The sequence below is a fragment of the Nomascus leucogenys genome, chromosome 6, assembly GCF_006542625.1.
Source record: "Nomascus leucogenys isolate Asia chromosome 6, Asia_NLE_v1, whole genome shotgun sequence".
NCBI classification, from domain to species: Eukaryota; Metazoa; Chordata; class Mammalia; order Primates; family Hylobatidae; genus Nomascus; species Nomascus leucogenys.
This window is the reverse complement of record NC_044386.1, coordinates 44,988,069-45,276,426: the sequence shown is the minus strand read 5'-3', so window position 1 is coordinate 45,276,426 and position 288,358 is coordinate 44,988,069. Positions and strand designations below refer to the sequence as shown.

At 37.7% G+C, this 288,358-nt stretch overlaps 1 protein-coding gene, 1 non-coding gene and 1 pseudogene across 3 annotated transcripts; all 3 read right to left on the bottom strand.

Moving 5' to 3' along the window:
- Window positions 1-63,304: 63,304 nt before the first annotated feature.
- RFX7 (regulatory factor X7) lies at window positions 63,305-214,580 on the bottom strand. 2 transcript variants are annotated; one of them, XM_030814055.1, is made up of 10 exons: window positions 214,142-214,580; window positions 213,818-213,980; window positions 146,126-146,159; window positions 113,095-113,177; window positions 111,504-111,626; window positions 76,543-76,659; window positions 75,172-75,256; window positions 74,369-74,576; window positions 71,147-71,442; window positions 63,305-69,395 (listed from the first exon to the last, which is right to left on the bottom strand). In XM_030814055.1, the coding sequence occupies exons 2-10, from the start codon at window positions 213,976-213,978 to the stop codon at window positions 66,120-66,122; spliced, it is 4,383 nt and encodes a 1,460-aa protein (XP_030669915.1). In that variant the 5' UTR covers window positions 213,979-213,980; window positions 214,142-214,580; the 3' UTR covers window positions 63,305-66,119. The 2 variants fall into 2 exon arrangements, with proteins under 2 accessions (XP_030669915.1, XP_003267010.2); XM_003266962.3 differs by lacking the exon at window positions 214,142-214,580 and having other exon boundaries at window positions 213,818-214,050.
- LOC115835454 lies at window positions 160,833-163,973 on the bottom strand (annotated as a pseudogene).
- A 30,886-nt stretch (window positions 214,581-245,466) lies between the features above and the next one.
- On the bottom strand, window positions 245,467-245,572 carry LOC115835606. The gene has a single exon (XR_004030644.1). It is a non-coding gene; the product is annotated as a U6 spliceosomal RNA (small nuclear RNA).
- Window positions 245,573-288,358: the final 42,786 nt, after the last annotated feature.

Sequence of the window (288,358 nt, the reverse complement as noted above, 5' to 3'; positions counted from 1 at the left end):
GAGGCAGGAGAATCACTTGAACTCAGGAGATAGAGGTTGCAGTGAACCGAGATCATGCCACTGCACTCCAGCCTGGGCAATAGAGTGAGACTCTGTCTCAAAAAAAAAAAAAAAAAAAAGGAAACATGACAAACCTTTCCATTTACTTTGAGTTTCTTTAAACTTCGATCAATATCAATAATAGAGGTTTTGCATATCTTTTGTTGGATTTATTCATAGCTATCTAACCAGCTTGGTTGCTTCTATGAGTGGGATCATTTCTCTTTAATAACATTTTCAGATTATTTGCTGCTATGCTATGGAAATGTTTGCTGCTATTTTGTGGGAATGCAACGAATTTTGTATATTGTGCTTAAACCCACATTGCAGGACTCTTTCGTTAATTATCATAGTTGTATTATCTTGGATTTTCTGTGTAGATAACCCTGTCATCCATGAATAGTTACCTTTTGCTCTTTCCTTCCAATCCTTATATTTTTTTCTTGTCATACTACATTGAGTAGGTCTTTCATGACAATACTGAATAAGAATAGTGATGATGGGCATCACTGTTTTCTTCTTGAGTTTGAAAGTATTATTTCTACTATTTTGCCATTAAATATGGTGTTTGCTATACATTTTTTATAACTCTGTTTTACAAAGGCAAGCAATTTTCCTTCTACCCCAAGTTTGCCTGAGCTTTTTTTAAAACTTTGCCTAACTTGCCATCTTTAAATTTAGTAATTGGATTTAAATTTTTTTTTTTTTTTGGAGACGTAGTCTCTCTCTGTCACCCAGGCTGGAGTATAGTGGTGCGATCTCAGCTCACTGCAAGCTCCACCTCCCAGGTTCATGCCATTCTCCTGCCTCAGCCTCCTGAGTAGCTGGGACTACAGGTGACCCCCACCATGCCTGGCTAATTTTTTTTTTTTGTATTTTTAGTAGAGATGGGGTCTCACTGGGTTAGCCAGAATGGTCTCGATCTCCTGACCTTGTGATCCACCTGCCTTGGCCTCCCAAAGTGCTGGGATTACAGGCATGAGCCACTGCTCCCAGCCTAAAAAATATATTTTAAATACGCTTGAGAAATTTCCCCCCATCATTTGCAAATTTCCTACCAACCAAATCACAGACTGTTCAGTTGGCTGATAAGCATGGTACATCATTTCACTTGGAGTCAATTTGTATTTTTTTTCTGCATCTATAAAAGGATTATATTGTGTTTCTCCTTTAATCTGCTAATTTGGTGAACAACATTATTAGATTTTCCATGCATTCCTGATACAAATCCTATTTGATCTAGAGTAATTTACATTCATTTGTATTCACTCTCATAACACATATCTATTCTATTAAATCTCTTAGCAGATCCTATTGGCCCTTTCTTCCTTCAAAATATACTCTGAATCTGACAACTTCTAACCATCTCTGCTACCTGAATTCAAGTCATCATCCTCTGTTGCCTGGATTGAGTCACTGATCCCTTCCCAGTCTCTCTGCTTCCACACTTGCCTCTCTATAGTTGATTCTCAAATTGCAACTGTAATGATCCTTTAAAAATGTAAGTCAGATTATGCCCCTTCTCTACCTAAAACCTTCAGAAAACTTCCCATCTTCCTCCAAGTAAACACTACAGTCCTTTCAAGGGCCCACATCTCCTATTGCTCTTCACTGCTCCTGCTCATTCCAGGCACACTCCCACCTCAGGGCCTTTGCACTTGCTCATTCCTCTGCCTCTGCCTGGGGAGTTCTCTCTCACAGATGTCAATGTATATCCCTATGTTGACATAGTTTTGTCTACATATATACTAATAGATCTCCACATATATACATGTCTACATGTAGATTTTATGAATATACATATCTACATATAAACACATCTATATATGTAAACCTACACACATATGTCTACATATATATCCCTCAACTCTCAGTTCTTTGCTCAAACATCACTTTCTGCATATTTCTGATAACACTATGTAAAACTACAGTCATGTTCCTCTCTTCCTTTACCTCCTTCCCTGTCTTATTTTTCTCCATAGCAGTGATTGCCATCTGACATACTGTGTATTTTGCTTATTTGTTTGTTATGTTTATCCCTAGTTCGAATATTATTAGTAACTTTAAGGTGGCAGAGATGTTTGCCTGTTTTCTCCATTATATTCCTGGTACTTGTAACAGTGCCTGGCACAACCCAGTTACTCAGTAAATACTTAATGAATGAATGAAGCAATTATTGTTTGATGCTCTGTCGGCCTCAAAATCTGCCTCCATCCCTCCTCATTGCTGGGTTCAGTTTATTAATATTTTATTTAGGATTTGGGGAGCTGTGTTTCTTACTATGACTGGCTTATAGATTGATCATTTTTTTTCTTCATTTCCCCTCAACTGTTTAGGAAGTTATACATCTTATTTTTGTTTTTGTTTTTGAGACAGAGTCTCACTCTGTTGCACCAACTGGAGTGCAGTGGTGTGATCTCATTTCTTCTTTTCTGTTTCTTTTTTTTTTGAGGCGGCGTCTTGCTCTGTTGCCCAGGCTGGAGTGCAGTGGTGCTATCTCAGCTCACTGCAACCTCCGCCTCCCAGGCTCAAGCAATTCTTCTGCCTCAGTACCTGGGACCACAGGCACGTGCCACCATGCCCAGCTAATTTTTGTATTTTTAGTAGAGATGGGGTTTCACCATGTTGGCCAGGCTGGGCTCAAACTCCTGATCCCTAGTGATCCGTGCACCTCGGCCTCCCAAAGTGCTGGGATTACAGGCGTGAGCCACCGTGCCTGGCCAGCATATAGTAATTTCTGAATACATGTTACTTGTTCTCCTTATTAAAATATTTTGTTGTTACTATCAACCCTGGACATAAAGAGGCTAGATTTGTCATTTGGGTTTGTACCAACTTCTTTATTTTTTTAAATTAGCATACAATCAATTCTTGTCATTCACGGTAGTTATGTTCTATTAAAGTCACCCTGTATCAGTCCGCAAGGACTGCTGTAACAAAGTAGCACAAATTGGGTGGCTTAACCAACAGAAATATATTTTCTCACAGTGCTGGAGGCTAGAAGTCATAGGTCAAGGGGTCAGCAGGGTTGGTTTCTCCTGAGGGCTTTCTCCTTGTCTTGAAGATGGTGGTCTTCTCCTTGTGTATTCACGTGGTTTTTCCTCTGTGTGTATCTGTGTCCTAATCTCTTCTTCTAAGGATCCCAGTCATGCTGGATTAGGGCCCACCCTAATAACTTCATTTTAACTTGCACTTTTAAAGACCCTATCTCCAGATGCAGTCATATTCTGAGGTCCTGGGGATTAGGACTTCAACATATGTATTTTGGGATAAAGTCAACCCATAACATGCCCCACACACTGAATTAGCAAATGCTGACCTATTGTTTGAAGGCAACCTAGGTTAGATTCTCGGGAGCTGTTGGTCACATTTTTGTTAACTTATCAATACGTAACCTTGTTTGATATGTGTTCCTGTTTAAAGACACCTTACTTAATGTTTATTATTGATCCATTAATATTGAACTTGCAGGAAATGGCATGGTGACTCATGGCCAAAGGAAGCTTACCTAGCACACATAGTTTCTCTGTAAGACATATTATCGCCTTCTTGCACTTAGGAACGCTAGACAGCCCTTCAATACTATGGGTGGGGGCCATTTTAAACAGCAAAATCAGCAACAAAAATCACAAAGGTACCAAAACGTGGCCCTAAATAGTACTCGAGATGACTACTTTTTACAGTACAGAAAGCTGAACCTAGAAGGTGGGGTGTCGGCCTTAGCTGGGAACAGCCACAGTGGACCACTCGAAGTTTTTGCCACTGTGCACATGCAAATGTCTGCACATGACAGCACAAACACTGTGAGTATTGATTTTGGAGTTACAAATAAATCCACCAAATTCTTTTTTTTTCCTTTTTTTTTATTATTATACTTTAGGTTTTAGGGTACATGTGCACAATGTGCAGATTTGTTACATATGTATCCATGTGCCATGTTGTTTTACTGCACCCATTAACTCGTCATTTAGCATTAGGTATATCTCCTAATGCTGTCCCTCCCCCCTCCCCCGACCCCACAACAGGCCCCGGTGTGTGATGTTCCCCTTCCTGTGTCCATGAGTTCTCATTGTTCAGTTCCTACCTATGAGTGAGAACATGCGGTGTTTGGTTTTTTGTCCTTGCGATAGTTTACTGAGAATGATGTTTTCCAGTTTCATCCATGTCCCTACAAAGGACATGAACTCATCATTTTTTATGGCTGCATAGTATTCCATGGTGTATATGTGCCACATTTTCTTAATCCAGTCTATCGTTGTTGGACATTTGGGTTGGTTCCAAGTCTTTGCTATTGTGAATAGTGCCACAATAAACATATGTGTGCATGTGTCTTTATAGCAGCATGATCTATAGTCCTTTGGGTATATACCCAGTAATGGGATGGCTGGGTCAAATGGTATTTCTAGTTCTAGATCCCTGAGGAATCGCTACACTGACTTCCACAATGGTTGAACTAGTTTACAGTCCCACCAACAGTGTAAAAGTGTTCCTATTTCTCCACATCCTCTCCAGCACCTGTTGTTTCCTGACTTTTTAATGATGGCCATTCTAACTGGTGTGAGATGGTATCTCATTGTGGTTTTGATTTGCATTTCTCTGATGGCCAGTGATGATGAGCATTTTTTCATGTGTTTTTTGGCTGCATAAATGTCTTCTTTTGAGAAGTATCTGTTCATGTCCTTTGCCCACTTTTTGATGGGGTTGTTTGTTTTTTTCTTGTAAATTTGTTTGAGTTCATTGTAGATTCTGGATATTAGCCCTTTGTCAGATGAGTAGGTTGCAAAAATTTTCTCCCATTCTGTAGGTTGCCTGTTCACTCTGATGGTAGTTTCTTTTGCTGCGCAGAAGCTCTTTAGTTTAATTAGATCCCACTTGTCAATTAAATCTGCCAAATTCTTAAATACAGAATTCATAAGTAATGAGGCTCAACTGTGCCTCATTGGATTAAAAAATATTTTTCTAAGCCTAACACAAAAAATATAAAACAAAAAGATTAGTTATTCTCTAAGCTCCTGTGGCCTTCTCTGCGTATTTGTGCCTGTGCTCCTTATTTTGCTTTTTCTTCCTGTTGCTGTGGGTGAACCATCCTTGCTCCTAGTCAAGGGAACCACTCGATCCAGGATCCAGATTCCATCCCTTCACCTGCAGTAGCATGTTTCAGCAAATCTTACCTTTATTTCCTGCATTATTAGATTTTCCCTCTCTACTGGGTATTTTCTTTCATCAGCACACAAAATATCATTAATGTCTCTCAAGAAACAACCACACAACAAAAAAGTGTCCTGACTTCAGTCTCCTCACTTCCCACTTCTCCTTTACAGTGAAAGAAAAATAAAAAACTAAAACAAAAAGTGAAAAAACCCAAAACAAAACAGTCTACACTTGTCTCCAAATGCTTTCCTCTCATCTTCTTTCTTTCCAAATCTCTTTTTAAACTAATTGTGAATTTATTTCAAATGGTAAATATTTATGGAACAAATTTTGTTTTAGAATTTTAATTTTTTTTAAATGTGGGGTAATAGTGAAATAAGATTTAACAAAAACATGTATTGTTGCTGAAGCTGCCTGTATTCTTTTTATTTTTAAATGTATTTGAAAGTTTTCCACAATACAATGTTACAGGAGTATGCTTTGAAGTCTCTCTAACACTCTTGCCCCGTTCACCTCATCTCCCCTGTCTTCTGCATGGAATCACTTTAGTTTCTTATGTATCCTTTCAGTGCAGATACCAGTAAAAATGTATGTGCCTTCTTTTCCTTCCTATTTGACACACAAGGCCTCACTCCACATGGAGGCTTCTGCAATTTGCTTTCATCATGTTATAATGTATGTTAATATGCTACCTTGTTTGAGCTGTGTGTGTGTGTGTGTGTGTGTGTGTGTGTGTAGTACAAAGGGTCATGCACAATGTTTCTTTGCTTTTCACTGAGACAAAGTACCAGCTGTAAGAAGTCATGTTTGCTCATTTCTGCTTACCAGCATTATTTCACAGAGCCCCTGACTCTGTGACTATGTGTAGCTCTCCAAAGGGATGCTTAATTTTTTCTTCATTTTTTTTTGAGACTGAGTCTTGCTGTGTCACCCAGGTTGGAGTGGAGTGGCATGATCTCGGCTCACTGCAACCTCCGCCTCCCAGGTTCAAGCGATTCTCCTGCCTCAGCCTCCCTAGTAACTGGGATTACAGGCGCCCGCCACCACACCCAGCTAATTTTTGTGTTTTTAGTAGAGATGGAGTTTCACCATGTTGCCCAGGCTGGTCTCAAATTCCTGGGCTCAAGCGATCCACCTGACTTGGCCTCCCAAAGTGCTGGGATTACAGGCATGAGCAACTGCCCCCGGCTAATGCTTTGAAGACAAAACGGGATAGGGCACATGGCTCCCAAGTCTCTTGCCTGAGTCAACATATTCCTTAAAAGATAAATGACCCTAGTCTTTGCCTTTTCCTACACATAAGATAACATCTGAAGGGTTAATGGTATGCCTTTGTCATCTATAGCCAGATGTACTCTTACCCTCAGACTCAGATGTGATTTTGTCTTAATGTAACTTTGGAGCACATACTAAATCTTACTACCTGTAGGTAAGCTGTCAGCTGAAATACTGCTTCAGCTGTCCTGCAGACCTTCTCTGACTCTTTCTGGGTTGTGGTCCTCAGAAAGACTTCTGAATAAAATGAACTTTAATTCTTCAAAAGCTTAATTTTTTTTTTCTTTACTTGACAATGTTGAATCATCTTTTAGTCCGGAGTCTACCTCGGATGAACATCTAGAACTTTGCTTCTTCACCCTCTGGCCTCCTCTTCCTCCACCAGGAACCTTGGTTTTTTCCCTCTCATGCTTCTCCCTCAGGCCCAGGCATTGTCCTGGAATGCTGGAGTTTGATCTCTGAAGTCCTTGGTGCCCCTGGAGCAGCAGTGGCCACTGTGGTAGAGCTTTTGCATCTCAGGAAGATTTCATTTCTGCAAGTCCTGAGGAGTGAAGCTTCTGTGAGACGAAGCTTTCCTTTGCCGATAGTGACCACTTCTCATAGCAATCTTTGGTGCAAAGTCTCACCAAGGAATTCTTTCCATTTGAAGGGCAGTGGGGGCAGGGAGGGGTGAAAAGGAAATGAGGATATAACAACACAGGAGGACAGAAAGTCAAATGCAGCCACCCATTTTAACCTTTGAAATGTTTGGATCAATTTTTGCATTCTTTCTATCATTAACTTCTACTTCTGTTTATAGGAAATTTTATAAATTTGTAATTGTTTTATAACTAAAAGTCTACTTTTTCACTAAAACCAGAGTCTGGAATTACTTTTTTCTTTTCTTTCTTTCTTTTTTTTTTTTTTTTTTTTTTGAGACAGGGTCTCACTCTGTCGCCCAGGCTAGAGTGCAATGGTGCGATCCTGCTTCATTCAGCCTCAACTTCTTAGGCACAGGTCACCCTCCCACCTCAGTCTCCCAGGTAGCTGGGACTATAGTCATGCACCACCACACCTGGCCAATTTTTGTATTTTTTGTAGAGATGGGGTTTCGCCATGTTGCCCAGGATGGTCTCCAATTCCTAGGCTCAAGCAATCCTCCTGCCTTGGCCTCCCAAATGATGGAATTACAGGCATGAACCAGTGCACCCGACCACTTTTTATTTTTTCATAAATGGTTTGCTATTTTCTGTAGGAATTTCTGTTGGTATTTTAATTGCACTACCTTAAATCTATGACTAAATTTGAAAAGATGCCATCTTTCTCACTATGTTAATTGTTTTCAACCCAAATGTGATGTTACTGCTTCTGCTCAACTCTGCCTTTATTGTAATATTGTTTTATTAGATCTAGTTGGCACTTTGTTAGGTTAATTGTATAAATACCTTAGCACCTTAGCATGGCTAACATATACTGGATTGTTCAAAATAAATTTGATAAGCAAAGGGAAAAAGTGAGAATCAGAATAATGTATGGGTAGAAAGCTTGGAAAGCATCAAGAGAGTTTGAGTAATGATGCTAACAATCCTGACCAGCTTTACTGGGTTGAAGATTCCCATGTCCTCAGAGAACACCATTCTGTTAATAGATGACTGGCATGCACAGGCTCCATTAGGACCCCTTATCTTGTGGTCAGGTATCTTTGTGCACATACAACTTGTTTCACTGGCCTAAGACTATCTCTCCTCTAGGCTCAATTATTCTGTGGTTCAAACCTAATTAGGTTAGGGCTTGGCTGGGCGTGGTGGCTCACACCTGTAATCCCAGCACTTTGGGAGGCTGAGGCAGGCAGATCACCTTAGGTCGGGAGTTCAAGAGCAGCCTGGCCAACATGGTGAAACCCCATCTCTACTAAAAATACAAAAATTAGCTGGGCATGGTGGTGGGTGCCTGTAATCCAGCTACTCGGGAGGCTGAGGCAGGAGAATCACTTGAACCTGGGAGGTGGAGGTTGCAGTGGGCCGAGATCCCACCACTGCCTGGGTGACAGAGTGAGACCTTGTCTCAAAAAAATAAATAAATACATACATAAAAATTTAAAAATACCTACTTAGATTAGGGCTGCCACATAAAATATAGGACAGTTAAATTTGAATTTCAGATAAGTAGTTTATTTTAATAATAAGTATTCTCAAGTATTACATATTTGAAATTTATCTGAAATTCAGAATAAACTAGAGATCTCCAATATTTTTCTTAAATTTGCCAATCCTACCCTAGGTACTACCATTCAGTTTTATTTTCTGGTCTGAGGGTTACACCTACTTCAGAATTAATGTGCTGGTCAGTGAAGAACATTTTGTGGCTGATCAAGTAATAAAAATCGTATCTTTGAAGCATTCAGTGGCTTTCAGTCCGCACCTTCTTGGATGTGACAAATCAGGAAAGAGACACGAGTCCCATCTTCACATCAGTGGTGCAAACATATTGAACTGGTTGCCCTCATTCCATTGTACTAAGAAGCCTGGTTTCTAGTAGTATCTCTGCCTAGGAACTCATCCTTTCCTGTTTCCCCCTGATTTTCTCAGCAGCTGTCCCTCACCCGTGCTCTTCTGTTTGTGTGAGACCTCAGAGCTCTGGTTTGTGTGAGACCTCACACCAGCTTACTGTCTGTGGCTTTCTGCCATCCTCCCCCACTGCTGGGCTCTCTCACACTCCTTCCTGCCAAAGTCTTGTTCTCATTTGCCCCTTGTGATCTTTAAGAGCTCTGTTCCTCACCCAAATTTGACTATGAGAAAGAGATAAGAAGCCCCTGACACTCAGGAGCTGCCCTGGCACCCACAGTCAGGCCTAGGCATTTTCCTGCTGAACATAAATCATTTCACAGAACACCCGCAAGGCCATCCTAGAACCAGGATGAATCAAGAGAGAAACAAGACCACTTTGTGATCAGGTCTGAACACGGACAAAACATGACGTTTTCCTAGCCACAAAAATGACCAAACATGCCCCTAACCTGGCTAATATGAGTGCCTACTGCTGCTTTACCAATGATCAGTTTAGATTCACTCTAGTCTTCCCTCTTTCTAGATGAGATTCATTAAGATGCCCAATCATAGAATTACCTCTGTCTCCTGACAGTCTCCAGTCCAGAGCAAACTCCTACTTCCCTAAACTCTACAATTACCTAGCAAGAGCCCAAATCCTATAGAAAGTCTTTTAAACACCCCACGGTGGCAGAGGCGTACCCCAGGGTGTATGGTCTCCCCTGTTGCTTGGAGCACTAAACCCAACTGTTGAGCTGCAGGGGTGTTCCTGGGGGTCTTTGGCTGCATAGCGTTGACAACACCCAGCAACCCATGATTCAGCCTCCGTAGTTGTTGTGCCAAACCCCTGTTAACCTCACTAGGGAAGGCGCCAGGTTCCAGAGACCAAAGAAGAGACCCAGAACCAGCATGGGCTTTCAATTAGGGACTTCCATACAGGGGAAAGAGCCCGGTGGCGGTGGGATAGTCCAGATAACTGCACAGTCCAGTGGCAGCAGGCTGAGCAGGAAAATCACAACTGCCTGCAAACACCATGCAGTTTATATAGCATTTTCGTTTAATACTTTCCCCTTAACAATCTCCACCTGGCAATCCTCATTTAACCCAAAACTCGGGGCCTTAATCCACTGCATGGCCTGTGCTCCTTGGGATGGCATGGGGGCCTAGATGTTCCTCCTAGACGAGGAATGAATCTCTGGATTCCCTAGCTCGGAGCACACAGGCAGGTGTATGTGTCATGCAGGGTCAGTCTCAGGGGATGCTCGAGTTATTGCTGTCAGGTGTGTTTACCCTAAAATAGTATTCAAAGTCACTCCCAGGATTGAGCAAATGCAGAAGGCGTTTTGTGAAGATGTAGGCTGTGTGGTGGTCCCCACAGTTACCTTAGCTCTGGCTCCTGCCTCACCAGTAGGGGTTTGCAGCTGGCTTAGAGGTGAGCTGCATGTCTGCCCACCTATCAGAGGTCAGCATGGAAGATGGCATCACCATCCCTCTCACCTACCACCACCTGGCTACTGGGGGCTGCTCCCCATTCTCAACACTGCTGGTTTCACTATGATTGGGTGGGGCAAATAATTCTAGAAGAACTAAGTGCACTGTGGGCATTAACCATGTCATTTAAGAACAGTGGTTTTATACCTCTGTCCTCATACTCTAGAGTAACAGATTTTTCCTTGGTGGAATCATCCACTTCTCTATCAGTGATCAAATGAGAGTAAGAAGATGATTAGGCTCAGTATACAATCAACTCAAAGTGGGCACAGGAGCATCTATATTATTAAAGTTCAGGAGGGAGGAGTCCATGTCTAGGTTATAAAACTGAAATGGACAGCTTCAAATACCCACCAAAGTCCAGAATTTCACCATGCAGATATGATAGTCCTTAAAAAAAAGGAGATGCCAGACTGTCCTGAGAATCAGTTCTGATTAACCTATCTATGAGGCGACTCCTCTGTCTGGCTCCAGACATACACCTACCAGAAATCGTCACCCTACACGTAGCAGTACTGGTTGGATTTCATTTTTAAAAAATTACTGTTGGCTGCTGTCTTGTACCTCCCCTATCTGAGAACTTGAGCCCTCAGCCTGTGTTGGGGGTTGTGCTCACGTGGCTTCTCCTCAGTACACCAACACGGGTCTGTCTGTCTGGAAACAGCTTCCAGCTGGGTTGTTGCTGGCAGCAGTGTCCAGCTGCCCTGATCTAGAGAAGTCACTCTCCTATCCATGGTTTTGTCCCCGTGGCCCTTGCCCTTGTCTACACAGACCTGGCTCACTTGCTTTCTTGGCAGGACCTACCCAATAGTCACCCACAGGATAGTACTCACCTTTTCTCTCTATTCTCTGTGCACCAGCCTCTCCTTTGCTCTCATCTTCTTTCCTACCCAGTTTAGGTTTTCTCCCCCTTTGCCATATCTTTTCCTCACCTCACTATTGTTTCATCTGAATTTTCTAGTGTTAGTAACATTCACCCTTGGATGGGAAAATAAGTCACAGCATTATTCAGAATTAAACTATATATCTCTAAGTTTTCTTTCAACACTATAATTTCATGATTCTTTGGAGCTACTGTTCTCCCCAACTTCTACCTGTTAAATAAATAATCCAGTTAGAACTTTCACTTTAGTCTGTACTTGACTCTATTTAGAGTTAATTTAGGAGACAGAATAATGGTTCATAAGTTTCTCAACCTCACTAATAAGCAAAGAAATTCAAATGAAGGAGGATTGTTTTCAACCCACCAAACTGACAAATATCAATTCCCAGGGTAGGAAAGTTGGTTGGCTGTACTTTGGAATATATCATTCTGGAAAAGAATCTGGTAACATGTATTAATATTTTAAATATGCATATTCCACATTTGGGAATTTATCCTAAGGCCAAATAAGCAAAGATGTATATAAAATAATGTTAATTGCAGCACTGAATGTAGTAGAAAAATTCAAAACCATCTAAGTGTCCATCAGTAGGAGAGGGTTAATATGGTATATGCATAACACTATGCAGATTAAAAAATAATGAGATTGATAAGTGATTCTCAACCCTGACTGCACTTATGAATCTCCAGAAGCACTTAAAAAACTCATAATTCCAGGATCTACGCTCAGAGGTTCTGATTATATGTTTGAGAGTGAGGCCCAGTATTTGCATTGTTTTAAAGTGCCCCAGGTAATTCTAATGTGCAGTCAAGTTTGAGAACCACTCAACCCTTAACATTCGAGATGTTTCTATCAACTCTAACAAGAAAGATGCTCATGATACACTGCAAGTGAAAAAATTAGGTTACTTAATTTGTTGATTACGATTTGTTAAATTGAACTAAAAATGGCCTGAGAAGGACTCTGTACTTCTATATTTGAGTCTTTGTGGACAAACTGTAATCTAACTTAATAGGTAGACAAGATTGAAAACCTAACTTAGGAGTATGTGCCTGTAACAAGAGCTGAGTCTTGGCCAATCCCAACAGCCATACTTCAACCACTCATACACTGCTGAGTGTTCAAACTGTGTTCACGTAAGGCAAATGTCGAGCTGTAACCAATCCAGCTGTTTCTGTACCTCACTTCCAATTTCTGTACATCACATCCTGTTTTTTTATCTATAACTCTTCCACCACGTGGCTGTACTGGAAACTATGAATCTGCTGTGATTCTGGGGGCTGCCTGATTCATGAATCATTTATTGCTAAACTCCTTTAAATTTAATTTGCCTGAAGTTTTTATTTTATCAGATTACATTTATTAACAAATTATACATGTGCATTAAAATATAAAAGTTTACACACAGTTATTTCTGAAGAGTGAATTACATATTTGCAGTGTGTTTTCAACCATTATCATCTATTTCTCTTTTTTGAAAAAATGAAAAGGCAGTACAGGCTGAAAATGCAGAGAAAAAATGAAAACTGGCCTTCAGATGGCTTCTGAGTGCCGATAGGGACTTCCATCCTAAATCTGGTTTTATTTCTCTGGCTGACAACAGCAAAATGTGCACTTAGAGACAATATGGTCATTGTATTGGTTTGTTCTCACACTGCTAAAAAGAACTACCTGAGACTGGGTAATTTATGAAGAAAAGAGGGTGACTTGACTCACCATTCCACAGGCTATACCGGAAGCATGGCTAGGGAGCCCTCAGGAGACTTACAGTCATGGTGGAAGCAGGCACATCTTCACATGGTGGAGCAGAGAGAGAAAGTGCTAAGGTGGAAGTGCTACACACTTTTAAACATCCAGATCTCGTGAGAACTCACTGACTGTCATGAGAACAGTAAGAGGGAAATCCACCTCCATGATCCAGTCACCTCCCACCTTCCCCCAACACTGGGGATTACAATTCATCATGAGATTTTGGTGGGGACATAGAGCCAAACCATATCAGTCATCTTAGCTCAAGTCAAAAATACTGGCTTGGCTAAATAATTCATTATGGTTCCCTTCACCATGAATTTATGTTCTGCAGAAAGAAATAATGAAATGGAATATATGCATTCATAAAGCACGTATCATCTTTATTTTAGAAACAAAATGTTTAGGCAATCATTTCTAAATTCATACATTAAAAAAGTGTGTGCATACTTGAAGAGTTAAACTTTGTAGAAAGTATCTCGTAGGTGAACCGGCTTGTGGGATTTACTGAACTGGCTTCAGGAGGCTTTACTGAAAATCATGATTTAGAGTTTTACCACATAGTAGAGTTCACTAAAAAATATTACAGCTCTCCAGGCGTGGTGGCTCATGCAAGTAATTCCAGCACTTTGCAGGCTGAGGCAGGAGGATTGCTTAAGAACAGGAGTTCAAGGCTACAGTGAGCTGTAATCATGCCGCTGCATTCCAGCCCTGTCTCAAAAAGTAATTACAACTCAATAAAACTGGTGTGTGTGTGTGTGTGTGTGTGTGTGTGTGTGTGTATCATTGCTTATAAGTCTGATATTTCTCTCTCCCTTCCTTCCTTGCTGTCTCTACCCTTGTAAACAAAACAAAACAAAAAAACTCCAACCAGTTTTCCCAGGGTCAGTCTACTGAAGAGCTGATTTCTACATATTGCATAAACTATACTATTCATGAATTTTAAAAAATAACTTAAACTCTCAGGTGATATCATCATTTTCTTTGTTATTTCTTTCTATTGCATACCACCTTCAGAATGATAAAGAGATTGAGGCTCTAGTCACAATTATATTCAGCTGTCAGGAGTGATTAACTATCTTCCTTCGCCCCATGAAGTGCGTGAGAACGCAACCATGCAAGTTAGGGTGATAATGTCCCCCATCAGATGCTATGGCTCCTCCTGCCTCCGAAGAGAAAAGCAGCATGGTTTTGTACTAGGATATGGAATGAAGTCTGGGATGAATTTTCTGGTTTGTCTGGGGTCAGTCTTCCAGCAAGACTTACTTTAATTTTAAATTTTTTTAATTTAATTTTTTTTTTAGACAGTCTCGGTCTGTTGGCCAGGCTGGAGTGCAGTGGCACTATCATGGCTCACTGCAGTCCTGACCTCTCAAGCTCAAGTGATCCTCCCACCTCAGCCTCCTGAATAGCCGGGACCACAGGCGTGTGCCACCATGCCTAGCTAATTTTTAAAAAAATCTCTTTTGTAGAGATGGGGTTTCACCATGTTGCCCAGTATGGTCTCGAACTCCTGGGCTCAGGCCATCCACCTGCCTCATCATCCCAGAATGCTGGGATTACAGGCATGAGTCACCGTGCCTGGCCAGCAAGACTTACTTTGCTTCAAGTTTTGTTTCCAGAACATTTAGGTACCAATTCTCAATATAGAATTCTAACTACAAAAGTCACAAGTTATAAGGCATTTTTGAAGCAGTCATTGTTCATGTCCATCTGTGTCTTTCTTTCCCTCCACTAGCATGGATAATTTGGAGTTAACTGTAGAGCAAATACTTAGGAAATTAATCCCACCTGATTTTCAGGTTCAAGGTGAGAAAAAAAGGAGAAAGCACAGTTCTTGTACCTTGATGACACACTCTATTCCATCTGCAGAAGTGGCTGCAGCTCACATGTGTGACTCATGTTGGAACAGCGGGCTCACATAATGGCATCACGTGCTGGCAAAGTGTTCGGACGACAAGCCAGTTACCTCATTCGGCTGATGCAATCCTGGAATTTCCTGAATTGAAATACAATTTAGGACCAGAGGGAGAGACCCTGGGCTGTTTGATTAGGGCATCACCTTTAGCTAATTCTAACCACCCCCACCTTTTTTCCCCCATTTGTCTATTTCCTTCTCTCCTTAGGTGGGAGGTAATAATATTAATTGGTAACAGTTACACCGTGCCATGCACTCATCTAAGAGTTTTACTCTTAATTGTCACAACAATCCTAGGAGGCAGGCATCCCATTCTTTCAGATAAGGCAACTGAGATGCAAAAATGCCATGTCATTTCTTTAGGTCACACAGGAGAAAATGTAAGGCTCTTCTCTTTGAGATGTATACCCGAGGATCTTTGCTTTTAGTGATCAGATTGTGTGTAAGTTTTCCAGGGAGTCCCACTCGTTGAAAGCCCATGACTGCCGTGAGCTGTGACTGAAGATGCTGCCACCTCAGTGTGGTCAATGGCTCTGTCATCCAGTTTTAACCTCCATATCAGAACTTTAAATTATATGTAGAATTTTTTATTTTTCTACTATTGTTTCAGATTTTTCTCAGTATTTTAAGATAGTTTTTAGTGTTTTACTAGAAGAGGGTCACCACTTAAGATTCCCCTACCCCTGGTTTTTAGGATTTAAGGAGTGGGATATAGTTATTTATTATTTAGTGTGTTAAGATTATTTTCATATAATAGCAAATGATCAAGTCTTAATCTTTTTTTTTTTTTTGAGACGGAGTCTCGCTCTTTCACCCAGGCCGGACTGCAGTGGCGCGATCTCGGCTCACTGCAAGCTCCGCCTCCTGGGTTCACGCCATTCTCCTGCCTCAGCCTCCCAAGTAGCTGGGACTACAGGCACCCGCCACTGCGCCTGGCTAATTTTTTGTATGTTTAGTAGAGACGGGGTTTCACCGTGTTAGCCAGGATGGTCTCGATCTCCTGACCTCGTGATCTGCCTGCTTCGGCCTTCCAAGGTGCTGGGATTACAGGTGTGAGCCACCGCACCTGGCCTGTCTTAATCACTTTTATACCCCATGATTTTGTTCTGGATATAATACCAATATTTATATAAATAGACCAAGGTAGAAGGATTGCTTGAGGCCAGGAGTTCAAGACCAGCTTAGGGAACAACATAGCAAGACCCCCATCTCTACAAAAAATAAAAAAAAATTAGCTGGATGTGGCGATACATGCCTATAGTCCCAGCTACTTGAGAAGCTAAGGTGGCAGGATCTCCTGAGCCCAGGAGTTTGAGGCTGCAGTGAGCTATGATTGTACAACCGTACTCCATCCTGGGCAGCAGGGAGATCGAGACCCTTTCTTTAAAGAAAAAAAAGAAACAGGCAAGGAATATATTAGCTTGATAATTATCTTTAGCTGCCACACAAAAAGTGAATACATCCTTCACATTCTGTCATCATATAGGAATGGAGAAAACTATAAATATGTAAAAATCTTAGAGACCATATTAATGATGGATTCCATTAAGCCCTGGACATTTTGGTGTAACAGTTCCACCTGACAGCTACACCAATCCCAACCGCACCATGAAGGGAAGAAACACAGATCCAGTACAGATTGATTGCTCAAACTTACTGCCTGGATGCAAGGTGCCCAGAACAGGAACTTCTAACCCCTTCTAGCCAGGGATGAAATGTGAGACCTTTTGTTACTTTTGAGACACAGAGTTCAACTCTTGCTCTCACATGTTCCTGCAATTGTAGAATATTTTAAAGATTAAAGTCATGGTTCTTTAACGTCACCTGTAGTTCAGGGGCCCAGACCTGTCCTGTTAAATCCCCTGACACAAGGCAAGTGCTGCTTCAAGATTCCTTTCTTATCTGTTAAGGTAAATAAAACAAAACAAAACAAAACCAGACTTGTCACGCCAAGCTCATGGAGGATAGACAGAACTCTATAGACAAATTAAAAACCTACTTATAATCACAGATAAGCAATGAACCCAACACAGTTGATGCTTTATTGCTTATTTGAAGATAAATTCCTATTTCTCCCACCTCTCCCTCTACCCAGTACATTTTAAATGTAATCAGTAGACTTAACAATTTAAGAGTACCCATAAATGAGGATACTAATAGGAATTAGCTGATTGCAGAATCCTGAAAATGCTCATGAATTGGAAGTGCCAAGTATCTCAGAAGGTAGGGTTGTGTATGTGAACGTGTGTGTGTGTGTCTCTGTGTTTGTGTGTATGTGTATTAAATGCACCTGATAGCAGTAATTTACGCATACCCTGAGAACAACCCTGTATGGCAGGTGCACCTGAATGCCGTTCTGAGTTCCAAGCTAAGGAATCTGGGAGTGGACAACGCAGAGATTCATTCCTTATCTATAAGGAACATCTAGGCCCCATCCTGTCCTGTGGAATGTGGGCTGTACAGAGGATTGAGGCTATTTGTTTTGAGTTAAATGCAAGTTTCCAGGTGGAGCTTATTAGGGGGCAGGGGCTAAGTGAAAATGCTGAAAAAATTGCATGCTTTTTGCAAGTGGTTGTGATTCTTCTGCTCAGCCTACTGCCCCTGGGTCGTGGGGTTCTCCTGTCCTGCCCACCACTGGGCTCTCCCCTGTGTTTAGCCCCCAGTACAACCCCATGTCTTGTTTGCTGGCTCTGGGTCTCTTCCTTGGCCTCTTGAACCTGGGTGTCATCCCCATTGGAGTCTATAAAGGTTTGGTGCAACAGTGTGTAAAAAGCAAAGTCGGGGGACTCTTTGAAAGCCTGTATATGCAACAGTTAGATTCCCAGGTTACCATCCACACTACAAGTAGTCAGGTCCCACCTCTTCCCAATACTAGTAGTGGAGGAGATACTTTGAAACTGGACTAGGATTAGAGAAGAGTGAAGATGAGATGATCCATTTGAAACAAAGTCAGCGATCTGCATTTGAAATGGTAAAGCCTTTTTCAAGTTCCCCTACTGAATTTCAGAATAACAATAACCAATCATACAACCACAAGCAGGATGTGGAGAGATGAACAACCTCAGAAAAAATATAGTGTCGCTCTAGAGACATTTGAGGCAGGAGAATAGGGTCTGGAGGCAGGGAACCTAAGGCCAATTCCCACTGACTTCCTAGAACAAAATCAAAAGGAAAACCCCGACTTTCCACATCTAAGTAACAAAAAGACCAGAAGCTACTCCTTTTGCAAACCACCCCCTCTTTCCTGCATGGCAGATGGAAAATTGAAAATACTTCTGATTGGTTGCTTTCCACAATCAGACTGATTGCCAGCCAAGTCTTCATTTGCATAGAAGTATAACTTTGTAACTTCACTTTAGCCTGTGATTGGTTGCTTTCCACAACCAATCAGATGTTTGCATAGAGTGTAACCCTTTAACTTCAGCCTTTGATGGCTTTCGGCAACGAATCAGACTGATGTGGGCCACCACTTCATTTGCATGAGGTGTACACCAAGTGGCCAATGGAAAACCTCTAGAGAATATTTAAACCCCAGAAAATTATGTAACTAGGCTCTTCAGCTTCTGTGCTTGGGACGCTCCATCTCTGTGGAGTGCACTTTCGTTTTCAGTAAATCTCTGCTTTTGTTGCTTCATCCTTTCCTTGCTTTGTTTGTGCATTGTGTCCAATTCTTTGTTGAAGATGCCAAGAACCTGGACACCCTCCACCAGTAACACATTGACGTTTGGGGCTACATGAAGAAAAAGCCAGCTGGCCACCTGATTTCCCTGGAGTGTGCTGTTCATTCACCCTTCTTGATTTAGATGTAAATATATATACAGTCATAGCAATGAAAAACACTGAAGTTTTTCAAAATTTTACCAAAATTTATGAAAAAACTACATTGCAAGGATGGAATAGGGGAAGCTGAGGAAGTGTAACTCCTCCTCTACCATAATAATAGATAACTTGGATAATTTCTAAAATTGATGAATAAAGAGCAAATTTGCTTATTTAGAAATATGAAGGTAAATGCTAGAACATTACAAAATTGAAAATAGTTACCTCTAAGGAGCAGAACAAGAAGATGAAGAAAGCAGAGGAATACTGTGTTTTATTACATACTTTTGATGGTTATATGAGTTTTTAAAACATTATGGACTAGTTATTACTTTGAAAGTGATGTGATAGTAGTATGTTAGATTATTGACTTTTCAATTAATAATTTAGAGGTTGCTTACTTTAAACATGTCATAAATAACTCTGTTCCCTTCCAAAAGGAACCATATTGTCTCTTTCAGGATGCTTCCCATACAGCAGTTAACTCTTTAAGGGAAAACAAAGAGATTTCCAGGGAGGAAATTCCAGGAAGACATTAGAACCCCAGAAGGGAAGTGGGAAGGCTGTCTTTCAGTAGACGCATCACTCTCTGTATATGAGCTGGGATACCTTTGCAGTAAATGGCTATTACCTTTCTAGAAATTGAAAAGCAAGTGCTTCGTTATTTAAGAATGTTGTTGAGATGTACTCTGAGGAGATAAACTGTGGAAAACCCTACAAACAAAAAATAACTTCCTCATTAATTATGCACGGTGAAAAGACTCTTTAAGCCTATTTTTAAAACACATTATCTCTTCATCAATATTAGTTAATGCCCCTGGCAGAAATCAAGACCAGTTACAGATATTAAATAGAGAAAATCTGTCTGGTCAGGAGATATAGGTCAGGCTTAATTATCTGATTATTCAGTGGAAGAGTAATATGGATTATTTAAAGACTCCTCTGAGGAAACATGGAGTTCTCTCTAGAGTCTTCTTCTCAAGAAGTAACTAAATATTATGACCAAAGTGGAGATCTGAAGAAACAAGCTGCTAAGCAAAGAAAGTCTTAAATGTATTCCACTTCCTCATAAATTTACCAAAACAAGTTTTCGTTCAATGACTAATACATTCTTGTCTTTCCCTATAAAAGTGACCTCCCAGTTCAAGTAGGGGTTCTCTTTAATGAGATCCAGACTATAAGTGATCTTAAACCAGAAGAAATAACTAAATGCCATGAGGAAATCTCCAAGTCTAGAAATTTTGATGAAGCCTCGATACCATGACTTTGTCTAACATCCATCTTTCCACATTGGCTCTGTAAGAACTAACAGTAGGGAAGTGGTTCATCAAATACGTTGAAAGTCATGACAGTATTCCTGAAGAAATATAACAGGTAAAAACAAAACTGTATCATCAGCAATAATTTCAAAGCAAAACAATGTGTCAGCTTGTCTCTGACAGTGTTCTGGGATAGTATTTGGAGATTTTGACCTTACATGTTTTAGCTCTTAAAATTATACTCTAGTTGTTTATGTATTGGATAATGGCATTCGCTATTGAGGGCAGACACTGTCTACAAAGAAATAATTTAATGGAACGGCTTGTTTTAGTCCATTTTCTATTGCTATAATAGAAAACCACAAACTGAGTAGCTTATAATAAACATAAATTTACAGGCATGACCTTGAAGATATTCCAGATATCTGGAATATCCAGATATTTATGTATATTCAGACTGCTACAATAAAGTGACTATCACAATAAAGTGAGTCACACGTATTTTTTGATTCCCTAGTGGATGTAACAGTTATGTTTACACTATACTATATTCTATTAAATGTGCAATAGCATTTTGTCCTAAAAAAGTACTTACCTTAATTTTAAAATATTGCTAAAAAATGCTGATGATCATCTGAACCTTCAACAAGTTGTAATCTTTTTGTTTGGTAGAGGGTCTTGCCTTGACGTTGATGGCTGCTGATGGGTCATGGTTACTGAAGGATGGGGTGTCTGAGCAATTTCTTAAAACAAGACAACGGTGAACTTTACCACATCAATTGACTCTTTTTATGAAATATTTCTCTGTAGCATGTGATGTGGTTTGAAAGCATTTTCCCCACAGTGGAACATTTTTCAAAATTGGAGTCAATCCTCTCAAATCCTGCCCTGCTTTATCAACTAAGTTTATGGAATAATCTAAATACTTTGTTGTCAATTCAGCAATGTTCATAGCATCTTCACCAGAAGTAGCTTTCATCTCAAGAAATAACTTTTTTTGTCCCTCTATAAGAAGCAACTCATCTGTTCAAGTTTTATTATGTAATTGGAATAATTAAGTTACATCTTCAGGCTCCACTTCTAATTCTAGTTCTCTTGGTATTTCTATCACACCTGCAATTATTTTCTTTACTGAAGACTTGAACCTCTCAAAGTCATCCATGATGGTTGAGATCCACTTCCTCCAAGCTCTCGTTAATGTTGAAATTTTAATGTCCTCTCTATGAATCCCAAATGTTCTTAATGGCATCTAGAATGGCAACTCTTTCCCAGAAGGTTTTCAATTTACATACATTTCCCAGATCCATCAGAGGAATCACTGTCTATGGCAGCTATAGCCTTGTGAAATGTATTTCTTAAATAATAAGGCTTGAAAGTTAAAATTACTCCTTAATCCGTGGGCTGCAGGATGGATCTTGTCTCAGCAGGCATGAAAACAACATGAATCTCCTTGTATGTCTCTATCAGACCTCTTGGATGACCAGGTACATTGTCAGTGAGTAGTAATATTTTGAATATAATCTTTTTTTTTTTCTGAGTAGTAGATCACAACAGTGGGCTTAAAATATTCAGTAAACTATGCTGTAAACAGAAATGCTGGCATCCAGGCTTTGTTGTTTTATTTATAGAGCGCAGGCAGAGTAGATTTTGCATAATTCTTAAGGGTTCTAGGGTTTTCAGAATGGTAAATGAGCATGGGCTTCAACTTAAAAAGTCAACAACTGCATTAGCCCCTAGCAAGAGGGTCACCCTGTCCTTTGAAGTTTTGAAGCCAGGCATTGACTTCTCCTCTCTAGCTATGAAAGTCCAAATGGCAGCTTCTTCTAAGAGAAGGCTGTTTTGTATACATTGAAAATCTGTGGTCTAGTGTGGCTACTTTCATCAGTGATCTTCGCTAGATCTTCAGGATAATTTGCTGCAGCTTCCACATCAGCACCTGCCACTTCACCTTGCACTTTTATGCTATGGAGATGGCTTCTTTACTTAAATCTCATGAACCAACCTCTGCTGGCTTAAACTTTTCTTCTACAGCTGCCTCACTGCTCTGCGACTTCGTAGAATTGAAGAGAGTTAGGGCCTTGCTCTGGATTAGGCTGTGGCTTAAGAGAATGGTGTGGCTGGTTTGATGTTCTATCCAGACCACTCAAACTTTCTCCCTATCAGCAATAATTTCTGTTTCACTTTCTTATTCATTTCTCCACTGGAGTAGCATTTTCAGTTTCCTTCAAAAACTTTTCCTTTGCATTCACAACTTGACTACTTATTTGGTACAAGAGGCTTAGCTTTTGACCTATTTTAGCCTTGGACATGCGTTTCTCAGTAAGCTTAATCATTTCTAGCTTTTGATTTAAAGTGAGAGACATGCCACTCTTCCTTTCCTTTGAACATGTAGAGGCTATTGTAGTGTTGTTAATTGGTCCAATTTCAATATTGTGTTTCAGGGAATAGGGAGGCCCAATGAGAGGGTGAGAAATGGGGAAATGACCAGTCAGTGGTACAGTCAGAACACTGATCACAGATCACCGTAACAAATGTAATAGTAATGAGAAAGTTTGAAATATTGCAAAAATTAGCAAAATGTGACATGGAGACATAAAATGAGCATGTGCTGTTGGAAAAATGGAGCTGACAGACTTGCTCAATGTTGGGTTGCCACAAACCTTCAATTTGTAAAAAAAAAAAAAAAAATGCAATGTCTGTGAAGTGCAATAAAGTGAAGCAGGATAAAATAAGTGTAGTTGCATTTTGCTAATGATTCTAGAGGCAGGAAGTTCAAGATCAATGGGCTGCATCTGGTGGGGCCTTTTTGCCATGTCATTGCATGACGGAAGTCATCACATGGTAAGAGGGGGCACAAGACAGAGAGGAAATCAGGCCAAATTTATCCTTTTATCAGGAACCCTCTCCTGGGATAACTAACCCATTCTCAAGATAATGGCATTAATCCATTCACGAGGGCAGAACCCTTGTGGCCTAATCACCTCTTTAAGGTTCTACCTTTTAATATTGTCACAATGACAGTTAAGTTTACACATGAGTTTTAGAGGGGACATTCAAACCACAGCAGGGTTGAATGGATTTTTAAATTCACACCTGGCAAAGAGTCTGAAATCATAGCATTTTGTATTTGTTTGAGCCAAGCCTTTGAGAGAGAAATGATTTAGTTTTTAATTCAAAGAGGGCTTGGTTCCAAAGTTTAAACCAAATCAGAGGATCAGAGTTTAGCTTTATAAAAGGTAACCATAGAGAAGGGAACAATACAGACTATGACTCATGGGCATTTCCCCCATCTTCCTCCCAGGCAGGAAAACCAAAGAAACTTTTACCTAGCTGGGAGAGAGGAATCAGAGAAAGAGTAAGAGGAGAGCAAGAGCTAATGTGCAGCCTGGTCCCAGGCTCCTGTAGTCAAACCCCTGGTAGGGGAACAGGTTGATGGAGCTTGGTTCAGTCATCAGAGCAGAAGGAGTCTATACCCCACTTTCCACGCTGAACTGTAGGAGGGAACCCCGTGCACAGTGTCCCATGCCATAATGGGTAGCCTCAATAGAGTAGAAGTGGTGCCATAATATATTTGGTAGATGGAGAGAGCTTGAGTTGGTGCTCCACTGGTCTTGCATAACCTGAAAGAGACCTATGAGTTTCTGAGTCAGCCTCAAGTTGGGAGGAAAAACAGGGTGCACAGACCCGCTGTGCTACCTGGAGGCAGATGAAGAATAGCTGGTGGAAGAAGAAATAAAGGAATGTGGAATGCTATATTGAAGTCTTCGTTCTTGGACCCTGAATAGTTCAAAGAACTAAACCTCTTTTGAGAGAGATACAGACACAAAGCATCAAGCAAAGTCATAAAGTAGCTCAGGCCGTAAGTGTGGAGGCTTAAGGGACATTTGGAAAGACTGGGTTTTGGAGAAAGACAAGATTTTATAGCTAGGCTTGAAAGAGAACACGTTGTTAGTGATGCAGCAGCTGAAGCTGACTTGGGAGATATGGGCAGAGAGGAAACGAGGGGAGGACCACACCAGCCTGAGAGGGCCTCAGCGCAGGCTGTGCCCATAGCCAGCCAAGGAGGGTTCTGTGTCTAGCGGAGAGGAGAGGAGATTTCAGTTTAGGAATCAGCCTACACTTCCTGTTGCTCTTAAGGATAGCTGCTTACCCCTGTTGATGTAAATCAAGGGCCACCACGCACACTGCACACCATGTACAACCCTGTGAGGGAGTGATGCATGCACAGGCTAGGATAAAAATGATGCCCCTAGGGCTGTAAGATGCACTCATCCTGCACAACTCTGCCTGGGGGCCTTACCTCATGCACACCTTGAACTCATCCCCCATCAAGGGAAGCTCTGTCTGCATCACAACTGAAGCTTCCTGAGGGTAGGGTCAGCAGGAAAATGAAGGAAAGCCACCGATGAAGGGATGTGAGAATTTTACTGAAGGCCAAGGCCCCATAGGTAACCCTAAAGGGATTGCAGAGAGATATATTCTACATGGAGGCCTTCTTGGAAGTGGGGACATCTAGATCAGAATAAACATCTTTGTGGGGATCACAGGTCCCCATAAAGGAAAATAAATGAATTTGGAATTTTGGATAACTTGGAAAGTGTAAACCAAGTTATCAAGTTTTCTTTCCCAAAATGATATTTGTTGCCCAATGATTGTTCACCCATTAGAATGGCATTCTTTGGCTGGGTGCAGTGGCTCACGCCTATAATCCCAGCACTTTGGGAGGCTGAGGCTGGTGGATCGTGAGTTCAAGAGATCAAGGCCATCCTGGCCAAGATGCTGAAAACCCCATCTCTACTAAAAATACAAAAATTAGCTGGGCGTGGTGGCATGCACCTGTAGTCTCAGCTACTCAGGAGACTGAGGCAGGAGAATCGCTTGAACCCGGGAGGTGGAGGTTGCAGTGAGCCGAGATTGCACTACTGCACTCTAGCCTAGCGACAGACAAGACTCAAGACTCACTCTCAAAAAAAAAAAAAAAAAAAAAAAAGAATGGCATTCTTTGCTTCAGGGAAAGGCTGATTCAGCCTGTAACAAAGAAGGCAATTGAAGGGCTGAAAAACTATGTGTGCGTGCATGTGTGTGTGTGTGAGTGATCTCTGTGTGCGTGCGTGTGTGTGTGTGTGTGTGTGTGTGTGTGGTCTGTGTTTAAACTCAGAGCAGGCATACTTGCCCGAAACCCTGCAGATGCAATAGGTTTGAAGTCAGATGCAAAGAAATGTAAGTTTGTCGGTAAAAATAGCCCCTAATTTCTACAAATGGTATAAACATTTCATTCTGCCCCATGAAGATAAAAAACATCCAGTTTAAAACCTCATTTCTTTTGGAAAAATAACCAATTCAGAATTCAAATTTAATTAATTCAAAGTCAAACTCGATGCTTAGGCTTTAAAAAATCTCCTTTTCCCTTTGCCCCAGAGGTATGCTGTGAGTGCAGGTGGCAGGTGGCATGTATCCAGCACTGCACTGTGGAGAGGAGGGCCTGAGCCCCTGTGACCTCCACTCCTTGCTGGCCTCAGCTAAGGTGTCTGTCTCTCCTGTGTGCACCGCTGGCTACTGCTCCTGCCAGCCTGTGCTGTAGAGGCCTGTGGTGCTTGTGCTGAACTCCTGCTCAAGGTGTCTCCCCTCCTTAACTGGAATCCAGTCCTCGGGGCTGTGGCCCTCTCAGAGGCTGTGCCTCCTGCACAGAGGCACGTGGCCTCTGGAGCTCACCCAGGATACACACAACACCAGAATCCCCATGGAAAACCACTCTCCTAGAGTGCTGCTCTACTTCATTCCCATGTCAGTGTGGGGCATTGTTTAAGGCAATGTCCTTCAAAATTTCCAGATGGAAATGGCACATCACCCCCCCAGAACCATCCCCAACCCTAACCTCTGGAGGAATAGCCAAAGTCAGATTCTCCCTCCCAACCCAGCCCCATTCACAGAGTTGGAGAGCCCCGTCCTCCTCAGACTCTCTCCAAACCAGAAAGGTTTTTATTGCCTTTTTTTCTGTGGCAGGAAGTGGCCATGACCTCATGTTCTCTACTTTATGGTTTACATTAAAAATTCTTAACTTAGCCCTCTATGCTTTGGATCTAGATATTTAAAAGCATTGTTTTGTAAGTGAAAAACAGAACAAAACCCTGTTCCATCTCAGATGGCTGGCCTTTGTCATCGGTGTGCAGGTCGTCAGCCTGTTCTCCAGTCCATCCGTACCCTGTCCCTGCCCAGCATTCTTGTCTGGGGACCCTGATGCTTGCAAACCCCATGGCAACTGGCTCTGGCTGGGATGGCCACTGGGAGATGCTAGCAGGAGATAAAGAAGGGGGTGGCAAAGGAGAAGGCTGGGTATTTCCCTCTACCTCAGTGATAACTCTGCAGGAACTGACCCTGTGGATGCAGCTTCCTTGTAGTTACACCATCTGCTCCCTTGTCTCTCCAGGCTTGGTGGTGCTGTTAATCTTTGGGTGACTTTGCCATCCACTCTTTGGTTTCTCACCTCCTCCATTTCCTTTTTATCCAGTTACCTATGTAATTTTTCTCTAAGTTCTTAGAGTGGTTTCTATTTTCCTGGTTAGACTCTGACTGATGTATCTAGCTTCCAAGACTCTTGCTGCTTTTTTTTTTTTTTTTGAGATGGAGTCTCACTCTGTCACCCAGGCTGGAGTGCAATGTCGCGATCTCGGCTCATTGCAACCTCTGCCTCCTGGGTCCATGCGATTCTCTGGCCTCAGCCCGAGTGGCTGGGACTACAGGTGCACACCACCATGCCTGGCTAATTTTTGTATGTTTAGTAGAGACGGGATTCGCCGTGTTGGCCAGGCTGGTCTTGAACTCCTGAACTCAGGTGATCCACCTGCCTCGGCATCCCAAAGTGCTCGGATTACAGGCATGAGCCACTGTGCAGGGCCACCAATACTCTTGCTTCTGAAATGGGCTTCAGGACTTCAACAGTGACCTTTTGTATTCCTGCTATAAAAATCCTAACTCTTCTTAAGACAAGGGATGCTAAATTAGGGGAAAAGTCATGACCAAAGAAGTACAAAAATAAAAAAGCATATTAATATATTTCAAACAATTTCACCACCAAAGCATCCACAGCACTGTATTGTTACTTGAATAGACATTTTTGCTGCTCAGAATATACACTCTATATGCTCACAGGGCAGAGTTCTCAGATGTTCCTGTACTCGTGATCTTTCTTTGATCCTACACCATGTCTCTTACCTCCTACTTTTAGCAGATTATATCCCATTCAATAGCATCCAAAAATCTTCTGCTAACTTTTTGGAGAACTCAGGTTAATGAAGTAATGGTGTGCATGTTCAGTTGTAACAAACCAGATTTTACATACTAAACAAAATGTGGATTCAGTAAAGAGTTTTAGAATATCAGTGTGTAATGACTGGTAATGGCTGGTTCAACAAATATACTAAAGTTCGAAGATCCAAATGAGTCCACACAGAGTTCACACAAATCAATTGTCTGTTAGGCCAGACAGGTAATGTACATGGTGAAGGTAGGTCCTCTGTGTTACAAAGGGAGCAGAGGGACTGTGAAATCCAGAGAGGATGTGTGTGATCTCATAGGGAGATTCTCCACCCAGTGTCAGGTGATTCTAGCATCTGAGAATGGGGACCCATTATGATGCAATTTTTGAATTTTTAAAGAGAAGCCAGAAATCTGGACTGTATGTGAAAATCTCATGACTTGTAAAGTAATATCAATTAACTAAAAATTTTTTAAAGCATTGTGCAAATTTAACAAAATCTGTCTTGAGCTACATAGGACCCCAAGTCACCAGCTTGCAATCTCTATCCTAATTTAACATTTTACATTGCAGCAGTATACATGATATGCTCAAATAAGGCTGCCTTAACATTATAAAACTTGCAGACTGATGTTTTAGACTTACCTTCATAATATGGCATAGTTTTTGGAAGATTCTCATTAGTATGAAATCTATATCCTCTTTTCATGGTGGGCCAAATTTGTAAAAATAGCCAAAAATAACAATAACATGTATACCTTTTATAATCAGAAAAAAATTTAGCCCACCATTAAAGGAGGACCTGAAAGCTAAATTTGGTAGGCCAAATTTTTTATCCAGAAAAGTATTCCAGTAACTTCCCATTTCTCTTGGCTCCCAAGCTACATGTATCTAGCACAATGCTAGAGATTCAAAAACATACTCAAAAAATCCCTGACTTCAAGAAATTCCCATTCTACTCCTTCCAATAGGTAGAAGGCCTATGACTGTGGCAGCAGGGCGTTCCAACTGCCTGAGGGAGGGAATGTGGAGGAGTCTGGTTCATTTATTTAAAGCAATATAGCCCTGTACTACATCTCAGATCGTATCTCTGCCAAGAAAGCTGCACTGTCGTGCTTTTCTGCCTGTGTGTGTACTTCAGCCTGTTGAAACATCACTTTAACTTCAAAACTCAAATACACCGTATCCAAAAACTCTGCTAACTTTTTGGAGTTATTCTTTAAATTTCCATAGAACATTTTGTTTGTATTTTGACATTTATATTCTGCTTCAAAATACAGATTCTTCAGTTCTTGTCTTATCCTTCATAGACCATAAAGCCACTTCAGGTATCATCTACATATGGTATTTCAGCACTGGCAGGGCCTAGCAGACAAAGTGGAGACTCTTTAAGATTTGTTTTGAGTTGCTTAGAAGATGCATTCTCCATCTAGTGGTAAAACTGAAAAACTGCATGTAACTTTTGCCTTCTCTGACACAATCATGACATAAAACTGGAAATAATACCAAATAATTTTTTAAAAATAGTACCTCATTGATACTACAGATTGTTCAAGTCTTAATCTATTTTGATAAAACTGTGAAAAAGTAACTATGTTACTTTTCAAGCTGACATAAATCTTTCTTACAGCATATTTGATTAAAACACTTTATCTAAGCTGGGTGTGGTGGTGCCTGCCTGTAGTCCCAGCTGCTCAAGAGACTGAAGTAGGAGGATCGCTTGAGCCCAGGAGTTCAAGGCTGCAATGCGTAGTCATCATGCCTGTGAATAGCCACTGTGCTCCAGCCTGGGTAACAAAGTGAGATCCCCTCTTTAAAACAAACAAACAAACAAACAAACAGACAAAACTTTGTCCAAGAAACTTCTCTAGATCAGGGGTCCCCAAACTCTGGGCCGTGGACCAGTTCTGGTTCATGGCCTGTTAGGAACGGGGCGGCACAGGAGGAGGTGAGCTGCGAGTGAGCATTACCACCTGAGCTCTGTCTCTTGTCAGATCAGCAGCAGCGTTAGATTCCCATAGGAGCACAAACCCTATTGTGAACTGCACATGTGAGGGATCTAGGTTGCATGCTCCTTATGAGAACCTAATTAATGACTGATGATCTGAGGTGGAACAGTTTCATTTTGAAACTCCATCACCGCCCGCAAACGGTGGAAAAATTATCTTCTAAAAAACCAGTCTCTAGTGCCAAAAAGATTGGGGACTGCAGCTCTAGATGATAAAAGGTGATAAACACAATCACAAGATTCCTTTAAATAGGTAAGTTTACTTTTTATATCAAGTTTAGACATGGATTTGTCACTACTGATTTCCTTCTTCTTTTTTTTTTTTTTTTTTTTTTTTTGAGACAGAGGTTCCTTCCTGTTGCCCAGGCTGGAGTGCAGTGGCGCAATCTCGGTTCACTGCAACCTCTGCCTCCCAGGTTTAAGTGATTCTCCTGCCTCAGCCTCCCAAGTAGCTGGGATTACAGGTGTGCACCACCACACATGGCTAATTTTGTATTTTTAGTAGAGACAGGATTTCACCATGTTGGTCAGGCTGATCTCAAACTCCTGACCTCAAGTGATCCACCCTCCTCAGCCTCCCAAAGTGCTGGGATTACAGGTACGAGCCACTGCGCCTGGCCTATCACCACTTATTTCTGACTCATGACTAAAGGTAGATATTCTCAGACTCTTCTAGTTCAGCAAACTTGTATTTGTGGAATTCATGAACTAAAGGATTCTCTACAATATCTGGTTCTTAGTAGAATTCGAGCTATTAATCACTCAAGGTTAATTCCAGAAAAGTTAAGTCTAATTCTAAAAAATGTACATTTTTACAGCAGTGTTTACAGCAGTATTGGCAGTACCTTGGGGCCTGCCCAGGAATCTAGGGGTCTTACCTGACTGATCTTCATGCACTTGCAGCTTTCATATTCCAGTTCCTCATTACTCTCCATTTCCCAGGTTTAACAGGATTTCAGGGGAAAACAGTTCTTCCCAGCAATGGTATCTACCCTGGCTAGTTGGACACCTAGCTTTAGCATTGGTATTTCTTTAAAACTGGCTTCCTAAAAAAAGAAAAATAAAAATTGAGGTAGTTTTGACATTCAGGCTGAAATAAAATGATGATATAGTGCTGTCATGAGCTGAATTTTTAAATGTCATGTATTATGTAGACCATCTATCCCCAACCTTTTTGGCATCAGGGACCAGTTTTGTGGAAGACAATTTTTCCATGAACAGGGATGGGGGTAAGGGGTGGGAGGGGTGGAGGCTGGAGGAGGGGTGGTGGTGGTGAATGATTTGGGATAAAACTGTTCTTCCTCAGATCTTCAGGCATTACTTAGATTTTCATAAGGAGCACGCAACCTAGATCCCTCGCATGTGCAGTTCACAATAGGGTTCACGCTCCTGTGGAAATCTGATGCCTCGGCTGATCCTCACAGGAGGCAGAGCTCACGCAGGTAGTGCTCGGTTGCCCGCTGTTCACCTCCTGCTGTGTGGCCAGGTCCCTAACAGGCCACTGACTAGTACTGGTCCACAACCCAGGAGTTGGGGACCCCTGATGCAGACAATCATTCTAGTTTTGTTCTGTTTAGCTCTTATATTCTTAAGCAAAAAATGTCTGGCATTAACTACAATTATTGTGGTACAGTTTGCCCATGGATGATAGATTGAAAAACATGGCCACCATATTTTGCAGTTCTTCTCACCAACAAGTAGAGAAACTACTCAGTTTTCTACTAGTTCTCCATCTCTTGAAACTGGGTTGACCATTTGACTTGCTTTGACCAACAGAATGTGGTAGAAGTGACAATGTACAAGTTCTAGAGACTCAGCTTCCTGGTGCTTAAGGGCCCTAAGGTCACTATGTAAGGAAACTGGTCTAGTCTACTGAAGACAAGACAACATGGGGGAGAGAACCAAGATGCTACAGCTGATAGCTGGTGCCAACTGCCAGCCCTGTGACTGAAGCTGTTTGGATCTTCCAGCCCAGCTGAATGCAGCCAACTAAGTGAGCCCAGGCAAGCCCAGCAGAGGAACTGTCCAGCTACCCTGTAGAGCATGGGAAGTAAGATATTAGTCAAAGCTAAGCCACGGGGCCAGCCCAAATTCAAGGGAAAGGGAGATAGCCTCTATCTTTTGATATGTGGAACTCAACAGAATTTGCAGTAATTTCCATCTATCATAGCATCTATGTTTTATTTATCTATTGCTTTGTAACTAGCTATCCCAAAGCTTAGTGATTTAAAACAACCACCACATATCTATCCACAATTCTGCAATTTGTGTTTGCTGGACTTAGGACAGTTCACTGCCTGCAGCTGGGATTTCAAGATAGTTTTAGACATATGTCTGGTGTCTCACTGTGATGCCTGGGACATCTGGGGCTTGGCATCTTTCTCTCTGCATGTGCTCTATCCATCTGGGTAGCTGAACCTGTTTCCATGGTGGCTTGGGGTCTCCAAGAGGGCAAATGTGGAAGCTGCCTGGTCTTTTAAGGCCTAGACCCAGAATCTACAGTGTCACTTCTGCTGCATTCTGTTTGTCAAAACAAGTCACAAAGCCAGCCCAGATTCAAGAGGAGAGGAAATCAATTTCATGTCACAATGAGGGGGATAGAAAAGATTTTATGCTCATCTTTAATCTACCATGGTTTATTCTTTGGCCATCGATTGTTTGCATTTCTTCTACATGTGAAATGCATTCATATCCTCCCAAGAAGCCCCAGTTAGATCTCTCATTCAGTATGGAAGCAGTTCAGTGTTCAGAATCTCACTATCTGTCTCAGGTCTAGATGTGAATTAGACTGCTTGGGCGCAGCTTTTTCTCAATCTGGAAGTTTGTGCACTAATAATTCAAGTTATCTGCCACCATCACTGCCCTCCCCCAACCCCAGATATCATAGTGTGAAAGTGATGAGATAACTGTAAGAGATACTCCCATTCCCAAGGGGAGGAGATTGAAGGCACATGGCAGGCACAGGTCCTTAGCAATTCTGAAATCCGGCCAGGCACACGTTGCCAGTCCCCGTGACTCCAGAGGCAGGACTGTTTCTCGATGAAGGCCTGTTTCTGCTCCCTGCAAATGGTTACTTAATTCACTGTTATTTGGCTGTTGGCTCCATCCTGAGACCGTTTCCCTTTTTCATGACAAATGGTTCATTTTTGCAGCTGAGTAATTCCTCAGCTGGCGCCTCACTCATGGTAAGTTGGGGATCCAGAGGTCTCTCTTCAGTTTGAATTGCCTTTGTTCCTTTAGTCTGTGTACAACTCCTTTAAAGAAGTGGGTTTTCTATATATTAAATTATAGCCTATTCCATTAGACAAGTCACACACACATCTACACAACTCTTGGAGCAAGATCTCTGTGCTTTGTGAGGTCTTATAACAGGTCTTATAGCCACACCCTCAATTTAATCTTGTAGACTAAGGTCACATTTTGCCAGCAGGTTCCTGACACCATTTCTTACATTGAAAACCCCTGGGGAGAGAGTTTTATTTTCCGTCCCAGCAATCCATAGTCCAGAACTATTAACTCTAAATTCTCCTTGGAAATGGAATGGCTCTTCCTTTGGTTCATCTCTCCTTCCCATATTTTATCATAGGCAGCTAAAATAAACCAATTAGCCCCTTTGGCATTCAACTTGGAAATTTCCTTTAGCCAGATCAAGTTTTCTGTCTTCCGTGTTACTGTAGCCATCAGCTTCACTAGTTGTTCCACTACCTTGAAACACAGATGACCATCTTTGCGGCCTCTAATAACAATTTCCATGCTGGCTTGCCATGCTTCTATCCTTCCCCATGGCTCAGTCTCAAAATCACCTGTGTTAGGCTGGGCGTGGTAGCTCACGCCTGTAATCCCAGCACTTTGGGAGGCCGAGGCAGGCAGATCACGAGGTCAGGAGATCGAGATCATCTTGGCTAACACAGTGAAACCCCGTCTCTACTAAAAATACAAAAAATTAGCCGGGTGCGGTGGCGGGCGCCTGTAGTCCCAGCTACTCGGGAGGCTGAGGCAGTAGAATGGCATGAACCCAGGAGGCGGAGCTTGCAGTGAGCCGAGATAGCGTCACTGCAGTCCGCTCTGGGCAACAGAGCAAGACTGTCTCTAAAAAAAAAAAAAAAAAAAAAAAAAAAAAAAAAAAAAAAAAAAAATCACCTGTGTTAGGCTTCTGTTACAGCAGCACCCCACTTCCAAAGACTAATTTCTGTCTTAGTTTCTGTTTTTAGTAAAAAATCACCCCCCAAAATGTAATAGCTAAAAATAACATTTTTTTTTTTTTTTCCTGAGACAGAGTCTCACTCAGTTGCCCAGGCTGGAGTGCAGTGGCGTGATCTTGGCTCACTGCAACCTTGGGTCCCAGGTTCAAGTGTTTCTCATGCCTCAGCCTCCTGAGTAGCTGGGACTACAGGCGTGTGCCACTGCACCTGGCTAATTTTTGTGTTTTTTGTAGAGACGGGGTTTTGCCATGTTGGATAGGCTGGTCTCGAACTCCTGAGCTCAAAGCAATCTGCCTACCTCAGCCTCCCAAAGTGTTGGGATTAGAGGCATGAGCCACCGTGCCCAGCCCATGTTTTTAATGTATCATGAATGAACAAATAAATAAATGAATGAATGAAGTAACTAAATATTACTGTAAAGGAATTTATAAGTAAACACGTTTACATTTACAGAAGCTATCTTGAAGTTTTAAGCAACTCTTGACTATTAATAACCAGGAATAATTAAAATTTGGAGGGGGAACTGGTCTTAACATTGGATATAGCTTGCTGAACTATTTTTAAAAAGATATATTTAGGATTTGCTTCAAAATAATTTGGAGAAGTGGGAAAAATGGGTTGAGGTATAGATAAAATGAGATTGACTTACTATGAGTTGACAGTTATTTAAATTGGGCTAAAGCTACATGAAAGCTCATACTCTTCTGTTCATTTTCATACATTTGAAATTTTTATAATAAAAAGTTTAAAAATTATATGTAGAATATTAAGGGACTGAAGAGCATTAGAAGGATTGTGAATATTTTTTGCAATTATTAATTTATTAATATTCCCACTTTTCCTACTTTTAAAAAGAGATTTCTATCTTCATACGATGGAAGGGAAGTATTTTAAAAGATCATCTGGAAACTTCTTTTGTATTATCTTCATTGACTAGACAACCTGAGCATTATTTCAGTGTTTCATTTAACGTGCAATCGACCCCATTTTAAGATATTCCTGGAACTCTGGATGCATATCAAATTTCTGTGAAACAAATCATTTCCCAATTGATTTTCATTCCATTTTGAAGACATGCTCTCATACCTCCTGTTGACTTCCCAGTCTGCTAATTATAGCTCAAGGCAGGAGATGGGAAGTGCAGAAGCTCATATAAGCCCTGGCATTTTGCCTTAATCTGAGGCTCAAGGCAGGTATCTGATGCAATGAGTTTTATGTTCTCTGCCTAGATCAAGAAGAAGCCAGGAAGGGCAGGAGTTTGCTCCAGCAGATGCCGTCCTCAAGCTGACAGCCGCTTCGCTGGCTCTGATAATCAGTCTGAGGAGTTGCTCAACTGCTGGTAGAATTCAATGAATAAGGGGTTTTTAATTATGCTTCCATACACATCTTCCATACACATCTTACTGTTGGGGAGCATAAAAGAAATATAACTTGGTGCCTGGTATCAAAGAACCTAAAGACTTAAAGGGCCCAGGAACAAGTACAGCATTACAGCATAATCTAGTATTTTCTACCCAAGGCAACACTGGATCTAGAAGAAAACCATTATAAGGCTGAGTGCATATCCTGGGCATTTGTTTAAAGAATCAGGACTATGGGCCAAAATCATTTAGTGATAAAGTTCTGCTCCTGAGTGAGCAATGGAATAGATGATGGAGTTGTTTGCGCAGAAGACCAGGCAGCTAGTTTTTGGCAGACCAGAATGCTGCTCTTACCTTCCTAAATACCCCTAGAGTTATAACCAGGGAAATCCGTTCAAGAAGAACTATTTTGTGGCATTTCTGCTCCTGGAGTAGAGACAAGGAGCCAACTGTGAATTTGTTTCAATGGAATTCTCTTTGTTGGGGGATTTGTCCTCATCCGCAGTTCATACACACCCCGCATAAAATGCTGTCTGGTTACAAAAGGTGGTTGGAAAAAGGTCAAGAAACAAAAATGCAGGAGATCTGGTTTCTAGTTCCAAACTTAAAGAGCTTGGAAGTTGCAACTTTGTCCTATAACAAGTAAATAGCTAAACACATTGAAAAACTAGCTATTATTCTTGGATCCATAGGAGAGATGAGGACACAGGACAGACTGCTGCTCCTAAGATTGGAGAAATAAACAGGTACATACAGGGAGTCATGGCTTACCAGGCGGAGACTCATGAGTGGAAACCACCACTGGAACCAGTGCCAAGTTAGGAACACCTGAACTGTAATTGATGAATTGCTGGAGAGTCAGTGTGAACAAAACCTGAGAGTTAAGAAATAACTCCAGGGGAACCCAGTCATAGGGGGACCCTCATGCTTTTATGAGTTTTATCTCTAGGAGCTCAACCAGGTTATTACAGTAAATACCAGAGAAAAATCTCTTTGTGCTTCCAGAAAGGGATGGGAGGGAAGGAAGCATTTTGAAATATTCCAGAGCACTCTGTTCTTCTTAACATATTCTGCTCTCAGGAGAAACCATTTAACTAGAGCCTAACCTGCTGGGGCTGCTGGGGTTTTATCAGAACATAACTGAGAAAAGGGACATATCTAACTCCAGTCTACTCCAGAGATCATGTTTCACCTAAGGGCAGGGGTAGAGGGGGAACTGAGAAGCACCTGTGAGGTTCACAGTCCAGAGGCATAGGCTCACCAAAAGACTGAGACCTAATCACAGGACTACACAATGCTTTCCTTTCCCTCACACCACATCACCACATTATTATTTTATTTTATTTATTTATTTTTTTGAGACGAGGTCTCAGTCACCCAGGCGCGAGTGCAGTGGCACGATCTCGGATCACTGCAAGCTCCGCCTCCTAGATTCATGCCATTCTCCTGCCTAAGCCTCCCTAGTAGCTGGGACTACAGGCACCTGCCACCACACTCAGCTAATTTTTTATTTTTATTTTTTTTATTTTTAGTAGAGACAGGATTTTACCATGTTAGCCAGGATGGTCTCGATCTCCTGACCTTGTGATCCTCCCGCCTTGGCCTCTCAAAGTGCTGGGATTACAGGCATGAGCTACCGTGCCCGGCCCACATCACCACATTAGTAAGGCCTATTTACAGCTGTTCATTTTGCCATTTACATTATATCCAGTTACCAAGAAAATAATTACACCAGCCTGGGGGTGACATGATGAAACCTTGTCTCTACAAAAATTACATAAAATTAGCCAGGCATGGTGGTATGCATCAGTACCTAGCTACTCAGGAGGGTTGCTTGAGCCTGGGTGGTTGGGGCTGCAGTGAACCCTCTGGCCTGGGTGACAGAGCAAGACACTGTCTTAAAAAAAGGAAAAGAAGTCTGGGCGCAGTGGCTCGTGCCTGTAATCCCAGCACTTTGGGAGGCCAAGGCAGGAGGATCCCCTGAGGTCAGGAGTTCAAGATCAGCCTGACTAACACGGTGAAACCCTGTCTCTACCAAAAATACAAAAATTAGCCAGGCATAGTGGCGGGTACCTGTAATTCCAGCTCCTCTGGAGGCTGAGGCAGAATAATTGCTTGAACCCAGGAAGCAGAGGTTGCACTGAGCTGAGATCGTGCCATTGCACTCCAGTCTGGGCGACAGAGCAAGACTCTGTCTTAAAAAAAAATTATGAGGCATTCTAAAAAGCAAGCAGTACAATTTGAAGAGACAGAGTAAGCATCAGAACCAGACATAACACATAACAGGGATGTTGGAATTAACTGAAAACAACTATGATTAACAGATAAGGACTCTAATGGATAAAGTAGGACAACATGCAAGAACAGATGAACAATGTAAGTACAGAGATGAAAATTCTGAAAAAAAAATGCTAGAGATAAAAAACATTGCAACAGAAATAAAGAATGTCTTTGCTGTGCTTATTAGTAGACTGAACATGACAGAAAAGAATCTCTGGGCTTGAGAATATCTCAACAGAAATCTCCAAACCTGAAGATTAAATGGAACAATGAATAATAATAAAAAAGAACAGAATATCTAAGGACTAAAGGACAACTACAAAGGTGTAGCATATATACAATGGGAATACTAAAAGGAGAAGAAAGAGAAAAAGGAATGGAAGAAATATTTGAAACAATAATGACTGAGAATTTCCCCGAATTAATGTTAGACACTAACCCACAAATCAAGGAAGCTCAGAGGACACCAAGCAGAATAAATGCTAAAAAAAAAAAAAAATCCAAGTCCCCAAACAAACACAAATGACAAGTAGGCATAGTATTTTCAAACTACAAAAAATCAAAGAAATAAATCCTGGAAAAGCCAGATGGAAAATAAGATACATATAAAGGAAGAAAAACAAGAATTACATTTGACTTCTCCTCAGAACCATGCAAGCAAAAAGGGAGCGGAATGAAATATTTAAGGTGTTTAAAGGGAAAAAACCTGCCCATCTAGAATTGTGTACACTGCAAAACTATTCAAAAGTGAAGGAGAGGCCAGGCGCGGTGGCTCACGCCTGTAATCCCAGTACTTTGGGAGCCCTAGGCGGGCAGATCACAAGATCAGGAGTTTGAGACCAGCCTGGCTAACACAGTGAAACCCTATCTCTACTAAAAATACAAAAATTAGCCGGGTGTGGTAGTGCACGCCTGTAATCCCAGCTACTCTGGAGGCTGAGGCAGGAGAATTGCTTGAACCCTGAGGGAGGAGGTTGCAGTGAGCCGAGATGGTGCCACTGCACTCCAGCCTGGGTGACACAGCAAGACTCCTTCTCAAAACAAACAAACAAACAAACAAACAAACAAACAAACAAAAGTGAAGGAAATGTAAATACTTTCTCAGACAAACAAAAATGGAAGGAATTTGTAGACAGTAGACCTACCTTGAAAGAAATGTTAAAAGAGGTTCTTTAAAGAGGAGAAAATAATATAGGTCAGACACTTGGATCTACATAAAGAGCCCTGAAGAGGAATTTGTGAAGATAAAATAAAAACTTTTATTTTTCTTATTCTTAATTGATCTAACAGATAAACAGGGTCTACATAAAGGAAGTGTATTGAAGAGGAATTTGTGAAGATAAAATAAAAACCTTTATTTTTCTTATTCTTTATTGAACTAAAATATAAGTTCAAAATAACAACAATGTATTCAATTATATATACTTATGCATATATCTATATGTATGTGTATCTATGTATTTTGAGGAAAAAACAAATATAGGCTAGGCATGGTGGCTCACACCTGTAATCCCAGCACTTTGGGAGGCTGAGGCAGGTAGATCATTTAAGCTCAGGGGCTTGAGACAAGCCTGGGCAACACAGTGAGACTTCGTCTCTAGTGGTGCATGCCCATGGTCCCAGCTACTTGGGAGGCTGAGGTAGAATGTTCAGTTGAGCCTGGGAGGTTGGGACTGCAGCGAGCCATGATTATGCCACTGTACTGCAGCCTGGGTGACAGAACGAGACTTTGTTTAAAAAACAAAAAAACCCAAATATATATATAAACGCGTGCATATATGTGTATATACATACACATACACACATGTGTATATACATACACATACACACGTGTATATACATACACATACACACGTGTATATACATACACATACACACATGTGTATATACATACACATACACACATGTGTATATACATACATATACATATATGTGTGTATATACATACATATACATACATGTGTATATACATACAAGCACTTATAGATAAGTGAAATACTGGTACAAGAAATAGGAAGGAGAAATTAGGAATATTTTGTTATTATCAGATACTCCTAATATCTGTGAGGTCATATAGTGTTATTTGTATGCAGGCTTGAATTAGTTGTAAATGTGTATCACAAACTTGAGGGCAACCACTAAAAAAGCTTAAAAAGAAGTATAGCTAATATGCTAAGAAAGGTGAGAAAAAGGAATCATATAAAATGCTCAATTAAAGCCATAAGAGACAGAAAAAGAGTGAAGGCAAAAATAGGAACGAAGAACAGGGGCAAAAAATAGAGAATGAAATAAATATGGTAGGTATTAACCCAACTGTGTCATTGATCACTTTGAATGTCTCTGGTCTAAATGCACCAATTAAAAGACAGAGATTGTTAGAGTGGATCAAAAAATGAGACCCAACTATATGTTTTCTGCAAGAAAGCCACATTAAATATAAAGACACATATAGATTAATAATAAATGGATGAAGAAAAATATACCATGCCAACATAAATCAAAAGAAAGCAGGAGTTACTATATTAATTTTAGAGCAGATTTCAAAGCAAGGAAAATTATCAGGAATAAAGAAAGACATTGTTTAATGATAAAGGAGTCAGTTGTCCAAGGAGCCATAATAATCCTTAATATGTATGTGCCTAACAACAATTAAACTATGTGAGGCAAAAACTAATAGAACTGCAAGGAGAAATAGACGAATACATTATTATAGTTGGAGACTTCAACACTCCTCTATCAGAAGTGAACAGATCCAGCAGGCACCAAATCAGTAAGGACAGAGTAGAACACCATCAATCAACTGGATATAATGAAAATCTGTAGAGCACTTCATCCAACAACAGCAGAATACAGATTCTTTTCAAGCTTACATAGAACGTTTACCAAGCTAGACCACATTCTGAGCCATAAAACACACCTTAACAAATTTAGAAGAATAGAAATAATACAATGTTTGCTCTTAGACCCAATAGAATTAAACTAGAAATGGAAAAAAAAAAAAAGAGGCTAGATGAAGTGGTTCACATCTATAAACCCAGCACTTTGGGAGGCTGAGGCAGGTAGCTTGCTTGAAGCCAGGAGTTTAAGACCAGCCTGGGAAATTCAGTGAGATCACTACAAAAAAATTAAAAAATTAGCCAGGCTCCTATAGTCCCAGCTACTTGGGAGGCTGAGGCAGGAGGATCACTTGATCATCCAGAAGTTTGAGGCTGCAGTGAGCTATGATCACATCACTGCACTCCAGCCAGGGTGACAGAGCAAGACCCTGTCTAAAAACAATAGCTGGAAAACCCCAATATATGTATGTGGAGATTAAACAGAATATTTCTAAATAACACATGAGTCAAAAAAGAAACGTGAAGAAATTAAAAAATACTTTGAACTAAATGAAAATAAAAAACACAGCTTATCAAAATTTGTGGGATGCAACAAAAGCAGTGCTCAGAGGAAATTTCTAGTACTGAATGCCTATCTTAGAAAAGAAGAAAGATCTAAATTCAATGATCAAAATTTCCACTTTAGAAAACTAGAAGAAAAAGGCAAATTAAATGCAAATTGAGCATAACAAAATAATAAGAGAAGAAATCAGTGAGTTTTTTTTAATAGAGATGAGTTCTCACTTTATTGCCCAGGCTGGTCTCAAACTCCTGGGCTCAAGTGATCAACCCACTTTGTGTCTCAAAGTGCTGGGACTACAGGCATGAGCCACTTTTCCTGGCCCGATGACATTGAAAATAGGAAATCAATAGACAAATCAATGAAACCAAAATCTGGTTCTTTGAAAATATGAGTAAAATTAATAAGCCTCTAGTCAGGCTAAGGAAAAAAAAAGAGTACACAAATGACCAAATATCAGAAATGAAAGAGGGAATATCACTACAGATCACATGGCCATTAAAAGAATAATAAATATGAACAACTCTATGTTCACAGATTTGATAAGCTACATGAAATGAACCAATTCATTTAATGACACAATCTGCAAAATTCATACAAGAATAGTGCATCTGAATAGGTCTATCTTTATTAAAGATACTAAATTAATAGTTGGTATCAAAGCAACAGGCCCAGATGGGTTCACTGGTAAATTCTACTGCACATTTAAGTAAGAAATGATATCAATTATCTATAATCTCTTTCAGAAGATAGAAGCAGAAGGAATACTTCCTAACTTATTTTATGAGGCCAACATTACCCTAATACCAAAACCAGACAAAAACATTGCAAGAAAACTACAGACCAATATCTCTCATTCAAAAATCTTTAACAAAGTATTCGCAAATTCAATCCAGCAATGTATAAAAAGAATTATACATGATGACCAAGTGAGATTTATTCCAGGTATGCCAGGTTGGTTCAACATTTGAAAATCAATTAATGTTATCTATCACATCATCAGGCTAAAGAAGAAAAGTCTCATGATTGTATCAATAAATGCAGACAAAACATTTGATGAATTATAACACCTATTCATGATTTAAAAAAAAACCCTGAGTAAACTGGGAATAGAGAGAACTTCCCCAGCTTTGTACAGAATCTCTACCAAAATCCTACAGCTAACATCATATTTTATGGTGAGAAACTCAAATGTTTCCCACTAAGATTAGGAACAAGGCAAACAAGGCAAGCATTCCCCTCTCACCACTCATTTTTTTTTCTTATACTTTTAAGTTCTATGGTACATGTGCACAACGTGCAGGTTTGTTACATATGTATACATGCGCCATGGTGGTGTGATGCACCCATTAACTCGTCGTTTACATTAGGTATATCTCCTAATGCTATCCCTCCCCCCTCCCCCCCACCCCATGACAGGCCCCGGTGTGTGATGTTCCCCTTCCTGTGTCCAAGTGTTCTCATTGTTCAAGTCCCACCTATGAATGAGAACATGTGGTGTTTGGTTTTTTGTCCTTGAGACAGTTTGCTGAGAATGATGGTTTCCAGCTTCATCCATGTCCCTACAAAGGACATGAACTCATCCTTTTTTATGGCTGCATAGTATTCCATGGTGTATATGTGTCACATTTTCTTAATCCAGTCTATCATTGATGGACATTTGGGTTGGTTCCAAGTCTTTGCTATTGTAAATAGTGCCACAATAAACATACGTGTCCATGTGTCTTTGTAGTGGAATGATTTATAATCCTTTGGGTATATACCCAGTAATGGGATGGCTGGGTCAAATGGTATTTCTAGTTCTAGATCCCCAAGGAATTGCCACACTGTCTTCCACAATCGAACTAGTTTACAGTCCCACCAACAGTGTAAAAGTGTTCCTATTTCTCCACATCCTCTCTAGCACCTGTTGTTTCCTGACTTTTTAATGATGGCCATTCTAACTGGTGTGAGATGGTATCTCATTGTGGTTTTGATTTGCATTTCTCTGATGACCAGTGACGATGAGCATTTTTTCACGTGTCTGTTGGCTGCGTAAATGTCTTCTTTTGAGAAGTGTCTGTTCATATCCTTTGCCCACTTTTTGATGGGGTTGTTTTTTTCTTGTAAATTTGTTTGAGTTCATTGTAGATTCTGGATATTAGCCCTTTGTCAGATGAGTAGATTGCAAAAATTTTCTCCCATTCCATAGGTTGCCTGTTCACTCTGATGGTAGTTTCTTTTCTTTTGCTGTGCAGAAGCTCTTTAATTAGATCCCATTTGTCAATTTTGGCTTTTGTTGCCATTGCTTTTGGTGTTTTAGACATGAAGTCCTTGCCCATGCCTATGTCCTGAATGGCATTGCCTAGGTTTTCTTCTAGGGTTTTTGTGGTTTTAGGTCTAACATTTAAGTCTTTAATCCATCTTGAATTAATTTTTATATAAGGTGTAAGTAAGGGATCCAGTTTCAGCTTTCTACATATGGCTAGCCAGTTTTCCCAGCACCATTTATTAAATAGGGAATCCTTTCCCCATTTCTTGTTTTCATCAGGTTTGTCAAAGATCAGATGATTGTAGATGTGTGGTATTATTTCTGAGGGCTCTGTTCTGTTCCATTGATATGTGTCTCTGTTTTGGTACCAGTGCCATGCTGTTTTGGTTACTGTATCCTTGTAGTATAGTTTGAAGTCAGGTAGCGTGATGCCTCCAGCTTTGTTCTTTTGGCTTAGGATTGTCTTGGCAATGTGGGCCCTTTTTTGGTTTCATATGAACTTTAAAGTAGTTTTTTCAATTCTGCGAAGAAAGTCATTGTTCGATGGGGATGGCATTGAATCTATAAATTACTTTGGGCAGTATGGCCATTTTCACAATATTGATTCTTCCTATGCATGAGCATGGAATGTTCTTCCATTTGTTCGTGTCCTCTTTTATTTCGTTGAGCAGTGGTTTGTAGTTCTCCTTGAAGAGATCCTTCACATCCGTTGTAAGTTTCTCACCACTCATTTTTAACATTGTGTTGGAAGTCCTAGCTAATGCAGTAAGACAAAAAAGGGAAATAAAAAGAATACAAATTGAGAAGGAAAAGGTAAAACTTTTTCTTCACAAATGACATGATCATCCATGAAGAAAATCTGAAAGAATCAACAAACAAAATGTCTGGAATTAATAAGCAACTCTAGCAATGTTGCAAGATATGAGATAAATATGCAAAGGTCAACTGATTTCATATATATCAGCAATGAACAAGTGGAATTCAAAATTAAAAACACAGTGTTATTTACATAAGTACCCTTCAAAATGAAATACTTAGGTATAAATCTTTTTTTTTTTTTTTTTTTTTTTTTTTTTTTTTTTTTTTTTTGAGACGGAGTCTTGCTCTGTCGCCCAGGCTGGAGTGCAGTGGCGCAGTCTCGGCTCACTGCAAGCTCCGCCTCCCGGGTTCACGCCATTCTCCTGCCTCAGCCTCTCCGAGTAGCTGGGACTACAGGCGCCCGCCACCACGCCCGGCTAATTTTTTGTATTTTTTTAGTAGAGACGGGGTTTCACCGTGGTCTCGATCTCCTGACCTCGTGATCCGCCCGCCTCGGCCTCCCAAAGTGCTGGGATTACAAGCGTGAGCCACCGCGCCCGGTCATACTTAGGTATAAATCTAACAAAATATGGGCAAGCCTCTATATGAGGAAAACTACAAAACTGATGAAAGAAGTCAAAGAACTACATAAATGGAGATATATTCCATGTTCGTAGATAGGAAGACTCAATGTTGTCAGGATGTCAGTTTTTCCCAACTGATCTATAGATTCAGTGCAATCCCATCACAATCTCAGCAAGTTATTATGTTGATACTGACAAACTGATAATAAAATTTATATGCAGAGGCAAAAGTCCCAGAATATCCAAGACAGTATTGAAGGAGAAGAACAAAGATGGAGTCCTGACACTACAAGACTTTAAGACTTACTCTAAAGCTGTTGTGATCCAGACAATGTGAATTGGTGAAACAATAGGCAAATAAATCAATGGAACAGAATAGAGAGCACAGAAATACACAGAAATATAGTCAACTGGTCTTTGGCAAAGGAACAAAGGCAATACAATGGAGAAAAGATAGTCTGTTTAACAAATGGTGGTGGAATAACTGAATATCCACATGCAAAAATGTGTAGCTAGACGTAGACCTTATACTCTTCAAAAAATTAACTCAAAGTAGATGACACACCCACATGTAAAATGCTAAACTACAAATCCCCTGGAAGGTAACATAAGATAAAAACTCTAGATACCTTGGGTTTGGTGATGACTTTTTAGATGTAATCCCAAAAGCACAATCCATGAAAGAAAGAACAGATAAGTCTGATCTTATTAAAATAAAAAAATTTCTGTTATCTGAAAAAGATTGTCAAGAGAACGAAAAGGTAAGCCACAAAATGGGAGAAAATATTTGCAAAAGAAAATCTGATAAGGAGTTGTTATCGGCCTTGCCTGTGCCCGCCTGGAGCCAGCGGTTCTCTAAGCACCCAGCATCCAAGATGCGCTGCACACCGACGGAGGGGACGTGGGCAGAGCAATGGTGGCCAGGCTCGGGCTGGAGCTGCTGCTGCTGGCACTGCTGCTACCTATGCAGATTTATTCCAATCAAACAACTGTTGTAACAATTTCAAGTAACTCCTCCCAGAGTACTTCGACTGCCCCAAATCCAGCTAATGCCACCACCAAGGCAGCTGTTGGTGCCCTGCAGTCAACAGCCAGTCTCTTCGTGGTCTCACTCTCTCTTCTACATCTCTACTGTTAAGAGACTCAGGCCAAGAAACATCTTCTAAACTTCCCCATCTTCTAAACCCAATGCAAATGGCGTCTGGAAGTCCAACATGGCAAGGAAAAACAGGTCTTCATCGAATCTACTAATTCCGCTCCTTTTATTGACACAGAAAATGTTGAGAATCCCAAATTTGATTGATTTGAAGAACATGTGAGAGGTTTGACTAGATGATGGATGCCAATATTAAATCTGCTGGAGTTTCATGTACAAGATGAAGGAGAGGCAACATCCAAAATAGTTAAGACATGATTTCCTTGAATGTGGCTTGAGAAATATGGACACTTGATACTACCTTGAAAATAAGAATAGAAATAAAGGATGTGATTGTGGAATGGAGATTCAGTTTTCATTTGGTTCGTTAATTCTATAATGCCATAAAACAGGTAATATAGAAAGCTTCCATGATTCTAATGTACATTTTTATATGTACATTAGAGGGAACTTCCAGGTGTTACTGTAATTCCTCAACGTATTGTTTCGACAGCACTAATTTAATGCCGTTATACTCTAGGTGAAGTTTTACACTGTTGAGCTATCACTGTTCTCTTGGGAACTGAACTCACTTTCCTCTTGAGGCTTTGGATTTGACATTGCATTTGACCTTTTATGTAGTAATTGACATGTGCCAGGGCAATAATGAATGAGAATCTACCCCCAGATCCAAGCATTCTGAGCAACTCTTGATTATCCATATAGAGTCAAATGGTAGGCATTTCCTATCACCTATTTCCATTCAACAAGAGCACTACATTAATTTAGCTAAACGGATTCCAAAGAGTAGAATTGCATTGACCGCGACTAATTTCAAAATGCTTTTTATTATTATTATTATTATTTTTTAAACAGAGTCTCACTTTGTCGCCCAGGCTGGAGTGCAGCGGCACAGTCTCAGCTCAGTACACCCTCTGCCTCCCAGGCTCAAGTGATTCTCCTGCCTCAGCCTCCCAAGTAGCTGGGATTACAGACACCCAACACCATGCCTGACTAATTTTTGTAATTTTAGTAGAGACAGGGTTTCACCGTGTTGCCCAGGCTGGTTTCAAACTCCTGACCTCAGGTGATCCGCCTGCCTCGGCCTCCCAAAGTGCTGGGATTACAGGCTTGAGCCCCCGCACCTGGCAGTCAAAATGCTTTTTATTTCTGCATTAGTTGAATACTTCTTACAATTTAAAAAAATGATCTGTTTTGAAGGCAAAATCACAAATCTTGAAATTAAAAAGGCAAAAATGTAAAGGAGTCAAAACTGTAAATCAAGTATTTGGGAAGTGAAGACTGGAAGCTAATTTGCATTAAATTCACAAAAACTTTTATACTCTTTCTGTATATACTTTTTTTCCCTTAAAAAACAACTATGAATCAGAATAGCCACATTTGGAACACTTTTTGTTATCAGTGAATATTTTTAGATAGTTAGAACCTGGTCCTAAGCCTAAAAGTGGGCTTGATTCTGCAGTAAATCTTTTACAACTGCCTCGACACACAGAAACCTTTTTAAAAACAGACACTCCCCGAAGTCTTTTGTTGGCATGGTCACACACTGATGCTTAGATGTTCCGGTAATCTAATATGGCCACAGTAGTTTGATGACCAAAGTCATTTGTTTCCATCTTTAGAAAACTACATGGGAACAAACAGATTGAACAGATCTGAAGCTACTGTGTCTGTGAATGAACACTCTTTTGCTTTATTCCAGAATGCTGTATATCTATTTTGGATTATATATTGTGTTTGTGTATTTATGCTTTGATTCATAGTAACTTCTTATGTTATGTAATTGATTTGCATTGAACACAAACTGTAAATAAAAAGAAAGAAATGGCAAAAAAAAGAGTTGTTATCCAAAATATACAAAAAAAAAAAAACCCTCTTAAAACTCCACAACAAAAACACAAACAACCTGATTAAAAAATGTGCCAGGCCAGGTGCGGAGGCTCACACCTGTAATCCCAACACTTCGGGAGGCCGAGATTGGCAGATATCTTGAGCCCAGGAATTCAAGACTAGCCTGGGCAATACAGGGAAACCCCGTCTCTACAGAAAATTAGCTAGGCATAATGGCACACACCTGTAATCCCAGCTACTTGGGGGACTAAGGTGGGAGGCTGGCTTGAGCTCAGAGGTTGAGGCAGCAGTGAGCCAAGGTTGTGCCACTGCACTGCACTCCAGCCTAGGCAACAGAGTGAGACCCTGTCTCAAAAATAAAAAATGTTCCAAAGACCGTTACAGATACATCACCAAAGAAGAAATACAGATGGTAAATAAGCATATGAAAAGATGCTCTACATCATATGTCATTACGAAAATGCAGATTAAAACAATAATGAGCTATCTCTACACACCTACTAAAATGGCCAAAATCTTGAACACTGACAACACCAAATGCTGAAGGAATGTGAAATGACAGGAACTCTCATTTCTTGCTGGTGGGAATGCAAAATGGTACAGCCACTTTGGAGGACAATTTGGCTGTTTCTTAAAAAATTAAACATATTCTTACTATACAGTCTAATTGGGCTTCTTGGTATTTACTCAAAGAAGCTGAAAACTTATGTCCACACAAAACCAGCACATGAATGTTCATACCAGCTTTATACATAATTGCCAAAACGTGGAAGTAATCAAGATGTTCTTTAGTAGGTGAATGGAAAAATAAACGGTGGCACATCCAGACAATGGAATATGATTCAGCGCTAGAATAAATAAGCTGTCAAACCATGAAAAGACGTGGAGGAACCTTAAATGCATATTACTAAGTGAAAGAAGCCAATATAAAAAGGTTACATGCTGTTTGATTCCAACTGTATGACATCCTGGAACAGGCAAAACAATGAAGACAATAAGAAGATTAGTGGTTGCCTGCCAGGGGCTGGTGGGAGGAGGTGAGAGGAGTGAATGGGCAGAACACAGAGGATTTTTAAGGCAGCGAAAATACTCTGTATGATACTATAATGATGGATACATATCTTTATACATTTGTCCAAACCCATAGAATGTACAACAGCAAGAGTGAACCCTAGTAAACTATGAATTGTGGGTGATCATGATGTGTCCATGTAAGTTCAACAGTTATAATAAAGATGCCACATTAGTGGGGAATGTTGATAATGGGGGAGGTTATGCATGTGTGGGTGTAGGGGTATATGAGAAATCTCTGTCTTCTGTAGATTTTGCTATGAACCTAAAACTGCTCTTAAAAAATAAAATCTTTTTTTTTTTTTTTTTTTGAGATGGTCTTTTTTTTTTTTTTTGAGACAGTCTTGCTCTGTCACCCAGGCTGGAGTGCAGTGGTGCAATCCCGGCTCACTGCAACCTCTGTCTCTTGGGGTCCAGCATTTCTCCTGCTTCAGCCTCCCCAGTAGCTGGGATTACAGGTGCACGCCACCGTGCCCAGCTAATTTTTTTTTGTATTTTTAGTAGAGATGGGGTTTCACCATGTTGGCCAGACTGGTCTTGAACTCCTGATCTCAGGTGATCCACCTGTCTCTGCCTCCCAAAGTACTGGGGATTACAGGCATGAGTCACCGTGCCTGGCCAAGAAATAAGATCTTTTGAAAAAATTCAATGTCAGTGAAAAAATAAATGAATAAATTCTCCAAAAAAAAAGAAAAAATAAAAGAAATGGAAATGTGTGGAGGGGTAAGAGAAGCCTATCAGTGTAGGGTGCTTTCTGCTGCAAGTGGCAGTGAACTGTAAGTGTAGATTGCTTCATATAGTCTAACCTCCCCATGTTCTTAGGGATGCTCTGAAAAAGCACTGAGTGAGGGACCAAGCAGCTTGAATATTGGCCTTGACTCATTACTTTCCTCACCTTTCCAAATCCCATTTCCCCATTTGAAGACAGAAGCGGGTAGCCTAACTTCCTTAAGGTATAACCAGGTTCTAAAAGTCCAGAAATCAATATAGGCTGAGATGAAAATTTGTAGAATGTTGCAGAGGGACTTAGGAGAAATTTTGTATTTAGGGCCAATGGAGAACGTAGGCCTCTTGTGGATGGGTAAGGGTTCATCCAGAAATGGGAGAAACTAGTTCCTTACTTTGCAGTTAAGTTCACAGCCTCATATTGACCTTGGCTTTTTGCAATAGGCTAAAGGAAGGTGTCTCCATAGTGTTCAATGACTGTTTGTCTCCTGCCCTCTTCCTAAGGCGAATCCTTCCTTCCATATGGAAGACCACCTCACACAGAGAAAACAGTGATGCACTTCTGATTTACAAATGCAAACATGGGCCTACTTCAAGACTTCCTTTAAAAGGTTTATTTAAAAAAATGTAAAAATACATTTGCATAGCATAATTTTACGAAGACTATAGTAGACTCCAGTCACCAAATTAAAAACAAAAATATTTTTTGCTTATTGAAATTAAGTTTGATTTGAGGCTGTTTCCATTTACAGACTCACATATCAAAATAGTAGCTTAATCAAAGATTAGTTTAATGCAAATATTTGGCATCCTACCAGAAATACCATAAGGCTATTGTCAAATCAGTTAAATTTCTGTTACAAGCAGCAAGGGTGGCCATCTGCTGTGGTTGGCAAAGAAATTAACATATTTCAAGATGCAAACACATCTCAGCCTCCCCTTACAGATCTCTAAGCAGGCCTCTTGGCTATATACACTTTGGGTCTGATATCTAGTCTTTAAACTGATATCCAATGTCTTTAGGCCAGATATATCAGATAATGAATGTTTTATTTATTTGCTATTATGAAGGACGACAATTTCTTAGCTTAATGTTATGTGCCTTCTTGAGAAAACCTATCTGAGAATCATTAACATCAATTCAATTCAGCAAACAAGGATTGTGCCCTTGCTATAAACAAGTCATTGGGCTTTGTGCTTTTGATGGACACAATGAAAGGGGCCTTTAAGGAGCTTCTGGTTTAATGGGGGACATGGATACATATGTATTTGCCTGTACAAGGCAAAATGCTATCATAGAAGCCTGAATCAAGTGCCACTGGAGTCTTCTTGCTCTAGGCAGGGATTGGCAAAGGCTTCCCCTCAGATGGCACTTGTGGATTTTGAAGAAAAAGTATTTTTTAAAAAGCAAGGAACAGCCTGTGTGAGTCTTAGAGGCATAGCATTATGTGCTTTATTCAGGAAACAGCAAGTCGTTCTGTTTGGCTAGGTAGAAGACATTTTCTAAGATGAGGCTCAGAAAGTTGTTTGGGAACAGAGTGGGATTTATTATGTCTGGCCTGACTTTGACTCCCCTTCTTCTGGAGACAGCACCCTGATTTTCCTTTAGGGGAACTATGCCTGCCCTCTTCTCAGCTCACGTGACTTGAAGGAATCGATTGTGCAGTGCTGTAAATACCCTCCAAAGGGGCTTGGATTTTGACTTACGTCTTCTAAATGGGAATCATAACAAAGCTGCTTTTTAATGAAAAAATGTTCAAACGTATATAGACAGAAATAAAAAACGATACAAAATCCCAGTTAATCCCCATAAACCCATTCCCAGATTAAACAATTAGCAAGATTTTGTAAGACATTCTTCCTCTCTCCTCCCCTCTCTCTCTTATCAAAGTATTTCAGAGTAAATCCTGGACAGCCTGTGTTTTTTCCCTTCCATGTATTTCGGTAGGCATCTCTAAAAATTATGGACATTTTCTCACAAACAAAATACCATTATTAACCTAATGATTCCTTGGTATCAATTAATAGCCAGTCCTTATTCAAATTTCCTGATTACCTCAAAATTGTCTTTTTAAGCTGGATTGTTTAAATCATGTTCTAAACAAGGTCCACACATAGCATGTAGCTTTTATAACTCTTGAATGTATCTTAATCCAGAGCAGCCCTCCTCATCCCACTTTTCTTCCTTGATGCCATTGATTTATTGAAGGAAGCATGTCAGTTATCCCTTAGAATACTGCCAAATATGAATTGGTTTGGTTCCTCCCCTGGGGTGTTATTTAAATTTTCCCTTTATTTCTTGTAAATTAAAATTACTCAATGCCTGCTTGTTTCACACTTAGTAATGCTAATGCACACTGTAAAATTTTCTATCCACCTATTGGTTTCATCCATTGATAGTCTTTGCCTGAATTATCTATTTCATTAGGTCTCACAAAGTGGTGATTTTCTAATTTTATCATTCTCTTCACACTTACTACCTGGAACTTGTTTTTATTGTTAATTTTTATGGATACATAGTATTTGTACATATTTATGGAGTATATGTGATATCTTGATATAAGCGTACAATGTGTCATGATCAAATCTGGGTAATTGGTGTGTCCATCACCCCAAGCATTTATCATTTCTTTTTGTTAGGAATATTCCAATTATTTTAGTTATATTGAAATATACACTAAATTATTGTTTTAGTCTTGTTTTTTTGAGGCTGGGTTTCACTTTGTCGCCCAGGCTAGAGTGCAGTAGTGTGATCATGGCTCACTGTAGCCTGGAGCTCCTAGGCTTAAGTGATCCCCCCACCTCAGCCACCCAAATAGCTAGGACTACAGGCACATGCTATCACGCTCAACCAATTTTTAAAATTTTTTTCTGGAGACAGTATCTTGCTATGTTGCCCAGGCTAGTCTCAAACTCCTGGGCTCAAAGGACCTTCCCACCACACAGCCTCCCAAAGTGTTGGGATTATAGGCATAAGCCACGTTGTCCAGCCTTGGAATCTTTCATTAAAGAAAAATTTCCCTGTGTCAAATAAAGTATTTGGTTATCCTAAAAACAGTTGATATACAGAAAAGGCAAATTTTCTAATAATGGCCCATTTCTAGGGTACCACTTCTCTTTTTAAAAATAACCTTTCAAAACGGCAAAATGTAACAGAGAAAGCCACATAGAACAAATTGTTACCTTAACAAATTACTGTAAGCAAACACCCTAGTGACCACCATCTAGGTAAGGGGACAGCACTGTGGTAGCCACTCCAGAAGCCCTCTGTGTGTCTGTTTATTCTTTTATGGTAATCATTTATTTGCTTTTCTTCATGATTTGATCAACCAAGTGTGCATCCATAAACATTTTAGTTTGGTTTCACCTATTTAATGTGAAATTTCACATAACTTTTAATTAATTACTTTTTTTATTTGAGACGGAGTCTCACTCTGTCACCCAGGCTGGAGTACAGTGGCATGATCTTGGCTCACTGCAGCCTTGAACTGCTTGTGGTTTTGATTTGCATTTCTGTCATGACCAGTGATGATGAGCATTTTTTTATTTGTCTGTTGGCTGCATAGATATCTTCTTTTGAGAAGTGTCTGTTCATATCCTTTGCCTGCTTTTTGATGGGGTTGCTTGTTTTTTTCTTGTAAATTTGTTTGAGTTCTTTGTAGATTCTGGATATTAGCCCTTTTTCAGACGGATAGATTGCAAAAATTTTCTCCCATTCTGTAGGTTACCTGTTCACTCTGTTGATAGTTTCTTTTGCTGTGCAGAAGCTCTTTAGTTTAATTAGATCTCATTTGTCAGTTTTGGCTTTTGTTGCCATTGCTTTTGGTGTTTTAGACATAAAGTCTTTGCCTGTAATGTTAGTAGGTTGGCACAAAAGTAATTGTGGTTGAGCTGGGTGCAGTGGCTCACGCCTGTAGTCCCAGCACCTTGGGAGGCTGAGGCGGGTGGATCATCAGAGGTCAAGAGTTTGATACCAGCCTGGCCAACATGGTGAAACCCCATCTCTACTAAAAAACACACAAAAATTAGCCGGGGGTGGTGGCACACACCTGTAATCCCAGCTACTCAGGAGGCTGAGGCAGGAGAATTGCTTGAACTGGAGGGACGGAGGTTTGTGGTGAGCCAAGATCGCGCCACTGCACTCCAGCCTGGGCAACAAAGTGAGACTCTGTCTCAAAAAAAAAAAAAGAAAAGAAAAGTAATTGTGGTTTTTGCTGTTACACTCAATGGCAAAAACCACAATTACTTTTGTGCCAACTTAATAGCTGTTTATGCCCATCATCTAGTTCAACTCAATTCATTAGGGGTTGAAAAATGATGATATTCCCATTATGTCATTCCTTCCTCATTCATTAGCTAGAATATTTCTTTTTCTTTTCTTTTTTTCTCTTTTTTTTTTGAGACAGAATCTTTCTCTTGTCACCCAGGCTGGAGTGCAATGGTGTGATCTTGGCTCACTGCAACCTCCACCTCCCAGGTTCAAGTGATTCTTCTGCCTCAGCCTCCTGAGTAGTTGGGATTATAGGTGTGCACCAACACGCCCAGCTAATTTTTGTATTTTTTATTACAGATGGGGTTTCACCATGTTGACCAGACTGGTCTTGAACTTCTGGCCTCAAGTAATCCACCCATCTTGGCCTCCCAAAGTGCTGGGATGCTAGAATATTTCTAACTAGAGCAGCCCCCCTTATCTATTATTTCATTATCCAGTGGTCTAGCTCACATAGGAAAGGTGGGATAAATATTTGTTTCTTTCTCTTTATCAGTTAAAATAAGTTGGTTACCTATCATCCTCAAAAGGCGAGCTGTTAATTGTTTAGGATCATTAAAACTCATAGACTTAAACATATTTTAAATGTTTTGATCTGCTGAAGTTTTCATCCTTATTAAGCTTACACTGTCCCATCTGTGTTCAGTGGCAGCTTCTGCAAGTTGGCCCTTGAGTCTTTTTGACATGACCTCTATAGTCTTTGGAAGCTTCCTTGCTATTGTACACCAAGATGTTCCATGAGTTGATGCTGATACTTGGAATTCAAAGTCAGGACTGCAGGGTTTTTACTTAAAACTTCTTTCTTACACAGGCATAGCCTTTCTTCTGAGAGTTCAGGTTCTCAGGAACCTAAGAATTATAGAGCTAGAATATCACACAATTAATTTGCATTGTCTTACATTACATATACAACAGTCTCAGTGAAATCACCTATTTTATCAACACTCATCTTATTGAAAAAGTTAAAAAATTATTTGCATAGGCACTTGCCACTTTCTTTAGTTGTATCTGCATTTTCAGATGATGTGTCCAGTACATAGTATATACTCTCTCCTCTTTAACCTCATGTAGTCTTAGTTTTACAATAGGTATTTAATGCTCAATGCCAGTCCTTAGGTTGACTTCTCTCTAGTCATTTGGATGTCCAAGGTTTGTTGTCTAGAAAATTCCTCAGGAAATGTGCAAGAAAACAATATAGAACACCTGTGTCTCACAGTGTTTCCCACAGAGGATGGTGTAAAACTTAGATTTTCGCCAACCTAAGTGAGAGGTGGTATCTTGGTGTAGTTTTAATTTGTATTTCTCTTATTATGAGTCAGACTGAGCATTTTTTTTTTTTTCATGTTTAAGTGTTACTGGGAAGAAGTCCTGATCCAGACCCCAAGAGAGGGCTCGTGCAAGAAAGAATTAGGGGTGAGTCCATAGGGTAAAGTGAAAGTAAGTTTATTAAGAAAGTAAAGAAAGAATAGTACTCCATAGAGACAGCAGGGCATTCCCAAAAGCAAGAGGGAGGAACATGTTTGCCTTAGGTGCAATGCTTGTTTGTACATAAGATAACAAAGCAAAAAATCATGGGGAGATGTATTCTACTACAAGGGTTTGTCACAAAAGATTGCTAATCTTTGTATAACTGCTGTCTTCTGCAGTAATCTATATTATTATGTTGAAAGCAAAACTTAAACTAAAAGTGCTTTTGTTTTTAAGATATTGGGACATCAGGACATTTCCTGGGTCTGTTATATCCTGGGTCTGTTAAGTCCTGGGTTAATTCAGTAAACATTATTAACGTGTTCCTTTAACATCATTAACGTGTTCCTTTAACATTATTAACCTGTTTCTTTTAACTGTAAACATCCTGTGGCTATGAATGGCTAACCTGTTGGGAATGTGGCCGAGCGGGTCTCAGCTTCATTTTACCCAGCCAGCCCCTGTTCAAGATGGAGTTGCTCTGGTTTGAACACCTCTTACACAATGACCATTTCTTTTTCTGTGAGCTGTCTGTTAATATCCTTTGTCCATTTTTCTGTTCGATTTTGGCCTTCTGCCTCCCACCATTTTAGGACTTCTTTCCATATTAGGGATATTACCCCTAATACGAATATAAAGGGGTATGTATGTGATGTAAGTTGCAATATCTCTTCTTAGTTTGTCATTTGTTGCCTGACGTTACTTATAGGGCCTTTTTGCCATGTGATGCTATATGTAATACCTTGTTGGGCTAGCTCTTCAGACACTCCTTTCTTTTTGGATTTTTTGGGCTATACTTATCTGTGTTCTCATTTTAAACGTATATCCAATTTTTCAAGCTCTAGAAAAGAATTGGCATTTTTGTGGGAATCATGTTAAATGTATTAATTAACTTATGGGGCATTGATGTCTTTACAATGTTGACTCTTCTCATCTAAGTATGTTTTCCTGTTCCATTTGCTCTGGTCTACCTTGGGCCTTTCAGTAAAAGAGGGTTTTTTTTTTTTTTTGAGATGGAGTCTCACTCTGTTGCCAGGCTAGAGTGTGATGGCATGATCTTGGCTCACTGCAGCCTCCGCCTCCCAGGTTCAATTGATTCTCCTGGCTCAGCCTCCTGAGCAGCTTGGATTACAGGCACCCGCCACTGTGCCCAGCTAATTTTTGTAATTTTAGTAGAGACGGGGTTTCACCATGTTGGCCAGGCTGGTCTCGAACTCCTGACCTCATGTGATCCACCTGCCTCGGCCTCCCAAAGTGCTGGGATTACAGGCGTGAAACATCGTACCCAGCCAGTAGAAGTGTTTTAAAGGTGTTCTTTATATAAATTTTATATATTTCTTAAGTTCATGCTTGGATATTTTATCTTGTTTGTTATTAGCATAAAAAGGGTCTTCTTGACAGTGTGGCAATTCCTCAAGGATCTAGAACTAGAAATATCATTTGACCCAGCCATCCCATTACTGGGCATATACCCAAAGGACTATAAATCATGCTTCTATAAAGACACATGCACACGTATGTTTATTGTAGCACTATTCACAATAGCAAAGACTTGGAACCAACCCAAATGTCCATCAATGATAGACTGGATTAAGAAAATGTGGCACATATACACCATGGAATACTATGCCTCCATAAAAAAGGATGAGTTAATGTCCTTTGTAGAGAGATGAAGCTAGAAACCATCATTCTGAGCAAACTATCACAGGGACAGAAAACCAAACACCGCATGTTCTCACTCATAGGCGGGACTTGAACAATGAGAACACTTGGACACAGGGTGGGGAACATCACACACTGGGGCCTGTCATGGGGTGGTGGAAGGAGTGAGGGACAGCATTAGGAGATATACCTGATGTAAATGACAAGTTAATGGGTGCAGCACACCAACATGGCACATGTATACATATGTAACAAACCTGCACATTGTGCACATGTACCATAGAATTTAAAGTATAATAATAAAATAATAATAATAATAATAAAGGGTCTTCTCTTGCATTGTATCTTCTAACTAGTTATTGCTTATATCTATGAAGGCTATTGACTTCTGAATATCAAAGACTTTTGAGTTAAGGACTGCTATGATGGCATTGTACAGAAATTATTACAGAAGTTATAAATAATTTGGTATTTCAAATGAGAAATCCATCAACCAAGGCAGGGTCAGGAGGGAAAGGAAGAAACATATAGATATGTATTTCAAAGGTGTGGGACTTAGAAACTCATTTGATGTTGAGGAAAGGGTGAAGGAATGGGCATGTGAGCTTTCTTTCTTTTTTTTTTTTTTAATACAGAGTCTCACTCTGTTACCCAGGCTGGAGTGCAGTGGCATTATTTTGGCTCACTGCAACCTCAGCCTCCTGGGTTCACACCATTCTCCTGCCTCAGCCTCCCAAGTAGCTGGGATTACAGGCACCCACCACCATGCCTGGCTAATTTTTGTATTTTTAGTAGAGATGGGTTTTTGCCATGTTGACCAGGCTGGTCTCAAACCCCCTGACCTCAAGTGATCCACCCACCTCAGCCTCCCAAAGTGCTGGGATTACAGGCGTGAGCCAGCATGCCTGGCTGTGTGAGCTTTCAACTGGTAACTGCAATGATAACATTGTTAACAGAAAATAGGAAGCGGAGAAGGTTGGAGAAAAAGAGAAGGTGTTTCAGTTTGGGCATTTAGATTTTGAGACTGGAAGTAAATAGAGAGGTCAAATGTGAAAATTTAGATTTGGAAGCCATCAATAGAGCTGTAGGAGTTTCTGAAATGACTAGGGAGAGAAAGTAGAATAATAAGAGAAGAACCAATGACAGAATGTCAAAGAATTTTTATATTTACATAATAGGTAGAGGAAGCTGGTCCCTGAAAGAGTCCGAGAATGAAGGACCTGAGAGGTAGAAGGTGAATGAGAATACAAAGTCATAGAAACCAAACGAACAGGGACTTGGCTTATCAATTACGAAATTACCAGTACTTCTTAAGGCAGCAATCTCAGAACTGTTATGAAGATGAGCTAAGACTATGAAGGATTCAGTAAAGAGATATGTTAACTAGGAATGGGTTTGTGGTAGGAAATTTATACTGTGTATTTCAAACACGTGAAGTCCAAATACAAGAGGTCTCATGATTCAAATAATCTATGTTAAACAAATATGCTCAGATATAGCTTGGCTTAAATTCAAATGTTTACTAACACTTTTTTCTTGTTTATTGCCATTAATTCAAAGTTCAGTGCTTTTCTGAATATGGATTTATACTTTACCTTCTGACAGATGTGTATGTGGTGGGGGTAGAAGGAGGCTTCAGGTAAAATATAACATTTAAGTGCTAAAAAGGACAATAATTTTTCCCACTCTCACATAAATGTCTGTTCTTTCACACAGGTATTTATGATAATGATAACCTCTTAGACTTAGGGTTTACAACATATTGTCATATTTCACGGAGATTCACAAGATTCTGGGAAGTAACTAGGACCGGGATCATTATTTCTTAAAGTGCAGAGATGGTGAAAGAATGATAGAACCAGGTCCAGATCTAAGATGTTCTTGACTCCTAGCCTATAGGCATATGTTATGAGTCAGGGTGGAGTGTAGAAAAGGTTTATTCTAGGTATGTTAAACAGAAAAGGATTTAATGCAGAGGTTTAAGTGCTTATAAATACAGTTGGCCCTTCATAGCATGGGTTCCTCATCTGTAGATTGAACCAACCACAGATTGAAAATATTTGGGATAAAAACCCAATAAATAATACAACAAGAAAAATATACCAATAAAAATAATACAGTATAACCACTATTTACATAGTATTTACACTGCGTTTTTTTTTTTGAGATGGAATCTTTCTTTGTTGCCCAGGCTGGAGTGCAGTGATGCGATCTTGGCTCACTGCAACCTCCACCTCCCGGGTAAAAGCAATTCTCCAGCCTCAGCCTCCCAAGTAGCTGGGATTACCGGAGTGCACCACCCTGCCTGGCTAATTTTTGTATTTTTAGTAGAGACAGGGTTTCATCATATTGGCCGAGCTGGTCTCGAACTCCTGACCTCAAGTGATCCACCTGCCTCAGCCTCCTAGAGTGCTGGGATTACAGGCCTGAGCCACCGTGCCTGGCTTGCATTAGGTTTTATGAGTAATCTATAGCTGACTTAAAGTATACAGGAGGATGTGCATAGGCTATATGCAAATGCTATGCCATTTGCCGTTTTATGTAAGGGACTGGAGCATCTGCAGATTTCATTATCCCTAGGGATCCTGGAACCAATCCCTGCCCAGATACTGAGGGACAACTGTAAATGGAAAAACAGGCTTTAGACTACCTCCAGAAATGACTCCTGGAACAATATGGTTGAGCTGATTATCAGGGGAATCACCCATGAGTTTGTCTCTGAAATTAATGCAGACAGCAGTGAGCCACACTAGGAAGTTGCTGATACTGTTGGCACCATCACTGCACCACTTGACCACCTCTTGACATTCACAAAATTGGTGATTTGGCACTGGAACATGGACCTTCAAACCTAAGAATCACAAGAATAGACTCAAGAACACTGCTGCTAAAAGACTCTCCATGAGCTTGCTTGCAAGAAAAGTCACCAAAAAGAAGTAGGAAGATGGATTCTGCTTCAACTTTTTTCCTTCAGATCTTTCAATAACAAATCTAATAGACAAAATGTAATTCATATTCATAACTTAGCTGTGAGGAAGTCTAGAAAATGTAGTTTTTGGCTTTCCCACCCCTTCATACAAGGAGGAAGCTGGAACAGAAATTGAGCAAGCCAATCTACATTTGCCACAGCAAACTTAGTGTGTGTTTGTTCAAAATGTTGGCAAAAATAATGAACAGGCCAGAACCATGTAGCACAGCACTAGAAATGGTTGCCAGATGGATATCATTACTAATATTCAAGTAAGTTTGAATGGTTATAATTGGTCATGGTTATAATTGGCAGAGCTGAGACTTAAACCTAGGTCTGACCAGAAGGCTATATTGGCTTTCAATTTGATCAGCAGCTCAGAATTCATCTACTCTTATTTCTGCCTCCCCCAACCCCCAAAGCTATGAAAGGGTATTTTTCTAGGATCCTCTCCTGATTTACCAATTCCAATGAAAAAGAGATGCAGTTTGCCATTCCTAGGGTATGTGGGGCGTCCGTGATGTTTTTTAGTAATCACCATGTGACTCTAACATTCCCTACTCCTGCTTAAAACCTTCCAGCAGCTATGTTGGCTAGAATTTGGATTTGTGTTGAGGGACAGAGACTCAAAATAAGACTCAAAATAAGTGTGAGTTAAACGAGAAAGACATTTATTTCCCTCATGTGAAACATATCTAGAGGTAAGCAGTCAGGACTAGTTGGGCATCTTCTCTCCCAAAGTCATCAGGCCCTGGGCTCCTTGTATCTTGTCGCTCAATCATCCTCAGCATGTGTCTTTAACATGAAGTCCAGGAGGGCTGCTTGAGTTCTAGCCATCACATTTGCATTCCAGCCAGCAGAGAGGAAGGACAAGAACACTGCAAAGAAGTAGCACCCAAACATTTTGGTTACATCTCTTTGAGTACTCAGTAAGTGTCTCCACTTAACTGCAAGGGAAGTTGGCAGATGTAGCCTTTTGGTCAGATGGCTGTGTGCTCAGCTAAAAATCAAGGACTTTTACAGTAAGGAAGAAGGGGAGAATGCATACTACTGGTAAATATCCGCCTCTGCTATAGTGACCTCATTGCATCCTGCAAAGACATTCACTGTGTCTTTTTCATTATATTGCAAAATTTCAAAATGGCAGGGGTCTTCTCTAGCACCTTGTACAGAGACTGACATATTTTAGGCACTTTATCATCTGTTAAGAAAAAAGTCCCATTTTTATTTTGATGACATTTTAAGTGATTTAAACATAAATATGACTAGAGTATACCTGTATGATATGTGCTTGAAAAGCTGTGTGGAAAACAAAATTTTGTATTTAAATCTTCATTCTCCTAATACATCAGGGTATTTCTATGGAGAGAAGGGAGGGAAAAGGATTCAAGTAATTTGGAGGAAAGTTACAAACTACAGGTAAATCTAAAAGCAATAAAAATGAAAAAGAATTGTTGACATATAAGGATGGGAGGTTAAATAAAGAACTCCACAAAAATCAAACTCAATTCTAAGTTCAAAACCAGAATGAAAATTTCAAAGAAGCAACCAGATCATACAACTGCAGTAGATACACTGTGAACACATATCTTAAGTATAGCATAATGGTATGAAGTGGGATTTGAAATTAAGATAATCCTGGCTCTTCCTGTTATTATGTTACCTCCACCAGTTAATCTCTGAACTAAAATTTTCTCACCTGAAAAATAATATTCACTAAAAATTGTTACAATGAGGACATGAGAATATATGCAAACTATTTAACACTGGGTCTAATGCAAAGAAATACTCTATATACCACAGTAACATCACTCTCATGATATATTTATATGACTCTCTTCTCCTCTCCAAGAATTAAGTACTTCTTAAAAATCAAATCTTGAAAAATGTAGTCTTTTTGTTTTGTTCTTTTTTCTAAGCAGATTATAGCAACAGGACTGGCATACATATTTTTAAAATTTCAGATGATGTAATATTAGTAAGTGATCCCATCCATAAATTTATAATTTTAATTATTTAAAAATTCATTTATAACAATGCATGTCAAAATAAATCTGTACTTCAGATTTAACAAAATAAAAAGTTTGGTCTTATGCTGTAGGAGCTGAGGCAACTTGCATTTATGATACTCAATAATACTTGATTTTTCAGCTCATAGGGGGAAGGCAAGATACCAGTTAACAGTTAGCACCAGTAAACTTATACTTAGTTCAGCAGATTTCAAATTCTTATTTTTTCTTCTACATAGTGTATTATACATACTGTTGGCACTTAACAAAGAACATGCACTTAACTCTTTATGATTGTAAGCCCCTCGAAGGTGGGTACAAGATCTTATTCATCTTACCTAGCTATTTTTTGCAGTGACCACTACTGGTTGCCTCCCAAACAGCAAGTCCCTAATATCTTCCCTAGGTGATGGAACTCATTTAAGATGAATGACCACATGCTCCAGGAAATGGGCCCCCCTCCTACCTGTAAAGCATTAATTAAGGATCTAAGCTAATTGGCCTTAGGATGAGCCTTTGTTTAATACAATGAGACTAACAGTGTGTGTATGGAGTGCTTAATGGAAGATTCTGAGATTTTCTTCTCTCTGATAAAAGGCTGAGAACTGCTCTTACTATCCGGCTTAGGATGTTATGAGGGTATAACAGCTGAGCTGTGGCAGCCATCTTGTGACCATGAGGTAATAGACACAGCAAAGCAAAGCTGAAGATGATGGAACAGAAACACAAACAGGATCTGGTGCCTGTAAACAATGAACCATTGAATGAACCCTTGAACCCCCTATCTCCAATATTATTAAGCTAAAAGTAAGTGTCCTTATGGTTTAAGCCAGTGTTGGGTTTTCAATTACTTGTAACCAAAATCACCTCAGGTGTTACACAGTATTTTCACCCCCAGAATTTCTTACTGGTTGACTCTATGCACTAGTTCTTATGTTTGCCTGCTCTGACATTTTACCCTTCCATGTCATTGAGCACTGAGGATCCTAACATACTAATTTTATAGTATTATCTAGGTTGTTCATTACTTTCATTTTCTCTTGAGTGATTGCCTTAGGATTAGTTTCATTTTCTTCAAGTACTTTTGAATTTTGATTTGCAGGCTCAGCTTGCATGGGAGCCTCCCTGCTCTTTACCTCTCCCTTCCTAATCTCCACTCCTTTCCTTTTGTAATAGCTTCTACCACCTGTTCAAACTGAGGGCTCCAGATCTACGGTGATAGTGGAACTATCACAGATCTACAAAGATGTATGTAAACAGAGGAATAGGCTGTTTGAGAAGGTCTGTCTACAATATATAGTCCCAGGCACTGGTTGTTGTTGCTTCTCAGTTTCAAGAGTGAGGAAACTCCATTCAAGACCCTGGTTTCGTTACTTCGCAGGGGCTGACATTTCTGGCTACTTCGGCCTGCTTCCAGACCTATAGCCCAGGTTCTGGCTTACAACTTCATTACACTTATCAGTTTGTTATTTCTGGTACCTGGAAATGTCTATACTGCTTTTGAACACAGCTATGCTTAAAATTTTCTCATTTTCTATTCAGAGCTCCAGAAATATACTTACCTATGTACTCCATTTAAAAATAAACACTATGTGAAAGACAAAAAGATGGCTTTTTGGACAACATAAAGTTCTATGCCATGCACCATTCATTGGTAATAATCCTAAGTGAACAGCAGAGTTTTGATGAATGAAGTAAGATCTGTGTATTCTTCTGGATTAATAGCACACAGCAGATCAGCAGCACTGTTCTGCTTTCTGCTCATTTTTATTCACTCCCTAAAGTTAATGACATCAAAGGAAGAATAACATTGGGTCTCTTTACAAAATGTGTTGCCTATATAAAATATGTCCCATAAAACACCTTCAGATCCAGTCAGTTTAATATAAAATGTTTTTAATTGTTTTTGAAAACATTTAAAAAACAATTTTTGAGCACTTTAATAAAAAAAGAGAACTGAAATGCTACCGCAATATTCAACTACTGTAGTTTCAGCAGGTACAACAGACAACAAAACACTGGGGAAATCTGACTTTTTGCACTAAATGAAACATGAAACAGGGCTTGTTTTTGTCATTTATCGTGTAGTAAAGCACATTATAGTACAAGACTATTATATGAACCTCAGAAGCACTGCACAAAAAAACACTTTCCTTCTTTTCAGTTCAAAAGTCAGTGCTTATTGCAATTATATGCAAAATTATTTACTTCATGAAGTCTTATGATAAACAGTATGCAAAATGTTTTAAACATCAAAACAATAAAAATAATCTGGAACAGAACATATTCAACAATAACTAAGCAGAATTAGTAAACATAAAGTAAATAACCTGTGAATAACTATGCTTGCCTGATTAACACTGAACCAGTTTCAATACAGCGAAGAAAAAAAAGAGTGGTTACAGGAATCCTAGTACTGTACAAGATAAGTCAGTAACACTCATGCACATTTTGTGATCATGTATTAACATGGTGAAGCAAACTAAACTTAATTCTTCCTGCTGTAATATTCTCATGTAAGAGAATAATAGAAATATCTCATTGAGATCAATGCACATTGCTACATAAGACAATTTTATCTGTCACTTTGATGACATTTTGTCTTTTCATAATGAAACACATTTAAAAAGTTTAATCTGTGGACTGTATTGGTTGCATTTATCCTAAGAGATGTGCCTACCACAGGTTCAACAAATTTAGTGCAATATATGAACCCCAGAAAGTTTGCTGGACGAATTCAACCAAATTTAAAGAGTTTGCTGCAATACTGTACAAGGGGTTAAAAATCCTCCAGTCTTAATATTTTTATCAAAAAAGATTTCCATTATTTTTATATTAGTAGGAAACTAATAATGTAAACAAAGGATTAGAATGGCCTCAAAATCTCCTTTTCAGAGTATCTCATAAAGAAAGGCTCCCATCATTTGTTAGGAGAAATCACACAGTTTCCTTTGGGTATTGCATACTTTGGTGTGCAGTAGTGCTGTGTCTCAATGTACAGTGAAGAAATAACTAGCATCAAGAAAAAAATACCTAACAAATCACGAAATCAAGATAACAGCAAACACACACAAATGCCAATAACTAAGACATATCAATATATAAACCTCTGCGCCAACTCTAGCACCATTTATTTATCAAAATATGTTAATACCCTACCTTGCAAATTTATTGAACAACAAAACCTTCTTAAACCCTTCAGCACATTCGCTAAATATTCATTGATTGTAGTCTTCTGATTGGCTTACTAAGGTAAAGGAAAGCTTAGCTAGGTTCAAGGTAGCATAGCAAATGGTTTTACGTTAGCTTTAAAAACAATGGCAATTTAAAAATCTCTTTGAAAGTGATCTTGAAACTCACTTAAATGGAGCTTTCAACCAGTGAGTAGGTTTGTGTCAACATGCAACTCATAAATAATTATTCACAAAACAAAATGGGAGCCATAGAGAGAAACATTTTAAAACAAATCCTGAGTTCTTCTTTTGCAATTGTGGTTATCACAATAAATAAATTGAGCAAGTAATAAAATGCTCTTCTTCTTCAAGTACTATTGATATCCCCTTTGTTTCATCAGAGATATAAAGATTTGTGGCTTCAGACCTTAGGTGGTGAAATGTTTTTTGTTGCTTTTTATGTTATCCTCCTTCCTGTTTCTCAAAGGGATCCTATGATCAAACTACATTACTATATTCAGGAGGAGTGAGGGAGTCAGTCAGTCACTCACTCAATTGAAGAGGAAAAAAACTGATTATTGTGGAATATTTTAATGAAAAATTTCAAAGTAAATCTCAATTAGAATCTCAATATGTACATGCAGCCATTGTGATGAAACTAAGAGAATGCTTTTGTTTTCCTTCTCATTCCCCTAACTTAACAAATAATAAAACATAAAGCATTTTTCTAACATGCTTGTATTTATTATATTAAATTACAAATGCCTGGAGTTACATTTACTTGTTTTGTGTGTGCGTGCCTGCGCATCTGTGTGTGCTAGCTCCATATTAAAATCGACATTTAAATATTAATGCAAGGTCACAAATATAAATGGCTACTTGTTTTTTTCTCTTAAAAATTTTAGTGCAGCTTTGCTTTCCTTAAAGTAATATTTAATTTTCCATTATTTTCTATTTAAGCCCTTCATCGTGGGTGTAAATGGTACTGAAGCCCCAGAAAGTCCTACAGAGATTTTTCATCCTACAGTAGCTCTATGCTTCAAGCCTAAATATTTATAATAACCTGAATATTATCCCTGTTTCAAGGAAGACTTTCTTGTCTACAGTTCACCTTAGCTATGATTTTATATCTAAAAGATAATGCCAACAACAAAATAGCCTATACCTAAAATTGATGGTTTATTCTGAGTTCTGTGCAGATCATCTGACGAAATGAAACTAACTTATACAAAATAAAGATCGACTGCTCTTGTAATAGCTGGATAGTCAATCAATGTGAATAAATGGGGCACATTATAAAATTTAAAACCTAATACTTGTTCTTCTACAGCCTACTGTCTTTAGACACTTGTTAAGAACTGAGGCGAGTCTAACCATTTCCTACTGAAGAAACCACTTCTGCAGCAAACGCTTTTAAAATGTCACAATTAATAGTATTTCTGCTGCGGGAGGCACTTCCATTAAGACAAATACAATACATATGTCTTTAGATACAGTGTGCTACATATTATAAAACACAATTTAACCCAACATTTCAACAGTAGGATGGTCCTTGCTTTCTATCCATTCAAAACCTGATGAAGTCATAGAATTCATGGATTCACTGCAAATTTGTTGAAATAATGGGTCATTCTTTAATTCTTCCAGTGTAGCTTCATCATCTTGTCCCTGCTGACGACCTGGATCAAACAGTAGATTTGGGTCTAAAGTGTTCAAATCATTGATGCTGCCTGAGAGCTCGGAAGACAACCTGATATCGCTAGAGAAATCCGATGCAGTATTAGTGAGCTCAGATGCTACTTGACCTACCAGCTGCTGGCTGGTTGGCAAGCTGTCTCCACTCAACAGGTCTTTAACAGTGTTATTGAAATCTAATTGTTGCTCTCCAATTTCTGATTGTGCTTGATTATCTCCAGGAGAAAAATTGATCTGATCGGTGCTATTACTTTTGGTGAGGTAAGATGGTGTTTGGAATTCATAAACAGAAGTGCTGGAATCGATCATATTTTGTGGGTTGGCACTAGGAAAAACAGTGGAAGGTTCCAAAATCTGAGTGAGATTCATCCGGGCTGTATAATTAGAGGGCAGGTTGTTCATTCCCAAACCTCTCACTGCATCATCATTGTCGGAATCAAGTTTACTCAACAGAACATTGGTTATTTTTTTACTGTTTGCTTGCTTCTGAAGAGCGTTTGGGAAGGCTGTCTGCATCATGACTGTCAATGGAACTGATTGGCTTCTTTGAGCTATGTTGTTGGCACATGCGTCTGTGTGAACATTTGTGAAAACATGAACTTCTGGGGTAACTGGACTTCCAAAGGGGGTCACATTAGATCGTGGGATATTAGATACTGGATAAAGGGTGCTTCCACTAAGATTACGTTGGCGATGAACAGCAGGGCTCACACTCCGGCATCTGAAGTTGCTGCTGGCAGATGAATTAGTTCCTTTATTATCAAGAGGGGCAGGGACTGCAAAACCCTCCTGTTTGTTGGTGTTATTTACAGTGGCACCTTGATGCTGCACAGGAGAGACAGGAGTCAAACGACCAAAATGAGTGTCATGATGTCTGGATTGAGACTGATAAGACTGTCCAGGCACAGCAAAAGCATGAGGTTTCCTGAAACGGTCTTCCACTAGTTCCTGATAGCTTGGGAGAATACCATGGCCAGAAACTGATGAATTACCAACCCCACTATACCCATTATTCATCCATTCAAGCTTGGTTTTGTCAGGATGTGTGGCCATGGGTCTTTGCATCGGTTTCACAGGACTACTTGAGACAATGCTGGCGTCATGATATGCCATGCTGGAGCTTATTGGAGTGAATGCAAATGGATTCCTGCATTCAACAGGGCTGGGGGGGACACTACTGCTGCAGTTAGAATGTGGAGTACCAATGGGTGTATGTCGGCTACTTCCTAAAGCACTATCCACAGGTGTAGTCTGGGCTAGCCTGGAGCAAGGGCTCTCCCGTGATAGACTCTGAGATCCAGCAATCATTTCAGATGTTGGGGTTGGGGTTGGGGTTGGGGTAGGAGTGGGTGTGGGTGTGGGTGTGGGTGTGTGGATTGGAGTGCCATTGCTGTGGATTGGATGATAGAAGTGGGTGCTGGAGGTGTGAGATGACATTGGAGCTCCTGGAGTTACCGACTGACTCTGAAGGGTCATTCCCAAACAGTTCCCGTAAGAATGAGAATTGTTCATTGACATTTGCTGCTCCATAAGCACCAGCTCTTCCACAATACTATCTTGTGTAAGTTCATCATCAAAAGGAAAGTAGCTTTCATTTGTCTGGGAAACAGAAGGCTCAAACTCCTTCAGTTCAGATTGCAGAGGTAACTGATCTGAAGAATGTGCTTGTATTTGATTTAAAGAAGATTCCTGCATCTGGCTATGTAGCTGCTGGCTATATGTGTCCTGTGGCATTCCTTCTAATTCCCAAACAGATTTCTCTAAGTCATTGATATCAGAATGCTCAGGAATTGTCATAACACTGATATCTTGCTGTTGTTCACAGCTGGCAGCTATAAACTCAGAATCCTTAGTGATTTGTTGCCATCCATTTGGATTAAAGCCGCCAACTGACTTCGAATCACTGTCCAAGAGAAAGACACTTCCTTCAAGTTTTACTTTTATATCTGGAGATGATGATGGGGTTGTTTGCTGTTCCAAAGCTGAATCACTGCTAACAAGGGCAGAGGAATTCAAGGGCTGATTTGCTCCTATGTGTGAACTGACATTTACTGATACCTTGCTAGGAATCTGAGCACCTGCTGTTGAACCTTCTGTTTTCCCTGAATGTGGAACCTTTTGGTCCTTCTTCACACTGCCTTGTTTCTGCCCTTCTATGGTAGCTGCTGAAGGCTGTTCCACAATTGGTTTCTTTACAGGAGGCACCTGGGTCTCTTGCAATGTAGAAGACAGTCGTTTTCTTGGGCTTTTAGTGCATAATTTAGGGTCTTTATTGATTAAGTCACCATTAGGTGGTGAGCTGGTGCTGGTGAAAGTTAAGTTCTGAGAAGCAACTGATAGAGTGATAGTGCTTTGATTATTGCCTGTTGATGTGCCTGGCAGCATTTCATTACAGCGACTTTTACATTTGGTCCTCTGGTCACAGACCTTAGTTGCTTTTATTTCAATGACACCTTCATTTGAAGGTTTCTGCAGTGCTCCGTCTGTATTACTTTTCTGCCCCAAAAGGGCACTAGGTGTCTGGGGAGCTTTAGCCTCATCAGAGTTCTCTTGGCACTGTACAGGATGCTCATCTGATGATGTTTCGGGTTCCACTTTGACTTCCACAGCAGATGTTGCCCCCGCACTGCTGGTCCTGGACCCAGGAGACTGAAGTGACACGACAGAACCATTCTTGATCTGTGGAACACTCCTTGATTCTTCTGTTGTCCCTGTAGCACTGCTGACTGAGGCAGAATGTTTAAGAGGGGTGTTACTGTTGCTGGGTGTGAGGGATATTGTTGTCATTTTCACCACATTTAGAGAACTCATGTGTGAAGCGGGTACAACAGCAGTTTTGATGGGACTACTAGTAAAGAGGACAGTAGTTGGAGAGCGAATGGTGAGTGCACTGGTGTTGGCTGGTTTGGGTAAGATCTGAGGGTAACGGTGCCGGGCAGAACGATCCCCACCAGGACTGGCTGGAACGTTCTGGGGAGTCTTTGGTGCCTGTTTCACAGACTGCATGTGCTGAGTGACCACCTGTACGTTGAGGGGAAGAACTTTGCCGTCAGAAGAACTCATTGGACTCGGAGAAGTTACCAATTGCCTAGTCCGCTGGACCTGTTAAAAGATAGCAAAAAATCAGATTTAACAGGTCTAGGCTGTAAATAGTAATTCATGTATCTGTATATACTTTTAAGTCATTCATTAAATGTTAATGTTAAAAAGAAAAAAGTTCCTATGTTAGAAGAGAGTTCTTCTAAACAATCAGACACATAAATGTAACAAATGCAACCATAATGCATTATAATTAAATATGTAAGAACATTAAGTCACTTTTCAGTTAAGAAGACTAAAAGCTTCACACCTGTGATGAATATTGGCTGAAACAATGATTTAAGGGGGTTACAGGAAGAAGACATAAAATCTCGAAGAAACATACAACTGTAAAGGTTACCTACCAGAATCTATGCTAAGATGGCTCACTCATAGGGGAAACTGTCTTTTTTTTTTTTTTTTTTTGAGACGGAGCCTCGCTCTGTCACCCAGGCTGCAGTGCAGTGGCGCAATCTCAGCTCACTGCAAGCTCCGCCTCCCGGGTTCACGCCATTCTCCTGCCTCAGCCTCTCCGAGTAGCTGGGACTACAGGCACCCGCCACCACGCCCGGCTAATTTTTTGTATTTTTAGTAGAGACGGGGTTTCACCGTGGTCTCGATCTCCTGACCTCGTGATCCGCCCGCCTCGGCCTCCCAAAGTGCTGGGATTACAAGCGTGAGCCACCGTGCCCGGCCAGGGGAAACTGTCTTATAAATGTGTCTACCTTAAATGTCTGTAACTAAACCACTGCAAATAAGATACAACTACTGTCTACTCCAGTTTGCCTTGTAATGAATAGTGCGGTTACCATGTATTTAACATTTTAATAACATGATGATGATAATAGGAACAAGAAAAACGGTAAAATATCTCCTAAATATTATTATCAATAATAACATAAAGTACCAACTTACTCTCATTTTAAAAGTCCCTTCATCATAACCTCAGTTGTGTGAGATAGGAAAGGAGGAGACTGTTTCCTTATCTACAAATAGACGTTAATAAACTAGCTAAAGAACTTGGCCAAGGTTCTAGTCCTATATCTGATAAGCCACGGATAGGCCTACATTTAAGTAATCATTACACATTAGAATTTTGCTCCATCTGAATGTAAAAAAGAAAAGCATTTAAATTTTAAAAAAAGACTGCAATGAAATTATCTTGGCTTGGCTGGTTGGGGTGGCTCACGCTTATAATCCCAGTACTTTGGGAGGCCAAGGTGGGTGGATCACTTGAGGTCACAAGTTCAAGACCAGCCTGGCCAACTGAAAATACAAAATACAAAAATACAAAAATTAGCTGGGTGTGGTGGTAAGTACCTGTAATCCCAGTTACTCGGGAGGCTGAGGCAGAATAATTGCTTGAACCCGGGAGGTGGAGGTTGCAGTGAGCCGAGATCGCGGCACTGCACTCCAGCCTGGGAGACAGACCAAGACTCTGTCTCAAAAAAAAAAAAAAAAAAAATAAAATCTTGGCTCAGCCAGGGATGAAACAACTCTAAAAATGAGAAAATTACTCACTCTTACATAAAGCTCTGAGTGGTTATGTGCATACTTTGTAGGTCTTGGATCTTTATATTTTCAATAATGTTTCATAGCTTACTTTGTAATCAACAACATACATCCTGAATAAAAGACTGAAGGGGAATCTTCCTGTGGTCACAAAACCAGTTTGTGGCTACCCTTGTACCTGCCTTCTTTTCATCTGCCACTTTTAAGTAAACAATTGATTTCCCACCATCCCAATAAGGCCAAATACTATTTAATTATATTACCGGAATGGGACTAGGGACAGCTGCCACAACGATACCAATAGGTTGAGGAGAAAGGATTGAAGGATTTCCATTAGGAAGGTTAGTTACTCCATTGCTTGTAGCACTTTCTGATTTTTTTGCTGCAGATTCTCCTGGCAAAGGGGATTGTAGTTTCTGTTCTTGCTGCTTCTTCTGGATTTTCCGTTGCAACTGCTGTTTAGCATCAATTGGAGACGGCAAAGTCTTCACCTGAGGCTGAAAGGAATTACTTTCAGCTGTAGGTATAAAAGCAGAAGGCTGGGTAATTCCTTTAATTCCTGAAAATAAACAGAAAGGAAAGCTACAATAAATACTCTCCTTTATAAAAAGGAGGTTCCTTTGAATTTCTTTGAGAATGTAGCCATCTACTGGACAAAGCAACCACAATGGCAAATTTTAACTCACAACTTCTTAACGAAGCATTAGACTTCAAATTTATAAACAATTGTCAATATAGCTTTGTCATCTTACAATATGGTTCAACTCAGGTGACAGTTTCAGTTAACAACAGGATTTTAAAAACAGTAGCTATATCATAAATGTGCAGAAGCTAAGATAAATGCCAACACAGCATTTTTACATTTTCTCAAAGGTCAGTAAATTTCCCTCCCCCCATTTCTAATCAGAAATAAATACATGTATTTTCATGATTTTAATATTTAGCTCATGAGGGGCATTCAATAATTCAGTAAATATTTGCTGAAGCCACTCCTTATAATGGAAAAAATTTGTATGGAGAAAACAATTTTTAATCCTACCAGCAATTCATGGAAATAGGCACTATTACTTTATTGCTACTATACAATGATTCCAGTATGACCTAGAAGAAATTCAGAAGCAGAATTTCTTAACAAGACTAAGGTTAAGATATTCCAAAAAAGTGTCACTGAGAAAACCTTTAAAACAGTAAGATAAACGTTGAAAAAAATTGACAAAATAAGCAAAATATAAATTTTAGGAAAAATGGATTATAAAATAAAAATTTTTAAAAAGCTCATTTCAGATTTAGGGCATGGCATTGAGATCATTAGCAAGTAAGTTGTGGGCAGTAAAAACAATGAAGAGAAGAAAGGGGAAGAACAACTATCCTGCTGGTACACCTTGCCCTTTCTTTTCCCCATCCCAATTTCTGCTTTTCATCATTCTAGTTAACAACAACTTGGTGTGGGGAGCCGGAAACAGAGAATGAGGAAGCTATAACTCTCTCCCCATACTCAATAATGATGAGGATCTGTTGAACCCCCAGCCCCTTTTAAAAATCACAATTTTTCATCTCAAATCCAGCTCCAGTTGTTTTGCCCCTTCCCGACCCAAGCCTCAGCTCTGGCTTCTCAGCACCTGCACCCTGGAGAGCCTCTGCCAATGGCTCACAGCTTGGCCGTCTTATCCTTCCTGCCAGGGTTTTTAGACAGGAATGAGTTCCAAGCAGCTGACTTACAAAAGGACATTTGTAACACAACCTGTTCTTAATATGGAGACTATATTTATAAAAAAACAAATTCACCTTCAAAGGATGAAAATTAGTCTACTATCAAAGGTCTTTTTTGAAAAATATAGTAAGGGCTGAGATCAACATTTTGAGAGACATTCTAAAAATGTTTTGAGTAATGATACAATAGGTAAAGTGTTTACCCTCTCAGGCTGATTGCTTTAAAAAATGGAGTCTCTTTTTAATATATGTAATTTTTAATACTTTTGTTAAACTCACACCTTTATTTACACTTAGACCTTAAAATTCATTCATTCAATTCATTCAACATTTCCCTCAGACTTCGTGAATGAGAGAAATAGGAAAGAGATGTTTCTTTTCCCCATGATACCTCCTAAATCCTTCATCTGTTGAAGTACTCTTCTAGGTGTCGGCAGGGGCAGGAGAAAGAGAGCAGAGCAAACTGAAGGGTTCACTCCTTTTAAAGCTTATTCTACTATATGACATTATGATATAATTGAGTGAAGCTGGGCTTTGGAGACAGACAAATCAGGATTCAAATCCTAGCTCCATTACTTATGTGCCCATGGACAAGTTAATTGACCTCCCCAAGTCTATAAACTGGGAATAAATATCACCTATCTCACAGGACTGCTGGGGGAATTAAATGAGGTAACATATGTGAGCTATTTAGCTTGATAAGGCTGGTCAACCATTCTCCTGCTGGTCAGTACAATGAATAAACAGATTTAGGTCATACAGTTTACATGTAGACAGGAAAAACTATATGACACTCTTTTTCCGAAATGGGTCTTCAATTGACCACAAAATGAGAAGCTACACACATATACATCCCACATACTAAATGTAAAATTAGAAGAAAACGGACTCATTATTAATATTTAAAAGATACTAAAAAAAGAAGTGAAGTTAATTAAGAGACTGTAATTCTGGCCAAGATAAATCTATTGTAAATTTTAAAATATTCAGAATTAACACTTAGAAGGCCAGTCCTTGGAAAAGTAAGTCTCTGATCACTATATCACTACATTTTTAATAGACATCATGATTTTCTAGAATACTTTATCCACTCTAGGTTTATAAGGTATAACTGAAATATTTTTAAAAATTCATCAGAACTGATATTTTACACAACTATTAATTTAGGAGGGAGTCATTCTAACAAGACTCAATTCCCAAAATTGTCGATTCCAAAAATTCATCTTTGAATAAAAATAGTCATATGAATGCATAGTAAAAAATATCACTCTTGTTATTTTTTAGTAAGGCTTCGTACAGTTTTGTTTTTTTGAGACTAAGTTACCTGTCACAGTGTGCAAAGATAATTTTATTTATAAGCATTAGTTTCTGGAATGGGAATCTAACAAGTAATTTTAAATTTTAATCTTATTATTTTACTTCTAATATTAATTTAGATACACATATACATATATGTACATATAAAAGTACATCTAAACACATTCTATAAATGTAAAAGTAGCAATGGAAAAATTAATAACATATCAGCTGGGGAATCCACAGTTTCATATGCCAGCAAAGCAATATATAGAAACATAGCATTAAGCTTTATAATGAAAGTATTGTTATTTTCTTGGCTCAACAAACCCATCTGAATTTAGTGTTAAGTGGAGTAAGAGTGAACTCATACAAGTACTAAAAGGATGAAGTTCTTTGATCTAACTCTTCTTTTGCTACCAATTCTAAATACAGTAATACCTCTGTCAGTTTTTAGCTTGTTCACAGTAATGTTGTACCTGCTGGTGCTGCTGCCATTACAGTTAGAGCTGCCATTGACTTGGTGCCTATATAGTGACTTTTTACAAGGAAGCGGGCTAATTCCAAGACGGTGTCAAATGGTTGGCTTAACACTTTCTGGGCCCACTCACACACAAGACGGCAAGCAGAAGAGATAACTTCTTCATCAATATTTTGAAGCTGCCCAGAAGGTTCAGCTCCTTCCAACTAGGCAAAGAAAAAAGGAAATGTTAACTTGTAAAAGACCAGAGAAATTAAATTGAAGCACGTTAAAGATATGTATTCTTAATTAGAAGATACAATATAAATCTGTGGGTTAAAGTAGTATGAATTGACCCACTGGCAGACATATAAGAGCTTTGCAAATAAGGGACTCATACCCACTAGTGCACAGTAGTCAGCAGCCTTGCGAATATAACATTTTAAATGGTTTTTAAACATACAAGAAGACTGATATTTTGAATCTTTATAATGTCAGTAAAACTATGCCAATAGCCACATATTTTTTCTAAAATTCCTATAAAACATATTACATGATGACTGACTTTTTCCTCTTGACTATACACACATATAGTCAATATATATTTTGGAAATATCAAGAAATCAGTAACTTCAAAACTTTTGTTCCCCCAAATTTCATGTTGACGTAGGTCATATACACTAACATTTTTCAGCCACTGTGTGATTTTTTTTTTCTTATTTGTAAAAAGCACAGTCGCTAGCCTTAACCAAATGAGACTTTGCAGGATGTTGATATAAAGGTACAATTTTACTTATTAAAAAGAAAAGGCTGAATTCTTACCCCATCTCCAGTTTTGTGAAAGTCAAGGTTGGGCAGTGTTGGCATATGAACAAAAGCTTTTTTTCTTAGTCCACTGTAGCAATATGTAATAAACAGTTAAGGTCTAAATATTCAAAATTAAATGAATTGCTTATACAGACAGCACTTTAGAAGTAACTATATGAAATGAGAAAAAAATCAACATGACATAACATCTACTTTCTGAATTCTTCAGTAAGAAAAACCTTAATATTAAAAACTTGGGACACTTTTACTCTTTTGAAACTGAAATGTCCTTTTAGAATGTTAAATACTACTGTCTTAAATGAAAGGATTCTCATCTGTTATAAATTTTATGAATAAATGTTCCTAATATGCTGTGCCAGCCACCAGTAACAAACAGGTCAGAAGGAAATGAATAGCCAGATGGAAACCTGGCACAGGGAAGGGAAACTTTAGCCCAGGGCACCGGGACAAAAACAACTCTTAAGAGTGTCACAAGGGCTTTAACCTTTTCGTTTCTCTTTTTCCACTGAAACATACAGGATTATCACCTGTAACATGCCAAAGACACATCAAAACATTTTTGTTTGCATTTGGGAAGCAAGAATAGGTCATGCAACAAGTGGTTAGAGAACACCTGGAACCATTTTAGAAAAGCAAGTTTCTTCCCTTCCCCTTCCTCTCTCATCTCCTCCATTTTATGCTCTGAAAAAAGGACAAGAGCTAAAGAGGGAGAAAATGGATGTAATCCTAATATGATACAAAGACCCTCTATTTTACAGTCTTCTTCTAAGAGGAGAAAGAACTATAATGAATTCTTAATTTTAATTTCCTTATTTCTGTTTGCTCCTAAGTATTTCTCCATCACAAGAAGGACCTTTTCTATACTCTGGCTTTAATTTTACTATGGGCTTTAAATGGATGGCTGAAAAATACTTGTACTGTAAGATTAGTGTTTCTGTTAAAGTTCCATAAGATTTTTTTTTTTGCCAAGGAGATCCCCTATGTTTCTAAATTAAAGGAAGAAAAGAAGATAAGCTAGCATCTTTCTCCACTTTTATTCATATAATTGTTAAATATATGGCAGGTCTCAAAACTTCTTACTGTTAAAACAAAGGAGATCAGACCATTAATAACACTTTACATTGATAGACTAAGGTAAAATCTATCACAATTCTAATCTATGAATAAACCATTATTTGCTATTTCTTTCACAGTGTGATAAATACCTGTGAAAGTTACATTTGCAATTATTCTACTTAATGCTTTTGAGTTGCTTTAATTTGAAGTTTATTTCTAAATAAAGTTGCCAGTTGAACTACAACAACAGATGTTCTATAACAAGTGAGAATGCAGAGATATTACTAAAACCATTCTGGTAAAGGATATTTAGATTTGCCTCTTGTGCCCAAACGGCGTGCCTTCATGTTTGGAAAGACGTTTTTCATGATCTTTCCAAAATCAGCAGCACTTAATGGATGATAACCAAGATTGTCACAATAGCTCCTGCAAAAGAAGGAAGGACCAATTTAGAGTGACAGAACTCAGAATTATATCGCGGGGTGCTATTTCAATACAATTTGATCCTTCTGACAAAGTGAAGCAAAGGATCTTTCAAGTCATTTACCACAACATCTATGATCATCACTCTTTGGTGATGCATGTTAACTCAGGTTTAGTTAGCTGGCTTCACCCTCAGGGTATACAGTCCTGCTTTCAATAACATTCCTAAATCTTTCAGTAAGATATAATGTTGGTACAAAGTTTTCGAATTACAATCCCAACCAGTGCTCATAAATGAATATATCCAGCTCAGCCAGTAGGGCTGTAAGTTTCCACATATGTATCAGGCTCACATACTGGGATAATTTCCAATATACATATCACGCACATCAGACAGAGATAATACTACTAGATGGTTTAAAATTTAGAAATGTGATATGTTTGAACTAAAAGGGACCCTATGAATACACCAACACTCTCATTTTACTGATAAGAGAAAAAACAGGCACGGGGAGAGGTTCCAAAGGTCCTAGTGTTATCCTCCTTCTATCCCCAGCATCCCTAGTATTGCCAGGAAAAAAGTTACTTTGTAAGACAGTAACTTCAAGTGGGATCTGGAGACACACCAAGTCTTAACTGCTACTGGAATCAGGTGTTCTGTTTTTCTCTAGAGCTGCCAGTCATAGGTAAAATGTCAATCCTCTACCAGTTCAGCAGCAGACCAAGGCCACACCTTATTCTGGCCACCAAGGCCTTTGGGAGAACCACTATCTGGGAAATATGAATGAAGAGGAAGCCAGAGGAATTCCCTTGTCTCCGCCTCACCTCTCATTTAGCATCAACCAGGACAGCTTCTTGATGAAGTCATGCAGAAAAGAAATGAAAACAACTGGAACACATGGTGGGCAGGGTGTAATGGAAACCAGGACTTGGGTCTTTTTGTAGATTGCTGAATGTCCTGATAACATCCCTAAAGTGACCTGAGCTCAAGAAGTTAAGTTGGGAGAGACTCAAGAGGAGGCAGAGACCCCTGGGAGACTTAATACAGAAGGAATAGGGGTAGGTCTGGAGACAATGGTATTTCTTGTCTGTCGCTTCCCTATTCCCACAGCAAATCCTGCATACCCCTGGGGGTTAGACGGGAAGGAGTAGCCCAGCAAACACATCACCAACAATGCTACGAGCAGAAAGGGAACTAAGTGTACTGAAAGTTTCCCATACAGGAGGTGTTAGCAGCCTCATATTTAAATTGAGACTAAACTTGATACTTTGAGGGCTCAGGGGGTCTTGCAAGGTTGAAGGTGCAAGGTGAAGAGGTAACTATTTTGGGTGCTGACAATGGAAATGAGCTGCATCAAATCATAACAATTTCAGAAGCAAGTTAAATTAGTTCTTTATGGTTCAAACCGGCACAAAAAGAAAATGAGAATGAGGCTCTTTTGCACCTCAGGGACTTGACCCATGTTGGTTCCTCTACCTGGAACATTACTTTTCTTATCTTTCAAGTCTCTGCTTAAATTTTATGATTTTTGAAAGGATCTCTTCTGACTAAAGCAATGTCCTCATGCCACACCCTCATCATGTTCCCTATCAGTGTGATCTGTTTCTTTTCTTTGCATGAGTTACAATCACATAATAGTTAATTTGTCTTCATCACATTAAAAGACTTAAAAAAGCAAAGAAGAAACATTGCCCCCCTCTGGATCCTAGGACAGCACTGGCAGAAATGGGCCTAAAAAACTGAAATCAAATAAACAGAGGCAGTGTAATGAGACATTTGAGAGATAATATATCCATTCTATTCTCCCTCTGTGTTTCAGATTTTGATTATTTTTTTTTTTCATTACGTTAGTAAACCAAAATTTTTTACTTTGGCAGAAGGGGTAGGAGAAAGGTTGGCAAAAGAAGTAATGTTAAGTATCATCGACCTAAAGACATAAAGTGAGCAAAATTAATATAGTAAGTAAGTTTATTTGGGCCAAGATTGAGGACTGCAGACTGAGAAATGCTGAGAAGTGCTCCAGAGAATGAAGGAGAGGCTCATGTTTTTAAAGAAAAAAAGGACGGGGGCAATTACAAAACTTGTTTGTCAAGAATTCTCATTGGTGTAGAGAAATAGCTGATTAGTAATTGGCTATACATTGTTGAACTATAGGATATGAGTTATGGTGCCTAGCATATGGCATTGTTAGGTTAGTTTATGGTTACTTGGTGGTGACAGTCTAAAGTCCATACAGCAGGCAGATTACTTAGCTCAAAGAGGGGAGTGAGAGATGACTACTTTCACATTTTAATGCCCCACTGGGCCCAGTAATTTAAAAGAGCTCACATTCCTCAGATAAAAAGTTTCTTGTCTTTCTTGGTATCCAGATGACCAATGCCCATTTGTTTTTCAAATACAATTTATATTGTGTGGTTATTTCACAAAGTCATCCAATTCCATCTGGTTTTTGATACTTATTCTACCTTTTGGAAGGATATAACAACCTCATTGTCAAATACACTGGTGGATAAATATTAAAAGTACTTTGTAGACATATAAGTAGCTCAAATTATTCCTCCTGAATCATGTCAGAAGAAAATTGCCTATGATTCAAAACTTTATGCTCTGATAACTCATTTCAAACAGAAAATAAAGAGGGCATCAATGTAAAAACAACAAGAACAATACCTAGAATAGGTTCACAATTTCTTTAATTTTGTGAAATGTTAGAAATGAAAAAAATAAATCAGAAGTTGTACAGTTCAACTTCCTGCCAGATGTAGAAATGGTCATACTCCTAAATGATGGGTTACCTCAACATGAACCCTTCTTTGATGGGGAGGACTCTTTATTGTGAGGTGGCCTATCCAATTTCTAGTGGTTATAATTTTTAAAGAAAAAGAATTTCAATAGGACACCTTTCCCCATTAAGAAAAATCTAGATATTCAATGATTCTTTTAAAAATCTAATTTAGTAAGTATTTACATATTTATTCAATTTTGTGCTATATAACAAACCATTGGTCATTCCAGGCCATGTGGAGATCTTGGTTAGTTTACATCTCATTTTCCTGCTTCATAACATTAACTGCAGGTTGACCAAGCAAGACACAGTGTCAATTAACTCTTAACTCTGTCAGAGTATACTTTGCAAGACTCAAAAAAGGGTGAGGAACGGAGAATGTTCTGTTCACGCAATCACTAACACTCCAATGTCATTTTAAAAATGAAATAATTTCACACCAGTAATCCCATCACTTTGGGAGGCCGAGGCAGGCGGATCACGAGGTCAGGAGATCGAGACCATCCTGGCTAACATGGTGAAACCCTGCCTCTACTAAAAATACAAAAAATTAGCTGGGTGTGGTGGCGGGTGCCTGTAGTCTCAGCTACTTGGTAGGCCGAGGCAGGAGAATGGCGTGAACCCAGGAGGCGGAGCTTGCAGTGAGCCGAGATCGCGCCACTGCACTCCAGCCTGGGCAACAGAGCAAGACTCTGTCTCGAAAAAAAGAAAAAAAAAAAGAAAGAATTGTTTTTTTTTCCTCTTGCTCCTTGTTTAAAAGTACATTTTTAAGCCTGAAATTAAGTCTAATATTCAGTATGACTATGAACACATCACTCAAAATCCATGGTAACAATTCAGTCTTTAATATTCATTCATGTCACTTACAAATTCAATTGTACAAGTTAAAGGTAAACATTGTTTAATGGTACAAAAATATATTTAAAAAAAAGAATCACAAAAGACTTGTGGTAAAATATAGTCATGGGATACCTAACCATACCTGACATTTTTTGAGTGCTTTCTTTGTGTTAAATCATTTAATCCTCTCAACAACCTTAGGACAGGTAGTTTTATTAAACATATTTTATAGATGAGGAACTTGCACAGAGAGGTGCACTAATCCCTTTATTTAACAGATGAGGTATTTTTATTGCTAATTGATAACTATAAGCATACTGAATGAATAAAGAAGAATCAAATAGCAACAAAAAATGATGCAGGCGATATCGCCACTGATCCCACAGATAAAACAATAAAAAATGATAATAAACCAATAAAAAATGATACAGGGGATATCGCCACTGATCCTACAGAAATACAACTACCATCAGAGAATACTATAAATACCTCTACACAAATAAACTAGAAAATCTAGAAGAAATGGAAAAATTCCTGGACACATACACCCTCCCAAGACTAAACCAGGAAGAAGCTGAATTTTTGAATAGACCAATAACAGGTTCTGAAATTGAGGCAGTAATAAATAGCCTACCAACCAAAAAAAGCCCAGGACCAGATGGACTCAAAGCCAAATTCTACCAGAGGTACAAAGAGGAGCTGGTACCATTTCTTCTGAAACTATCCCAAATAATTGAAAAGGAAGGACTCCTCCCTAACTCATTTTATGAGGCCAGCATCATCCTGATACCAAATCCTGGCAGAGACACAACAAAAAACTTCAGGCCAGTATCCCTGATGAACATCAATGCAAAAATCCTCAATAAAATACTGGCAAACTGAATCCAGCAGCACATCAAAAAGCTTATCCACCACCATCAAGTCAGCTTCATCCCTGGGAAGCAAGGTTGGTTCAACATACGCAAATCAATAAATGTCATCCATCACATAAACAGAACCAATGACAAAAACCACATGATTCTCTCAATAAATGCAGAAAAGGCCTTTGAAAAACATCGATATCCCTTTATGTTAGAAACTCTCAATAAACTAGGTATTGATGGAACATATCTCAAAATAGTAAGAGCTATTTATGACGAACACAGCCAATATCATACTGAATGGGCAAAAGCTGGAAGCGTTCCCTTTGAAAACCAGCACAAGACAAGAACGTACTCTTACCACTCCTATTCAACATAGTACTGGAAGTTCTGGCCAGGGCAATCAGGCAAGAGAAAGAAAGAAAGGATATTTAAATAGGAAGAGACAAAGTCAAACTGTCTCTATATGCAGACGACATGATCCTATATTTAGAAAACCCCATCGTCTCAGCCCAAAAACTCTTTAAGCTGATAAGCAACTTCAGCAAAGTCTCAGGATACAAAATCAATGTGCAAAAATCACAAGCATTCCTATACATCAACAATAGACAAGCAGAGAGCCAAATAATGAATGAACTCCCATTCACAATTGCTACAGAGAATAAAATACCTAGGAATACAGCTAACAAGGGAAGTGAAGGACCACTTCAGGAACTACAAACCTATTTAAGAAATGGTACTGGGAAAACTGGCTAGCCATATGCAGAAAACTGAAACTGGACCCCTTCCTTACACTTCTTTATACACAAATTTACTCAAGATGGATTAAAGACTTAAATGTAAAACCCCAAACCATAAAAACCCTAGAAGAAAATCTAGGCAATACCATTCAGGACATAGGCGTGGGAGAAGATTTTATGAAGAAATCGCCACAAGCAATTCCAACAAAAGCTAAAATTGACAACTGGGATCTAGTTAAACTAAAGAGCTTCTGCACAGCAAAAGAAACTATCAACAGAGCGAACAGACAATCTATAGAATAAGAGAAAATTTTTGCAATCTACCTATTGGACAAAGGTCTAAGATCCAGAATTTACATGGAACTTAAATTTACAAGATAAAAACAAACAACCCCATCAAAAAGTGGGCAAAGGACATAAACAGACACTTCTCAAAAGAAGATATTTATGCAACCAACAAAAATATGAAAAAAATCTCAACTTCACTGATCATTAGAGAAATGCAAATCAAAACCACAATGAGATACCATCTCATGCCGGTCAGAATGGTGATTATTAAAAAGTCAAGAAACAACAGATGCTGGCAAGGATGTGGAGAAATAGGAACACTTTTACACTGTTGGTGGGAATGGGAATGTAAATTAGTTCAAGCATTGTGGAAGACAGTGTGGAGCTTCCTCAAGGATCTAGAACTAGAAATACCATTTGACTCAGCAATTCCATTACTGGGTATATACCCAAAGGAATATAAATCATTCTATTATAAAGACACATGCACATGTATGTTTACTGCAGCACTATTCACAATAGCAAAGACATAGAATCAACCCAAATGCCCATCAATGATAGACTGGATAAAGAAAATGTGGTACATATACACCATGGAATACTATGCAGCCATTAAAAGGAATGAGATCATGTCCTTTGCAGGGACATGGATGAAGCTGGAAGCCATCATCCTCAGCAAACTAATGCAGGAACAGAAAACCAAACACTGTATGTTCTTACTCATAAGTGGGAGCTGAACAATCAGAACACGTGGACACAGGGAGGGGAACAACACACACCATGGCCTGTTGTGGGGGCAGTGAGGGGAGGGAAGAGCATTAGGACAAATAGCTAATGCATGCAGGGCTTAATACCTAGGTGACGGGTTGACAGGTGCAGCAAACCACCATGGCACATGTTTACCTATGTAACAAACCTGCACATTCTGCACATGTATCCCGGAATGTAGAGTAAAATAAAATTAAAAAAAAAAAAGCAAACTGAATGCTTGTACTGTAACCAAAATTACATCATTAAATTTTTTCCCTAATATTTTTAAAAACAATTTATTAAGAATTATCAATTTTCTATTAAAAGGACTCTTAAGACTTACCTAGACCCATAATGTTATTTTAGTGAGTCTTAGTATTCAAATATTATAAATGACAATAAAAGATATGGGAATTTTGGGAGGTCCCAAAGACATGGTAGAATTACATTGCCTTAAAAGTATTAATCAAACAAAACATTTGCTAGACAATCTGAAAGACAAATGAAGTAAAAGTAATATGGTCAAATATCTAATTAGCTTGAGCCTTAGAAAGTGGTTGTGGTAATCCTCCCTTATTTTTAAGGAGTAAACAGATCTTAAGACTCTGGAGAGAAAATTCTTCAAAAGTGCCTGACCCTAACCATAAAGAAATTGGTCTTTTTCAGTTGGGCGTGGTGGCTCATGCCTGTATTCCTAGCACTCTGGGAGGCTGAGGTGGGCGACTGCCTGAGCTCAGGAGTTCAGGACCAGCCTGGGCAACATGGTGAAACCCTGTCTCTACTAAAAATACAGAAAAAAAAAATTAACTGAGCATGGTGGCGGGCACCTGTAATCCCAGTTACTTGGGAGGCTGAGGCAGGAGAATCGCTTTAACCCAGGAGGTGGAGGTTGCAGTGACCAGAGATCACGCCACTGCACTCCAGCCTAGGCAACAGAGTGAAACTCTGTCTCAAAGAAAAGGAAAAGAAAAAGAAAAAGAAAAAAGAAATTTACCTTTTTCGTATTGTTCTGTGTTTTGGGCAGAACAATGATACAGCATGTAGAACAATGATAGTAGTACTAGTAAGCTGATCCTAGACTAGGATCATACTAATATATCACCTTTGAAACTCACTGATAATGCTTTTTTTTGTAGTAACTATACAATGAACAATATATCTGAAAGATTGCTTGAAGTCAAAACTAAAGAAGAGTTAAATTATTTACAGATAAAAAATTATCATGTATGACCTCCTTAACCAGGACTTGCCTTTCCTTTCCATCATTTTGGCTAATAATCCTACAAAAAAGATTCAGTCATGGTGAATCATGATTCACAGGTTAAGAACCTTGACCTGAAGTTTATAAATTACTAATAAAAATCCCATAGTTTATGAAGTCATCTGATAAATCCTCAAGATTTTAAAAAGAAATTTGTGTCTTAATCACAGTAAAAAGTAAATCTTAAAGGCTTGAGTTCTCATGGCCTATGAAGAAGCCATTTAAAATGACTATTCTTTTTTTATTTTTATTTTTGAGACAGAGTCTCGCTCTGTTGCCCAGCCTTGAGTGCAATGGCGTGATTTCTGCTCACTGCAACCTCCACCTCTGGCTTCAAGCAATTCTCCTGCCTCAGCCTCCCGAGTATCTGGGATTATAAGCGCCCACCACCATGCCCAGCTAATTTTTTGTATTTTTGCTAGAGACAGGGATTTGCCATGTTGGCCAGGCTGGTCTCGAACTCCTGACCTCAGGTGATCTGCCTACCTCTGCCTCCCAAAGTGCTGGGATTACAGGGGTGAGTCACTGCGCCCAGCTAAAATGACTATTCTTTTTTTTATCGTATGATTCCATTTATATGAAATATCTACAGTACAGAAATCCATACAGACAGAAAGATTTATAGTTGACACGTGTGTGGTGGAGGCGGAAACTGGGACTGTCTGCTTAATGTATTCAGGCTTTTAAAAAATGACTATTCTTTTGGTGAATTTGGATTGTTATTTTTAAAGCAAAGACACACACACATATATGTGATAAATATATTGATCATATTCTACATATAGTATGAGCTCTCTTTGTATACATACTTTCATTTTTGGATTGCCTGAGGTCTCCTTTGTTTTAAATTAACTGCATATAGGCCCGGCACGGTGGCTCAGGCCTGTAATCCCAGCACTTTGGGAGGCTGAGGCGGGTGGATCATGAGATCAGGAGATCGAGACCATCTGGCTAACAAGGTGAAATCCCATCTCTACTAAAAATATAAAAAAACAATTAGCCGGGCGTGGTGGTGGGTGCCTGTAGTCCCAGCTACGTGGGAGGCTGAGGCAGGAGAATGGTGTGAACCTGGGAGGCAGAGCTTGCAGTGAGCCGAGATCGTGCCACTGCACTCCAGCCTGGGCCGACAGAGCGAGACTCCATTTCAAAAAAAAAAATTAACTGCATATAAAATGTTCAGATTTATAATTATCGACAGTAACTACCTATAGATTAAGAATTAACAAACATTGAAAGAAGGGGCCTTGACCCAGTAAATTCCTGAGTAACCCATCTGTCATCTTTGAATTTCCATCCAGATCCAATTATACTACACTTAGTTCTTCAATAGTTGGCAACATTTCTGAACTCACGTTAGTAAAAAGATAAATTCAAATTTTCACAAGGTTGTATACATGAAAACAAAAAAAGCCAAGAGACCCTAGTGTCATCTGATGTAATCATACCATTTTGTAGATGAGAAAACTAAGGAAGAGAGAGGTAAAGATGGTTTGTAAAATGGTTTGTAAGATGGTTTGTAGTTAAATAAGTGGTTCTTTACTAATGACTCAGGTAGAATGTCACACAATCAGTACTCAATACATATTTGTTGACTGGTTGCACTACAACATTTTCAAAAGGTTCCTTCTGAAGAACACTGATCAGCCCTCAATTTTACTTTTCTGCATAAAATCTTAATAAATACATACAGCTGTAATGTAAACAGTATGACATTCTTATAGAATCTGTGTCAGTAGAAAATGAGTGAGATGTAGTTACCTACCATTAATGAATGTATAGAAGAGGTGAGAAAAAAGGACAGAGACTTAAATTCTTCTCCGCAGAAGACAATACCCAATTGGCCCAAGAAAGGCACTCAACTTCATTAGTCATCAGGGAAATGCAAGTTAAAACTACAATGGAAAAAAGGATAATGTCCATACACAGTAGAATGAGCTAAGAAATTATGGTATATATTCACAAGTGGAATACTACATAGCAGTGTGAATGAATAAACTAAAATGCATAAATTGTACAAACACTGTACAGTTGTACAAACAAATTGTACAAATATTGAGTAAAAAAGCCAGATAAAAAATATAGTATATTGTATAATATCATTCATGTAATGTTCAAAAACAAGCAAAGCTAGCCTGTGGCATTAGAAGCCAGGACAGAAGTTACCCTTGACAAGAGAGAGGTGCTGGTAAAGAGAGTGAGTATAAGAGGATATGAGGCAGGATTATGGCAATGTTTGCTTTCTGAATCTGGATGCTGGTAATACGAGGGTATTCATTTTGTAAAGATTTGTCAAGCTGTAAACTTATAATCTGTATATTTTTTTCTGTGTGTATGTTACTTTCCAATAAAAGTTACATAGAGTACTGTAAATAAAATGCCATGCCTGAGCTAGAACTAAGGGTCTAATATACGGAGAAAGCAGATCTAAACTGGGCCTTAGAGAACAAGTAGATTTAATCATATGGGTGTTAGGGTGGGAGGAGGGTGAGGCAGGTCTATTTCATGTAGAGGAAAGAATATGAACAAAAACCGAGAAGAGCAGCATGTGGTTTTGAAACTAAGAATTTCAAAAAAGCTAACGTGTAGACTTATGTACAGTGAACAGATCAGGGTAATTAGCATATCTATCATCTTAAACATCTGTCATTTATTTGTGTTGGGAACATTCAATATCCTCCGCACTACTTCAAAGTATATACCACTGTTAAGCAAAGTCATCTTTCAGTACTATACAATTTATTCCTCCTATCTAGCTCTAATTTTGTATCTTTTAACCACTCTCTTCCTATCCCCATCCCCTTTCCCAGCACCTAGTATCTTCTGTTCTACCTTTTACTTCTATGAAAGGAACTTTTATCAACTTCCACATATGAGTGAGAGCATGCAGCATTTAACTTTGTTCCCAGTTTATTTTACTTAACATAATGACCTCCAGATCCATTCACGTTGCTGCAAGTGACAGGATCTTATTTTTAATGGCTAAACAGTATTCCATTGTGTACCCATACATTTTGCTTATTCACTCATCTGTTGGACACTTAGGTTGATTCTTTATCTTGGGTATAATGAATAGTGTTGCAATAAACCATGGGGGTGTTAGATGTCTCTTTGATATATAGATTTCTTTCCTTTGGCTAAATGCTCAGCAGTAGGACTGCTGGATCATATGATAGTCCTATCTATCTATCTATCTATCTATCTATCTATCTATCTATCTATCTATCATCTATGTACACATATTTTAAAAATTCTTGTGAGTATATATTAGGCATATATATATATGGGGTATATGGGATACTCTGATATAGGCATACAATGTGTAATAATCACATCAGGGTAAATGGGGTATCCATCACCTTGAGCATTTATTCTTTGTGTTACAAACAATCCAGTTATACTCTTTTGGTTATTTTAAAATGTACAATTTAATTATTCTTGACTATCATCACCCTGTTGTGCTATCAAATACTAGATCTTATTCATTCCTTCTAACTATGTTTTTGTATCCATCAACCATCCTCACTTCACTACCGTGCCCCCACTACCCTTCCAAGCCTCTGGTAACCATCATTCTACTCTATCTCCATGAGTTCAATTATTTTAATTTTTAGCTCCCACAAATAAGTGAGAACATATGATGTTTGTGTTCCTGTAAATGGTTTATTTCACTCAACATAGTGACCTCCAGTTCCATCCATGTGATTGCAAATGATACGATCTCATTCTATTTTTATGGCTGAATAGTACTCCATCTTGCATATGTGCTACATTCTCTTTATCCATTCATCTGTTGATAGACACTTAGGTTGCTTCCAAATCTTGGTTATTGGGAATAGTGCTGCGATAAACATGGGAGTGCAGATATTGATATCCAGATTTCCTTTCTTTTGGATATATACCTAGCAGTGGGATTGCTAGATCATATGGTAGCTCTATTTTTAGTTTATTGAAGAACCTCCAAACTATTCTCTACAGTAGCTTTACTAACTTATATTCCCACCAACAGTGTATGAAGGTTTCCTTTCCTCCACATCCTTGTCATTGTTTGTTATTGTCTGTCTTTTTGATAAAAGTCATTTGAACTGGGGTGAGATTATATATTGCTGTTTTGATTTGTATTTCTCTAATGAACAACGATGTTGAGTACCTTTTCACATGCCTTTTTGCCATCTGTATGTCTTCTGAGAAATGTCTATGTAGGTCTTTTGCCCATTTTAAATCAAATTATTAGATTTTTTTTTCTACAGAGTTGTTTGAGCTCCTTCTATATTCTGGTTATTAATCCCTTGTCAGACGGAAAGTTTGCAAATAATTTCCCCATTCCGTGGGTTATCTCTTCACTTTGTTAACTGCTTTCTTTGCTGTGCAGCTTTTTAACTGCATGTGATCCCATCTGTCCACTTCCGCTTTGGTTGCCTGTGCTTGTAGGGTATTGCTCAAGAAATTTTTGCACAGTGCAAGGTCCTGGAGTTTCCCTAGTGTTTTCTTATAGTAGTTTCATAGTTTGAGGTCTTAGATTTAAGTCTTCAGTCCACTTTGATATCATTTTAGTATAGGGCAAGAGATAGGGGTCTAGATTCATTCTTCTACATAAGGATATCCAGTTTTCCCAGCATCATTTATTGAAGAGACCATACATTTCCCCAATGTATGCTTGTGGCATCTTTGTTGAAAATGAGTTCACTGGCTGGGTGCGGTGGCTTACGCCTGTAATCCCAGCACTTTGGGAGGCCGAGGCAGGCGGGTCAAATGAGGTCAGGAGTTCAAGACCAGCCTGGCCAACATGGTGAAACCCTGTCTCTACTAAAAATACAAAAAAAAAATTAGGCATGGTGGTGCGTGCCTATAGTTCCAGCTACTTGGGGGCTGAGGCAGAAGAATCGCCTGAACCTGGGAGGCGGAGGCTGCAATGAGCTGAGATTGCACCACTGCACTCCAGCCTGGGTGATAAAGTGACATTGCATCTCCAAAAAAAAAAAAAAAAGAAAGAAAATGAGTTCACTGTAGATGTATGAATTTGTTTCTGGGTTCTCTATTCTGTTCTATTGGTCTATGTGTCTGTTTTTATGCCAGTACCATGCTTTTTTGGTTACTACAGCTCTATAGTATAATTTGAAGGTAATGTGATTAGTCCAGTTTTGTTCTTTTTGCTTAGGATACCTCTGGCTATTCTGGGTCTTTTAATATAAATTTGGGATAGTTTTTTCTATAATATTTCTGTGCAGAATGTCACTGGTATTTTGATAGGGGCTTCATTCAATCTGTAGATTGCTTTGGTAGTATAATTATTTTAATAATGATTCAATCCATGAACATGGAACGCCTTTACATTCTGTGTCCCCTTCAATTTCTTTCATCAATGTTTTATAGTTTTCATTGTAGACATCTTTCACTTCTTTGGTTAAGTAAATTCTTAGGTATTTAATTTTATTTGTAGCTATTGTAAATAGGATTACTTTCTTGATTTCTTTTTCAGATTGTTCACAGTTGGCAAATAGGAATGCTACTGATTTTTGTATGTTGATATTGTATCCTGCAACTTTACTGAATTTATCCATTCTAACAGTTTTTTGGTGGCGTCTTTAGATTTTTCCAATATAAAATCATATCATCTATAGAGATAATTTGACCCTTCATTTCCAGTCTGGATGCCCTGTTTCTTTTTCTTGTCTGATTGCTCTAGCTAGCACTTCTAGTACTATTTGAATAAAAGTGGCGAAAGTGGGCATCCATGTCATGTTCCAGATCTTAGAGGAAAGGCTTTCAGTTTTTCCTCTTTCAGTATGATACTAGCTATGGGTCTGTCACATGTCTTTTATTATGTTAAGGTATGTTCATTCTATGCCCAGTTTTTTGAGGGTTTTTATCATGAAGAGATGTTGAATTTTATGAAGTAGTTTTTCATTTCTTGCTTTTTATTTTTCTATGTACCTGTTGTATGTTTTTAGATTTGAGGTTACCATGAGGCTTGCAGATAATATCTTACAATGTATTAAACTGATAACAAATTATTGGATTGCATAAACAAACAAGCCAAAAGAGAACTAATAAAACCTTTATACTCAAATATTGTCTCCCCATTTAAAAACTTGTTGTTTCTATTTATATTTTATTGTACCATGACTTGAAAAGTTGTGTAGTTATTGTTTTTGATTGTTTCATCTATTAGTCTTCCTATGAGTAGTTTACACACCACAATTACAGTGTTATAATAGTCTGTGTTTTTTTCTGTGTATATACTATTACCACTGAGTTTTGTACCGTCACATGATGTCTTACTGCTCGACAGTCTTTTCTTTCAGATTGGAGAACTGTGTTTGGCATTTCTTGTATGCCAAGTCTGATGTTAATGAAATCCCTAAGCTTTCATTTGTCTGTGAAAATCTTTTTATTTCCTTCCTGTTTGAAAGATATTTTCACTGGGTATACTATTCTAGGGTAAAATATTTTTCCCTTCAGCACTTCAGATATGTCATGCCACTCTCTCCTGGATTGCAAGGTTCCCACTGAAAAGTCTGCTGCCAGATATACTGGAGGTCCATTGTAGGTTATTTGCTTGTTTTATCTTGCTGCTTTTAGAATCTTTCTTTATCCTTTACCTCTTTGTATAGGGCAAGAGATATGGGTCTATCAATGTCCTCAGATAGGAATTTGATTATAAATGCCTTGAGGTAGTCTTCTTTGGGTTGAATCTGCTCAGTTTTCTGTAACTTTCTTGTACCTGGATATTGGTATCTTTCTCTAGGTTTTGGAAGTTCTCTGTTATTATCTCTTTGAATAAACTTTCTATTCCTATCTCTCTCTCTACCTCCTCTTTAAGGCCAATAGCTCTTAGACTTGGCTTTTGGAGGCTATTTTCTAGATCTTGTAGGTGTGCTTCATTCTTTTTTAATTTTTTTTTGTCTCCCTCTGACTGTGTATGTTCAAATAACCTGTTTCAGGGTCACTAATTCTTTCTTTTTGATCAATTCTGCTAGTAAGAGACTCTGATGCATTCTTCAGTGTATTAATTGCATTTTTCAACTCCAGAATTTGCTTTTTAAAAATTATTGAATCTCTGTTAAATTTGTTGGATAGGATTCTGAATTCCTTCTCTGTGTTTTCTTGAATTTATTTGAGCTTCCTCAAAAGAGCAATTCTGAACTCTCTTTTTGAAAGGTCACATATCTCTGTCTCTCCAGGATTGGTCCCTGGTGCTTTACTTAGTTCGTTTGGTGAGGTCATGTTTTTCTGAATGGTCTTGATGCTTGTGAATGTTCATCAGTGTCTGGATATTGAAGAGTTAGATATTTATTGTAGTGTTCACAGTATGGGCTTGTTTGTACCCATTCTACTGCAAAAGACTTTGCAGGTATTCGAAGGGACTTTTGTGCTGTGATCTGCTTTTGGCCACCACAGAGATATCTGCATTTGGGGGCATTACAAGTCCAGTAACGTGGTTCTTGCAGATTCACAGAGGTACCACATTGATGGTCTTGGACAAGGTCTGGAAGAATTCTGTGCATTACCATGCAGAGATTCTTGTTCTCTTCCCTTATTTTCTCCCAAACAAATGGAGTCTCTCCCTCTCTCTAGGCTGAAATGCCTGGAGCTGGGGGAGTGGTGACACAAGCAGCCCTGTGACCATCACTACTGGGTCTGTGCTGGGTTAGACCTGAAACAAGCATAGCACTGGGTATTGCCCAAGGCTCACCGTTACCACTACAGGGCTACCATTTATGTTCTCACTCAAGCCCTAGGGCTCTACAATCAGCAGTTTGTGAAGCCAGCCAGTCTTTTGTTCTTGCCTTCAGGGTTGTGAGTTGCCCCAGACCCCAGGTGGGTCCAGAGATGCTATCCAGGAGCAGGATTTGGATCCAGAAACCTTAGAAATCTACCTGGTGCTTTATCCTACTGTGGTTAAGCTGGCACCCAAACCACAAGACAAACTCCTTCCCACTCTTCCTTCCCCATTCCCCAGTCAGAGGAGTCTCTCCCCACGTCCACCACCACAGGCCCACACGGAGTACTGCCAGGGTACTGCCAATGTTCACTTAAGGCCCAAGAGCTCTCCAGTCAGCTTGTGGTGAATGCTCTCAAATCTGGGACTCACCCTTCAGATGATATTTCTCACCCTTGGATGGTATTCGAGAAATACCATCTAAGAGCCAAATACCATAGGTCGACAAAAACCATCTAAGAGCCAAGGCCTGGAATCGGGGACCCCAAAAGCCCTCTTGGTGGTCTTCCCCACTGTGGCTGGGCTGGCACCTAAGCAGCAAAACAAAATCCGCTTTATTCTTCCCTCTGCTTTTTCCAAGCAGAAGTCTTGCCTTGTAGCCACCACAGTTGTAAATACACTGGGTCACACTTGAAGCCAGAATGTCTCAGAATCTCACCTAAGACCTCTGGCATGTACAACCTGGTTACCACTGCTAATTACTCAGGGCCCAAAGGCTCTTTAGTCAGCAAGTGATGAATCCTGCCAGGACTGGGTCCTTCCCATCAATGTAGTGGGTTCCCTTCTGGCCCAGGGTGTGTCTAGAAATGTCATCTGGGAGCTACAGCCTGAAATGGAGGTCTCAAGACTCTGCCTGGCCCTATACTACTGTGGCTGAACTGGTATTTAAGCTTTAAGATAAAGTCCTCTTCACGTTTCCCTCTCCTCTCCTCAAGTGGAAGGAAGGGGTTCTTTCAGAGCTGCAAGCTTTGCTGCCTCAGGTTGAGGGAAGGCTGATGCAGGCACTCCCTTGGCCACCCTGGCTGGTGTCTCAATAGGTGGTATGTCCCCCAAGTCCACTGGTTCCGAGCCCAGCAAAGCACTAGGAGTTGCCTATACATTGCAGTCCTTGTGGTCTAGACTGCCTTTCAAGTTTATTTAGGACTCCAGAGCACTTTAGCCTGCAGTGGTGAGGCTTGTGGGAACTCAATTTCCAACCACTGGGATGAGAGATTTCCCTTCCGGCTAGGGCTGGTCTGAATGCTCTTTCCACGGGAGCTGACTGAGTTCTGCCCACTGTTGGCAGCACTGAGTTCCAATGCAAAGTTCCACAACTGCTGCACTCTCTCTCCTGCAAGTGGACTCGTTCTCCATGGCAGGTGCTGGGAGATGGGGGAGAGGTGGTGTCAGCAATTCAAGACTTTATTCTACCTTCTTCAGTGTCTCTTTCAACTTAAAACCAGGTACTATGATCATTCACCTGATTTCTGGTTCTTACGTTTTTTTGTGTGTGTAGATAATTGTTAAATTTGGTGTTCCTGCAGGGAGGATGATCAGTGGAGGCTTCTATTTGGCCATCTTGGTACACCTCTCTGTATTTTTAAGAAACATCTGCCGGGCGCAGTGGCTCACACCTGTAAGCCCAACACTTTGGGAGGCCGAGGTGGGCGGATCACAAGGTCAGGAGATGGAGACCATCCTGGCTAACACGGTGAAACCCCATCTCTACTAAAAATACAAAAACTTAGCCAGGCATGGTGGCGGGAGCCTGTAGTCGCAGCTACTAGGGAGGCTGAGGCAGGAGAATGGTGTGAACCCGGGAGGCGGAGCTTGCAGTGAGCCGAGATCGTGCCACTGCACTCCAGCCTGGGTGACAGAGCGAGACTCTGTCTCCAAAAAAAAAAACCAAACAAACAAAAAAAACAAAAACAAAGAAACATCCATACTGTTCTCCATAGCGGCTGTACTTTACATTCCCACCAACAGTGTGTAAGTGTTCCCTTTTCTTTGCATCCTCTCCAGCATTTATTTGTTGTCTTTCTGAAAGTAGCTATCCTAACTGGGTAACATGATACTTCACTGTGGTTTTTATCTGCGTCTCCCTGATGATTAGTGATGTTGAGCATTTTTCCATGTACCTATGGCCATTTGTACACCATCTTTTGAGAAATGTCTACTCATGTCCTTTGCCCATTTAACAATCAGATTTTTCTTCGCAGCTTAAATGTCTGAGTTCCTTGTATATAATGATCTGGATATGAATCCCCTGTTTAGATGAATAGTTTGCAAATATTTTCTCCCATTCTGTAAGTTTTCTTTTCATTCTATTGATTGTTTTCTTTGCTGTGAAGAAGCATTTTGATCTGATATAATCCCATTGGTTTACTTTTGCTTTTGTTGCCTGTGCTTTTGAGCTCTTATTCATAAAATCTTTTTGCAGGCCAATGTCCTGAAGTCCCTATGTTTTCTTCTGCTAATTTTATTAGTTTTGGTCTTACATTTATGTCTTTGATCCATTTTGAGTTAATTTTTGTATAGGGTGAGAGGTGGGAGTTTAGTTTTATTCTTCTGCATATGTATACCCAGTTTCCTCAGCACCATTTATTGAAGAGACTGTCCTTTCCCCATTGAGTGTTCTTAGTCAAAAATCAGTCTTTGTCAAAAATCAGTTGGCTGTAGATTGTGGATTAACTTTTGGATTCTCTATCCTGTTCCATTGGTCTATATGTCTGCTTTTATGCCAGGACCATGCTGGTTTTTATGTAGGACCATTTTGGTTACTACAGCTTTGCAGTATATTTTGAAGTCTGGTCATGTGAGCCTTCCAGTTTTATTCTTTTTGGTTACCATTATTTTGGCAATTCTAGGTCTTCTGTGCTTCCATATAAAGTTTAAGGTCTTTTTTTCTATTTCTGTGAAGAATACAATCAGCATTTTGATAGGAATTGCATTGAATCTGTAGACTGCTCTGGGTAGTACTGTAATTTTAATAATATTAGTTCTTCTGATCTATGAGCATGGGATGTCTTTTCATTTATTTGTATCTTCTTTAATTTCTTTTATCAGTGTTTTTTAGTTTTCCTTGTAAAGGTCTTTTGCATCCTTGGTTAAGTGTATTCTGAGGGTTTCTTCTGTGTGTGTGTGTGTGTGTGTGTGTGTGTATGTGGCTAACATAAACGGGATTACTTTCTTGATTGCTTTATTCAGCTGGTTCATATATACAGTTTTTAATCTTAAAAAAGCATGATATGTTTCCATTTTACAAAAGGATAGTAGGCAAACATTAAAGATTAAGGACTTCCTCATGGATACAAATCCCAGTACATGTCTAAATAAATTAGGACTCAAATTTATATACATATAGCTACTTTCCAAGTCCAGTCTTTCTCCCCTGTATAAGTCCTCCTTTCCCTGAAAAATAAATGGTTTGGGGCTTTATTCTGTAGCAGAGGGAAACATTAAATACAATTTGGAAGGAGTCTGTTTCATAGTTTATGCTTTTTACAGACCATAACAAAGTCTTTATAAAGGCTTTCTTCTATGTTTTCATAGTTTTTATTTCTTATGGTTAAAATGGCTATTTCATTTGCTGGATCATTTCAGTTAATTTTTGAATAAAGCACGGCAACTAGAACTGACCATTATCTGATCCATCAACATTTAGGGATTTAAATTATTTCGTTTCCTGGTATCAGTGAATTGCATAGTAAAATTCCTAAACTGACTCCTCCATAAAACAATGGAAAATCCCTGGAAATTAACCAAAGACCTGCAGCAAACTGGGGAGCATTTATTTAAGAATAGCTTTGTGCCATTTTAACTTGCCCTAGTCTGATCTCTCATTCCCCATTAGGAGCCTTGAAAACTAATACCCCATATTCCCAGTGCAGTCTTGTGTTCACTGAAATAAAGTAGTTGGAGTGTTTTACAAATCCTCATCACAGACAATTGTCATTATTTCACTTGTGTGGTGGATTCCCTGAAGGAGCCCACCTGATACAGGGGAACAAAGGCAGGCATAAGACATATAGAAAACAAATAGCAAAATGGCAGATGTAAATGTTACTTTATCAGTAATTACATTAAATGTAAATGAATTAAATTCTCCAGTTAAAAGGCAGGGTGAATTTAAAATAAAACACCATCAAAGTATATGTTGTCTATATACTACATACATACTTATATTCAAAGACACAAATAGGCTGTAAATAAAAGAACAGGAAAAGATATAGCATGGCTACAGTAACTGAAAAAGAACTGGAGTGGCTATACTAATATCAGAGAAGAAAACTGTTACCAAAGACATTAAGATGAAATGGTCAATCTATGAAGAAGCTGTAACAATCATAACCTTTTATGCAGCAAACAACAGCGCTGCAAAATACGTAAAACAAAAAAAATACAATTCAGCAATAACAGTCAGAGACTTCAATGCTCCAATTCAATAATGAATAGAAATAAGCAGATGATCAATAAGGACACAGATGACTTGATCAACACTATAAACCAACTAGACCTAAAAGACATCTACAGAACACTCCTCCACCCAACAACAGCACAAAAAGCATTCTTCTCAAGTGCATATGGAATATTCTCCAGGATAGATCATACTGAATACATTTAAAAAAACTGAAATCACACAATGCATTTTCTCTGGTCATAATGGAAAGAAGCTAGAAGTCAATAACTGAAGGAAAAGGAAATTCACAAGTATGTGAAAATTAAATTCCTACATAATCAATGGATCAAAAAAACACAAGAGAAATTAGAAAATACTTGAGATAAAAATGAAAGCATAGCGTATCAAAATACACAGGATGTAGTCAAAGAAGTGCCTAGCAGGAAATTTATATATTTATATAGGGACATATGCCTACATTAAAAAAGAAGAGGGGGTGGAGCCAAGATGGCCGAATAGGAACAGCTCCGATCTACAGCTCCCAGCGTGAGCGGCACAGAAGACAGGTGATTTCTGCATTTCTGTTTGAGGTACCGGTTTCATCTCACTAGGGAGTGCCAAACAGTGGGTGCAGGACAGTTGGTGCAGCGCACTGTGTGTGAGCCGAAGCAGGACGAGGCACTGCCTCACTCAGGAAGCGCAAGGGGTCAGGGAGTTCCCTTTCCTAGTCAAAGAAAGGGGTAACAGACAGCACCTGGAAAATCGGGTCAGTCCCACCCTAATACCGCGCTTTTCCAATGGGCTTGGAAAACGGCACACCAGGAGATTGTGTCCCACACCTGGCTCGGAGGGTCCTATGCCCAAGGAGTCTCGCTGATTGCTAGCACAGCAGTCTGAGATCAAACTGCAAGGCGGCAGCGAGGCTGGGGCAGGGGCGCCCGCCATTGCCCAGGCTTGCTTAGGTAAACAAAGCAGCCAGGAAGCTCGAACTGGGTGGAGCCCACCACAGCTCAAGGAGGCCTGCCTGCCTCTGTAGGCTCCACCTCCGGGGGCAGGGCACAGACAAACAAAAATTCAACAGGAACGTCTGCAGACTTAAATGTCCCTGTCTGACTGGCAGCTTTGAAGAGAGTAGTGGTTCTCCCAGCACACAGCTGGAGATCTGAGAACAGACAGACTGCCTCCTAAAGTGGGTCCCTGACCCCCGAGCAGCCTAACTGGGAGCCACCCCCCAGTAGGGACAGACTGACACCTCACTCGGCCAGGTGCTCCTCTGAGACAAAACTTCCAGAGGAACTATCAGACAGCTGAATTTGTGGTCTCACGAAAATCCACTGTTCTGCAGCCACCGCTGCTGACACTCAGCCAAACAGGGTCTGGAATGGACCTCTAGCAAACTCCAACAGACCTGCAGCTGAGAGTCCTGTCTGGTAGAAGGAAAACTAACAAACAGAAAGGACATCCACACCAAAAACCCATCTGTACATCACCATCATCAAAGATCAAAAGTAGATAAAACCACAAAGATGGGGAAAAAACAGAGCAGAAAAACTGGAAACTTTAAAAAGCAGAGCACCTCTCCTCCTCCAAAGGAATGCAGTTCCTCACCAGCAACGGAACAAAGCTGGACGGAGAATGACTTTGACGAGTTGAGAGAAGAAGGCTTCAGATGATCAAACTCCTCCGAGCTACGGGAGGAAATTCAAAACAATAGCAAAGTTAAAAACTTTGAAAAAAAATTAGATGAATGGATAAGTAGAATAACCAATGGAGAGAAGGGCTTAAAGGAGCTGATGGAGCTGAAAGCCAAGTTTCGAGAACTACGTGAAGACTGCAGGAGCCTCGGTAGCTGATGCGATCAACTGGAAGAAAGGGTATCAGTGATGGAAGATGAAATGAATGAAATGAAGTGAGAAGGGAAGTTTAGAGAAAAAAGAATAAAAAGAAACGAACAAAGCCTCCAAGAAATTTGGGACTATGTGAAAAGACCAAACCTACGTCTGATTGGTGTACCTGAAAATGACGGGGAGAATGGAACCAAGTTGGAAAACACTCTGCAAGATATTATCCAGGAGAACTTCCCCAATCTAGCAAGGCAGGCTGACATTCAGATTCAGGAAACACAGAGAACGCCACAAAGATACTCCTCGAGAAGAGCAACTCCAAGACACATAATTGTCAGATTCACCAAAGTTGAAATGAAGGAAAAAATGTTAAGGGCAGCCAGAGAGAAAGGTTGGGTTACCCACAAAGGGAAGCCCATCAGACTAACAGCTGATCTCTCAGCAGAAACTCTACAAGCCAGAAGAGAGTGGGGGCCGATATTCAACATTCTTAAAGAAAAGAATTTTCAACCCAGAATTTCATATCCAGCCAAACTAAGCTTCATAAGTGAAGGAGAAATAAAATCCTTTACAGACAAGCAAATGCTGAGTGATTTTGTCACCACCAGGCCTGCCCTAAAAGACCTCCTGATGGGAGAACTAAACATGGAAAGGAACAACCGGTACCAGCCACTGCAAAAACATGCCAAATTGTAAAGACCATTGAGGCTAGGAAGAAACTGCATCAACTAACGAGCAAAATAACCAACTAACATCATAATGACAGGATCAAATTCACACATAACAATATTAACATTAAATGTAAATGGGCTAAATGCTCCAATTAAAAGACACAGATGGGCAAACTGGATAAGAAGTCAAGACCCTTCAGTGTGCTGTATTCAGGAAACCCATCTCACGTGCAGAGACACACATAGACTCAAAATAAAGGGATGGCAGAAGATCTATCAAGCAAATGGAAAACAAAAAAAGGCAGGGGTTGCAATCCTAGTCTCTGATAAAATAGACTTTAAATCAACAAAGATCAAAAGAGACAAAGAAGGCCATTACATAATGGTAAAGGGATCAATTCAACAAGAAGAGCTAACTATCCTAAATATATATGCACCCAACACAGGAGCACCCAGATTCATAAAGCAAGTCCTGAGTGACCTACAAAGGGACTTAAACTCCCACACAATAATAATGGGAGATTTTAACATCCCACTGTCAACATTAGACAGATCAACGAGACACAAAGTTAACAAGGATATCCAGGAATTGAACTCAGCTCTGCACAAAGTGGACGTAATAGACATCTACAGAACTCTCCACACCAAATCAACAGAATATACATTTTTTTCAGCACCACACCACACCTATTCCAAAATTGACCACATAGTTGGAAGTAAAACTCTCCTCAGCAAATGTAAAAGAACAGAAATTATAACAAACTGTCTCTCAGACCACAGTGCAATCAAACAAGAACTCAGGATTAAGAAAATCACTCAAAACCACTCAACTACATGGAAACTGAACAACCTGCTCCTGAATGACTATTGGGTACATAATGAAATGAAGACAGAAATAAAGATGTTCTTTGAAACCAACGAGAACAAAGACACAACATACCAGAATCTGTGGGACACATTCAAAGCAGTATGTAGAGGGAAATTTATAGCACTAAATGCACACAAGAGAAAGCAGGAAAGATCCAAAATTGACACCCTAACATCACAATTAAAAGAACTAGAAAAGCAAGAGCAAACACATTCAAAAGCTAGCAGAAGGCTAGAAATAACTAAAATCAGAGCAGAACCGAAGGAAATAGAGACACAAAAAACCCTTCAAAAAATTAACGAATCCAGGAGCTGGTTTTTTGAAAAGATCAGCAAAATTGATAGACCGCTAGCAAGACTAATAAAGAAGAAAAGACAGAAGAATCAAATAGATGCAATAAAAAATGAAAAAGGGGATATCACCACTGATCCCACAGAAATACAATCTACCATCAGAGAATACTACAAACACCTCTACGCAAATAAACTACAAAATCTAGAAGAAATGGATAAATTCCTTGACAAATACACCCTCCCAAGACTAAACCAGGAAGAAGTTGAATCTCTGAATAGACCAATAACAGGCTCTGAAATTGTGCCAATAATCAATAGCTTACCAACCAAAAAGAGTCCAGGACGTGATGGATTCACAGCCGAATTCTACCAGAGGTACAAGGAGGAACTGGTACCATTCCTTCTGAAACTATTCCAATCGATAGAAAAAGAGGGAATCCTCCCTAACACATTTTATGAGGCCAGCATCGTCCTGATACCAAAGCCTGGCAGAGACATAACCAAAAAAGAGAATTTCAGACCAATATCCTTGATGAACATTGATGCAAAAATCCTCAATAAAATACTGGCAAACCGAATCCAGCAGCACATCAAAAAGCTTATACACCATGATCAAGTGGGCTTCATCCCTGGGATGCAAGGCTGGTTCAACATACGCAAATCAATAAATGTAATCCAGCATATAAACAGAACCAAAGACAAAAACCACATGATTATCTCAATAGATGCAGAAAAGGCCTTTGACAAAATTCAACAACGCTTCATGCTAAAAACTCTCAATAAATTAGGTATTGATGGGACGTATCTCAAAATAATAAGAGCTATCTATGACAAACCCACAGCAAATATCATACTGAATGGGCAAAAACTGGAAGCATTCCCTCTGAAAACTGGCACAAGACAGGGATGCCCTCTCTCACCACTCCTATTCAACATAGTGCTGGAAGTTCTGGCCAGGGCAATCAGGCAGGAGAAGGAAATAAAGGGTATTCAATTAGGAAAAGAGGAAGTCAAATTGTCCCTGTTTGCAGATGACATGATTGTATATCTAGAAAACCCCATTGTCTCAGCCCAAAATCTCCTTAAGCTGATTAGCAACTTCAGCGAAGTCTCAGGATACAAAATCAACGTACAAAAATCACAAGCATTCTTGTACACCAATAACAGACAAACAGAGAGCCAAATCATGAGTGAACTCCCATTCACAATTGCTTCAAAGAGAATAAAATACCTAGGAATCCAACTTACAAGGGATGTGAAGGACCTCTTCAAGGAGAACTACAAACCACTGCTCAGTGAAATAAAAGAGGATACAAACAAATGGAAGAACATTCCATGCTCATGCATAGGAAGAATCAATATCATGAAAATGGCCATACTGCCCAAGGTAATTTATAGATTCAATGCCGTCCCCATCAAGCTACCAATGACTTTCTTCACAGAATTGGAAAAAACTACTTTAAAGTTCATATGGAACCAAAAAAGAGCCTGCATCACCAAGTCAATCCTAAGCCAAAAGAACAAAGCTGGAGGCATCACGCTACCTGACTTCAAACTATACTACAAGGCTACAGTAACCAAAACAGCATGGTACTGGTACCACAACAGAGATATAGACAAATGGAACAGAACAGAGCCCTCAGAAATAATGCCGCATATCTACAACTATCTGATCTTTGACAAACCTGACAAAAACAAGCAATGGGGAAAGGATTCCCTATTTAATAAATGGTGCTGGGAAAACTGGCTAGCCATATGTAGAAAGCTGAAACTGGATCCCTTCCTTACACCTTATACAAAAATTAATTTAAGATGGATTAAAGACTTACATGTTAGGCCTAAAACCATAAAAACTGTAGAAGAAAGCCTAGGCAATACCATTCAGGACATAGGCATGGGCAAGGACTTCATGTCTAAAACACCAAAAGCAATGGCAACAAAAGCCAAAATTGACAAATGGGATCTAATTAAACTAAAGAGCTTCTGCACAGCAAAAGAAACTACCATCAGAGTGAACAGGCAACCTACAGAATGGGAGAAAATTTTTGCAACCTACTCATCTGACAAAGGGCTAATATCCAGCATCTACAATGAACTCAAACAAATTTACAAGAAAAACACAAATAACCTCATCAAAAAGTGGGTGAAGGACATGAACAGACACTTCTCAAAAGAAGACATTTATGCAGCCAAAAAACACATGAAAAAATGCTCATCATCACTGGCCATCAGAGAAATGCAAATCAAAACCACAATGAGATACCATCTCACACCAGTTAGAATAGCCATCACTAAAAAGTCAGGAAACAACAGGTGCTGGAGAGGATGTGGAGAAATAGGAACACTTTTACACTGTTGGTGGGACTGTAAACTAGTTCAACCATTGTGGAAGTCAGTGTGGCGATTCCTCAGGGATCTAGAACTAGAAATACCATTTGACCCAGCCATCCCATTACTGGGTATATACCCAAAGGACTATAAATCATGCTTCTATAAAGACACATGCACACGTATGTTTGTTGTGGCACTATTCACAATAGCAAAGACTTGGAACCAACCCAAATGTCCAACAACGATAGACTGGATTAAGAAAATGTGGCACATCTACACCATGGAATACTATGCAGCCATAAAAAACGATGAGTTCATGTCCTTTGTAGGGACATGGATGAAACTGGAAAACATCATTCTCAGTAAACTATCGCAAGGACAAAAAACCAAACACCGCATGTTCTCACTCATAGGTGGGAATTGAACAATGAGAACTCATGGACACAGGAAGGGGAACGTCACACTCCGGGGACTGTTGTGGGTTGGGGGGAGGGGGGAGGGGGGAGGGACAGCATTAGGAGATATACCTAATGCTAAATGACGAGTTAATGGGTGCAGCAAACCAACACGGCACATGGATACATATGTAACAAACCTGCACATTGTGCACATGTACCCTAAAACCTAAAGTATAATAATAAAAAAAAAAAGAAAAAAAAAAGAAAAGCCCAGACCAAGATGGTTTAGCTGGTGAATTCTAATCAATCTTTCATAAACTCTTTGATAGTTTAGAAGGGAATACTTCTAAACTCATTATATTAAGGCCAACACTATCCTGACACCAAAATCAGACAAAAGCATTCTGAGAATGAAAACCACAGACCAATATCCCTCAGATGCAAAAATCCTTAACAAAAGACTGACAAACTGAAACTAGCTGCATACATGATGGATTAGATATCATGACTAAGTATGATTTATCCCAGAAATGCATGATAGGTACAACATACAAAAATAATGATGTAATACACTATATTCAGTTCATCTAAAAAAAAACCTCTGATATAATCATCTCAATAGATGCAGAAAAAACGTTTGACAGATATCCAACAAACTAGTAACAAAATGGAAATTCCTTGTCCTAACAAAGGCCATCTATAAAAACCCACAGATAATATCATACTTAATGGCAAAAGACTGAAATTTTTCCTCTTTATATCAGGCAACAGACAAGGAGGGGATGTCCACTCTTACCATTTCTATTCAACACTGTACTGAAGGTTCTAGCCATGGCAATCAGGCAAGAAAATAAATGAGAAGATATCCAGATTAGAAAGGAAGAGGTAAAATTATCTCTATTTTCAGATGAAATAGATAAAAAAAATCCTAAGAAATACACTAAACCCTATAATTAGAGCTAATAAAGGTGAGCAAAATTGCGGGATACAAGATCAGTATACAAAATCATTCTTATTTCTATATATTGGCAACAACGAATCCAAAAGTGATATTAAAAATAATTCCACTTCAATCAAAAATATTGAGCAATAAATTTAGCAAAAGAAGTTTAAGATGTATACATCCTGAAAGAAATTAAAGATCTAAGTAAACAAAAAGATACCTCATGTTCATGGATCAGAAGAATAACTTATTTTTTCCTATGTTAAAAACAGGACCAGGCACAGTGGCTCACGCCTGTAATCCCAACACTTTGGGAGGCCGAAGTGGGTGTATCACTTGAGGTCAGGAGTTTGAGACCAGCCTGGCCAACATGGTGAAACCCATCTCTACAATAAATATAAAAATTAGCCAGGTGTGGTGGCGCATGCCTGTAGTCCCAGCAACTGGGGAGGCTAAGGCAGAATTATCGCTTGAACTCAGGAGGCAGAGGTTGCAGTGAGCCAAGATTGCACCACAGCACTTCAGCCTGGGTGATAAGACTGAGACTCCCCCTCAAAAAAAAAAAAAGCTCCAAATCAGGTAATAGATGAATTTTATAGAACTCATGTTAAGTTTCTTAGATGTAATCCAAGTATTATAAAAGTGATTGTCCTTATTTTTAGGAGAAGTATCATATCCACAACTTAGAAATGGTATAGGAAAAAAACTGTTGAACCTATGTGAAGCACATAGGAATATGGATATTCTTACAGTATACTTTCAACATTTCTATTATGTCTGAAAATTTTTATAACAGGAAGTTGGAGAGGACACTGCCCTGAAAACAAAGTGGTTGCCCAGGGTAGGTGATGATGGCAATGAATACAAAGTGAAGAGATCTAAAAAAGTAATGGTATTTCTAAAACTAGGAATTCATTAAGGTCTTGCAGTGTCTACTTGGCATAGTTCAGGCTGAGGTATCTGGCATTATCATGGTTTTGCAGAAGAGTAAAACATTTCTGGTTTTGGCATTTTTCTGATTATGTTTCCTATGGTTGATCTTTTTGGCCATGGTACATGTGGCTGCTTCTCCCAGGGTACAATTTGTAAAGATTTTCCCAAGCCATTTGTAAATGGTAGCTGAAAACTCTCTATCCTGTAATACAGTTAATTTTCTTAAAGGTACTTGTATTTGCCTAAAATTAATTTTCTTGAAACTCTACTAAGGATATAAAATCATGAAACTTTTGTGTTAATCCTAATATTTGTAAAGCAAAACTCATAAAAAATACAGTAAGGAACTGTGATAAAGAATCTCTCACATCATTTTTGTGAGAGATTTACTCAGTTGAAGATGAGCAGTGTGTTAACAGACAAAAATAATTTTTTGCAGAATTTGAAAAATATTAAAAAGTTGATTTAGTGCAATCAATGGAATATACAGAGCTACAGAAAGAGAATGTCAAAATATTTTAAAAATTGATAATTTGTTAGACTGAAAGCAAATCTCAATAAAAATATCAGAAACTAAGCCCCATTCTCTGACCACAATTTAATAAAACTAAAAATAAGAAAGTGTAAAACAAAATAAAATGAAATAAACCCTCAAACACATGAAAAATTTAAAAAGAAAACAAACTTCTAATTTAGATCAAAGAAAAAAGCAAAACAATAATTCCAAACTATTGGAAAATAATGGCAATTATAACAACTCATATGCATATCAAATGGAATATAGCCAAAACTATAATGAGAGGCAAATTCATAGATATAAATGTTCCTATCTTAAATGTGAAAGAATGAAAACAAAGTTAAGCATTCCATTTAAAGAGCAAAAAAAAACCCAAGAAAACCAGAAGGACCAAAAATAAAAGCACCTAATAAATGAAAAAAAAGACAAGAAAATAAAACATATCAGATTTTACTTGTCTAAAAAAGAAAAATCAAAAAAATAAATTAGGCTAAGTGAAATATGAAAAAAGGAAAATTCAATATACAAAACTAGAAATATCAAAAAGCATATAAGAAGATACAAAATATATTAAATTTATGAGAAACAAATGACCAAAATTGATGAATAAAGTAAAAACCTAACCAGTGTAAAACACAAACATTGTCAAAGAATTACCTCCAACAAAGGCTCCAGGCCTAGATGGTTTTGTAGTTGAGTTCTTTAAAACTTTCAAGAATAAATAAGTCCCATGCTATATAAACTGTTCCAGAGCACAGACCATTAGGGAAAGAGTTCCAATTTATTTTGCAAAGCTGGCCTAACCCTGATACCAAAACCTGACAAAGATAGCATAAAAAAAAAAGAAAATTACAGGCCAAATTCATTTATGAATGTAGATGCAAAGTTCCTAAATAATACACTTGAAAACAGAACTCAGTGGTACACTACAAGATAACACATCTTGACATGAGGAGGACATTCATTCTAGAAATGAGTTTATATTAGGTATCTTTTTTTTTTTTTTTTTAGACAGGATCTCACTCTGTCACCCAGGCTGGAGTGCATTCGTGCGATCATGGCTTACTGCCGCCTCCACCTCCTGAGCTCAAGCAGTCCTTCAACTCAGACTCTCATATAGCTAGGACTACCGGTGCATGCCACCATGCCCAGCTAATTTTTTGTAGAGACAGGGTCTTGCTTTGTTGCCCAGTCTGGTCTTAAACTTCTGGCCTCAAGTGATCCTCTTGCCTTGGCCTCCCAAAGTGTTGTGATTACAGGCATGAGACACTGTGCCCGGCCTATATTAAGTAGTATCTTTATAAAATACATCACATCGACAGGTCAAATAAGAAGCACTGCAAAATAATCTCATTTGGATGCCAAAATATTTAATGAATTCCAATATTCACTTCTCATTAAAAAGAAAATAAAGTCTTGTTCAACTATAAGTGATACATACTTAACATCAGTGAACTTACTGTAAGAAGAAATGACGCCTATCACTGCTACATGTAAAATTGGAAGGAAAGTCTATTAAATGTAATAACAAAGTAAAGACAATGAAAAAGATTCACAGGATAAACTATCTAGAAAAGTCAAAAGTAACAACTAAAAATAAGGACTAAACAAAATTCAGTAAATATAAAATGTACAACATAAAAATAACAGAAATCTAGGAAGTTCCTATAAACCAAAACAAATAGTCTTTTTCATATTTATTCATATTTTTCATATTGTTCATATTTTTCACAATATTAATAATAGAAATTACCAAGGATTATGTTAAAGGAGAAAATAAGTGAACTTAATTGAGGGAAAAAAAGGCAAAACATTACTGAAGGGCATGAAAGAAACATGTAAATTAAGAAACATATTTCTAGTCTGTAGTTAATTTTTCTAAAATTTTCAGTTAATGTGTTTGAATCAAAATCTCCTTAGAGTTTCCTTTTTTAAAATCAGAAAACTGATTTGCAACTTCCTATAAAAAAAATTAACTGGTCAGAAAATAAAACCAAGGAAACTTGTGAAAAAGAGGTATAAGGAGGAAAGATTGGTCCTGTCAGCTATTTAAACATTTAATAGCTAAAATATCTAAGTAGTATAGTATTACCACAAGAACAGAGAACATAAAGGAAGAAAATTGAGTCCAGAAGGCTTTAGTAAGGTAACAGTACATTACAGATTAGTATTAAGACAGAAAAATTATTCAATAAAAAAGCTGGAATAATTAACCATTTAGAAAAAATTAAAATAAGTACCTTATCTAATAGCATTTACTAAAATAAATCACAGACTCAAGACTTATATATAAAAAATAAAATAAAAAAATACCTGGGAAAAATATATGTGAGTATTCAGCAGCTGGTGGCATGGAGAAGTTTTTTCTAAGCATAATAGTAATGTTACAAACTGTGACAAAAGTGTACAGATCAGACTACTTATTTAAAAATTAACTAAAATTAACAAACAGCAATCTTGAAAAAACATTTGTTTTAATATTTATGTCTTTAATAAACGGACATATAAAAGGCATTTAGTGAATAACAGTATTTAGCCAGCAATCCCAAGTTTGATAATTTACATTAAATTATACAGCCAAGGATGTTCACTGCAGTGCTATTTGCAACTACCCTTTCACCCAAGAACTGCATAAACAGTGGGGCCAAATTTGGTTAAACAGCAACAAAAATGTATACGTTAAAGAAGGCATTAGAAAAACCATAAGGAAATAAAACCAGATGGTTATTTTCAGATAATGAGATTACAGGTGCTAAATTTCTTCTTTATACATTTATAACTATTTGCCCAAACTTTCATGATGAATATACATTTTATAATTAGAAAAATAGTATAAAAATCAATGCACTAATAATTTTCCTGAAGACATGAATATTAGAATTCAAAAGTTTCAACAAATAAAAAAGCTCAAAATCATTTGTAAATTAAACTGTTTTTGCATACTGAAAGCTCCTTAAAGCTTTTTATTTCTATTAATATCTTAATTTAGCATGAAAACACAGTTAAAAGAAGCCAGTCTTTACTGTCTGAGATTACAACTTCATTTTCCTCCTCAAAGGGATTTTGCTTTTAATGACTATTAAAGGGATTTTCACACAAATACATCTAAATACACTGAAATGAATTATAAAAGGGTCCATACACAACAGGAATAACTTAAAAGGATACTTCATATTAATAACATCATTTCATTGAATATTGAGAACATAGAATGATCAGTCTTAAACTGATCCTGTTAAGTTTTTATTCGGGAAATTTCATTTAGGCACTCTAAACAGGAAAATGAGTGCCTAATGATTGTGTGTCTAACTGAAATCTCTCCTGTGATTTAAAACTCTTGTTCTTAAAATATATAGCTATATTCTATTTAGTTTTCTTCAGACAACATAATTGTAAAACTTTTAACTGTTTTCTAATACTTTGTTCTACATTTTGCCTTTCTGTAGTGTTTCTACATTTTTTATGTCTTTCAAATTATTTAAACCCAAATGGCAAATTATGGTTTTAGGCCATGTACAATCAAATAAATAACAGAACAACTTGAAGCTTCTACATGCTGTAATTCTATGGAAACACCAACATTCTTTCTTCCTAGCACATGTCATGTTATTATGCTGTGTCTCTTAAAATAACCATATTATTTGTACACACGTATACTAACCATATGTAAACTAATTCATACTCTGAGCTGCTTATTTATCTACACCAAGTAGAAGTCCTGGCCAAATAATATTAGCAGTATTTCTAACTACTCGTCCAATGTTTTCTACCCACTCAGTTTGATATTACTCAACTTTAACACGCTTACCTTCTTAACCTATTATGAACTCACCCATGAAATCTGAGTTCTAGTCTTAGATCTGCCCCTCACTAGTTTTGTTACAGTGGTAGAGTCACTTAACTTCTCTAGGTTTCAATGTTTTCATCTATGAAAAGAAGATAGGAACATAGTGGAAGACCTATAAGGTCTGTTACAACACAAATTTTATTACTGTCAGAGATCAGGTTCTGCTCTAATCACTCTTATTATAAAATTAGTGCCTACTATGTGAAAATGCTATGGGGAACACTACAGTAAATAAGTGAAATATTCTTAGTGAAATTTTTTTGAACTAAAATACCCAGACTCAGATATTTTGTGTATAGTACTCTATTAATTATCATTAGCATAATTCTCTCCAATTCCATGAACAGAACCGGCATTTCTTTCCTAATCATGCTATTATAAAAACTCTCCCTTACCTACTACTGCCTTTTTAAATTGTAGCCTATCTAAATCACTTTCTTTTATCTCTGTTGCTCTCTATGGAACTGTAAATTAATTGCTCAAAATTAGAGTTCTCACTACTCCTCCCAAACAATGTGATGTTTTGGGTCTCTTGTTTAAAAAATCCTTTACTTTTTTTAGAAAAAAAAAATCATAAGAATTTATGGGAATCTTTGAAAAAGATTTCAAGGAAAAATTCAAATATTACAGGAAAACATAACCATGTCTTGCCAAAGGCAGAAAACTTTTACGAATATAAGGACTGCTTTCACGGGTCAGGATCACTCTTCCGCAAATGCAGTGTGCTCTCTCTAAGGTATTATGAAGGGTGGTGCAGATGAAAGTCATCACTTCAAAAATTATATGAATACCCTGTATTCCCTCATTAGTCTGTTACGGAAACGTCACACATTTATTTGCCCAATGTGCCTTTTGGAAAACCAGCAAGACATCTTTGGATAATTAGTCCTTTAACATTCCCTACTTGAGACAACTTTTAGAATTTTAGAGCTAAAAGAAACCTTAGCCTGGGCAATGGTAAAACTCTTTCTCTACAAAAAAACAAAAATAAAAACAAAAATTAGCTGGGCATGGTGATGCGTGCCCATAGTGTTAGCTACTCGGAGGGCTGAGGCAGGAGGATCGCTTGAGCCCTGGGGGTGGGGGTGGAGGTGGGGGTGGGAGTTAAAGCTGCAGTGAGCTGTGATTGTGCCATTGCACTCCAACCTAGGTGACAAGAGTTAAACCCTGTCTCAAAAAACAAACAAACAAACAAACAGACAAAAAACAAAAAAGAAACCTCATACATCTTCAACTGCCTCATTTTATAGATGAACCAACTGACAAAGAGTGGTTAAAATACTTGCCTGCACCACACAAGTTTAATGGCAGAATCTATTCTCTTGATCTTCAATCCAGAGTTTCAACATACCATACAAGTTTACCTGATTTCTATCACCTTTTACTGAATTCAAATTTGCTTCTTTGAAGTTTCAGAGGGGTCTATTTTAACTAACTTGAATTTAATGAAGAATATATGCTTATTCTAACTATATATATATGAATATATGCTGAATAAGGGCAAGGGCTGTGACTGTTTACAATTGTATCCTGAGAACTTATCACAGGGTCTGGCATATAGGTATTCAATGGATTGTTGTAGACTGAATGAATGACAGATTGGATCACATGCACTCTCAGTTTTAACCTTTGTAAAGAGAAAATAAATCTAGAGTTCTTCAGTTTAACTTTGTTCTCTTGATCATTTCAGATATTTTTATCTAGACTTTCTTCTAGCTCCATTATGTTTCTTTTGGTGAGGTAGTAAGAATTGTGAATAGATACCAATAATCTCAATAAGTACAATTTCCTTTGCATTACCTTACACTGGTTAGCAATAGCACTTATTTGACACTTTTTCCCCCAAATTTGTAAGTACAACACATTAATGCTTGTTGGTCTGACATTTCAATATGCCCTCAAATTTGGTTTTATTTACCCTGCTGGAATAAATTCCTCCTTCCAAATCAATTATAAAAATGTTAAACGAGACTATATTTAGCACCTGTTAAACTTTTTCTAACCAGAAGGGCTCATCAGCCTCTATACTTTTGTATTCTGGATTTAAATAAATTGTAAATACAATCAAATTTGAGTGTCTAATATGTGCAAGTCACTGAACTCTCTTGTCCTTGATAAATAATATACAATATTCTTTGGTATGGAGAAGAATTAGAAGACCTTTAGATTCATGAAAAGGGCCTTTAAAAAGTCCAAGTAAAAAATCATGTTTTAGTTTTGCCTTATGTATTATTTATTGCCTTCCACTCTCTAACCCCAGATACACACTCCTATCATACTTAAGAATTCTATAGGAATCCTTTTATTCACCAATCCTACACCACTGTCCTTGTACTCTCTGACCTCCCTCCTGTCATCCTGAAGAACTCTACAGAAATCCTTTTATTCATTAATCCTGCCCCCCTTTATTACACATGCTACTATAGAAGCTTAGAGCTGGAATGAATCTTAAGAGATTTCTAAGTGTAATTCCCATACATCAGCTTGATATTCACCAATAATAAAACAAACCACTATGGCCAAGTATAGTATTTTACCTCTTTAATATATCAGCATGCCATATTACACATACTACTTACTTGTACTCATCATAGACTTCCTGTTTGGGCAGTGAAGTCTCCGGATGTTCCTCTAGGGTATTCCGAATCCAGGAAAAGGCATGCATTTGTTGTGCCCGACTAGATGACATGGCATTCTGATCACTAATAGAATGAAAACATGTTTTAGCTGACCAGACAGCAATTCATTAATAATTTTTGAGCTAGGCCTAAATGTTCCACTAAAGAACTGTATACAAATACACTATAAACGACCAAATCAAACTTAGGACATCTAGCAGATGATTGTCCACCTATGGCTGTGAGCTGTTTTCTACAGCTAGTGTAAGACTGAAGTTACTGCCCTGCTCCATCCCTACCCATGCAGGTGATGGAGCACTGACAAAGTATTTGTTTTGGTCAAAAATCACCTTTAAGTAGATATCTGCTCATGTACTTACCTGTTCATTTGCCTACACTTACCAAATAAATCATCAAACTTTAGAACAAAATTATACAAAAATTGCTTATTTCTATTTGCTCAGCATTCTCAAAGAATATATATATACATATACACATATATATACATGTATACACATACACATACACACACACACACATATATATAAATATATATATAAATATATAACTACTCGGAAATCTTACTAAAGCATTCTATGCTCCAGAATGGAATTCGCACCAGAGAGATCCTGAACAGACAAATCTCCCCCTATAATCCTTCCTAAAGCCAGGCCCCCTGCCTCAGCCTGACATATCCATTAAACATTGTAAGCCTTTACTATATGGAAATATTACTTATAAATAAATACCGAAATGGACACCAAAGACAGGACAAGGGAAGCTACTCTACTGATTGTGACATCCATCTCAGCTATCTGTAAGAGTAATTTATTTAATTTCAAAGAAAACACTGAGCAAGTGTCTAGGGCATAACATGATTAAAACAGTGATAAAATTTGGTCTGAGAGAAAAAAAAGATAAAACTCGAATAATTTTCATTTCATTTATTTCTATATGCAGTTTTAAAAAATAGAATGATAAGCATAATTTATATGAATGAAACGAATTCTGAGAAATACTTAAAAGGTTAAGGAAACTTTTAAAAATTAGAATGACTGAATGAACAGCTTCTCTCCACAGTTTCTATAATTTTTAATGATGAAACTATAGTAACACCCCAAGCACTTAACACACCTTGCATTTATGAATTCATGTTTCATACAGGCAATTTCACTTTATTTTCTGTTTCATATTCTATGATGTGTTTATCTGACAGTACCTAAAAAAACTCTTGTACCTTATTCCTTATGATACCTATCTGTTTATTCTTTGGTTTTCTGTTCAATTTTCACAATTTCACAATCCCTCACACTGCATAAACATATTCATCTGTCTATTTACCCAGTTGCACAAATAAATTAGCAAAAACTGCAAGTAAATACTTAACCAAATATCACCAAAGACTAAAATGATGTATTGTTTTGCCAGTATGTTTTCTAATGATTTCAGGAATATTGCAAAAACTGTAACAACCGAAACATACGCACCTCACATATATCCTAGGGACATCGTATAAACAGCATAATTATAGCAAAGACAAGAATAGATATACCTTTTCTCTCCATTGCTGAGACCAGAAGGCAGCTGAAGGTAGAGGTAGAGTTTCTCTAGGTCTGTAAACTTCTCAACTTCTTGCTATTTACAAAGGATTAAAAAGAAAGATCATTTTTAAAAAACACTCATTTTTCCCCAAACAAAATTTACTAACATCTCCCTAAACGATAATGACTATTTAAATTTAAAACAGATGGATCATTTGTCTTTTCTCATCACTAAAATAATACAATTAGGTTATTTGATAAATGTATTGCATACAAAAATTTAATAAAAGAAAATGGTACTTCCCTATTAGTTCTTATATCATGGGCATAAATAGAATTATTGACCAAGGCTCAGAAAAAAGCTTCTCATTTTTAATCACATTTAAAGAAGGAGGGTTTTACTTGTCTTACAGGACAAGTACTGGACCAAGAATCAAGAGAAACATTTATTAGTTAGTCTTGGTCTAATCACTAACTGGCTATGAGGTTTTCAGCGCTACAGCAAATTTTCTGTACAACTATAAAATGAATGTCATAATTTCTAGAATCCTTTTCTAATTTTCAAATATTTAGAACATGTGACTGATGGTGCTACTGTTACCTGTGGATGGAACTGAGGTTAAAAACACTGAAATAAAACCAGTAACTCTTTCTAGAACTTACAGATGTAATTATTTGTTGGCTTGCCAACAGTGGCTATTTAGAGAATCTACTTGTAAGATTTTCTATTGCTACTGTCCTGCAACTATGTCATTTTGTCTCTAAATGTAACCTTTAAAATAATTTTTGCCTTCCTAACTTTCTTTTAAACTCAGTTTGCCATAATGACTTCAAATGTGCCACAAATCCTATTATAATAAAAATATTCACAGTAAAATTCTGGTAGCCTCATCTAAGCAAAATTCCATTGCAATGAAAAATGTGGACAGATTACTAGCATTCCTGGTAGAACTTATTCTTACTTAATAAAGCACAGTTTAAACAGAGATTCAGTTTTTGAAAATACCTAACATGATATAACCAAGCCTATTCTTAGTCTCATCAGAAGATACCCACAAAAGTTTAATCTTAGAATCCATCCACATAATGATTTAATCAATCACATGCAAATAGCTCCCAAATTTACATTTTTAAAATCCCATGGCCTATAGGTATTTTCCAATTAGCTCTTGCTCCAATACCTAATAATATCAGCTATACCCTTGTGTAGCTCTCCCCTCAAAGAAAACAAACACACATTCTCTTCTTCATTGCTACTTATCATCACCTTCTTTTCTCTAGTTTCCACAGTGTTAGTTTTGGAGTCTGTTTAATTCTTTTTTTCTTGGTGCATTCCACATTAATCCTTTATTTAGCCCTCTAACACTCTGCCCCATCTTCTTCCAGTCTTTTGATTTTTCACTGCCACCACAGTAGTCTAGGTCTTCAGCTGTCTTTCAACAATAAGGATAATTCATTTGCTTATCCATTACTTTTGTTTTCTGCTATGTTCCACAAGTGGCATAAAATAACTAAGAACCTATACTACATATCACAAATCATACAAAGAGTGAACAATACAACACAGATGAACAACACACCACCACCACAGTTCTTGCCCTTAATGAACTTTTAATGACACTTAAATTTCTAAAATGCCTAACCAGCTGGTTTTCCTACCTCTGATGTCGCCCGACTTTAATGTCTTAAATATGGTTCCTGAAATTTTTTTTCTGTCAAATTGTTTTTTTTAAGAGAGTCTCACTCTGTTGCCCAGATTGAAGTGCAGTGGCTTAATTGTAGCTCACTGCAGCCTCAAACTCCTGGGCTCAACTGATCATCCCACCTCAGCCTCCCAAGTAGCTGCGGCCAGAGGTGCGTGCCACCACAGCCATGTAATTTTTAATTTATTTTTTGTAGCTTGTTGCTACAAAATTGTTGCCTAGTCTGGTCTGGAATTCCTGCCTGGCCTCAAGTGATCCTCCTGCCTCCCAAAGTGCTGGGATGCTAGGTATGAACTACTGTCAAATATTATTAACATCACCCACCCAATCACAACAATGCCAATCATATTAAATTAAGAGGTTATAATAATAAAATACCTAATATTATGAGCCATGTCTGAGAAAGTATAATAAAAAGATCATTTTTCATCATAAAGAAAAAATCTCCTACTGTTGGAGAAACCTTGGATTCTATATAGCTTTCAAATTTTAAATATACTGGAAAAAAGAATAGAGAAGAAATTCCAGAACATAGAAGAAATTTCAGAAGATGTTCTAAATTAGTATTAAGCACCAAAGAGATGATTTAGAAGATGGCAAAAAAAAGTTTTGAAAAAGATTAAAGTCAGTGTCCTAATTTTTTTAAAACAATGAAAACTTGTAACTGTTCCGTTACTGTTTTCATTGCCATATGGAGTACAACACATAGAAGACAAAATTTGGAGAGTAGCATGAAAACTGATAATAACAAAATTCTATAAAGCAAACAAAAAAAAATGACCCAAGTGTATAGTGATGGCATTTCAGTCCAGCAAGGCTGGGCTCACCATCAAGATTTCTGGTTTTGGATATACTGTGTCAACCACTGCTAATTAGTGGCTTCTGAAACAATGCTCACTGGTTTAGGAGAAGACCCTAATCTTGCTTGATTATTAAGGCAAGAGAATCATGTGGCAAGTATGTTAAACATCAGATTATTTGATATGCTTTATGAAGATTTAAATGGTAAGAATTAAAAGTTTTCTGTTCTATGTTGAAATTCATTGGTGGTCAAAAAGAAATTCCTTTGGCTGGATTTATAAAATAAATCATAATGGTATCTATTTTTGGAGCACCAGAGAAAAGACCAACTTCATAAACTTTAAAAATTATAATTTTTTATTCAGCCATAAAAGGAATGGAGTACTGATACATGCTACAACATGGATGAACCTTGTAAACATTGTGCTAAGTGAAAGAAGCCAGACACATATCATGTGATTCTGTTTATATTAAATATCCAAAATAGGCAAATCCCTAGGGACAGAAAGCAGCTTAGTGTTTCCCAGAGGCAGATGACTGCTTAAAGGGTACTGAGTTTCCTTTTGGGGTAAGGAAAAGGTTTTGAAACTAGATTGAGGTGGTACTTGTACAACACAGTTAATGTACTAAATATCACTAATGGTAAATTTTATGTTATGTGTATTTTGCTATAATAAAAAATCTATTTTTTTTTTTTTTTTTTTTTTTGAGGCAGAGTCTTGCTCTGTTGCCCAGGCTGGAGTGCAGTGGTGTGATCTCAGCTCACTGCAAGCTCTGCCTCCTGGGTTCACACCATTCTGCTGACTCAGCCTTCTGAGTAGCTGGGACTACTGGCGCCCACCACCATGCCCGGCTAATTTTTTGCATTTTTTGGAGAGACAGGGTTTCACCGTGTTAGCCAGGATGGTCTCGATTCCTGACCTCATGATCCGCCCACCTTGGCCTCCCAAAGTGCTAGGATTACAGGCGTGAGCCACTACGCCCAGCCTAAAAACTCTAATTTTTAACAGAGCTTCGCACATTTGGAAAACATATCTGATGATTCGAAGTGAAACTTAAATGACAAACAACATCCGTAGACTTAAAAGTCTTCACTTTCTTGAGTTGAAGTTCTCAAAGAAAAGCTAGTGAAAACAGTTTCAAATTTAGGCAGAACCTCAAATATTATTCAAGACTTTTGAATGAGGTAGCTGATAATTTCATACTATTGCGGTTGAAGATCTTGCCTGAAAACTTAAAAGACCTCTTTCTCATGCACTTCAATCTTTGCAAAAAGATATTAAAAAGGAATCTTTGAACTCAAGTTTGATTTATATGTCAAACACATTCCAGGAAACAATTTTGGAGAATTTTGGTAAAATATCCTTGGTTATTCCCAGCAAGTGAGCCGACCTTGCATGTCATCATCCCATTTTCATAAGCATAGATTTATGAAGACGGTTTTTCTGAACCTTTAGCTATGAAAGCACAACAATGCTACATCTGCTCACCTACAATTCTCAGTCCACTTTGCAGTTAGCTTGTAGTCATGTGGTTATTATGAATCTGATCACAGTGATGTAATTCACTACTCAGCTGACAGTTAAGAATCAATGTGTCGGCCAGGGGCAGTGGCTCAAGCGTGTAATCACAGAACTTTGGGAGGCTGAGGTGGGTGGTTCATGAAGTCAGGAGATCGAGACCATCCTGGCTAACACAGTGAAACCCCATCTCTACTAAAAATACAAAGAAAATTAGCCAGGCATGGTGGCGGGAGCCTGTAGTCCCAGCTACTCGGGAGGCTGAGGAAGGAGAATGGTGTGAACTCGGAAGGTGGAGCTTGCAGTGAGCTGAGATTGCGCCACTGCACTCCAGCCTCAGCGACAGCGCGAGACTCCGTCTCAAAAAAAAAAAAAAAAAAAAAAAAAAATCAATGTGTCACACCATCCCATTTCCCCCTCTGTGGCACCTTGGAAGCCATGTGTTGCACTGGTGAGGCTATAACATGTTGGCCTTCCTGTCAATGTTGGTTCTGTGGGATTATTTGGAACAGTGGTCTTCAGTGATTTCTGCTGCGTATGATGCGAATGAAAATACATTTTTGTGGTTAGGCCACTGATATTTCAGGCTTAGTTACAACATCATAGACTAGTCCATCCTGATTAATATAAAAATTAGACTCTTTCCTCTAGCACTTTTGAGAAAACTGAAGGATCCTTTTTATATATGCAGATAAAAACGTGGAAACAGGAATAGCACCCGTCTGCAATTCCCAGCGAGATTGACCAAGAAGGCGGGTGATTTCTGCATTTCCAACTGAGGTACCTGGTTCATCTCACTGGGACTGGTTGGAATGTGTGTATAGCCCACGGAGGGCGAGCCGAAGCAGGGTGGGGCGTCACTTCACCTGGGAAGCGCAAGGTGTCGGGGAATTTTCCCCCCTACCCAAGGGAAGCTGTGAGGGACTGAGCCTGAAGAACTCCAGCACAGACACTGTGCTTGTCCCATGGTCTTCACAACCCACAAACCAGGAGATTCCCTCTGGTGACTACCCTACCAGGGCCCTGGGTTTCAAGCACAAAACTGGCTGGCCAATTGGGCAGACACCAAACTAGATGCAGGAGCTTTTTTTTTTTTTCTTATTTGCCATACCCCAGTGGCACCTGGAACGCCACTAAGACAGAACCATTTACTCCCCTGGAAAGGGGGGCTGAAGCCAGGGAGTCAAGTGGTCTGGCTCAGCGGGTCCTACCCCCACAGAGCCCAGGAAACTAAGATCCACTGGCTTGAACTGCCAGCACAGCAGCAATCTGGGATGCACCTGGGATAGTCGAGCTTGGTTGGGGGGGTGGTGGTGGGCGGCGGGGCGGGGGGGGGGTCGGCCATTGCTGAAGCTTGAGAAGGCAGTTTTACAGCCACAGGATAAACAAAGCTGCTGGGAAGTTCAAACTGGGCAGAGCCCGCTGCAGCTCAGCAAGGCTGCTGTGGCCAGACTGCCTGATTGGCCCTCTCTGGACAGAGCATCTCTGTAAAAGTGGCAGCAGCCCCAGTCAGTGGCTTATAGCAGACTTAAACATCCCTGCCTGATGGCTCTGAAGAGAGCAGCAGAACTCCCAGCGCAGCGTTCGAGCTCTGCTAAGGGTCAGTCTGTCTCCTCAAGTGGGTCCCTGACCCATGTATACTGACTAGGAGACACCTCCCAGTTGGGGCCGACAGACACCTCATACAGGAGAGCTCTGGCTGGCATCTGGCAGGTGCTCTGCTGGGTCGAAGCTTCCAGAGGAAACAACAGGCAGCAATCTTTGCTGCTCTGCAGCCTCCGCTGGTGATACCCAGACAAACAGGGTCGGGAGTGGACTTCCAGCAAACTCCAACAGACTGGCAGCAGAGGGGCCTGACTGTTAGAAGGAAAAGAAACAAACAGAAAGGATTAGCACATCCACTCAAAGACCCCACTGGAAGGTCACCAACATCAAAGACAAAAGGTAGATAAATCCACAAATATGGGGGAAAACCAGCGCAAAATGGCTGATAATTCCAAAAACCAGAACGCCTTTCCTCCTCCAAAGGATCACAACCCCTTGCCAGCAAGGGAACAAAATTGGATGCAGAATGAGTTTGAAGAACTGACAGAAGTAGGCTTCAGAAGGTGGGTAATAACGATCAACTCTGAGCTAAAGCAGCATGTTCTAACCCAATGCAAGGTAGCGAATAACCTTGAAAAAAGGTTAGTCGAATTGCTAACTAGAATAACCAAGGTAGAGAAGAACATAAATGACCTGATGGAGCTGGAAAACACAGCATGAGAACTTCGTGTAGCATACACAAGTATTAATAGCCAAATCGATCGAGCAGAAGAAAGGATATCAGCTGAAGATCAACTTAATGAAATAAAGCGAGAAGACAACATTAGAGAAAAAAAAAATAAGGTACAAGTCAAGCCTCTAAGAAATATGGGACTATGTGAAAAGACCAAATCTACATTTGATAGGTATATCTGAAAGTGACGGGGAGAATGGAACCAAGTTGGAAAACACTCTTCAGGATATTATCCAGAACTTCCCCAACTGAGCAAGACAGGCCAACATTCAAATTCAGGAAATACAGAGAACACTGCAAACATACTCCTCGGGAAGAGCAACCCCAAGACACATAATCGTCAGATTCACCAAGGTTGAAATGAAATAAAAAATGGTAAAGGCAGCCAGACAGAAAGGTCGGGTTACCCACAAAGGGAAGCCCATCAGACTAACAGCGGCTCTCTCGGCAGAAACCCTACAAGCTAGAAGAGAGTGGGAGCCAATATTCAACATTCTTAAAGAAAAGAATTTTCAACCCAGAATTTCATATTCAGCCAAACTAAGCTTCGTAAGTGAAGGAGAAATAAAATCCTTTACAGACAAGCAAATGCTGAGGGATTCTGTCACTGCCACATCTACCTTACAAGAGGTCCTGAAAGAAGCACTAAACATGGAAAGGAATAACTGGTACCAGCCACTGCAAAAACATACCAAATTGTAAAGAACATCGACACTATGAAGAAACTGCATTAACTAATGGGCAAAACAACCAGATAGCATCATAATGACAGGATCAAATTCACACATAACAATATTAACCTTAAATGTAAATAAGCTAAATGTCCCAATTAAAAGACACAGACTGGCAAATTAGATAAAGAGTCAAGACCCATCAGTGTGCTGTATTCAGGAGACCTATCTCACGTGCAAAGATACACATAGGCTCAAATAAAGGGATGGAGGAAGATCTACCAAGCAAATGGAAAGCAAAAAAAAGTAGGGGTTGCAATCCTGGTCTCTGATAAAACAGACTCTAAACCAACAAAGATCAAAAGAGACAAAGAAGGGCATTACATAATGGTAAAGGGAACAATGCAGTAAGAAGAGCTAACTATCCTAAATATATATGCAGCCAATACAGGAGCACCCAGATTCATAAAGCAAGTTCTTGGAGACCTATAAAGAGACTTAGACTCCCACACAATAATAGTAGGAGACTTTAACACCCCACTGTCAATATTAGATAAATGAGGCAGAAAATTAACAAGGATATTCAGGACTTGAACTCAGTTCTGGACCAAGTGGACATAATAGACATCTACAGAACTCTCCACCCCAAATCAACAGAGTATACATTCTTCTCAGCACTTCATCACACTTATGCTAAAATTGACCACATAATTGGAAGTAAAACACTCCTCAGCAAATGAAAATTCTTAACATACAGTCTCCCAGACCACAGTGCAATCAAAGTAGAACTCAGGGTTAAGAAACTCACCCCAATCCGCACAAATACATGGAAAATGAACAACCTGCTCCTGAATGACTACTGGGTAAATAACGAAATGAAGGCAGAAATAAAGATGTTCTCTGAAACCAATGAGAACGAGACACAAAATACCAGAATCTCTGGGACACATTTAAAGCAGTGTTTAGAGGGAAATTTATAGCACTAAATGCCCACCAGAGAAAGCAGGGAAGATCTAAAATTGACACCCTAACATCAAAATTAAAAGAACTAGAGAAGCAAGGGCAAACAAATTCAAAAACTAGCAGAAGACATGAAATAACTAAGATCAGAGCAGAACTGAAGGAGATGGAGACACAAAAAAACCTTCCAAAAAAAAAAAAAAATCAATGAATCCAGGAGCTGTTTTTTTGAAAAAAGTCAACAAAATAGACCACTAGCCAGACTAATAATGAAGAAAAGAGAGAAGACTCAAATAGACACAATAAAAAAATGATATAGGGATATCACCACTGACCCCACAGAAATAGAAACTACCATCAGAGAATACTATACACACCTCTATGCAAATAAACTAGAAACTCTAGAAGAAATGGATAAACTCCTGGACATATACAGCCTCCCAAGTCTAAGCCATGAAGAAGTCGAATCCCTGAAAAGACCAATAACAAGCTCTGAAATTGAGGCAGTAATTAATAGCCTACCAACCAAAAAAAGTCCAGGACCAGACGGATTCACAGCCGAATTCTACCAGAGGTACAAAGAGGAGCTGGTACCATTCCATCTGAAACTATTCCAAACAACAGAAAAAGAGGGAATCCTCCCTAACTCATTTTATGAGGCCAGCATCATCCTGATACCAAAACCTGGCAGAGACACAACGAAAAAAGAAAATTTCAGGCCAATATCCCTGATGAACATCGATGTGAAAATCCTCAATAAAATACAGGCAAACCGAATCCAGCAGCACATCAAAAAGCTTATCCACCATTATCAAGTTTGCTTCATCCCTGGGATGCAAGGCTTGTTCACCATACACAAATCAATATACGTAATCCATTCACATAAATCCAATCCACATAAACAACAAACGTAATCCCTCCACATAAATCAATAAACATAATCCCATCCACATAAACCCAATCCACATAAACAGTACCAATGACAAAAACCACATGATTCTCTCAATAGATGCAGAAAAGGCCTTCGATAAAATTCACCCCTTCATGCTAAAACCTCTCAATAAACTAGGTATTGATGGAACTTATCTCAAAATAATAAGAGCTATTTATGACAAACCCACAGCCAGTATCATACTGAATGGGCAAAAACTGGAAACATTCCCTTTGAAAACTGGCAGAAGAGAAGGATGCCCTCTCTCACCACTCCTATTCAACATAGTATTGGAAGTTCTGGCCAGGGCAATCAGGCAAGAGAAAGCAATAAAGGGTATTCAAATAGGAAGAGAGGAAGTCAAATTGTCTGTTTGCAGATGACATGAGTGTATATTTAGAAAACCCCATCATCTCAGCCCAAAATCTCCTTAATCTGATAAGCAACTTCAGCAAAGTCTCAAGATACAAAATCAGTGTGTAAAAATCACAAGCATTCGTATACACCAATAACAGACAGCCAAATCCTGAGTGAACTCTCATTCATAATCACTACTAAGAGAATAAAATACCTAGGAATACAACTTACAAGGGATGTGAAGGATTTCTTCAAGGAGAACTACAAACCACTGCTCAAGGAAATAAGAGAAGACACAAACAAAAGGAAAAATATTCCATGCTCATGGATAGGAAGAATCATGGATAGGAAGAATCAGTATCATGAAAATGGTCATACTGCCCAAAGTAATTTATAGATTCAATGCTATCCCCATCAAGTTACCACTGACTTTCTTCACAGAATTGGAAAAAACTACTTTAAACTACATATGGAACCAAAAAAGAGACTGCATAGCCAAGACAATCCTGGGCAAGAAAAACAAAGCTGGAGGCATCACGACACCTGAATTCAAACTATACTACAAGGCTACAGTAAACAAAACAGCATGGTAGTGGTACCAAAACAAATATATAGACCAAAGGAACAGAACAGAGACCTCAGAAATAACACCACACAGCTACAACCATCTGATCTTTGACAAACCTGACACACAGAAGCAATGGGGAAAAGATTCCCTATTTAATAAATGGCACTAGGAAAACTGGCTAGCCATATGCAGAAAACTGAAACTGAACTCATTCCTTATGCCTTTTACAAAAATCAACTCAAGATGGATCAAAGACTTAAACGTAAGACCTAGGACCATAAAAATCCTAGAAGAATACCTGGGCAATAGTATTCAGGACATAGGCATGGGCAAAGACTTCATGTCTGAAACACCAAAAGCAATGGCAACAAAAGCCAAAATTGACAAATGAGATCTAATTAAAACTAAAGAGCTTCTGCACAGCAAAAGAAACTATCATCAGAGTGAACAGGCAACCTACAGAATGGGAGAAAATTTTTGCAATCTATCCATCTGACAAAGGACTAATATCCAGAAACAACTTAAACAAATTTACAAGAAAAAAAACAACCCCATCAAAAAACGGGCAAAGGGTATGAACAGACACTTCTCAAAAGAAGACATTTATGCAGCCAACAGACATAGGAAAAATGTTCATCATCACTGGTCACTAGAGAAATGAAAATGAAAACCACAGTAAGATACCATCTCACGGCAGTTAGAACGGCGATCATTAAAAAGTCAGGAAACAACAGATTCTGGAGAGGTTGTGGAAAAATAGGAATGCTTTTACAGTGTTGGTGGGAGTGTAAATTAGTTCAACCATTGCGGAAGACAGTATGGTGATTCCTCAAGAATCTAGAACTGGAAATACCATTTGACCCAGCAATATTACTGGGCATATACCCATAAATCATTCTACAATAAAGGCACATGCACACGTATGTTTATTGTGGCACTATTCACAATAGCAAAGACTTGGAACCAACCCAAATGTCTATCAGTGATAGACTGGATTAAGAAAATGTGGCACATATACACCATGGAATACTATGCAGCCATAAAAAAGGATGAGTCAATGTCCTTTGCAGGGACATGGATGAAGCTGGAAACCATCATTCTCAGCAAACTATCACAAGATCAGAAAACCAAACACTGCATGTTCTCGCTCATAAGTGGGAGTTGAACAATGAGAACACATGGACACAGGGAGGGGAACATCACACACTGGGGCCTGTCAGGGGGTGTGGGGCTAGGGGAGGGATAACATTAGCAGAAATACCTAATGTAGGTGACGGGTTGATAGGTACAGCAAGGCACTAGGGCACATGCATACCTATGTAACAAAACTGCACGTTCTGCACATGTAACCCAGAACTTAAAAAGTATATTAAAAAAAATGTGGAAACAAGAAAAAGTCTCCTCCCCATAATAAAAAAGGCTTTCATTCATTAATTTTTTAGAATAGTATTTAACTTATTTTGAATTTCAAATGATATTAACCAAGAATATAATTACATTTATCAGAATGGGGTATGGGCAAAAAACGGTTTATAAGCACCAGTTTAGAATATACAGCCTTCATGCTCTCTTCCAGTTAACTTTTACTTTAAGAAAAAATCCAAAAACTGGTTAAAAAGTCAGCTCTAATAAGTTTACTACACATGATCCTGCAATATGCCAGTCTGTTCCTCTACTTTGGGCCATATGTAGCATTTACTCAGGAAAGTATGCAGCTTATCTTCAATTAATCTGCATTTATTGATTGTTTTAAAAAATGTTTTCCAGTGTCTGGTTATGACCCTCAACTATAATGATCCTGGTTTGTCCAAACTCAATCCACCTTTGAGGCAGAATCCTGAAAGATAACACACAGCCAAATGGAAACCCTTTCAATATTTTAATATCTCATTTAATTTTTAAAAATTAAAACTACAAAGTATTTCAAACACAGTAGAGAACGTGCACACGCATGCATCAATATCCACATTTACAAGATGCTAACCTTTTGGCATGTTTGCTTCTGATCTTGGACTTAATCTATTTAACAGCATATAGAAATAGTATTCTATGAAACAAAACCAGTTTGTTCATGTCTCTACTGATAGGCAATATGTTATAACAAAGTTTCACTATTTCAGATGGTGCTGTAATGGAAATCCTTTATTTGTGACTCTTGTGGCCTTGTGTGAGAGTTTTTTCCTAAGGTATGTAACCTAAAAGTACAAGTATCTGGTAACAAAGAATGTATATAGTCAACCTTATTGGATATTTTCAAATTGCGCTCTAAAACTTATACCAATTTATGTTCCTAATAGCAATAATACAATTTATTTCTCCACATTCTTGTTAAAACTTAAGTTTTAAAGTTTAGCTAATCTTATGGGTATGAAAAAGTATCTAATTGTTTTATACTTCTCTGATTGATGATGAGACCGAATCTTTTCATATTATTTATCATTTGAGTTTAACAGAGTAGCTCTAAAATTTTAATATGCACCAGAATCACTTAGTGAGCTTGTTAAAACAAAGAGTGCATGGCCCCACTTCCAGAGTTTCTGATTCAGTAGGTCTCAAGTGGGGACCTGAAAATCTGGACTTCTAACAAGCTCCTAGGGGATGCTGCTAATGCTGGTCAGAGGATTACACTTGGAGAACCACAATGTTCAAGGAACTGCCCATTCATTTCTTTTGCTTATCTAAATATGGGGATATTTATCAGGCAGTCTGGATACTAATCCTCTAGTGGTTGAAAGTGCTGCTAATATCTTCTCCTAGTTGTAGCCTGTCTATTCATTTTGATTTTGAAGTCTTGTCATATCGAAGTTTGTCATTTCCAGGCAGTCAAATCTATCAATCTTTTCATTCATAATCTGAGCTTTTGGTCTTTTGTTTTTGAAATTTTCCCCTATGTCAGTGTCATAAAGATAGTATCCTGTATTTTCTTTTTAAAGTTTAAAAATTTTGTTTTTCATGTGTGGGCCTTTAATTCCTCTGGAATTCATTTTTCTGTAAGATATAAAGTAGGGACCTAACTAAAAATTGTCCCAGTATCACTTATTGAGTATTTCACACTTTCTCTACTGATTTTTTGTGCTACATCTATATCATGAGATTCTTTATTACAGGTGAAAAAGAATGCCATTTTTATGTTCAGCATATGAAAACGTCTTTCTCTGAGTTGGTATTTAATTTAGGAAAAAAACCTAACAATTTTTTTTTTTTTTTGAGACGGAGTCTTGCTCTCTTGCCCAGGCTGGAGTGCAGTGGCACAATCTTGGCTCACTGCAACCTCCACCTCCCAGGTTCAAGCATTCTCCTGCCTCAGCCTCCTGAGTAGCTGGGATTACAGGCGCGTGCCAACACGCCCAGCTAATTTTTGTATTTTTAGTAGAGACGGGGTTTCACCATGTTGGTCAGGCTGGTCTTGAACTCCTGACCTCAGTGATCTGCCCGCCTTGGCCTCCCAAAGTTCTGGGATTACAGGCGTGAGCCACTGCGCCCGGCCTAACAATTTATCCTTAAGATGGTCATACAGCAAAATGTAGGATTCACTGACTCTTCTAGAACTTATGTCATAGAGACTTCTCATATAAGAATACCACCCAGTAACTGATGAGCAGAGTAATAAAAGTAGCTTTGATGAAGCTTTTATAAATCTGAGGTTAATAAGCAAGTCTCCTACCGACAAATTAATAATAAAGAATAACCCATAAGACCTATAATAAGGATATGACATATATATAAAATAGATGAATGAAGCAGCTGTTACTTGAAATTGATGTCTATATCAAGCAGTAAGCTATAGTGGGGTAAGGTATAGGATACAGAATTAGAAGACCCAGATCTGAGTTCCAGATTTGCCATTCATTAGCTTTGTAATATTAGGCAAGCTTTTTAAGCTGAGTATCAATTTCAAAATATAAAACACAGTGACAAAATGCTCATAATTTTTGTGATATAAAACTTATGATAGGTATTGTTACGTAAATATTATTTTTACAATATGTAACTGCTTAAAATCAGATCTTTGGCAGAAGAGTTTATAATTCAAATTCTATCGACAAGTATAGAAAATCTGATGTGACAAAGTAAGGCATTTAAAATATTAAAGTAGAAAAAAAATTTTTTTTAAAGAGATAGGGTCTCACTCTGTCACCCAGGCTGGAGAGCAGTGGTACAATCACAGATCACTGCAGGCTCGAACTCCTGGGTTCAAGTGATTCTCCTGCCTCAGCCTCCCAAAGTGCTGTGATTACATGCATGAGCCACCACACCTGGCCCCTTAAATTTTAATTGTTAAACATTAATTTTAAATATTTATGGAGTTCAGTGTGATGTCTTGCTATATATTTACAATGTGGAATAATTAAATAAGGCTAATTAAGAAATCCATCACCTCACATTTTTTTTTATGTAGCTAAAACATTTAAAATCTACTCTCATACCCTGGGCAATATGGCAAAATCCCATCTTTACAAAAAATACAAAAATTAGCTGGTGTGGTGGTGCATACCTGTAGTCTCAGCTACTTGGGAGGCTAAAGTGGTACAACTGCTTGAGCCCACAGAGGTCAAAGCTGCAGTGAGCCAGGATTGTGCCACTACAGCTTGGGCAACAGAGCGAGACCCTGTCTCAACAAAACAAAACAACCCACCCCCAAAACCCAAAAAACAACTCTTTTCACAATTCTGAAATATATAACGCATTATTGTTATAATAGACACCATTCTGTGCAATAGGGCACTAAAGCTTATTCTTCCTATCTAACGAAAACTGTGTACCATTTGATCAACATCTCCCCTTCCCATACCCCTCCCTGCCACCTCCCAGTCTCTGGTAAGCATCATTTTACTCTATGTATATGAGTTCAACCTTTCTCGATTCCATATATAAGTGAGATCACGTATTATTTGTCTTTCTGTGCCTGGCTTATTTAACTTAGCATAATGCCTTCCAGGTTAGTCCATGTTGTTGTAAATAACAGAAGTTCCCCCCTTTTAAGGCTGAATACTACTTCATTGTGTATGTATAATTACATTTTCTTTATCCATTCATCTGATGGACATGTAGGTTGCTTCTGTATCTTAGGTATTGTGAATAAGGCTTCAATGAACTTAGGAGTAGGTAAGGCATCTTTAAGAAATTCACGACGTTATTTAGCCTGGTAATCTCCACTAACTTGGTTGGAATGCCACAAGAGCAAGGGTCCTCCAGATTTTATAGGTGACCATCAGACTTGGTCACTCATCATTGAAGATTACGTTACACAAGTACTGGCTTCCCTTAGGGTGAGTGCAGAAAAGGGCAGATACTATTTTTTCCTAAGCTATCTACATATAATTGAAGTTAGTAAATATTTCTGACAACGGCTGTGCTACTAGAGAGAAAGAAATAATCAATCTAAGCAGAATAGTTCAGAAATAACTTTTCCCAGGTTTGGCTGGGAACAAAATGGGTAACTTTTCATTTCTCTTCTCTCATAAAGAAATACCTGAAACAATATTCTATATTGCAAATACTAATTTTTTGGTGTTCCTGTTTGCTCAGGACATCTGCTTCTCAACTGTCAATACATACCAGATGGACTGCAGAGAACCAGAGAGAGTTTTAAATGTCTTATTACCAGAACTTAAAGACCTTTAAGCAGATGGTAAGGAACTATGTTTTCATTATTTATTGGTATAATATTCAGTTTAAAAGTAGTCTAAATGGAGAGATCTGCTCCTGTTTTTAGGGACCACTGTGAAAATGTGAAGCATCAGGTTTAAGCCACAACTTCACACATGTTAATGAAAAGTGATTTCCCTTATTTGAAATCTGTAGTGATTTGTTTCCTGTAACGACAATCTTCCTTCTCATGTTATTCTGTTTGGTTTTGTTTTTTTTAAGCAAGGTTAAAAAACTGGGGAAGGGCTGATGCTTATAAAGAGCATAACAATTAGTACTTCACTGAGGAGCTTTCTTGCAAATCCTTGATGATGAAATTATATCTGAGGATCACTATTTCCAGAATTAGCAGAAATGCTTGTTGAGACTTATAAACACCTTCCAAAGTACTGGCCAGGTTGACAATAAATGAATTCTGGTGGAAGATGACCAATCAGGGTATCATGTCCATAATTAGTCCATGAAATTTTTCTTTACAGATTGGTATCAGTAAAAAGTTTTTTTTTTTTAAGTTTTAACTTTGTATTTGGAAGTCAGCTTAAATTCCAGAAACCTAAATAATCAAGTTTAACTGTTTCTTCAGTTGAGTTACCATATATGGAGGGAACATAAATACACTAATAATTATGCTTGAATTTGTCTGCCCTTGATTTTTTTAAGCTTCAAAAACAAAACTCCAAAAAGAAATACTAATTTTTCCCCCCTCAGGCGACACTGATTCAGGAGCAGTTTCTAAAAGGACTGTTCTTCACCAGATCACTGACAGAAGGATCAAAAAGGAGAAAGTATAAGGATCAAAAGGGAGAAAATATAAAGCTTATGCTGTAGCCTCTTTAAATTTATGGAAACAATCAACATACCTGATATTATATTCTCTCAGGCCCCAGCAGTTCTTCCACAGGATTGAGTAAGGAAGATAGAGAAAAAGGTCAGGTATGAGGACTCTATTTTCCATGCTTGTTGCTTAGAATTCTTAATTTTCAGCAATTTTCAGTTTCCGAACTTGTTATGAGGACCACTGGGGGTGGCAGGGATAAGTGATTTTCTTTTAAGGGCTACCTACTATAAACAATGTAAGAGGAAATTGTTTTTCTATTCTCAGTTCTAGAAAATATAAATCAAAAGGGGAGAGTAATTTTTACTGTACTGTATTATTGTAAGGATTTGCCCTTTTATTTACAAACCTACTGAATTAGGTATATAAATGAAAATGGCTTAATTTTCTGTTCAAAATATTCTGCTCAAAGATAAGGAGTATGATCTGAGTCAATTTGAAAGACATCAGTACTTAGAGAACAGTTAAGGAAAAGTGACGCAGTGCTGACAAGCAAATTTCAGCAAAACCCAGAACTTGTTTCTCACAGTGCTTCTCTTCCTAATCCTGCTGGATGACCTAGAGAATTTACTGCCGCCTAAAAACAAGCTGAACAATAAAAAAATTCCCTTTGAACTTCCCTCAACTATAATCAAGCCTGGAGAAATTCCAATATTAAGAAGCCCCAAGGGGCTGCAACATTAGCACTGACAAATTTTACTCCAAGATAGACATGTAAGATATTACTAAGTAGATTCTGTGCTTAATATTGAGAAGTTTCTGCACATAAAACTAAGAATTGATTACATTATAAAAGAAAAAAGTAGGGACATTCACTGGTAATTTTTATGAATGTGCTCTAAAATATATTTTGGTTTTCTTACCTATTTATATTTGCCTGTTTAACACTTTTAAGAAACTGAGTTCATAAATTGATGATAAATCAAAAGATAAATCCAGGAAAGCAACACAACCACAATGAATTTTTTAGAACTTAACAGTAAAAAAGGAAGCTGAATCTCTGAAACTGAGATAATGAATAACACGGTAGAAAGTACCATAGTATCATAGTATCTTTGGCTACATAAGTGCCAAAGTAAGAACCAAATGAAATGCTTAGACAAGGGCATACTGCTAAAACACTCATATAGTAGGAACTATGGTTCAAATAGCCAAGGGGTACCAAAGCCAAAAGATTTCAGTCCCCTTGAAATAGAATTCAAATGAGAGCCATCTTAAGAACACTTCTTCCCATTGTTAAATTCTACAAAAACTGACCATCACAGGATCATCATGTAACATTCCCCTAAATTCACTCTGAATCACTCAGGAGAAGGCAAGGTTATTGTCAATGTTTCTGTGTGCTATTTGAAAAGATCACATGGTTCTACTAGCAGGTGGGGATGGGTGGTGGTATCAGCAAGAAGGATCAGGTTTAGATCTTTCTAGTCACTGTGTTTTTAACTTTTTTCAGTATGTAAAAAAATGATGGTACTTGGCAGTCCAGCTGCCACGATGCTTTCAAAAAACTGGATTTCTACTGGATTCTTCAAGATGACAAAGTTACAGCCTTAACAAACAGGTAGGCCGTTGAGAGGAAAAGTCAATTCTTTAGTCTCTGTTTTCTCTGTTCCTAGTAACCTTTCCTTCTTTTCTCCCCTAGAGTTTACTTTTCTGCAAGTTTGAAATGACTTAAAGTGCAAAGACAGAAAAATTAGAATACTGTAAGAATTCATTTGTTTCCATCAGAGCACACTTTTGTGTATTATGTCATTCTTTGAATATAAACATATTAATGAAAATTGCGTTTCTTTCAGGTAATGATGAGAAATTGCCATCATATTTGTGAGACAATGTAATAAATTTGAAAGCTAGCTGACAATGGTTAGAGCATTGTTTATAATCATGAAACACAAAAGTTACCAGAACTTATTTTTTGGGGCCTCAGTGGCAATTTAGTCTACTTGAGTCCCTAACAGGAGAGAAAAACAAAAACATTAATAACTATGTTTTTCTCACATACTAAAGGAGGATAAAAGAACTCAAGTGTTTAATGTAAAAAAAGGAAAGAGTAAAAGGTTCACAATCCTTTAAATGGCATGGCCCTATATAAATTATTTCTTTTTGTGATACTAAACAAAACCAAACAAGCTATTTAAATCTGGCCCCACTGCCAAGTTTTCCCATTCAAGTACATTCTGCACAGACATGCCCTTCATTTTGAAAACTGCCTATTTCCTCTCCACTAAGTGAACAGAAAGAAAAAATAAGATTCTGAGATAAATCTTACTAACACTAACTCCAGTGCCATATCACACAATAAATGTGATTTTCTACCCATGAGCCTTTTTTGAGCAGTAACAGGTTAATTTTTGTTATTTATTTATTTGATATATCTTAATTAGATAATGCAAACAAAATTTTTAGTTTCGATCAAGTCTGGGTTGGTGAGTTGACCTTGGTCACCATTTAGCATTCATTAAAGCAAGGATTTGAGGTGAGAAAGCATGCTTTCTCTTGTAAAGGGAAGAAGATAATTTTTTGGAATTGCATACTCCACACATCCATAACCCCTCACAGATGCAGCATATATCTCTGGAGGGCAGGAAAGTAATTGTTAAGAATTACTACTGGAGTGAACTACTCAAATTTATTGCTGGGAGTGTGTCACCTCTTAGAAGGCTCCATTCTAATAGTAGGTCTGTTTCTCAGGAACACTTCAGCAATAAGTAAATGAAGAAGACTGGCTTCTGATTTAAAACACTAAACCATGGGACAGACTTGGAAAGTTTAAAAATTAAACAAGATTATTCATTTATATATTCATCTAGCATCAAGTGCCTACTATGCTCTAGGCACTATCTTATATTTTAGTAACAGAAGACAGACAATAAAATTTAAAAGTAAAACATATGTTACATGATGATGATAAATGCTATGAAGAAAAAGTGTTGGGAGGGTATGTTAAACCACAATTTAAAATAAAGTAATCAAGGATGGTCTCACAGGAAAGTGGGAAGGCAACATATTTTACACAGTGGCTGATCTATAGCAGAGACTCAAAACAGTTATCATTATTCTTTGTTATATACTATTTTTGCGTTCTATTGGCTGGCCATTGTAATGGCCAGCTAAAGCAGGAACTGACAGTAAAGACTCCATATTACTAAGAAACAAAAACAGAGGCTTTCTTCCCATTATCTATCCTCATACGTACCCTTATAGGTCCCCAACCCTGTAAAGAATAGCTCTTATAATAACCTTGCCCCCAAACAATCTAACACAAAAGCCACAAACTCAAACGCCAGGCACTTAATGCACATGAGTACAGTAGAACATAGGTAAGAAAAATCTGAGGAGGTAAAAGCATGGTGGGGACTGAGAGGATTAAAGAGTGCATGTCATGTTAAAAGGAATAACCACTACTTAGGATCAACTGCCATCATGTGGAAACAATGGCTCAGTGTCCTGTTTTCAAGAGAAAAGAGAAAACAAATACCTAAGTTTTTCTGTGAACTTTCCTCTTGCTAAAATATGGCAACCAATCCAAAAATTTTAAAACATCAGTGTGGGCCAAACGAAACAATTTTGTGGAACAGGTCCAGCTGTGGGTCTCAAGTTTAGCCCTTCTGGTCCATCTACAGGGTCAGTAGCTGATTCCTCCCAGGCTCATCAGCACCAGATGCTTGATTGGCTGGAACCACACCTGTTTGTTATTACCATCCAGGCTATATCTGAGCAATCATATGTTTTAAAATCCAAGATCTGTGACACATACAGTACTTAGATACGGAGCAAGCCATACCAATAAGATTCCATTAAGCCAAGATGGAGATGAGACTAGGAAGGTTATATCCAGGGAAATAATCTCTATTGCAGTGTCCCAGATAGGATCCTGGTGAGAACTCAGGTACTACTGAAATTCCACACAGATAACCATGATACATGTACAGACTTCCTACCAACAGACTGCTTGCACTGCCTTCCTTTGCCTGATTTTAACTATGCTAAAATTGGATTTTTCACATGGGGTAGTTAGTACCTCTGCCGTGATTTTTTTTCTTTTTTAGGTTTTAGATTTTTGTAATGGACAACTCATGTGTGCCCAGAAAGTTGGTTCTTAAGGTTTATCTCATAATAGGCTTTGCTATTCACTAAAGTAGGACAGTTTTTAGAGAACACAGCTTAGGCTGTTAATTTTGATCATTTGCCTCAGGAGTAAAAACACTATGCCAGTAGAGTTGGAAGGTAGAGAGGAAAAGTCTTTTAAAGCAATGGTCCCCAAGCTTTTTGGTACCAGGGACCAGTTTCACAGAAGACAATTTTTCCATGGATGGGGTGGGGATTATGGGGATGGCTTTGGGACGAAACTGTTCCATCTTAGACCATTAGACATTAGTTGGATTTTCATAAGGCATGTATAACCTAGATCCCTCACATGCTCAGGTCACAATAGGGTTTGTGCTCCTATGAGAATCTAATGCCACTGCTGATCTGACAGGAGGCGGAGCTCAGGCAGTAATGCTTGCTTGCCCGCTGCTCACTTACTGCTGTGTGGCCTGGTTCCTAACAGGCCACGAACCAGTACCTGGGGGACCCCTGTTTTAAAGCATTACATAATCAGTGTTTAAAACTTAAAATATACCAACTACAAGTTTTTTACTACATTCCCTTGCAAGAGGACATCACTAAGACTTCTCCCCTGCAAGGAACCTGACTCACTACACAATTATCTGAATTATGGCATCTGTTACCTAGTTTCAGGAAGTGACAATACCCTTAACACTCCAGAAGTAACCCCACATCATTTTTCAAATTTTCTCTCCTGATGATAGTTCTAGAAAATCCTCCTTTGGTCAGTTCTCATGAATAAACCCTACCCTAGTAGAGCTGACTTAACGCAGAAAGCCATATACGTACCAACGACAAGGAACTCATTAGACACGTTCCATTTTTGACCAGGTGAGTTTACTTGGCCTTCTAGGTGCTGAGCATAGCACGCCCTGTAAAGCAGATGATTTACTAGGGTATGCTAAGTCACCAAAAATATAGGCTAACTGCATTTTTTAAACCTAGAAATAGCTGGCAAGACATAAAAATGCTTTCTTAGAACACTGGCTGGTTAGAGAGCTTAGAAAATAAGACGGTACAACTCTTCCTGGAAGGTATATAATACAGACTTAAATGAACTTAAAATACTCAGCCTCTTTTATTCCTGGTTTTAAGCCTTTCATCTCTGCAGCCAGGTGATAGGGAAAAAGTAAGCAAAGGTTGTCTACTTTTTTTTTTTGAGACAGGGTCTCACTCTGTCACCCAGGCTGGAGTGCAGTGGCACGTTCATGGTTCACTGTAGCCTTTGACCTCCTGGGCTCAACACATATTCTCACCTCAGCCTCCCAAGCAGCTGAGAATACATGTTCATGCCATTATGCCCAGCTGATTTTTTATTTTTTGTAGAGATGGGATCCCCCTATATTGCTCAGGCTAGTCTCAAATTCCTGGGCTCAAGTAATTCTCCTGCCTCGTAAAGTGTTGGGATTACAGGCATGAGCCACGCCAACCAGCCTAGGTTGTCTACTCTTCTAAAATCTTACTAGGATTGCTGTTGAATTACTGAATCCATGAGATAGAAATACTTTTCTCTTGTTTTCAGCTGAGTTCCTGGCAAGCTAAATGTTATTTAATTTTATATTAGCCTTGCTAAAGGGAACCAAAATATAGAGCCCTCTTAACCTTTATTTTTTCTAATAACTCCAAAGCAAAACTAGTCAATTTAGGGGACCCAAACATTAGAATTAGTTGGGAGATTGCTTCCTGTTGGTATACACACCTGAAGGCAGTAATATAAACAGGAAGTTCTCAACATCCTGTTACTTATAATATGTAAAAAGTAATTTCTTTTTCTACTCTAGAAACTTGCCCTATAGACCTTACTATTTCATAAATATTGTGTTTCATAACACCAGTTTCATGAAAAGTTGTATGAGGAAAAGGGTGAAGAGGAATTCAGAGCGAAAAAATTTTGGAACATACTGCACAAATAAAGTTGATGACATGTAGCAGCTGATACAGCATTTAAGACCTCTTTTAATTGATTTCATAAACATATTTGACTATGGAACTTTTTTTTTTGGTTTAAAGATATGGCGTCTTGCTCTGTCACCCAGACTGTACTGTGGCGGCACAACTGTAGCTCCTGCAGTCTGGAACTCCTGAGCTCAAGTAATCCTCCCAGCCTGAGTAGCTGGGGTGACAGCTACCATGCCTGGTTATGGAACCTTTTGCATAACATATTCCTATTTTATGGAATTACTATTCCAAGGAGCATATTTTGGGAAACACTGGACTACTATTTCCCATTCTCCTTTGGTTGACTCTCAGCAGACTAGGCCTTTTGTACACCACATATTAAGAATTCTTTCTTATGGGAGGCTGAGGCAGGAGGATCACTTGAGGCCAGGAGTCGATTCAAGACCAGCCTTGGCAACATAATGAAACCTCATCCATACAAGAAAGCAAAATTTTTTTTTGCCAGGTTTGGTGGTGTGCACCTATAATCCCAGCATCTCAGGAGGCTGAGGCAGAAGGATCCCTTGAGTTGAGCTTAGGAATTTGAGGCTGCAGTGAGCTATGATCACGGCACTGCACTCCAGCCTGGGTAACAGAGTGAGACGATGTCTCAAGGAAAAAAAAAGTTATTTCTCTTACATTTTAGTCCCTACTATACCTGTCTGGTAGACCAAGGTAAGTGAAGTAAAATAAGGGGACTTGGTAATACAGACTGAGAAACTTTTACACTCAGCTGGGTTTAGCTATATCAAGGGTAAAATGTTACCCTCACTATTAAACTAATTATGAAAAATGTAACTGGATCAGCTTTACAAGTGTATTATGACATTATACATTTAAAAGTGTTACAACTCAGATAAGAAATTTAGTTTAAGATATGCTGGTTATTGTTAAAAATTACATTTTCACTGCAAAAGCACTAAAACATTAACAAAAAATCTATTCATATTTATGCTACTACAAATATTTTCATTTGTCTTTACCGATAAACAGACAAAATTTTTCACAGCTTTAAAACTAGAAAAGATCCTTTATATTTTTTACTTCTAGTAGATTTCATATTGTCTTCATAATTGGAATCAACCTAAATATCTAACATTATTTTAGCTATTTTACTTTAGTGAGCACATTGTAAGTTTTTTAAATGGCATTCAGACAACCTGCTTATAAAAACAGACTGCATTTACAATTATTGGTTACTAAAATTCAGTAAGATGAGTCCAGTTTTTAATTTTTCATTTCAGATTACTTTCTATTTGGAAAATTAAGGAACATTTTCTTGATTATAAGCTCATACTTGAGAAAATCTGTAAAGAATGATATAGCATAATTTTTTACAAGTCTGGGATCTGAAGTCAGATTATCTGAATTAAATGTCTAACTCTACCAATAAGTAAGTTTTAAAACCTTAGGTAAATTACTTAAACTTGTCTGAGTCTGTTTCTTCATCTGTAAAATGACAATGATGACACATTAACCTCACAGGCAAATTATGAGGACTGAATGATAAAACATGTGAAGCCTTTGTCTGCCTCATAGTAATTAATAAATACTAAAAATAACAATAAAAAACAAAGAAACTTTGTTTAGGGATATTATGTGCATATTTACTTACTTTTTGATAATCACTGTTTGTAAATAACCATCCAGTAAATATTTACTGAGTGCCTTCCATGAAAAGATAGTGTTAAAGTACTAGGGATATAGAGACATAAGACCCAGCCCTTACTTCCAAAACTTATTTTTGGAGAAGAAAACAAATTAAGCTGGCGATAGCACAGTACATGGTAATAGCTTTGACAGGGATATACACAGAGTACACAAAAGCTGGAGCCCTTAACACTGGACAGCATGACTAATAGGTTGTCTCATGACACATATGTTGCTAACCACCACATTCTTTTTCTTCCTCTGGTTTAGACTAAAAACAAAAGATGTCCTAGTTCCACTTGCAGGTAGGGGTAGCCATGTGACATTACTCTGGAGGTTGAAGTCCCTAAAGTGGTTTCCCTGAATATAAGGAGGTGTCCTGAATAAAAACATGGCTTCCCTAGAAGAAAGCCGTTTGCCCTTCTTCCCTTTTTCCTGCCTTAGTCTTTGGACTAAAGGCATAGTGGTACAGCAGGCCATCAGTGATGTGACACAACAAAAGATAACATAGCAAATAAACAAAATTAAAAGTTCAATTCCTCAGTCACACTAACCACATTTCAAGTATTCAATAGCCACACATGGCTACTGATTACCATATTGAATAGTGCATATATGATATAAAACATTTCTACCAGCACAGAAAGTTCCATGGATAATGCTCTTACAGATTGAGGGAGTAAATATTCTCTTCTATTCCACAGCTTGCTGAGAGGCTGTGGGGAGAGTGGAGAAAGATGAGGTTGGACAAAAAAGGTAAGGTCTGAGTATGAAGAATCTTCCACACCATAAGGCAGAACAAAGGGGAGCCAATGAAAGGTTTTAAGCAAAGGTGTGAAATAAACAGAACTTTATAAAGACGACTATGATGGTAGTGTGGAGAACGAATGTGGAAAGACTAGAAGCAGAAAAAGAGTTGCAGTATCTCAAATAATTATGATCTGGATTAATGCAGTAGCAGCAGGAATACACAAAAATAGAGCAACCAAAGAGTCAGAACTGATAGGATCTGGTGACTGACTAGTTGTAAAGCAGGTTGAGGAAGAGTCAAGACTGACCTCTAGGTTTTTAGGTTAGATGAGTGAGTACCATTCACTAAGATAGTATGATAGATAGAATAATGACCCCAGAAATGTTCATGTCTTAATCTTTGAACCCCTGGAAATTTGCATAGCATGGGACCAAATTAAGGACCTTAAGGTGGGGAGATTATCTTGGCTTCTCTGAGCACAATCAATGTATACTCAGGTGTCCGATAAGAGCGAGGCTGAAAGAGATTTGACTACAGAAAAGAGCCCTGTCGGAATGATGCAATGTAAAAAGGCTCAAGCAGCCATTAATGGCTCTGAAGATGCAGCCACTAGAGGCTAAAAAAGGCAAAGGAAACATATTCTCCCCTAGGGTCTCCAGAAAAAACAAAACAAAACAAAACAAAACAAAAACCTATGGCACTGCTAACAACTTAGTTTTATCCCCGTGAAACCCATGTCAGACCGCTGGCCCCCAGAACTCTAAAATAATCAATTTGTGTTATTTTATGCAGCCTCTAAACGTATGTTAATTTTTTATGGCAGCAATAGGAGACTAATACAGATAGTTATAGAAGTGGGGGTATGATATGAGTTTGGCTCTGGAAAAGTTGAGTTTGAAGTACCTATGTGACATCTAGGTAAAATTGATCAGCTGATAGTTGGATTATATGGGCCTAGAGCTTAGGATGGGGACATAGAATTAGGAGTCATTCGTATAATGAGACTAATTGAAACCATCAAAGTAGATGAGATTATTTTGGACAAATATAGACAAAATGCAAAGCAACAGACACCCTTGAAGGGTGTGAGAAGGAAAAGCCTAAAATGTAACAGGAAAACCAGGATAGTGTGGCATCTTAAGGAATTTTAAAAATGAGAATGTACCAAACTGGGGCGACGAGGGGGTAGTGTGTGTATGGAAATGGTCAACAGAGTGGACTGAAAAAAGGCTGTCATTTGGGACTGATATTACTTATTATATTCAGCAGTAAGGGGTCATGGTATCCTTTATAAAAGTTTCAGAGGAGTGGTATTAAAGATTTTTGTTACTGGGGTTCAACACTGAATGGAAGGTGAGGCATGAGACTAAGTTCAATCAACACTTTGACTAAACTTTAACTTTCTTCTTTCAAAAGGAAGAAGATACAGTGGTAGCTAGAGGAAAGGTTGTGGGTTTCAGGAAGGATTTCTTTTTTAAATATGGGGGTAAAATTAAGCATTTAACTATTCATGAGAATAGGCTAGTAAAAAATAAGAAAATGAAGTAGGAGAAAGAGAATGAATCATGACATGAATTCTGAGATAGGAACGGATGAGACCTAGAGGGTAGGCAGAGAGAGATCAGCATTCAGACAGGCAGAAGGACAACTCTTCTGTTCAGAGATAAGGGAAGGAAGACAAGAACAGGTATAGAATTGAGCAAGTATTAAGTTAGGGACAATAAATGGTATTAATTTGGTGGAGTACCACAAGGCATCTTCCTATCTTCTCAGAGAAGTTGAAGGCAAGATCATTTACCGGCAGCAAGAAAAGAAGAGGTGAGTTTCATAGCTTGAGCTAAAGAAGTCTGAAACAGGTTTAGTGGAGAATAGTGGAAAATAAATCACTAAAGAAACAGAGGGTGTGAAGGGGCCTATATATTTTATTGAATCCTTAAAATAGCTGTTAATAGACTTCCGCATGTGGCCGCAGTGGTGTACCTGATACTGCAGCAACTCTCCCAGCGCCACCATCTCAAAACATGAACAAAATATTGGAAAGTGTTTTCAGAAACTGGACAACAGAAAGCATAAACTGTTAGACCGAAAAAAGAAAAAAACAAAGGAGACGATTCTATCTGAAGACAACTTGACTGTGGTGCAGAAAGGAGCAACTTAAGCAAAGCAAGGCAGTACTGCAGAGCTGAAGAGAAGGAGGTTAGTGTTCGAGGTGGCAAAGAATCATATGGAAGAAAAATAAAGAAACAGCTTCAAAATTTACACAAATCCCTATGTAGATTTAGAATTTGGAATCTATAGCTGAAAAATAAACTATATATGTAGATAAAAACTCCAAAAGGCTGGGCAAAGAGCTACCAGGGATCTACAAGTGGCTCACACATGTTCCAGTTCTGCTGAAACAAACTTCAATACACTTTAAAGAAAAGAAAACTCAAATGCTCAAAAACCATAAAAATCAGTGTTCAGCACTAAATTAAAAATTATTACATATGCAAAGAAGCAGAAAATTATGACCTGTAATTGCAACGAAAATCAGTAAATAAAATGGACCACAGGCCAGACACAGTGGCTTACACCTGTAATCCCAACAGTTTGGGAAGCCAAGGCAGGTGGATCAGCTGAGGTCAGGAGTTTGAGACCAGCCTGGCCAACCTGGTGAAACCCTGTCTCTACTAAAACTACAAAAAATTAGCTGGGTGTAGTGGCAGATACCTGTAATCCCAGCTACTCCGGAGGCTGAGGCAGGAGAATCACTTGAACCCAGGTGGCAGAGGTTGCGGTGAGCTGTGGTCCTGAAATGCATTGCAGCCTGGACAACAAGAGTGAAACTCCATCTCAAAAAAAAAAGGGACCACAAAAATGATAGAGATAATACAATTAGCAATCAAGGAATTTAAGACAGGTATTTAAGACAGAAACAAAATGATAAGATGATAGAGAAAATGATAGAGAAACAAATGAGATACTACAATTAGCAGTCAAGGAATTTAGGACAGGCATTTAAGACGGAAACAAAATGGAGGATATAAAAACTTCTATAAAAAAGTGGAATTTCAGGCCAGGAGCAAAGGCTGACACCTGTAATCCCAGCACTTTGGGAGGCCGAGGTGGGTGGATCACCTGAGGTCACGAGTCCGAGACCAGCTTGGCCAACATGGTGAAACCCCGTCTCTACTAAAATTACAAAAATTAGCCGGGTATGGTGGCAAGCGCCTGTAATCCCAGCTACTTGGGAGGCTGAGGCAGGAGAATCACTTGAATTCAAGAGGCGGAGGTTGCAGTGAGCTGAGATTGTGCCACTGCACTCCAGCCTGGGCAACAAAAGTGAAACTCTGCCTCAAATAAAAAAACAAAAAGTTGAATTTCTAGAACTGAAAAAAAATATAAGATCTAGAAGAGAAAATTTATTAGATGGGATTTATAGCAGATTAGATAGTTCAGTGGAAAACAATAAGAAAAGTGATAATAGAGAAACAAACTATTAGTAAGTATAGAAAAATTGTTGGATAAAAATCAGCATGTGGCTGGGCACGGTTGCTCACACCTGTAATCTCATCTCAAAGCACTTTGGGAGGTGAAGGCAGGTGGACCATGAGGTCAAGAGATCGAGACCATCCTGGCCAAAATGGTGAAACCCTGTCTCTACTAAAAATACAAAAATTAGTCGGACATGGTGGTGCGCGCCTGTAGTCCCAGCTACTCGGGAGGCTGAGGAAGGAGAATCGCTTGAACCTGGGAGATGGAGGTTGCAGTGAGCCGAGATTGCGCCACTGCACTAAAGCCTGGTTGACAGATCCAGACTCTAAAAAAAAAAAAACAGCAAGTAAATATGATTTAAAAAAAAAAACTCTTAGCAAAATAGAAACAGAAAGTAACATGTTTAACCTGATGAAGAGTGTCCATGAACAAGCTAACGTTAACTTCATATTGTATGGTGAATGAATCACTGTTTTTTCCTTAAGATCCGGAACAAGGCAAGGAAATTCACTCTCACATTTCTATTTGCCTATCTCCCAGAGGTCCTAGCAGTACAATAAGGTGAGAAAAAGAAATTGGCATATAAATTAACAAGAAATTAAAATTCTTTTTATTCGTAGATAATATGATTGAGTGGGCAGAAAATCCTAAAGACTACATAAAAGCTACTAGATTTAATAGGTGAATGTAGCCAGTTTGCAGGTTACAAGATCACTATAACTATTAGCAGTAAAACAATGGATAACAAAAATTTTTAAATGCCATACTCAGTAGCATCTAAAAACTTTGTTTTAATAAAATGTGTACAAAACCTATACACAGAAAATAACAAAACACGCTGAAAGATATTATAGAAGAACCAACTGAAATGGAGATACACCAAGCTCATGAATTAAAATTTGTTAATAAGACATCAATTGTGCCCAAATTGATCTATAAATTCGATGTAATCTCAATAAAAATCCAAGTACAACTTTTTTTAAAAATAAAAATTGACAAAGTAACTCTGAAATTTGTATGGAAATGCCAAAAAATATATGAACCATTTATATTATCTGATATCAAAACGTTCTATAAAGCACAGTAAACAAGACAGTGTAGTGATGTCATAAAGGCAGACACAGCAATCAATGGAAAATAAGAGTCTAGAAAAAGACCCACATGTAATGATTTTTTGATATAGGTGGTGACTGGGGAGGGGCAGACTTTTCAATAAATGGTGCTGGACAACTGGATATCCATACATATTGTAAAAAATAAACCTTGAACTTCAACTTAAAGCAAACACAAATTTGACACAAAATGGTTCAAACATCTAAAAGAAAAACACTACAACTATAAAACTTGTAGAAGGAAACCTAATAAAATCTTTATGAGATATCTGGAAAAGGAAGTAAAGAGGCTGGCCAATCCTCCCTACAAACAACTATAAAATGACACAAAATGGTCAGAAACTAGGCTCTGGAAACGAATTACAGGCAAACAACATATTGGGAAGTGTTTAGTCATTAGTGACTACTGAACTTCAGGTAGTAGTAACTATGACAGTCTATTATTCTTGCTTATGGCTGCTACCATGACCGATCCCCACATGGTTAGAATAGTAGTGTTGCTAGGATGAGGCGGCCTGTGTTTAAACACACAAAGAAAAACACAATGACAAAGAGTCAGACAACAGGAAATCTTAATAAAGAAACTAGAGCACAGATAAAGATAATCAGAGAAAAAAGTAAACAGAGCTTCAGAGAGAAGAGAATAATAACATCGATCATTTCAACATATGTGAAATGGGCATTTTAGAAGGGGAGGAGAGAATCAAGGGACTGAAAAAGTATTTGGAAAGATAATGGCTGAAAACATCCCCAATCTAACTAATCTATGTGAGCTCAACAAAGCCCAAGTAGGACAAACATAAAGTGATCCACTGTACACATAGTCAAACTGTTACAAGTCAGAGAGACAGGAGAAGCGAGTGAGTGACAGAATCAACCTAGTATAAATCTTAATACCAACAAAAGAAAACTTATGTATAGGAGGACATTAATATAATTAATGGCTGATGTCCAAAAGGTAATGGAATAACATATTCAAAACAATGAAAGAAAAAACAAGCAAACAAAACTGTAAACCAGACATTCTATTTCCAGCAAAACCATCTTTTAAAACAGAAGGCAAAATAAAAACATTCATAGATAAACACAGACTGAGAAAATTCATTACACACAAACCTGTGGTATAATAAATACTAGAAGAACTGCTTTAGACTGAAAAGGAATCATCCTTCATTCCTCTGTTTCCCCTCCACATTGAATCTATCAGCAAGCAAGGCCTACTAGTTTTATATCCAAAAATGCCTTAAATCCATCTACTTAAAAAAAAAAAATCTTCCAATGCCATCATCTGAGCAAGAGCCTTGAATTATCTACCGGACTTCTGCAATAGCCTAACTAGTTTTCCTGCTTCTACTCATATCCCCCTACAATCCACTGTTCCAGCAACAGCCAGGGTATTAAAAAAAAAAACCAGATTGCACTATTCTCTGCATAAAATCCTCTATAATCAGCTTTCCATGCACGTAGGATACTACTTGCCATGACTAAATATGTAATACATGAACTACTTCCTGCTTGAACTTTTCTATCATTCTCTACTTCCTTCCCTAAGTTCCAGCACACTGGGATCCTGTAATCTTCAAATACCTCAAACTCATTCCCAGCTTCAGATTTTTTGTACCTACTGTTCCTTCTACCTCGTGTGTGTCACCAGGAGATCATGACTCAAGGCTGGCTTCTTATTACTCAGGTCGGCACTCAAATGTCATCTCCTCAGAGAAGATTCTCAGAGAAGCTTTTCCTGGCCACCCTATCTAAGGTTACCCTACCCACCATTGCTTGCCTCCCTTTCCCTTTTAAAAATTGTGGAGTATCATTTATCATTATCTGAATTGTAATGCTTAATTATTTGCTCACTGGTTTCATGTCTACCTCACCCAATAAAATAAAAGGATCATGAGAGGAGAGATCTTAGTATCTTGTTCATCACTGTATGTCCAGGACCTAACACAGTATTTTTAAATTACTGAGTAAAAATTTACATATATTCTAAAACTTACACTAAAATGTAAACACTTCTGAACTCTTAAAAGACTTTAAAAAGAATTTTGTTCTTATTTAGTATTTTACAAATGTCATATTTTATAATTTATACCAGTCTTCTGCCTCTTCTTAATGAAGAGAAAAGTGAGTAATCCTCCAAAGTTATCTCAAGTATTGCAAAGAAAGTGGGTGGCCATATATAGACAAGAACTGTGTCTGTCTTGCTTATTACCACTGTACTCTCATACCAAGAACAGGGTCTAGTATATGGTAATCATGAAATAATTACAGAATGACACATTAACAATGAGACTCTTAAGAGTTGGAAGACAGAGGAAATGCTCTGGGGGTTGGTGGCAATGTATTACTCCCTCCACTCCCAGTCACCACTTTTCTAGGTCTTAAGAGTACTCTTGAATATATCTCCCTATAACAGACTAAATTTCTTAAGGGCATGGAATATGTCTTTTCTGTTTGTATTCCTTATGAGTAAAACTGGCAGACAGAAGATGTCTAATAATTTTAACAATTTTTTGAATGAAATGCAAGAGCACTGGTGTCTTCATTTGTAAAAGGGAGGTAATAAGATTACCTGCTTCAGAGGGTTATTATAAGACAAAAAAAAAAACTCGAAAACCAAAAAACTACACACACACACACACACACACACACACACACACACACACACCCCAAAAAGAAGAGTAAGTGAAAGGAAAAAGAAAAACACCTCCACAAAGTCCTCTTTTAGCTAGCTATTAGGTTAGAAAAGTGTAAGAGAATTGATTAAATTTCCTCTTCTCCTATAAACTATTCCTATGTAATCAGCTACCTATAGGATAATAAGCTAATAATAATATAAGCTAATAAGACATCATACTATTTCAGCACCAGACACTGAAACAGACCACCACCGCCACCACCACCACCAACAACATAGTCAGGTTAGCTTATAAGCAAGACCCAAACTTGGATAAGAGAACTTCCCAAGTCACAAGTGGGGAAAGAGAACTAACTATACTGACAATTTGGGGAATCTAACAGTACAGAGCCTTTGTGTGTTCTCAAGCCTAGAGGCTATCCTTTTGGTAGAGATTTTATGAAAGAAATCAGCAGTATTCCAGATGTCCCAGTAGCTTCAATGCTCCTTCCCTCACAGGTTTAAAAGGAGACCCAAGAAACTACTACTATACTAACACAATCTAAATTTAAACTATTATTGTGGCTTTAAATCTTAAAAGCTGGCAACCCAACAAAAACTAATCCACTAAGCATCTTAGAAGCTGTTTTTGAAAACAAATTTTTACAGTTCTATTAAGTAGAATCTAAACTTAAACTATTATTATGGCTTAATTCCTACAGGCTGCCAACCAAAACATGAAAAAAACACTATTTCAACAAAACTAACCCATTAAACATCTTCAAAAACTTTTCTCTAAACAAATTCTTAGAGTTATTAGAATAGAAAAATAAATATCCAATTTAATTGTTTGTTTAAGCAGTCTTTCAGTAAGAGCCAGTTAAGATTCAAAAACATGTAATTCCCTCAGATTGTGATTTTATTATTGATGAGATACAGGAAAGTATCTAGGTAGCTTATAAACAATTCACCTGAGGCGGCTGTAATTAAAATATCAAATTTTATCCACTGGAGTTATATTTAAAATCAATATTTACTTGAAAACTGTATATTATATATTGTCATAAAAACCTTATTGCAAAATAATTTTAAGATTAGTTATTTCACTTACCAAAATGCAGTCCACTTTAGATTGTACAGTTTTGCTAAAAGAAAGAGAAAGTTAGGTTAGTAAAATGAAAAGTTTATTAACTATCTGCAATATTCTCAAAAAGATGTGGTAATTTAGTCTTCCTTACTAAGAAAAAAATAAATACAGCTTCCTATTAAGATTAGGGATTGTAGCCTAAAACTGTGTTTTTCACAAAGCAAAACAAAAATCTATTTCCTATTCACTGTACTAAATTTAATCTTAAAGCATGGTCAAAATATTTCCTAAGTTTATTTTGAATAAACAATTAAAATTTTAACAGTGTATAAGTGCAGATTTATTACTGTACTTACAACTATGGCACAGAGCTTACAATAATTATGATTTTTACTGTCTGCCTGCCACTCTGGACAATAATTTGCTTAGCACTCAAAAGTCATAATGATGTACTACAATCTCTGGCTTGTAAGATTTGATACATAAAAGATTGTTCCTTCCTCTCTCTGTCTACATACACACACACACACACACACACACACACACACACACACACACACCAGTAACAAGAATCCCTAGACATAAAGGCAATAATAAAAGGTTAACTAATATAGTAATAAATTGGGAGGACAGAAAAATACACTTAGAAATAAACAATACAATAAAGCCACTATACATCAATTTAACTGAACTACTAAGTGAACTGTTAATATGTAACACAAATGAAGTCAGTATAAAATAATTTAAAGAACTATTCTTTGGATTTTGTTATAACACATAGGAAAGTGAAAATGCAAAGAAATCGTGCAAAATGTTCAGGAACAGTTTACACACAGTCTTTAAAAGATGTTAAAACCAAATTGTCTTCTGTAAAAAGTTATAAAGCCAAATATATGTAAACCAAAATTGGTTATTTGCCTTTGTATGTAGCCATACAGCTAAGCTATAATGTAAAAAAATTAGTATTTAAATCGCATTTAACACAACCATTAATAACAAAATTTTATACCTGTACACAGATTTCAAATTTCATTTTCTAAACAATAAAATATGACTGGATTCAGTTTAACTGCAAAGTTCAGAACGACTAAAAAGAGCAAAAAAAAGTAAAGGATAACTGTAGGTTAAGAGGGACTGAAATCCCCTTCCCACAGTCCTACAAAAGATTTTTAGAGGTTTTAAAATCTCTTTGTATACCTTGTAATTCATTGGCACCTAACTTGTGCTATTTTTTCTCTCTTCTCAATAACTCCCAGATTCCTCTGAGATCTGAGAGTGATCTATATATTAAGAATTGCTGCTAAAAAAGTAATATATCCAGGATCCAACCATCTCTCATCACCTTGGTCTAAACAGTCATTATTGGCCAGGCGTGGTGGCTCATGCCTGTAATCCTAGCACTTTGGGAGGCTGAGGCAGGTGGAGTGCCTTGGCTGAGGAGTTCGAGACCAGCCTGGGCAACATGGTAAAACCCCGTATCTACTAAAAAAAAAAAAAAAAAAAAAAAATAGCCGAGCGTGGTGGCATGCACCAGTAGTCCCAGCTACTTGGGAGGCTGAGGCAGGAGAATTGCTTGAACCCGGGAGGCAGAGGTTGCAGTGAGCTGAGATCGTGCCACTGTACTCCAGCCTGGGCAACAGAGCAAGACTCTGTCTCCAAAAAAAATAAAATAAAGAGTAATTATTTCTTGTCTAAGGTGTTACAATAACCTTTTAACTGGTTTCTCTGTTTCTATCTTTGCCCTATCACCAACCACCACACCCTGTGGGCTACTCACAACAAAGTGGCCAGAGTGATTCTTTTTGAAGATGACATTAGTCCTTTGCTCCAAAGTCTTTACCATGGCCATAAAAACCCAGTATGACCCAATCCTTTGCTTTCTGGTCTAATCTCATACTAGTCTATTCTTCATTCATTCAGCTCTAGCCAGGCAGCCTCCGTGATAGCTCCACGGCAGGAGCGGGCCCTGCACTGGCTTGCTCTGTCAGCCTGTAGGACTTTTCTCCCATATAACTTATCCCTTTACTTTCTTTGTTACTTTGCTCCATGTTACCTTCAACAGACAGTTCTTCCCTGACTTCCCCATATAAAATACTCCCAGTCACTCTCTAGAGCTCTCATCCTGCTTTATTTTTCATCATTGCACTTATCACCAGTGATGTTATAATTTTATTAATTTGTTTACCAGCTATCTTCCTTGACTAGAATTTAAGCTTCATGATAGCAGGCTTTGTCTGTTTTGCTCATTGCTGTGTTATCATCTGGTACATGTAAGGAGTTCAATAAAGTCCATTGAGTGAATAAATGAAAAAAAAATTTTCAGTCCCCCAGATGAAGAAAAGTCCTTGGAAAGACTGGGACCACTTAAGAATGAGTTTTTATATAAATTAGTATGAAAATGAAATGTTTATTTTATAACATATAGATCTCAATATATTTTCATTCTACCAGTAACTGACTACTCTATGGGATTATCTAAGGAGGATGGTTATATCTACCTATCACAAACAACTTGGTAAAGCTCTAAAAAATATGTAATGATAGCCTTTTAAAGTAGGGGTCCCCAACTCTCATCCCTGTTAGGAACGGGGCCACAAAGTGGAAGGTGAGCAGCCAAGCACATTACTGCCTGAGCTCTGCCTCCTGTCACATCAGTGGCAACATTAGATTCTCATAGGAGCCTGTGAACCCTATTGTGAACTGTGCATGTGAGGGATCAAGGTTGCAGGGTCCTTATGAGAATCTAATGCCTGATGATCTGTCACTGTCTCCCATCACTCCCAGAAGGGACCACTATCTAGTTGCAGAAAAACAAGCAGGCTCCTACTGATTCTACATTATGGTGAGTTATATAATTATTTCATTATATATTACAATGTAATAATAACATAAATAAACTGTACTATAAATGTAATGAGCTTGAATCATCCCCAAATCTCCCCCATCCCTCCATCTGTGGGAAAATTTTTTGTCTTCCATGAATTTGGTCCCTGGTGCCAAAATGGTTGGGGACGGCTGTTTTAAAGGACAGAGTTATAAAGAAAATTGAAAGCCCTTCTGGTAGATGAGGGCCCTGGAATCACTTAACTCAGCCCCTTGATTATTTTACTTTATACTTAAACATAAGAGAACAATATAGATGAAGTTTAAGTTCCCCTTTTCTTCTGCCTAGGCTTATACCCCTCCCTACCTTCTCAAAGGCAATTATCATTAATCCAATATATAAACTTTCCAGTTGTTACTTCAAGTTGTTACTTGTATTAAACAAAAATCTATAAGCAACATACACTGTTCTGTGAAGCTTTTAAATGTTTATGTAAATTCCATTACACTGTACTTTTCTACAATTTTTTTAACTCAACATTTTTGAGATCCATCCATGTTGATACACTTAGATGAAATTCATTCGTTTTAACTACTAAAAATTATCCCATTGAATGAATAATCAACTTTATTCATCTTTTCTTCTACTGAAAGGTAATTATGTAGCTTCCAGTTTTTCTACAAACGATACTGCCATAAGTGTCTTTGTATATGTCTCTTGGTATATACCTGTAAGAATTTCTCAGCTATAAATCTAGAAGTCAGTTTTCTAGGGCTTATAAATGATTTATTTTATTTTATATTAACAAATTTCTCTCTCAAACACTTGCATCCATTTATACTTCCATTAGCAGTATATGATAGTTCCTATTTTCTTATTACCTTGCATATATATGCCATTTATACATGATATAGGTAATACATATATACTAAAAAGTTACTATTCCAATGGGCATGAAATTGTATTTTTTTTTTAATTGCCTTTTCCTCAATTACTAGCAATGTTGTGTGCCTTTTTACCTGCCTGTTAGATATAGGGATTTTCTCCCCTATGAATTGTTGATTCCTATCCTTTGCATATTTTTAAGCGGAGCTATTTCTTATTACATTATAGAAGCTTTATATATTCTGGATACTAATTCTATTGTATATATTTAACTTTGTTAATAACTTTTATTAAAGTTAACATTTTTGATCTAGTCAATTTTTTTCCTTTCTAAGTTATTTTTTTGTCTTATTTAAGAAATCCTATCTAGCTAAGGTTAAAAGCAGTCTATATTTTATTCTAAAAGTTTTGAAGTTAGCTTTTCTCATTTTGATCTTTAATTGGAATTTATTCTTGTATATGGTATAGTGTAATATACAGTATATACTATTTCCATCTGGGAGCCCATTCACTATTTTATTATTCTAAATTTCTGTACATGCTTGAATCTTTTTCTGGTCCTTTTCTGTTTTATTATTAATCTACTCGCCTATCCCTAAGTCAACACCACACTTCAAATTTATTACTGCTATAAAATTTAGGTCTATTTGATTGCATGACCCCCCTTGTTCATTTCCAAAACAGTCTTGACAATTCTTGGACCTTTGTTTTTCCAGGTGAATTTTTCAATCGGGTTTTCTAATTTCACAACAGTCTTCCTAAAGTTTATGTAGGACTTTATTTTTGGATTGTATTAATGTTATAGGTTGAATGGGAGAAGATGACTGATAATTTGGATTTTTTAAAATCTGTCCTTAAAATGTCATTTCCTTTCTGAATAAATCTTTTGTTAGAAAGAGTACAAGGCAACTTACAGATGGTATTGTGAATTTTATCTGTGTGTTGATGTTCAGGCAAACTATTGGTTTTCTATGTTGACCCTATCTCCAGCAACCTTCATGAACTCTTATTAGTTCTAATAGCATGTAGATTTTTTTTTTTTTTTTTTTGAGACAGAGTTTTGCTTTTGTTGCCCAGGCTGGAATGCAGTACGCCATCGCGGCTCACTGCAACCTCCACCTCCCAGGTTCAAGCGATTGTCCTGCCTCAGCCTCCTGAGTACTGGGATTAGAGGCATGTGCCACCACACCCGGCTAATTTTGTATTTTTTTTTTTTTTAGTAGAGACGGAGTTTCTCCATGTTGGTCAGGCTGGTCTCAAACTCCCAACCTCACATGATCCACCTGCCTTGGCCTCCCAAAGTGCTGGGATTACAGGTGTGAGCCACCGCACCTGGACGGTTCTAATAGTATGTAGATTCTCTTGTAGATAATCATTTCATTTATAATTAATATTTTTCTTCCTTTCCAATCTTTATGTCTCTTTCCCCCTTCTTTTTCTTATCTAATTACTTTGGCTAAAATCTCCAATATAATAAAGAGTAGCAGTGATAGAAGATATCCTTGTTTTGTTTCCGCATTAAATAATTTACTTCTAAACTTTGTGTAATCAACAATAATTCCGGTCACATCTGTTTTGGTAAATGTTCTCTATCAATTTAAGGCACTTTTCTTTTAGTCCTACTAGTATGATAGTTAAGACTTTTGTTCTTCTGTTCTCTCTGCCAAGGAACACTCTTCAAAAGTGCTATCTGCCTGGCTTGCTCCCTTACTTTTCTATGCTCAGTGGTTCAAACATATCTCCTTAGAAACCTTCCCTGACTGTATCTTGTCATTCATGTTGCTTTATTTTTATTATAATTACTGCCACTGGCATTTATCTGTTTATCCAACATCCCCACTAGCTTATAAAGACAGAAATTGGTATGATTTGCTTACTACTATATTCCCAACACAAGGAACAGTACCCGGCAAAGAGGTTTATCTATGTATCTTTTTAAAAAACTAGCTTTGAGTTTTCTTGATTGAGCTTTTTTGACATCTCATCAGTTTTTATTTTTTTTCTTCTGCATTATTTGTATTTATGCTGTTAAAGTTGAATACAAAACACATTTTCCCCTTACTTCTTTGTTTTTAATAAGCACACACGAGAAAGACTTTATCTTTCTATTCCTGAAAAATTTCTATTAACTGGAACCTACAAATTTCGCTATGTAGTATTTTGTTATTTAATTTTAAATATTTTATAACTTAGTATTTGATGTCCATGTATATGTATGTATTTTATTTTTAAACTATCTACTACCAACCAATTATTTTTTCGCTTCAGCCAGGGAATATGTTTTTCATGATGAAAACTTTCTTTGGGACCCAAGTCACAGTCATATTTTTTAAGAATCTATGTATCCTTTAAATAAACCTATATTCTCTATTTATCTGTTAGAGAGATTTCCATATAGATCTACATTTAATCAAGTTAATTATGCTGTTTAAATATTTTGTTGCCATTTTATCTACCAGTTTCTGACATATGTTAAATATCCAACTACAACTGGACGTTTATTAATTTCCCTTTGGAACTGTCAATTTTTGCCTTCTTAACTCTAAGACTATACTGCTAAGACTATATTCTATATAAATAAGACTATAATTTTTACATTTTCTTGGTAGTATATTCCTTTTATCATGACCTAGTGTCCTTTAAATTCGGTAATGCCATTTTGTCTTAAGCTCTACTCTGTTGCATATTAATTTTGTTAAACCATCTTTCTGTTTTCTGGTTTTTACTACTGATGAGAAGTCTGTGGTCAGTCTCCCTTTCTTTGTGTAATTTATGCTTTTTAATTTAATCATGAGTTCATTTTAAGTGAGGATATTTTCTCCATGGAAGTCCTGTATACCTGGATTGGCATTAATTTCTCTCATGATTTGAAATTTTTAAATTACGAACTTATCTTCACAAAGATTATTTTTCAGAGGAGTCTTATATCCTGTGGGTTATAGAAGCAGTTTCACATTTGTCTCTGCTGAATTTCTAAGGGTTTAATGGTTCCAGACCAATTTGTATACAGATTTATTGATTTAGAGTCCTTGTACCAAAAGGAAACTGTTATATCAAATGAAATTCCACACTCATCTATAAAACAGGCTTAAGGCTCTGGTTCTCATATTTTACCCTTCTACATGCCCAGAGCAAACAGCAAGCTTACCTGAAACTTCCTGGTTCTGTCTGTGGGTTCCCTGTTTTAGTCCCATTTCATAGGTAAAAAATCTCTCCTCAGGTTCTATGCTTTAGTTGATCAGTTCCAACTACTTTGTGAGGGCACAGAGTATGTGGCCTAGACTTTCCTATGAACATTAAGACATCAATCCCCAGCATTTAAGATCTGTATGAGGACATGAAAACCACTATGGGTCATTTAGAAAGTAGTTCCTGCTTACCACCTTTCTTAAGTAAGCTCCCCTGTTGTTACTTGTTACTAGCACCTATGAATTTAATTTCTCTTTCTTGATTTGAAGCTTTTATATATGTATATAACCTTTTTGTATATATCTTATCGACAGTTTATGTCCAGTGTGGGGTGAAAATCCTGCCACAAGAGCTCAACTATACCGTCTAGGAGTCTTTTATTATATGGGTGTATACATATACTATATGTATACATATAAACGGTATACATAAGTGTGTATGTGTATATATGTAAAATATACACACATATCTATACATATATGTGTGTGTATAATAAACACACCATAGTTTTATACCAGTGTTAATGAAATATCTTTGAAAACTTCCCCCAAATTCCACCACTACAACCAATAAACTCTTTCCTTCTTTCCCATATTCTCTCCTGTATGTATTCATGAACATATCTAATTTTTAACACAGCTATAATCAAAGCAGGGTATTATTTAAATTTTTTTTTTTTTTTGAGGTTTATTTTTTTTTATTTTTTTATTTTATTTTTTTTTTATTATACTTTAGGGTTTTAGGGTACATGTGCACAATGTGCAGGTTTGTTACATATGTATCCATGTGCCATGTTGATTTCCTGCACCCATTAACTCGTCATTTAGCATTAGGTGTATCTCCTAATGCTCTCCCTCCCCCCTCCCCCCACCCCACAACAGTCCCCGGAGTGTGATGTTCCCCTTCCTGTGTCCATGAGTTCTCATTGTTCAATTCCCACCTATGAGAGAGAACATGCGGTGTTTGGTTTTTTGTCCTTGCGATAGTTTACTGAGAATGATGTTTTCCAGTTTCATCCATGTCCCTACAAAGGACACGAACTCATCATTTTTTATGGCTGCATAGTATTCCATGGTGTATATGTGCCACATTTTCTTAATCCAGTCTATCGTTGTTGGACATTTGGGTTGGTTCCAACTCTTTGCTATTGTGAATAGTGCCGCAATAAACATACGTGTGCATGTGTCTTTATAGCAGCATGATTTATAGTCCTTTGGGTATATACCCAGTAATGGGATGGCTGGGTCAAATGGTATTTCTAGTTCTAGATCCCTGAGGAATCGCCACACTGACTTCCACAATGGTTGAACTAGTTTACAGTCCCACCAACAGTGTAAAAGTGTTCCTATTTCTCCACATCCTCTCCAGCACCTGTTGTTTCCTGATTTTTTAATGATGGCCATTCTAACTGGTGTGAGATGGTATCTCACCGTGGTTTTGATTTGCATTTCTCTGATGGCCAGTGATGATGAGCATTTCTTCATGTGTTTTCTGGCTGCATAAATGTCTTCTTTTTAGAAGTGTCTGTTCATGTCCTCTGCCCACTTTTTGATGGGGTTGTTTGTTTTTTTCTTGTAAATTTGTTTGAGTTCATTGTAGATTCTGGATATTAGCCCTTTGTCAGATGAGTAGGTTGCAAAAATTTTCTCCCATTCTGTAGGTTGCCTGTTCATTCTGATGATGGTTTCTTTTGCTGTGCAGAAGCTCTTTAGTTTAATGAGATCCCATTTGTCGATTTTGGCTTTTGTTGCCATTGCTTTTGGTGTTTTAGACATGAAGTCCTTGCCCACGCCTATGTCCTGAATGGTATTGCCTAGGTTTTCTTGTAGGATTTTAATGGTTTTAGGTCTAACATATAAGTCTTTAATCCATCTTGAATTAATTTTTGTATAAGGTGTAAGGAAGGGATCCAGTTGCAGCTTTCTACATATGGCTAGCCAGTTTTCCCAGCACCATTTATTAAATAGGGAATCCTTTCCCCATTTCTTGTTTTTGTCAGGTTTGTCAAAGATCAGATAGTTGTAGATATGCGGCATCATTTCTGAGGGCTCTGTTCTGTTCCATTGATCTATGTCTCTGTTGTGGTACCAGTACCATGCTGTTTTGGTTACTGTAGCCTTGTAGTATAGTTTAAAGTCAGGTAGCGTGATGCCTCCAGCTTTGTTCTTTTGGCTTAGGATTGACTTGGCGATGCGGGCTCTTTTTTGGTTCCATATGAACTTTAAAGTAGTTTTTTCCAATTCTGTGAAGAAAGTCATTGGTAGCTTGATGGGGATGGCATTGAATCTATAAATTACCTTGGGCAGTATGGCCATTTTCACGATGTTGATTCTTCCAACCCATGAGCATGGAATGTTCTTCCATTTGTTTGTATCCTCTTTTATTTCATTGAGCAGTGGTTTGTAGTTCTCCTTGAAGAGGTCCTTCACATCCCTTGTAAGTTGGATTCCTAGGTATTTTATTCTCTTTGAAGCAATTGTGAATGGGAGTTCACTCATGATTTGGCTCTCTGTTTGTCTGTGATTGGTGTACAAGAATGCTTGTGATTTTTGTACATTAATTTTGTATCCTGAGACTTCGCTGAAGTTGCTAATCAGCTTAAGGAGATTTTGGGCTGAGACAATGGGGTTTTCTAGATATACAATCATGTCATCTGCAAACAGGGACAATTTGACTTCCTCTTTTCCTAATTGAATACCTTTTATTTCCTTCTCCTGCCTGATTGCTCTGGCCAGAACTTCCAGCACTATGTTGAATAGGAGCGGTGAGAGAGGGCATCCCTGTCTTGTGCCAGGTATTATTTAAATTTACCAAAATAATGTTCTACTAATAGTCTTCAAATTTTTAATGTAATGTATTTTTTGTAATATTCCATTTAGTGGATGTTTCATAGTTTCCTAAACTATTACCTGAATATACTTTGTTTGAATTGTTTCAATTAAAATAATGCTTCAGTGTTCTGCTTCAGATAATGACAAGTTAACATATATTAAAATAAACTTGCTACACACAACAATTATACATTCTGGACAAAATATAAAAACAAACATTAAGTCAAAAGAGTAATCAAAAGCAGGAAGCAACTGGAAGGAAGTTAGCCTTAAATGAGAAAACTGTACTGGTAGAACTTTTTTTTTTTTTTTTTTTAGATGGAGTCTTGCTCTGTCACCCAGGCTGGAGGGCAGAGGCATGATAGCTCACTGCAACCTCCGCCTCCTGGGTTCAAATGATTCTCCTGCCTCAGCCTCCTGAGTAGCTGGGATTACAGGCACATGTTGCCACACCTGGCTAATTTTTTGTATTTAAGTAGAGATGGGGTTTCACTGTGTTGCCCAGGCTGGTCTAGAACTCCTGAGCTCAAGCAATCCGCCTGCCTCGAACTCCCAAAGTGCACTAGTAGAATTTTTATAAGGCTTTTGCCTGAGGGTACTTATCAGCCCATGTGGCAATGGTCACTTAGACTGACACAGGTATCTGTTGTCTTGCTAGCTTAAAAAGGACAAAGTTTGGGGTTGCCAAGGCAGCTTAAAAGTGAAAGGTGAAATCTCAGAGAGGAAAGTGCTCCAAAATTTCTATATGAACTACGCCCAGTATTTGAATGACCCTAGTTTGAGGAAGACTCCAAGGTTCTTCACAAAAAGAAACAGCTGGAAGGTGGAAGGATCTGAGATGAGATTTCTGCTGCTGCCTGTCACAGAAAAAATAAAGTTGGGGTTTGAATCCAGCCACATTAGATGTCTACTAAGACAAAAAGTCAACACTCATCAGAGAAAAAGAACAGAATCCAAAGTCTATAACGTATCACTGATAATGCCCATGACACAAGCAAAATACACTATAGTGAACAAACAGGAAAAAAAGACCTAGAGTCAAGAGAAAAAGCAGCTCACAGACACTAAATCCTGAATGATCCAAAGTGTCAGAATTAGCAGACAAGGACTTCAAAGCAAGTATTATAAACATGTTCAAGTATTTAAAGGAAAATATGGTCATAATAAATGTTCGCATGGGGAAATCTCAGCTGAGAAATGGAAGTTATGAAAAAAACCAAATGGAAGTTCTAGAACATAAAAGTTACAATGTCTGAAATGAAAAATTCATTGGATGACCTTAATTTGAGATCAGATGGCAGAAAAAGGGTCACTTAACTGGAAAATCAATAGGTCTATTGAAAGTGAAGAAAAGACTTGTTAAAAATAATAAACAGAGCTTCAGAAATTTAAAGTGCAATATCAAGTGGTCTAACTATGTACAATGGGAGAGGAGAGATAATGAGACAGAAAAATATAATGTTTAATAAATGGCCAAAGTATTCCCAAATCCTATGAAAAACACAAACTTCTAGATCCAAGAAGTTCAGCAAATTCCAAGCAGGATAATTATAAAGAAACCCACACACAGTCGAAAGGATCAAAAAACAAAGATAAAAAGCACACTGCGAAAGCAGCCAGAAAAAAGTAACATTGCATGCAATGAAAAAGTTGTATGAATGAAACCTGACTAATGATACCTGACTTCTACATAGTAAACTGATTTGCAGCAGAGGTACCAAAGCAATTCGAGGGACAAAAGAAAATCCTTACTACAAATCCTGATGGAGTAACTAGACACATCTGTAAACAAATGTACAAACCTCATACTATAGAAAAATTTGAGCTGAAGCTTAAAGTGTCTAGAATAAACCATAGGAGAATATGATGTGAGAGCTGACAAAGATTTCTTAGGGTTACAGAAGCAGTAAACATTTTTTTTTCTTTTTCTTTTTGAGACAGAGTCTTTGTCACCCAGGCTGGAGTGCAGTGGTGCTACCTCGGCTCACTGCAACCTCCACCTCCGGGGTTCAAGTGATTCTCCTGCCTCAGCCTCCCCAGTAGCTATGACACCACGCCCAGCTGATTTTTGTATTTTTAGTAGAGATGGGGTTTTGCCATGTTGGCCATGTTGGTCTTGAACTCCTGACCTCAGGTGATCCACCCATCTCGGCCTCCCAAAATGCTGGGATTACAAGCGTGAGCCACTGCGCTCCACTGCAATAAACATTTTTAAAAAGGCTTTGGAAGGCCAAGGTGGAAAAATTGCTTGAGGCCAGGAGTTTGAGACCAGCCTGGGCAACACAGTGAGACTCTATTTCTACAAAGTTTTTTTTAAAAAGCCAGGCGTGGTGGTGCATGCCTGTAGCCCTTAGCTACTTGGAGGCTGAGAATCGCTTGAGCCCAGGAGTTCAAGGCTTCAGTGAGCTCTGATCACGTTACTGCACTTCAGCCAGGACAACACAGCAAGACCCTGTTTCTAAAAATAAAAATAAATCAGACCCCATCGAAATAAGAATAAACTTCTATTCACTGAAAGACATCAATTAAGACAGTAAAAAAAACATCAACTATACAAAATACTCAAAAAACATTATCTGACAAAACACTTATGCCCAGAATACATAAGGAACTCCTACAACTCCGTAGTAAAGACAGGTAACTCAATTAATAAAGAGCAAACAACTGGAATAGATATTTCACAAAAAAGGTACACAAATGTCCAATAAACACATGAAAAGATGTTCAAGGAACCAAGCCACCAAGGAAATACAAATCAAAATTGCAACAATACACCATTAGGAGGCTTAAATTTAAAATTCCAAAAACCGAAATATTGGCAAGGCTTTGAAGCAACCATAACTCTCATATATTTATGGTGAGAATGTGAAAGGCAAAACCACCTTGGACTAGTTTAGCATTTAGACATAAACCTACCATAAGTATTTATCCAACAGGAATCAAACTAGATGTCCACAAAACAGATGTTGAAGAAAAATAATGTTCATAGCATGTTTATAATAATTCCAAACTGGAATCAATCCAAATGGTATCAATGTAAGAATAAATACACACTTTGTGGCATAGTCGCACGATGGAATACTACTCAGCAATTAAAAGAAACCCATACATACATAGAGGAACATGGATGAATCTAATAAATATTATACTGAGCCATATAAAACACCTAGAAAAGTTCATTCTGTATGATTTTACTTATATGAAGTTCTAGAGTAGATAAAATTAATCCATGGTAAAGGAAAAATTAGAAAAAGTATCTGTCTCAGGATGAGACTCCCCTGCTGACTGTGAAGGATCATGTACAGACAACATAATGCAATGCTCCATTTCCCCTTTTCAGGAAAGAATTTTGTCCACTACTGGGAGTGCAATGCAGTGCAGCACAAAGCGTGGGTGTCTGTCAGCATTCGGTGTCTGTGCCCTTGGGTATGATTGCTTAGGTTGAAGGAAATATCACTTCTCAAGGTCATATCAATTTCCAGGGACAGCCCATATCTAGACACTAATCAACATGGGGATATTAAGGCCCAGCCCCTTCCCCCAACCTGGGACGGCTTTGATTGGTCATTCTATCTTCACAACTCTTCAGCATTGCAGTTCAACTTTCCCTCTGCCCAAGCTGTTTCCTTCCCATCCGTTCCCTTCCATAGATGTGAATCACAAACCACTCCCTAATAAAGTAGTTCTTAAAAACATATGATTCCTGGACTAACAGTATCAGTATTCCTGGGAACTAGTTAAAATGCAAATTTATGGGTCCCACTACAGACCTACTGAATCGGACAGCAGAAGCACCAGCTACACATGAAGAGCTTCCTATCAACTTTTTGTGCCCCACTCTTAAACATACTCAGATGGATAGACAACTGGAAAAAACTCTCCAATATGAAAGACAGGAAAAAAGGGGGTGAAACCCTTACTTGGAAGAAATAACACTATGCAAAAAGAAAACAAAATTTTAATCCTCACAAAGGTTAAGGGAAGACACTGCATTCAAGAAACACAAATTGGATACTATATATATATATATATATAGTATATATATGGTATATATATATAGTATATATATATATATAGTTTTAAAGTATATTCAGAAAATTAAAAAGAGACATCTTAGAAATTAAATCTGTTTAGGCTGGCTATTTTCTGTTTGCTCTTTGAAATCACTCTCTACCCTCTGTGATAACCCAGGAAGCTGGACTTTTCACCATCAGTAGGGCTCCCTTCCTCTCTGGCCAATGTTTGTCACTGGACAGAGGTAGGGATGTAAAAGAAGAGAAAGGACCTGGTTCTCTCTGACAGGCAATGAGTTAGTGGTTTGGGTAACTGCAGTTTTTCTCAGCAGGTTTTGTAATATCTTTTTGAGTCAATAAATTATAAGTTCCTAAAACTTTGATTAAAAAATTAAATATATGAAAACTCAAGTAAATAAAATTTCAAATAAAACCTCAAAGTTATCAAAAAAGAAATGGAATTACCTATGGACAAAGGAGTTAGAAGGATATATTTGCAATTATCTATCTTTTTACCATTACTCCAACTAGTTAAGAAAGCATTTTCAGCAGCTGGAAAAATATGCACAAAAATACACTTATCACTCAATAATAAACCACCAATGCATATCTGAGCCTGCACTTTATAAAAGTAGATAATATTTGACTTTTAAATATTTCATAATTTAAATGTTCATTTATTATTTTGGGGTTTCTTAAACAATTTTATTTTATACATGTTTATTTCAATTCAAATTTTGACAGACTAAAAGACTGTATTTTATTAGAGTCCATTTATAGGCAATTTTGCAACACTGATTTCTTGTGGAAAAAAAAAACCAGACAGATAGTAATTATTACGATCTGTGGAACTGAATGACCAGGAAAACTGACCTCTTACTGCAAACCAAGCACATGGAGATAAGCCCACCCAGACAGCAGCAGCGTCTTGATGATCAGCTGAATGGAGATATAACATCTTATATCGTGCCCAGAAGGTAGGGTAAGGCTCAAGGCTGCAAGGGGCAAAATGTTCTCATAAAGGCAAGATTCAGGTGCTGCTTGCTGGAGCACTCCACAGACACACCCTGTCTGTCCCAATGGCTTGTGACTGCCACACAGCAACAATGAACACAATACACTCTCACTCTCACTCTCAGAGCAAGTATCTTCCCCTTATGAGAGAATGAATTCAGGCAATTCTTTACAAAAATGACAGCATTTGTTCCAAGGCACCAACAGTATAAAGCTTTTTAGAAAATACACAGAAATAAACAGACTAAACATGGGAATTAGTTCTTAATGGTGGAATCTGTTACTACTGTAACTAGTGTAATAATAACTTCAGATAGATTACAATCAAAATGCTTATCAAATAGACTGTGCTGTGTGAGGGAATGTCTGACCAAAGAGTATTCTCACAGGCACTTTGGGTGCTGGCTGGTAAGTGCTCACAGGGGTTCTTCTCAGTGCCAGAGAAGCTGAGCATCACATGTATTTGTAAAATCCTTCTCCAGACTTCTTGCCAAGCTTCTTCTCTGCCATCAGCTTTTTTAAGGATGGGCTGGGCTGAAATATGGGGTTCCTTGTATCTATTTCATGCCATCCATCCATGATGAACTGCACAGAATCCAGCCCAACGTAATCTAGAAGCTCAAGTGAGTCGATGGGGTACCTGGCTCCTAACTTCATAGCAGTGTCAGTGTTTTCCTTGGATACGTCACCTCATTCATGCAGCCTGACTGCTTCCATGAGGTGTTGAATCCTGAGACAGCTGACAATAAACCCAGGAGTGTCCTTGCAAGAAACAGGATGCTTTCCCAGGGTTTTGCTCAAGTTTACCAAAGATTCAAATGTCTTTTGGGTGGCCATTGGTGTTTTAAAGACCTCTACAAATTTCATCAGGGGCACTGGGTTGAGTAAATGGAGGCCAGCAAATTGGTCTTGTTTGGTGGTAGCATTGGCTATGCTTGTAATTTGCAAAGAGGAAGTGTTGCTGGCAAAGTTGTATGTTCAGCAACAAACTTGTCCAACCTCTTGGAGAGCTTGATTTTCACCTTTAGATTTTCTACAATGGCCTCTACCACCAGGTCTGTGCTGTGGACTACGGATATTGCATCTGTGCTGGTTGATATGCTGCTTAGGGTTTTCTCCACAAATTCATCAGCAGCCTTAGTGTTTTCTACAAACAACTTCTTTGTCACTTTCCTAAGGCTTTTCTCAATTCCCTCTTTATATTTTGCCAAGATGTCCTCTGTCTGGTCTAGCAACACTACTGTGTGGCCAGTCACTGCAGCAACCTGTGTGATGCTGATGACCATCATGTGCTTGATGATGATTTTTCTTGCCCAAGGATGTGGACAAAGAAGGCAAAGAATGCATGAACTGCCTGGTGATGAAAGCCATGGTGCAGTGGCAGTGGCGACTGCAACAAGACCAAGGCAGGAAAGGCGCGTGTGGTGTGGGGACCAGCAGACGGGCAGCCTCTGAGGCCATTTTTTATTTTTGAATAAAACGATATTACTAATTTTATCTGCAAATAAGTTTTGTTCAAATGACAATGTATGCTCAACATTAATATTTTTCTAATTTTTTAAATTGATGATTGTTGATAATTGATATGACAGGCATTGAACTTCCTGTTTTGCCGATTTTTAACTTTAACTTTTACAAAAATTTTAATTAAATAGTATCAGTCTGGTATTTTGGTATTAGATTTTAAAAAACAAAATATCAGTACCATAATTGTGCTGTGGTATCATAACTATTACATTTATGGAACATGCTAACTACTCATCTTCTAAATCTTTCAAGATTTACATCTCAAGTCATATTACCAGAATGTTATTGATATAAAGTAGTAGGGAAGAGGGGGAAAACACCAGCAATAAAGCAGATAAAAATTTAAGCAACAGAGATATAGCTTGAGAAAGCATATTGTGTTTTCTCTAAATCAAACTATAGGGTAAAGCTAGATAAAGCTTTCTTATCTAGGGGGGCTACACACAAGAAATAATAAATTTTAGGAAGCACGTGTTTAAAAATTAAAAACAAACAGTCTAATCCTACTTTCTCACAAAGAAATGTTACAAAAATACCATGTAATATTTCCCTTTATTCAAATTTAAACACGATACAATAAATAAATTAGCAGTCATGGGCCAAACATATATAACATATAATACAATGTAAGCAACAGTATGACAGAAAGAACATTTAGATATCTTGTTTGCTAGAAACATTTCAGAATCTGTTTCCCCAGTTTCAACAAATTGTTGATAAACTATTTTTTACTGCAGAAAATATTCTAGAAGACTCTCACTTATCCCTTCCAACACCAAGTTTAGCCTCTATCCAAAAGTTCAATGCTATTTTTACATTTATTTGGAGTCCTTAAGTCTGAAGTCAGTGTGACTCACAATTCCTATATACTTGATTCAAATTTCTTGTGTTATAGAAACAGAGGTATCTGTGAATACCAGATACTAGATTTAACCCAAAGACAATCTGAGATAGAGGAGGTACACTATAATAGATCAACTAGAAAAAGCTCTTACATTCTATCCTTACCACGACAAATCAAACTCTTAGCTTCTACCCCTATAAAATAATTAATTCTGTTAAAAACACATTGACTTCAGATCCCTTTTGCAGGTTGTGACTTGGCTCACAGTCCATCATAGCAAAACTTATTTTTACCTTATACTTGCTTATATTAAACGAAAACTATTTAGTTTTACTTTTGTTTGCTCATATGCTATAAAACAAAATTTTTTATATTTAAAAAAATAATAATAGTCACAATAGTGGCTAATGCTAAAAAGGTGTAGCCAGAAAAAAAGGAAATAAAAAACATTTGGAATCACACCATGAAGACATTTAAATTCATTTGCTTTGTCTTCTTAAAAATAATGGATTCTGTTGGTAAGGATGGGGAGAAAGTGGAATCCTTGCACATTGCTTGTGGGAATGAAAGATGGTACGGCTTGAAAAACTTGACATATCTTCAAAAAGCTAAAACAGAGAATTACCACTTGACCTAACAATTCCACCCAAAGAAATAAAAATAGGAATGCAAACAAAAACCTCTACACAAATGTGCTGATGTTCATAGCAGCACTGTCCACAAGAGTCAAACGGAGGAAACAACCCAAATGACCGTTCATGGATGAACGGATAAACAAAATGTGATATATTATCAAAATGAAATATTATTCAACCATAAAAAGGAATGAAGTACCAACACATGCTACAATATGGATAAACCTTGAAAACTTTATGCTAAGTGAAATAAGGCAAACATAAAAGGTCACATATTGTATGACTCCCTGTATACAAAATCTCCGGAATAGCTATATCCAGAGAGATAGAAAGCAGACGAGTGGTTGTTTGGGGTTGGGGAAATGAAGAGTGACTGCTTAATGCATATTCCTTTTGGATGATGAAAAATGTTCTGGAACTAGATAAAGGTGATGGCTACATAACACTGTAAAGTTACTAAATGCTACTGAATCGTACACTTTATGTGGTTAATTTTTATGTTATTAATTTTACTTAATAAAAGATAATTAGGATCATAAAAGTAAGAAAAAACTTCCTTTAGATACTACTAGTGCCTAATCAACAGATTCCAAACTATCAATTCTGTTTCTCTCTGTAATCCAAGTTGCCTTTGAAATAGTCATTGTTCTTAGTGTTTGCCTGCTCTTATGAGTTTTAGAGACTCTACTTTTCATGAAAGGAAATTAACCAAAGACCAATGTTTCTCAACCAGGTACTGACATTTAGGATGGCACCCTGCTTTACTTTATGGGTTTATCAAATGCATTATAAGATGTTTGGAATTGTACAATGGTGTTCACTAAATGCCAGCAGTGCTTCCTAGACATTCTGACAACTAAAATTGCCCCACATTATTTCCACATGTTCCTAGTTGAGAGCCACTGCTCTAGAACAAAGTGTCATATGCTATATATTGTGTTACACTGTAAGAAGTTCCCTAATATACACAACTCAATGCTCTACAAATGAGTCATTTCGAAAGCTCACACGTTTTTATGTATGGAAAGTAAACTTCTTGTTTTTGACATAGGATGCTATAAAGATTTATTGATTTTATTGTTGTTCTAAACATAAAAACTAATTTCAACCAGAAGAATGAACTTTATCATGAGGTAACTTGTGCCTGATATTTGATTACTAGATCATATTACTCAAATGAATTTTCAACTTCTATTAATAACATTATTTCATTCATATATTTTCTTTGCTTTTTAAAAAATATTATCAGGTTCCAAATATATAGGAAAGTCATAAAGAATAATATAACACCCATGTACTTGCTAGCCAGTTTGAACAAACTTGAACTTTTTCCTTTTTTCTTTAAGGAAGAAAACTTTACAGATAAAGTCCCCATGGGATCTTTTCCCATCTCATTCCACCATTCCTTTCTCAGTGGTGACCGCTATCCAGAAGTTGTTATTATTCCCATGAATGTATATACATTTACTACAAATGTTGACTATCTCCATAAACAATATAATAGTTTTGTTTACTTCACAGGCATGAAGTTCTGCAGCATGTATCACTCTTTTTTTAAAAAAAATTTACTTAATAGACATTAGAAGTTTATTTTGATACATTCTAGTTTACCCATTTTAACTGTTACATAGAAGTGTGGATTCAATTGTGTGTCCAGACCCCTCCCCAGATTTGTACGTTGAAGCCCTAACCCCCAAGTGCTGTATCTGATGGAATGGATACAGCACTCGGAAGGAATCAACCCTGCTGGCACCTTGATCTTAGACCTCAAGCCACCAGAACTGGTAAAAAAAAATAAAATAAAAAATAAATAAATAAATAAATAAATAAATTTCTATTAAGCCATCAAGTCTGTTGTACTTTGTTATGGTTGCCCTAGCAAACTAATATGCACAGTATTCCATTGTTTGAACATATCGTGTTATTTATTCTTTTTTTTTTTTTTTTTTTTTTTTTTTTTTTTTTTTTTTTTTTTTTTTGAGACGGAGTCTCGCTCTTTCACCCAGGCTGGAGTGCAGTGGCGCGATCTCGGCTCACTGCAAGCTCTCCGCCTCCCGGGTTCACGCCATTCTCCTGCCTCAGCCTCTCCGAGTAGCTGGGACTACAGGCGCCCGCCACCACGCCCGGCTAATTTTTTGTATTTTTAGTAGAGACGGGGTTTCACCGTGGTCTCGATCTCCTGACCTCGTGATCCGCCCGCCTCGGCCTCCCAAAGTGCTGGGATTACAAGCGTGAGCCACCGCGCCCGGCCTATTTATTCTTTAATAATGGGCTCTTACGGTATTTCCAGCTCCGTACTGTAACATACAACATTGCAACAAACGTTTGGTATGGAGAACTTGTTATTCATATTGCAGGACTTTTTCTTGGACACATACACAAATATACCGACACGCACTACAGTATGTTGATCTTCAACTTTCTAATTATTGCCAAATTGCCTTTCAAGGTAATTTTGGCCAATCTATACTCCATCAGCTGTGTATAAGACTGATTTCTCTCTATCCTCTCCAAAATTGGTAATGACAGACTTCTGCCAATCGGAAGGGTATGAAATATTTTGTTTTAAAATGCATTTTTTTTTTCAGTGATGTTGAACACCTTAATGTATTTGCTGACCACTAAGTTTTCTTCTGTGAATTGCCTACTCATATCCTTTACCCCTTTTTCTACATGGTTGTTTTTATTATTTTATTTACTAATAGGAGCTCTTTTTATACTTTAGATACTAATCTTTTGTCAATTACTTGAGTTACATCGCCATCAGCAGCATGTTGCTTTTTTTTAACAGTGTTCATTGTCCAAGGAAAATTTTTATTTTAATAGTCAAATATTTTTCTTTATGAAAAGTACTTTTGACGTGTTTTAAAAAATCTTCCTCACCGTGAGCTCACAAAGTTATTTTATTTTCTTCTAAACTTTTGCTTTTCACATTTGGGGGCTGAGTTTTTCTGGATTCTATGTGTGATGTGATAGTTTTTTTTTCATATAGATAATGAAATGTCCCAGTGGGCCATCCCTTCCCTTGCACACAAGGCCTATGTCTTGTTAACCTGCTTCCTAAGTCTAGCACTTTGACTGGTACACATTAGGCAATTGTAAACATGTGACCAATAAAAGGAAGGATGGAAGAAAGAGAAGGGAAAGAAAGGGAAGCAAAGTAGGGATAGGAGTGTGGAAAAAAAAGTATTTGGATCATGGTCTTTGATACAAACTATATATTAGAACCACAGAAGTCAAAGGGTATTAAAACAGATTCAAGGGGTGGACTGCAGGAAGATGGGCTTTCCAGGATTCTGGAAAGCTAGAGGTAAATATATCACTTAAGTGCATCTGGGCACTGACTCTGCTTTCTCTCCCCCAGGATGAGAATATGGCCTTGCTAGTGCTGAATTAGTTCAAAATCCAGAAAATTGTGATGTTATAAATATCATTTATTAAGTCTTTGCAGAATGTTCAAGAAAGCCTAGGTACAAAAGGGCAATGATATATTCAGAACTTGACACAGCAATGCTAGCTGAACCTTTCCCATAGGGACGGTGGCTATATGTACCACAGGAAACCTAAAGAGATGGGAAAAACTTTTTTAGATATACTGTATTTGCTACTATTCAGAATAGTCATTTGGTTTCTACATTCCTTAACTAAATAATTTAGGAGCATACAACAGGTGGGTAATAGTCTCTTCCCAACAATCCCTAACCTGAAGTTCAAAGGCGAATGCTGTAGTGGAGGCAGTATAAAAAAGAAACAGAAGAATGGGACCTAGAATGACTTTTGCCTCAGACGCCCTCAAAAGAAAAACATCTCTCCCTAGAGCAACATGTCTAGCTCAGTATAGTCAAGGAAGTATGTTCCATTAGAGTAAAAGGGGCTCAGCCTCCCAATGTAAGTACACAATACCACCTACAAAGTATTCTTGCTGAAATATTGAAACATCTCTATTTAACTACCAATTTATAGTAATAAAGGGGAGAAGGAATATGCTACACAGCACCATGAAGATAAAGTCAGCAAATCCAGACTGTGGGAAACTCCACAGGACAAAGGATCCAATTTCTTCAACAAATAAAAAACTTCAAGAAAAAAATTTTTAAAGGGATCTAGAGTTTAAGAGATATCCACCAGTAGCCGTAAGGACACTGATTCAAACAAACTGTAAATGGGATATGATGTCTGGGATTCCCTTCAAAATAACCAATGAAGAATTACAGATAAATAAGATTAGCTATGAAACTAATTGTTAAAGTTGAATAGTAAAGACCTGAGAGTTCAATGTCTTTTTCTCTCCTTTTGTATACATTCGAAATTTTTTACAATGAAAAGTTAAAAGTGGGGGCTGGGTGTGGTGGCTCAGGCCTGTAAATCCAGCACTTTGGGAGGCCAAGATGGGAGGATCACTTGAGGCCAGGAGTTCAAGACCACCCTGTTCAACATAGCAGGACCCCATCTCTGACAAAGGAAAAAAAAAGTTAAAAGAGAGGAAGGACTTAGCAGATCCTTTTAAAAGGAAAAGCAAATAAACCATGTAGGACCTACAGCTAAGAGACTGGAGTCTGAGACCTAAAAACCTTCTGATGTTGATTTAAACTGTGAAAAACTTAAAATTTACAAGAGAAGGCTGTAAATCAAAGATTCAACCACTATAACCAGTCTACTGAGTGACTGTTAATCAGTATTTACTTAAGTTACCACTGAGTGATACTGAAAGAATATTATTTGAAAGTGTAGGATATAATGACTCATTTTTGCTTTCTAATGAGTTATTTTCCTTTTTTGCTGTCCTTCCACGTATAGGTATCTTTCCTTATGTGATTGCTGATTGCTCCAAATGCTGAATTTTACCACTGTAATATTTAAAAATAACTAATTTGCCCTAACAGGATTGTAAAAATACGTATTTTGGGGAGGCAGAGTACTGAACAAATTGTGCTGCTCTCTTTAGTCTCAATCTATATGCCTTCCCTGTTTTCTTCAATGCAAGCATTTTCAGGTTGATATTAATATTAAAAGCTCAAAGAGTCAACAGGATTCAAATATGTCAAATAACAGGAAAGCATTTGCACATATAATATACTCCTTAAAGTTAAGATCTTCAAATAAATTTATCTAGTAAGAAACACCATGGTAAATATAGCAGGAACCAAAAACATGGTCTTGACAGGAAGAATTCCAATTCTGCAACTACTAGCTATATGCCCTTAACTTAGATGAATCATTTTTCCGCTGAGGCATACATCTCCTCGAGTTTTTTAAATAAAGATTCAACATTTACATAAAAAGCCATATTGTAATAACAAGCATGTAATAGGTTCTTAATAAATGCTACATTAAAACTAAATCTAGTCTAACCCTTTCATTTACAAATTAGGATAAAAAAATGACTTGTACAAGGTCACACACTGATTTTTATTTGGCTCCATTATCCAGTTTAAAATGCTATGATTATGTCTGATAATAATGCCTCCACTTTACACTGGGATTTTAATCAAGAAGAACATTTTGTGCCCCAGTCTTACCATTCTGGAACTTCCTTTGTCATAGAAACATTATATATTGTCAGTAAATAAGCTGAATTAAAGGTCAATGCCCTCTAGTGCTGAACCTTCAGAGGTAGGTGCAGGTTTCAAATACAGGCAAATTTACCTAGTCTACAGAACAGGAAACAATCTCCATAAAAATAATGAAATGAAAACATGAGATCGCTGCATGCACAGCGACCCATCTGTAAGGATGACTGTTCTCTCTGGGAGATGAGATTTTAAGCCTTTACTTTCTTTTCAAACGTTTAAAAATCTTTTTAAACTTTTTGTTACTGTTTAAGTTTTTATAACATATAAAACATTTAAAAAGAAGCTAAAACACAGGGCAAGATAACATCACTGGATTGCACAGTGGGGAAAACAATTCTTCTTCCCCTACTGCATAGTTTCAGAGGAAGTTACAAACCATGCAGCTTAGTATCTAATGTTACATTAAGAAAAAGTCGTAGAAGTGCTGTAATCCCAGCACTTTGGGAGGTCAAGGTGGGCGGATCACGAGGTCAGGAGATCGAGACCATCCTGGCCAACATGGTAAAACCCCGTCTCTACTAAAAATACAAAAATTAGCTGGGCGTGGTGGTGCATGCCTGTAATCCCAGCTACTCGGGAGGCTGAGGCAGGAGAATTGCTTGAATCAGGGAATCAGAGGTTGCAGTGAGCAGAGATCGCACCACTGCACTCCAGCCTGGCAAGTGAGACATTGTCTCAAAAAAAAAAAAAAAAAGAAAAAGTTGTGTCAGAGATAAGGCAGATCTTCAAATTGAGAAAAACAAGGGGATAAATGTGACTTCAATTTTTTCAATGTACTTTAGGTGTCACCAATATAGGTGACATGCTTTGTATGTGCAAGTCTTTTTTTTTTTTTTTTAACTGAAAAGCATTAAACCAGCCCATGGTATTAGGTGCTTAACTGACTATAAAAAAGAAAACCAAAATGGAAATGGTTTAGAGAGCTGAAGTTAAAATGAGAATTCCATTAAGGTGGCATATCCAGGTAATGGTGCTTAATGGGAAGACTACGGACTATACCAGTGTCTCATATAAATTAATATGAGAACATTTCTTAAAACTGTAGCTAAAATAGCCTACAGGTATACTTGTAAGACATGACTTATTACTCTTTTCTAGAGTTAACAGTTTATTAGGGCAGTAAAGGGTTCAGTATCCCAAATCTGATCCAAAAAATAAAGTCGCCAAGTTCAATGTCCTGTAGTCCTCCACTTAAACCCAAGAATCACAGAACTTTTCTTATCACAAAAGGCAAAAAAAATACGAAAACCAATTTGATAGTTAATATTAAAATTCTCTTCCACAAGGCAGTAAGAGAACCAAAGGAAAGAAAATCTAGCCTAAAAGCATTTCAATCTATAAAGGAGAAGGCTATCTAAGGAGATCAAAAAATTATGAAGTAATCTCCTCAATGTTCAAATGATGCTCTAGAGAGGAAGATATCAAAACTGATATATTTTTAAAGATAGAAGAGTTATTAGTGGAAATAGGTAAGATAATTTATTAAGGATATAGTTAGAAACGTCTAGATTTTTCATTTTTCTTCCTGTGCCTAAAGCACAATTCTATGTAGGAATGTCTGGTAGTAGTCTCTTTTTGGGCTACTTCAAAGTGATGTATGGATAAGAAATCATTTGTCTTTTGGCCAAAAGTTTAAAAAACACTGGCTGGGCGTGGTGGCTCACGCCTGTAATCCCAGCACTTTGGGAGGCCGAGACGGGCAGATCACGAGGTCAGGAGATCGAGACCATCCTGGCTAACACAGTGAAACCCCGTCTCTACTAAAAATACAAAAAAATTAGCTGAGCACGGTGGCAGGCACCTATAGTCCCAGCTACTTGGGAGGCTGAGGCAGGAGAATGGCATGAACCTGGGAGGCGGAGCTTGCAGTGAGCCGAGATCGCGTCACTGTACTCCAGCCTGGGCGACAGAGCGAGACTCTGTCTCAAAAAAAAAAAACAAACCACACAGCCCCACAGAAAAACTGCCAAGTAACACAATTTTTCCCTAGACCAGAAAGCTTTATAAAAACCTAGATAATCAGGCTTAGTCTCTGAAACCTATCACTTCATGGGAAAAGTGCCTAGAGTCTCACTATCCAATAGAAATATAATACAAACCATAGCAATCTTAAATTACCTAGTACATTAAGAAGTAAAAAACAGATATTACATTTAGTAAAATATTTTAATATGTCAAAATATTAACATTTTGATATGCAATGAATATAAATATTGAGATACTTAAGATCTTTTTCATACTAAGTCTTTGAAATCCAATGTGTATTTTATATTTACAACACATCTCAATTTGATTTAGCCACATTTCAAGTATTCAACAGCCACATGCAACTAGTGGCTACTGTACTGGACAGTGTATGCCTATGGCACAGCATGTCTCATGGGCTATACTTAAAAGTTTGGGCCAGCAGCTATAGCTCACACCTGTAATCCCAGCACTTTGGGAGGCTAAGGCAGGAGAATTGCTTGAAGCCAGGAGTTTGAGACCAACTTGGACAACACAGCGAGATCCTGCCTCTACAAAAAAATAAAATAAAATAAACAAGCCAGGTGTGGTGATGTGTGCTTATAGATCCAGCTATGTGGGATGCTGAGGCAGGAGGATAGCTTGAGCCAAGGAGTCTGAGGCTGCAGTGAGCTATCATTGTGCCACTGCACTCCAGTCTGGGCAACAGAGCAAGACCTTGTCTCCAAAAAAGAAAAAGAAAGTATAATGACTGTCTCAGAGGTGAGCATACAGAGACAAAAGAGGTCATCTATTATTCTGACAGGGCTCACATCTAAAATGTATATAAAACTGCCAATCTCTTGGGCAGACTGCCATCAATCATGATACATGCAGATTAATTCCTTTCTAGATTTTACTAGGACAGCAAAGTGATCAGTATCTCAATATCTGCCCTCCCCCCACCAAAAAAAAGTGACTAAGCTAATATCTTATTGCTCTTCACTTAAAACCAAGAATCACAGGCACAGATAATAAGGCATTTATGTATTACAGTCAGTAAGGGATTATAATATAACATGGGCAGGAGTAAGTTGTCAAGTATAAAAGGTATCTCAAAACATGAGAAGCCAACCATATGACAACCTGGAACAGATAGAAAGCTGCAAAGTTAGTATAGATTAGTGACATACTGCCAGTATTCTAGAAGTACACTTTGTGAAGACTAATATCCGTAGGTAACCCACAGAGAAAGTGGCTAATGTTCAGGTAAATTTAGGAATTGCTGGGTTAAATAAAATGAGCCAGGATTTTAATATGATTTAAAATTGGATTTTAATTTAAGGATTAAGTTCCCCTATCCTTATAACACGAGACTGATCATGAAACTCTCAGAGACGTGTGAACCAGAGCAGCTCCATCTTAAACAGGAGCTGGGTAAAATAAGGCTGAAACCTACTGGGCTGCACTCCCAGACGTTAAGGCATTCTAAGCCACAGGATGGGAGGTCAGCACAAGATACAGGTCATAAAGATGATAAAACAGTTTGCAGTCAAGCAGCCGGCCAAAACCCACCAAAACCAAAATGGCCATGAGAGTGACCTCTGGTCGTCCTCACTGCCACACTCCCACCCACATCATGACAGATTACAAATGCCACGACAATGTCACGAAGTTACCCTATATGGTCTAAAAAGGGGAGCATGAATAATCTACCCCTTATTTAGCATATCATCAAGAAATAACCACAAATATGGCTAACCAGCAGCCCTCAGGGCTTCTCTGTCTATAGAGGAGCTATTATTTCATTCCTTTATTTTCTTAATAAACTTGCTTTCACTTTACTCTATGGTCGTGCCCTGAATTATTTCTTGCATTTAATCCAATAACCCTCTCTTGGGGTCTGATTGGGACCTCTTTTCTGCAACAAAACCTTTTTTTTTTTTTTTTTTTTGAGATGGACTTTCACTCTGTTGCCCCAGGCTGGAGTGCAGTGGCCCAATCTTGGCTCATTGTAACTTCTACCTCCCGGGTTCAAGTGATTCTCCTGCCTCAGCCTCCGAGTAGCTGGGATTACAGGTGCGTACCACCACGCTTGGCTAATTTTGTATTTTTAGTAGAGATGGGGTTTCACCATGTTGGCTAGGCTGGTCTCGAACTCCTGGCCTCAAGTGATCTGCCCACCTTGGCCTCCCAAAGTGTTGGGATTACGGGCATGAGCCACCAAGCCTGGCCTGATCACGAACCTTAATATGCTAACATACGTTGTATCCATTTGAGAGTGGGTTGGAGAGCTATCCTATACATCATTTCCCAAACTAATGACAAAAACACTTTATTTTCATGGATCATCTTGAGAAACTATTAGACCATGTTGGGGAATGCTGATTTAAAAGCACAGGTAAGGCTACTCCTACAAACCCAGGGAAAATCAGTGCTAGAGTATTTGTAAGCAATATGAGAGTATTGTAGGCTAAAGCTTTGAGGGTCTAGATCCTAACAATATTTTAATGTAAAGTCTAATAACTAAATGATCAGGAATACCTTTTTGATTTGATCAAAACCAAAAGGCAACGATCTATGGAGCTATACTATCTATCCATACCTACATTGAAGTAATAATGGCAATAGAATATAGTATGAGTGTAATTAAAATCTTATCCCAAATAATCTTATTTTAGTCTTATGCTCTTAAGACCAAAAAAGGAACTTAATGAAATCAAATGGGAGTCAAGGTCAAACACTCACCTTACTCTAAACCTGCTACAGTTCAAACTAGGCATGCTTAAGAATCTGTGAACCTCAAAGCACAAAGTTTAAAGAAGTAACTGACCAATGAGAATAAGTAGTATACATAGAAACGTCTAAAACGATCATATTGTCTAGAACCAAAAGGCACCTGAATGCCTATAAAGGCATCTATTAGGACAATAAAGGCAAAAAAGTATTTTCCCATAAGAAGGAAGAGTTTTCTATGGCTTGTGGAGAGCATTTCAAAAATGTAAGACAAAGCACATACTCCAAAAAATATTATCTAATTTCTCCAAATCCCTAGTCTGAATTTAATGCTCTTTCTACATCACCAAAGGAGAGAGAACATAAAATGAAGTTGTGAGTAACACTTTAGTCTTCAGAGCAGATAGCTGTAATTGCCAGTAGCAGGAAACTCATGTTTTGCTAATTCCAGTGGGTAGGAAAAGGCTGTCTTAATTTGCCTTTTCCTGAGAACTAACAAGTCTGAACAAGTTTCTCTAGGTTTGTGAACACATTTCCTTTCTATGAAATGCCTGATTATGCTTTTTGCCCAAATTTTGTTTCTCTCTTAGAAATCTGTAAAACGTCTTTATCTCAAATACTAATCTTCTTTCAGTTATATTGCAACTATCTTCTCTCACTTCTCCTCCCAGAGTGATTTTACCCTTTCACTCTCCTTATGTTGACACAAGTTTGACTAACAAAACTTTAAAATTGAATGTAAATGCCCAGATATTTTCACTAGAGATTTCTACTAAACATTTAAGAACTAACACCAATTCTACACATTCCTTTATAGAAAACAGAAGATGACAGAAAACTTCCCAATTCATTTTATGAAGCTAGTCACTACCCTGCTATTAGCAGAGGACAGAAACATACATTAGTGAAGCATGACTAAGAACCTGGAAATAAACTCACTCAAATATGCTCAAGTGAGTTTTGACAAAAGTGAAAGTTATTAAATGGAGGAGAGACAGCTTTTCCAACAAATGGTGCTAAAGCAATCAGACATTCATGGGTTAAAAAAAGAGATACCACCCCACATCCATTAGGATAGCTACTATTAAAAATAAAAAAAAAATAAAAACCCAGAAAATTAACAAGTGTTAGTAAAGATGTGAAGAAAGTGGAATCCTTGTGTACTGCTGGTAGGGATGGAAAATGGTGTAGCTGTTATGGAAAACAGTATGGTGGTTCATCAAAATATTAAAATTACCATATGATCCAGCCGTTCCACTTCTGAGTATGTATCAAAAAGAATAAATGCACAGACTAGAACAGACATTTGTACACTAATGTTGGGAGCAGCACTATTCACAAAACCAAAAAGTGGAAGCAATGCATGTGTCTATTGATGGATAAATGGACAAAAAAAATGATACACATATACAATAGAATATTATTCATCAGACATAAAAAAGAAAAATATTGTGATGCATGCTACAATATAAATGAAACTTGAAGACATTATGCTAAGTAAAATAAGCCAGTCACAGAAAAACACTCAATAACAAATGCTGGCAAGGATGGGGAGAAAAGAGAAACCACATACACTGTTAGTGGGACACAGTGGCTGGTGCACAATCATGATGGAGAATAGTTTGGAGGCTCCTCAAAAAACTAAAAATAGAGATTCCATAAGATCCAGCAATCCCACTGCTAGGTATATAGCCCAAAGAAAGGAATCAGTATGTCAAAGAGATATCTGCACTCCCATGTTTACTGCAGCACTGTTAACAATGGTCAAGATATGGAATCAACCTAAGTGTCCATCAACAGATGAATGGATAATGTGGTACATATACACAATGGAGTACTATTCAGACATAAAAAAGAACAAGATCCTGTCATTGCAATAATATAGATGGAACTAGAGGTCATTATTTTAAGTGAAATAAGCCATGCACAGAAAAAAAACAGTAAATGTTCTCACTTACTTGTGGAAGGTAAAAATTAAAACAACTGAATTCATGGGGAGAAAGTGAGAGAGAGAGAAGAAGGATGGCTACCAGAGGCTTGAAGGTTGGGGTGGGGGGCGGGTGTGGGGAAGTGGGGATGGTTAATAGTTACAAAAAAAATTAGAATAAGACCTAGCATTTGCTAGCACAACAGGGTGATTATGGTAAAAAATAACTGTACATTTAAAAATCACTAAAGTATGACTGGGCTGTATATAACACAAAGGACAAATGCATGAGATGATGGATACCCCATTTACTCCGATGTGATTATTACACTTTGCATTCCTGTATCAAAATATCTCGTGTTACCCATAAATATATACATGTACTATTAAAATAACTGTCAAATTAAAAATTTTAAAAGACCCCAAACTAGACAAACACTGTAAGATTTCACTTTCATGAGGTACCTAGAGTAGTGAAATTCCAAGACAGAAAGTAGAACTGTGGGTATCAGAGACTAGAAGGAGAAGGAAATGAGGTGGTATTGTTTAATGGGTACAGAGTTTCAATTCTGCAAGATGAAAAGAGTTCTGTGGATGGCTAGTGTTGATGGCTACAATCAATGTGACTGTACTTAATGCTACTGAACTGTTCTCTTAAAAATGACTAAAGTGGTAAATTTTATCTTAGGTGCATTTTACTATAATTAAAACAAATTTTTAAAAAATCAACATCAAGCTAAGCCTCATACCTTACAGAGAAATTAACTCAAAATGGATCACAGACTTAAATGTAAAACATAGAAATACAAAACATTTCAGAAAAAAAGCAATAAACTCTTTCAGATCTAGGGCAAAGCAAAGTTCTTAGACTTGGCACCAAACAAATTATCCATAGAAAGAAAAACTGATAAATTGGACTTGTGCTCTACAAAAGACTGTTAAGCAGATTAATTTTTTTTTTTTTTTTTGAGAGGGAGTCTCGCTCTGTCGCCCAGGCTGGAGTGCAGTGGTGCAATCTCGGCTCACTGTAAGCTCCGCTTCCCGGGTTCACGCCATTCTCCTGCCTCAGCCTCTCCGAGTAGCTGGGACTACAGGCGCCCGCCACCACGCCCGGCTAATTTTTTTGTATTTTTAGTAGAGACGGGGTTTCACCGTGGTCTTGATCTCCTGACCTCGTGATCCACCCGCCTCGGCCTCCCAAAGTGCTGGGATTACAAGCGTGAGCCACCGCGCCCGGCAAGCAGATTAATTTTTTAAAAACAGCTAGGACTTCTGGTTTCTGGTCCAGCATGTAAGAAGCTGTAAGTCAACACTAAGCCCTAAAAGAAAAAAAAGCTGAAAAAAACTGAAAAATCAACAACTCTTCTTAGGATTTGTCAGAGTGGGAAGATCAGGGGTCAAATCACAGACCCCCCAAATTGGAAAGACCAATAGGAAAATGCAGAGAATTGTAGCTTGCTGGAGCAGAAACCCACAAGCACAAACCTCCACGAGAATCTGTACCAAAGCAGGGAAACAAACTATAACTGATGAATTACAAGAGGCTCAGAATGAACAAGTCTGAGATAAACTCCAGGGAAATCCAGTAATCAAGCATCTCCACACTTTTACCTCCAAAAGCTTGACCAGGTTTTCCCAGTGAATATTTAAGAAAAACCTCCTCTGAATATTAGAGATAACTTTCATGCCTTAGGCAACGGAAGGAGAAAAGGAATCATTGTGAAATATGCCAAAGCATTCTGTTCCTAATAACGCTACCCTCAGGAGAAACTAAATCAACCACAGCCTATGCTGCTGGAGCTTTATCAGAGCATAACTGACCTGGGCAAAAGGCAAAACCCAACTGCAGACCAGTCTAGCCATCCTGTTCCAAGTAAGGAGGCACTGGAGAGACTGAGAAGCACTTGTGAAGTTTACAGGGCAGAGGTACAGGCTTTCCGAAAGACTGAGACCTCCAGATAACATTATAGAATGCTTCCCCCTCCATACCTTACTACCACATTACTAAAGGCCTGTTTACAGCAGATCCTTTTATTCAGTAACTCGTACCTGGTTATCAAGAAAAAGTTATAAGGCAGTAAAGGGCAAAATCCAGTTTCAAGAGCACAGCAAACAGCAAAAACATAGTCCAATGTGGCAGGGATGTTGCAATTATCAGACCAGGAATTTAAAATGATTATGATTAAGATGCTAAGGGTTCTAATGGATAAAGTACACAGACTGCAAGAACAGATGGGCAATATAAATAAATAGAAATTATAAGAACTAAAAAGAAATGTCACAGATTAGAAACACTACCAGAAATGAGGTATAATTTTGATGGACTCAATGGTAGGCTGGACACAGCTGAGGTTAAAATCTCAGCTTGAGGTTTAACTCGGTAGAAACCACCAAATTTGAAAAGCAAGGAGAAAAAAGACTGAAAAAACAAAAGAAAACAAAACCCAGAACAGAGTATCCAAGAACTGTGGGACAATTACAAAGGGTGTAACATATGTGTAATGGAAATTCCAGAAGGATAGGAAAAAGAGTAATACATGAAATTTCTGAAACAATAATGACAAAAGAATTTCCCCAAACTAATGTCAGACACCAAACCACGGATGTAGGAAGCTCACAGAACGTCAACCAACATAAATGTCAAAAGCAAAACAAAACAAACAAAAAAACTATACTTAGGCATTAATTCTCAAAACTACAGAAAATCAAAGATAATGAAAAAATCTTGAAAGAAGCTAGAGGAAAAATGTACCATACCTATACAGGAGCCAAGATAAGAATTATATCTGATTCTCATAAACCATGCAAGGAGAGTGGAGTGAAACACTCAGAGTGTCAAGAGAAAAAAAAAAAAAAACCCAACCTAGAATACCAATACCTGCAAAATTTTCTTTCAAAAGTGAAGAAGAAATATTTTCTCACAAAAACAAAAATCGAGGGAATTTGTTGCCAGTAGACTTGCCCTGCAAGAACTGTAAAAAGAATTCTTTAGAGAGAAGGAAAATAATAAAGGTCAGAACTCGAATCTATGTAAATAAGGAAAAAGCATCAGAGATGGAAAAAGTGCAGGTAAAATCAAGTTTTAAATGTTTCTTATTTTTAATTGATCCAACAGATAATTTGTTCAAAACAATCACAGGAACAATGTACTGAATTATGTATGCTTTTATACAGACACATATGCTTCTATATAAACAAAATTAATGACAGTAGTAATATAAGAAACCACAGGCAGGAATTAGGATTATTTTGTTATTATAATGTATTCACAGTACCTGTGAAGCAGTATAGCGTTATCTAAAAGTGGACCTGGATTAGTCGTAAATATATACTGAAAACTCCAGGGCAAACAACAAAAAATGCAAAGAAAGAAATATAACTAGTATGGCCAATAAAAGAGATAAAATAGAATCAAATAAAATGCTCAGTCAAAACCACAAAAGGCAAAACAAAAAAGAGAGGAAGACAAAAATAAGAACAAAGAACAAGAACGATAAATAGAAAATAACAAATATGATAAATATTAATCCAACTATATAAATAATTACTTTGAATGTCAAGGGTCTAAATGCACCAATTGAAAGACACTACTGTCAGAGTGGATCAAGAAATAAGACCCAATTGTATGTCTACAAAAACCAACTTTATTAAATACAAGGATACATACAGATTAAAAGTATATGGATAGAAAAAGATATGTCATGCTAACACTAGTCAAAAGAAAGTAGGAGTTAACATTAATTTCAGATAAGGCAGGCTTCAAAGCAAGGGGAGCATTACATAGTGATAAATAGGTGAATGCTCCAAGAAGACATAACAATCCTAAATGTATATGAGCCTAATAATATAACTTCAAAGTATGTAAGGCAAAAACTGAGAGAACTGCAAGGAGAAACAGAATAGACTATTACACTTGAAGAGTTCTGAAGAGTTCAACATCCCTCTATCTGAAATGAACAGGTCAATTGGTACGAAATCAGGAAGGACACAGTTGAACTCAACACCACCACCAACGGGATATAAAGGACTTTTATAGAGCACTTCATCCAAAAACAGCACATTCTTCTCAAGCTCACATGGAACATTCACCAAGACAGATCATATTCTGGGCATTAAAACACATCTTAACAAATTTTTTTAAAAATAGAAATTATACAGTATCTCCTCTCAGACCACAGAGGAATTAAATCATAAACAAAGATAGCTGAAAATTTCCAAAATATGTGGAAATTAAACAATGCACTTCTAAATAACACATAAGTCAAAGAAGAAATATTGAGAGAAATTGTAAAATACTTTAATTCAAATGAAAACACAACATGTCAAAATTTGTGAGAAACAAAAGAGTACTTAGAAAGAAATTTATAGCATTGAATATATATATTAGAAAAGAAGACCTAAAATCAGTAACCTAAGCTTCCATTGTAAGAAACTAGGAAAAGAAGGGTTAAAAAAGAAAAAGATACACAGATTACTAATGCTGGAAATCAAAGATGGGACATCACTACAGATCCCGGCCTTAAAAAGATAATAAAGGAATTACATGAACAATTCTATGCCAACAAATGTAATAACATACATTAAATGAACTAGTTCCTGGGTGACACAATCTGCAAAATTAGAAAATAGAAAATGTGAAAAGGGCTATAGCTGTTAAAGAAAATGAATCAGTAATTAATAATCTTTCCAAACCAAAAGCAAAAGGTCCGGATAGGTTCAGTGGTAAGTTCTACCAAACATTTAAAAAAGAAAGTGTATCAATCCTCTACAGTCCTTTTCAGAAGAGTCACAGAAATATAGCCAACTGATCTTTGACACAGGAGCAAAGGCAATACAACAAAGAAAAAACAGTCTTTTCAACAAACAATGCTAGAAGTGAACATCCACATGCAAAAACAAAACAGAAACACTAGAGACAGAACATACACTCATCACAAAAATTAACTCAAATGGATTACAGACCTACATGTAAAATGCAAAACTTTATCCTAGAACACAACATAGAAGAAAAACTAGATGACCTTGTGTTTGTGACTTTTTAGATATAACACCAAATGCACTATCCATAAAAGAAAGCATTGATGAGCTGGACTTCATTACAATTAAAAATTTCTGTTTTGCCGAAGACACTGCCAAGAGAATAAAAAGTTGAGCTACAGATGGAGAAAAAAATATTTACAAGACACGTCAGATAAAAGACTTATCCAAAATACAGAAAGATTCTTATAATCAACCCCATTAAAAAATGGGACAAAGACCTGAACAGATACTTCACCAAAGATGTACAGATGGCAAATAAGCATATGAAAAGATGCTCCATATCATGTGTCATCAGGAAAATGCAAACTAAAACACCAATGAGATACTAAACATACCTATTAAAATGGCCAAAATCCAAAATACTGACACCACCAAATCCTGACAAGGATGTGGATCAACCAGAGCTCGCATTCACTGCTGGTGGGGATGCAAAATGGAAGACATTTTGGCAGTTTCTTACAAAACTAAATAGATTCCTACCCTACGACCCAGCAATTGCACTCCATGAAATTTACTCAAAGGAGATAAAAAATACATTTATACGAAAACTGGTAAACGTTTTTAGTAGATTTTTTCGTAACAGTCAAAATTTGGAAGCAACACAAATGTCATCAGTAAGTGAATGGATAAACAGTGGTATATCTATTAATGGAATATTATTCGGTGCTAAAAAGAAATTAGCTATACAAGACATGAAAAGACATCAAAGAAACTGAAATGCATATTACACTAAGTGAAAGAAGCAAATATAAAAAGGGTACATACTGTGTGATTACAACTATTGACATGCAGGGAAAAAGCAAAACTATGGAGACAGTACAAAGATCAGTGGTTGCCAAGGGTTAGAGAGGAGGGAAGAATGTATAGTCAGAGCACAGAGGACTTTTAGGGTAGTAAACCTACTCTTTATGATACTTTAATGGTGGATACATGTCATTATATATCTGACCAAACCCATAGAATGTACAACACCCGGCGTAAAGCTTAATGTAAATTATGGACTGTGGGTAATACTGTGTCAATGAAGGTAAACCAGTTTTAACAACTGTACCACTCTAATGTAGGATGTTGATAATGGGGAGGCTATGCATGTGTGAGGGCAGAGAATGTATGGGAAATTCTGTATCTTCTGGTTCTTTTTCTGTGTGAATCTGAAACTGCTCTAAAAAATAAAATTTATTTTTCAAAAAAAGTTAATTAAAAAAGACAAGCTTTAGTGTAAAAAAAATTTCATACGTATATCCAACAAAGAAATATGTTAAAAATAGAGTATGTTAAAAATACTCTCAAAACTCAACAGCAAAAAAGCAATCAAATTAGAATGTATGCAAAATACCTGAAAAAATATATCACCAAAGAGTATATACAAATAGTAGAGATGTTTGTATAAATGGTAAACAACACATGAAAAGATATTTAACATCATTAGCCATTAGAGAAATACAAATACAACCACAATGAGATATCACTATATACTATATACCTGTAAGAACAGCTATTAGAGAGTGTCAATGCCAAATACTGTCAAGGATATTGAAAAACTGGATCACTCAGACATTGTCTGTGGGAATGTAACATGGTACAGACACTCTGGAAAAGTTTTGCTATCCTTTAAGAAATTAAACATGCAACTACCATGACCAAGAAATTGTACTCCTTGGTACAGTACATTTGTACATTTGTACATTTCTCCATTTATCCCGGAGAAATGCAGATTATGTTCACATAAAAACCTGTACATAAATGTCTACAGCAGCTTTACTCATAAGGGCCAAAAACTGGAATAAATCCAGATATCCTACAATGGGAGAATGGTTAAACTGTGATATATCCATATCATGAAGTACTATTCCATAATAAAGAGGAATAAATTATTGATAACTAGAACAATCTGGATGAATACCCAGTGAATTATGCTGAGTGAAAAAAGCCCATCCCAAAAGATTACTTACGATCCTATCTACATAACATTCTTGAAGTGACAAAAGCTTTAGAAATGGGGGAACAGATTAGTGATTGCCAATAGTTGAGGGTGAAAGATAAGAAGTGGCTAGGGGTATGTATAGAAGGATACCATGAGGGATATTTGCAGTGACAAAAACGTTCTGTCTTGACCATATCAATGTTTTGGTTGTGATACTGTATGACGCTACAGATTTGCAAGATGACACCACTGGGGGACTGGGTAATAAAGGGTACACATGATCTCTCTTTATATTATTTCTTATGACTACATGTGAATCAACAATTACCCCAAAATAAAAAGTTCAACTAGAAAAAATTAAACACACGTATGTAATAATTTCCTTCCTGATATGTGCATTTGTATCCCTCTCTACTCTAAAACTATCTTTTGTCCTGTAAACACAAGTATATATTTTATATTCTAGTATTTTTTAAGATTTTCTTTTACAATCTTTGTCACCTACAATTGATTGTGGACCAAGGGGTAAACCTGGATCCATTTCACTTTTTTTCTATATTGATAGCCCATGATCTTAGCACCATTAAATAGCCCATTGCTCCCATTATCTGAAAGCTCACCTCTGTCTTATATCAAGTATCCATCATGCATGAGTTTTTTTCTAGGCTCAATTATTTTCCCTCACCTCCAGTTATTTAACCATATGCAAATACCAAACTGCCATAAATACTGTAATTATAGTAACTCTTGGCATTTGGTATGGCAAGTTCCTAACTTTGTCCTTCTTCTTTAGGAGCACTTTGGCTATTCTAGGCCATTTTTTCTTTCACCAAAAGCTTAAAATCAGACTGTCAGGTTTTTTGAAAAATATTTTGATTAAAATTTCATTGAATTTATAAATATATTAAGAAATTTAAAAATGTGTGATATTTATTTCAATGAACATGGAACATGTCTCCATTTATTTATGCCTACATTATTTAAAATCTTTCAATAAGGTTTTAAAATCTTCTATAATAAAGTCTTACATAACTATAGCTACATTTATTTCCAAGAACCTACTTGTTATTGAAAATGTTTAATTACACTATCGATTTTTATTGTATACAGAAATGCAAATGACTTTTGCTACATTATCTTCATAATTCTGTGTAGATTGAGTTTTCCATATAGACTATCGTATGGTTAGTTTCTAACTAAGTTTTACTCATTTTTTTGACTTCTGAATATACTAAGAAATCTGTACATTTCTTTTTATTTTATTTTTTTTTTTATTTTTTTTTTTTATTATACTTTAGGTTTTAGGGTACATGTGCACAATGTGCAGGTTTGTTACATATGTATCCATGTGCCATGTTGATTTCCTGCACCCATTAACTCGTCATTTAGCATTAGGTATATCTCCTAATGCTGTTCCTCCCCCCTCCCCCCACCAGTCCCCGGAATGTGATATTCCCCTTCCTGTGTCCTTGAGTTCTCACTGTTCAATTCCCACCTATGAGTGAGAACATGTGGTGTTTGGTTTTTTGTCCTTGCGATAGTTTACTGAGAATGATGTTTTCCAGTTTCATCCATGTCCCTACAAAGGACATGAACTCATCATTTTTTATGGCTGCATAGTATTCCATGGTGTATATGTACCACATTTTCTTAATCCAGTCTATTGTTGTTGGACATTTGGGTTGGTTCCAACTCTTTGCTATTGTGAATAGTGCTGCAATAAACAAACGTGTGCATGTGTCTTTATAGCAGCATGATTTATAGTCCTTTGGGTATATACCCAGTAATGGGATGGCTGGGTCAAATGGTATTTCTAGTTCGAGATCCCTGAGGAATCGCCACACTGACTTCCACAATGGTTGAACTAGTTTACAGTCCCACCAACAGTGTAAAAGTGTTCCTATTTCTCCACATCCTCTCCAGCACCTGTTGTTTCCTGATTTTTTAATGATGGCCATTCTAACTGGTGTGAGATGGTATCTCACTGTGGTTTTGATTTGCATTTCTCTGATGGCCAGTGATGATGAGCATTTCTTCATGTGTTTTTTGGCTGCATACATGTCTTCTTTTGAGAAGTGTCTGTTCATGTCCTTTGCCCACTTTTTGATGGGGTTGTTTTTTTCTTGTAAATTTGTTTGAGTTCATTGTAGATGCTGGATATTAGCCCTTTGTCAGATGAGTAGGTTGCAAAAATTTTCTCCCATTCTGTAGGTTGCCTGTTCACTCTGATGGTAGTTTCTAGGCAATACCATTCAGGACATAGGCGTGGGCAAGGACTTCATGTCTAAAACACCAAAAGCAATGGCAACAAAAGCCAAAATTGACAAATGGGATCTAATTAAACTAAAGAGCTTCTGCACATTTCTTGTTTCTAATTTTAACGACAGTGTTTTAACTACAACTTCTTAATACGTACAATTGTCCCTTGGTGGGTATCAAAGACTAGTTCTATGACTCCCATGGATACCATGATCTGCAGATGCTTATATCTCTCATATCAAATGGCACAGTATTTGCATATAACCTATGCACACCTTCATGTATGTTAAATCATCTCTAGATTACTTATAATCAATACAATGTAAGCGCTATGTAAATAGCTATATCATGTTTTTAAAATCTGTATTATTATTGTATCATTTTATATTTCTTTTTTCAAATCCACAGTTGGTTGAACCCACAGATACAGCGGGCTGACTGTTAAATCTATTGTAGTCTGTAGAAACCATTCATCAAGTTAAAGAAGTCCCCTTCTATTCCTAACTTGCTAAGTGTTTTATCATAAAACACATATTCAATGTTATTTACTTTCCTTCATCAATTTAGATAATCAAATAACTTGTCTTCCCTCATCTGTTAATGTGGCAAATTATATGAACAGATTTTCTAATGAACCGACTTTGCCCTCCTGTAACAGACTCAAGGTGTAAGATGTTATTACCATTTTTAGACATTTGTGGCTTCAATTTGCTAATTTTTGTCTTAGATTTTCTGTTCCTATGTTTATGAGTGGGATCGTAAAATCAAAGGCCATTGTTATATTCTATTTGGATATGAAGATTATACCAGCCTCACAAAATGAGGAGGAATGTATATTTGCTATTTATTGCTGTGTAATAAACTACTCAAAAACTTAACGGTTTAAACAAACATTTTTTATTTAACAGTTTCTGTGTCAGAAACATAGGAGTCACTGAGGTGGGTTGGTTTTGTCTAACAGTCTATCCTGAGGTTTCAGTCAGGATATCAGCAGGAGCTGCATTATCATTTCCAAGATGGATCACTCACATGGCAGGAGGCCTTATACCTCATCACAAGAGCCTCTCTGTAGGCTTCTTACCTCACGATGTGGTGGCTGCCTTCTGCCAGAACAAACAATTCAAGAGAGTGAAAATGGAGCTGCGGTGCCTTTTATGAACTATGTTCTCAAGTCCCCCACCACCGTGTCTGCTTTTCTTCTGTTAGAATTGCATGATTAGGTCCAGCCCATACTCAAGGCAAGGGGAACTGGGCTCCAAAATATCAAGAGATTGTAAACATATTTTTTAACTACCACAGAGAATTCCTTCCTTTCTAACTTCTGAGTTTGTATAAGATTAGAATTATTTGTTCCTAGAATATTGGGTAGATTTCACTTACAAAACTATGGCGATTTGGTATTTTCTTTGTGGGCAATTTTTAAAGAACTAATTCCATTTCCTTAATGGTTAAAGGGCTATTAAGTTTTCTAATACTGAAGTAATTTAAAGTATTCTTAGAATTTGTCCATTGTATTCAAGCTTTAAAATTTATTGGCATCAATTTGCTTATAATATTCTTATTTTCGCCTCTGCTGCATCCATAGTTATGACTCATTTTTATTCCTAATATTATTTGCACCTACTTTTTTCTTGATCTGTCTGTCATTTCTGACCTTGGAACATTTAATACGAGTTTGCGAAGAAACCCTATCATACTTTAATTTTCTATTTAATCAATTTCTACCTCTTACCTTCTTTAGGTTAACTCTGTTCATTTTTTATCTAAAATTCAAAGCTTAACTCATTAATTTTCAACTCTCCCCCCCAGTACAAGCCAGTTAAATCACAAATTTATAAATATCAATTAGCTACAACTACAAGTTCTGATGTGGAATCTTTTCATTATCATCGAATTTTCTACACTTTCTAATTTTTGTCATGATTTCTTCTTTCTTTTTTAAAAAATATAGATAGGGTCTTGCTATGTTGCCCAGACTGGTCTCAAATTCCTGGGCTCAAGTGATCATCCTGTCAGCCTACAGAGTAGCAAGAATTGCAGGCACACACCACCATGCCTGGCTCTAAGGATATTCTTTGGAGGTATATTTTTAATTGCCAAGTATTTGCAGGTATTTTCCAACAATTTATTAACATAAAAATGGTTACAACAAAAAAAATTAGAATAGTACAACCAAAAACTATATGCTTCACCTATATTGACCATTGTCAAATTTATTTTCTTTCTATATAGACACATATGTACTATAATACACTCATTTTGCTGCACTATTGTAATAGTTGTATACATTACAACGCCTGACATCTCCTAAGAAGACAAATGTATCTACTAAGAATAAGCAAAATCTCCTAAATAACAATTCCATTATGCCATCTAAAAACATTAACAATAATTCCACAATATACCATGCAGTCCACTTTCGCATTTTCCCTAATTATCTCAAGAACGTCTAACAGAGCTTTCACCCCTAGAACCAGATCAAATCTAGGTTCATACACTGTAAGTGGCTGTTACATCTTTTTTTTTTTTCTACAATACTCCCTTTCTGAAGAGCCCAGGACAGTTGTCTTGAGAATGTCACATACTCTGAATTTGTGTGATTGCTTTCTCTTGATGTCATAAAAGAATGCATGTACTATCCTAAAACATAGACTTTATAGACTTTATATAGACTTTATAGACTTTATATCCTTCGTAATACATAGACATCTTTTCCACGAAATGTTTTAACTTATGAGTCAGTATCCATACAACTTGAGTACTAGTTATGAAGTCTGACTACACATTAGCTGAAGTGCATGATATGCACAGTTTAATTATAGCTTTGATTGTACAGTTTTAATGATATGCATAGCTGTTATTTGGTAGCAACATATTCAGGCATAAATGCTAAATAACTCATGAAATGACAGTAATCCATATTCTTTCACTCAATCGAGCCACTCTGTCGTGTTTTACCTTTGTTTTTTATTAGTTCTCCACCTGGGACACTGGCGAAAACCCAGTGAGCATTATGTAAGGATAATACAAATACAAAAAAGAGTGACAACATACAAACATTAATACCTTCTGAGGTTTATTATAAAAAGTTAAAGTGTAGTAATTTCTTAATTAACTGACAAGACTACAAAATTAACTTTTACTTCTCCCTTTAGTTAAATCAGTTCTTGCTTCATATACATTGACACTCCATTATTAGATATAAATAAATATTTAGGATTTTGTTTTTCTGATGACTGGCACTTTTATCATCAAGATATATCCACTTTATCACTGGCAATAATCTTTATCCTGAAGACTATTTTGTCTGGTATTAACAGAGCCACTCCAGCTTTCTAATGGTTAGTGTTTGCTTAGTACATGTTTTTTCCATCCTTTTATATTTATTCTAAATCTTTAACTTTTATTTTAGATTCAGGGGTACATGTGCAGGTCTGTTATATGGGTAAATTGCTATGTCACAGGGATTTGGTGTACAGATTATTTTGTTACCTAGGCAATAAGCATAGTACCTGATAGGTAGCTTTTTTAACCCTTACCCTCCACCCTCAAGGAGGACCTAGTGTCTGTCATTCTCTTCTCTGTGTCCATGTGTTCTCAATGTTTAGCTTCCACTTATGAGTGAGAACATGCAGTATTTAATTTTCTCTTTCTGCATTAGTGTGCTTAGGATAATGACTTCCAGCTGCATCCACGTCGCTGCAAAGGACATAATCTCATTCTTCTTTATGGCTGTGTAGTATTCCATCGTGTATGTTTACCACATTTTCTTTATCCAGTCTACCATGGATTGTCATTTAGGTTGATTCCATGTGTTTGCTATTGTGAATAGTGCTGCAATGAAAATATGTGTGTACATGTGTCTTTTAGGGTAGAATGATTTCTATTTCTTTGGGTATATACTCAATAATGGGATTGCTGGGTCATATGGTAGTTTTGTTTAAAGTTCTTTGAGAAATCTCCAAAATGCTTTCCACAGTGGCTGAACTAATTTATACTTCCACTAGAAGTATATAAGCATTTCCTTTTCTTGACAGCCTCACCAGCATCTTTTTGTTGTTCCCCGAACAGGAAGCATAACCTTTTTTTTTTTTTTGACTTTTTAATAACAGCCATTCTGACTAGATGGTTTTGATTTGCATTTCTCTAATGATTAGTGATGCTCAGCATCTTTTCATACGCTTGTTGGCCATGTGAATGTCTTCTTTTAACGCATCTGTTCATATCCCACTTTTTAATGGTTTGTTATTTTTATTTCATTTTATTTATTTATTTTTTTGAGACAGAGTTTTGCTCTTGTTGCCCAGGCTGAAATGCAGTGGCATGATCTCGGCTCACTGCAACCTCTGCCTCCTGGGTTCAAGCGATTCTTCTGCCTCAGCCTCCCAAGTAGCTGGGATTACAGGTGCCTGCCACCATGCCCAGCTAATTTTTTGTATTTTTAGTAGAGATGGAATTTCATCATGTTGGCCAGGCTGGTCTGAAACTCCTGATGTCAGGTGATCCACCCGCCTCGGCCTCTCAAAGTGTCGGGATTACAGTGGGAGCCACTGCACCTGGCCAAACAGGGTTTTTTTTCTGCTTAATTTAAGTTCCTTACAGATTCTGGATATTAGACCTTTGTCAGATGCATAGTTTGCACATATTTTCTCCCATTCTATAGGTTGTCTGTTTACTCTGTTGACAGCTTCTTCTGCTGTGCAGAAGTTCTTTAGTTTAATTAAGTCCCATTTGTCAGTTTTGGTTGCAACTGCTTTTGGCCTCTGTCAAATCTTTTCTTTCCTATGACCAGAATGTTATTTCCCAGGTCATCTTCCAGGGTTTTTATAGTTTTAGGTTTTACATGGAAGTTTTTATTCCATCTTGAGTTGATTTTTGTATACGATATAAGGAAATGGGTCCAGTTTCAATTCTCTGCATATGGCTAGCCAGTTATCCTAGCAATATTTGTTGAATAGGGAGTCCTTTTCCCATTGCTTGTTTTTATAGACTTTGTCAAAGATCAGATGGTTTCAGGTGTATGGCTTTATGTCTCGACTCTCTATTCTGGTTCCATTGGTCTATTTGTTTCTGTGCCAGTACCATGCTGTTTTGGTTACTGTAGCCTTGTATTATACAATAGTTTGAAGTCAGGATAATGTGATGCCTCCAGCTTTGTTCATTTTGCTTAGGACTGCCTTGGCTATTCAGGCCCTTTTTTAGGTCCATATAAATTTCAACAGTTTTTTCTAATTCTGTGAAGAATGTCATTGGTAGTTTGATACAAATAGCACTGAATCTGTAAAATGCCTTGGGCAGTATGGCCATTGAAAAAACATTAATTCTTCCTATACATGAGCATGGAATGTGTTTTTCCATTTGTGTCACCTATGATTTCGTTCAGCAGTGTTTTGTAATTCTTGTTGTACAGATCTTTCACTTCCCTAGTAAGCTGTATTCTTAGGTTATATTTATCCCAAATCTTTATATTTAAATATAATATACACTTAAAAGTATATCTCTTGCAGACAGTATATAGTTGGAGCTTGCTTTTATCTAGTCTGAAAATCTCTGCCTCATAACCATAATGTTTAACCCATTTAAAGTAATTATTAATGATTAAGTTTATGGTCTTGTTTTTTAATCATTCTGTTCTTTGTTCCACTGTTCCTCATTTCCTGTCTTCTTTATTATTCATCTGTTATTTTTTAGTATTCCATTTTATCACCTCTATTGGCTTTTTATCTGTACCACTTTGACAATTGCTCTAGGGATTACAATACATATCCTTAATCTAACATAGTCTACCTTCACTTAATATTGTAAGTTCATCATCTTACAACAGTGCAATTCAATCTGTCTTACTACTGTTCTCTGTGCTGTTTCACGATCTTTTACTTCTACATGATATAAACATTGTTAACATTTTTGCATTAAACAAAAAAACTGTCTTTCACAGAAAATGAGTACTTTTAAAAAGTCATTTATATTCTCCTACAGGGAGATCAATTCTGGTTCTCTTCACCCCTTCATTTGATCTGAGTTTCTGACTGGCATCAGTTTCCTTGAGACTGAAGGACTTATTTTAGCATTATTTACAGTGAAAGTCTGATGGTGATGAATTCTTTTAGCTTTTGCTCATGTCAAAATGTCTATTTTGTTTACATTTCAGAAATATATTTTTGTTTGGTTTAAATTTCCAGATTGACAACTTTTTCTTTCAGCACTTTAAAGGTTCCATTGCCTTCTAGCCTCCATTATTTCTGATGAGAAGTCGGTCTTCGTTGCTGTTGTTTCCCTATGTATATCATGTATCTTCCCCATTCCTGCCCCTCTAGCTGTCTTTAAGATGTTCTCTTTATCTTTAGTTTTAAGTAATTGTACTTGTTGTGCTACTATGATTTCTTTTGTGTTTACTGTGATTGGTGTTTGCTGACCTCCATTGGTATGTGGGTTTTCTTCAAATTTATAAATCTTTCAATAATCATATCTTCAAATTATTTTTCTGCTTCAGTATCTATTCTTCTGGGACTCCAATTATACATACATTGGCCCACAAGTCACAGAGGCTTGTTCATTTCTTTTTCCTCTCCTTTTTCTCTCTGTGGTTAACTTCAGTGAAGTTTTCTTTTGTAGTTTCCAATCTGTCATTTAGCATATTCAGTGAATTTTTCATTTCAGATATTAAATTTTTTGTTCCAGGTTTTCCATTTGATTCTTATTTAGAGCTCTACTTTGGCTGATATTCTCTGTCTGTGCATGGATAGTGTCCATCTTTTCCTTTAAATCTTTGAGCATATTTACCAGAGACAACATAAAATACTTAGCGGCTAATTCCATGTCTCTGTCATCTCTGGGTCTATTTCTATTTTTTTCCCTATAGTTCCCTGCTTCTTCATTTGTTTAGTAATTTTTTATATAGCTGGTCATTGTGGGTACTATGTTGTGGAACATTTGGAATTCTTTTAAAGTGTGTTTTGTTTTTGCATGAAGTTATTTACTGGCAGTTTAACCTAGTATTTTTAAAGGTTAGCTTTATGCTTTGCTAGAATTGATCTAAAATAATTCTTATTCTATGGGTAAAGTAGCCCTAGTCTTTATGGTATAGACATCCTGAAGTCTTAATTAATGCCCAAGGTGCTGAGCGAGACCTCTCCAATTTGGCTGTTTGAAATTATGTCTTTCAGCACTGTGTAATCTCCAGAACCTCCTTTTGACTACAGGCCCCAACAGTTGTTCTTAGAAGAGACTGGCCCTGCACACGTGGAGTTTGGCATTCAGCTAAAGATTCAGGATGATCCCCATAAAGGTTTCTAAAGCTTCTCTAAGCAGCTCTCTTCCTTTCAGTAGAAGCCTTACAAATCCAACTGCTTCAGCAGCCATGCACTCCAATCACTGTTTCCTTTATTCTACCAAACCTCTAGTCTCTATTTGGACATTATTTCCCTCAGCTACAGTTTGGATAGCCAGGGTGAGCTTACCTATTGGATTTCCCTTCTCCTAAGGATCATAGCCCTATGGTTGGCTATCTAATGCCAAATAAAACCCAGTTGCTTCATGTCTTTTATCCACTTTTACAGTTGATCATGGAGGGAGGGTAAGTTTAACACCCATTACCCCATTAAGGCTGGTCCTGGAAGTTAAAATGTATCAAAATTAATTTTCATATACTTTTAAAGTTTAATACATACTCATCAAGAAAACTGAAAAAATGAACAATTTTTCAAGAAATTAAAAAACCAAGCCCTACAAAGAGCATCTGTTTACTTGGGGTATATTTTCTTCTACTTATATATTTGTAACATACATATATAAAATCTTTTATAAAATTAGGATAAAACTAGTTTTTTTTCCCATTTAACATTGCATGGTGGGCATTTTCTCAAGACATTATACATAAACAACAGAATCTTTTTACAGCTATACAGTAAAATCCTGGCGTAATTTAAAAATAATAAGCAGTCTTTTTTTTTTGTTGAACATTTAGGTTCCACCACTATAAATAAATGCTTTGTCTTCAGATACTCACATGGCTCACTCCATAATTCAAGTCTTTATTCAAATGTTACCTTGCTGGTGATCTTCTGATCAACCAACCTATTTAAAACTTTAATCCTCTTCCTGACATACATACTCCCTATTCTCCTCCTTTTCTTCAGAGAATTTACTATCATATCACAGAACATATATATTTTTACTATTGTTATGTCTCCCTCTACTACAATATAAACTTTATAAAAGCAAGTATTTTTGACTATTTTGTTTACTGCTATAGCCCTAGAGTTCTAAGAGTATCTACCTGATCATTAGTCCTTAATTAACATTTGTTGAATGAATGATTATGTGAATATTAAGAAAAAATATACATCGTTTAGACTACACCAGAACAAATAACTATGTAAAGAAAAAAAAATAAATCAAAAGAAAAATGTAGATGTCATGTAGATGATGAAAACATTATTTTATGCTTTAAATTTTTTTCTGTAATGAGTATGCTTTTGCTGTGTGTGTGTGTGTGTGTGTGTGTGTGTGTGTGTCCATGGGTTTTGAGAAAGGGATCACTCTATCACCCGGGCTGCAGTGCAGTGGCATGATCATGGTTCACTGTAGCCTCAACCTCCCAGTTTCAGGTGATCCTCCCACCTCGGCCTCCTGAGTAGCTAGGACTACAGGCATACACCACCCCACCTGGCTAGCTTTTTTTGTTTGTTTCTTTTGTTTTGGTAGAGACAAGATTTCACCATGTTGCCCAGGCTGTTCATGAACTCATGGACTCAAGCAATCTGCCTACCTCGGCCTCCCAAAGTGCTGGGATTACAGGTGTGAGCCACCATACCTGGTCTGCTTTTAGTATGTAAAAAATAAATGTCCTTTTAAAAAATAAAATACAGTGTGTTAAGATTACACATCAAACAAGAAGAAATGTGTTATGGGTAAAAATGGATTAAAATACCTTTCTCATTAGTGATTTAAACTGTGACAAGTTATTATTTAAATCAAGTTAAGACCATAAATATTTGTAACACAGCACTGTGGTAGATAAAAAGATGAATAAGATACAATTGTTGCCCATCAGGGGCTCAACATCTAGTGGAAGAGAAAGGCATACATGGTTTAAAAATGTGGTACATGCAAACTATGATAAATGCCATAATGGAAGTACAAGGTTAAATGGGAGAAAAAAACAAAACAGTCAAAAGTATAAAGTAAACTGAGGTAGCATTTATCATGGTCTTGAAAGATGTTTTTCTATATGCAGAGGGAAAAGGGAAGCATTACTGTTAAAGGGTACAACCAAAGCTAAAGAAAGAGATGGAAAACTGTAAGACACATTTTTAAGAGAACAACAAGTACTCCAAATTCCTCCATAACTATCAGGCATCAGTCTCAAAGCAAGGATAACCTTCAGGGATAGGCAAATAACATAAATGTGTGATGCAGCTGGAACTAATATAAATAAGATGTGGTGGGCCACGTAGTAAAATGGAACAAGTTGAAGGCATTCACATTAAAATTTTTGTAAAATTTTGTAAAATGAACTGTGCCAGTCCTGGTAAGGGAACTGTGTGTAAGGGAAAGGAGGATAGAGAAGATAAGCTGAAAACTCAAGTTGGAAAGAAATTATGAAGTATTTTAATTCTGTAAGCAAGCAATTTTAAAACAAATATTTTTAATGTAAACTGTTCATCTCAGAAAGGCTAAAAAACACATTAAAAAGAAGAAAATAAGTATTTTGAAAACCGTATCATGACTCCCAACATTACCAAAAAGCAATATTTTTTGGTGTATTTTTCTTCCACTCTCTTTTGCCAAGATTAGGATTTTGTGTGTGTGTGTATGTGTGTGTGTGTGTAGTTCTCTGTGTAAAACTGTGTAACTATATGGCATTTTTTAACCCCACTAATATTTTAACAAAAGAATTTACTAACGTAGTTACATGAACTCATTAAACATTTTAATGACTACATAACCATTCACATTTTCCTCTGTCCTGTCTTTTAATAGGGATTCGGTATAAGTGAAAAAAACACCTAAGTTTTTTTGGGGGTTTTCATTTTAAGTAGTAACTTCCATTTTTACTTGTTTGTTCTGAGATGTCTTCTTCTACTTAATAGAGAAAATTTTTCATTCCATCAGAAGTTCATTTCTATTTTGTCCTACTTTTTGAAAATCATCCCACTGTTGTTTTCATTTAACTATGTATTAATCTGGAATTCTGTTGATGACTGTTAGGGGTTGAGGGTAATTTATTCTCTCTCTCTCTGCCTGTTTAAACAGCTACCCAACTGCACTAATACCATTTCTTAAATAATCCTCCTGCTGATGTGTTGATGTCTCCTTTATCACTGATTTGTGTTAGTATTATAACAAAAATACTACTTAAGATTCTGAATAAAAAAAGAACAAGAATGGCAGTAACAAACAAGATTTCACAATTATACTGAACGTAACATTTTTACATTTGGAACTCAAGGGATGAGCAACTGTAGTCCAAAACAGCCAAAATATGCAGGTCGAAAATATAATTGTTTTGTTTTTTAATCTGCCACAATTACTCTAGAGCCCATTTATCTCTTTTAAGTCATAGCGAAGATTAACACATGTAACCTCAGCTATACAAACAAGTAACAAACACTGTACAACTGACATCCCAAAACAGTTTCTTATAAAACTGGATTTCTCTTGCTGGGTTTCAGTTACAGTCCCTCATGGATCACTGTCTTCATTATGGAGAGCAGCTGTCTGAGCTACCTTTCCATTGTTTATACTGCACTGTCAGTGCTGGAATATGCACTCCAACTTACTTAAAAACTGATTTTAAACAATTTTAGAGATTTTATTCTATTATTTAAAGCAAGACATAAATCGTACTTCTCTCCAAATAGGCTGAAAATGTAGGTAATTCACAACATTTCACATCTCACTTTAGAAGTCAGGAATCCCAATCACATCTCACTTTAGAAGTTAGGAATCCCAAAATGTCTTTCTAGCTTAATTCCTCTCTGCCTTCACCAGGTGCCTGCAACAGGTTGAAATTTGGTATCTTTATATCTGGAGACTACAAGCAAGTAAACAATCTAGCATAACCGTTTCCTTCTATAAACCTGCTTGCTGACTCACATCTTCTCTACAGGACATTATTAAATGATTTTGTAATAATCTTTTTATATCAAAGGCTAATCACATATTTTCTTAACCTAATTAAACTTTGAAACAACCTAATAAAAAGCTGTTAACTTCTCAGATTCTAAATGTGAGAAAACCAGACATAATATTTTCATAAATTATAAGAATAACTGTTTTCTTTTATGATGGGAGAGGAAGTGGAAGACAGAGAAAAAAGATAAAAAGAGGATGGGAAAAGGGTAAGAACAACAGAGGAAAAACAAGAAAACAAAAAGGGGATGGAGAAAAATTCAAGGAGCAACAAAAGACAAAAGAGACAAAGTAAGAGGTTCTGAATTTTCCACTACAAACACTCTGTACTACAGAAGTGTTGAGGAAATACTTCCTTTCACAATTTATAGGCTATTATCTTGTGTCTTTAGACTAGATAAAAATGTAATCCATATTTATTAAATACAAGCTTTAAAGTAGATGTAATAATACACCAATGCAGATATTTTGGGGCCACCCACAGAGTCTACCTATCATAGTGACTATCAGGAAAGGTGGGGAATTCATGATTAACTAAAAGAGTAAAAGGAAATACAAATGTAGGTATTCAACAGGAATACACTAGTTACCCAGAGGGAAGTCACCTAAAGAAGGATTAAAAGCAAGAAATACCTTTGGAAACAGTGACAAACAGATACAGTATACCCTAGGGGAAATTAGTTCAGGGAGACTGTTAAGAAACTCTGATCATCATTTTCAGGAAGCCAAAGACTGGGCACTTAATTTCAGAGGCAGAGCTGGAGGAAAAAGAACAAAGTGATAAAAGGAGCTGAGAAAGAAAACCCAGGCTTAAATGGGCTAGAAGCAAAGATGGAATAAGAAAGTAATACAGATAGAAAATTGTAAATACTTAAGCATTGTGTTAAGACCTGCTATTTAATAAAAGTGGGACCCTGATGTAAATTACCCACTACTTTTCAAGTTTGTACCCAATGATTTCCTTATTACCATGAACATAATGAAAGCTATAAATAGCTGAAACCCTTTACTGAGGAAGGGCATCAAAAGTAAACTGCAGCCCCAAAGAAAAGGGAGCACCTGAAACTAGGATGGGAGTGGGAGCGGCCAACCATCAAAGAACAAAAGGGAGCTTGCTTTCTATTTGGAGGTTCCTCAAATCTATTTAATATAGGAAAAACTCTTTGGTATGTAAATTACCTCAATCAAGCTGTTTTAAAAAAAATCAGAATCCACATAAGAAGTGCTCAATAATTACTTGTAAAATTAATTCTAAGTAGAAGAAATTAAGTGGTTTATACATAACACTGGCACCAAATATGGCCGTTTCCTCTTCACCTCTGTAATTTAAGCACTTTGCCACTGGCTTATAGTATTTTGCAAAGGTTCTCAACTTCAGTGTTACAACACATTCAATGAAATATATTACAAGTAATTGGTTACTAAATGATAAAATGAAATTGGTTACTGTAAAGGATAAACTTGTAGACAACATATAGTTGAGTCTTGTTTTTTTATCCACTCTGACAGTCTTTTAAGTGGTGTTATTTAAAACATCCACACTTGAAATGATTACTGATATAACTGAATTGATATGGACCATATCTTTAACTTTTTACTATTCATTGCCCATGTTGTTTCCATTTCTCTTGTCTTCCATTCTGAATTTATTTGAGCATTTTATATGATTCCATATTCTCAAGTCTCTTAGCAACCAATTACACTTTCTTTATTAACAAATTTTTTTTATTGGTTGCTCTAGAGTTTGCAATATACATTTATGACTAATCCAAGTCCACTTTCAAATAACACTATACTGCTTCACGGTTAGTGCAAGTACCTTAGAGTATTCTCAATTCCTTCATCCCAGCAGTGAATGACAGTGTTGTTATTCATTTCGCTTATCCATGAGCTATATTCAATGAATACAGTTATTATTTTGAACTGTTATCTATTAAATCAAGTAAATATAAGAAAAATAAAAGGTGTTATTTTATTTTCATTTATTTCTTCTCACTCTTCCTTTATATAGATCTGAATTGCTGACCTTTATCATTTTCCTTCTCTCTGAAGACCACCTCACATTTTGTGCAAGGCAGGTCTACCAGTGACAAATTCCAAGTTTTGTTTCTCTGAGAAAGTCATTATTTCTCTTTCACTTTTGAAGAATAATTGTGCTGGATACAAAATTCTAGCTTGGCGGTTTTACTTTCTTTTTCTTCAACACCAATATTTCACTGCACTTTCTTCTTGTTTGCACGCTTTCTCAGTTCGAATATGATATAATTCTTACCTTTATTCCTCTGTAGGTACAGTGGTTTTTTTCTCTCTGGCTTCTTTCAAGATTTTCTCTAATTTTCTACACGTTGAGTAAAATATGCCTAGGCATATTTTTTTTGGTATTTACGATGCTTGGTGTCCTCTGAGCTTCCTGGATTTGGTGTTTGTCATTAATTCTGGGAAATCTTCAAGTTACTATTACTTCAAATTTTTCTTCTGTTCCTTTCTTTCTTCTACTTCTGATATTCCCATTATGCTTATGTTACACCTTTTGTAATTAAACTATGGAATTGAACTGTGGAATTATGTAATTGAACTATGTAAATGAACTATGGTACTATGTTCCATCTTTTTCATTCAACTGAAGAAGCAAACCAAGCATCAGAACGAGACTCAGATATGACAGATTTTGGAATTATCAGACTGGGAACTTAAAAAAACTATGATTAAGACACTAAGTGCTCTAAAGAAAAAAGAAGATAATGATGACTAAACACTATGTGTTTAATTTTTTTTCATCAGTTCATTTAATACACAATTACTGAGACTAAAGATTTTAGTTTAGAGGAAAAGTATATTCTTACAATACTTTAAAATTTTAAAATGAGGCTGTAGCAGAATTACATTCAAAAACATTAAAATTATGGAATTACGAATTCCACCTTGGAGGACTTAAGAATGACTGAAAATACAGTAGTTCCCCCTCATTCTCGAGGGATATCTTCCAGGACTCCCAGTGGATGCCTGAAACCACAGATGGTACAGAACCCTATATATACTATGTTTTTTCCTGTACATACCTATAATAAAGCTTGATTTATAAATTAAGCATAGTAAGAGATAAACAGTAACTAATGATTACAATAACAAAATAGAATAAATAGTAAAATAAGTAATTATACTACATAGTAAAATAAGGGTTACCTGAACATAGCACTACCATACCCCTAACTGTGATGACTATCAAGTGACTAACGGACAGGATGGAGCAGGATAGCACAAGATTTCATCACACTACTCAGACTAGGGAGCAATTTAAAACTCACAAATTTTCTTTCTGGTATTTTCCATTTAATATTTTTGGTCTTGGCTGACTGCAAGTAACTGAAACTTCAAAGTGAAACTGCAGATAATGGGGGACTACCATACTATAACTTTGCAACGTGAGACTTTGGCCTAATTGTTGTTGTTTTTTTGAGTTGGAGTCTCACTCTGTTGCCCAGGCTGGAGTGCAGTGGCGGGATCTCAGCTCACTACAAGCTCGGCCTCCCAGGTTCATGCCATTCTCCTGCCTCAGCCTCCCGAGTTGCTGGGACTACAGGTGCTCGCCACTATGCCTGGTTAATTTTTTGTATTTTTAGTAGAGACGGGGTTTCACCGTGTTAGCCAGGATGGTCTTGATCTCCTGGCCTCATGATCCACCCGCCTTGGCCTCCCAAAGTGCTTGTTTTGTTTTTAAGAAGATGACTCCTCTAATCCAGTAGTTTCTCAAACTTCGGTTTCAGTTAGAGAATGAGAATCTCCCGGAAGACTCGTTAAAACAAAGACTGCTAACCATAGCCCAAGAGTTTCTGTTATAGTAATTCTGGGCTGGGGGAGCCCCCAAATTTAAATTTCTAACAAGTTCCTAGGTGGTGCTAATAGGGTCATAATTTGAGAACCACTGCTCTAACCAAGTAGCACAATATAAAATACAATTTTAAAGCTGAAAGGGTCTTTAAAAGCAAGACCTTTGGACCCCTGCCCCTCACCCAAAAAGGAAGGAAGGAAAGAAAGCTCTACATCAGTAGCCGGGGTAGCCACTTGCATGAATTTGAAACACTTCAGGCCCTCACAGTTGTTTTCCTATTTTAGTCCTATTCCTTCCATACTTCCCAAATAAATCTACCTCCTTCCTTATCTGCCCTCACCGACAGGTTTCCTTTGCCACCTTCAGGCTTTGGCCATAACTCAAACAAGTTACCTTAGCCTTGGGTCTTGTCTCCTAAAAAAAATTAGCTCAAACCTTCTGCCAGGACCAAACTTAAAGAAGCCATCTCCAATTCAATGTTAAGGGATCTTTAAAATTCCAAGTTTATCTCTTGGGAACTAGGCTGGAATACAAAATAACTAATCAGTCCATAAAACCCTAACTACTGTTGTATACTCAGTCACGAAAGGTTGCTGAACCATGTAGTAGTCATCTGCTCACTGGTTTTTGGATGGACACAATGGCTTTCATATGGAACACACATTATTAAATCTAGGTATATAGTGAAAGATATGGGATTGGGAAAACTGAAACTCTCAACAAATGATTACTTCAGTTTCACAAACGCAATTTTTAAAAGTATCAATTGCTGTAAGTCCTTTATTCTGTAAAATGTACCATCAGTTTAATATCTTGTTTTGGGAGAAAATTACCACATTATGTTATCAAATACAGAAACAATATGTAGAAAAAAATAAAAGTGCCTCTAAGAATGCAGTAAACAAAAAAATATATTAACTAGTACCTACCACTAGGTGAAAAATAAAAAGATGCAAAATTGTTGTCCCTATCTTCAAATAGCTTGTTTATTAGAACAGCACTGGAAAAAAAGTAAGAGTGATTAAGTGATAAATTGTACAGCACTCACTACACACTATGAAGTCACGAGAAGGTCAATGTGTACTACAGTAGCTAACGAATGTTTCAGAGTACTTGAGCTATGGCTTCAAAAATGGTTAAGATGTAATTAAATGGCCGGGCGCAGTGGCTCACGCCTGTAATCCCAGCACTATGGGAGGCCAAGATGGGCAGATCACTAGGTCAGGAGATCGAGACCATCCTGGCTAACACGGTGAAACCCCAACTCTACTAAAAATACAAAAACAAAATTAGCCGGGCGCGGTGGCAGGTGCCTGTAGTCCCAGCTACTTGTGAGGCTGAGGCGGGAGAGGTGGCGCTTGCAGTGAGCCGAGATCGTGCTACTGCACTCCAGCCTGGGTGACAGTGCAAGACTCTGTCTCAAAAAAAAAAAAAAAAAAAAAAAAGATGTAATTAAATAGGGTTTGGAGACAAGGAAATGATGTAAAACAGAAAAGATGTAAAGCAGGAATGAAAGTAGGATCACAGAATATAAGGCCAACAGTGAGCTGCCTGAGGGACTGAAGTGGATGTTGAATGCTGGTGAATAGCAAGAAGGCTTATTTTGACTGCAATATACAGCACAGTGCAGTGGGGAAAAAGGACAAGGGCAGAGAACAGCTATGTTGCTGCTGTAATAATCCAGGAATGAGATCGTGAAATACTGAATTATGGTCTTGGTAGTCATATTAGTCTGTTTTCACGCTGCTGTTAAAGACATACCTGAGACTGGGTAATTTATAAAGAAAAAGAGGTTTAATGGACTCACAGTTCCACATGGCTGGGGAGGCTTTACAATCATGGGAAAAGGCTCATCTTACATGGTGGCAGACAAGAGAAGATGAGAGTCAAGTGAAAGGGGTTTCTCCTTATAAAACCATTAGATCTCATGAGACTTATTCACTACCATGAGAACAGTATGGGGGAAATCGTCCCATGATTCAATTATCTCCCACCAAGTCCCCCCTACAACATGTGGGAATTATGGAAGCTAAATTTAAGATAAGATTTGGGTGGGGGCACAGCCAAACCATATCATTCCACCCTGCCCCCCTCAAATCTCATGCCCTCACATTTCAAAACCAATCATGCCTTCCCAACAGTCCCTCGAAGTCTTAACTCATTTCGGCATTAACTCGAAAGTCCACAGTCCAAAATCTTACCCAAGACAAGGCAAATCCCTTCCACCTATGGGCCTGTAAAATCAAAAAGCTGGTTACTTCCTAGATACAATGGGGGTACAGTTATTGGATAAATACTCCCATTCCAAATGGGAGATATTGTTCAAACGAAGGAGCTAAAGGCCCCATGCAAATCCCAAATCCTGTGGGGCAGTCAAATTTTAAAGTTCCAAAACGATCTCCTTTGACTCCATGTCTCACATCCAGGTCACACCGATGGAAGAGGTGGGTTCCCATGGTCTTGAGCGGCTCCACCCCTGTGGCTTTGCAGGATACAGCCTCTCTCTTGGTGGCTTTTATGAGCTGGTGTTGAGTGTCTGTAGCTTTTCCAGGTGCACGGTGCAAGCTATCAGTGGATCTACCATTCTGGGGTCTGGAGGATGGTGGTCCTTTTCTCACAGCTCTGCTAGGCAGTGCCCCAGTGGGGACTCTGTGTAGGGGCTTCAACCCCACATTTCCATTCTGCACTGCCCTAGCAGAGGTTTCGTGAGGGCTCCACCTCTGCAGCAAACTTCTGTCTGGACATCCAGGTGTTTCCATACATCCTCTGAAATCTATGTAAAAATTTCCCCTTTTAGCCATGGCTGGAGCAGCTGGGATGCAAAGCACCAAGTCCCTAGGTTGCAAAGAGCAGGGAGGCCCTGGGACTGGCCCATGAAACCATTTTTTCCTCCTAGGCTGCTGGGTCTGTGATGGGAGAGGCTGCTATGAGGACCTCTCACATGCTCTGGAGACATTTTCCCCATTGTCTTGGTGATTAACACTTGGTTCCTCGTTACTTATGCAAATTTCTGCAGCAGGCTTGAACTTCTTCTCAGAAAAGGGTTTTTTCTTTTCTATTACATCGTCAGGCTGCAAATTTTCTGAACTTTTATGCTGTTTCCTTTGGAAAACTGAATGCTTTTAACAGCACCCATGTCACCTCCTGAACACTTTGCTGCACAGAAATTGCTTCTGCCAGATACCCTAAATCATCTCCTCCAAGTTAAAAGTTCCACAAATCTCTAGGGCAGGGGCAAAATTCTGCCAGTCTCTTTGCTAAAGCATAGCAAGAGCCCAGTTCCCAACAGGTTCATCTCCATCAGAGACCACCTGAGCCTGGATTTCACTGTCCATATTATTATCAGCATTTTGGTCAAGGCCATTCAACAAGTCTCTAGGAAGTTCCAAACTTTCTCACATTTTCCTATCTTCTTCTGAGCTCTCCAAACTGTTCCAGTCTCTGCCTGTTACCAGTTCCAAAGTCACTTCCATATTTTTGGGTTATCTTTACAGCAGTGCCCCACTCTACTGGTACCAATTTACTGTATTAATTGTTTTCACACTGTTGATAAAGACATACCTGAGACTGGGTAACTTATAAGGAAAAAGAGGTTTAATGGACTCACAGTTCCATGTGGCTGGGGAGGCCTCATGATCGTGGCAGGGAGGCCTCACAATCATGGTGGAAGGTGAAAGGCACATCTTACATGGCGGCAGACAAGAGAGAAAGAGAGAGCTAAGTGAAAGAAGTTTCCCTTTATAAAACCATCAGATCTCATTAGACTTATTCACTACCATGAGAACTGTATGGGGGAAACTGCTCCCATGATTCAATTATCTCCCACCAGGTCCCTCTCACAACAGGTGGGAATTATGGGAGCCACAATTCAAGATGAGATTTGGGTGGGGACACAGCCAAACCATATCAGCAGTGGAAATAGGAAGACAAGGAGAAATTTAAGCTACACTGCAAACTGGGAAACTTGTTAAAATACTGGACACGAGGATGAGAGAAAAATAAAAGATGAAACCAATGCTGCCAGACTGATGGAAAGAAGGAAAAGTGGTATCTACTATCAAAAGAATTAGAGTAACTGAAATGAGTAATGAAATGAAAGTAAATGAAATGAGAGTAAATGAAAGCAATTTGAGGTGGCAAGGTACTAAGGCATAGAAAAAAGGTTGTTGTGAAAGGCCAAGTTTAAGGTGACATTGGTTGTGGCAACCTGTACTCTGGTACTCTGCCTCAGTTCCCATCCAGCTCACATCCTTTTGTTCTCTACTATTACTTTATACTCTTTCTTCTACTTGTAGATCAAAATTTAACATAAGAGGGTTGTGATTAGTTAGTGGAAATCCTATTCCTTAGTCAAGCACATTTTCTCCCAAGCCATTTTCCTCTATTTATTCATATTATTGGCAAAGCTCACTGTCATCATCAACTCTGAATCTCATTTCTGCTAGTGAGAATAACAATGACCAAGTAAGTATACTGTTAAGTGTGTTTGGATTTATAGCCCATCCCTTGATTTTTCATTAAGGCCACTATCCTGAATTTTGTCAGTAAAAATATTATGTCCTCACTGAATTTCTCCCTCACCTAATTCTGTATTTGTTTATACCACTGCTTATACGCCATTACTGCATTTAACAAAACTTACTTTTGATAAATTCAATTGATGAGTCTACCACACAAGTGGGTGAATGTTTTAAAGCAGTAAGCATAATGTCTTATACTTTTTTAACCTTTTTATGCCTTGTATGTGGCAGTCATTAAAATAAATGTGTACTGAATTCAGTTTTCCCTGACTACATGATTCTATAAATTCAGAATTTATCTTTGACCTTCTGACTTCTTAAAAACTTGTACATGTAAAATCTGCCTAAAATGCTGCTTGCTAGTAGCTCCTGCTTCAGAAAAAAGGACATGTATTTAATAATCTGACAGTTAAATTTTGATCATAGATTGCTTTGATATATCTTATTAATAGATATAATGACTACAATCAAATTATGGAAGTGATTCACTTACATTAACTAAAGCATCTTGTTGGAATACGTTTCTCAGGTTCCCAGAAGCACCAACTTTACTCTAAGCAAGATGTCACTGAAGTGACACTCATCCAATTAAATTTTTAAATTTCATACATACTGCAAAAACAATGGTAAGTTCTTGGTGTTGCCATACAGAAATAACATATTTTACTGTTATATTGTAAACTACTGATTCTGCAAGTGATTACTTTGTTTCAGATATATTCAATCTCCAAATTCCTATCAACTTTACATATTAGAAAATGAGAGCGTTTCATTTAAATTCAGTAAAAACTCACTAAAATGGACTTACCTTAGGTAAGGCCAGTCTAAACTACTGAAAGAAATTAAATTACACAACTCAGATCATTGTTCCCCTGGGAGTTGACAAAAGGTTCGTGAGACATGTTTCACAAGCTGGATCTTAAAGTTAGACACTTATATCAGCAGAAACAACATTCTTAAGGTAGGAGGTAATGGGACCAGACCAGCACATACATAAGCAGAGAAATAAGATAATGGAAGCAAAGAAAAAGGGTTATGGATAGTGCAAATTGAAGCAGCCACTTCATACAGTAATCCCCTGTTCTGATTTTTTTTTTTTTTTTATTTGAGATGGAGTCTCACTCTGTCGCCCAGACCGGAGTGCAGTGGCGTGATCTCGGCTCACTGCAGCCCCTGCTTCCCAGTTCAAGCGATTCTCCTGCCTCAGCCTCCTGAGTAGCTGGGGCTACAGGCCCCGCCACTGCGACTGGCTAATTTTTTGTATTTTTAGTAGAGACGGGGTTTCACCATGTTAGCCAGGATAGTCTTGATCTCCTGACCTCATGATCTGCCCACCTTGACCTCCCAAAGTGCCCTGTTCTCATCTTGTAGCTACTTGGCAATACAGGTGCTCAAAACAGAAAAGCCAAAGAAAAACAGAAAAACACACAAACCTAAGTGCTCTCCATGCTTGGTTTATACCTTAAAACTAGGCATCATAAATGGCAAGACAATAGCCCTAGTGACTCTCCCTCCCCAAGATAGCCATTACTGTAATGCTTCATCTGTAAGAGAGCTCAAATTAAAAATTACTGATTTTGGAAAGAAAAAGGGTGGCAATTATAGGGCATGTGTATCATTACTTCTTATTCCCATGCCCTTGCTAGAAATATTACTAATCAATCAGACTTAGCAGGCAAGTTCAAATCAATTTGCTAATCCTGTGTTGGAACAGGTGTAAAGGTATCCTTTGCAATCTAAACCCTTGCTATCCAAATTCAGACAACAAACGGGTTCAGATAATTTATTTTTTTTATTTTAGATAAGGCTATTTGGAAGACATGGTACTGTGTACCATATGGACTCATGCCTTCCAAAAATCCAAGACATAACAGATTGGAATCTGTCACTTTCTGACCTTTCACTCTCTGCACTCAGGAAAAAAACAAGACTCAAATAGCAAGGAATTATCAGCATTTTTCAGTTCGTGCTCAGTTACGAGGAAATACAAAATTTCACCTCCCACACAACTTTTTGTTATATATATATCTATATGAGCTACAGTAATAGATGCCTGATAGAGAGGTTGTACATAATTAACCAAACCTCATGTTTCTATTTTGTCTTACAAATAGGAGGCATACAGTTCATGAAATAGAAAAAGTAAATGCCTATTTACAGTCACAAAAAAAGAAAAATCATGTTTTAAGGTTTTTATTTATGTGGGTTGAGTGCTGAATATCTTCATCTCATAGTCAGCAAGTAAGTGCATTAAGGCCTTAGTGCTTATTGCTCCTTATTTTATTATCCTATACAAGGCAGGAAGATTCTTCCTCCTATTGGCTCATGCTGCTCGTCTTCAACTTGAACTTAGAGCCCTCCAAAAAGCAGAAGAGAAAGCAACTAAAAGACTAAACAGAAAGAGAATGGTAGAATAGGAGGCACTGGACAAGAGTGGTCTACTTTGCTAAGAGATGTGGAATAACCATCTTACTATCATGTTCCTTATAATTTACAAAGAACATTCTGTCACGATTACTTATTAAAATGTCTATCCTAGATGAAGAGGAATAGCTGTGAAGCTTAACTCTGCACTGAATTATTCTGAAAGAGTACATACTTTTCTTATTTATATAACTGAATCTACAATATGACATTCACTGCCTTAAAATATTACATTACTATTATGGGATAAGGTTAAACATTGAGAATCTCTTTATAAAAGAAGACAAAACAAAAGCAGCACACAAACAGCCTCCCTACTACAATCTCTCAACCAGCAGTTAGTAAACTCCCCAACAACCAGGATTACTGCATAGCCCTACTTTTGCACAATAAACAGCTCTTAACTACTTTAAATGTAATATATGCTCAATAAAGACTTGCACAGTTAATCTCACATAACAGCACCCTTGCACAAGGTAGCAATAAGCAAGTCCTCCTCAGCTAACACCCAAGGAAACACTGACAAATCCTAATAATTCATCCAATGAAAATGTTCTGTTGATTGCCTATGATTAATTATATTAGTCTTTCACTGTGCTTATGGTTTTATTATTGTTGTCAATATTGATTTAGTAACAGAGTTAGAATCTCAGGAACCTTCAAGGTCACTTAGCACAAATCTCTCATTTTGTAAATGAGGAAACTAAGGTCTACTTTTTCCACAATGCATACTTTGACACTTGTCACTTCTTTTCCTGGTCCTCTAACTGAATAAAAGAGAAGTTTTACTGCATATTTTTGCTTAGGTCAATTTTACAAGGTTACTATTACAAGTGAACGGGCATTCCTCAAATGCCAGTCTCTGGCAGACTTTGTATACAGCAGATACTCATTTAAGTACTTACAAACTCTTCTTGCTTAAAGTCCCCAAATATAAGTAAATGATAAGGCTTATTTTAATTTTCATTTGCACAATTTTAGCATGCAATATTATTTTCTAATGGAAAAAGTAATGCAACATAATTCTTAATCCAATGCATCTTTCATAACAAGACACTTCTGTCTTTTCTACCACTATGAAGCTCACTTTCCCCAAATAATACCAAAAATTTACAGTTAGACATAAACCAAATCAGTCCTGCACATACCATCATTCAAGACACCTTTCAATGGAGAGAGCAAACTGGTCGATCATTTACATATGTACATATCCACTACCCAACCTAAACAAGACAAGAAAACCAACAGGCTTGGAATTGCTTAACTTGCAATTAACTTTTGTCAATAGGGAAGGCAATTTTATCAGTTTAAAATCATAGAAGAGCAAGGAACTGCCTTCCTTCTGGAACCAGAAACCGGGTTGGGACACAGCTAGCTTCAATACGGATATGCAAAATGCATCTTAAGTCTTTTGTGTGCTTGGTAATGAAGACAGGCTAAACTCAGGGTAGGTAGGACGTCAACCTACTAATCAAAAATACATGGAAGCCAGCTGATGTGCTCGTCGGTCTCTATTTTTAAAGCAAAATGAAAATCATAGACTTCCAGTTAAAGTAAACTCTAAAGTTATGAATTTATAGTACATGTTTTCCACTGTAGTTGAAGGAACAATATTTCTCAACAGAGTTAATAAACTACCTGATTCAAAAACCAAGAATAAAACTGAACCACTGCATTCTAGGATGGGGGACTGAAATCAGAAATATGGCATCACTATGTAAACCTTCTGGATCACCAAATATAGCTCCCTGTAACTAAGATGGAAACAAGAGATTAATCACTTAAAATCTAGATGTTGATTGTCATCATCATAAGAAAGTAAAACAAAATTGTTCAATTTAGGTTTTAACTAGAATTCAGAAAACATCCAGAATAGATTATATATATAATTCTACTTTTAATTTTCAGCCTAAAATATAGCAGATACAGAAGTATATATGCCTTACAGGATTGAATAAAGATAAGGAACTCTGACCCCAGCATTTTTTCCAGGGTCTAATAAGGAATCAGTGGAATCTTATAGGTCTTCTGTCATCGTTTATCTCTTTCCATAAAGTGGTCAAAACAATAGATCTTATATGACCATTTTAAGAAGAGGCTTATGAGGTCTCGCCTGCAAATAAAGTTACAGAAATTAAAACAGTAATTGATAACAAATTCTTTTAAGAATCCCTAAATTTGAGTAAATGCAGTATTGGAATATTTTCTAAAATAAAACATTAGATTTCTTTTGAATTTTCAGGTACAAGTTTAATACAAGTTGACTATCTCTTATCTGAAATGCCTGGGATCATATGTGCTTCCATTTATTTATTTATTATTTTTAGTTTTTTATTTTGAACCGAAGTCTCACTCTGTTGCCCAGGCTGGAGTGCAGTGGCATGATCTTGGCTCACTGCAACCTCCACCTTCTGGGTTCAAGGGATTGTCCTGCCTCAGCCTCCCAAGTGGCTGGGACTACAGGCGCACGATGCCACACCTGGCTAATTTTTTGTATTTCAGTAGAGACAGGGTTTCACTGTGTTGCCCAGGCTGGTCGCAAACTCCTGAACTCACGCAATCTGCCTGCCTTGACCTCCCAAAGTGTTAGGATTACAGGCGTGAGCCACTGTGCCTAGTGTGCCTCCAATTTATTATTTTGGATTTTGGAATATTTGCATATGTGTAATGAGTATCTTAGGGATGTAACCCAAGTCTAAACATGAAATTCATTTATGTTTCATACACACCTTAAACACATAACCTGAAGGTAATTTTTATACAATTTTTTTTTTTTAAACAGAGTTTCGCTCTTGTTGCCCAGACTGGAGTGCAATGGTGCGATCTTGGCTCACAGCAACCTCCACCTCCTGGGTTCAAGCGATTCTCCTGCCTCAGCCTCCCGAGTAGCCGGGATTACAGGTGGGCACCACCACCCCTGGCTAATTTTTTGTATTTTTAGTAGAGACGGGGTTTCACCATGGCCAGGCTCGTCTTGAACTCCTGACCTCAGGTGATCCGCCCGCCTCAGCCTCCCAGAGTGCTGGGATTACAAGTGTGAGCCACCGCGCCTGGCCTATACAATATTTTAAATAACTTTGTGCATGATACAATGAAGTCAGGTATGCAATTTTTCACTTGTGGCACTAAAAACGTTTGGGATTTTGGAGTGTTTCAGATTCTGGAGCATCTTGAATTTCGGGGGATTTTGGACTAGGGATGATCAACCTGTATCTATGTTACAGCCTCACTGCAAATATGTTATTCACTCCCACTCATGTAGGTATGATCTCAATTCACAAACAGGCAGAAACTATCTCAATCCTATTTTTTCCATAGCAATTGTATTCTATCGGGTTTCAAGTAAAACTGCCTTAAAAAGGTAAATAAAAGGACTTAGTAAATGTGTTTACTGTTGCTTACACTAAAAAGTTTTCACTGAACTAGGAAGACACTGAGAGATAAGAGGAAGGGAAAACTTACTTGGATATTTCTTTTCTTTTCTTTTTTTTTTTTTTGAAGTAACCAAAGAGGGGTACAATTTAAGCTAAAAGAAGTTTGCAGTTAGGTTGGGTTGTGGCCTTGTTTTAGGTAAAATACATGGGTTACTAGTTTTCTTTTTTTTTTTAACAACAAAAAGCTAATTTTGGAATTCCACTTTTTAGAAAATACAAATAATCTTACAGCATATTCAGTACTAAAGCACATGCCTATTAAGAAATCTCCTTTCTAGTGAGTAGTGTCAGTGATTTGGACTTTTGGTCTATGGAGTAAGAATGAGTAAGGGTAAGAAACATGCAAGCTTGTTAACCTAGAGTTAAGTTGAAGGTATTCATAACCATATTATAGCAACATAACAACACTGTCAATTTTGTACTAACCTTATTTTCTATAATTACCTTTAAAATATATTTCCAACTCTCTTCCACTCAACTTTGAATGCTTTTTTTCCAGACTCATTTAATGCCTGATATTTCAATGCACATACTTTTATCAACAGTATTTTAGTTTAATAAATAGAATAAATTATGAACTGATAATAACTTATTGTCCCGTCAAAGGCCTACATCACATACTATATTTATATTTGTAGAGTAGGAGGACAAGTACAGACTTGTTTGTGATATGCAAGCCCAGTAATTTAGAAACTATGATAAACCAAATGCAAAACCCATTTGATAATTTTTAAATGTCACATTTCTTTTGAGTGTAATTTTAAATTCTCATTAATAATGGTACCAAAGGATGATTCAGGAAGTAGTACAAAACTGATAGTCTCTCAGAATATTATCAGGTGATAAAATAATTTGTAAAATAATATTGCCTCAAAAATGTGAAATATCTAACTGCAATCATCTATTAAAAATGATTTAAATTTAATACATATATACTATTTCTTAGGAGAATATGGTGGTAAAGGAGTTTTCACTTTTGATATCTTTATTTTATATAGTCACTTGATGAATAATATAAATCTATTCTTGTGGAGCAGGGGGTATGAGACTATTAAATATATTCACTAATTTTGTTTATTATCTACAAATGTTTATTCCGAAATTTTAAGTATATAAAAAACATTTTTGCAAATAGGATTTCTAAAGTTGAATATTAGATGCTAATAAGTATACCATTACAATTTTAAAACAAAAATATAAAATTTCATATTTTGGGATTCACGTGTTTGTTGCCCATTATTTTTTCAGAACAAGTACCAAAAACTGGAGTGCACTCTACTTCAGAAGTTTTTCTCATGTTAAAGTGAGAGCAGTTAGGCTGTAATGGATGTGCCAACACAAAAAAAAAGTTAAACTTACACATTTGCCAAAAAGTGCACTCGACTATCATCATTATTCAAACATTTCACTCAGTTGCCTCCACAACTCACTTATTTTAAAACTATAAAGATTCCTTTCCCCTCTTGTTCTCATAATCAATTAAAATATGCATTACTAATTCAACTTTTAAAATTTGTCTCTCTTAAAAGATTTTAGTCCATTAACTTGGATATCCCACATCTGAATGTAAAACCAAGGTGCTTAATTCAATTTAATGATGATTTCAGAAACACAAAGTTACATCACGTTGCTAGAGGTTAAAAACACACACACACACACACACACACACACACACACACACACGCACACTGGTTTTGTGAAAACCTTGATGGCAAGCAAGATATTCAACATCTCTTCTTTTAAATTATAGCTTTAAAAAGGGGGTGAGGGTATCCATTGAAGAATAAAGTCTGCTTTCTGTTACACAGACACACACACCCCAATCATATTTATCAGACCTACTCAAGTTGCCACAATATGACTATTGTCAAAGCCAAAAAATTCTCCTTTAAAATATTTAAACTTCATTTTAAAATTAAAACTTTAAGCAAGATATTCAGCTGCCAACTACTGTTGATGAAACTATTAAAGCCTGTACTGACCTACTTCATATCAGCATCATGACGGCATGGATGCATGCCAAGAAAATAATTAAAATTACTATATGACCAACCTTAATCTTGTATTTAAAAATTGTCACTTTAAAAATGTGTAAATACTGTACATGCAATGCCAGTTGCTTTACGATATGTTTTCAAAATGAGAAAATGAGTTTTGATATTTTAGTACTCATATTCAATGATGGCCCTGCAAATATTTCATTTCCATTTTCAAAATCAAGGCTTTTTAAAATACCATATAAAATTATTTTTAAACTTCTATTAAAAGCAATCTCTTAGACCAAATTCCAAATATTACTTTCTATTTAAAAAATATTGCTACACTTAAAAAAAGGCAGTTAATGAAGAATCCTACAAAACAATGCAAGTTCATGTTCAAAGAATATTGCAATGGCTCTAACAGTGGATGGACTTAACTCAGTGTATTTAATTATTAAAAGATTCCCACTAGACTTTAGGAGTTTAATGCTGAAATATTGGAAATTTTCATACAAGAAAGTAAAATAGCGAAAGATATTCCATCAATGGTTTCTTTTAAAAAGACATACAAATGGCAAGACATTTGATTCCCTATATTTTAATTAAAAAAAAACCACTTTGTTGTAAACTACCATCTTAAAATATTTTATACTAAAAAAGCACTTTCTTCACAATCAATGCAAAGAATAAACTCCCTGAAAAAGAAATTTAATATTAGAATAAGGGAGGCAAAAACATTCAGAAATAGCAGCTAACCCAATTGAAAGGAAGAGACACATTAGGTTTTGTGCTGCATATTAATATTCTTACGCACAGTATCTGTTTGGTGAAAATTCACAATACACTTCTTCCTCCTTCTATGGCTGCAAAAAGGAGTAAACACATTTCACGTTCTCCAGTTCCAAATTCATGCCACCATCATGCAATATGACTTAATTTCGACCCATATTTCTGTCACAATGAGTGAAAAAATAAAACCAAAAAACTTGTTTACCTGCACTCACAATTGAGGAGGGGGAAAAAGCATTTTTTAGCTAAGGAGACAGGGGCTGATTGATGCAAAGTCCCCACACCTCCAGAGGTCCTACAAATGTGCACCCGACTGGGGAAAACCACATTCAATGAATGCATCAGCCTCATCCTCCGCTCCCCCGCCCGCCGCCCCCCACCCACTTTGCAGCAGCAATGTGCCTGGGCTTTTTCACCCGAGCGATGGAGGATCCTCTTACCAGATGGAGTTCTTGATCTTGTGTTGCAGCGCGCTGGCCTCTGTCCCTGGCAGCCCGGGCACAAGGGCTGGCAGGGCCACCCCCGAGTTGGGGGCGCTGGGGGGAAGCTGCTGATGGGCATCAGGCTGCTGTGGTGGCGGCTGTTGTTGTTCCTCTGCCATCGCTGCTGGAGGGGTGGGAGGGAGGGAGGGAAAGATGGGGGCGCGGGGAAGGGTGAGGGAAGAGACCGGGAGGGGAGGACGAAGGGGGGAGAGGAGGGGGAGGGGGAGGGGAAGAGGAGGAGGAGGAGGAGGAGGAAGGAAGCTGGATAAGCTAGGCCTTTACCCCAGGGCTCGAGTGAGTCGCTTTCGCCTGCCGCCTGGGGGACATCACCGGGGAGACCAGCGGTTCCTCACGGCCGGGGCGCTTCACCGCGGGAGAGGCATGGCGGCGCCCCTCAGCCCCCTGCTGCCGCCGCCGCCTCCTCCCGTCAGCGGCCGGGGCTGTGGGGGGTGAGATGGGGGCGTTTGAAGACGAAGTGGGGGGGCAGGCTCCCCCCAAAATCCAAGAAGAACGGTTGCTCAGGGATTTGGCGGCCGGGCCTTCCTTCCTTGTCCCCGGGGCTTTCTACTCCGGGGTCCCCGTGCTGCTGCAGCCCCAGGCTCCGCTCCACGCCACTCCCCACGCCGCCGCCGCCGCCGCCGCTCGCTCCCGGCCTCGCCGCCGCCGCCGCGGCCGCCGCTGCCCTGCCAGCCCCGGAGGCAGCCCAGTGCGCGCAGCCGCACTGCGGCCCGGCGCAGACCGCACAACACCTACCGCTCCGCCGGGGGGGCGTGGACCAGGGTGTGCGGGCCGCGGGCGCGAAGGGCCGGGAGGGGGGCGCACGGCGCGGAGGGCGGTGCGGGCCAGCGGGCCAGGGAAGCGCGCCGCTGGGGGCCGGGAGGAGTCCGGCCCGGCTGGTGGAGAGCAGGAAAACGTGGGGGAGGTGCTGGCGAGAGAAAGAGAACTTGCGTTGAGGAGGAGGAGGAGAAACCAAATTTAATAATATTTGGCGTGGAAATGGGATTTGGGCGGGGGAGGCATCTTCAAAGCAAGTAAAGAGAAATCAACATTATCCCCCCCTCCCCTGCACGTGTGAGGATGACTTCCTCCCTGAGTAAATGGAGAGAACTGAAGCAGGTAAGACGATAAACTGACTTTTCAGAAGCCCCCAAAGAAGAACACCCGTTGGAATTAACCACCATTTAGGTAATTCGGTCTTGAACGGAAATTGCGAGTCAGGAGCTGGGTTGAGTGCTCCTCGGTCGGGCATTCAAAGCCCTCCAAATCTGGCCCCACTTTAGCTATCCAATCATAGCGGCCTCCATCCCCCTGCAAGAACTCCCGGCTCCAATCAGGGAAGTCTCCATGCCATCCTCAACGCGCAGCAGATTCATTCTTCCTTCGTGCCTTTGCTCATGCTGTTCCCCTCCACCTCCCCACCCCACCCCACCCCACCCCACCCCACCCCCTTTCCAGGAATGCCTTCCCTCCTTTATACCGCTCCCAATTCAACCCAGGCTCTAAAGCATAGCTCAAGTCGCGGCTTGTCAGGGTCCCTGCAGCCAAGGCCCCTGCCTGCCTCTGAAAGAAACGCATGTAGTACTCACAACATGGAGGCTCAGGCGTCAGCCACGAGCTCCTTCCTTTGGAGCCCGTTGAACACCCGCCCTCCCCCCCGCAGACTCCGCACCATTCCCCCCCTTCCCATTCATACCTAAATGATAGCTTTGCCACAAATAAGTCAAGTCTCCTTTAAGAGCAGAAGAATTGGCTTTTCTAGGTGGGGCTGATCAGGGAGGCTGCGTGCATGTAGAAGACAACAGCCAGGGCCTCTGGCACCAAATGGAACAGCTGTTCAGCTCACACTGACCTTTCTTTGGGCCCGTGGGTGTTACGAGCCCTTCAGCTTTAACTTTTCTAATAGAGTCTCTATCAGGTTTCTACCTGTTAGATCCTCTGGCCACTTTCCTGCTGTGTGTGGACTTTGGGCTGTGAGGCTCTGCCACCTTTTAGATGGTGAATCTGATTGGCTTGGGTTGCCTGGCCTTTGAGTTCTCAGTTCCCTGCCTTGGCCTGAAACCCTCTTGCTTTTGTCCACTGTGCCCTCTGTCCTGGCCCACAGACTCAAGACCCAGACTCACACCGAATGCTTGCACGTGGTGAGGGTTGAGGGTGGGGGTGCGGGGAGGAAGAACATCTGTGTGGGAAATCCAGCCACCCCCCCCACCCCCCCCCCCGTGGCCTCTTGGATTACGCTGTGCTCCAACTACCCATTGCACGAATTGCATCACACAAATGAGCCCCCTTTTCCATACTCTAAGGTCTCTATTAGCTTAGCCACTTTAGGAAACTATAAGTGGTTTACGACATTCATTTTGCATACATATCTTCATGTGGGTGTGTAAAGACAGTATTTTTCTGGACCAAATTGATAGACATGGTGTGCACTAGACAGAAGCTTTGAAGAATAAAAATAGCTAATGTTTGTTGAACACTTTGTGTGCCAGACTAGCACTTTCCATACATTATCATAGTTATTCCTCCCCAAGAGTGTATAATGTAGGTATTATTATTCTCCCTCTGTTACAGATGAAATGGAAGCTTAGGTTAATTAACATTCTTCAAATTACCCAATTAGTAAATGCAGGAGCCAAAATTTGAGTCCCGGAAGTTTAATTCCAGAGCCTGCAAGCTATGTTGAAACTGGAATTACGCTGAAAAATCTTGAATGTAGATATATATATATACGTGTGTGTGTGTGTGTGTGTGTGTGCCCTATATCACGTTGAGGAAAGTTGCCAAGTTCCCCAAGGTTCTAATTTTTTGCCTTGCCAAGAGAGAATGATGGCTCCAAGCTGCAACACCCTGGGAGGGGGAGATCCTTAGGAAGTGGGAGACTCATCAAGGGGGTAACGTATATAAGGTCTGCCAAAGGCCTTAAGAAAAGGAAGCTGAGAACCAAGACGTTTTATAAAAAGTTCGCTACCGGGTGTCACACAGGCTGGCTTCCCAAGTGCAACTTCTGAGAGTTTTTAATGGGTTCCATAAAAGAGCCAGGTCACCCCAGCAGCCACTAGAGGGCTCACGAAGCTGCAGCCGCGGGCTGCCCTCTAGCGGCGGTGCTGACCGCAGTGTGGTGGTAAGGCTTTTCCGGCCTTCCAGGACCTACAGGGAGTTGAAGGAGACCAGCAATGGGAGGGGTGGCAGAGAGTATCAGACTGAGGAGACCTTATTGCCAGAGTGAGATACCCTTTCAGGGAGGAAAGGGGCAGCCCTCACTACTCACTTAACATCTGGGAGTACAGTGGGTGTTTTGTTCCAGTCTTCAGAGAAGACTGTGAATAAAATTATGACATTAAGAAATCTGATGAAGTTACCCAAAATTTTGGGTGTGGACTCAAGCCAAACCCAGGGACCCTGAATAAAGGCAGGAGTGTAGCCATGTGCTTCTCATATTATGTGGACTCCTTTGATTGTGAAACCCTGTACTGAGGACCCTCAAGGACCCAGAATCAGTGTGGCTCATTTTCTCTGAGCATCATTTTGACTCTCTGGTAAATAAGGTAAGACATTGTAGTAAGCATGACTTTTTAAGATAACACACAAGTATTTCCCAACCCTGAGGAGCCTACGTTTATTCTCTACTGGGAAAGTGTACACCAGAGGAAAATTTTGAGGAACACAGATGTAGTGGGGTAGAAAAACCTGGCCTTGGAGTCAGAAGACCTGGGAATTCAAACCCTCTATTTCCATCTCTATAAAAATGAAAATAATGATGTACATCAGAGGGTTGCTGTAACGAACAACACGTAAAGTGATAGGTAAACCAGGGAAGTGTTGTCCATGTTTAAAGAGTATCTACAAGATGGATTGTGAGCACCTCAAAGGAAATGACTATTTTATTTATCCTGTTAGTCCCAGGACATAATTCCTGACTCCTGGCTATTTAATAAATATTTGTGAAATTTAGTAGTTACCTAACCCTCATTTTCCTAGCCCAATCCATTATATTGTCTTGCTCTCTTATGTTTGTAAACCTTGTCTCCTTTATGAAACTAAAAATTTTATACTGTCCAGACTGTAGTATATACATTTATCATGCCTGATATATAGCAGTATTAGGCACAGAAAATATGAATAAATAAGACCTGGCTCCATCTTGAAGCAGTTTACATTTGGTGAAGTAGAGCAACATTAACATATATAAGATGATGAGTTATAAAATATAAACTATCCACTAGTGTTGTGGAGTCATAATGGAGGGAAGGATTGGTCTTGTTCAGGGTAGAAGAACTGGAGAAGGCATCATGGCTGGCATTTTAATTGGGTCTTGTTGGATGAATAGGAGTTGAGTAGGCAGAGCAACAGAGGGAAGACGATTTCAGGTAAAGGGAGTAACATGAGCACTGGTGTGAAGCCATGAAAGGGCACTGTTTGCTGAAGGAGTAATGCATAGCCCGGTGTTGACTCTGTGATCGGATCCTAAATGAGTATAGGGGAGGGAAAAGAAGGAGAGGGAGACAAAAAACAACTTTACAAAATGTTACTTTGCATTATAGTTAGGATTGTTCTATCAAAAGAAGGCCTGAAAGTCAGTTTCATTATTGGTACATACTGGTTAAGTGCTGAAAGTATACATTTCACTTCCACAAAGTACAGTGGTTTACCAGATATGGAAAAGGTAAAGTTCTACCCTGTTCTCCTTCTTTCCCAACTTAAAGATAAAAATAAAATACTCCCCTCATCCTCTTTTCCCCTGATCGTTACTTCTTCTGTCTTTTTCCATTGCAAACTTTATCCTCTAGAAGGTGAAAGTAGAGTGTAATGACCTACATGTTATTTAAGAGAACAAGGAAAGAAGACTTTTCACCTCCCCCAAATCTTCCTTGATAGCAGAAAGTGATGGATAATTTCTTTCAGCTAGGCTGTTGTCTTTCAAAGTGCAAGTAGTCCTAGTCCTAGGAGGGCATATATATATATATATATATATATATATATAAAATTTGAAATTTAGTAGTTACCTAACCCTCATTTTCCTAGCCCTATATATATATATATGTTTATATATATATAAGTTTATATATATAAGTTTATATATATATATGTTTATATATATATAAGTTTATATATATAAGTTTATATATATATATGAGTTTATATATATATATATGAGTTTCAATGCTGTAATGTGATTGAGCTTTCTTTCAGCCTTTAATAGCATTAGAGAGAAGAGGATGTGGGAGGGAGTGAAGAGGAGAGGAGAAAAATAAAAGCAGCAGCAAGATTACAGAAGAGGGAAGTTGGGGGGTTCAGAACTAAGTTAATATTGGCAAATTTGGATACATGTTCTCAATACCAGGAGTGCTAATGTAAGTATGCTGTGAAAATGTGAATTCTCCTGTTAGAGCACAAATATGTCGTTATGTCATTAAAACAATGTATAGCCCAGTGTTAAGGCTAAGTAGCCTAACTATTCAAATACTGGCAAGGCAGCAGGCTGTTAACACTGTCACTACCTGGCTATGTGACCCTATCTATACAAGTCATTCTTTCAAGTCCTTTTGCTTGTCTCTAAGGATTAATGGGATAAAGTTCACATAATGTACTCAGCTCTTCAAGTGAGTAGTATGATGAAACGAATGCCAGGTCCCGCTTTGATTTCACTTAGAAATTTTCCACTGTTGGCACCATATACATGTTTATGTTGTAATTTTCAATTCTTTTACATTAAAGAAGGTTCAAGTTAATATCATCTACATAAATTTTAAAGGAAGTGTTTACTTTAACTTGGGCCATAAGGTCCCAAGTAGAAATTTGATATCTCAGAAATTCAGGAAAGGAGTGGCTGTGAACAGAAGCAGATAAAGAAAAACACTAAATTGTGACACTAAAAGTGTTTTAGTTATTTACTTAACACTAAAAGTGACAATGAAAAGACACCAGAGCCAATCCTACAGTAAGGAAGTCAGTGCCAGTGCAGTCTGAACAGGTGGGGCCTAACCAATAATTCACAAAGTCGATCATTCCTCCATTCCTTTCAGGGCACATTTGAGAACCTGCTATGTACAAGTTATATATTGGGACCTTAGAAAGATTAAAAAATAAGTAGTAAATAAAATATTGTTCTCATTTTCAAGAAGCTCATAATCTAATTGGAACACTACACATGTCAGCCCATACATATTTTTAAAAGTGAAATAAAAACAAAAAACAAAAGGTGTGTGACAGGATAATTTATTGAGCTATTTATTTGGGTTTTAAGCTCCTTATATTTTCCCTCTCTTTCATTCCAAGCAGGCTTCAAGGGAACTTTGTGTTACTAGGTAGAAAGTTGTCTGACAAGAGCTTTCTCTTAGGCAACTCCAGGGGGCACCATTCACATTTTAAATGAAGCCTCCTGGAACAGGACTCCTTAGAATGCAGTGTCAATGTTATTTCTGGAATTGGACCCAGCAATCTGTCTTCCAAGTTTGTTGCTCCTTGAGGAGATGTTGCTAGGGGGTTAAAAAGGTAAGCACATCTGGGGAGAGAGAGAGAGAGGGAGGGAGGGAAGGAAGGAAGGAAGGAAGGAAGGAAGGAAGGGGCGCTGAGACGGGTGGATCACAAGGTCAGGAGTTCAAGACCATCCTGGCCAAATGGCGAAACCCCGTTTCTACTAAAAATACAAAAATTAGCCGGGTGTGATGGCAGGTGCCTGTAATCCCAGCTACTCGAGAGGCTGAGGCTAAGGCAGAGAATTGCTTGAATCGGGGAGGTGGAGGTTGCAGTGAACCGAGATTGCGCCACTGCACTCCAGCCTGGGCGACACAGTGAAGCTCCATCTCAAAAAAAAAAAAAAAAAAAAAAAAGGAAAGAAGCATCATCTATGGGCAGGTGGAATTACAGAAAAAAAATTCCCATGAACTGTAGAAAATCAAAGATTGGGGTTCCAGTAGTGAGAATAAGAGTACCCCAGGGAGATACTTTAACCTCATAGGGATGCACAATGCCATTAGGGAGGCTGGATTCCCTTGCCTCTCTTGGCCCGTAAGTGGAGGAATTGCCTGGCTTCTAGGAACCAGTGAGGATGTCAAAGTCCATCTTCCATTTTCTAGGCTCAACATAAGTCTTTCAAACTCTGCTGCAGTACTAGGAAGAGAGGAAAGCCCAGTAAGAACTGAGATTGGATTTCCTTCTACTCCAGCAGAATTAAGGCTGAGATCACTTAAGTCTGTGGTAAATTTAATTTGATTTAAAGAATAGTGACATGTCTTGCACACCCAAATTTGTACTTGCAAATTTATACTTCCTAGTGGTGGATACTATATAAAAAAGACACTGGTAGGTGAGATATATAAGATTAAAAACTTCAGTGAATGGCGTAGCTAATAACTGCTAAGAAAGTTTAGAGAAAGAGCAAAAGGAGCTAAAGTTAAAAGTGGCTTCGTGGAGGACTTGGGATGGAGCTGGAGTGTGAGTAAAATGAAGGATTTATAAAGGTGGGAGAAAGAATGGAGACAACTCCGAAGGGAAAGGCAGTGTGAGTAGAAGCAGGAAAATGAGCATGCAAATGACAAGACACACAGGAGACTGGTCTAATTGGAGTGAACAGCTGATGATAAAGGTTATATGGGGTACCAAATTCCAAGTCTATTCAAGCTAATCTGAGGAGTTTGTGCTTCCATACTGTACTCTGTACAAAGCAAGGTTCTATGAGAGAACAAGTAGTAGGAGATATATATTTTATATCTGTATGTTTATATATTTTAAAGGAATTGGCTTATGTGATTGTGAGGCTGGCAAGTCTGAAATCTGTAGGGCAGGCCAAAATGCCTTGCGCAGTGGATGCTGCAACCCACAGGTGAAATTTCTTCTTCCTTAGAAAAAAAAAAAATCTCAGTTTTGCTCTTAAGACCTTTCACCTGATTGGAAGAGACCCACCCAAATTATTTAGGATAATCTACTTAAAGTCAACTGATTGTAGCTAATTAACCACATCTGCAAAATACGTACCTTTACAGCAACATCTAGCTTAGAGTATGATTTGAATAGCTGGGTATGTGTCAACTTGGCTAGGCCAAGGAACCATGACACCACACTCTGTAAGTCACTCCTCATGTATTTGAGAAGAAGATGTCTTTGGATTTTCTTTATGTGGATTTCAGGAAAGGTAATTTCCTATGAAGTGGGCCAACCTGTCTCCTTTCCAAGAATAGATCTATTTTCTTTGCTCTTCCCTGTACATAAATGTTTATTCCCAAGGATTAATTTCTATTTTTCTTCATCCCTTTTTCCCTTAACATCTCCTGAAGTTATGCCAGTGTTATATTGTGGCTGATGTTAGTATGTTTTTGTTTTCTCCATTTAAAATGCCTCTAATTATGCCTGTAGTGTCATTCTTCTAATTCAGCAAAGCCTCAGGTTGTCTGCCATATCCACAGTCCCCCTCCGAGCCTGGCTCTATTGATGTAAGCTTCCGTCCTTGTCTCTTGTAACCCTGGCCCCCTGGTTGGAACAGGGCTCAACATCTGACACCATGGCAATCAATCTTCTGGCTAGACAGTGGCTTATGAGCCGACTCAATAAAACCTTTGCCCAAGGAAGACGTTAGTAATTAGCTAACGAATTGATTCCTTTTTTGGAGAGTATGAATACGATAAGCAGAGAAGGTTAGGCAGTTGGGAGTAAAAACAGTAGCTAAAAGATACACAAGAGAAAGCTAACCTCAGAAACCATTAGACGACAACCAGAAGAGGCAATGATTAAGCAGAAACTGTGTGAAGAGGAGCTCAGAGGGCTTACAGAAGATAAGATAGTGGCTTAGTATTGGCAGGAGCAGTAGGCCCAGGGAATGATAGAAGCTGAGGAAATTTCCTGATGGAGCACCAGAGAAAGCAGGTGCAAATGAAGAGGAATGGATTATTGGGCAGGCCTTGGGGAAATTCAGGATAACCACCCAGAAATCCAGGAACAGACATACAAGCGATGGCATAGAAACTTAAGGGGAGCTGGGGAGTGAAAAGTTTTTTTAGGCTCCAGTGCAGCTCTAGCAACTGAATTATCTTCTCAGACACTCAGGAGAAGACTTTCATTACTTCCTTAGTTAGTGTGATTTTCTCCTCCCCCCAGAGAGTCTTACACATAAAGTTATGGTCCTGCTGGTGTGAAGGGCTCACTCATTTGTCAAGAATTGCATCCTCTCAGCAGCTTTCCCTTGTCCATTCCCTACCCACTCCCAGCAAGGTTGTGTTAGCTGTCTCTTTTCTGTGGTTCTGTGGCACCTTGTACAGCCTTATGTCATACTATCTCATTGTAGGCTAATTGTAGGTTTGTTTGCCTATTTGTTGCATCTACACTCCCTCTACCTGACTTCCAGTACTACAAGCTATATTTGATCGGGAAGTATGTTTTTAATCTTCTCTATATCTCCGACATATGCTATAGTCCCTCCCACAAAGTCGCCAAACAATGAATGTTTGTTGAATTGAGCTATAAGAAAAAGCTTTTTTGTTTTTGTCCAGCCATGAAATAAAAGCAGAATGTCAGAAAAAGCAGAATGGGCTAATAAGAAAGCTCAATATCTTATTCATAATAATAGTGTAGGAGCTGAGAACATAGTTAATTTCTACTTAAAATTCGTGTCTCTATGACTTTACAAAAATTTTTCAAGCAGCCAACTATGTCTGTTCAGCCTGACATCTGGTGCTACAATTCTCCAGATTTAAAGGTACTCTGGCCAGCTTTGTTCCTTTTAAGGAAAAGAGTGCGCTACATGCTTCCTGTAACCTCTAGTTTCTTATCTGAATTCAGATCCACACTCTTGGGCAGATGAGGCTTGAGGCTGACCCTCCTGGAGATTCCCCGGGCTTCCAAATTTAGAGTCTAGGATCCAAATCTCAGCTCAACCACTTGCCACTTTTGTGATCTCAGGCAAGTTCTTCGCTTCTCTGAGCCTCAGTTTTCCAGTTGGTAAAAGTGGGGATAATAACTCCTTCACTCAGTTGTACTGATAATTTAATGAAAAATATTTCTGAAAATACTCCACACAATGCTTTACACATGGTAAAAGCCAAATAAATTATGGATTTCCCTTCCTTTTTTTCTGGGAGGTAGAGAGGAGAAGGGAAGAAATAGATTGATGGCTGGGGACAAGGCCCTAAAAATGACAGGAGCCCTGAAAACCAAAAGTGGTGGCAGCCTAGTTTTTACATGCCACTACTTTATAATCTGATAAAGCACAGGTCATGATCACTAAAAGCCACACCGCACCTAAGATAGCTGCTGCAAGAAATTCCTTGATCAGAGCACAGAAGGACATTCAAACTCTGTGTGTTTGAAATGCACAAAGCAGATAGGGAAAGAGGCACCATTGGATGGCAAGAAGAAAAAATTTTGCCTACACCAAGCAAAAGAACCCCAAAAACCATAAAACAAGGAGAGGTTCAACACGTGCTGTGTCAGAGAGTTCTGGGAGTGTACAGAGGTGTCTGACTTTAACCCCCTCCAAATACCAACCCCAGAACTGAAAAAGGAGAAAGAATGGAAGGTCTTCACAATCAGTTGGAAAATCTTACACAATATTTATAGGAATTTTAAACACGTATCCCTTCTGAGGTCCCTAAAGAAAGCCAAATGACACCAGCTATTCAGGGACTCAAAACCCCAAATAATATTAGAGATGAGGGTCTGTGCTTTCTAGCTACTCTCAGAAGAGTTCTCTTAATGAGTATTAAAGCTGTTAAAGTTGGCTCTTGATATACTCTGAACAGGCTACTCAGCAGTCAGGAATTGAGGTATGGCAGGGAGGGGAGTAGAATTCCACAACAGGATGAACTTGTTAGGCAAATCTGACTGAAAATGTCACTTATCGCTGCCCAATGTATAAGGTGGAAAAAGTGGCTAAAAATTACAGCTCTTCACAATCAGTGTCTCCCACTCCCATGAAAGAACATTTAAAAAAAATGGAATAGATGATCCAATGTATTGTTAAAGGCAAGTGACTTGAGACTTTCCCCTCAGAGAATTGTTGGAGTAGGGCTTCACTTTTCTCTCTGTGTCACAGAAACTTTGAGTATCTTTTTAAATGTTTTGAAATAAAAATGGCAAGCATATAGGTTATCACTCACAAATTATATTTAATGGTGTTTTGAAAGAGTTCATTCAAAAATCCTGTGTATGAAGAGTAAATCAAGATGCCAGCCTGCAGGAAAGTTACTTCTACCAAATCTTATGAAATGACAGAAAAGATTAAAGGGGGTGAGGTTAATTGGTAACAGGACTGGGAGCAAAAAAAATGCCATAAGTGTATGAGAAATGTTCAGGAGATCGGATCAAACTTTAGAAAAACATACTAGAGCAACTGTGCCATACATACTCATTTGGCTCTAGATTGCTGAGGAGGTAGGAGACATTTCAGGGATGCTACAAGCTCAGAGAGAGCAGGTTCTATGAATAGGACATCCTAGGGTAATGGCCAGAGTGATTAGTTGAAACACTGCATTTGGAGCAGCTGGACTGCTACTCACATTCACTTCTTTTGCTCGTAATTGTCCACAGATTAAATAGTGAGCCTGTGGATTCTGAGAGCCAACGGACAGAAGAGTGGCAGTGGACCCCAGGAGGCACAGGGAGGCTCCTCACTCTGAAAAGAAACACTCTCCCCAGCAATATGCCCTTCCCTTCACCTATAATCACAAGTTGACCCACATCAAGCAGAAGGAGAGAGTTAACAGGGATTCTCATTTATAAAGTAAAAGAATAATCCAATGCAAGAATAATACAAGTTTGCAGAGACACCAAACTCAGAAAAAATAATACCTAAGGAAAGGGAGTTTATAAATTTTAAAAAGATGAATACAAATTCTTTTTATAAATTTTATAATTTTAAGAAAATATTGTATGTAAAATATATACTTACAAGTATCACAAATATAACAATTATCCTCAAAGAGGCTCAAGATATTACATCCATGAAAATGAAACAATGATCCCAGAGATTTAAAAACATGATTTTTGAAATAAACTCAGGACATGTATATCACCAACAGAATCTCTTTGAAAGGATGACTATAGGATAAATTTTAACAAATGATGAATCCAAGAAAGATGAAGGTGAAGCATTCAAGGATCAGTGGAGAGAAAAGAGATGATTTGCCTAAATATGACATATATTTAAAATTCATAGCATAAAATTAAAATCTAGATTAGACATTGGCAAATGTTTTCTGTAAAAGACCAGATAGTAAATATTTTCAGTTTTGTGTTCCATATAGACTCTGTTGCAACCACTCAGCTCTGCTGTTGTAGTGTGAAAGCAGTCATAGATAATATGTAAATGAATGTGCGATAAGACTTTACAAAAGGAGGGGGCAGGCGAACCCCTGTTCTAGATGATTGCAACATAAAGATGGCAGGGACAAAGCATGATGGAGAGATAGGAGGTAAGTTCTAAAAGCTGTATGTTTTATAACTTTTATATAGCTGTGTGTATATGATAAACACATACACACACATATGGAACACCAGATGGCAGAAAAAAAGTCAAGCCATCAGTAATTCCAGTACGTGACAAATGGACAGAATTTCTTTAATAAAAAGAATCTCAAATTTGGTAAACATCAACAGCAAATCTGGTTATATGTTATTTAGAAAAAGACACCTAAAAAGAAGGTTGGAAATAAAAACGTAGAAAGGTACATCAGGCAAGTTCTAATAAGGATAACAAATATAGTAACATTAATGTTAGACAAAAAAGAATAATATGAAAAGGATTTGACAAGATAAAAAATGTTCATATTGGTGAAAAATACAATTCTATAAGAAGCTCTACTAATACTGAACCTTTATAAATCTAATAATATAACATCAAATGTCATCTTTATAACCCATAAAGTGAAAATTATAGAAATATAAGTAGGAATGAAAAATACAGAGCCATTTTAGAAGACTTTAACACACATCTCAAATTGATAGATCGAGTAGGAAAAAAGTAAGGGTAGAGAGGATTAGAATAACAAAGAAGCTTGATCGAGTAAAGGACTTTGTATGAATAAACAGTGAATGCATAGTTTCCTCAAACACACATGAAACATTAACTAGCTGCTAAAACACAAAGAAAATGTTAAATTTCAAGATAAATCATTCAGGTCACATTTTTTATACTGAAATAAAATTTGTAATTAATAAGCAAATTGTTTATAAACTTGGAAATAAAAACCACTCCTTTAACTCTAATACAAAAAAATTTAAAATGAAATTATAAATTATTTACAAATGATAATATGTTAAAATTATTGAACATTATTATACAAGCAGCATTATGCCAAGTGATCTACATGGATTATCTTTTCATTTTCACAGTAATCTTGGGAAGTTGATTCCATTATCATCTCATTTCACAGATGAGGAACTGAAACACAAAGCTGTGCTAAATAACCCGGCCAAGGGCACACAATCCATAAATGACAGTGTTGGGATTTGAACCTAGATAGCATGATTCAGAGCTAGTGTATTTAACTGCCACAGCAAGAATGACAATGAAAACAATACAAATCAAAATCTACATATACTCAGAGAAAATGCAGCCAGGTATGCGTGTTTTAAAAATAAGAAAAGATTGGCTAGAAATAAATCATGTATAAAGCTTAAAAAGCTAGTGGAAAAAAATACATGAAGTAGAAGCAAGGGTATTACTAAAGAAAAAAAACATGAATAAAATGTTGGGGGTTGGGGTGGGATAAATTTGTATAAAACTAAGAGATGATTTTTTGGAAAGAACCAAAAATGTCAAAAGTCTGGAATGTCTCACCAAGGTTAAAAAAAAAGAGTTATCAGCATCAGAAATTAGAAGGGGATATAATTATAGGTATGAAATAGATTTTGAAAAGTTTGAGGTGAATACTGAATTTAAGCTAATTTTTACTTATTTATTTATTTTTTTTTTAAAGTTTTAAGTTCAGGGGTACATGTGCAAGATATACACATTTCTTACATAGGTAAATGTGTGTCATGGGGGTTTGTTGTACAGATTATTTCATCATGAAGGTATGAAGCCTAGTAGTTCATTACTTATTTTTTTTTGATCCTCTCCCTCCTCCCACCCTCTGCTCTCCCATAGGCCCCAGTGTGTTCTGTTCCCCTCTATGTGTCCATGTGTTCTCATCATTTAGCTCCCACTTATAAGTGAGAACATGCAGTATTTGGTTTTCTGTTCCTGCATTAGTTTGCTAAGGATAATGGCCTCCAGCTCCATCCATGTCCCAGCAAAGGACATGATCTCATTCTTTTTGTTGGCTACACAGTATTCCATGGTGTATATGTACCACATTTTCTTTACCCAGTCTATCAGTGATGGGCATCTAGTTGATTCCATGTGTTTGCTATTGTGAACAGTGCTCCAATGAACATACACATGCATGTGTTTTTATAATACAACAATTTGTTAATATATTCCTTTGGGTATATACCCAGAAGTGAAATTGTTGGGTTGAATGTTATTTCTGTCTCCAAGTCTTTGAGGAATTGCCACACTGTCTTCCACAATGGTTGAACTCTTTTATACTCCCACCAACGGTGTAAAAGTGTTCCTTTTTCTCCACAACCTCACCAGCATCTGTTATTTTTTGACATTTCAGTAATAACTGTTCTGACTAGTGTGAGATGGTGTCTCATTGTGGTTTTGATTTGCATTTCTCTTATGATCAGTGATGTTGAGCTTTTTTAAATATGTTTGTTGGTTGCATGTATGTCTTCTTTTGAGAAGTGTCTGTTTATGTCCTTTGCCCGCTTTTTAATGGGGTTGTTTTTTCTTGTAAGTTTGTTTAAGTTCCTTGTAGATGTTGGATATTAGATCTTTGTTAGATGCATAGAATGCAAAATTTTCTCCCATTCTGCCGGTTTTCTGTTTACTCTGTTGATAGTTTCTTTTGCTGTGCAGAGGCTCTTTAGTTTAATTAGATCCCATTTGTCAATTTTTGCTTTTGTTGCAATTGCTTTTGACATCTTGATCATGAAATCTTTGCCTATGCCTATGTCCTGATTGGTATTGTCTAGGTTTTCTTCTAGGGTTTTTATAGTTTTAGGTTTAACATTGAAGTCTTTAATCCATCTTGAGTTGATTTTTGTATATGGTATAAGGAAGGGTCCACTTTCAGTTTTCTTCATATGGCTAGCCTGTTCTCCCAGCACCATGTATTAAATAGGGAATGCTTTCCCCATTGCTTGTTTTTGTCAGGTTTGTCAAAGATCAGATGGTTGTAAGTGTGTGATCTTATTTCTGGGTCTTCTACTCTGTTCCACTGGTCTATGTGTCTGTTCTTTTACTGGTACCATGCTGTTTTAGTTACTGTAGCCGTGTAGTATAGTTTGAAGTTGGGTAGCATGATTCCCCTAGCTTTGTTCTTTTTGCCTAGTATTGCCTTAGCTATTCAGGCTCTATTTTGGTTCCATATGAATTTTAAAATTGTGTTTTCTAGTTCTGTGAAGAAGTTGACGGTAGTTTAATGGGAGTAGCATAGAATCTATAAATTGCTTTGGGCAGTGTGGCCATTTTCACAATTTTGATTCTTCCAATCCATGAGCATGGAATGTTTTTCCATTTGTTTGTGTCATCTCTGATTTCTTTGAGCAGTGATTTGTAGTTCTCCTGAAGAGGTCCTTCACTTTCCTTGTTAGCTGTATTCCTAGGTTTTCTATTCTTTTTGTAGCAATTGTGAATGGAAGTTCATTCATGATTTGGCTCTTGGCTTGCCTGTTTTTGGTGTTTAGGAATGCTAGCGATTTTTGCACATTTATTTTTGTGTCACTCTTTTTCCTTTCCTCCATTTTGTTGGGGATATACTAATATCTGGTTATGGTTTACTCTTATTTAGATTTCTCTGATTACTAATTATATGGAACATCTTTTCATGTGCTTATATTCATATTGATAGTCTCTTTTGTAAAATGCTTGCTCAAGTTTTTGCTCATTTTGTTTATTGATTTGCCTTTTTCTTATTGATTTGTAGACGTTCTTTAGATATTGTAGATATGTTATTTGTTGGATATATATGCAATATATATGTATATATAAAACATATATAATACATGTATAAATATGCATAGATAGCAAATTATCTTCTACTAAACTATGTCTTGCTGTTTCATCCTCTTAATGATACCTTTCAATAAACAGAACCTCAGAGCTTGAATTAATCCATCTTTTATGTTTTATGTTTTTGGGGAAACTTATTTAAGAAATCACTGCCTACCCAATGTCATGAAATTATTCTGTTATCTTCTAGAGCAGGGGTCAGAAATTTATGGCCCATGTGACCTGCCATTTGTTTTTGTAAATAAATTTTTGTTGGAAGACAGCCATTCTCATTCATTCATTTATGTATTGTCTATGGCTTCCTTTGGACTACAACAGCAGAGTTAAGTAGTTGCAACAAAGACTGTATGACCTACAAAGCTGAAAATATTTACTATCTGTCCCTTTACAGAAAAAATTTATTGACTTCCCTTCTTGGATATTACTGTTTTTCTTTCACATGAAGGTTTATAATTTAATCAGTATTAATTTTTGTAGATAGTGTAAATTAAGGTTAAAGTCTATTTCATGTGAATTATCTAATTGCTCCAGGATCATTTATTGAAAAAAATATCTTATTATTACAAAATTGCAGTGGCACCCTTGTTGTACATCAGGTATATGTATGAGCCTATTTCTAGACTCTCCCTTTTAGTATATGTATCTATTATTGTACTAATACCACACTGCATTAAATATTGTAGCTTTATGTCAAGTCATGCTATCTGATATGATAAATCTTCCAACAATTTATTCTTCTTCATTTCTTGGCTGCTATAGGTCATTTGCGTTTCCATATAACTTTTTGAAATCTCTAATAAATTTCCGCAAAATCTCTGTTAGGATCTTGATTGGGATTGCATTGAATCAGTAAAGTAACTTTTGAAGAATAGATTTTAAATTATAAAATTAATTTATTATATTAAGTCTCCAAATCCATGAACAAGGTATATCTATTCATCTAGTTAGATCTTATGTAATTTTTCTTTGAAATGTTTTGCCGTTTTCACTTTAGTGATCTTACGTGTCTTTTATAAAATTTATTCCCAGATATTTGAGGTTTTCCAATGATATTGTTAATAATATTGTTTAAAATTTTTTATTTACCAATTGTTTTTGCAAACACATACAAATACAATAGATTTTCATGTATTGATTTTGTATTCAGTGCCTTATCTAAATTCATTAATTCTAATCGTGTATATATTATTTTGGGTTTTTCTATATTTACAATCAAGTCATCTGAAATGACACTTTTACTTCCTTCTTTCCAACCTCACGACTCTTCTTTCATGCCTTGTTGCACTGACTAGGACCTGCAGTGCAATGATTAATGCAAGTAATGAAAATAAATATATTTGAGTGGTTTCTGAATTCAGGAAGAAAGCATTCCACATTTCACCACTACATATGTTAGCAGCAGGCCTTTTGCACATAAACTTTATCATATTAAAAAGTTTGCTTATATTTCAAATTCGCTGAGAACTTTTATTATGAACTAGTGATTAATTGGAGGCCTTTTTGCATCTATTGAGGTGATCAGTGATTTTTACTTTCATTATTATTTTATTATTTACATAATAAAAGCAAATATAATTTAGCGAAGTAAGTTATATTGATAACTTTTTAAACCAATTTTTTATTCCTAGAATAAACCAAATTGGTTATGTTATCCTTTTTACATATTCTTTGGATTTGATTCTTTAATACTTTGTTCTAATTTTTGTCCCTATGTTCATAAGAACTATTAGCTTGTAACTTTCTTGTATTATAATATCTTTGTCATATTTTTGTATTAGGGTTTTTCTAGCCTCAAAAAAGTGAATTAGGAGGAAGCGTTTTTTTCTTTCTTTCCTAAAAGAGTTTATGTAGGATTGGTATTTTTTTCTTAAATGTTTTGGAGAATTCACCACTAAATATATCCAAGCTCAAATTTTCTTTGAGGGTAAGTTTTAAATTGTAGATAGAATATATTTAACAATGATTTTTATTTCTTTTAATTTTTCTTTTATCAGTTTAGATGATGTGATTTTATATAAATTATTCATTTTATATAGATTGTCAAATGTGTTTATACAAAATTATTCAAAATATTTCTGATTTATCTTTTTAGTTTTGTAGGATCTGTAGGGATATTGCCCTTTTATTCTGATATTAGTAATTTATACTTTTGCTCTTGATTGGTCTTGATAAGAGTTTATCAAATCTATTGGTATTTTTTTTTAATAAAAGCTTTGGCTTTGTTGATTTTTCCCAATTTTATGTCAGCTATTTCACCAATTACTGTTTTCATTTTTATTAATTTCCCTCTATTTTCTGTTCTTTTTCTAACTTCTTGTGATTGTAACTTAGAAATTAATTTTTAATTTTTTTTCTTTTCTGATATAGGCATGTAAAGTCAACTTTCTTCTAATCATTGTGAATTAAATAAATCCAATCAGAGAGAAGCCACACAATAATTTTAACCAAAAAAAATATATATAAATAATTATTAGGCCAGGCGCGGTGGCTCATGCCTGTAATCCCAGCACTTTGGGAGGTCAAGGCAGGTGGATCACTTGAGGTCACGAGTTCGAGACCAGCCTGGCCAACATGGCGAAACCTCATCTCTACTAAAAATACAAAAATTAGCCGGGTGCAGTGGCATGTACCTGTAGTCCCACTATTCGGGAATCTGAGGCATGGGAATCACTTGAACCTGGGAAGGGGAGGTTGCAGTGAGCTAAGCTCATGCCATTGTACTCCAGCCTGGGCAATAGAGTGAGAGACTGTCTCAAAAAAAAAAAAATTATTAACTGTACCAGGTCATTGAAGTAATGAGAGATTGGCTAGCAAGAAGAGGATCCCAAAGGATATAGGAATAGTAGATGTAGGTTACAGCCTCTCCCCTTAGAGCTGAGATAGCCAACCCAAGGAATATGCCACCCAGGCCTAAGATCAACACCCTTTTGTAGAGGGCACTGCTGTGGCTCACTGGATGGCAGAGAAGTTGCCATGGTGCTGTACTGACGAAATGTGCTGGAAATCCACCTTCTGGGGTGCCAGTGAAAGACATTCATGGGGAGATGTCTCAGTGGAGGCATTCTGCCTCAAAACTGCCTGCTGGTTGCTGGGCGTGGCTGGCCACTGAACTGTAGAAACTTGGTACTAGGGAAAACTATGCATCCTGGAGAAGCAAGCACACCAGAACCAGGAAGCAAAAAACCTTTTCCTCCTGCAGCATATTTCTAGTGCCCTCTAATGACAAAGTTCCAACTGGCAAGGATAAATATTTAAAGGGCCAAAACCCATTTTCACACAACAGGCAAACGAGGAATTGGAGCAGAGAGGCAATAATTCAGTAACCATCACACACTGCTTTAGCTACACCACAAAAATTTTGATGAGTTGCATTTTCATTATCTTGACTACTGGTTTATTTAGAAAAGCTTTGTTTAATTTCCAGACATTTTCAGATCTTCTAGTCATGTTTCTATTAGTTGGTTTTCAGGCTAATTCCACCGTGGTCTGAGAACATATCCTATGTGATTTCAATACTTTTGAAGCTTGTTCAGGCTTGTTTTATGCACAGCATATAGCCTATTTTGACAAACATTTTATATGTGCTTGAAAAGAATTGTATTTTATAGTTGTTAGGTGTAGCGTCGTATCGATATATCAAGTAGGTCAAATTGGTTAATCATTTTGTTCAAATATTCTATATAATTTCTAATTTTTGTTATCTAATTATCCTCTTGCATCTAACACACCAGAGATAGGTATATTAAACTGATTAAGGTTTTGTCTGTTTCTCCTTTACTTCTACTAATGTTTGCTTATATTACTTGATACTAGGTTATTATGGACATAAAAATTTAGGATTGTTGTGTTTTCCTGTTGAATTGACCCCTCGATTTTTATAAAATGCCATCCTTTATCTCTAGTACACTTCTGGCCTTAAAGTTTACTTTGTCTGATATTAATATAACCACAAACTTTCTTTAGGTTGCTGTTTGCATAATAATATCTTTACCATTCTTTTGCTTTCACTCAGTCTCTGTACTTACATTTAAAGGATAACAACACACATGATTTTTTGTTTTTGTTTTTGTTTTTTGAGACGGAGTTTTGCTCTCGTTGCCCAGGCTGGAGTGCAATGGTACGATCACGGCTCACTGCAACCTCCGCCTTCTGAGTTCAAGCGATTCTCCTGCCTCAGCCTCCCGAGTAGCTGGGATTACAGTCATTTGCCACCACGCCTGGCTAATTTTGTATTTTTAGTAGAGACAGGGTTTCTCCATGTTGGTCAGGCTGATCTCGAACTGCAGACCTCAGGTGATCCACCTGCCTCAGCCTCCCAAAGTGCTGGGATTACAGGCGTGAGCCACCGTGCCTGGCCACAGGTTGTTTTTTTAAAATACAGTCTGAAAATCTTTGCCTTTTCACTGGTGTGCTTAGTCCGTTCGTACTTCATGTAATTACTTATGCAATTGACTTTATGTTTGCCATTTTGCTTCTGTTTTTAAATTATTTGTCGCATATGTTCTTTTTCCTTTCCTAATTTTCTTGGGGTTAATTATATTGTTATTTGATGTTTCTTTATTAGTTTTTCTTTAATTCAGGTTTATTGAGGTACAACTTCCATACAGTAAAGTTCACCATTCTTACTAGATAGTTCTATGAGTTTTGAGAAATGCATAGTTATGTAACTACCACTGCAATGAAGGTATAGAGCAGTTCCATCATTCCCCGAAATTTGTTTGTGCCCTTTTGAAATCAGCCATTCCCCATATCCTCAGATCCTGACAACGACTGACCTCTTTTCTATCCCTCTAGTTTTACCTTTATAAAATATCATATGAGTGGAACCATATAATATGAAGCATTTTGTGTTTGGCTTCTTTTACGTAGAATTATACATCTCACTTCATTTATGTCATTGTTTCTGCCATGTGTTTTTTATTAATGAGTAGTGTATCACTGCATGGATATACCAATTTGTTTATCCATTCACCAGTTGAAAGACATTTTTGGGGTTATTTCCACTTTTTGGCAGCTATGAATAATACATTTGGCTTGTTACCAGTCTTTGGTGACTTTGAAAACAGTTGCTATAAACATTCCCATATAGGTTTTAACGTGAACCCATTTTCCTTTTTCTTGTGTAAATACCTAGGAGTTGAGTTGCTGTGCCATGTAAGTATACATTTAAATTAAGAAACTGCAAACTCATTTCCAAAATAGTCACACCGTTTTTGAATTCCCAGCAATAATGAATAAGGATTCCAGTTTGTGCCACATCTTCATCAGCCCTTGGTATTGTCAGGTTTTTTGTTTGCCATTCTAATAGGTGTGTGGTGGAATTTCATTGTGGTTTTAATTTGTATTTCCCCAAGCACTACTAATGTAGAACACCTTTTTATGTGCCTATATGTCATCCACATTCCTTATTTTCATACAGTATCTGCTCAAATCTTTCACAACGTTTTTTCCCTGTGTTGTTTGATTTCTTCATATTGAGTTTTCAGAATGTTCTATGTATTGGAATAGGAGACCTTTAAATGATAAGAGTTTTTCAGATATTTTTCTCTCAGTCTGTTGCTTGTCTTTAATTTTCTTACATGGTCTTTTGAAGAACTGAAGTTTAAAAGTTTTCAAAGATTTTGATGGACAAATATTTATCAATTTTTGCTTTTATGATTCACAGTCCACAAAAATTATTGACTAGTCTCTGAGACATTTGTATGACCTAATGTCACAAAGACTTTATCCTACATTATATTGTAGTAGTTTTATAGATTCAATATTTCATTTATATTTATTATCCATTTTGACTTAATTTTTTGTGTATGTTCTGAGGCATGGATTGAGATTTTGTTTTCTTTTTCCAATAGATGTCCTTTTCCACGTTATGTTTTAGAAAGATAATCGATCTTTTCTCTATGGAGTTGCCTTTGCAATTCTGTTAAAAATCAGCTGGTTATATATATAAGGGTCTGTATTTGGACTGCTTGGTTCCACTGATCTTTATGTCTGTCCTTTCACCAATATAACCCTCTGTCTTGGTTACTTGATTATAGTAAACCTTGAAATCTTGTAGTAAGTCCTCCAATTTTGTTCTTCTTTTCAGATTTTTGTGTACTAGCTCTTTCACTTTTCCTTAAAATTTTTCTGCTTTCTTAAGATAAAAGCTCAGATCACTGATTTGAGAACTTTCTGATTTCCTTTTCTTTCTTTCTTTTTTTTTTTTTTTTTAACAGGGTCTCACTCTGTTGTCCAGCATGTAGTGTATCAGTACAACCATAGCTCACTGTAACCTTGAACTCCTGGATGGGAGCAATCCTCCTGCCTCAGCCTCCCTGAGTTGCTGAAACTACAGGAATGTGGTACCAGGCCCAGCTTTTTTTTTATTTTTTATTTTTTGTAGAGACAGGGTCTCCCCCTCTTGCCCAGGCTGGTCTCCAACTCCTGGCCTCAGGCGATTTTTCTGCCTTAGCCTCCTAAAGTGATGAGATTACAGGTATAAGCTACCATGCCTTCCTTATAGTTTTAAAATATAAGCATTAATGCTAAAACTTTCACTATGAGGACAGCTTTATCTGCATCCCAATAATTTTGATATGATGTTTTTTCATGTTGATTCAATTGCAACTATTTTCCAATTTTCTTTGTAAGTTCTTCTGTGACCCATTAATTATTTAGAAGAGATTTTATAAAAATTTCCAAATAGGATTTTTTTCAGAAATCTTTATTTGTACTTTAATTCTGTTATACTTCATATGATTTTTAATTCTTTTAAATGTATTATTTGTTTTAAGGCCCAGAATATTGTCTATCTTGGTGAAGGTTTCATGTTTTTGGAAAAGAATATTCTCTTGTGTGGGTGGCCTGTTATATGAATATCAATTGGGTCAAGGTGGTTGATGGTGTTGTTCAGGCTTTTTAATCCTTTACTGATTTTCAGTCCTACTGCTTTATTGATTACAGTGAGAAAAGTGTTGATTCAAAAGACCTTTTGATATGATACTACAGTTCTTGGGTGCTCTGAGCCACCAACCATAATTTTGGACTTATCTAATACCTTTTATTCTGTCAGATTTTACTTCCTATATTCTTTTGTTAGATATGTGATTATTATGCATTTTTTGTATATTCTTTGTGAATTGGTTGCTTGTCATTACATAATTTTTCTCTTTTTTTTTTTTGAGACAGAGTCTCACTCTGTTGCCCAGGCTGGAGTGCAGTGGTGCAATCTTGGCTTACTGCAACCTCCACTGCCTGGGTTTAAGCAATTCTCCTGCCTCAGCCTCTCAAGTAGCTGGGACTACAGGTGTGCACCACCATGCCTGACTGATTTTGTATTTTTAGTAGAGATGGGGTTTCTTTTTCTTTTCTTTTTTTTTTTTTTTTTTTAGTACTTTAAGTTCTAGGGTACATGTGCACAATGTGCAGGTTTGTTAAATATGTATACATGTGCCGTGTTGGTTTGCTGCACCCACTAACTCATCGTTTAGGTATTTTTCCTAATGCTATCCCTCCCCCATCCCCCCACCCAATGACAGGCCCTGGTGTGTGATATTCCCTGCCCTGTGTCCAAGTGTTCTCATTGTTCAATTCCCACCTATGGGTGAGAACATGCGGTGTTTAGTTTTCTGTGCTTGAGATACTTTGCTCAGAATGATGGTTTCCAGCTTCATCCATGTTGCTACAAAGGACATGAACTCATCCTTTTTTATGGTTGCATAGTATTCCATGGTGTATATGTGCCACATTTTCTTAATCCAGTCTATCATTGATGGACATTTGGGTTGGTTCCAAGGCTTTGCCATTGTGAATAGTGCTGCAATAAACATACGTGTGCATATGTCTTTATAGCAGCATGATTTATAATCCTTTGGATATATACCCAGTGATGGGATGACTGGGTCAAATGGTATTTCTAGTTCTAGATCTTTGAGGAATTGGCACACTGTCTTCCATAATGGTTGAACTAGTTTACCGTCCCACCAACAGTAAAAAGTGTTCCTATTTCTCCACATCCTCTCCAGCACCTGTTGTTTCCTGACTTTTTAATGATGGCCATTCTAACTGGTGTGAGATGGTATCTCATTGTGGTTTTGATTTGCATTTCTCTGATGGCCAGTGATGATGAGCATTTTTTCATGTGTCTGTTCACTACATAAATGTCTTCTTTTGAAAAGTGTCTGTTCATATCCTTTGCCCAGTTTTTGATGGGGTTGTTTGATTTTCTTCTTGTAAATTTGTTTAAGTTCTTTGTAGATTCTGGATATTAGCCCTTTGTCAGATGGATAGATTGCAAAAATTTTCTCCCATTCTGTAGGTTGCCTGTTCACTCTGATGGTAGTTTCTTTTGCTGTGCAGAAGCTCTTTAGTTTAATTAGATCCCATTTGTCTATTTTGGCTTTTGTTGCCATTACTTTTGGTGTCATAGTCATGAAGTCATTGCCCCTGCCTATGTCCTGAATGGTATTGCCTAGGCTTTCTTTTAGGGATTGTATGGTTTTAGGTCTAACATTTAAGTCTTTAATCCATTTTGAATTAATTTTCATATAACATGTAAGGAAGGGATCCAGTTTCACCTTTATATATGGCTAGCCAGTTTTCCTAACACCATTTATTAAATAGGGAATCCTTTCCCCATTTCTTGTTTTTGTCAGGTTTGTCAAAGGTCAGATGGTTGTAGATGTGCGGTGTTATTTCTGAGGGCTCTGTTCTGTTCCATTGGTCTATATCTCTGTTTTGGTGCCAGTACCATGCTGTTTTGGTTAGTGTATCCTTGTAGTATAGTTTGAAGTCAGGTAGTGTGATGCCTCCAGCTTTGTTCTTTTGGCTTAGGATTGTCTTGGCAATGCGGGCTCATTTTGGTTCCATATGAACTTTAAAGTGGTTTTTTCCAATTCTGTGAAGAAAGTCATTGGTAGCTTGATGGGGATGGCATTGAATCTATAAATTACCTAAGACAGTATGGCCATTTTCACGATATTGATTCTTCCTGTCCGTGAGCACGAAATGTTCTTCCATTTGTTTGTTTCCTCTTTTATTTCATTGAGCAGTGGTTTGTAGTTTTCCTTGAAGAGGTCCTTCATATCCCTTGTAAGTTGGATTCCTAGGTATTTTATTCTCTTTGAAGCAATTGTGAATGGGAGTTCACTCATGATTTGGCTCTCTGTCTGTTTTTGGTGTATAGGAATGCTTGTGATTTTTGCACAATGATTTTGTATCCTGAGACTTTGCTGAAGTTGCTTATGAGCTTAAGGAGATTTTGGACTGAGACGATGGGATTTTCTAAATATACAATTGTGTCATCTGCAAACAGGGACAATTTGACTTCCTCTTTTCCTAATTCAATACCTTTATTTCTTTCTCTTGTCTGGTTGTCCTGGCCAAAACTTCCAACACTATGTTGAGTAAGAGTGGTAAGAGAGGGCATCCCTATCTTGTGCCAGTTTTCAAAGAGAATGCTTCCAGTTTTTGCCCATTCAGTCTGATATTGGCTGTGGGTTTGTCATAAATAGCTCTTATTTTGAGATACGTCCCATCAATACCTAATTTATTGAGAGTTTTTAGCCTGAAGGGCTGTTAAATTCTGTCAAAGGCCTTTTCTGCATCTATTGAGATAATCATGTGGTTTTTGTCTTTGGTTCTGTTTATGTGATGGATTACGTTTATTGATTTGTATATGTTGAACCAGCCTTGCATCCCAGGGACGAAGCCAACTTGGTCTCGGTGGATAAGCTTTTTGATGTGCTGCTGGATTCGGTTTGCCAGTATTTTATTGAGGATTTTTGCATCGGTGTTCATCAGAGATATTGGTCTAAAATTCTCTTCTTTGGTTGTGTCTCTGCCAGGCTTTGGTATCAGGATGATGTTGACCTCATAAAATGAGTTAGGGAGGATTCCCCCTTTTTCTGTTGATTGGAATATTTTCAGAAGTAATGGTACCAGCTCCTCTTTGTACCTCTGGTAGAATTTGGCTGTGAATCCGTCTGGTCCTAGAATTTTTTTGGTTGGTAGGCTATTAATGATTGCCTCAATTTCAGAGCCTGTTATTGGTCTATGCAGAGATTCAACTTCTTCGTGGTTTAGTCTTGGGAGGGTGTATGTGTCAAGGAATTTATCCATTTCTTCTAGATTTTCTAGTTTATTTGTGTAGAGGTGTTTATAGTATTCTCTGATGGTAGTTTGTATTTCTATCATATCCGTGGTGATATCCCCTTTATCATTTTTTATTGTGTCTATTTGATTCTTCTCTCCTTTCTTCTTTATTAGTCTTGCTAGCGGTCTATCAATTTTGTTGATCTTCTCAAAACACCAGCTCCTGGATTCATTGATTTTTTGAAGGGATTTTTTGTGTCTCTATCTCCTTCAGTTCTGCTCTGATCTTAGTTATTTCTTGCCTTCTCTTAGCTTTTGAATGTGTTTGCTCTTGCTTCTCTAGTTCTTTTAATTATGATGTTAGGATGTCTATTTTATACCTTTCCTGCTTTCTCTTGTGGGCATTTAGTGCTATAAATTTCCCTCTACACACTGCTTTGAATGTGTCCCAGAGATTCTGGTACTTTATGCCTTTGTTCTCATTGGTTTCAAAGAACATCTTTATTTCTGCCTTCATTTTGTTATTTACCCAGTAGTCATTCAGGAGCAGGTTGTTCAGTTTCCATGGAGCTGTGCAGTTCTGAATGAGTTTCTTTTCTTTGTTTTTTTTTTTTTTTTTTTTTTTTTGAGATGGAATCTCGCTCTGTCTCCCAGGCTGGAGTACAATGGTGCAATCTCAGCTCACTGCAAGCTCTGCCTCCCAGGTTTTACACCTTTCTCCTGCCTCAGCCTCCCAAGTAGCTGGGACTACAGGCTTGCACCACCTACGCCCAGCTAATTTTTTTTTGTTTTTTTTTTAGTAAAGATGGGGTTTCACTGTGTTAGCCAGGATGGTCTCGAACTCCTGACCTTGTGATCCGCCCGCCTCAGCCTCCCAAAGTGCTGGGATTACAGGCATGAGCCACCGCGCCCGGCCCTGAGTGAGTTTCTTAATCCTGAGTTCTAATTTGATTGCACTGTGGTCTGAGAGGCAGTTTGTTGTGGTTTCTGTTCTTTTACGTTTGCTGAGGAGTGCTTTACTTCCAACTGTGTGGTCAATTTTGGGATAATTGTGATGTGGTGCTGAGAAGAATGTATATTCTGTTGATTTGAGGTGGAGAGTTCTGTAGATGTCTATTAGGTCTGGTTGGTGCAGAGCTGAGTTTAAGTCCTGGATAACCTTGTTAACTTTCTGTCTCATTGATCTGTCTAATATTGACAGTGGGGTGTTAAAATCTCCCATTATTATTGTGTGGGAATCTAAGTCTCTTTATAGGTCTCTCAGGACTTGCTTTATGAATCTGGGTGCTCCTGTATTGGGTGCATATATATTTAGGATAGTTAGCTCTTCTTGTTGAATTGATCCCTTTACCATTATGTAATGGCCTTCTTTGTCTCTTTTGATCTTTGTTGGTTTAAAGTCTGTTTTATCAGAGACTAAGATTGCAGCCCCTGCTTTTTTTTTGCTTTCCATTTGCTTGGTAGATCTTCCTCCATCCCTTTATTTTGACACTATGTGTGTCTCTGCACGTGAGATGGGTCTTCTGAATACAGCACACTGATGGGTCTTGACTCTTTATCCAATTTGCCAGTCTGTGTCTTTTAATTGGGGGCATTTAGCCTATTTACATTTAAGGTTAATATTGTTATGTGTGAATTTGATCCTGTCTATGATGTTAGCTGGTTATTTTGCCCATTTCTTGATGCAGTTTCTTCGTAGCATTGATGGTCTTTACAATTTGGCACTGTTTTGCACTGGCTAGTACCAGTTGTTCCTTTCCATGTTTAGTGCTTCCTTCAGGAGCTCTTGTAAGGCAGGCCTGGTGGTGATAAAATCTCTCAACATTTGCTTGTCTGTAAAGGATTTTATTTCTCCTTCACTTATGAAGCTTAGTTTGGCTGGATATGAAATTCTGGGTTGAAAATTCTTTTCTTTAAGAATGTTGAATATCGGCCCCCACTCTCTTCTGGCTTGTAGAGTTTCTGCCGAGAGATCTGCTGTTAGTCTGATGGGCTTCCTTTTGTGGGTAACCTGACCTTTCTCTCTGGCTGTCCTTAACATTTTTCCCTTCATTTCAACCTTGGTGAATCTGACAATTATGTGTCTTGGCGTTGCTTTTCTCGAGGAGTATCTTTATGGTGGTCTCTGTATTTCCTGAATATGAATGTTGACCCACCTTACTAGTTTGGGGAGGTTCTCCTGGATAATATCCTGAATTGTGTTTTTGAGCTTGGTTCCGTTCTCCCCGTCACTTTCAGGTACACCAGTCAAAGGTAGATTTGGTCTTTTCACATAGTCCCATATTTCTTGGAGGCTTTGTTCGTTTCATTTTACTCGTTTTTCTCTAAACTTCTCTTCTCACTTCATTTCATTAATTTCATCTTCAATCACTGATACCCTTTCTTCCACTTGATCGATTTGGCTACTGAAGCTTGTGCATACGTCACATAGTTCTCGTGCCATGCTTTTCTGCTCGAGATGGGGTTTCATCATGTTGGTCAGGCTGGTCTCAAACTCTTGACCTCTGGTGATCCACCCACCTTGGCTTCCCAAAGTGCTGGCATTACAGGCATGAGTCACCACGCCTAGCTAATTTTCCTCTTTACCCCAGGAAATGTTCCTATATTGAAGTCGTATTTTCTGATATTAATATTGCCACACCAGTTTTCTTATGATTAGTGTTTGTATGGCATATGACTTTCTACCCTTTTATTTTGAACTATTTTTGTTTTATCATTTAAAGTAAGTTTCTTGTAGACAGGATGTAGTCAGGTCTCTTTTTAATTATTAAAATTTAGAAAAAATTCACATAAAAGTCACCATTTAAAACATTTTAAAAATGTACCATTTAGGCTGGGCACAGTGGCACACGCCTGTAATCCCAGCACTTTGGGAGGCTGAGGTGGGCAGATCACGAGGTCAGGAGATAGAGATCATCCTGGCTACACGGTGAAACCCTGTCTCTACTAAAAGCTACAAAAACAAAATTAGCCAGGTGTGGCAGTGGGCACCTGTAGTCTCAGCTACTCGGGAGGCTGAGGCAGGAGAATGGCCGGAACCAGGGAGGCAGAGCTTGCAGTGTGCCAAGATCGTGCCACTGCAGTCCAGCCTGGGTGACAGAGCGACATTCCATCTCAAAAAGAAAAAAATGTACAATTTAGTGGTTTTTAGACTATTCACGATGTTGTACAGCTGTCATCTCTGTTTAATCCCAGAACATTTCCATCACCCCAAGAAGAAACTTGTACCTGTTGGCAGTCAATTCCAATTCTCCCCTTGCTTCAACCCCTGGCAATCACTAATTTACTTTATTTCTCTATAGATTTTCATATTACGGATATTTCATATAAATGCAATGTACAATATGTGACCTATTGTGTCTGTCTTCTTTCAGCATGTTTTGAGGGTTCATCTATGTTGTAGCATGTATCATTCTTTTGCTTCTTATGGTTGAACAAGATTCATTGTATGGATATATTACATAAATTATCCAGTTCATCAGTTGATAGGCACTTGGGTTGTTTTCACTTTCTGGCTATTTTGAATAATGCTGCTATGAACATTCATGTACAGCTTTTTGTGTGAACATATGTTTTCCCTTCTCTTGGGCATATACATAGGAGTAGAATGGCTGAGTCATGCGGTAACTCTATTTCTAACTTTTTGAGGAACTGCCAAACTGTTTCTCATAGTGGCTGCACCATTTTGTTTTCCCAATAGATTTGACTTAAAAAAAAGTATAACATACTCTTTTATTTAGTTGTGTTTACATCATTTACATTAAATTAAATTATTGGTATTGTCAGATTTAAATCTATCATCTTGCTAGTTGTCTGCTATTTATTTAATTAGTCCTTTATTCTCTTTCTGTCTTTTTCTGTCTGCTCTTGAATTTGTGGGGGGTTTTTTATTGTTGTTTTTTTTTTGTTGTTGTTGTTGAGACAGAGTCTCACTCCGTCGCCCAGACTGGAGGCTGGAATGCAGTGGTGCGATCTCAACTCAGTGCAACCTCTGCCTCCCGAGTTCAAGCAGTTCTCCTGCTTTAGCCTCCTGAGTAACTGGGACTACAGGCACGTGCCACCATGCCCAGCTAATTTTTGTATTTTTAAGTAGGCATGGGGTTTCACCATACTGGCCAGGCTGGTCTCGAACTCCTGACCTTGTGATCTGCCCGCCTTGGCCTCCAAAAGTGCTGGGATTACAGTACCACACCCGGCCGAATTGGGTATTTTTTTTTTGACTCAATATTATCTCTACCGTTGGTTTACTTATACTTCTTTTTAACTTTTTAGTGGTTGGCATAGAATTTATAATGCATGTCTCAATTAATCACAGTTTACCTTCAAATAACATTATATCACTCACATGTAATGTTAGAACTTTACAACAGTACACTCCAATTCCTCCCTCCAATCTGTTGTTCTATCATTTTCTTATATTTCACCTTTACACATGTTGTAAACGCAAAGTAGTCTTTCTATTATTTGCTTTAAATAGTTGGCTATCTTTTAGAGCAATTAAAATAAGGAAAAAAAGTCTTTTATCTTTGTCATTTCTTTGTGTAGACTTAAATTTCTGTCTCACTCTGATTCTTTCTGAAGAAATTTCTCTAATACTTCTGTTTATATTTGTCTGAAAATCTTTATTTCTTCTTTATGTATGAAAGATAGTTCTGTAACATATAAAATTCTGGTTTGACAATTTTTTCAGCACTTTAAATGTTTCTTTCCATTCTTTTCTAGCTTGCATAATTCCTGATGAATAGTCTACTCTAATTCTTATATTTGTTGCTCTATATGTAAAATGTCTTTTTACATCTGGTTGTCTCTAAGATTATCCCTTTAGTGTTCACTTTTAGCACTTTGAATATGATGTATCCAGGTGGTTTTATTTTTGTTGCTCTTATTTATCCTGCTTATGGTTCTCTGACCTTCTCAGATCTGTGGCTTCATGTCTTACATTATTTTGGAAAAATGTTAACCATCTTCAACCAATGTTAACTCTCCAAATATTTATTTGGTTTCTTTCTTTTCTCTGTCATTTTCACCCCCAACCCCACCCCCAACCCTATGTAGGATTACCATTCTACATAGGGTAGACCGTTTGATATGATACCACAGCTCTTGGGTGCTCTGAGCCATTTTTATTTACCAACTTTTTTTCTTTTTGTCCTTCAATTTGGATAATTTCTATTGACCTACATTCAATTTCACTGACTTTCCTTGATGTTTTGAGTGCGATGAAAGGAATCTTTATCTCTGTTACCATGTTTTATTTCTAGTATTTCCATTAATTTCTTATAATTTCCATTTCTCTGCTGAAATGCTGTCTTTTTATGCATGTTGTTAATTTTTTCCCACTAGAACCCTATTAATTGTAGTTATTTTAAGTTACTTGTCAGATAATTTTAATGTCTACATTATCTCTTGAATCTTGTTCTTTTGGTTGCATTGTTTTTTGACAGTGAGTTCATTTTTTCTTGCTTTTATATGTCTCTTTCTCTCTTTTTTAATGAAATGCTTCATGAATTTGTCTGTCATCCTTGCACAGGAGCCATGTTAATCTTCTCGTATCATTCCAATTTTAGTGAATGTACTGCCAAAGTGAGCACTTTCCTAACGTTCTATTAATTGCCAGAGAGTGTGTAGAACAGTAAGAAATCAGGTAAGTAGTATTTATGCCTGAAAATTGGCAGGCATGTTTTTTTTTCTCCTACCATTATTGTGTATGTGGGAGAAGGTTGTGTCAAACTTGTCAGGAGTGGAGCTGGTTTTCTGTTTTGCTGTTGCCGGGTTTGTCTTCAGTGTACCACCGGCTTCATTCCTCTGCTATTACTTTATCTTTAGGGTGAGAGTTAGTTTGCTGGATAGTTTTTCTTGAAGTTCCTAATCCTACGCTCAGGTTTTAGCCTTCCCTGTGTTCCTGAGTTTTAGAATAGGTCACTCTCCAAGGTATCTTACTTGCCAACAGCAAACTGTTGGTGTTTGATTTTCCTGCTGATGAGGCCAGGGGAATTCCCTGTTGTCTTAGTTTAGCCTCATTCTTCAGTAGATCCTATGTCCCTATGTCTAAGGATGGTGCTTTCTTAATCCTTTCACTCCAGTGCTAGCAAAAAATTTCTAATGGTCTAGATCCAGAATGGTTTTATGGCTCCTCCCACAGCGGTTGGAAGTTTTCTCATCCCCAGCTTCCAGCTCACTTGTGGCCTAGGGATGACATGGTTTGCTATCCACCCCTCCAAACCCCATACCCCAGCTGGTTAGGTCTTTTGTTCTTAGTGGACAAAGGACCAAGCATAGCATGATATCTTTCCCACAACTTGGCTACTACCATTTTCTAAGGCTCATCTTCATTGGATGCTTCTTCTGGTCTCTTGCTCTGTCCCCAGTCTTTCTAATGAACACCTCACGAGCCCTAGGGAGAAGAGCCTATGAATGGGTACAAATTCATATCATGTACATGGCTCCAAAGGATTTTATACTCTTATTTTAGCTCACATCAGCCTTTAGCAATTTGTTTAAAATTTTTAGCTGAATTAATCTTATATACTTTTTTAGTGGCCCCCTCTTCCTGGTTCTGCCTAGATGAGTCAGCCTCTTGCCCTTTGTGCTATTATTGTTATATATTTTGTTTGTCTATATTTTCTTAACCCACATGACTTTATAATCGTTATTTTTTTAAATGCTCAACATTCCCTTATATTACCAATAGATTTAACTTTTCTGAACTGTACCTTTTCTAAATTCCTTCATGTAGTACTGTGCTTCCATTCATTCTTGTTTAGCTTTAAAAAATTGTATCTTTTTTTCTTATAGTGTAGTTCTGCTTGCAATAAATTGCCTTCATTTTTCAAAGAGGTTCTAACTGAGTATATAACTCTATACTCAGTTTTATAGTTGGCAGTTATATTTTCCTTTAGCACTTTACATATGCCATTCTATTGCCTTTGGCTTCCAAAAATTCTGTTGAAAAATCAGTCTTATGTCCTGTTGCTTCTTTGAAGGCAACATGTATCTTTTCTCTGTTTTTACAATTTTCTCTTTTTCATTAGTTTTCAGCTATTTGACTGTAATATTCTTGGGTGTGGTCTCCTTTGTATTTTTCTTGGACTTCTCTAAACTTCTTTTTTTATTTTAGTTTTTTATTTTATTTTACTTTAAGTTCTGGGATACATGTGCTGAATATGCAGGTTTGTTACATAGGTATACATGGGCCATGGTGGTTTGCTGCACCTATCAACCCATCATCTAGTTTTAAACCCTGCATGTATTAGGTATTTGTCCTAATGCTCTCCCTCCTCTTGCCCCCCACCCCCGATAGGCCCCGGTGTGTGATGTTCCCCTCCCTGTGTCCATGTGTTCTCATTGTTCAACTCCCACTTATGAGTGAGAACATGCAGTGTTTGGTTTTCTGTTCCTGTGTTAGTTTGCTGAGGATGATGGTTTCCAGCTTCATCCATGTCCCTACAAAGGACATGAACCCATTCTTTTTTATGGCTGAATAGTATTCCATGGTGAATATGTGCCACATTTTCTTTATCCAGTCTATCATTGATTGGCATTTGGGTTGGTCCAAGTCTTTGCTATTGTAAAAGGTGCTGCAGTAAACAGACGTGTGCATGTGTCTTTATAGTAGAATGATTTATAATCCTTTGAGTATATACCCAATAATGGGATTGCTGGGTGAAATGGTATTTCTGGTTCTAGATCCTTGAGGAATCACCACACTGTCTTCCACAGTGGTTGAACTAATTTACACTCCCACCAACAGTATAAAAGCATTCCTATTTCTCCGCATCCTTGCCAGCATCTGTTGCTTCCCGATAGCCATTCTAACTGGTGTGAGATGGTATCTCATTGTGGTTTTGATTTGCATTTCTCTAATGACCAGTGATGATGAGCCTTTTTTATATGTTTGTTGGCTGCATAAATGTCTTCTTTTGAGAATTGTCTGCTCATATCCTTCACCCACTTTTTGATGGGGTTGTTTTTTTTCTTGTAAATTTGTTTAAGATTGTTGTAGATTCTGGATATTAGCCCTTTGTCAGATGGATAGATTACAACAATTTTCTCCCATTCTGTAGGTTGCCTGTTCAGTCTGATGATAGTTTTTTTGTTTTTGCTATGTAGAAGCTCTTCAGTTTAATAAGATCCCATTTGTCAATTTTGGCTTTTGTTGCAATTGCTTTTGGTATTTTAGTCGTGAAGTCTTTGCCCATGCCTATGTCCTGAATGGTATTGCCTAGGTTTTCTGCTAGGGTTTTTATGGTTTTAGGTTTTACGTTTAAGCCTTTAATCCATCTTGAATTAATTTTTGTTTAAGGTTTAAGGAAGGGGTACAGTTTCTGTTTTCTGCGTATGGCTAGCCAGTTTTCCCAGCACCATTTATTAAATAGGAAATCCTTTCCCCATTGGTTGTTTTTATCAGGTTTGTTGAAGATCAGATGGTTGTAGATGTGTGGTGTTACTTCTGAGGCCTCTGTTTTTTTCCGTTGGTCTATAGATCTGTTTTGGTACCAGTACTATGCTGTTTTGGTTACTGTAGCCTTATAGTTTGAAGTCAGGTAGCATGTCACCTCCAGTTTTGTTCTTCTTGCCCAGGATCGTCTTGGCTATATGAGCTTTTTTGGTTCCATATGAAATTCAAAGTAGTTGTTTTTTTCTTATGTATTCATTTCATTAGAGAATTAGGTAAACCTCACATTACATGGCCAAGGCCAAAAAATTTTGTACAGTTAGAATGTGTTGAAGACACCAGCAACAATTTAACCAGATTAGGTTTCAACAAGGAGATGACTGTATTCCTCCAAATAACCTTCATTTAGGAAGCTGACATTCCTCCAATATGTGGAAAGACAATAAATGCCCTTTCTGCTGTCTGCCACTGGGGAAGAAATTCTCCCTCTTGAGGGACCAACGCTATTTCGTTGTTTTTTTTTTTTTCTTTTCCCTTCTCCTTTCTTTGGTTTCCCCTTTCCACGAAGCTTCTTTAGTCATTTTTGCTTATCCTTAAAATCCTGATGCTCATCTCTTTTATAGATTGTGGTACTGCATTAAAATTTTCAATATTTTTGTTCAATCTATTTTTTCCTATATGTTCTTTACAATATTTATTATTGTCATTTTAATCTCCTTGTATGATAAACATTAATATCTATAGCATTTGTGGGCCTCCTTCTATTGTCTATTTTTAAACCTGATTATTGCACATATTATCCTTTCTCCTTGTATGTCTTGTAATGCCAGATATAGTGTATGAAAGTATCATAGAGAAGGAGATGATGTATATTCCACCAGCAAGTGTTTCATCTTTTCTCTGCAAGGCAGATAATGTGAAAGGCTGATTCCCTCAATCCAAAAAAGATTAGGTTAGTTGCAGGTTGCAGTTCTAGTAAATTACAGTGCACCACTGGAGTGTCTTTGGGCCCATCATCCCATTTTGACTGAGTCCTCCATATATTGTCTCCCCAGCCTAGGTACTGTGGGAGATTCATTTCTTTCCTTAAGAAATTTTGAGATTAGCTTTTTAGCCTCTGCTTTCTAGAAAATGTCTTTATGGGGATATGGCTAGTATTTTTGAAGCAGTTCTTCCTTGTGGGACTTTCTCTCTTAAACACTTTGTTTATTCTGCCTTTTAGAAGCTTATTGCTGAACTTTTCCACTTTCCCCACTGGCCCAAAACTCAGTAAATATCTTATGAGGAAAGTTTCTCATAGGTTTTGGGTTCCTCAAAATTTCAATCTGTCATGACAACCTCAACTACCAAGAGATCCACGTTTTGTTTTTTTTCCTCACCCACTCAGTCCCTCCCTCTGTCTGCATCAAGTTAGTCCTTAATCCAAGCTTAGAATTACCAAATTTCCTGGGGGTAAGAAAATTGATTCTAGCAAAATCTTATTGAAAAGGGGTCTTCCTCCTCTGGAATATTATCTAGTCCTTGCTTCTGCATTACTCTAATGTCTTTAAAAATATGATTTTTGTCATTTATTTAATTTTCCTCTAATTGCTGCATTTGGAGCATTGGTTTGATACAACATTTTAAATTTACTCACAACGTACATATATATATATATTTTAATTTTAAGGGAAAAAAAGCATGCATGTGCTTGCCAGTGACAAGGATTTTAAAAATGCTTTACTTGGTGTTTGCATACAGAAATGTACCTCATGAATTTATAGTTTTCTCATGTTTTAAACTATTTGAAACCACCAACCTTTATACTTTGTTGAGAAGAGCTAGGGAAGAGAATGACATATAGGAGGCTTTGGCCATAAAAGTGAACTGTGTTAAACAGGAAACCTGTTAAGGAATAATTTTTAAAAATTAAGACTTATCTCTTGTCTGGATACTATAGTGAATATGTGTCAAAGATTTCTTAACTCATTATCAAGGGAATCAACAAGATGGTAAAGCTGGTTCAAACAAGAATTTGAGGAACCTAAGGTATATAGTTATCTAGTCAAAGGAAAGCTAAAATGAGTTTGCTAATAGATAGTGTTTAATGTCCTACAGGGGAAGAAAACCACAACCACTGGCATTACGTTTACTTCCAGAGAGAAATCTAAAAGTTAACACCTAATTTTATGGAATTTAAGCCCTAATTAAGAGTAAAGAGTAAATCAAGCAAAAATAAAATCCTCTAAATAATTCAGTAATTCTTGGAAAGGGCTGTTGCACAATAATTTAGAGTGACATTAAAAAGGTATGTATTCATATTTTTGCCTTACTCCAAAGTACAGACAAATTTTCTTAGCATAATTTACTAAAGTGAAGCAAACTACCCAGAAATATTGTTTGTGTTCAGAAAATTTAAAAAATGTGGCATGTTTACATATAGTCTCCCAACTTGCAATGCTTTGACTTACAAGTTTTCAACTGTACAATGGTTTGAAAGCAATATGCATTCAGTAGAAATGGGTATGATGCTCTTGCAATATTGGACAGCTTGCAGTAAGCTGTAGCTCCCAGTCAGCTGTGTGATCACAAGGGCAAACAACTGATACTCTACAGTGTACTGTATTGCCAGATGATTTTGCCCAAACATAGGATAATGTAAGTGTTATAAGCCATTTAAGGCAGGCAATGCTAAGCTATGATGTTCAGTAAGTTAATTGTATTAAATGCATTTTAACTTACGGCATTTTTAACTTGTGATGGGTTTATCTGTACATAACCCTATCATAAGTTGAGGAATGTCTATATAAATATTGAGAGAAGACCTAGAGACTCTCCACCCACCCCACCCCCAGCCATGATCGCTGATGACAGCTTAAACTGCTGTGTGACAAGAGCCTTTGGTCCAGGGAAATGAAGGATATTACTGATTTTAGTGTTAAACCTTCACATTGTGCAAGCCTTGAAAAATATGTACATTATGCAAGAATGACCTTAGGAGAGGGATAACCTTCCTCATTTCTTCTGAACATTCTACCCGAAGGCAAAGATTGGAGGGATAATGATAGATATAACTTCTCTGCATAAGGAATAAATTACATGAGCCAAGTTAAATAATGCATAAATGTGGTTGCTACAAATGAAGTCAAGATTATGCCTATTCTAACAATTTCCAGTAGGTTTATAGGGAAATGAAACTTCATCCATAAGAAAAAAAGAAAAGAACATAAGTGTCATAATATTTTTAATCTCAGAGAATTGACTATACTGAAGAAAGTTATATGAAAAGGTATATAACAGAATCGTTGAAGCTGGGAATGATTCCCACATCTGTCAGTCCTTGGCTAAATCATTTAAATTCTCAAGCCAGATTTTATGCCTAAGACTGAGTATTAATTAGAAAAACCAATGTTATTGCAAAGCCAGATGAATAACTTACGCCTAGCATAGATCTGCTAAAGTAATTTCAACCATGTGCTGGGGTATCAGTAAATGACTTAAACCAGAAGCCAAAGCAAAGTTGACCTTCATAGCTGCAGAGGGGATTTAATGAGTTTAAGATTCTTTTTTTGAATTAAGAGGTGCTACAGGATTTTTTTTCACTAATGGGTAAGAGAGGCATTGTCTGTGATAGAAATCTTGTATTGAAGAGGTTAAATGACATCTGAATTACTTGCATATTGTCTTCAGCATTAGCAAAATTGCTGGTAGTTTTGAATATAAGGGTTCCTATATGTTTGATGTGCCTTAAAATATATTTGGGTTGCAGAATGGCGAGGGGAAAAGTAGAACCCCTTTAAAGTTAAATGAAAAGAAAATTCCTTCAAAGATACTGGTTAACAGAGGTTAGTATATAGTTTAAGCCAGGGGTCCCTAACCCCCAGGCTGCAGACGGGTACTGACCATGGTCTGTTAGGAACTGGGCTGCACAGCAGGAGGGGAGCAGCAAGCTAGCATTACTGCCAGAGCTCTGCCTCCTGTCTGATCAGCCGTGACATTAGATTCTCAAAGGAGCCCGAACCCTACTGTGAACTGCCCATGTGAGGGATCTAGGTTGTGCGCTCCTTATGAATCTGATGTTTGATGATCTGAGGTGGAAAAATTTTATCCTAAAATCATCCCTCACCCCCTGCCCCACTCTTAAGTCCGTGGAAAAATTATCTTCCATGACAATGGTCCCTGGTGCCAAAAAGTTTGGGGACCACTGGTTTAAGCCCTCAGATAGTCAAAATAATTGAAAAATATAAGGAATCTACATTATCTACCCCGTGAAGTAATTTTGTAATATTTTTGCACCTTATAAACAGTCTTTGACCTAGGAATTGGTAATGAGAATTGTTATAGGTGACTGCTTTCAGTCAGTTCTCATGGTTATTATTATGCTTTATAGCTCTACCCAAATACAGTATCCATTCCTAAGATCCGCAGTTTGAGGCACTTGATTCATCCAGGGATGATTAGATTATATTGGTTGATGCTAATCAAATTCACAAGATACTGTTTTCATGAACCAGAACATCAACTTCTTCATTTATAACTTTCTCATTTCTACTCTGAGCGGAGAATACCTACCCCTTAAATGTTGATGTTCTATTGTTCTAAATGCTTCCTTCAAATAAAAAAAGATTTTAGTAATCCTTCTTATTTAACATAGGTGAAAAACTTCTAAACAAAATGTGAGAAAAAGAAAGCAACGATATGTATTTTTAATCCACCAGAACAGAAGGGATTTTATTCTAGGAATGTAATCAAGATTCAATAATAGGAAATATTTTTCTATTTGTAGAAAATTATTTGTATTTCTTAATATAAATAAATCACTTAAAACATCACAATCATCTCAACAGATGCCAAAAGAACATTTAATAAAATCAAAGTCATTCCTAATATATTCTCTGCAAGAATAGAAGTAAACAGTCACCTTCTTAACATGGTAAAGAGTACTTGTTTCAAACCCCCAGTAGATAGCATATTTTAAAGTAAAACCCAAAAGGCATATTCATGAAAAGTAGACATAATGCTAGGGTGTCTACCATTACCATTATTACTTAATATTGCATAGGAAGTTCTGGTCAATGCAATAAAGGTGAACCAGAAATAAACTCTTATTATTTGCAAATTATATTCTTAGATATCAAGAAATCTCATTAGAATCTCCAAAACCCATTAGAATTACTGTGACTTTTATTAAAACACGAAGTCCAGGAAAAATGTTTATAGAAAGGCTTATGGGAAAAAATATCCTAAGCTATTAATAATACCTGAAGGGTGGTTTAGGGTTAGGTAGTTGAAAGGGAGAAAAGTGGGACTGAAGTAGATGTGGAAAATTCCTTAGCAAAGACCTAGGGGCTAGAGGAAGCACTTCCTTGATATTGCAAAGTGAAGGAAATTCAATATGCCTGTTAATTTGTGTAAGAGTTGATACCATTCCAGACAAAACTTTGGTGGGATATTTTGGAACTGCACTAGTTATTTTAAAGTTTATTCTGGATAAAGAAACTGCTACTATTATGAAAAGTGAGGTAAAAAATAAATTTGAGGACTGAATGTATAATATGATCCAATTTGTAAAAATAGAGGGGGAGAATAAACATACATGTTTTTATTTATAGTGTGTACATTGTGTGTGGTGTATGTGTGTTTGTGTGTGTGTGTACATATACACATACATACCATTTCTGGAAAAATACAGCAAAATGTTAACAATGGTCCCCGACGAGTAGAACTGAGAGTTTGAAGGGACACAGGGGAAGCTGTTTTCTTTTTGCTTTATATCGTTTATATTATTTGCATTACTTCTATGACCATGTTATCATGTTGTAATTTGTTTTAGGTTCTTTATATTGGTGTTTTAAAACACATGCAGTCAATGAATAATCCTCACTAAAAATATTTCTAGAAGGAAAGCAATAAAATAATATCTTATCAGATGGTATTCAAAAATATCTACTAGATATTAAAGCATATTATAACTGTGCAGTTATAAATACCTTTTATACCTTTTGGTGCAAGGTAGTCCTGAAATAAATTTGAATATAATATGAATCCAATGTACATAAAAGATATTTAATTAATGGAAAAGGACAGAGTTATTCAATAAATTATGTTGGAGCAATTGTTTAGCAATTTGGGGAAAAAAATCCTGTAGATTCTCACTTCACGTCTAGCATCAAAATAAATTCCAGATGGTTTGAGTTAAATATCTAAAAACAAATCAAAACATAGGAAAAATAAATGTTAGTATTTATCAAGTTTTTAGAAAACAGCCAAAAAGTAATGAAAAAAATAAATATTTAACTGTGTGAATATTTAAAACTGTATTTACCCCCCCCTTCAAAAAAAACCATAGTTAAAATTAAGAGACAAACATAAACCTGGAAGAAAAAAAATCACAATTAATTTGGTAATGCTGATATAAATTTGTTGAAACACTAAGATTTAAATTGATATACAAAGGGATGAATTCACAGAAAAGAAAATATGTCTCCAGCAAATATGGGAAATGTCTAACCTCATAGTAATCAGAAAACTGCAAATTAAGGCAACTTTCTATTTTTCACCTATGAATTAAACAGATTTTTAACAATCGATAATGCGATTTCTAATATTATTAATGAGACTTCATTCATTGCTGGTGGAAGCGTAAGTCAATACAAATCTTTTAGAAGACATTTTGGCAATGTGTCAAGTGCCCTAAAAATGTTTATGTCTTTTGGCCTAGTAATTACACTTCTCCTTTTTTTTTCTTTTTCTAAAGAGAGTCAGGGTCTTGCTATGTGGCCTGACTGGCGTTCGAACTACTGACCTCAAGTGATCCTCTCCTGCCTCAGCCTTCCACAGTGCTAGGACTACAGGCGTGAGCCACAATGCCCAGCTTAATTTCTTTGACTCTATCCTAAAGGAGTAATCCTAAATATTTTATTAAAACTTTGTGCATAAAAAGTTAAAATATCCTTTCAAAGGGTGTCCAGCAGTAAGATACTGGCTAAGTAAACTATGATATTATCTGGAAAGAATATTATATTACCATTTTATCAAGTGTATGTGATAGCATGTAAAAATGCCTGTGTTATATAATATTAATTAAAATAAGGAATATAAACTATATTGAATAATAGAATTATTATTATTGCGTTAAAGAAGGAAATATATAGGAATGAGACTGGAAGGAAACAATTGTTGACTAGTCTTGCAGACAAATCAAACTCATTTTTCTCTCCAAACATGCCTCTTTACCAGTATTTCCAGTCCTACTTGATGGCCCTACTATCCACTATGCATCCTAAATTGCTGTAGCTATTTCACTTTCTAAATATATCTTTATTTTTTCCCCCTCCATCCTCACTGCCGCTGGCTTGACCTTTTTTTACAAGTTCTGATCTTCTCCCATAGGACTTAAGTAGTGCCCCCATTTGGTCTCTCTGTTTTAACTATTTGTTTGTTATTGACTTCTAGCTTAATTTTACTGCGGCAAGAGGGTATTCTCTATATGATTTTAATCATGTTAGATTTGTTGAGACTTGCTTTATAGCTCAATTTTGTATAATGTTCCATCTTCACTTATGTGTTATTGAATATTTTAATTCTATAACTTTCTTTATCTAAGATGTTATTATATCTCTTTTAAATCATCGTTCATTTAAATTCACCCATATTCACTTTTTTTGCTCTTTATGCCTTTCGTATCTCACACCTTCTATGAGATTACTTTCCTTTGCCTGCAGTACATCCTCTAGGATTTTCGTTAGTGTGGGAGTGCTAGTTGCACTCTCTTGATTTTCGTGTCTCTGAACATTTTTACTTTACCTTCACGCTCAAAAATATTTTCTGTTGGTACATAGAATTCCAGGTTGGCAATTACTGCCTTTAGGAACAGTCAAAGATGTCTCCTGGTGTTATGGGAAACAGAGGTCGTAGATAATTTGAGATAATCTCTGCATCTCAAGATCCTTAACTTAATCACATCTGAGTACACACCTTATGCCCTAAGGGTATAGCTTTTTGGACTACAAATTAATTTGGGAAAATCTTCTACTAAACTCTTCTCCCATTTGGGATTTGACTTTCTATCTCCACCACCCTGTAAGTTTGCCAAAACCAAATTCAAGTTTTACAGGAATGACAGAGCCTTCAGGCCAAAAGTGGCTTTGATGTTGTAGCTTTTTTCTTTGGATTTCAGCCTTCCCTTGGATTTTCGCCTGCTAGTTCCTTAAAATCTTTTCAGTTCTTCAGTACTCTTAAGGAAATTAAAACATATTTTATTCAGTATTTTTTATGTTTTCAGTATGAGCATTAGTTTAAATAATTTGCCTGCCATGGCACAAAGTTAAATCCCCAAATTCTTTATGATGACTACATTTTTATGTTAGGCAACATAAAAAATTATAGGTAAAACCCCCGTATACTTGGATAGCAAACTAAATGACAAGGTAGTACGTGATTATTACTACAAAATGAAAATAGTGGCAATTAGTTCCTGTGAGTTTAGAAGGAAATAAAATCACCGTGGATTGAAATAGTTTGAAAAGTTTAGTGGCAGGAGTACAGTTTAAAGTGCAAGATAGACCATTGGATTTTTATGAAATAGATTTAAAAATATTTGATTAATTTTTATGACTTCACCTTTATTTAGCTTTTGATAAAATCTGTATGTCTGGAAACTATTTTGAGATATGAATCTATGGTGTTTTCATCTCTATTTCCCTTCTCCTGTGATCATTGCCTTAGAGGAGGTATGCAGGTGAACAAAAAGCAGAAATAGTCCACAATTCTTGGTTGTTGCATTCCAAAAGTATAAGCCCTCAGGAAAACTGAAAGGGGAAGTTAAAAGAAAGGGAGATGTTTCCTAGGCATAAATGGCATGTTTCAAAAGAAACATGAAAGTACAAAGATCTACCTCAGACTAAAATAACAGCTTCTTAGACTGAGGATAGGAGATGAAAATGAGATCTGTGGGGTCCAGAGATGAGGCATTGACACATCATCTGATGCCATTAGGGCGGCAGCAGAGAGAAAGACAGCAGCCAGAGAAAAATGACTCTTGGAGCATCTAGGCAGACAGGACATAGGCAGTCTTAAAAAGATCCCCAGGTACTAAACTGGCATAAAAGCAGCAGAGCACATCTAGAATTGTAGAGACAATTGGATATAGGACAATAGACTTCAGTGAGAACTGTTTAAGTTCCCTTTCTTACCCTGGCACTATGTAAGACACTGAAATTATAGTACAACCCAGGAAGAAGGATATCCCCAAGAATGGCAGAGGTCAATTTTCCTGTCAGCCCAGTGCAATGGAGGCTCAGGATTAGAAAGTTGAAATGTAGAAAAATAAAGTTGTATGTGTTAACCAATCTTGTGACTGATGTTCAAATTACTACAACTTTAGTTCTCACATTTTCCCCAAGTTGCATCCAAGTGCTTACTAGAAATTTCTAGTTGGGTTTTGCATGTAATTTGGCATATTTATAACTATTTCACTAATAGTTCTACTGAGGCAGAGGCAGATGAGACAATTATTTCTATAGTCCCCTTCCTATTGTCAGGGGAGAAACTCAGGGGTAGGAGAAATCCAATTTGAGCAGAGTGGTTTTTACTGTTACTTAATGTCAGAATGCTTTGTAATGTAGCATAGGGCATGGAGGATGCTCTATATTTGACATAATGGCCCAAGTTTTCAATAAATGAAATCAAAGTTATGTCAATAGGAGAAATATGAATCTTTTTTATAGAAAGATTATGTTAAAGAAAATTAAACTTCAAGGTAGATGAATGCTATTTAATAATTACTTAAATACTAGCCACAACTAGAGTAGAAACTTCCAACCATCATTCTTTTCCCCACTTTTTATGGAATCCGAGATTTAACCCTACTTGCATGCTAACATCTTAGCCTGACATGGTTTCAGGGATGCTGGCAGAAGATACAAGACTCCTGGGTGAAAAGCAAAGAACTTAACTTTTTAAAAAAAATTATTTATTTTAATAGACAAGTGAAAAAATATGTATATATACTTGTGGTGTATAACGTGATGTTTTAATATATATATACATCATAGAATGGCCAAACAAAGCTATTTAACATCGTAGTACCTCATATACTTATTTTTTGTGGTGAGAACACTTCAAATATACTTAGCAATTTTCAAATATACAATATATTGTTATTAACTGTAGTCACCATAATGAACAATAGATTTCTTAAACTTATTCGTCCTAAATGAAATTTTTTGTCTTTTGACCAATATCTCCTCAATCCGTATAACCCCATCAGCCTCATGTAGTGACCATTTTCTCTCTGTTTCTGTAAGTTCAACTTCTAAAAGTTCTACATATAAATGATATCATATGGTATTTGTTCTTCTGTGCTTGGCTTATTTCACTTAACTTAATGTCCATCGGGGCCATCCATGTTGTCACAAATCACAGGGTTTCCTTCCTTTTTAAGATTGAATAGTATTCCGTTGTGTGTATATATATATTTTCTTTATCCATTCATTTATTGATAAACACTTAGGTAGATTCAATATCTTGGCAATTGTGAATAATGTTGCAACATGAACATGAGAGTGCAGATATCTCTTTGACATGCTGATTTCATGTCCTTTGGATATATACACAGTAGTGAGATTGCTGGATCATATGATAGTTGTATTTTCAATTTTTTGAGCGATCTCTATACTATTTTCCATAATGGTTGCACTAATTCATAGTCTCACCAACAGTGACAGTGTACAAGGGTTCCCTTTTCTCCACATTCTTGCCCACACTTATCTTTTGTCTTTTTGATAATAACCATTCTAAGAGGTGTGAGGTGGTATCTCATTGTGCTTTTAATTTGCATTTCTTTGGTGATTTTTTTTTTACTAGCTTTCTTTTTACTAGCTTTTACTAGAATTTTTTTTTACTGATTAGTTTTCTACTTTCACATGTTTTTTTGTGTTACTAGTAAGCATCTTTTTCTTTCAGCTTGAAGGACTCTTTAGCATTTCTTAGAAGACAGGTTCTAGGGGTGATAAACTCCCTCAGATTTTGTTTCTCTAGGGAAGTCTTTATCTCTGCTTTATTACTGAAGGATACATCTATACCAGATACTGGATTTTTAGTTGGGAGCTTTTTCCCTTCAGCACTTTGAATATATTTTCTTACTCTCTCTTGGCCTGTAAGGTTTCTGCTGAGAAACCCATTGTTAGCCTTTTCAGAAATCCCTTATATATAATTTGTTTCTTTTCTCTTGCTGCTTTCAGGATCCTTTCTTTGTCTTTGATTTTTGGCAGTTTGATTATAATGTCTTGGTGTAGTCTTGTTTGTATTGAATCTGATTGGAGACTTTTAACTTTTCCATACCTGCATATGTATATATTTCCCCAGATTTGGAAAGCTTTCTGTTAGTTCTTTAAATAAGCTCTCTACACTTTTGTCTCTCTCTTCACCTTAACTCCTGTAACTCTAATGTTTGCTTTTTTGATGCTATCCCATAAATCCTATAAGCTTTCTTTCTTCCTTTTCATTTGCTTCCCTCCTTAGTGCATATTTTCAAATAACTTTTATTTCAGTTCGCCGATTCTTTCTTTTGCTTAATTCTGCTGTTGATGTTCTCTATTGCTTTTGTCATTTCATTCATTGTATTTGCAACTCCAGAATTCTTTTCTGATTTTTAAAATATAATTTCAATCTCATTGTTTAATTTCTCATTTTGGTCATTTATTGTTTCTCTGATTCTACTGAATTATTTCTCTGTATTTTCTCGAGTTTTTCTGAGCTTCCTTTAAACAATTATTTTGAATTCTTTGTCAGACAGCTTGTATGTCTCCATTTCTTTGGAGTCAGCTACTGGGAGATTGTTGTGTGCTTTTGGTGTTATATCTTCTTGTTTTTTCATGTTTCTTATTGTTTTATGTTGATGTCTATTCACTTGGTGGAGCAGTCGCCTCTTTCAGACTCTATAGGTTAGTTTTGCTGTGGAAAGATCTTCCCCTACAAGAAGGGGGATATAAAGGCACTTGCTGGGTAGGGTGCAGCAGTTCTGGCACCATTGAGGGTTCCAGATATGTAGTGTCTGTGTAGCTCTGTCAGCTGAGGATTGTGTTGATGAAGACTGCAGGAATCCTTAGCAGCTAACACTGTGGCTATTCACAGTGGCAGTGAGGGTTGCTCAGTTCTTAAGTAGTAATTAATGGCTGCTAAGGTTCTCCTGGTTTCTTTTTCTCTCACAGGGGAAGTTGTGGCTGAGGGGGTTTCTCTTGGCACTGGGTCTGGCATGTGGGCTCACTTGCAGTGGCAGTGGCATTGGTGACTGATGAGTGACCCCTATGGAGTGGCCATGGAGCTGAGGCCTGAAGCACAGACATGCATGGACTACAGCTCTGGGATCTAGGGTGGTAATGGCATTGGGGAGCAGGGAGAAGGCACCCCTGCCACCTCATTGGTAACAGAATGTGAGGCACAGATGCTTGTAAAGCAGCCAAGGAGCCAAGAATGGGAGCTCAGGCCTGCTCAGAGTTACAGAGGCTTTGGCATCAGGCTGATGTCTAGCTCTCTGTGGCAGCTGAGCCAGCTCTGGAGTGTGGCCATGGAAAGGAAGGGCTTGGCTCTGGAGTGCGAATTAGCTAACTATTGCAGTGTCTCTGGTGTCTGAGATGTGGGCAGACTTGATACAGCCACAGTGCCTGGGTCTGGAGAGTGGGTGCACATGGAGCTGCCATGCCTCTAGCATCAGAGCACACCTGGGTTCGGGAGAGGTGTCAGCTTTTATCCCAATGTAGTTCAAAAGCAGCTGCTTCTTGTGTGTCTGTTGGGGGGCAGAGGGCTGCAGGGAGGGTCATGCACTCATATCTCTCTCTCTCTCTCAGGTTCCTCTGTGGAATGGCTGTTGATTACCTCAGTGGCAAGAGATGCCAGTGTCCTCTGTAGAACAGGCTGCTAGGGACTGTGGTGACTCTTGCTGCATGGCTGATACCAATAGCCACCACCTTTCTTTTTTGCGCCTAGCCATCTCTTGGTGTCTCAGGTATGTTGATTTCATCAGCAAGCCCTGCCCCCCAATTTTTTTCAATACAGGTCTTGCTCTGTCACCCAGGCTGAAGTATAGTGGTGCAATCATGGCTCACTGCAACCTTGACCTCCTACAGTCCTCAAACAGTCCTCCCACCTCAGCCTCCCGAGTTGCTGGGACTATAGGAATGCACTACAATCAATACCAACTAATTTTTTAAATGTTTTATAGAGGTGGGTTCTCACTATGTTGCCCAGGGTGGTCTTCAACTCCTGGGCTCAGGTGATACCCCCACCTCAGCCTCCCAAAGTGCTGGAATTACAGATGTGAGCCACTATGCCTGGCGACCAGCAGTCCTTTCTATGTGGTTGTTTTCCATTTTTTTTTCTTTTTCTCCGTTGTGTTGCTGCAGGTTCTTTAACAGGCTCTTGAGCCCTCTCTGGGCTATTTTGGTTTGTGACTAGCTGTCATTGTTTTTTTACGGGAGAATGAAGGCCTGTATCTTCTACTCTGCCATCTTGGTTGACAAAGGACATTTTGATCATGGCACAGCAGACAGCATAAGCTTTTATGTTTCCCTTTATCACCCAGTTTCCATGGGGGTGATATGAAGGTGAGATCAGGTAGATTTTGCACATGTGGTGAATGCAAACCAAGTCCCAATTGAAGTATAAAGAGAAGTAAAGCTTCTGATAAGGAAATGATCCTGATGTACCTAGATGTTTTAGATTAATTTAGAGTTATTCATTGATACAGACTGTAATATAGATTGAGACCCTTTTCTAAATACATATGTGAAAGATCTAGGTCAGAGATGTTGCAAGTCTGAGTAGGAGAAAGAGGGATGCTATTGACCTTCATTATGACCATAGAATGTGATTTGAAACTGAAGGACCAACGATGCTTGTTTTCACTTTGGATGGTTGAGAGGATCATTTACACTACCTTGGGGAGACCTCTTACTTGGTGGCAAGTTGATAACGTAAGACAACATCCTCCCCCCTATTTATTATATTTACTTATATTTTTAATTGACAAAATTGTATATATTTATGGTATACAGCATGATGTTTTGATATGTGTATACATTATGGAATGGTTAAATCAACCTAATTAACAAATGGATTACCTCACATACTTACAGTTCTTTGTGGTGAGAATACTCAAAGTCTACTCTCTTAGCAATATTGTTATTAACTCTAGTCACCAAGATGTCTAGTAGATCTCTCTTGAACTTATATCTCTTGTCTAACTGAAATTTTGTATCCTTTAACCAACATCTCCCCAATTTCCCCACTCCCCCCAACTTCTACCTTTGAAAGAGCAAAGATTCATTCTGACTGTGATTTTCTTGGGTTATGGGTATGTCTTTGTTTTTCATAGTGCTTCAGCCAGTTCTACTCTCAGAGGGCTCATGGAGCATTTAATTTACTGATATGAGATCCCACATAACATGTCCTATAACAAAGGACCCACTTCGTGGCAAGGGAGATGAAGCAATTGGCACATGACTGTGGCATCCTTTAGTACTATCACATAACAGCACAACCCATAGCTGTTAGCTTGCTAATGTGGTGACATGGCTTCAAGATGCCTCAGCTGAGGTGCTGGCATAGAAGAGACTTCCATCTGAGAAAGGAGCACTATTCTTCATAATGCTGTATACATCTGAAAGTGATGATTATTATATGGTGCCATGTTCCCCATAGTTAGAATACATGGGTTCAGGATTGAAGGGGCAGAAATAGTAGTATCCTCATACAACATCATGTTCTTGGAGATTTAGGATCTGTGGGTCTACAGGTCTGTATTGCCAGGGGTGGCATCCTCTTACCAAGGAACATAGAGTACTTATAAACTTAAAGCTATAGCTGCTTCCTGGTTACTTTGGGCTTCTGGTTCCTCTGTGGCAGCTGGAAGGCAGAGAGAGTAATGAACACATTGGCAGAGAGCATCATGAAGAGGAAGGACTATTGATATATATAGGGGAAGGAAGAAATGGTTTTGGTGTTCAGGTGATCCACTAGGGCATCTCTTAGTATTCCTATGCCTGATTTTAACACTATACAGGCAAAAATAGCAACTACAGCCTGGGAAGGGCCTTAGACCTTTTGGCAACGAGGGTCTGAGCTACTCCACCAGGGCAAACGTAGGCCACTGGAAATGTTTGTCAATGGGGAGGGGAATCTAGAATGAGTGGTAGAAGAGGGAGATGTCCCTATCTCTGAGCTGCTGTCAATGTGGCTAATATTAGCTCACAGCTATACCCAATTCTGGAAAAATGCCTTGGGCCACTGGGAGCTGCCTTACCTAGAAATACCTGAGAAGTAATCCACCATTCCTGACATACATGCAGTGGTGTCTCATACCCAATAGCTGACTGATATGGCGGTACTAAGCCCCTTGCCTCAAGGTGGGTCAATTTTGAGGTGTAGTCATGCCAAGATCTTCCTGTGGGATCAGGCTATGGGTAGATCTCAACTTTTCAAACTCATTTTTGTGCTTAGCTTCTTTGCCTGTGCTATCTTGCTTCCCTCATATCCTGTTAGCTTTCTTCTGAGAATACCCCTTCAATAAGTCATTTGCACAAGAATCCTGTCTCAAGTTCTACTTCTAAGCGATCATGACTAAGACATTTCCTTCTTGGCCAGGTACAGTGGCTCACTCCTGTAACCCCAGAAGTTTGGGAAGCCAAGGCAGGAGGATCACTTGAGCCCAGGAGTTTGAGGCCAGTGTGGCCGAGATAGTGAGACCCCATCTTTACAATATGAAAAAAAAAATGAGCAGGGCATAGTGGCACACTGCTGTAGTCTCAGGTACTCAGGAGGTTGAGGAGGGAGGACCCCTTGAACCCAAGAGTTTGCGGCCACAGTAAGCCATGATTGCACCACTGCATTCCAGCATAGGCGGAATGCTATCTGAGTGAGACCCCATCAGATGCACAAAAAAGACAGTCCCTTCTTTGCCATCTAAAAAATAAAAAAATAAAAAGAAGGAAAAAAGAAAAAGAAAAATCCTGTGGAAGAATTCTGACAGACTTGGTATGTAGTAAAGAATTTCCCAAAGAGAGGTCTGGCCTTTGCCCAACTACCAGGAGGTGATCTGTAGGCCCATGAATGTTCTGCCTAATATAAATTCTATTCTAGAATGTTCTGGGGTGGGGGGTGTATTTTGGCCACCACATGGCCTACAAATATAATTTATGACGGGGCTTTGGGCCACATGGTATCAGTTTTGCCTCCAGAAGGGACTGGAGATTACAGGTATCAGCCTGATCTCAAAAGGTCAGCCATGCAGGCAGTATGTGATCAAGCCCCTAGTAAAAACTCTGGTTACCAAAGGTTTGTGTGAGCTTCCCCGGCCAGCCATGTGTGTCACACATTGTGGCTGGAAGGAGTTAACACCATCCATGACTTCATGCAGGGAGGATGACCAGAAGCTCCACATTTGGATCCCTCCTGGACTCTACATGTCTCTTCCCTTGGATTTATTAATCCCTGTATTAAACCATAGCTGTGAATATAACAACTTTCTATGAGTTCCACGAATCCTTCTAGTGAATTATCAAGTATGAGGGTATTTGGGGAACCCCCAAATTTGCAATTGGTGTCATAAGTGAGGGCAGTCTTGTGTAGACACTGCTCCTTCTGACTGTATAGTCGGATAAACTCTCACACCTGGCTTGGGTCTTCTCTCTACTACCCCTGGTGCCATGACTAGGACCATCTGGGTAAAGTGCAGTCCACTAGTACATATGATTGGAGCTGGGAGGGAGGGGAGCTAGAGGGATGGACTGTCAAAAAGATGTTCCACTTTCACTAGCATTTTCTAAGACCTGTTATCTGCCCTGCCTTGACAAAAAAGTCTGCTTGTCCATTCAGATTGTAGCTGATCCTGCTGCTTGTCTTTTCCTTCCTTTCCTTTCCTGCATCAGGGAGAAACACTCTCCTCTCACTCCTAACCTTGACTCTTCTTCCTTCAGATTCCCAATGTATGTTTTTTGTTTGTTGGCACATCTGACATTATTTTACTTGGAAATCAGTGATATATTAGTATTGTAGCCTTCTCAACTAATGCACATATTTACATCTCCTGTACTATTTTTATCTCTGGCCAATGATTTTCTAATGTTAAAATATTCCTTTACAAAGAAGCTTCTTTGTTAACAGAAATAGTATGGCATCCATATCAACTTCTTTAATATCTTAAGGAGCCTTTGATAATTTTCATTTAAATTTTTATAATCCTAGCTAATAATATTACCTCATTCCTTGGCTTTTCCTTTGTTAGTTGATGTGAGGGGCTTGAGAGTAGCTGGGAGGAAATACCATGGTAATGCTTGGGTATAACCCAAACGAAGGAAATATAAATTGGAATTTGAATATCAGCAGATTTCAAACACAAATTCTGTTTCACTTAGGGTTAGCTTAGGAACTGGGGTAATATATCTATATACCAATTAGGGAGGTAAAAAAGGCAGACATTAAGAGACCAAGGCAGACATTGACAAGGGTAGACATTATCTAAAGCTTTCACTAATACCTAAACTTAAAAGGACCAGTTAACATGAGAACATCACAGTAGTGAAGCCTGTATGTTTTTTCGTATATATGTATGTATATGTATATATATGTTAAAGTAAGCGTAAATATATATAAATATACTTTTTTCCTTAACTAGTAATAAACTATATATTTTTAATTCTATAATATAAGCCTATTTCTTCTCAATTGCTTTGTGGAACAAGTGCAGTATCCAGAAACAGACACAGTTCTGACCTTATTAGCTGAATGACTGGAGACCGTGTATTGTACCTTTCTGAGTCTTAGTTTCCTTATCTATAAAAATAGCAATAAGTATAATCACCTTGTAGGATTGTTGAGAGCATTATAGATAATTTACAAAAAATGCTTGGCCCACAGAGCTGCTTTCTAAATGTGGCTATTATAACATTCTGGGTTTTAAAAAAATAACTCACCAAGTATCCTTATGGAGCTATCACTCTGATGTTCTAACTGGATATACCAGCTAAGCTGGTGTCCAAGTAGAAACCATTCAATTTTGGGTGTTCCATCCTTTCTGTATCTTGAGTAACTTCTTGAGGACCAGGCTGCTTACTAGTTTCTGCCTTCACTGGCCCTGCTCCTTTAAAAGCACTGTCACCTCCACCTGATGTTTAGTCTCGCCAGGTTCCTGACCATCTCATAGCTATTGCTTTTGCCTTTGTACCTAAAGGAGGCAATATTTTATCAGATTCAAACCAGAGCCATTGGAGTATGGGATTAATTTTACTACTTTGTATGCCTAGGGAGAGTCCTGGCTTCTCATTTGTCCTAAAGCCACAGTCTTCTGCTCATTCCTCTCTGTTATCCCAGGCCATTTGACTGGATTTTTCCCTTAGTTAACTGTTCAGAATTCAAGCTCCCTATTGGGACAGGAGCACTGGAGCCAAATTCATGTGAATGAGATCCTAACAGCCTGCTCTTGAGGGGCTGAATCTTTTTTCCCATAAACCAAAGGCTTTGTTACGCTTCTGCTCCTAAAATTCCAAACTGCTGCCTCTCCTGGCTTCATATTTTCTACTCTATACCTCTGCCCCCTGGAATGAGCCAAATTTCAATGCGGTCTGAACTGGTGGTGAATTTGCCATTTGAATACTAGCTTGCTACCCTGTGACCCAATCCTATAACTGGATCAGTTCCTCCTTCTGTTCCATCTTAAATTCAAGTCTCAATATACCCCACGGCCCAGCTTATACAAGCATCAGCTGCTAAATGCACCCCAGTATTATATCTTTTTAAAAATTCACATAAATTACATTCCATATAATGCCTTGTAAAACTACCTGTATTACATGTATGCTTCTTTTAAAATCTAATTACCTAATTCTGTGACATTCTTGCTAGTTTGTTACTGAATTTCAAATTCCATTTTGTTTTAGAGCCCTAGGAAAATAGCTCAAGTTTCTTTAATTAGTATCATTTTCGTTGTTAAATTTTCAAGATGAAGACATTGTGTTTCAGCATTATTTAAAGCTAGGGCATTAAATTAGCTGGGGATTTTTCAAGAATTACTCATTATGACCCAATTTTAAAGGTATTTTAAATGTAACATTTAAAAAGAATTATTAATGTCTGTACTCTATCTCTTTCGGCTACAATAGCTCAAAGTTATATAAAAAGTTAATTGCTAGCCAAAGGTTTCACTTTTCACTGTGTAAAATATAATGTCAACTCAATTGTCTGTATTGGGAAAAGCAGAGGTTGAGTAATTCAAAAGTAATTTATATTTGTCTTTGGGATGCTTTTGCCCTTAAATTTGAATGTAGGTGAGTCTAACGTCTAGGGAATTCATGTCAAAATAAGGAAGCTGCATTATGATGATCTCAAATCAGGAAGCTGGTGAGTTCAATTATTCTACTTTTTTTCTTTTTCTTTTCTTTTTTGTTTTTTGTTTTGAGTTGCTCTCCTAGGTTGAAAGACGCAAGTTAAGCTCAGTGTCATTCCTCTTTGGTAGATTAGAATATTGAACATAGATGTTAATCCATAGGTCTAGGAAGAATTCCATAGAAGATTAGAAGCTGTTGAAATAAGAATTTTTTGATCCCTATTGGGTTATGTGATTAAGCTAAGACAACAACAACAAAAGGAATACAGGAAACAGAAAAGGAAGATAGATTATATTATAGAAAAAATAATGTTTAGAAAAAATACTGTAGAAATTATATAAAGAGAACAGGGAATGGCAACCGGCCAAGCATTGTGTTGACTTGGAATGTATCTACCAAGTGCTGCATATTGCATGTCATGGGGATAGAGGTAAAATTGAGAAGGAAATGAAATAATAAGCTAATGAAGTAAAAACTAATATCTTAAAAAATAGGGCATCTCTTAAGTACTGGTAAGAAATACAAATATATGATATATAAAAACAAATGCTCTTTTGTGTCATTTTGAATGAATTTTTACCATAAGCATCTTTTATCTATTACCCAACAACAAACTTGAAAATATATGCCTTGAAATTGAAAATCTACAGAATTTGACAATAACAGCAAATGTTCTCTTAACAATAAGTACCTAACACTCTACCCAGGTGGCTTAGTTTTCTACAAAATTTCTTTTGGTTTTTTCTCACTCTGTTGCCCAGGCTGGAGTGCAGTGGCACGATCTTGGCTCACTGCAACCTCTGCCTCCCTGGTTCAAGCGATTCTCCTGCCTCAGCCTCCTGAATAGCTGGGATTACAGGTGTGAGCCACCACGCCCGGCTAATTTTTGTATTTTTAGTAGAGACAGGGTTTTACCATGTTGGCCAGAATGGTCTTGAATGCCTGACATCAGGCAATCCACCCACCTTGGCCTCCCAAAGTGCTGGGATAACAGGAGTGAGCCACCGTGCCTGGCCACTACAAAATTTCTAAATTAAAAGACAACATTTGGTAATGTCTTATCTTCTCCAATGAGACTGTACCTGTCCTGGGGCCAGCTACTGTGCCATAATTCTTTATGTCTGTCACAGGCACTGGGGAAACATTTTGCACATAGTAGGCACTTTTTAAAAAATGAATGAAAGCATGAATACTGAATGTGTGCTTATCTCTGATTAAGTCTGGATGTTCCAAATAACAAGAACATGGCGATCTGATTGGCTCAGCTATTTTAGTAGCCCACCAAGTTGCTTCTGCCATGTCGATTATGTGATCTGCATGGAAAAATTATGGCTATTGTAATTTATTTTATTTATACTACATCTCCTTTACAAAAAAGTATTTGAGACAGTACCACCCTGTTTTCATTCTAAATTTCTAGACCACTTCTATTAACAAAAGTTTCTTGATATTAACAAGGAAAATAATATTTGAGCAGTATCAAGTACCTTTAGCCACTTCCACAATGTTTCTTCAAATATCTCCCTTTAAAAAGTCACTTTTGACCTCTCCTTTTTTTATTCTTAATAGAAATATACTTTGATTAGTTAGAAATCTAAATTGTATACTAGCTTTTAAATAGCTTAGTATTCAGGTTTCTTTGATATGAACTTATGTAGGAAGTATAGACTTGTAGTTTGTTTATTTTTATTTAAAGATCATAAACCATTTAATTTTTTCTTTATACTTCTCTGTTCTTCCAAAGCATCTACATTGGGCCCATATTATATAACAGAAAAATAAGTTACTATAATTTTTTTACCCTGCCATTTCCTCAAGCTGTCTCATCTGTCCATCCCTTTATTGCTGAACTTGAAGAAGGAGCCCATACACATTACTTTCACTTTTTCAGTGTTCACTCATTCTTTAATCCTCCCAGCTCTGGCTTACCTCTCTAATGAAACTGGTTTTCAAAGGCCACGGTTGTTCAATCATAAGATTAGGCTCTCTCTCTTAGGCTTTATCTTTCTCGGTCTTGTTTGCAAAAGTACCTAACACAGTGTCCAATAAACAATCAATTCTTAATATATTTTAGTTCTGTTCCTACAAGAATTGCTTACTGTTATTGATTACATGAATAAATCTTTTATCTGAATAAATTATTGCATCACAATTAAAAGTTATGTAGGAAGATGACCGAATAGAATGCTCCAGCAATTGTTCCCCCCAAACCCCTTCAAGGAATGCCATATTGAGCAACTATCCACCCAAAAAAACACCTTCATAAGAGCCAAAAATTAGGCCAGTGATCACAGTACCTGGTTTTAACATTATATCAATGAAAGAAGAACTGAAGAGAGAAGGAAAGACAGTCTTTAATTGCTGACGCCACCCCTCTACCATGGCCCAGCCATAGCAATGGCCCTGTGCCACAGAAATAGAATCTGTGCACTTGGAGAAGGGAGAGCACAGTGATTGTAGAACTTTGCATTGGAGCTCAGTACCGCCCTGTCACAGAAGAAGCCACACAGCGCAGAAAGTAGCCATTGCCCATGGAGGGAGCATTTAGACCTGCCCTAGCCAGAAGGGAGTTGCCCATCCCAGTGGTTGGAACCTGAGTTCTGGCTAGCTCTACCACCATGGGCTAAAACACTCAGGGTCCCTAAATAAACTTGAAAAGCAGTCTAGGCCACAAGGACTAGAATTCCTGGTCAAATCCTGGTGCTGTTCTAGGCTCAGAGCTAGTGGACTTGGGGTACACATGACCTAGCAAGATACCAACTGGGGTGGCCAAGGGAATGCTTTTGTCACCTCTCCCCTAAACCCAGGTGGCTCAACTCGAAGCTCCAGGAGATACCCTTTACTTCCATTTGAGGAGAAGAGAGAGAAGAGTAAAGAGGACTTTGTCTTGCAACTTGGATACCAGCTCAACTGCAGTACAATGGGGTACTGGGCAGAGTCATGAGGCCCCCATTCCAAGCCCTTGCTCCAAAATGACATTTCTAGACACGCCCTGAGCCAGAAGAGAACCTGCTGCCTTGAAGGAAAGGACCCAGTCCTGGCAGGATTAATCACCTGTTGACTAAAGAGACTCTGGGCCCTGAATAATCATCAGTGGTAGCCAGGCAGTACTCACCAGGAGCCTTGAGTGAGACACAGTATCATGTTGGCTTTCAGTGGCCATGAGGAGAGACTCTCTGCTTGTGGAAAGGAGAGAAAAGAGTAAAGGAGACTTTGTCTTTCAGCTTAAATATTGACTTGGCAACAGGGAGGTACAGCACCAAGCGGGCTCCTGGGGTCCCCAGTTCCAGTCCTTCACTCCTGGATGGCATTTTTTGAACTGCCCTGGACCAGAAAGGAGCCTACTTCCCTGAAGGTAGAGATCTAGGACTGGCAGCATTCACCACAAGCTGAAGAGCCCTTGGGCCTTGATCATCGCAGTAGCCAGGCAGTACCTGCTGTGGGCCCTGGGGTGATGGTGGCCATGAGGAGAGGCTCCTTCTACTTGAGAGAAGGAGAGGGAAGAGTGAGAAGGACATTGTTTTGTGGCTTGGGTGCCAGTTCAGACACACTGTAATGGAACACCAAATAGGTTCATAAGGTTCCTGACTCCAGGCCCTGGCTCTTATATAGCATTTCTGGACCCACCCTGGGCTCAGGTGGAGCTTGCTGCCCTGAAGTTCCCATGCATGGCTGGATTTGCCTTCTAGAGAGAAGCCTGGCTGGATTTGCCATCTGCTGATTGTAGAGCTCTTGGACCTTGAGGGAACATAAGCAGAAGCCAGGCAGTGTTTGCTGTGGGCCCTGTATGAGACCCAGTATTGTGCTGGCTTTGGGTCTGACCCAGCACAGTCCCAGTGGTGGCCACAGGGGTGCTTGTGTCATCGCTCCTCCAGCTCCAAGCAGCTCAGCAGAGAGAGAGAGAAAGAGAGAGAGAGAGAGAGAGAGAGAGAACTTCATTTGTTTGGGGAAAAGTAAAGCAAAAGTCTCTACCTGGCCCTAATGCAGATATCGCTGCAGTGACCAAATACTTAGATTACAAAACTCAATTCCCTTTGAATACTTGGAAAGCTTTCCTAAGAAGAACAGGTACAAACAAGACTAGGCTGTGAAGACTACAGTAAATATCTAACTCTTCAATGCCCAGACACTGAAGAATATCAACAAGCATCAAGACCATCCAGGAAAATGTGACCTTACCAAATGAATTAAATAAGGCACTTGGTTGACAAATCACAGAATGAAAAGAATATGTGACCTTTCAGACAGAGAATTCAAAATAGCTTTTTTGAGAAAGCTCAATGAAATTTAAGATAACACAGAGAAGGAATTCAGAATTCCGTCAGGTTAATTTAATGAAGAGATTTGATAATTAAAAAGAATCAAGCAGAAATTCTGGAGCTGAAAAATGCAGTGGGCATATTAAAGAATGCATTGGTCTCTCAACAGCAGAATTGGCAAAGCAGAAGAAAGAATTAGTGAGCTTGAAGACAGGCTAGAAGACAAAAGAAAAATGAATGAACCATGCCTACAAGATCTAGAAAATAGGCTCAAAAGGGCAAATATAAGAGCTATTAACTTTGAAGAATAACAGAAAATTTTCCAAACTCAGAGAAAGATATCAATATTCAAGTATAAGAAGGTTATACAACATCAAGCAGATTTAACCCAAAGAAGACTACCAAAAGGTGTTTAATAATCAAACTCCCAATGGTCAAGGATAAAGAAAGGATGCTAAAAGCAGCAAGAGAAAAAAACAAAAACAAAAACGAAGAACACAAAAAAGAGCTTCAATGCATCTGGCAGCAGACTTCTCAGTGTAAACCTTATAGCCCAGGAGAGAGTGGAATGACATTAAAGTGCTGAAGGAAAAAAAAAAAAAAAATTTTACCCTAGAATACTATATCTAGTGAAAATATCCTTCAAGCATTAAGGAGAAATAAAGACTTTCCTAGACAAAAACTGAGGAACTTCATCAACACCAGCCTTGTCCTACAAGAAACGCTAAAGGAAGTTCTTCAATCTGAAAGAAAAGGACATGAGTGAGCAATAAGAAATCATCTAAAGGTAGAAAACTCACTGGTAGCGGTAAGTACAGAGACAAACACAGCATATTGTAACATTGTAATTGTGTAAACTACTCATATCTTGAGTAGAAAGACTGAAAGAACCAATCAAAACGAATAATTACAACTTTAAAAGACATAGTATAATAAAATAGAAATAGAAACAACAAAGTTAAAAAGCAGGGGCATGAAATTAAAGTGTAGAGTTTTTATTAGTTTTCTGTTTGCTTAATTGTTAGTTACTTTGTTTGCTTTTGTTATCAGTGTTAAGTTGTCATTAGTTTAAAATCATGGGTTGTAAGATGTTATTTCCAAGCCCCATGGTAACCTCAAATCAAAAAACCTCCAACGGTCTGGGCACAGTGGCTCATGCCTTTAATCCCATCACTTTGTGAGGCCAAGGCAGGAGGATTGCTTGAGCCCAGGAGTTCAAGACCAGCCTGGGCAACAGAGCAAGACACTGTTTACACACACACACACACACACACACACACACACGAACATAAAATAGCTATGTGTGCTGGCATGCACCTGTGATCCCAGCTACTCATAAAGCTGAGGTGGGAGGATCACTTGAGCCCAGGAGATCAAGGCTATAGTGAGCCATGATTGCACCACTGCACTCCAGCTTTGATAACAGAGCCAGACCCTGTCTCAAAAGCAAAATAAAAAAAACAAATCTACAAAAGATACACAAAAAATAAAAAGCAAGAAAGTAAAACATACTGCCAGAAAAAAAAATCACCTTCACAAAAAGAAAGGAAGAAAAGAAGGAAGAGAAGACTACAAAACAACCAGATAACAAATAACAAAATGGAAGGAGTAAGTTCTTACTTATTAATAATAAGTTCTTACTTATTAATAATAGATAGACTAAAGTCTTCAATCAAAAGACATGGAGTGGCTGAATGGATTAAAAAAGAAGACCCAATAATCGGTTGCCTATTCCAAGAAACACACTTCACCTATAAAGACACACATAGAATGAAAATACAGGGATGGAAAAAGATGTTTCATGTAAATGGAAATCAAGAAAGAGCAGGAGTCATTATACTTACATCAGACAAAATCTATTTCAAGCCAAAAACTATAAAAAGGGATGAAAGTCATTGTATAATTATAAAGGGGTCAATTCAACAACAGGATATAACAATTGTTAATAGATACACACCCAAAACTTGAGCATCCAGATACAGAAAGCAAATATTATTAGAGCTAAAGAGAGAGATAGAACCCAATACAATAATAGTTGGGGACTTCAACACTGACTCACAGCATTGGACAGATCATCCAGATAGAAAATCAGCAAAGAAACATTGGATTTGATCTGTACTATAGACCAAATAAACCTAATGGATGTTTATAGAACACTTCATCCATAGCTAAGCTACAGAATATACGTTCTTCTCCTCAGCATATGGATCATTCTCAAGGATAGACCATATGTTAGGCCACAAAACACGTCTTTAAAAATTCAGAAAAATTGAAATAATATCAAGTATCTGACCACAATAGAACACAACTGTAAATTAATAATAAGAAATTTGGAAACTATACAGATACACGGAAATTATATGATACGCTCCTGAATGATCAATGAAGAAATTAAGAGAGAAACTTAAAAATTTCTTGAAACAAATGAAAATGGAAACACAACATATCAAAACTATGAGATACAGCAAAATAAGTACTAAGACCAAAATTTATAGCAATGAGTGCCTACATCAAAATAGAAGAAAAATTTCAAAAACGACCTAATGATGCATCATAAAGAACTAGAAAAGCAAAAGTGAACAAAACACACAATATGAGTAGCAGAAATACATGAAATGGAAATGAAAAGGACAATACAAAAGATCAATGAAAGGAGAAGTTGATTTTTTGAAAAGAAAATTTACAAACCTTTATCCAGAATAAGTGAAAAGACCCAAATAAAATCACAGATGAAAAAGGAAACATTTCAACCAATACCACAGAAATTCAAAGGATCATTAGAGACTATTATGAGCAAGTATATGCCAATAAATTGGAAAACCTAGAAGAAATGGATAACTTTCTAGTCACATACAACCTACTAAGATTGAACCATGAGGAAATCCAAAACATGAACGGACCAATAACAAGTAATGAGATCAAAGCTGTAATAAAAAGTTTCCCAGCAAAGAAAAGCATGGGATTTTATGGCTTTAGTGTTGAATTCTAACAAACAAAGAACTAATATCAATTTTACTCAAACTATTCTAGAAAATAGAAGGAGAGAGAATACTTCCAAACTCATTCTACAAGGCCAATATTACTCTGGAGTGCAGTAGTGCAATCATTATGAAAATAAGGATATTTTGACTTCTTCCTTTCCAATTTGGACATCCTTTATTTCTTTCTCTTGTCTGTTTGCTCTAGCTAGGACTTCCAGTACTGTGCTGAATAACAGTGGTCAAAGTGGACATCCTTGTCTTGTTCCAGATCTTAGAGGAAAGGCTTTCGGTCTTTACCCATTTAGTATGATACTAGCTATGGGTCTGTCATATAAAGTTTTTATTTTGTTGAGGTATCTTCCTTCTGTATCCAGTTTTGTGAGGGTTTTTATGAAATGATTTGAATTTTATCAAATGTTTTTTCAGCATCTATTAAAATGATCATATGGTTTTTGTCCTTCATTCTGTTGATATGATGTATCACATTGATTGATCTGTGTATGTAGAACCATCCTTGCATTCATGGGATAAATCCCATGAATTTCATCATAGTCATGATGAATGATCTTTTTAATATATTGTTTAATTTAGTTTGCTAGTATTTTATTGACAATTTTCCCATCAATTTTCATCAGAGATATGGGCCTGTAATTTTCTTTCTTTGATGTGTCTTTGTCTGGTTTTGGTTTCACTCTGTTGCTCAGGCTAGAGTGTGGTGGTGCAGTCATGACTGACTGCATCCTCGTACTCCTGGGCTCAAGCCATCCTCCTGCCTCAGTCTCCTGAGTAGCTGAGACCTTAGGCATACCCCACCATGCCCGGTTAATTTTTGTATATTTTGTAGAAATGGGGTGTTGCCATGTTTCCCAGGCTGGTCTGGAACTCCTGTGACTCAAGCGAAGCATTGAGCATTTCTATATGCCAACAGTGAACAATCTGAAAAAGAAATTGAGAATGTAACCCCATTTACATTAGCTACAAATACAATTAAATACCTAGGAATAGACTAAAGTAGTAAAAGATCTCTACAGTAAAAACTATAAAACACTGATGCAAGAAATTGAGAAGACACAAAACATGGAAAAATATTCTATGTTCATGGATTGGAAGAGTCAATATTGTTTAAATGTCCATATTATCCAAAACAATCTACAGATTCATTGCAATTCCTGTGAAAACACCACTGACATTCTTCACATAAATAGAAAAAAAAATCCTAAAATTTATATGGAACTACAAAAGACCCAGGATGGCCAAGGTCACCTTGAGCAAAATGAACCAAACTGGAGGAATCTCATTACCAGACTTCAAATTATATTACAGAGCTATTGTAATCAAAACAGCATGGTACCTGCAAACAGACACATAGACCAAAGGAACAGAACAGAGAACACAGAAATAAATTTATAAATCTACAGTGAACTCATTTTTGACAAAAATGCCAAGAATGTACACTGGGGAAAATATAGTCTCTTCAATAAAAGGTGCTGGGAAAACTGAGTATCTATATGCAGAAGAAATTAGACCCTTATCTCTTGCCATACACAAAAATCAAATCAAAATGGATTAAACACTTAAGTCTAAGACCTCAAAATATAAAACTATTACAAGAAAAGATTGGGAAAGCACTCCAGGACATTGGACTGGGCAATGATTTCTTGAGTAATACCCCATGAGCACAGGCAGTCAAAGCAAAAATGGACAAATGGGATCACATCAAGTTAAAAAGCTTCTTGTAGCAAAGTAAGGAATCAACAAAGTGAAGAGACAACTCACAGAATGGTAGAAAATATTCGCAATCTATCTGTCTGACAAGGGATTACTAACCAGAATATATAAGAAGCTCAAATAACTCAAAGAGAAAAAAATGTAATAATCTGATTTAAAAATGGGCAAAAGGAAATGTCAACAGGCTTTTCTCAAAAGAATAGGTACAAATTGCAAACAGACATATAAAAAGATGCTCAATAGAAATGCAAATCAAAACTACAATGAGATAATACCAGTTAAGATGGCTTTTATGCAAAAGCCAGGCAATAACAAATGCTGGCGAGGATGCAGAGAAAAGGTAACCCTTGTATACTGTTGGTGGAAATGTAAATTAGTACAGCCACTATGCAGAACAGTATGGAGGTTCCTCAGAAAACTAGAAATAAAACTACCAGCAATGCCACTGCTAGGCTGACAGGTACATAGCAAAAAAAAAAAAAAAAAAGGAAATCAGTATATCAAAGAGATATCTGCACTTCCATGTGCATTGCAGTACTATTCACAATAGCCATGATTTGGGAGAAACCTAAGTGTCCATCAACAGACGAATAAAGAAAATGTGGTACCTATACACAATGGAGTACTATTCAGCCATAAAAATGAACAAGATCCTGTCATTTGCAACAATATGGATGGAACTGAGGTTCATTATGTTAAGTGAAATAAGCCAAGCACAGAAGGACGAACTTTGCATGTTATCACTCATTTATGGGAGCTAAAAATTAAAACAATTGAACTCATGGATATAGAGTAGAATAATGATTACCAGAGGCTGGGAAGGGGTTTAGAGTTGGGGAAGTGGGAATATTTAATGGATACAAAATATGGCTAGACTAAGATCTAGTATTTTATAGTACAACAAGGTGATTACAGTCAACAATAATTTATTGTACATTTTTAAAATAACTAAAAAACTATAATTGGAATGTTTGTAACATAAAGGATAAATGCTTGAGGTGATGGATACCCCATTTACTCTGATGTGATTATTATGCATTACATGCTTGTATCAAAATATCTCATGTACCCCATAAATATATACTCCTACTATGTACCCATGAAACATTAAAAATTAAAAGAAACTTATGCCGGCCATTAATACAGTTATATTTAGTTTACCTGTTGCTAATATGCCCAATAAATTTCAAGTCTTTTTTCACTCATATCCAGGGTAGTTTAAAATCTCAACTCTCCTTTGTTCTTCCTGGCTGTGCTCAGTAACATAATTATTTGTCTAAAATACACTTTCCTGGGAGGAAAATGACTAAATATCGGTGAGTACCGGCAGTAGGACACCTGCCCTAGCTTTCTAAGAAATCAAGCTGGCAGCCTAATGAAACTCAACGAGGGATGTAAGAAGCTGTTAACTGAATTAAGGTGCTTCCAGATCACAGGCCACTGGTCTTTTGTCTCAACGTTTATCCTCTATCCTTTCCCCAAGCTTATTGTCTAAACAGCCTCTAGCGAGAGCCTGCATCTGTTCCCCAATTTTGGATTCCCCATGCTTTACTGCAGCTCCTCTCCCTAGCCCACCAATCTGGACAGCTGTTTCCAGTTTCCCTCACTGGCAATCCCCAGGTGGTACCACCTGGCCACTGCCAGGACTGAGGAGATAAAAGGTTTGTAAAACTCTGGGCAGGAAATAGCCTCAGCTCTGTGATTTGAATTGAGGTTGATGGGAATAAAACCAACCTACATTTATTAAATGTCCAATGTTTGCCAGGCATTTAAAAAATAACAGCTTTGTTGACATAAATTACATATCATAAAATTCACCCTTTTAAATCATTAAATGCAGTGGTTTTAATGTATTTGTGGAGTTGCGCAATCACCAAGATCTAATTTTAGGACATTTTAATCACCCCCAAAAGAAACCTCATACTCATTAACATATACTCGTTATTCTTCCCTGCCCCCAGTCTCTGAGTCTCTGGAAACCATTAATCTACTTTCTGTCTTTATGGATTTGCCTATTCTGGACATTTCATAAAAATAGAATTATATATAGCTTTTGTGTCTGGCATCTTTAACTTAGTCTAATATTTCCAAGTTCATCCGTGTTGTAGTTTGGATCAGTACATTTATTTTTATAGCCTAGTCATATTTCATTGACTGGTTATATCATATTTTGTTTGTCCATTCATTAGTTGATGGACAATTGAGTTGTCTCTACTTTTTAGCTATTATTAATAATGCTACTGTGAACATCTGTGCAAGTTTGTCCATGGACGTATTTTCAGTTTTCATCAGTATATATCTAGGAGTGAAAACGATGGGTCTTTAGGTAACCACATTTAACTTTTGAGGAACTGCCAAACTGTTTTCCAAAGCAGCTGCACTATTGTACATTTTACCAGCAGTGTATAAGGGTTCCAATTTCTTCACATCCTTGCCAATACTTGTTATTTCCATCTTTTTTATTATAGCCATCCTATTGGGTGTGAAATGGTATCTCACTGTCATTCAGTTTGCATTTGCTGATGACTAATGGTGTTGAGCATCTTTTCATATGCTTATTGACTATTTGTCTTTAGAGAAATGTCTATTCCAATGCTTTGCCCATTCTTTGATTGAATTATTGGTGTTTTGTTGAGTTGTCAGAGTGCTTTATTCTGGATATTAGACCTTTATCAGATATATGATTTGCAAATGTTTTTTCTCATTTTGTGGGTTGTCTTTTCGCTTTCTTGATGATGTCCTTTGAAACACAAAAACTTCTAATTTTGATATTGTCCAGTTTATCTATTTTTTTCTTTTGTTGCATGTGCTTTTGGTATCATATCTAAGAAATCATTCCTGATCCAAGGAATATTTTTACTCCTGTTTTCTTCTAATAGTTTTATAGTTTTAGCTCTTACATTTAGGCCTATGATTCATTTTAAATTAATTCTTGTATAGTGTATGAGGAAGGGGTCCAACTTTATTTTTTGTATAAGGGCATCCTGTTGTCCCAGGACAATTCATTGAAATGATTACCTTTGCCATTGAATTATTTTATACCATTGCTGAAAATCAATTGACCATAAGTAGAAGGACTTTTTTTCCTGTATTCCCAGTTCTTTACCATTGATCTGTATATTTAATCTTATGCCAGTACTGCACTGTCATTAGTGTGGCTTTGTAGTAAGTTTTGAAATCAGAAACTGTGAGTCCTTCAACTTTGTTCTTTTTCAAGATTATTTTGGTTATTCTGGATTCCTTGTATTGCCATATGAATTTTATGATAAGTTTGTCAATCTACGTAAAACATGCTAGCTGGAATTCTGATAGAAATTGTTTTGAATCTGCAGATCATTTGAGGGAGTATTACCATCTTAACAACATTAAGACTTTCATTATCAAGTATGACACTAGCTGTAGGTTTTTTATGGATGGTCTTTCATTAGGTTGAGGAAATTCCCTTCTATTACTAATTTGCTGAGGTTTTTTATTAAGAAAGGATGTTGTAATTTGTCCATTTTTTCTTTGTTTATTGAGATGATTCTGTGGTTTTTGTATTTTTAAATTCTGTTGGTATTATATTAGTTGATTTTCACATGTTTACCTGACTTTGCATTCTTAGAATAAATCCCAGTTGGTTGGGGTGTAAAACACTGGATATTTTATATGGCTGGATGTGGTTTTGCTAGTATTTTGTTGATGGTTGTAACATCCACATTCATAAGGAATATTGGTCTGTAGATTTTTTTCTCTTGTGAAATCTTTGTCTGGTTTTGGTATGGTGGTAATGAATGAATTGGGAAGTATTCTCTCCTTTTCTATTTTTTAATGGGAAAGCTTGAGAAAGATTGGTGTTAATTCTTTAAAAGTTGAGTGGAATTTATTGGTAAAGCATCTGGGCCTGGGATTTTTGTGGGAAGTTTTTAATTATTATTATGGATTCAATATCTTGTTATGAATCTATTCAGATTTTCTCTTTATTCTCAAGTCAAATTGACCAGTTTGTCTTTCTAGGAATATACCCATTTCATCTAGGCTACTGAGTTCATTGGCAAACAATTATTCATTCCCTTATAGTCCTTTTAGTTTCTGTAAGGTAGGCAGATATCTGCCCCCTTCTTTATTCTTAATGTTAGCAATTTAAGTCTTCCCCTCTCTTTTCCTTTTCAGTCTAGCTAAAGGTTTGTCAGTTTTGTGAATCATATCAAAGAACCAACTTCTATTGATTTTCTCTATCATTTTTCTATTTTCTGTTTTATTTATTTCTACTCTAATCTTTATTATTTTCTTCCTTCTACTTGCTTTGAATTTAGTTTACTATCCTTTTTCTAGTTTATTAAGGCGGACATTTAGGCTTTCTATTTGAGATCTTTTTTTAAATATAGGCCTTTATAGCTAGACATTTCTAAGTATAGCTTAATTGTGTTCCATATATTGTACTTTCATTTTCATTAATCTCAAGGTATTTCCTAATTTCCCTTGCGATTTCATCTTTGACAATTGATTATTTAGGATTATGTCATTCCATTTTCACATATCTGAGAATTTTCCAAATTTCCTTCTCTTATTGATTTTTAATTTTATTCAATTTTTGTTGGAGGATACATTTATTGAGGCTTGTTTTATGGCCTAACATATGATCTTTTCTGGAAAATATCTCATGGGCACTTGAGAAGAATGTGTATATCACTGTTTGAGGTGGAATGTTCATAGATGTCTATTATGTCTAGTTGGTTTATAGCATTTTTCAAATCTTCTGCTTTTTTGTTGATAGTCTATTGGTTCTATCCATTATTGAAACTGGGTTATTGAATCTCTATTATTGTTGAATTGTCTTATTTCTCCTTCAATTCTCTCAATCTTTGCTTCATATATTTTGGAGCTCTGTTGTTAGGTGCATATATATTTGTAATTGTTTTGTGTTTGTTGAATTGACCCTTTCATTATGTTCCTAATGTGTTGATCCTTTTATTATTAAAAAAGTCCTTCTTTGTCTCTGCTTTAAAGTCTATTTCATCTGATATAAATATAGCTGCTCCCATTCTTTTTTGTTTACTGTTTGCATGCTATGTGTTTTGTCATCTTTTTCTTTCAACCTATTTGCACATTTGAATCTAAAGTGCATCATATTGTAGGCAGCATATAGTTGGATCATGTTTTTGTCTGTTCTACAGTTCTTGGCCTTTTGATTGGAGTGTTTTGTCCACTAAATTCGATTAGTGTTTAGTTTACATTTAATAAAATTACTGATGAGGTAGGATTTATGTCTGCTATTTTCTATTTGTTTTCTATATGTCTTTCATCTTTTTTGTTTCCTCATTCCTTTATTACTTCCTTCTTTTGTGTTAAATAAATATTATCTAGCATATAATTTTAATTCTCTTGTTTCTTTTACTATTTTTTTGAGAAATACTCAGTAGTTTTCTTGGAGATTGCAGTTAACAACTTAAGCAATCAAGTTCAGATTAATACCATTGTAATTTTAATAGTATATAAAAATTTGCTCTGATATAGCTCCATTTCTTCCTCCCTCCTTTGTGCTATTATTGTCACACATGTCATTATATTATAAACCCATCAATGCAGTTTTATAATTAATAATTTATGCAGTTGTTAAGAGACTACTCAACAAATGAGATTAAAGAGCTCTACACTGTTACAACCCTGTACATAATATGCCCAAATCCATACTGTATTAAAGGTCTTCAGTGTCTCTGTTTGCCTAGGTTTAGAACATAAAAGAAAATTATTTAATTGCTTAAAGTAGTATTTAAAAATCCCACCAGTATTGTTCAGAGAGGAAGTTTCGCAAATGAAATTTTAAAAATCTGTATCATCAATCTGTATTATCCTATTGTCACTATAAATTTGAGAATTTCTTAGGTCATAAGGCAGGACCAATCCCTCTGTGATGGCCACAATAAACCCTTTCAAAATGTCTTGACCATTTGAATGGCTAAGTTAAAATTCTCATTACTAAGACTGTATTACTAAGTGGTTCAGATATCAAAGGAAGGGTTTTTAATGATAATACTTTCCATGATACACAAGCAGAGGACTCTTACCAACTATGTCAACAAAACAAGAAATATAGCTACATAAGACAAATCACAGATCATAGTGGGCATTTCAACCCTTATGATGCTCTGATTGCAGATTTCAGAACACAGAGTACAAAGTATGCAAAAATTTCAATCACACATTATTCTTCTTTCCATAATAAAAAGGTACCCTTTCAAGCTTTTCATGTTTGCTTTTGCTGTTCCTCAGGTTTGCATGTTGATTTCAGTTTTCATGTTGAAACTTCATTTTCTTCACATTAATTTATTTCTCTTTCTCAAAATCCAACTTGTCTGGGCCCAGCAGAAATGGGAAATGGTAGCACCAAATGAGAGAGTCAGCAGGTAAGAGCACAGTCAAAATTGGTCCTAAGATCAATTCCCAGGATAAGGAGGCAGAAGCCCAGTTTGTATGAGCTGGTGTTATGGCCAAGAAAATATTATTGTGAATCATATCTTTCGGATGGGGGGAGTTGGAAAATGAGTATTAAAGTCAGTGGCCAGAAGACTGGAGGATGGGTAGGTCCAATGCAAAGCATAGGTTTGTTGAATATGAGGTAGGTGGTCCCATGTCAAAACATGGAGTATGATGTGGAGCCAGGATCACCTATTTAAGGAGGTATATCAGGCTGAACAGAGACAAAACTCTTTCCGCTATGTCCTCTCTAAAACCTTGTGTCATATTCTTGTAATTAACTACTCTCCCCTGGGCCCTGTACCTGATGCTACAGCTGCAGATACAGGAGCCCTCATAGGCATTTTTATTGCAACACCTTTTAAACTTTCATTTTATTTTGTCTAGTATTAGATAGTATTTAGGTGCTCACTTCCACCGCAATGGAATTATTCTCTAAAAAGTAATCAGAGTGTATTCTCTGCTGAAGTGTAAGCTTCTTTAGGGCAGTATTTTCTGTTATACCTCTATGTTAATCAGCTCCAGCTGCCATAATAAAATACCGTAGACTGAGTAGCTTAGACAACAAAAATTTATTTTCTCACAGTTCTGGAGGCTGGAAAGTCTCAGATCAAGGTTCTAGTCAATTTAGTTTCTGGTAAGGGCTCTCTTCCTGGCTTGCAGAGGGCTTCCTTTTTACTATGTCCTTACATGACCTTTCTTCTCTGTGTGTGGGGACAGAGGGAAAGAGAGAGAGAGAAGGAGAAAGAGAGAGACAGAGCAAGAGCGCATATGCATGAGAGAGCTAGGACTCACCCTGGTGTTGTTTCTTCTAAGGACACTATTTCTATCAGATCAGGGTTCAATCCTTATGACCTCATTTAACTTCAGTTACCTATTCCCTCCAGAACTGTGGAGATAGGGAGAGTAATATGTTGTGTATGCTTGCTGTATATAATTAGGGTAGCCATATGATTTGTCATCAGAATGGGTACACTTTGAGAGTAAAAAATGTGCTATGATAATTACACCTTATATCCAGCATTGTCCTGGCAAACCTGGCCATATGGTCATACTGGTCTAATACTAAAGGGCTCCTTTTTTTCCTTTGCCCCTTTGGACACATATCTCCCTCAGGAATATTGTGAAGAGTGGCTGGAACTAGGAAATAAAGACAGTACATTTCCACTAGTATGCATGAGACAAAGCCTAAGCCACGTTGTGAATCATCAAAGGTTGTTAAAGCCACTTTACAATCATAGCCTGCCAGAGTTGTTAACTTCTGGTTTTGATGCTACAGCTGCAGGTACAGGAGCTAACCTGTGAGCTTTCTTATTATTTTTTTATTTCCTACTTATGGGAAACTCAATGCCATTGTGTAATTCAAGGGTCAGAGTTCCTAGTAGATGTGAATGGTTAGTGGGTGTGATATAATCAGACAGGAATACAATAAGGCCACAGTAACTAAGCTGGAAGTTCAACTTTGACATTTAAACCCCCTTGTCCCAGGGCATACGCAAAACTTAGATGTGGCAAACCAAAGAACCAAGGCCAGAGCACAGAACACTCAGGTTAAGAAGCAACTGGTTCCTGAGTGAGGGAGCAGACTCAGAATGCAGGGCTCAAATGGAAAGAGACTGGGAACTGCAGGACCTGCATAGGCAAGTGGCATTTTGCAGACATCATTAGAGTAACCTTCAGCAATTCAACAACAGTTATTCAGTGCTTAAAAGGATCTTTGGACTTTGGTAAATCCAAAGAAAATTAGTATTAAGGCCATTATATAAAAAGATAATTTATGAGGGACAGGAACAGATATTGGGAAGGGAATTAGCAGGAACCTGACAAACTAGGAGAGGAGGAATCTGAGCAAAACCAGACCAGCATGGAAATTATTCTTCTAACCAGCCCAGCTGAGGTTTTGCCCTGAGAATCTACATCACATTCCCATTAAAGCTTATATTTAGTTTATTAAATGTATCTATGCTTAAGTTAATACTCTTTCAGTCATGCTTAACTAATTATTTTGCTATCCTGAAGTACTGATTTGAATGACTCCTGCAGATATTAGAACTAGCAAGACCTCAAATAATGGTTAGAGTAAAAATACTAGGGTCTAAAAACAGTAGAGATGGAGAAAACATAAGTAGTTGCCAGGGGTTAGGAGTGGGTGGGGGAAGGGGTTGACTATAAATTGGCTGCCTGAGGGAGTTTTGGGGAGTGATTGCACTGCTTTATATTTTGATTGTGGGAATAGATAAATGACTCTAGGCATATGTCAGAATTCATGGAAGTATACATCAGAAACAGTAAATTTTACTATATGTAAATTTAAAAATAAAGGGAACCATGTCCACCTCCGAGGAAGAGTGTTCCAGTCCAAAGGAAAAGCCCAGAAGTCAAAAGAGAACATCCCATTGGTGATGAGGCAAAGGAACTGGGAGAGATGTGGAATAACACTGCACAAATGACAAGCAGCCTTGTGAAAAGAAGGCTGTGAAGCTGAAAGAAAAATATGAAAAAGATATTGCTGCATACCGAGCTAAAGGAAAGCCTGATGCAGCAAAAAAACGGGAGATATCAAGGCTGAAAAAAGTGAGAAAAAGGAGGAAGAGGAACAAGATGAAGAGGAGGAGGAGGAAGAGGAAGAAGAAGAAGAAGGAGGAGGAGGAGAAGAAGGAGGAGAGGGAGGGGGAGGGGGAAGAGGAAGAAGAAAGTAGTAGTAGTTGGTTCTAGTGATTTTTTTCTTGTCTGCAAACCATTTAACTCCCCTGTACACAACTCACTCCTTTTAAAGAAAATCATTGAAACGTAAGGCTCTGTAAGGTTTGTTTTTAAACTGTACAGTGTCCTGTTTTGTATAGTTAACACACTAATGGATATGTCTTTAGATAGCATGCCCTGGTGGTATTTTCCATAGCCACTAACCTGGCCTGGTACAGTATGGGGGTTGTAAACTGGCATAGAAATCGAAAGCAGGTTCTTATTGGTGCACAGCACAAATTAGTTATATATGGGGATGGTAGTGTTTTTATCTTCAGTTGTCTCTTACACAAAATAATTTTTCTTTTAACTAAATATCACTCTGTAATTGCAAAAAAAAAAAAGCCGCAGTGGTTTTGTTGCCATTCTGAATGCTTCTAAGTAAATACAATTTTTTATCCATTAAAAAAAAAAGAAACAGTACAACTTCTTGTCCTTTTGGAAGTAGTCCTTCCTGGAAGCCTGCATATCAGATCATTACAAGTCTATACTTTAATTTAGAATAGTTCATTATGGACAGTGTGGTATATATGTGTATAATTTTAATATACATCTTAGGAAGGCATATAAACATTGAGTTACACACATAAGTGGTGTGTAGGAAAAAGGCTCACATTCCACAGGGAATATTCCTAATATCTTTAATTAACTGAGAGGGTTTGTTAATTAGCATACTGCATTAGAAATTATTTTTCGTTGGTAAAATATATAGTATTCAACAGATGTGGATTGTGTAGGAATATTGTATAGGCTTTTCCACAGCTGCATGAACAGGGACAAAGTATGGAAATGTGGTGAACTCATTATTTGTACCCTTTAGAATGGTGCTTTATGCTTAGAATTCCAATTAGTTCTTTGTACAGCTACTTAGGAAGGGTTTTGTGGCCTGGCTTAGGCTAGATGTTTAGCTAAATCATGATGCATCTGCCTTGAGTGACTCATGCAAGTTACTTGCTCTAGCATTTAAAAGGTCAGAAAAGTGGGGCTTTAGCAAGCTTACACTATAGGTTGTGTGACTGATTTTATTCCTTCTTACTGAAGAACATGTGTAAGTGTGGCAGATTTGGTCTATAACTTGATTTCATTATAAAATCCACATAACAGACAGATTAAAAAGGAAAAGACTGATAGTTCTTACCTACCTCTAGTCATTGGAAGGTTCCAATAGAGCCTAATAATCAGAAATAATCAAACAGGTTTAAGTCAGTTTGGCAATACACTGTGTAAGACAGCCTGCCTTAGAAGGTCCTTGGTTCCTTGGTAGATGAGTATGTGTTGTTTTTCTTTGTAGCATTGATTACCACCTTGTAGAAACACAACTGCTAATTCTGGAAGTGAATTATAGAATCATATAGTCTGCTTATTTACAGAGAAATTAAGAAAGATTAAGCCACTTTCTCAAGGTTAATGCATCAGCTAGTTAGCGGTGAAAGAAAGAGCAGATCCTGGATCTTGTGATACTGAAGTCTCATTGCCACAGAAATGGAGCCATATTTTCGAAAACAGAACACATGAAATATGTGGTTTAGAAAGTCTGGTGTGACTTACAGGGATGAAAGGACGAAAGACTTGAGATTCCAAAGGCATTAGCAAAACACTTCCTTTTCTTTTATTCATCCCTATTGCTCCATACTTAACCTCTTACCCATTTCTATGATACCATATTTTTAAAATCTCCTTTAAGTACCTTAAGAAAATATTCATTATCAAAATTGGGGGGAATCCAACAGTATTACACATTGGCTTTTCCTGTTTCTGCACCCTCTCCTAATGTAAGGTAAAGATATGTGTTGTTTCCTTTTGTTTTAAGGATGTATAATGAATTTTTGTATTTGTCCAAACTGACCAAATGTTCTTGATGGACTGTCATTCACATATAATATTTCAAATGCTACAACTGAGTATATAAAACAATCCCTATTTCATGGTCTGACTATAGTCATTATTAATAATGAGAAAATTTAAGTCAACATTTTTTGACCAAAACTTAGTGATTTATCTAGAATCTTAAGTCTCTTCCCACCTCTGTGTTTTGTGACTGTACATTTACCATTTGCACAAGGTGCTGCAATGATTCCTTCACTCATGAAGGTCTGATAATGAACATATGGTCCTCAATTATTTAACACTCCAGGTGTCATTGGCAAGAAAGCACAAATGGTTCTTTGGTAGCCAGAGAGTTTGATGAGATAAACTCAAGGATTAGAGACCCTCAAGAGGTGAGGGTCATCCAAGTGACAAGTGATTGCTTACATACTGTCACTTGCTACTGAATGAAGTCCTCTTTTCCCACAAGTAATTTATTTCAATTTTGGACAGCTTTAACTACTAGGAAGTCCTTCTTTGAATAGAAATCCTTCTCCTTGTAACTTCTACCCACTAGCCTCTTTTTCTATGGTTTTTTAAGTGTCATCATGAATGCATTCCATTTTTCTTGCGCGTATCAGCCTTTTGATGT

What these genes read in the sequence shown, in the direction of transcription:
- RFX7 (XM_030814055.1), bottom strand. Translation starts at nt 213,978, where the DNA reads ATGGCAGAGGAACAACAACAGCCGCCACCACAGCAGCCTGATGCCCAT. An exon ending in AAGATCAAGAACTCCATCTG is followed by an intron (nt 146,160 to 213,817) that starts GTAAGAGGATCC and finishes TCTTTCTTTTAG; the next exon opens with CAAAACTGTACAATCTAAAG. An exon ending in TTCACAAAACTGGAGATGGG is followed by an intron (nt 74,577 to 75,171) that starts GTAAGAATTCAG and finishes TTCTTTGCCTAG; the next exon opens with TTGGAAGGAGCTGAACCTTC.